The following is a 287251-nucleotide window of genomic DNA, read 5'->3' as shown; positions in this document are numbered from 1 at the left end:
ATCACTTGGGACAAAAAAAAAATATTCAATGGGCTCAACGTGCCTCTCCACAACTTCCTTGGGGTGTCTACTTTCCAAAATGGGGTCATTTGGGGGGTTTTGTGTTATTTTGGCATTTTATGGCCTTCGAAACTGTGATAGGTAGTGAGGAGTGAAATCAAAAATTTGCACCCTTAGAAATCCTGAAGGCAGTGATTGGATTTCGGGGTGCCGTACGTGGCTAGACTCCCAAAAAGTCCCACATATGTGGTATCCTCGTACTCAGGAGAAGCAGCAGAATATATTTTGGGGTGCAATTCCACATATAACTATGGCATGTGTGAGCAATATATCATTTAGTGACAACTTTTTGTAAAAATTTTTTTTTTTTTGTGTCATTATTCAATCACTTGGGACAAAAAAAAATTAAAATTAATGGGCTTAACGTGCCTCTCCACAACTTCCTTGGGGTGTCTACTTTCCAAAATGGGGTCATTTGGGGGGGGGGGTTTGTACTGCCCTGCCATTTTAGCACCTCAAGAAATGAGATAGGCAGTCGTAAATTAAAAGCTGTGTAAATTCCAGAAAATGTACTATAACTTTTGCGCAAACCAATAAATATACGCTTATTGACATTTTTTTTACTAAAGACATGTGGCTGAATAAATTTTCCCCTAAATGTTGGACTAAAATTGAGTTTATTCGATTTTTCTTATAACAAAAAGTAGAAAATATAATTTTTTCTCAATATTTTCGGTCTTTTTCCATTTATATCGCAAAAAATAAAAATCACAGAGGCAATCAAATACCATCAAAAGAAAGCTCTATCTGTGGGAAGAAAAGGATGCAAATTTCATTTGGATACAACATTGCATGACTGCGCAATTACCAGTTAAAGCAGTGCAGTGCGAAATTGTAAAAAGACCTCTGGTCCTTAGGCTGTTTATTGGTCCGGGGCTGAAGTGGTTAATAGCATCTTCCATGGTATGTCAGTTTACTCCCAATGTCTTCCAACTGGCGCAGTCCTACTCAGTGCCCCATAGTAGCTGGAGGTTACTTATTTAGGCTTGTCTCTGTTTTCTTCCTATTCAGGAAGGTCTCTGTGTGCATAGCTCTCCCCCTTTTTATTTACAGCACAGGGAAGAGGGTAGAGCCCAGAAAAGACCGGGAAACTGCAGAGACAGGTTTAATCCCTTCCCAGCCTAGGCAGCCTGTCTAACTTGCTAAGAGAAAACATTCCCCTTGTAGGTAACCTAAAATAGTTTTTCCTGTGTCCTTTGCTTTTTTCATCTGTGCTGATCAATGTTGATCAACGAATCTAGTGTGAATGAGCCCTTAAATTGGTGCTATCACTACACTTTTCCTACATGTTTGTTTTCAGCCTTATCTAAAATCTGGTGGATAGCTATCAAAATAGCAGAAAATGCGGAAGGAGATTTGAGGACAGTTTGGGGTGGAAATATATATATATAGATATATATAGATATATATATATATATATCTATATATATATATAGTGACCAAGGTGTCACAACCCTTAATTCCTTTAATGAGACAAGAGCATTGGAGAACTCTCGGCTTTACCTGGTATAAACGCATTCTTGCACATAGCGTTCCACCTCTGGGTAAATTAAACAAGCTGTGTACATTGTGCTCTGTAGATGAGTAACAGGATGTGGCACTCTTTGGTTTCTGGGCAGAGGCATGCCACTGTGTTTTGTGTCTATTAGTAATCATCATATGATACAGTATCTCACAAAAGTAGTGAGTGTACAGCTTGTATAGCAGTGTATATTTGCTGTCCCCTCAAAATAGTTCAATACACAGCCATTAATGTCTAAACAGCTGGTGACAAAAGGGAGTACACCCCTAGCTGAAAATGTTCAAATTGGGCCCAATTAGCCATTTTCCCTACCCAATGTCATGTGATTTGTTAGTGTTACAAAGTTTCACCTATGAATGGGGAGCAGGTGTGTTAAATTTGGTGTTATCGCTCTCACGCTCTCATGTTGGTCACTGGAAGTTCAACATGGCACCTCATGGCAAAGAACTCTGAGGATCTAAAAAAAAGAATTGTTGCTCTACATAAAGATGGCCTAGGCTATAAGATGATTGTCAGGACCCTGAAACTGAGGTGCATCACGGTGGCCAAGACCACACAGTGGTTTAACAGGACAGGTTCCACTCAGAACAGGCCTCACCATGGTCAGCCGAAGAAGTTGAGTGCACGTGTTCAGCGTTATATCCAGAGGTAGACTTTGGGAAATAGATGTATGAGTGCTGCCAGCATTGCTGCCGAGTTTAAAGGGGTGGTGGGGTCAGCCTGTCAGTGCTCAGACCATATGCCACACACTGCATCAAATTGGTCTGCATGGCTGTCGTCCCATAAGAAAGCCTCTTCTAAAGGTGATGCACAAGAAAGCCTTGCAAACAGTTTACTGAAGACAAGCAGACTAAAGACATGGATTACTGGAACCATGTCCTGTGGTCTTATGAGACCAAGATAAACTTATTTGGTTCAGATGGTGTCAAGCGTGTGTGGCGGCAACCAGGTATGAAGTACAAAGACAAGTATGTCTCGCCTACAGTCAAGCATGGTGGTGGGAGTGTCATGGTCTGGGGCTGCATGAGTGCTGCCAGCTCTGGGGAGCTACAGTTCATTGAGGGGACCATTAATGCCAACATGTACTGTGACATACTGAAGCAGAGCATTATCCCCTCCGTTGACTGGGCTGTAGGGCAGTATTCCAACATGATAATGACCCTAAACACACCTCCAAGATGACCACTGCCTTGCTAAAGAAGCTGGGGGTAAAGGTGATGGACTATCCAAGTATGTCTCCAGACCTAAACTCTATTGAGCATCTGTGGGGCATCCTCAAACGGGTGGTGGAAGAGCACAAGGTCTATAACATTCACCAGCTCCGTGATGTCATCATGGAGGGATGGAAGAGGACTCCAGTGGCAACCTGTGAAGCTCTGGTGAACTCCATGACCAAGAGGGTTAAGGCAGTGCTGGAAAATAATTTGGACATTTTCACTTAGGGGTGTATTCACTTTTGTATCCAGCAGTTTAGACATTAATGGCTGTGTGTTGAGTTATTTTGAGGGGACAACAAATTAACACTGTTATACAAGCTGTACACTCACTACTTTACATTGTAGCAAAGTGTCATTTCTTCAGTGTTGTCACATGAAAAGATATAATATAATATATACAAAAATGTGAGGGGTGTACTCAATTTTGTGAGATACTGTAATTCAGGAGACATAGAAAAGAGGCTTCATTTTATACTGACTAGTAGTTTGTGATATCTTCCTATTATCCAAAACCTATTGTTGCATAATTAGTTTCTGCAACGTTGAATGGGCACCCCAATCTGTGCCTGCTCTCTGCCCTATTATTCCAGCTGCCTATGCTTGGCATGGACTGTGCACTATTCATTGCCAATTGCTTGCTTTCTCGCAACTGGGAGGTGGTTGTGCATGCATAGTGTTTTTGTCATATTGGCTAGGGTGCAGAGTGGGAATGTTGGAACTTGGTGTGACAGCAGTAGCTGCCAGCGCACACATGAAGCTACAGCCCACTGGTTGCCAACCACTGATCTGGACCATGTTGTTGGAATGGCAGTGAGGCTCTCTGCTTGCCTCACCCTCTCCTTTGTGACAGAGATGCATTCACGTGGGCTGCCCACCCTTTGTCCCAGCTTTGTTTTCATGTTAAAGCTGTGTAAATCTGTCAGAGCAAGAAACAAAAAATGTATGTAGAGATACTTCTGCAGGAGCGGCTTGGTAGTTAGAACCTCAGCCCCAATGACACACCAAGTGAAAGGGGTGTTCCAGCTGTAAAAATAAGGGCACTAACCTGTCCAGGGCGCCCACGATGTCAGCCCCCTGAGGCCGATCCGTCCCTCATATCGTGTGCTGGCGCCGCCATCCTCTCTAAGGGAAACAGGCAGTAGAGCCTTGCGGCTTCACTGCCCGTTTCTCTACTGCGCATGTGCGAGTCCCCTGGTGCTTTCTGAATGGGCGGCTGTCTTCTGTGACATACACAGGTCCCAGAAGACACCGCGCCCAAATTTCCCAGAAATCAACGTGAGGAGGAGAAGACTGAAGATCACCGTGGAATAGGAAGTGGCAGATTAGGATGATCTGCCAAGCAACAGGTATTTCTGGTAAGTATAAAAAAAAAAAATTCAAATGTTTTTTAATGTATTTAAAAGGAGAGTTTTTATGTATTTTTTTTTAGGGTGGACCCCCGCTTTAAGCAAATGGATACTGCACTGCTACTGGAAGCACCAATATAGATACCCTGCACAAAACTAAGGTTCAGTATCAAAAATCAAACATCAGGCTGGTTAGTGGAAAAGGAACTCCATATACATAGCCACTTTAGAGTGTACACTATATGAATGGTAGCAATGAAATTTAAACTCCCTAAAGATGTACCTCTTATTATGAACAATAGGCAAAGTTCTTTCAAAGCTGCTATCTGAGTAATCAGTCTTTTGTCTTAGTTTTTCAACCTGGCTAGCGTTGGGACCCAGTCTCTACAGTGGTGCACATGAGTACACTCCCAGTAAAGTCTGCAGGCAGTAAATAATGCTGCTAGTTAGATGGCCAGTTCCTATGTGCTTAGTCTAGCAGCAACAGGTTAATGGCAACAATGTCCTTTCACCAGTCCTAGCGATGCAGCAACAGGGGTCCTGCTGTTGAGAGGCCAGCTCACTTCTGGATCTGCCTGGAGTTACTATGGTCTTTAGCACATGGTTGCAGTATGTGAATATACATCTCTCACTCTCTCTTTATACCCAGCTCGCATTGGTGTCAACTTTTAAGTCGCTTGAGCTCCTTCTGTTTGTCAGCTCCCCCTGGTGGATAGAGGTGAGGTAGTGTTAACCCATTCAGCTGAAGTCAAGTGGAGACAAAGAAAACACTGTAGCAAAGTTTTCATGAATATCACTTTAAATATGCCAAATGTCAGGATCACGTAGTGCTCCTGCTCTTCATTCCAGCATCCGGGGGTTGGCTGTTGCCTGTTGCATTCCCCCTGTCTATGTTCACCTGCAAGGTGATTGATCTGATCAGTCACCTGATATATGAAAACTGAACACTTTATCCCTTGCTTGTGATAGAGACAGAGTTACCTGCATTGTTCCTGATCAAGCCTCCCATATGTCTGCCCTGCTTTGCTGTTGGATTCCCCTGTGTGTGACCTGGATTGGATATTGTACTATTCCCTAAACTCAACCTGCCTTTTACCTAGACTGTCATTGGATCAGATATTGGACAATTTCCTGAACTCAGCCTGCCTTTTACCTTGACTGTTATAGAACCACGCTGTCTGCTAAACTGCAAGTAGTCTGTTGTTTGCGCTGTTCACGTCTGCACTGGTGGGGTGGCCAGGCACTATAGCATTCTGTATAAGTGCTGGGGGCAACCAAGTACCAGTAAGCCTGCTTGCCTTAAGGGAAAGGTGGCAGCTATAGGTGAAGCACACATTTTGCTAGCTATCGTGTCTGAGCACCTGCATTGGGTAGACATGACATTCGTGACACCAGGTAAAGGTGAAGTATCACTCTAAGAATCTCAGATTAAGTATCCCATAAACTGCTTTGGAAAAAAACAAAGGGCAAACAGATTCCAGGTAAAGTATGTACCTTTAAAATGGAAAGCAACTAATTTGTTCCCTGAATGTCTCAGGTCTAAAGTGGGGGTGTGTAGAAATCCTATCTAGCAGGGAAGCAAAGAGGGGAATCCTGGTATCCTGCAGGCAGGGTTGATAAAGGCAGTAAGGAAGTTAGCTTTCAGCAGTGGATGGGATATAGTGTCTGTGCATAAAGGTATAGGCCTGTACTGTAACTGTTCTAGACTCTAGGAACTGGATGCAATGACAGTCTTGAATGCAATGGCAGCGCTGTGTGGTTTAAAAACCCTCTCAACCAGTTCCATAGAGCAGCAGGGTGGAGCGATGACCTTACATGTGAAGGGGGGCACCCTTGCCCTCCTCTGGGATGGCTGTGAAGGTGGCGATAACCCGGTCCATCTGTCTGTACATTCACTACCTGCCCCCCAGGATGATCGGCTTCTCTGGCAGTCTTTGCAACTTCCCGACTCAGCTTAATCTGGCCTGAACCTGCGTGGATGCGCTCTATCTTACATCTGGCCTCCAACACAGTCTCTCCCATCTACTGCTATGTTCCTGGGTTTTTCCCTTTTTAAATGCTCCCTCTCCTTTGCCAGTCCTCCTGGGCGTGGACCTGTAGTTTAGGTCCAACTGATCTGAATGAAAGAATGCTGCTTACAGCATACAAATCCCAGAGTTCCCAGCATTTCTGAGTTGTGAGATAACTAAGTTGCAGGACACTGCCATCTTGTGGCAAAAGACAGTTCTGCAATACAGTAACATAGCATAGTTTTACATTTGGAAGAAACTCCTGTCCCCTTTCCTCCTTAGTTGTCCCCAACTCTGTTCTGATGTAATGAACACTATAAATATTATTATTATAGGCACTAAATGGAGCTGACAATCATAGGAAATAGGAAAACACCTATATGCATTTTTTGAATCAAGTGAACCCCTTTTCCCTTCCACCAGGATCTGAGAAACTCTGGGCTACAGACAGTGCTGGATTTATAGAGGATTAAAAGCAGTGTGACAAGCTTGATAAGCTCTTCACTGCGCTGCTTCTCTTTTCACTGTGCAGTCGCAGGTGGGTGGCAGCTTAGAATATATAATATTAATGGGCTATTCTTTTACTTGAGGTCTAATTTAAACACTTGCCAACCACGCTATAGCCAAATGACGGCTACATCGTGGATGGCTAGTTCTGGAAGGCCGTCATAAGAACGCCCTCCCATGGTTGTGCCTGGAGGACACTGCTGATCACAGATTAAGGTAAAGAGCCAATCAGCGGCTCTTTACCATGTAATCAATTGTGTTCAATCACAGCTGATCACGGATGTAAATAGAAGCCGGTTATCGGCACTTCTTTCCTAACGCTGACAGCATGAGGAGAGGAAAAGAGAGCCAACAACCGGCTTCTCTAAAAGGGACATGTACACTGATTATCAGTGCAGTCCCAACAGTTCACACCAGTACTGCCAATCTGTGCCCATCAGTGTTGCAAATACTTGCCCACAAGTGCTGCCAATCAGTGCCACCTCTGTGTCACCCATCAATGCTGCCTACCAGTGCCCATCAGGGCCACCTCATCAGTGCCCCCAATGCCGCCTCATCAGTACCCATCAGTGCAGCCTAACAGTGCCCATCAGTACCGCCTCATCAGTGCCACCTATCAGTGCTCATCAGTGCAGCCTCATCGGCGCACATGAATGAAGGAGAAAAATTACCTGTTTGCAAAATTGTATAACAATCTATGAAAAATGTTGTTTTATTTTTAAAAATTTTCAGTCTTTTTTCATTTTGTTTAGCAAAAAATAAAAAATCCAGCAGTGATTAAATACCACCAAAAGAAAGCTCTATTTGTGTGAAACAAATGATAAAAATGTCATACGGGTACAGTGTTGCATGACCGCGCAATCGTCATTCAAATTGCGACAGTGCTGAAAATTGGCCTGGTCAGGAAGGGAGTAAAAATGCCCAGTGGTTAAGTGGCTAATATAAAAACCGGGTGCACTGGTCCTGAATGACAACTATGAGCTTCCATCACGTGAGCAGATATTTGCAGTCAGCATCGTAAAAAGAAAAAGAGCGGTTTTGCACTGAAGTGCAATGTTTAAAATGGTTTAAAATGACTAGCTATACTGTCTGTTTAGTGAAAGCACAAACTATTCAGTGCTGTAAAATATTCATTTTCTATTATGTGTACATTGCTCATCTTTGAAAATCTGTACCTCCTTTTCATCTGTATGCATGAAATAGGCAGAGAAGGCTGAAACTGAATCAATTACCCGATTGCTGCCCTTCTGAAATGTATATATAGCTCTGCAAAATAAATAAGTGGCATTCACAGTCATTTCTGGGAATTTACATACAGGGTCACTATAAATTGTGCGTTAGTGGTTTTTATGATTGTCATTAAATATCAACAGCGTCAAAGCAGGAAGCGAGTTTCTTTGTACATGAACTCAAAAACTATCATACAAATTTCAGCTTCTTAATTCTCCCCGCTGTGTAATATTAATGATCGCAATTACAGGGATCATTTATATTATATTTACTGCTAGTGGTGCTTTCTGGAATGTGCACAGCAAATCAGCAGGGCCGAGACAAGGACATGTTTACTTCCATTGTCACCAGTGTGCAGAATCAATCACTGACTCTGCAGAGCATTGCGGCCCCCCACGATGGACAGCGGCTGAGCTGAGAGGTACATCCGATATTCTGGATCAAACCTCTGCTGAAAGCATTTTGCCATAAGTCAATCTTATATATGTGTAGCACTAACCCCCGAAGGAGCTGCTGGTTATTTTTGGGCTTACCGCTACCTTCCGTTCTCCTTGTGACACGTCTAGGGGATGTCACGTGGTAGATGACCCAGTAACTTGAGACTGACAATAGATCCGCTTGAATGGATTTTATTTGCAAAAACTCAAACCATTAAACAGTCTTTCAACTCGGGATCAGAGGGTTGGAAAAGGAAGTTCAGGTACTCTCAATGTCAAAGTCCAAAACCATTAAAGAACTTGCTTACTTTGACTGCATCCAGAGAATAGCCATTCGCAGCTGGATGAGCACTCAGGTTGGACAGTCCCTCTCTCACAAGGCCTAGCAACCAACAAGGTGCTTACTCAAGAACAAAGGCTTTGTTGCAGAACACGTATGGAAACTAAGCTGTAGAAAACTTGTAGGATACCTGGATCTTTCAGCCTGCTTGGCGATATCCACAAGACCGTATTCTTTCGGTGACTTCAGCCCTTCCAGGCTCTTGTTAAGAAAACCAACCCATACGGGGTGTTCTTCTAAAGAGTCCTCCCCTGGAATGCTTGAAGTACAATGGGTCTCTCCCGAACTGGAGACAGCACCCAACCACCTCAAAATCCTCCTTTTAGTTTCCTTGCCTTGGGCTAGCCAGCCTCGAGACATCAAAGTTGGGTGGATCCGCACCCCAGGCCATAGCCTTCCTGTGGGCTGGTCAGCAGGACCAGGACCAAGTAGTCAGCACATCATACTGGAACAGAACCCCGAACCACGTGACGTCCACATCTTAAATACCCTCTCCCAGAGGGCACAGAGAGAGGGCCACTCCCACTGACCTGGCTCCGAAAGAGAGTAACTTAAGCGCCTGACCAGACCATAGTTCCACGCCTGCCACCCGAGACAGTGCCCCCTGTGGCCAGGCTGAACATCTCACAGTCCAGTCAGACTGATACAGAAGTCTAATTTAGGCAAATAGACCCAAACCAAACTGTAGTTTGGGTAATGTTTAATTTTGAAAAACACATTCTTCACATTCTTCAGGAGCCCACCGCTACATATGTGTGATGGAAAAGTGAGAGTTTTTTGTAAATGGGCACTGACTGGCACCATCATGTAGCAAATAAAATCAGTGATGGCCAGCAATGTCACCCATCAGTGTCCAGCAGTGCCACCTATCAGTGCCCACCCGTGCCCACCTATCAGTGCCCACCAGTGCCACCTATCAGTGCCACCCATAAGTGCCCATCAGTGCCACCCATAAGTACCCATCAGTGCCACCCATAAGTACCCATCAGTGCCACCTAGTGTGCTCATCAGTGCCACATACCAGTGCCACCTATCAGTGCCCATCAGTACCACCTCATTGGTGCCCATCAGTGCCCGTCAGTGCAGCCATATCAGTGCCTGTCATTGAAAAAGAAAACGTACTTATTTACCAAAAATTTAACAGAAACAAAGCGAAACTTGTTTTTTTTTTTTTTAATTTTCGGTCTTTTTTTATTTGTTGTGCAAAAAAGAAAAATTGCAGAGGTGATCAAATACCACCAAAAGAAAGCTCTATTTGTGGGAACAAAATGATAAAAAAATTAGTTTGGGTCCAGTGTTGTATGACCACGCAATTGTCATTCAAATTGCTACAGCGCTGAAAGCTGAAAATTGGTCTGAGCAGGAAGGTGTCAAAGTGCCTGGTATTGAAATTGGTTAAGGCTACATTCAGACGTGCTCCGTCGCGGGCCCCGCCTACCTGCACACGCGCTCGAAATGAGCGGACTGTTGCCTCGTGTGTGGGCGAGTCCGTTCATTTTAAAAGTTGCGCGGACTTAGTACGACGAACAAAGTTTGCCGTATTTGTCCGCTCAAAAAGTGCCGTGTGTGGGCGTGTTCGTTCATTCAAAAGTTTGAGCGGACTGTTTGACGAACTTAGTTTCGGCAGACAGTCCCCGCGTGTGTACACGGCCTAACATGTATATGTATGTATGTATGTATGTATGTATGTATGTATGTATATATATATATATATATATATATATATATATATATATATATATATAGTGGCAGCAGGCAGGTAAAGTCACCTGGTTGTATCCAGGATGGGAAATATGTGTGCCCTAGATTCAGGCTTTATGCAGACTTGTACAACTAGAGGGGAAGAGTTAATGAGCCCAGCTGAAGTAAGTGGGCTCATTAAGACCTCTACAAAAAACCCCAGCATGCTTAGGGAGATGCTCCATCCTGGAACCAGTTTTGTGTTGTATAGACTGGGGAGTGTGATACCTGTTCTGTGCGGTGAGTTAACGCCTGTGTGGCAAACCTCTACAACAGAGACAGGGACTGGTGCAGCACACCGCATAAACCGCATCTTTTGTTTTTTTGCACCTACAACGCTGTCTGCTGTGCCTGATTTTGTGTTGTGAACCCATCCAGGGGGTCACACACACCCGCTGCCGAGCTAACCCCTCACAGTTGGTGGAGAATGCGGGCAATTTTTTTTCATTTTTTTTTAAGGCCAGCATGGAGGAGATACTGAGACAGCTGGCTCTAGCAAATGCAAATCAGCAGCAAACAAATGCGGGTTTACAAAAGAGCCTTGCAGCCCAGCAGAAAGCTCACCTGCAGAGTTTGGAAGCTCAGCAACAAGCCCAGCAGCAATCTGAAGCCCGCTTCATAGACCTGTTGCAGAAGCAAGAGCAGAATTTTCAACAGAAAATAGAGACATTACTACAGCAAAGTCCGCAGACCAATGAAGCAAGTGGTTACAATAATACCGCATCCTTTGGTGTGAGCAGTTTACTGACAAAAATGACTGGAGAGGATGATCCGGAGGTGTTTTTGACCACATTTGAAAGGACTGCTGAAAGGGAAAAGTGGCCTAAGGAGCAATGGGCTGGACTGGTGGCCCCTCTGTTAACTGGGGAATCGCAGAAAGCTTATTATGACCTAGAGCCTGACCAAGCAAAAGACTATGTGGTGCTAAAAACAGAAATATTGGCACGGCTGGGTGTCACCCTGGCCGTCCGGGCTCAGCGTGTGCATAATTGGACTTTTCAGGTTGGAAAACCCCCCAGGTCTCAAATGTATGATCTCATTCACCTGAGCAGGAAGTGGCTGCAGCCAGAGACTTTGACCGCACCAAACATTGTGGAACGTGTTGTTATGGATCGTTTCCTGAGAGCTCTTCCTACTGCCATCCAAAAATGAGTAAGCCATGGAGACCCAGAAAATACAAATAAACTTGTGGATCTGGTTGAGAGGTACTTGGCTACAGAGAACCTGACCACCTCTTCCAGGGACTCACGGACTTTCCACCCTAAGACCAGATCATCCCCAGTGGCGGGTAAGATGACTCCAAGGGGTGAGGGTGGAGAGAGTGAGAGGGTGGGAGTTCTACCTAAGGCCTGGCGGGAGCAGCCCGGGAAGCCCGGGTTATGAAAGAACTATGCAAGTTGTTCAAAGTAACACAATTGCGTACATCTGTGTATCACCCCCAAACAGATGGGTTGGTTGAAAGATTCAACAAAACCCTAAAACAAATGTTAAAGAAGGTGGTGGATAAAGATGGAAAGAATTGGGACTGTCTAATACCCTATCTGATGTTTGCCATTAGGGAGGTACCCCAATCCTCTACGGGTTTCTCACCCTTCGAGTTGCTCTATGGGAGACACCCAAGAGGGCTGCTGGATATCGCCAAGGAAACTTGGGAAAATGAGAGTTCTCCTCACAGGAGTATGATTGAGCATGTCGCCCTGATGCAAGATAGAATTGCACAGGTAATGCCAATCGTAAAGGAACATTTGACCCAAGCGCAGTTAGCACAGCAGAGAGTGTACAACCGTGGGGCCAAGACCCGTACTTTTTCCCCGGGGGATAGGGTCTTGGTGCTAGTCCCTACGGTTGAAAGCAAATTTCTGGCCAAATGGCAAGGTCCGTACGAAGTAATTGAAAAAATTAGTGAGGTGAACTACAGGGTTAGACAGCCAGGAAGGCGAAAGCCGGAGCAGATCTATCACGTCAATCTGCTGAAAGCCTGGAGGGATAGGGAATCCCTAGTGACAGAGACTTTGTCACAAGCACAGCCTGATTGCTTAGTTCCTGAGGTTGGAATAGCAGACACCTTATCGAAAGCCCAACAACAGGAGGTTAAAGAGTTTGTATTTCGTAACAAAGAGATTTTCTCTGAGCTGCCGGGACAAACATCTGGCGTAGAGCATGACATTATCACCCCGCCAGGAGAAAGGGTAAAACTAAAACCTTATAGAATACCAAAGGCCCGACGGGAGGCAATACGTGGGGAGGTTCAAAGGATGCTGGAATTGGGTGTGATAGAGGAGTCCCAGAGTGACTGGTCCAGTCCTATCGTACTAGTGCCCAAACCTGATGGGAGCTGGCGGTTTTGTAACGATTTTCGACAATTGAATAAAGTTACAAAATTTGACACCTACCCCATGCCGCGTATAGATGAGTTGATTGACCGGCTGGGAACAGCCCGATATATGACAACTCTTGATCTCACCAAAGGGTATTGGCAAATTCCCCTGGCCGAGTCGGCCAAGGAGAAAACTGCGTTTGTAACCCCAGATGGGGCATTCCAATATAAGAGAATGCCGTTTGGGTTACAGAATGCACCGGCAACATTCCAGCGGAAAATGGATACGATTCTGAGGCCCCATCAGAAATATGCTGCAGCTTACCTGGATGATGTGATTATCCATAGCACAGACTGGGTCTCACATTTGCCAAAAGTACAAGCAGTCCTAGACTCTATCCGGGAAGCTGGGTTTACGGCCAATCCAAAGAAGTGTACCATTGGACGGGAGGAGGCCAAATATCTTGGGTACACTATTGGGAGGGGGTTGATAAAACCCTGAGTCAATAAAGTCGAGGCCATACAGAGTTGGCCACGTCCCAACAGCAAGAAACAGGTACGAGCCTTTCTGGGAATCGCTGGCTATTATCGACGATTCATTCCCCATTTTGCTTCTCAGGCTGTGCCCCTCACCAACCTGACAAAAGGGAAAGAGTCTGTTATGGTTAAATGGTCCCCAGAGGCTGAAGAAGCATTTCAGTCCTTAAAAACAGCCTTATGTAGCCAGCCAGTGTTGTACTCACCAGACTTCTCTAAGGACTTCGTTGTACAAACTGATGCATCAGACGTTGGGTTAGGAGCAGTGTTATCCCAGGTCTGGAACAGGGAAGAGCACCCAGTCATTTACCTCAGCAGGAAGTTGAAGTCCCATGAGGTAAATTACGCCACGATTGAGAAGGAATGTTTAGCAGTGAAGTGGGCTCTAGATTCCCTTCGGTACTATCTGCTAGGTAGGCACTTTGACCTGGTGACTGATCACACTCCTTTAAAGTGGATGGCTCAGAACAAGGAGACCAATAGAAGGGTAAATAGGTGGTTCCTGGCCCTACAAGAATTTAACTTTACAGTTAAGCATCGCCCTGGTGTTAAAATGGGGAATGTGGATGCTTTGTCTCGGATACATGCGTGTCTGAATGCTTGTGTTACAACCCCAAGGTTGAAACAAGAGGGGGGGGGTATGTGGCAGCAGGCAGGTAAAGTCACCTGGTTGTATCCAGCATGGGAAATATGTGTGCCCTAGATTTAGGCTTTATGCAGACTTGTACAACTAGAGGGGAAGAGTTAATGAGCCCAGCTGAAGTAAGTGGGCTCATTAAGACCTCTACAAAAAACCCCAGCATGCTTAGGGAGATGCTCCATCCTGGAACCAGTTTTGTGTTGTATAGACTGGGGAGTGTGACACCTGTTCTGTACGGTGAGTTAACGCCTGTGTGGCAAACCTCTACAACAGAGACAGGGACTGGTGCAGCACAAGGCTGCACTCAGTTGTTAGAGAGGGAATCCATGTGTGTAATTAGAGGTCAAGCTGACCAGGATTTATTTTCATGTTTTATTTTTGTTTGGCTGTTATATGTTTCACTGCATGTAGCATAAATAAACCGCATCTTTTGTTTTTTTGCACCTACAACGCTGTCTGCTGTGCCTGATTTTGTGTTGTGAACCCATCCAGGGGGTCACACACACCCGTTGCCGAGCTAACCCCTCACAATATATATATATATATATACACATTTTTTCATTTCAGGCACTCCCATTGAAGTCTATGGGGCTGCAATGCCCAAATTCCCTTGAAAAGAAACTTCTGTATGTTTTGAGTAGGGATGAGCTTGGTGTTCGACTCGAACATCGGCCGTTCATCTGTTCGGCGAATTCAGAACTTTGTGGACCGTTCGCACCAAATTCGTGTGGCATTGTTGGCTCATGATTGCGGGGTCACAGTGCATGCTTGGCCAATCACAGCGCCGGCAGCGAGGAGAGCCATAATTGGCCACAGGCAGGATGCCTGTGGCCAATTATAGCTCAGGGTTTAGTACATGCTCAGTTTAGTACATGCCCCACACTATATAAGGCCGCCAGCGTGGTGGCCTTGTGTAGTGTTCCGGCGTCTGCAGGAGTTAGTGGGTGTTGTGTGCCTCCAGCGCAGTATACACCTGTAGCTACCCTTTATTGCTGTTGTTTTCTAATACAGCCATCTGCAGGAGTTAGTGGGTGTTGTATGCTTCCAGCGCAGTATACACCTGTATCGACCCTTTATTGCTGTTGTTTTCTAATACAGCCATCTGCAGGAGTTAAAGTGGGTGTTGTGTGCCTCCAGCACAGTATACATCTGAAGATACCCCTTATTGCTGGTGTTGTCTGTTGCATATTAGCCTTTAAATTTAGCACATTTGATTTCGAACATTCGAGTCCCATTGACTTTAATAGGGTTCTAAAGTTCGTACGAATACAAATTTTCAGTCCGTTCGAAGGTTCTGGTGCCAACCGAACCGGGGGGTGTTCGGCTCATCCATAGTTTTTAAGTTTTGAGCTCTGAAATTCTCAGGTGAAAATGGGGACTTACGTGGGGATGTAAGCAACCAAGTGTGTGCACACAAACACTGGCTTAAACTGTTGTTTTCAAACTAAGTAAATTGTAATTACTCTAATTAGGAAATAAACATGTATAATGAAATCTCTAAATGGAATGAAAACAACACTTTTTCACTGGGTGTTCCAGTAAGGGGCCCCATTCACCCTAAAACATGTGTATGTTAATGCACACATTTCCATGCATTGCTTTAAGGCAGACCATTGGGCAAGGAGATATCTCCCCAATGGAAATACAGGAAACAATGAAAATCTGGAAAAGGTTTGTTATAAAGGTTCATGTAGAACTTACAATATCAGTCTCCATAACCAAAGATAAGCAATTGGTTATTCGCTGACTAACAGAAGGACTGGGTTATACAGAGTTGGGAAAAGACTTTCACCTTGGATGCTGTGAGAGTGGGGTGGGGCAGCTGGGTATGGAATCAACCATTTCAAGGCTTTCAAACTGACAGTAAAACCCCACAGACAACTGGAAGAGCTACTTTCATTATGAATTCTGTAGATCCCCACTGTCATGTCAGTTTGACAGCAGATGTCTTTATTACTGATACACATACTCCATGTAATAAAAAAGAAAAAGTTTTCGGGACTTTAAATGAGGCTGGCACTAAAGGAATGCCTGCCTCCATCCCTATCAATAATATGTTAAGGGAGAGAACAGAGTTGGGACTTTAAATGAAGCACACATCAGTAAAAGAGTAAGTCAAGTGACTATAATGTTTATTTTATAAAGTCCATGATATGTTATACAAACATTTTGGGCATCAACCTCTAAAATGCTCTGGGCATACAGCCTCCACACAATAACTCATGGACTAATATTACACGGTAAATTACAATCCAATACACAATCACATAAAACACAAAAAGCAGTAAATGCATGTATAAACGTATCCAACTGTGGTTGAACCCAAAATGGCCAGGATAACCATGGTAAGTGAATAATAGATTAAAAAATTGATTAACAATGCCTAAGTAATAAATTATAAAACGGAGAGGATCATATAAATCTTGATATTCCATGGTTGAGATAAAGGATAATGGCTAACGGCTCTACGCGTTTCACGGTATTCCAACCGCTCATCAGGAGCATGCAACATGGAATTATTGTCTGCATCAGCGGGCCAGTAAAACAGCATCTGGGTCTGCAAAAAGAGCCGCGGTGCATAGCCACCAGGCACCGAGGCAGCCCGCGGGAAAGGTAACCACCAACATAGGCACTTCCAGGGTGGGTAGATGCAATGCCTGTGAAGCGCCCACAATGGAGAACAGTCATTTAAAGTCCCAACTCTGTTCTCTCCCTTAACACATACTCCATGTAGTATTTTCCTAGTATAGGTGCTAGGTTGTATATAATTAGGTTAGTGTAATGCCGCATACACACGACCGGACTTTCCAGCAGACTAGGTCCAACGGTCTTCCCGACGGACTTTCTAATGAACGGACTTGGCCACACGCAAATGGACTAAGTCCGTTCGAAAGTCTGTTCGTTTTGAACGTGATGACGAAAGACGGGACTAAAAAGAAGTTCAATAGACAGTAGCCAATAGCTTCCTTTGCAATGTATTTGGTCCGTCGGACTAGGACACAGATGACCGGTTTTCCCGATAGGAATTGAGTCCCTCGGACAGATTTGAAACATGTTCTATTTCTAGGTCAGTCGAATTTTTTAAATGAAAAACGATCGGATTAGCCCACACACGATCGGATTGTATGATGGACTGATTCTGTCGGACCTAGTCTACCAGAAAGTCCGGTCGTGCGTACGCGGCATAATTCTTCCTCCACCTAACAGGGGAGCTAGAGGCAAATTTACTTTCTTGCATTCTGCCTAACAGAGTGCTGTAATTTACTAGTCAGGACCGCTCATGATGTTCTGGTGCTGGTAAGTTTGGCTGGGCTCCTCCTGCCTTCTGGAAACGACTACAGCTTTCCAGAACATAGATGGGAGCTAGTCAAATGGGCAGCATAAATATCAATGCAGCTCTGGCTAATTACAGGAGATTGTGCCCCTGGGCATGCTGGGTGCTTGCATTTATATTCTGGGAACACATGAGCTTGGGGTCCTTCCCATAGTGGATTGCACCAGCTGGGGGAGAGGCTGCTGCCTCCTCCCCTAGTACCGGCTTCCAAGAGGCCTTGTGGGCAACCAGGGGGCCTGAAACTGAAGAGTGGCCCTGGTTCTCCTAAGCTTATTGAGGTGGAGTTTGCTGAGGATTCATCTAGTATCAATCTCAGGGTCTAGTTTTTAGTAAAATGCTGGACTTACATGGTGTGCAGTTAGGGTTGCCACCTTTTCCTCAAACCAAACCCGAACACTTTAGCAGCCTGGGAAACCTTTGGGTGCTCCAAGGAGAGTAGTAATGCTGTGCACATAGTGTGCCGAAGCAAACCATGGGTGTGGCCAAATTGCTCTTGTTGACATCATCGCCATGCCCCCTGGTGATGCCAAACCTGCCCCAAGATAGCCGCCTGCAGCTCCCAGATGAAAACAGATTTGAGTGTGACTATCTTGGTTACTTGGGGAGCCACAGCCTGGCCTGAATAATGTGTACGGGTTTCAGTCCAACTGAAACCCAGATATATGATTCAAAACCTGGACTGTCTGGGTGAATCCCGGAGAGGTGGCAACCTTATGTGCAGCTATGTCTTCACATTTTGACAGAAACGGTATAAAGAAAATTGGACGAGTCCTCAAGTTGGCCAGCAAGCCCTGCTGGTGGAAACAGTCAGAAGGGGCTTTTAAGCATCCGTGTGCTGGATCAGAATTCTGAACAATAATGAGTATCCAAATCCAAATTCTTCACCCTGATAATATTTCTGTATAAAGATCCACAATAATATTTTTTATGCTTGTCATCCTCAAATCATCAGCAGTAAACTTTCCTTCATTGGCTACTCAGAAGCTCTTATGGAACAACAATTGATGTGACCTCCTGCACTGCTATTGCAAGCTTATAAACGAGACATTGGAGCAATGAGGCCGGAGATCACAGTGTATGTCTGTATTGATTTATGTGACAACGCTCTAAGTGTGGCTTCACTTGATGTCTGTCATCCCGGGAGCCCAGCTATCTTGGATGTCATTTAAAATTATGTATTTCATTTATCTGTCCCTCCATGGACAACTACCCACCGTGTTTAATGCAAGCAGTGAAGTGTCCTCATTGCGCCATTTGTCCTTAAGATGACATCATTATTCTTCTTCATATCTATCAGAATATGACAAGAATTCATAATATATATAAGTTTATCACAGAACTACTTTTATTATATTGGCACTTTAAAGAGCAAGTCTAGACAATAAGAAAATTCAGGAAAAGTTGCTACTGCCCCAGATTTAAAGACCCCCTCTATTTACACTTTCATGTTGGCAGCTACGTCCAAAGCCCGACTTCCAAGTAAAAAGTAAAAAAATAGGCCTGTGTGTGTGCTATGCTGACCTGTAACTAAACTCACCAACACACAAAACGTACAAAACACGGCAATCCATTGAACCTGTTTAACAAAGCTACATATCTAGGCTCATTGTAAACCTTATAACCAATGCTGATTTATCTAATTTATCATGGTTCTTTCTGTGTGAAGAAACAAGCTCTCTTAGAAGGTAGCAGAAGAATCTATTAATGCGCTGTGTATGGTTTGGGGGATAATGCGATGGGTCAAAGATTATATTGTATCCTGTAATACTGTTTATATCTGGTGTGCTTCCCTTGACAAACAATTCTGAGAACTTGTAATCAGCTTTAAATTATATGTACACCCACACCCACATTATATAGTTAACCTGGTTGAATAAAGACACAAGTCTATACAGTCCAACCTACAGGCATGATTGTAGGCATGATTCACTGTTGTCACTAGAGAAATGATATGCAGCCATTACCGGGGGGGGGGGGGGGGGTTGTGCAGTTCAGGCAACCTCAAGCATTGAATGTATGTAATGGCAAGGGGTGCTGGGGTGTGCTGGAGGGTCTATTGATGCTGGCTGCTGGGGAATCTATTTTTGCTGTAAAGGATCTATTTTTTTTTGGGGGGGGGGGGGTAGTCTAGTGTTGCAAGTGGGAGATCTATTGTTGCTAGGGGAAAATTATTTCTGAAAGCGATTCAGAGCCGCGGTGGGGATTGAGCATCGAAGCATTGGTGGGCCCCAGGCACCGGCCAGTGTCTCTTCTCCTCCTCACTTCTTTTTCCGTGCATCTCCTCCCCTCCTCCTAGGCTTTCAATAGGATCCCCTGTCCTTTCAGCCAATCAGGTGATGGGTATAAGACACGCTTCCCGATTGGCGATGTTTATTCGCTGTTGCAACACAACTGGGTGGGTTCCAGATGCAATTTTCTGTGTCCTGAGCCCACCCTATTTTGAAGCTTATTAGAGACTCTGGCTCTAATCAGGTGCTTAAAGAAAAAAAACAAAAACAAAAAAAAAACAACTGCTGCTGTAATTCTTGCGTCCAGCATCCTAAAAGGGGCCGGGCGCATGGATAGGAGGTGGTGGAGTCCGTGCGCCCACAATGGACTGGCCGCCCCTGATCAAGAGTCTGGATGTAAAAAGTTGAATTTCCCCAGCTATTTGCTATTTTACATTTTGTAAGTGTTTTTTTTTTTAACCTTGTGCAATAAATGGCAAAACTTTAATGCTACACTCAGGTGGCGCCTCCCCAGCTTCCTGTTGGGCTGTTTTTGTCACTCTTCACTTGTTTATATATTTAGCACAACATGTTTGTATATTTATGCTTATTAAGAGGAATACCTTCTTTTATGTGTTTGCAGTTTGTACGTTTTTTTGGTGTTTTTTTGTGTTGTACTTGCACTAGTGCACAGTTTCTTTTAACCAGATAACCAAATCATCAGAGCTGGGGGAACCAACAGAAAGCAGAAATATCAATTCGGGCTCAGGCAGACTACAGACATGCAGCACTTACTGATCATTTACTAAAGTCTTATAGTATGCAGGGCCAGACTGAGAATAAAAACCAGCCCTGGAAAAAATATCATACCAGCCCCATAACATTATTATACCAGCCCAACATCAAAAACGTCATTATTACCTTGTTCATGAAAGGGAAAACCATGCATTTTAAAGCACATTTGAAGAGTGTATATATAAATATAAATATATATATATATATATATATATATATATATATATATATATATATATACAGTGGTGTGAAAAAGTGTTTGCCCCCTTCCTCATTTCCTGTTCCTTTGCATGTTTGTCACACTTAAGTGTTTCGGAACATCAAACCAATTTAAACAATAGTCAAGGACACCACAAGTAAACACAAAATGCAATTTGTAAATGAAGGTGTTTATTATTAAAGGTGAAAAAAAATCCAAACCATCATGGCCCTGTGTGAAAAAGTGATTGTTAAAACATACTATAACTGTGGTTGTCCACACCTGAGTTCAATTTCTCTAGCCACACCCAGGCCTGATTATTGCCACACCTGTTCACAATCAAGGCATCACTTAAATAGGAGCTGCTTGACACAGTAAGGTCCACCAGAAGATCCTTAAAAGCTACACATCATGCCGAGACCCAAAGAAATTCAGGAACAATTGAGAAAGAAAGTAATTGAGATCTATCAGTCTGGAAAGGGTTATAAAGCCATTTCCAAAGCTTTGGGAATCCAGCGAACCACAGTGAGAGCCATTATCCACAAATGGCGAAGACATGGAACAGTGGTGAACCTTCCCAGGAGTGGCCGGCCGCCCAAAATTACCCCAAGAGCGCAGCGACGACTCATCCAAGAGGTCACAAAAGACCCCACAACAACGTCCAAGGAACTGCAGGCCTCACTTGCCTCAGTTAAGGTCAGCGTTCATGCCTCCACCATCAGGAAAAGACTGGGCAAAAATGGCCTGCATGGCAGAGTTCCAAGGAGAAAACCACTGCTGAGCAAAAAGAACATCAAAGCTCGTCTCAATTTCTCCACAACACATCTTGATGATCCCCAAGACTTTTGGGACAACATTCTGTGGACCGATGAGACAAAAGTGGAACTCTTTGGAAGGTGTGTGTCCAAGTATATCTGGCGTAGAAGGAACACTGCATTTCATAAAAAGAACATTATACCAACAGTAAAATATGGTGGTGGTAGTGTGATGGTCTGGGGCTGTTTTGCTGCTTCAGGACCTGGAAGACTTGCCGTGATAAAAGGAACTATGAATTCTGCTGTCTACCAAGAGATCCTGAAGGAGAATGTCCGACCATCTGTTCGTGTACTCAAGCTGAAACGAACTTGGGTTCTGCAGCAGGACAATGATCCTAAACACACCAGCAAGAAAAACAAAATGAAGACTTTGGAGTGGCCTAGCCAAAGTCCTGACCTGAATCCTATTGAGATGTTGTGGTATGACCTTAAAAAGGCCGTTCATGCTCGAAAACCCTCTAATGTAACTGAATTAGGACAATTCTGCAAAGATGAGTGGGCCAAAATTCCTCCAGGACGCTGTAAAAGCCTCATTGCACGTTATCGCAAACGCTTGGTTGCAGTTGTTGCTGCTAAGGGTGGCCCAACCAGTTATTAGGTTTAGGGGGCAATCGCTTTTTCACACAGGGCCATGATGGTTTGGATTTTTTTTCACCTTTAATAATAAACACCTTCATTTACAAATTGCATTTTGTGTTTACTTGTGTTGTCCTTGACTATTGTTTAAATTGGTTTGATGTTCCGAAACACTTAAGTGTGACAAACATGCAAAGGAACAGGAAATGAGGAAGGGGGCAAACACTTTTTCACACCACTGTAGATGTATACAGGCGTTGTATGACACATATCTCAATCCAGTGCAGGAATAGTGTGACCAAACGCACCATGATGCTGCAATGGCAAGTGATGTGTTTCACTTCAGCTAGCTCTGAAGATGGGGGTGAATCCCCTGAAATATGTCAGCTAGCTCTAAAGAGGGAAGTGCGCCCTCAAAACGTGTCAGCTTGCCAGCGCAGTGTCACAATGTGTTTGGCCACGCTATTCCTGCACTGGATTAAGATTCATTGTCATATAATGCCTGTATACATCTTTTTTTTGGGAGTCTTTGGTAATGCACTAGGTGTGTGCACCCTCCTGTGTGCTCTTTTACATTCACTTGAGCAATGGGGGGAGCAGATACCTTGCTCCACTCAGAGGCTGGCCAAATACTGCCTCTGGAGTTTAGACATTTACATGTAACCACTCACCTGGTCAGGCTAAGAGCATATTCAAAAAAATTGACAATAACAAAAACAATACTAAAAAGTAAAACCGTACAATAATAGCACACAACTAATAAATAATGGGAAGTAGCTCCATTTTCATTTATGCTGTAATTACACCCTAGATGAGAAGAAACATTGTAGAACCTCATAAACCGGAGGGAGAAGGCCAACAAAACTCCATCATGCCATTTTTCAAAGTGCCTTGCTATTCAAGCCGCTACCTTATATAATTACATCAATTATTTTTATTAACAAACTGCGAGCCATCGGTAGAGATGTCTCTCAAATGGGGGTTGTAAAGTGGATCCATCCTATACACAAGTGTGTTCACCGGGTATATGGCACACTTCTATTAATGGCTTTACCAGGATGGCGGAGGCTGCGCCATTCCTCCAATTATTAGTCATTGTTCCAGTAATTGAAATGATATATTCTCGTTGAGCGGCGTGCCTGGAGTGGTTATTGCAGCCATACATAACATTGAATCACTTGCTGCAAACTCCCAGAGACGGGTTAAGGGAGAGATAATGTGTTTTTCATAAATATGAAAACCTTCAGCATACGCACAGACACGAAACAATGACTAATATTTTTAGCTCTTGTTTTCTTATGAAGCCCCCGTGTATGTGACCTGCATGGGGAAAGATCTTATTTCGCTTTGTTATTTCAGGAAAAGCCATTTTTCTTTTGCATACTGTTTCTCGTTCCCATGGCAACCATTTAAAGCTACATTCCCCAAGCTGTAGAAAAAAAGAAAAGCTAGTTCTTCTGGCTTTGTAAATGGCTGCCAGCATCCCTTTCTCAGAGGCTCAGGCATAATTAAGTTACTTAATTTGCACTTTCAAATACATTTGTGTATAATATAAAAAAAACACTATTTTTAGTTCTTTAAGGTCCACTCTTATTTAGAGTGGAGCTAAAATTGTTATTTAAAAAATGCGAGCAGGCAGCTATTTATTGCAGAAGAGACATGCTATGTCTCTTCTGCCATTAGACACACTTACCTGCCTGGTCATAGTCTTCTATTGTATGTACACTGAGCTGTGCATGTACAGCATGCATTCTCGAAAACACTGTGCCAAAATGGCTGACTCTTGTGTGCATGCGCAGCCTCACGTTTTCCCCTGCCGGTCAATCAAGAGGCTAAAACGCTCTGCTTGGAGTAGCCTAGGAAGGAGATGACAGTGACCAGCAAGAGATGTAACCACTACCTTGGTGGAATGTGCAGGCAAGTATTTTGAGGAGTTTAGTTCCGCTAAAGTGTAAATGATACATTTTCATAATATAATCCTTTAACCTACCCAGAAATAATCACACTGTTTACCGGTAAAGTGTTTGTTACCCTCAAAAAAAACAAAAAATGGATCCTGTTCCCTTAAAGCATGTTATACAGCACAGTGCTTGTGCTTTGTAATTTGGACCCTTGTATTATCTAAAAATACCTGGCTGATCCTGCCCTGTTCCCCCCTATAACCTAACCACAGTATATCATGGCTGCTGAGCCCTGACACCATGGTCAGTTTACATGCCTCTGTCATCCACAGCTCTCCTTTGTCCTTTTCTGTCATCTCACCCCTCCCCTTCCTGCCTGTCAGCTGTGTCAGTGCCTGCCCTTTCCCTCCTGCTGCACATATTATTAATCCAATGTGTTATAATAAAGTATGTGCTCCAGTGTATGTTATTTATTTTAAAAAAATGCCGCTCCTTACCTAATTTAAGAGCGCCACTTGCCGCTCACATGACCATGATCCTTTAGGGCCCCTTTTCTTTTCTTTCTTTCCCTTTCTGGTAGACCGGAATAGAAGCTCGATGTAAAGCTGGCCATAGATGGATCGATATTTGGCTGGTTCAGCATGACCAACTGACCTTTGGATCGTATGGCTTTACCCGTTTTTCATCCGTTTAGGTCTGATAAAAAAAAAGAAAAAAAAAAGAGGTTAGTGCCCTTTTCTGTTTTTTTGGACCTAAATGTGATTGATCTGATGTAAACGAACATAAGTCAGTTTACATCTGCCTGCCCATAGACTTAAAGTGATTGTAAAGTCTCGTTTTTTTCATATAAAAATAACAAACATGTTATACTTACCTGCTCTGTTGTAGTGGATTTGCTCAGATCCTTCTCTTCTTGGGTCCCTCTTTGGCACCCAAGCCGAGTCACAGCTCTGTGTGTCCATTCAGACAGAGTGGAACCAGACATACCTCTTATAGAGGTAATATTCGAGGTGTCTGCACAGAGACTGGAGCAGCAGCAGGGATGGCCTGCAATAATGTCACTGGTCACCAAAAAAAGTGTCAAAAGTGTCAGTTAGGTGTCCGATTTGTCCGCTGCAATATTGTAGTCTCGCTTTAAGTCGCTAAATAAATAATAAAAAAAAAATCCATAAATATATCCCATAGTTTGTACATGTGTAACCGTTGTGCAAACCAATCAATATTTGCTTATTGAGATTTTTTTTACCAAAAACATGTAACAGAATACATTTTGGCCTAAATTGGTGAAGAAATTAGATTTTTTTAAAAAAAAGTTTAATTACATGTGTTTTAGAGCAGATAGTAAAGAGTATTAGTTTTTTTTTCAAAATTGTTGGCCTTTTTTGTTTGTACCGTAAAAAATAAAAACCACAGAAGTGAGTAAATACCACCAAAAGAAAGCTCCATTTGTGGAGAAAAAAGGACATACATTTTATTTGGGTACAGTGTCACATGGCCACGTAATTGTCCCTTAACCACTTAAGGACCAGCCTCGTTTTCAGATTTTGGTGTTTAAAACAGTTTGTTTTTTTTGCTAGAAAATTACTTAGAACCCCCAAACATTATATATTGTTTTTTTTCTAACACCCTAGAGAATAAAAAGGTGGTCACTGCAATACTTTTTTTCACACGGTGTTTGCGCAGCAGTCTTACAAGCGCACATTTTTTGGAAAAAAAATCACTTTTTGGAATAAAAAAATAAGACAACAGTAAAATTAGCCCAATTTTTTCTTATATTGTGAAAGATAATGTTACGCCAAGTAAATTGATACCCAACATGTCACGCTTCAAAATTGTGCCTGCTTGTGGAATGGCGTCAAACTTTTAACCTTAAAAATCTCCATAGGCGACGTTTAAATGTTGCATGTTTTGCGTTACAGAGGAGGGCTAGAATTATTGCTCTCACTCTAATGTTTGCAGCAATACCTTACATGAGTGGTTTGACCACTAGTCATGGACGAACTTCCGACGGGACGTTTCGCGAACGCGGACCGCGAACGCGGCCGATAGTTCGCGGAACGTTCACGGCGGGCCCCATTGACTTCAATGGGAGGCGAACTTTGCAAACCTACAGGTCAAATTTGCAGCCACAAAATAATTAATAGCTGTGCAAACATAGTCCCACCACATGGCCAATGACATAACACATGTATGAGGTGAATCTGGGATCGACAACTACAAGCATTCTTTTTTTATATGGGAAATTGTTGTGACAATTCAGGACTGTGGAGCGCATGTAGGCAATGGAGGAGAGGGAAGGTCAGGGTAGGCAAAGAAGAGGGTGCAGGAGATGATCACCAGCAGCGTGACATACAGCAATGACACCTGCACCGTGATAGAGTGATCTGACACCAGCACCGTGATAGAGTCATCTGACAGCAGCACCGTGATAGAGAGCACTGACATCAGCACCGTGACATACAGCAATGACACCTGCACTGTGATAGAGTCATCTGACAACAGCACCATGATAGAGAGCACTGACATCAGCAGCGTGACATAAAGCACTAACACCAGCACCGTGATATACAGCACTGACAGCAGCACCGTGATAGAGAGTACTGACATCAGCAGCGTGACATAAAGCACTAACACCAGCACCATGATATACAGCACTGACAGCAGCACCGTGATAGAGAGCACTGACATCAGCAGCGTGACATAAAGCACTAACACCAGCACCGTCATATACAGCACTGACAGCAGCACCGTGATAGAGAGCACTGACATCAGCAGCGTGACATACAGCAATGACACCTGCACCGTGATAGAGTCATCTGACAACAGCACCGTGATAGAGAGCACTGACATCAGCAGCGTGACATAAAGCACTAACACCAGCACCGTGATATACAGCACTGACAGCAGCACCGTGATAGAGAGTACTGACATCAGCACCGTGATATACAGCACTGACACCTGCACCGTAAGCAGCCCCAGGAGGAAGTCAGCATAGCACAGGGATGGTGGGAGCCCCTCATAATCAGCATAGCACAGGGATGGTGGGAGCCCCTCATAATAAGCAGCCCCAGGAGGATGTCAGCATAGCACAGGGATGGTGGGAGCCCCTCATAATAAGCAGCCCCAGGAGGAAGTCAGCACAGCACAGGGATGGTGGGAGCCCCTCATAATAAGCATAGCACAGGGATGGTGGGAGCCCCTCATAATATGCACAGCAGAGGTACAGCCCCAGGAGGAAGTCAGCACAGCACAGGGATGGTGGGAGCCCCTCATAATAAGCAGGCCCAGGAGGAAGTCAGCACAGCACAGGGATGGTGGGAGCCCCTCATAATAAGCAGCCCCAGTAGAAATATGACACCGCTCAACCTCTTCAAAGAGGAGGGTACGGGCATATAGTACGGTGTGCTTTTTTTGGACAAGGAAGTGAGCCAAATGAAGAAACAAGGTCTGTGTGCTCGATTAAAAAAATTGTTTATCGACATATACATGGTCTACTGGTCACATGTGTTGAATTCCTCCGAGATCCATGCCTCATTCATTTTTAGAAATGTGAGGTAGTTAACACTGTCGTGAGCTAGGCGAGTACGCTTATCGGTCACGATCCCCCCTGCTGCGCTGAACGTCCTTTCGGACAGGACACTGGACGAGGGGCAAGCCAACAGTTCGATTGCAAATTGGGCAAGTAGCAGCAGTAGTGCACCTCAACCCTATGTATTGTGGACCTATACCAGTCCTTATGGATTAGCAGACTGTACCTCACTCAACCCTATGTACTATAGCACCCTACACCAGGTTACCAGTCCTTATAAGGACCTTTGTGGAACAAGTAGGTTGTGTGTGACTCATTAGCAGACTGTACGTCAGTCCCTATACCGATGAAGGACTGCTGCAGTATAGGGCAGTGGTCAGCAGTAGTGCACCTCAACCCTATGTATTGTGGACCTATACCAGTCCTTATAGAATAGCGGACTATACCTCACTCAACCCTATGTACTATAGCACCCTACACCAGGTTACCAGTCCTTATAAGGACCTTTGTGGAACAAGTAGGTTGTGTGTGACTGATTAGCAGACTGTACGTCAGTCCCTATACTGATGGACTGCTGCAGTATAGGGCAGCGGTCAGCAGTAGTGCACCTCAACCCTATGTATTGTGGACCTATACCAGTCCTTATAGAATAGCAGACTGTACCTCACTCAACCCTATGTACTATAGCACCCTACACCAGGTTACCAGTCCTTATAAGGACCTTTGTGGAACAAGTAGGTTGTGTGTGACTGATTAGCAGACTGCAGCAGAAGGGCAGCAGTCAAGTATAATATTCTTTCTATATTTGGAAGAAAGAATATTATACGTGTATAAGCCTATTACCATACCACTGATACCAGTCCTGAAAAGAACCTTTGTGGACCTAATATAGTAACAGCTACTGATTAAACTGACCCTCACTGCCTCACACACAGCTTCCTGCCTGTCCCTATATAAACTGACAAAACAGAGGCTACTGGAACAATAACTGGAATAGCACTTTTGTGGACCTGATAGTAACAGCTAATGACTAAACTGACTGTCCCTGCAGCACACACCATCCTGTCCCTTTCTCTAAACTGACAAAAGACACTCAGGCTGCTGCAACAATCAGTAGCACAGCAAACCTATATCCTGAACTACACCTAACACCTATACCAGTCCTGAAAAGAACTTTTGTGTACCAAATAGCTAGCGATTTGGGTCACTGCAATCTCTCCCTGCTCCACACAGCAACCTCCCTATAGTGACAGAAGAAAGAATGTAAAATGGCCGCCGGATCGGGTCTATTTATAAGTTAGGGGGAATGTCCAAGTGTCCATGTGCTGTAATGTCTCAATTGGCTGTCCTGTACCCCATGATGGATGTGTCATCATAGGTCAATGTTCTTTTACACAGTAAACACGGAAGTCCGCCCGGCGAACGGCGGCAATAGTCCGCCGATCGGGCGGACCGCGAACAGTCAAAATTTGTCGCGGAGCGACCGCCGGGCGAACCGTTCGGCCATCACTATTGACCACCATTTTCATATGCGGGTGCTACTCATGTATGCGTTCGCTTCTGCGCATAAGCTTGTCAGGACGGGGCGCTTTAAAAAAAAAGTTTTTTCATTTATTTTACTTAATTTTATAAATTTTTTCACAGTTTTTTAAAAGAAAAAAAAAATTGGGTCACTTTTATTCCTATTACAAGGAATGTAAACATCCCTTGTAATAGAAAAAAAAAAAACATGGCAGGTCCTCTTAAATATGAGATCTGGGGGTCAAAAAGTCCTCAGATTTGATATTTGGACTAAAATGCAGTAAAAAAATAAAATAATCATTTGAAAAAATTACTTTGAAAAAATGTGCCTTTGAGAGGGCGAAAGTGACTTTTTGGCGTCGCTTCCGCCCTGCTATGGTATGGAGACAGGTGGGGCCATCTTTGCCTCACTTGTCTCTATACCCAGGCACAGAGAGGACCCGATCGCCTCCACCACTATTGATGGCTCTGGTAAGCAGCGGAGGGCGCGGGAGAGCGGCGGGGGGGGGGGGGGCGAGATTTAGATTTAACTTCTACAGACCTAAAAACAAGTAAGTCCCTCTATACTTTCTATATTATTATTATTATACAGGACATTGTACATATCTTGTAGGATCAATCAATTTCTTCATATGTTTATTCCATGGACAATTTCTACGTGAGTCTCAGGGGATTTCATTACATTCATTCTCTACAGAACTTTCTGTTACATCTCAGGCTGTTCTCATCCCTCCAACTGACAAATGTCTCGGCAGAAATTCGATTTTTCCCTCCAGTATGACCAACCCTTTTCCTAAACATGCCATAGCTGAGCAGCTGTGTGTATATATTACAGTTGCACGATTCTGGATGAAATGAGAATCACTATTTTTTTTCTTAGAGGATAACAATTCTCTCACGATTCTCAGCATAACATCATCATATTATACAAAAAAATTGGGCTAACTTTACTGTTTATTTTTTTTAATTAATTGAAGTGTATTTTTTCGTAAAAAAAAAATTGCTTTAGAAAGACCGCTGCACAAATACAGTGTGACATAAAATATTGCAACAATCTTCATTTTATTATCAAGGGTCTCTGCTAAAAAAAATATATAATGTTTGGGGATTCTAGGTAATTTTCTAGCAAAAAATGCAGATTTGAACTTGTAAGCAACAAGTGTCAAAAAAGGTTTAGTCTTTAAGTGGTTAAACTGACTTCATTTACAGATGGAAGTTCATCCCTTTGCTCTAAAACAGGGGTCTCCAAACCAGATGTGGCCCTTTTCAAGCCTTTATTTCGCTCTTGAGGCACTGATAACAACAGAGCACTATTTCTTTCACCAATACCAATGATGGGATACTATTCCTGCTACTAATTAGGGGCACTACTCCTCCTCCTATTGACCACCAACCCTGAGGCCATATTTATTCTCGCTGATGCCAGGCCTGGGACATTCTTTTTGCTCCCGCTTGGCACAATCCGGCCCTCCTAGAGTCTGAAAGACCCTGATCTAAAAGAACGAAGAGATACATTGTTTCTCTTTATTGCGGTTAATAAACATTTGCCAGCTGAGTTTTTTTTGAGCAGAGAATGGCTCTGCACTTGTTTAACATGAATTGGGGAAATTCTGTATTAAGATCGTGAGGGGGGTTGAATGACGATAACAATTTTTTAATGCTTAATTGTGCAGCTCTAATATATAATACATTTATTTTCTTGGAAGGAGGGTTAAAACAGTATTAAACCCAAAATCAAACATTTATTATATTGCAGCTTACCAATTCGTAGATGTGGTAATTACACAACTGCTATGTAGCGATTGTTTAACCACTTGCTTACTGGGCACTTAAACCCCCCTCATGCCCAGACCAATTTTCAGCTTTCAGCGCTGATGCACTTTGAATGACAATTGCGTGGGCATACAACACTGTACCCAAATGAAATTTTTATCATTTTTTTCCCACAAATAGAGCTTTCTTTTGATGGTATTTAATTACAGCTGGAAGTTTTATTTTTTGCTAAACAAAAGAAGAAAAAAAATCATGTTTAATAGTTTGTTATAAAATTTTGCAAACAGGTAATTTTTCTCCTTCATTGAAGTGCGCTGATGAGGCGGCACTGATAGGCTGCACTGGTGGGCACTGATAGGCTGCATTGGTGGGCACTGATAGGCTGCATTGGTGGGCACTGATAGGCTGCACTGGTGGGCACTGATAGGCATAGTTAAGGCGGAAAAAACCCATACGCCGCGCTAAATAGATACCAAGGCAAATACAACCAACTATTTGTGCAATGATATAAAAGTAAATGTTGAAATAAATATTAGTAAATACAACCAACTGTTTGTGCAAAATAAACAAATAAATATTAAAACAAATATTGTATGGGGTATAGCAACCCTATATGTGTATATGCATATACGTGATACAGAACATATAAGTATTAGGATTCCTGATCCCAAAAACCCACAAATGCTGATGGGCACATATAATAGGAATCAGTGACACACACCTATTATAAAATATAAACACCCAATGTGTGAACAATGAGTCCGTATAAAAACAAAAAGGGGGGTAACGTAAGGCCCAGTAAGGGTCCTCTGAGTAAACACCACACTCTTCCTGGAAATCCAAATATGGGAGTAGTTGTATTCAATCCACCACCAACACACGATAAGATTTACTGCTTACCAGATATGAATGACCCCCCACTACAGAGGGTCACACGGGGCTTAATAGGAATGGACGTCACTTCCAACCACAAGATAAAAGAGGTTCCTCGATGTCTTCCTGGATTCACTCTTTTAGGAACTCTTGTGAAGAAAACTCACTCCCGGACACTCAACTCAGTAGTCCAAACAGACTCAGAGTCAGGGACATCAAAACCATAGGGGAAAGATGAAACTCAAAATAGTGTAAAACCCTTTTTATTTTAAAATTAAAAATATAAAAATACACTTACAAGCGTGTAAAAAAGAAAGCGCCTTAAGTCCGTGGCGCCGGCCGGACGCACACGGACAGACTCGTTCTCCTGGAACCCGTCACAAAACCGAGGTGATAAGTAGCGCACCGATTAAGGCGGCACTAATAGGCACAGATAAAGCTGCACCAATGGGCACAGATAAGGCAGCACTGATGGGCAAAGATGGGCACAGATAAGATGGCACGGATGGGTGGCACAGATGGGTGGCACGGATGGGAGGCACTAAGGGGCACTGATAGGTACCACTGATAGATGGGACTGATGGGCACTGATAGGTGGCACTGATAGGTGGCTCTGATAGGTGGCACTGCTGGGCACTGATGGGCGTCACTGATGGGCACTGGTAGATGACACTGATGGGCACAGATATGTGGCACTGGGGTGCAGCACCTTTGTTGAGGCAGATTGTGGGCACTGCTGGGTGGCACTGTGGGCACTGCTGGGTGGCACTGCTGGGTGGCACTGTGGGCACTGCTGGGTGGCACTGTGGGCACTGCTGGGTGGCACTATGGGCACTGCTGGGTGGCACTGACAGGGGGGACACATTTTTTATTGATGTGGCACTGGCAGGGGGCAGGTGGGCACTGGCAGGGGGCAGGTGGGCACTGGCAGGGCTGGCCGTGATCGGGACTGATGTCCCGATCACGGCCGCCGGTGATCGGCTCTTTTTTTTTCTCCTCGCGCTGACAGCGCGAGGAGCAATAATAGCCGATTACCGGCTCCATTGTATCACATGATCAGCTGTCATTGGCTGACAGCTGATCACGTGATAAGGGGTCGGGATCGACCCCTTGCTTGGATCAGTGATCAGGCGAGTCTCATAGACTCACCGATCACAGAGCGCGCCTCAGGGGGGCGCGCAGGCCGCTCGTGCACGGGACGATGTCAATAGATGTAGTCCCAGCAAAGGAGATCTGCGCTGTAGCCATCATTCGGCTATAGCGTGGGTCTCAAGTGGTTAATTGGGGTATAAAGCACCAATAATAACAATGTTCTCTTCTCTCTGTTTTGCAGGATGGTGGTTCAATTTCTTCTTCAATTCTTGACGCTCTCAGGGATGGTTCCAAACATGGAAACCCCGGATGAAAGGCTCTCAGACGTTAGCATGAGTTTGAGGGCCGTAATGATGGAGAGAAAGAAAACAGAAATGTAGGAATGTTTGAGAGACTGAGGATAGACGAGATACTGGCGAGACAGGCGAGAGAGGCGATACTGGCGAAAATGGCAAGACAGTCCCAACAGAACCTGCCAGCAGATCTTTACTTATGGGCCACTTACCTACCGATTATAGTGGTCTGCATTCTATTCCTCATGGCCACATTCCGAATGCTGTTTAAAATCTTATCTGGAAAAGCGTTTTTCATCTCTGTAAATATGCTTTTCTTCAGGTACATAATACCATTCACATTCAACCAGTTGAGTCCACTGGAAGAGGCTGTATATTATGCTTACCCACTGCAGGCTGAAGTGGGACCAAAACTCAGCCTGACCATAGAATGGATGTTCCATTTCTCTATCCAGGGCTGGATTAAGAGCATCATGTGCTTGGTGCTGAGGATTTCAGTGGACCTTTTACTGGGCATCCTTCTGTGTTTCTAAGAGCCCGTGTTGGCATGCGCCCAAACTCTAAAGGGTGCATGCCAACTAGGTTAGCCTGGCATTTGACTTGCCAGGTTGCCGTAAGGCCCGTGCATTGGCACTCTGAGCTGAAAGACACTATGGAAGCCCCAGAATTCTGCAAGAGCCCTGCACTGGCATGCCCCAGGCTTCTGTTAGGACTGCTCATGCGGCGCCCATTATCAATCCCACCACCCTACCCAGGCGGTGCATGCGGAATGTTGGGCCTGTCAGGGGAGAACTCTGTTGGCCCATTGCTTTTCCAGCCCTGTCTATATCACATACTGTACTTCATTCAGGGACTACACATGCTGGTTGAGTATGTCCATACTATTAATGCCGCTATTTATGTTCTCATATTTGATGGCATATGGACTGAAAACACTTGTTAGAACCTTTGTGGAACGTGGTGTGAACCCTACGCTGGAGGCTCCACAAATTCTCCAGGTACTGGCATTGTGGCTCGGCCTGCACTACATTGTGTGCATTATGTTATAAAAGCTTCCACGGGGTAACCACAGCAACATGTTGAACATCATCGTGCTTTTGTTGGAGTTTGCAGCATTTTACTGGATAAATGCATTGATTGTGACATCTGTGGAGAAGATTCACTCCTGCACGATGTAAAATGGGATGAGTGGCAGTCAGGGCCAGAGCTAGAGCTAGACTATTTTACGCTCTAGGCAAGACCAGCTACTTGCGCCAACAGAAAAAAAAAAGCCAGATGGACAGGAGAGGGGGTGCAGCCAGGAGCAGGGGAGGGGAGGACAGAGCCAGGTGGCCAGGTAAGGGGGGGTGCAGCCAGGTGGCTGAGGTCGGAGCTAGGTGGACAGGAGGGGGGGGTGCAGTTAGGTGGACAGAAGAGGTAGATATAGCCAGGTGGAGAGAAGAGGGGGATGCAGCCAGGTGGGGGGGGGGCAGAGCCAGATGGACAGGAGAGGGGGTGCAGCCAGGTGGGGGGGATGACAGAGCCAGATGGACAAAAGGGGGGGTGCAGCCAGGTTGAGGGGGGGTGACAGAGCCAGATGGACAGGAGAGGGGGAGTGCAGCCAGGTTGGGGGGGGGGGATGACAGAGCCAGGTGGACAGGCAGAAGAGGTGGATCCAGCCTTCTGGACAGGAAAGGGGGTGCAGCCAGGTGGGAGGGGGGGCAGAGCCAGGTGGACAGGAGAGAGGGAGATGCAGCCAGGTGAACAGGAGAGGGAGGGTACAGTCAGGTGGGGGGAGGGGAGGACAGAGTCAGATGGACAGGAGAGGGGGGTGCAGCCAGGTGGGAGGAGGGAAAGGACAGAGCCAGGTGGACAGGAGAGTTGGATGCAGCTTTCTGGACAGAAGGGGGGGTGCAGTCAGGTGGACAGGAGAGGGGGTGTGCAGCCAGGTGGACAGGAGGGGGGTGCTCAGCCAGGTGGACAGGAGGGGGGTGCTCAGCCAGGTGGACAGGAGGGGGGTGTGCAGCCAGGTGGACAGGAGGGGGCTGTGCAGCCAGGTGGACAGGAGGGGGGATGCAGCCAGGTGAACAGGAGAGGGGGAGGGTGCAGCCAGGTGAACAGGAGAGGGGGAGGGTGCAGCCAGGTGGGGGGGGGGGCAGAGCCAGATGGACAGGAGAGAAGGGGCGCAGTCAGGTGGGGGGGCAAAGCCAGGTGGACAGGAGAGGTGGATGCAGCCTTCTGGACAGTAGGCGGGTGCAGCCAGGTGGACAGGAGGGGCGGGGGGTGAGGCAAGGTGGACAGAAGTGGGGGGTTCTTAACTTGAGTGATATCATCACTGGCACTTTTTTCCAGCTCCCTCCATGTGTCAGGCAGAGGCAGCCAGTGTCACCTGTCCCAAGATCAGGAGATGAGGTCTCCTACAGGCTATGAGTCACAGCTCACACAGGGGGGAGATCTTCTCCCCCATGAAAGGTCAGCTGATGTCTGGGTCCCGACGGCCGGTGTTCTGCCGAAAACTGCCCCCTTATCGGATAGTGTCCGCCTCGTACTGCGCAGGCGCATTGCTTGCGCAGTACGGAGGACAAGGAGATGATGAAAGTCTCCGAAGATAAACGGCGCCTGTGCACTTAATAGTACCTTGTCCCTGAGTCCAGGTTCAAGCCCCACTATGCAAGTGCACATACGGTAGATGATGTTAAACAGCACTTAGTAAGATGGCCCCTCGCCGCGCTTCGGGCACGGCCTCGCTTCACTCAGCAATTTTTTATTCTAACTCTATGTCCACTTGGATGGTGGGGCTTGAACCTGGACTCATTTTCGGAGACCTTCGGCATCTCCTTGTCCTCCGTACTGTGCAATCGCAGTACAGGGCAGACACTATCCAATGGAGGACAGTATTCGACAAGACACCGGCCACAGAGAGGCTGGCTGGATGAATGGGATGGGCTGCAGGAGCAGCTTAGCTTTGAGTGGCAGCAGTGGTGGTGGTGGGGGGTGGGATCGGTGGTGGTGGTGGGATGGGATGGGATAGGATAGGTGGGGGGTGGGATCAGTAAGAGGCAGCGGTGGTGGAGGATGGGATCAGGTGCATTGGCAATTACTCACTCACTTTGTCAGTCAATGGATTCCCCCTCAGTATATTTCTTCATGTGCCTCCAGTGATGGCTCTGCTGACATGGGGTCTCCTCGCAGAGCTCCTCCCCTTAACTGTATTGGATGTCAGCTGACTTTGTCCTTCAGCCTCCCCTCAGTGGCGGAGCAGACGGGTGGATGTGCCCCCTCCAGGGCTCGGTCGCAAGTGCGACTGCTGCAAACCTGGTAGTTCCGCCACTGCTTACTGACAAAAGCCCTGACCTCAGCCTGGATAACAGATACGCTACTAACTATTGCCTCTTCGGACCCTTGTTTGGCTAACAGTCTGTCTTCTGCTAGCTCAGCTTCCTGCTAGCTCAGCATTAAAAAAAATTAGCCTTTACAAGCACTTTAAGTCCCGGGGACATGCAAGTGCACTTGCCTTAAGGTGCTTGCCGGAAGTCGACACATGATGTAAAGAGGGGGCACCCTGATGTAAGAGGCGGCACACTGATGATGCTGACGTAAGCAGGGGGGCACGCTGATGTAAGGGGGGGCACAATGATATGAGGGGGAGCACATTGATGTAAGGAGGGGGGCACACTAATTTAAGGAGGGGCACATTGTGTCCATGCATTATTGAAGCATAGTAAACTTACTTACGAAACATATGCTACGGTTTGTGAATGAATGGGAATCTCTGTACAGTGTTATTCCTGTCCATTCAGTCTTTGCAGCTGAGGCTGCAGAGATGGAGATTGAGGGCTGTGCCCTCAATCTTCTTTCTCTGTCTCAAAAGTGAAACATCAGAGGTCTGTCTAGATGTCTGATATCTCACCAAAGCCCCCCAACTGGGCTCCTAAAAAAATTATACAAAATAATAAAAAGTAAAACTGAAAAAAAAAAACTACTGACACTGTCCACTGCCCTACTGACCCCATCCACTGCCCTACTGACCCCATCCACTGCATAACTGACAAAGTGTACTGACTGATACTGTTCACAGTACTACTGAAACCAGTGGTGAGTTACACCAGGGTTACAAAGGTTGCATTTGTGACCGGGCCCTGGCATTCTGCCACCGTTGCGGGCCCCAAGACAGCAGGAAGGGAGTCCACTGCAGAACATGTGACAGGCCCCATGATGGGAGTAAAGTGCCCCGGGATCAGTGGGAAGGCCCACAATCTCAGAGGGAAGGGCCCCAGGGTCAGAATGAAGGGCCTCGGCTGGGGGTCAGGGGGGCCCTTTATGGTTTCTTGTACCGGGCCCTGAAGGTTCTAGTTAAATCCTCTTCATAACGACTTTCTGTTTGAAAACTGGAGGAAGTGTCCATGCTCCCCAGTGTCCTCACAGTTCATTGAGAACTACAAGCTGTCTGGTCTGGTGACAGATGGGACTTTTAGTTAATTTATTCACAGATCCCTGTGTGATAAATGACGTGACTGTGCAGGAGGAGCCCTGCAATTCCGCACTGTTTTTAAATTGTGGCAGCCAGTGCGGGGAGAAGATCCCCCCCACCTGTTGTCACAGAGAGGGGATTGGGGGGTACTGCAGGTGCTCTTTAGTAACATGTTACACCCCAAATACGGGTGAAACATGTTACTAAAGGTAAATACAAATCAGAAATACACTGTAATCCTGAACCCAGCGCTCAAACGGAACAGAATTGACTGCATTTCACCTGCTGTTATAAAATAAAAACAAATAAAATATATATATGCCTAATTTAAAATCAAGCATTAACAGCGCTTCTTATGAATACAGAATATCCACCAATATAGTATCCCATATAGTGCAATAGTCAAAACTCCTTATAGCTTGCTTATTAAAAACAAAATAAAAATGGGATCCGACTCCTACTAGAACTGCCCATCAGTCCATCTATATATTTAGAGGAATACAGTGAGACATGAAATGAATCCTTTTCTCATGTTGGCAGTTCAATCTAATAAAATGCCTAAATGCAAAGAAGAGGAAGAAAGCTTCTAATCCACCAGTGAATAAAGTGCAATTGCTACACCTTCACCGATCCACCTCGTGCACACCCCTTAGTGTATCTGCTTACCAGAGGTGCTATTTTAACAGGGTCTGTATGATCCTTTATCATTTGCATCTGCCGCTCTCTTAATGGGCACTTCAGCACTCCATATAAGCCACAGGTCATTGAGGCGGTTAATTGCATGCAAAAATACAAGGGGATCCTTTCCATAGTGTTCTACCTTTTATTGAAATGAACAATCCCCCCTAATACAAATGCAGTTTACAAGAATAAAACAATAAATCAGCTTGTCACAGATTGGCATCAAGCTCACCACCGATCTGCATTCCAACTGAATTGTCCACCGTGATGAGTTCCAGGATGACGCTGGCTGTGTGGAGCCGGTAGGTCGAGTGGTCACGCTCTGACGCGTTTCGTGATCACGTCTTCAGGCGTCCTATTAAATCAACCATAATCCAATTCCTTTGTTCTTAGATATGGGGCTGTTAGTGGGCTTATTGTGTGCTGCGCCTGTTGTCCCACAGGCAGCATGGCACATAAATAGCTCCTCCCTAGCAGTACCCTCATAAGCCTGTAGAAGGAGCAGTTGACTCTGAGCGCGTAGCCTGAATATCCAACCCTTCTCACTCTGTGGCATCCTCCCCCAGAAGTGATCCCGTGACCCGTGACCTTAGCCCCAGCTTCTTCCTGATGGCCACAGGATCTGCTCCAGGCTGAACAACTACCACTGCAGTTTCACATCTCTGCATAGAAAAATGAATCTGGATCTGTGGCTTCCCTACGGACCACTGACACAGGGATGAGCCTGATTTTATTCACCTTACTGTAAATGCATTAATTGTTGTGTCATTAAAATCCCACTTAAAGCGGAAGTAAACCCACTGACTTATTTTTTTCTATACCTGTAAGGGAAAAGGCATGATGAGCTAGTATGCACTGCATACTAGCTCATTATGAAATACTTACCTTAGAACAAGGTGCCGGCATTTCACTCAGTCCACGCCAAGGGAGCTAACATTTTCCCTCGGCATGTCTTCCTGGTATTGCGGGTCCGGCGCTCTGAGTGGCCGGAGCCGCAATGTCATCACAGGAGTTTTTTCCTGACAGGGTCTGGCATCTGCCGGACTTTCAGCTGAGAATCCCTGGAGCTCATGCGCCGCTGAAGTCAGTGGCTCATTGCGAGGGGAATATCTCCTAAAATGTATAGGTTTAGGAGATATTCTTTTTACCTACAGGTAAGCCTTATTATAGGCTTACCTGTAGGTCAAAGTTACAAATATGACTATACTACCACTTTAACTTATTGCACTTAGGTGGCACTTCCTTTTTGTTCCCATGCAAGTGCTTAGGAATAAAAGTCATCAGGGACATCTATCCCAGGAGCTGTGGCAGTATGACCAATAAGGCTCAGAGTGCCAAATGGAAGACAGGTACAGTGCTGGATAAGTATGAGTCCATATACTAGAATTCATGGTGGCACTTGCAGTAAATGTCAACAAATTACTGTGAAAATAAAATATACAGGTATACTGTAAGTGTACATAACCATCAATAATGGTGATATGTAACATGTGCTATAAAGACAAATAATTGGAAATAAGGAGAGTCTAATAAGTATAAACTACTCAAAAAAATCACATAAAAAAAAAAAAAAGGATAAAAATAAAACTAGAACCTAGTCTAGGGCAAATAACAAAGGAAAGAGAGAGTAGGAATGCGGTGACCGAAAGCAGTATAAAAAGTCTAATGCCACATACACATGACCGGACCTTCCATCAGACTAGGTCCGATGGTCTTCCCGACAGACTTTTGGCAGACTTCCGGCGGCTTTCCGAGCGAACGGACTTGGCCACACACAATCACACCAAAGTCCGATGGAATTGACCGTGATGACGTACGAGCGGACTAGAATAAGGAAGTTCATAGACAGTAGCCAATAGCTGCCCTAGCGTCGGTTTTCGTCCCTCGGACTAACATACAGACGAACGGATTTTTCGACCGGACTCAAGTCCGTGTGAAAGATTTGAAACGTGTTCTAAATCTAAATTCCGTCTGATTTTTCGACAGCAAAGGTCCGATGAAGCCCACACGCGATCAAATTGTCCGACAGATTTGTTCTGTCGGACCTTTTCTGTCGGAAAGTCTGGCCATGTGTACACGGCATAAAAGGTCAGGTACAAACACCATAACAGTCTAACCCACTGAGACTGAGATTCAAAGTGTCGTCCATATGGTCTGGTGCAACAGAATGGGCAGGGGCGCTCCTAATGCGCTTCAAAGAAGCTGCTCGCCTGACTTTTTTTGACGCCCTGCCAGCGCCACGCCCCAGTGTGAAAGCACTCTGGCTTTCACACTGGGATTGCAGATGAGGCATTTTTCAATCGCTTTACAGGTGCTATTTTTAGCACTAAAGCGCCTGAAAAATGTCTTCCGTGTGAAAGGGGTCTTAATAAAGTGTTACTTTGAAGAACAAGGCAGTGCAGCCATTGGGATTTTCTCTTGTGCATGTACAGATGTGAGCTGGGCTTAGAAAGTGGATGTTAATCGCCAGCTTCCCTTGATCAGTGGTAGAAGCTGATATAGTGTAACAACACTGATCATGCTCCAATACACTATAGACCTGGACCTGCATGCAGAACATTAAGTGGAGGGCCTACATGACTAAATTAGCTGTGCACGCTACATTCAAGCAGTTGAAGATGTTGTATTGGAAAGAAAGTGTAAGAACGGCGAACATTATTAAATGCCTGGGGGTAGAGTGTGGCTGGGGTGGGGCACCAGTGGTCTAGCAGAAGGGTGGAGCTGTTAGGGGGTCAGTGGGAGCCAGATCATTAAAGAAGACACTTTCAACAGCCAGGGCAGACATTGAGAGGTTGCTGTCACAGCTTCAGATAGCTGCAGTGGCAAATGGCCCTCGGCAGCTGAACACGTAAATAGCTGGGATGCTGGGGTCAGGGCAGGCCTCAGCTTTACCTGCCCACGCTCTTCCACGTGGAGTGGTCAAGGTCTACTGCATTAGGGTGACTACGTGTCTTGGATTGCCCGGGACAGTCCCGCATTTGGCAGACCTGTCCTGGGTTTCTGGGCACCTTCTTTCCGGGACCATACAAAGTCCCGGAATTGCACCCTGGGCCGATCTGATGCCCACTAAATAGGCAACTGCATCGCTGCTGTCCTGGTAGACTCCTGGGCCAGTCGAGAACCATTTTAAAGGAATCCACTGGCCACTGGTTCACTGCCCTAACTGTTTGCTAGGCGCCTGCCCTCTGGCATCTAGCAACCAGTGACATCACGACAGAGTGAGGCCCCAGCATTCAGAGTAGAGGAGGATTTAACTTCCTCCTCCTCCACGCCTAGCACATTGCTCCACCCGCATCCTCCTCAATCTTCTCCGGCAGGCGGCAGTGTGCACATGGATGATTGCAGTCCACTGTGCAGAGGACGGAAGATGTGTAAGCTGGCAGCGGACACTGACCGATGAAAGAATGACAGCTGACATGACACCCCCAGAGGACTGGGAGGTGGACACATCCTTAATGATATCAGGGGTTCATGCTGGGACTTGTAGTCCTTCACTTTTGGGGGATATGACGGACTGTGCGGAATGAGCCTGGGTCTAATAGGGAGGGGGTGAGGGGCTAGGTGCCCGGCATGGTGTCTGTCTGGGCCGTATACCCTGTTGTCCTATGTCTTTTTGGCATTGTTGACAGAGTGCAGGGAATTGATGGCACAAGGAGATGCAAGGGCATCCTCAGCACCGGTAGCTTCCTTCTCGCAGGTAGTTTCTCCGGTACCTGCTTGCATGTCTGCAGGGGGGACAAAGGGCAGCCGTCGCTGGAATGACCCACCAGTGGCCCCTGCCATGGCACAATCAGTTGCGCCAACGACTGAGGGTGCGGCTCCAGTCCCAGTTACTCTTTCTTCCGCAGTGGATTGGTGTCGATTCCAAAAAGGAGGATATGGCCTCGATGGGAGTGCATTTATCATACTCCGCAAGATGAGACGTTTATGTATGTTATGAGGATTCCATTGGGGCGCACATTAAGTCGGAAAATAAAACAAAAGATATGGAAAGGGGAATATGTGAAGATATTCTCACTATTACCCCTGGAAAAATTGAATCTAGACTAAGTTAAACCCCAAAATGCAAAATGGAGGAAGAAGAAAAGTGTTATCGCCTTATTCCCAGGACTTTCCTCAACTGGAATTTAATATTTTGGTCAGCGTTATTGGGGTAAAAGTGACGAAAGACTGTCCCATGTCCTACACACTTGCTCTGAAATATGTGTTGCATTCAGAGGGACATGCAGAGCCATTGCCCACTCCACCAGTCAGTGTACCTCTGTTACCTCACTTCCAGTAACAGAAAGGGGTCCACTGAGCACTTAGCGTGAACCTCATGCGTGCTCTCACTGAACTCTTTCTTTTCCATACCAAGTGACCAAGCCTAGATCTCTATATTGTTAGTCCACTCCCGGTGACCGACAGAGTCCAAGCACTGACCCCTTGCTACCGAAGAACTGGTCACCGTCCAGGTACCAAGCCAACGAGCTTGGTACCTGGAAGTCCTTGTAGTTTCTCATGAACCTTTGCTGTAGCAATACATACCCCTTTATTGTGGTTGTGGACTTAAGTTCTTTCATAGTATGCCTAGACCTTACATGCACCCCTTGAAAAAACTTCAAGACCAGGCTCTGAGCAGTTGGATCAATATATACTGTAAACTTGGCAACATGTACAACATGCAATAACATTTCACTGCTAACAGGACCTAACTGTGGCTGCCCCAGGTTACCTGCACAGGTAAAGTCTCTTAAGGGAAAGTCCAAACCTGGTGTTCCAGCAAGTCTTTAACGTGCTTTTCCCATGTTTTCCCTGGAGCGCCCTCTGAACCCCAGCAAAAGCCTGTGAACCTACCGGGGAAAGGTGACAAAAACATTAACCCCTTCCCCCTGACCTGGGCAGCTGGATGCCAACTCCACAAGCAGCAAGCCTACAAGTCCACCAGGACTTGCAGCCACTCAAGGCTGTATACATGCCCCTAACCCCTTCAAAAATAAAACAGCATGTCATATTTAGAGGGCATTACTAATATGACTGATGTCTATGGGGTCGCACAGCAGCACCTTGTAAATGCCACACCACCGCACCCACCTCTTTGCCCTGCACAGACAGAGCAGGTTTATTTTTTTATTTTATTTTATTTTTATTTTTTTTCGTCTAGGGTCTAGAAGTGTTTTAAGTCCAAAAAGTCTATGATAGTAGTCATTTTTTAATTATTACCATCCGCACATATACCAGAACATTTACAGTTTACATTATCAGAAACTGCTCCTGCCATAAAATAACTGTCATGAAAAAAAAAAAGAATATTAACACAAATAAAAGAAAAACTTAGCTTTATTTGTAACGGAAAACTGCATGTTATTATTATTATACCATATTGTTGGTTGCTTGAGACCAATGATCTTCGCTCCCCTTTTTATTAAATAAAAAAAAAAAAAAATCTTAATTGTAGGAGTGTTTTATAAAAGAGATAATATATAGACATATAATATGAAACCAAATACTATCCAAGGTTACACCATCAGGATGGTCACTAGACTAAGACTGTACGTTTTTAGGTGTTTCTTTAACCTACAAAAAGTTAATTTGTAGATGACGTTCCTTGCTGAAAATATGAAATGTACTCTGACAATCTACAGAGTATGATAGCATTTTGTTTGGGAAGCACAGATGACAAAGTTAGCAAAAGTTAGCATATATATATATATATATATATATATATATATATATAGATAGATAGATATATATATATAGATATATATATATATATATATATATATATATAGTTAAATATATATATATATATACAGATATATATATATATATATATATATATATATATATACAGATATATATATATATATATATATACAGATATATATATATATATATATATATATATATATATATATATATATATATATATATATATATATATATATATACATACAGATATATATATATATATATATATATATATATTGAAAAATAATATACACTTGACCAATTATTTCACATTTAAGACAAATATACAAATACAACAGTATGAAAATTTTTTAAGAACTTCCAGTTCATTACTACATATACTATTTACATACTTGCCACCGTAGTAAGAAACATTTATACAGCACTTCCAGTTCATTACTACATATCTATTTACATGCTTGCCACTGTATTAATTAACATTTAAAGGAATGTTTCACTTTCATAGAAAAACTGTGGAAATATTGCTTAGTATTGGTTACCTCCCACTGCCCTTCCACAGTATGTATTTTAAAACTGGCCCGGGAGTATCTGAGCACTACAAAGGGTGTATACATAAAGAAAAAAAAATGCATAGCTATTTATCCAGTGAAACTGCTGCTACATTCGTTCTGTGCAAATAAGGCAAAATCAAATGTTCTCCTATTTTCTCTACAGGTCGAATGCTATTCGTTCATATAAAAAAAATAGAGTGGTTTGGGAAAATACTGCATTATGGCCACTAGATGGGAGTTGCATTTCATAGGAAATAAGCACTTATAGAGAGATAACAATATTTTCATAACAACCATTGCAAACAGCAATGAAGATGCCGATACCCATAGTGACCAATCTACTTTCAGTTCACTGGTGATGATTTCTGATGGTAAGGGCCCATTCACACTATTGTGTTGCAGTAACGTACAGCACAGAATGTTACATGGGTTAGGGTGATGTGATACCATTCATTCTGAATCGCTCCCCAGTGTGCCTTTGCAAAACAGAAAAGCGTTGCAACTTGCAGCATAACAAAGTGCTCAGCAATGTGCAATGTGTTTCGCTGCCAGAAATAGTACGTACACCTTTTCTTTGGTCCATTTTGGTCCATTAGACAGCCCGTTCCTTTGAGCATGACATAATGCAGATTGAATGTTAATGCATGCTAATGCACCGCAATGGTGTAAGTGGGGTGAGGAAAGGTTACTACATTTGCACATAACCGTTGCTCTTTGCACTCGCTGATTAACCATGCATGACCACAATTTAGATCATTTAAAAGCTAATACAAACAATTAGTCACCACAGTGGCAGTAAACAAGGCAAGACAAAGGGAAAAAAATAGACATATTATATTGCACTTTACAAAAAATTTGTACATTGTTTTTTTAAAAAAAAAATTACCTTATTTTAAAGATTACTTACAAAATACTTTAAAAAGCGATCATTTCTCTTTTTTACATTCAGTTTTTAAAGGAGATGACTGACCATGCTAAAAAAACAAAAAACAAAAAAAACACACGTTTGGCTACACATATATTCTGTACAAAATTTAGACCTCTTGGAAGCTGCATAGATCTCCTTTTATTGGTTATTTCCAGTATGGAGTGCTTGATAAATGTTATATTGGTATGCCTGGACTGGCACTTTGGCAAATCTAGCATTAGCCAGAAGACTTGTATGTTTGGGAGGACGTGTGAGTTGCTAAGGGCAGTTGTGAGCTGCTTCTTATCAATTCGATCTTTGTATTAAAGTGTATCAATGCATTAAAGTGTATATGTTGCAGCTTATCCGTCTTTAGGCTCTGTTTGCCCCATGTAGGTGTGATGGAGCGCATGCGCGTTTCTGAGCTCCGCATGTAGGGTACTCCATTCATTTCAATGGGCCACCCTATGCACAACAAACGCACAAAAAAAAATCCCTGACCCTTCAAAAATTGTGCCGCATCGAACCGTATAGTGCTGCGGCACCATGCAGTTTGGCACTTGTGAAAACGGGCACATTAGCAGATGCGTGGGGGTGCCATTAACAATTATTGACAACGCTGTGCGTCTGCTATGTCTATGCTTGTTAGGAAAGGGACCAAATAAGAGACGTTTGTTGTTAGGGTTTACGTACAACTTAAGTAGCAAAAAATGTAGCCACCCTGTACACATTCTGGATTTGGCCACCATATTTGTATGGTGTCAGTAATTGTACAATTATTGTTATGGTTCCAGTAGGCTTGGAAACATTTGGTCCTATAGTCAGAGATAGATTTATTTTTCCAGAATGGAGACACAGAATAGACCACAGTTCAGGCCACAATCTGCCCGGCCATACCTCTACTTTGTTCTATAGCCTCCCATTGGCACATCCAGTGTGACCACAGGAAATACGGACATCCAAGGAGGAAAAAAGCATCCCTTGGAACACATATTACAGAATGGAAACAAGATAACTAATTAGTCCAGCCAGAATCCAGTATGTCCTCTTATTAATATACCTCAATGTGGAGTGACAAAATAAATAAATGATGATCAGTCTTTTGTCTTGCATTTTCTTTTGTATGTAAAATGAAGTAGCTGGAAAATTCCTTGTCCAGATGCCTATTAACAAGTCCTAGGATAATGTCTCTGATGAGGTTGGGGTTACAGGAGAACGTCTGGTACCCTCTGATCCATGCTGGAACATTCATTCCCATCAGGCATTGTTGTGACTTTAGTTAGATTTCCGTCAGCGTGATCTTGAAGCCTTGTTCCACCATGCTTTCCACGTTCAGTATGAAGGTGTCCTCGTTGGAGTAATGCTCAATGATGTTGTCATCCATATTAACTAAGATGCTAAGAAATGAAATGAAAGAAGTGGATTAGGTACACTAAATTTCACAATTTACATAAATATTTGCATAATGAAATTACACATAACATACAGGTTTGTAACAAATAACCTAGGGCAGGGGGTCTTCAAACTACAACCTTTGGGCTATATCCAGCCCACATCTAGGGTCAGTGGTGTATCTTCAAACTACAACCTATGGGCTATATCCAGCCCACAGCTAGGGTCAGTGGTGTATCTTCAAACTACAACCTATGGGCTATATCCAGCCCACAGCTAGGGTCAGTGGTATATCTTCAATTTGTGCACCTAGGGGGATGGGACCCACTGTGCTCCCACACACTGCACAGATTCAGGTTTCAGGTCAGCAGAGGCAATCTATGGTCTCCGATTCTCTCCCCACCCCCTTACAGCCTCCAGCATATTTTCCCCTGGCTGCGCTGTAATTGCTCCCGCTGTTGGCAGCACTCTAGCAACCAATAACCTGCTTGACCCAGCAATCAAAGTAGGATGGAACTTCTTCTGTCCAGATCTGCTCTGTGTCCCCACTCCACAGCTACTGTCTTGCTGCTATGGACTTTGACAAAAGGTGGGGCACTGACAAGGACTCTGATGTAAGGGGGGATTCTGATGGGAACTCTGATGTACAGGGAACTCTGATTGGGACTTCTCTGTTATAAGGGCAGACTTATATGAGGGTGAATTCTCATGGAGCCTCTGTAAGGTGGACTCTGATGGGGACCCTAATGTAACAGCGGACTCTGATGGGGACTCTGATTTAAAGGTGACTCTGATTGAGACTCCTGATGTAAGCACGGACTGATCGGAATGGTGGCTCCTGATGTAAAGGTTGCCAAGTCGTCACTGCCTTGCTGTCTGGTTGGTGATGGTAGTATGAGGTACATATTTCCATAATTATTTTATTTTTATATTATTATATTATTTTGAATTTCTCTGCTGTGCTTTACTGAAGTTTTCTCTTTTTTTTTTCTAAATCATATCATGCTGATTGAAAAAATATCCAAGTAAAATGATTAATTAAAATTTTATCCATTCACTTAAAAACATTTTTTTTTTCAGTCCATGAATATTTGTAGAATATACAAAATGGTCCTCATACTGAAAAATCCCTGACCTGGAGTGATACAGATAATAAATAATAAAGGAACCCTTCACTTTCATTAACCACTTGACCTCTAGAAGACTTACCCCCCTTCATGACCAGGCCATTTTTTGGGATACGGCACTGCATTACTTTAACTGACAATTACGCGTTTGTGCGACAATGTACCCAAATGAAATTGATGTAATTTTTTCCCACAAATAGAGCTTTCTTTTGGTAGCATTTGATCACCTCTGTGTTTTTTTTTTGTTTTGTTTTTTTGCTAAAAGACTTTCAAATTTGAAAAAAAAACAATATTTTTTACTTTCTGCTATAAAACATATCCGATAAAAAAAATGTAAAAATCAAATTTCTTCACCAATTTGTGCCAATATGTATTCTCATACATATTTTTGGTTACATTTTTGGTTAAAAATTCCTAATAAGCGTATATTGGTTCGTTTATAGTGTCTAAAAACAATGGCATATACAGTGGTGTGAAAAAGTGTTTGCCCCCTTCCTCATTTCCTGTTCCTTTGCATGTTTGTCACACTTAAGTGTTTCGGAACATCAAACCAATTTAAACAATAGTCAAGGACAACACAAGTAAACACAAAATGCAATTTGTAAATGAAGGTGTTTATTATTAAAGGTGAAAAAAAATCCAAACCATCATGGCCCTGTGTGAAAAAGTGATTGCCCCCTAAACCTAATAACTGGTTGGGCCACCCTTAGAAACAACAACTGCAACCAAGCGTTTGCGATAACGTGCAATGAGGCTTTTACAGCGTCCTGGAGGAATTTTGGCCCACTCATCTTTGCAGAATTGTCCTAATTCAGTTACATTAGAGGGTTTTCGAGCATGAACGGCCTTTTTAAGGTCATACCACAACATCTCAATAGGATTCAGGTCAGGACTTTGGCTAGGCCACTCCAAAGTCTTCATTTTGTTTTTCTTCAGCCATTCGGTGGTGGACTTGCTGGTGTGTTTAGGATCATTGTCCTGCTGCAGAACCCAAGTTCGTTTCAGCTTGAGTACACGAACAGATGGTCGCACATTCTCCTTCAGGATCTCTTGGTAGACAGCAGAATTCATAGTTCCTTTTATCACGGCAAGTCTTCCAGGTCCTGAAGCAGCAAAACAGCCCCAGACCATCACACTACAACCACCATATTTTACTGTTGGTATAATGTTCTTTTTATGAAATGCAGTGTTCCTTCTACGCCAGATATACTTGGACACACACCTTCCAAAGAGTTCCACTTTTGTCTCATCGGTCCACAGAATGTTGTCCCAAAAGTCTTGGGGATCATCAAGATGTGTTGTGGAGAAATTGAGACGAGCTTTGATGTTCGTTTTGCTCAGCAGTGGTTTTCTCCTTGGAACTCTGCCATGCAGGCCATTTTTGCCCAGTCTTTTCCTGATGGTGGAGGCATGAACGCTGACCTTAACTGAGGCAAGTGAGGCCTGTAGTTCCTTGGACGTTGTTGTGGGGTCTTTTGTGACCTCTTGGATGAGTCGTCGCTGCGCTCTTGGGGTAATTTTGGGCGGCCGGCCACTCCTGGGAAGGTTCACCACTGTTCCATGTCTTCGCCATTTGTGGATAATGGCTCTCACTGTGGTTCGCTGGATTGCCAAAGCTTTGGAAATGGCTTTATAACCCTTTCCAGACTGATAGATCTCAATTACTTTCTTTCTCAATTGTTCCTGAATTTCTTTGGGTCTCGGCATGATGTGTAGCTTTTAAGGATCTTCTGGTGGACCTTACTGTGTCAAGCAGCTCCTATTTAAGTGATGCCTTGATTGTGAACAGGTGTGGCAATAATCAGGCCTGGGTGTGGCTAGAGAAATTGAACTCAGGTGTGGACAACCACAGTTATAGTATGTTTTAACAAGGGGGGCAATCACTTTTTCACACAGGGCCATGATGGTTTGGATTTTTTTTCACCTTTAATAATAAACACCTTAATTTGCAAATTGCATTTTGTGTTTACTTGTGTTGTCCTTGACTATTGTTTAAATTGGTTTGATGTTCCGAAACACTTAAGTGTGACAAACATGCAAAGGAACAGGAAATGAGGAAGGGGGCAAACACTTTTTCACACCACTGTACGCTGGAATTTTTATTTATTTCTTTTCTTATACTAGTAATGGCGGCGGCCAGCGACTTATAGCAGGACTGCGATATTGCGGCAGACAATTTGACACTAACTGAAACTTTTGACACTTTGTGGGAACCAGTGACACTAATACTAATAATGCATTTTCATTGTACTAATGACACTGACTGGGAAGGGGGTACACATCTAGGGCGATCAAAGGGTTAAATGTGTGCCTGGCCTGTGTTTTTGTGTGCTGCATTCACTTAGAGATGTGATGGATTATATTCCCTTCTCTGCAGGGAATGAAAATCCATCCCAACCCTGCTGACAGGACAGAGCCCTGCAATTTTTAATTTTTTTTTGCAGATCTTTTTATTGAGATTTAGACAGTAAACAAACAGCAAGCAAACCAACAAAAAAAAGAACACATACAGTGGTCACGACTAGAGTTACAGGCGTGGCGTATACAGAGTTGAAATATAAGACAGTTTGGTATATACAAAATATGTCGGAGAGTCTATGGCACCTCAACGGCCACAGAGAGCTGTCTCCATGTGCAGCAGGACAGCTTGGAGCTGAAACATGCTACTCAGATATACGACATTTTCACTGGTGCAGATTCCTATTTATTATCGGAAGATAACGTGTTAAGTAGGCTGCGGGTCAGAGGCTGTGGAGGAGTCTGCCAGCCAGTTGGACCAGACCTTGTCAAATTTTTGCGGGCACCCCCTATTAACATAGCAGTCTTTGTAAAGAGGCAGGCTGCCGTTGACCAATTTTTTCCACAGGGATAGAGGAGGAGGAGTTGGCTTACGCCAGCTGAGGGCTATGGCCTTGCGGGCGTAGAAGAGAAGTAGCCCAACCAGGGTGCGCCGCGCCACAGTGGGAATTACATGATCTATCAGGCCCAGTATGCAAATTTCTATGGAGGGTCGGAGCGATATGGAGGTGACCTGTGTTATGACCCTTAGTATCTCCCTCCAATAGTCGACAATGGCTGGGCAGGTCCAAAAAATATGAGTGAAGTCCCCCGGTATTGTCCCACAACGCCAACACCCCGGGGAGGAGGCGGGGTTCATTTTGTGCAATCTGTATGGTGTGAAATATGCTCGGTGGACCATCTTAAACTGTATTAGCCGATCTCTCAGGGAGACCAGGGATCTGAAAGGGAAGTCCCACATGTCATCCCAATCATCATTATCAAAGGTGGGAATGTCGTGCACCCATTTGTCTCTGAGTTTTCCCAAGGTAGGGAGGGAGGTCGTTATCAAATGGGAGTAAAGTTTCGAGGTGGGCTTATTTTCACACCTGGACTTGAGGAGGTCCTCCAGTGTGGATTGGACAACCTGGGGGGGAGAACTGGAGAACTGGCATCTGAAGGCATGGGAGAGTTGTAGATACCTAAAAAAATAGCTCTGCGGGACGTTGAAATCAGAAATCAACTTGGGGAGTGGAGCCAGCGATTGGTCAGAAATTATTTGGTCCACTGTTTTAATGTTGAACTTAGTCCAAGCATGGGGTTCAGGTAGTTTGTAAAACTGCTCCAGGGTGGGGTTCGAGCCCTGCATTTTTAACTTATGCAGAGCTCCGTCCAACCTGTCTTCCTGATGATCGGCGGGTTCCGGCCGACATCCATTCGCTGGCAACCACTGATTGGCTTCTGCTGTGGCTAACCACAGCAGAAGCGGCACGCCCCCTATGCAGAAGTGCAGAATCAACTACATATGCATGAACGGCTGACCTGTAGCAGTAAATCTGCTATGGGGCGATTGGAAAGTGGATAGCCTGGCTTTAAAATACAGTTCTCTTTTCCATAAAGATGGGAAAGAAAATGCATCACATCCCCGCTTTCAGGACAGAGCTCTGCATTGTGTACATACGCAGAGCTCCGTCCAGCCTCTCTCCTCGATAATCAGCAGGTGCCAGTGGAAATACATTGGCCAGCACCTGCTGACCAGCTTCTGCTGTGACCAATTACAGCAGAAGCGGTGCGCCCCTGCACAGAATCATATATATATATATATATATATATGTGTGTGATTCTGAACAGAATAGCTGATCTGTAAATCTGCTATAGGGCAGTCGTTAACCTGTTGACTGCTCACAGTAAATATACTTGGAGCAGGAGGCAGGTGCAGACATTTATGGCTTTCTTCTGGGTTTGGGGCATGCATGCGTGAGCCCCCCTGGTGTCCCGTCCTTTGATTGGACACAGCACGAGTTTGGCAGCAGATTTCAACCAATGATTTCAGCTGAATCCAATCACACACAGAACTCTGTGTACAGAGAAAAGTAATCTGGCTGTTTCTTCTCCCTGAAAAGTTGGAAGAAAAAAACAGTCACACTACACTTGTTAGGCACACAGTTATCCCCTTGATTGCTTTTTGATGTTAACCCCTTCCCAGCCAATGTCATTAGTATAGTGCACAGTTTTATCACTGACCACTGTATTAGTGTCACTAGCAACATCAGTGTCGGTTAGTGACCCCCCCCCCCCCCCCAGTCAGCATAATCTAGTGCCAGACTGCCCGTCACACTATCACAGTCCCGCTACAAGTCGCTGATCACCACCATTACAAGTAAAGCATCTATAGCTGCATAAATTCCAGTCAATATACTTCCACACAAGCCAATTAATATACACTTATGGGGACATGATTCATTTTGTAAAGAACACCATTTTATTGTGGACAGTTAAGCTTTCCTAAAACTATAAAAAAAAATCCACTTGGCCCTGCACTTATAAGATATGTTGGGTTGGTGGCCTTTAGTGGAGATAATTCACCATTGAGAATGGGACTGACAGTCAGTGATACACTAGAGTGACTAGATTGTCAAAATGAAATCTGGGGACACCCTACTGGCTCTTTATAGTGATGGAGATGTAAACTCACATCCATTCTTGGACAACTTGGGCTCTCTCCCACGGCTTCCCACTGGCTCTATCCCGCAAGCTCTCTTCTGGCCCTCTGGATTCTTGGGTTGCTTTGCAATAGGCCCCCAGCTAAGCCTAGCTATGACCTCTGTGTCTTCACACTGGCTTTCTTTCCTTGCCTTCTGCACAGGAGGGAAAGGCCCCTCAAAAGGGGTCTCCTTTGGCAGGCTGGACACAGAAACACTGCCCTACATCCACACACTGCAAGCTGCCCTTGCTGCAGAGGACTCAGACTATTTATGGACTCTTCCTTGCCTTCTGGGCCCACCTCCCCAGTGATTGCCTGAAGTGCCATAAATATTCAGGCTGGCAGTCTCTGCCTTACCTCCTACTAAGTTCTAGAAATCTCTAGAAGACAGGGGAAAGTAACAGACCAGCCACCTGTGAAACTCTGAGTAGCCCCAATTATTCGACTACCTGCTCCTCTAAATGCAGAGGAGCTAAAACTAAATTTGGCTTAGCAGCCTACTGTAACTAGGAAGGTGCTACAGTTCTTTAGACCGCAGATGTCTGTCCCTACTATGAAAAGGCTAGTCGGTTGTGGTAACTCTGTAGGCCACATGTTCCAAGTCCATTTAAGAAGATACTCCAATTTAAAATAAAACAGAAAACACGAATATCTTTAACATAATTCTGCATTGGGCCCTAAGCAAAGACTTTGCACCACACCTTTTCTATATAATATAAGCCCTTTATCTAGACCAGTGATGGTGAACCTTGACACCCCAGATGTTTTGGAACTACATTTCCCATGATGCTCAACTACACTGCAGAGTACATGAGCATCATCGGAAATGTAGTTCCAAAACATCTGGGGTGCCAAAGTTCGCCATCACTGGTCTAGGTAAAGGGCTTATATTATATTATACTGACTTAGACTATTACTCTGCCTTATGCCCTGTACACACGGTCGGACTTTCCAGCGGAAAATGTGCGATCGGATTGTGTTGTCGGAAAATCTGATCATGTGTGGGCTCCATCTGACTTTTTCCGTCGGAATTTCCGACACATAAAATTTGAGATCAGGAGCTAAAATTTTCCAACAACAAAATCCGATCGTTTAAATTCAGATCGTGTGCAGACAATTCCGACAGACAAAGCATGCTCAGAATAAATTATGAGACGAAAGCTATTGGCTACTGGCCTTTGTGCGACCGTGTGTATGCAAGACAAGTTTGAGCCAACATCCATTGGAAAAAATCCGATTGATTTTGTTGTCGGAATGTCCGACCATGTGTACGGGGCAATAGGGTTCACTTTGTATGAACTCATTAGCCTCCGTATGCAAAGCTTTAACACAAGGATAAGAATCTTTATTTTCAGTCCTGTGACCAATTTTCACATCTCATTGGACTGGAAAAATATCTGTCACTTTTTTGAAAATAATAAGGATCCTTATCCTGATATGTTGGCTTCAGCGTGTTGCTGCTCCTATCTCACAGCGGATCTGTCATTCATTTGGACTCATTGTTTGCTTGCTAGGCTCTTCAGTAGGGATGAGCCGAACACCCCCCGGTTCGGTTCGCACCAGAACTTTCGAACGGACCCCACGTTCGTTACGAACGTTAGAACCCCATTGAAGTCTATGGGACTCGAACGTTCGAAATGGAAAGTGCTCATTTTAATGGCTAATATGCAAGATATTGTCCTAAAAAGGGTTTGGGGACCTGACTCCTGCCTCAGGGGACATGGGTCAATGCAAAAAAAAGTTTTAAAAATGGCCGTTTTGGCGGGAGCACTGATTTTAATGACGATTAAAGTGAAAAAAAAAGTGAAATATTCCTTTAAATATGGTGCCTGGGGGGTGTCTGTAGTATGCCTGTGAAGTGCCACGTGTTTCCCGTGTTTAGAACAGTCCCTGCACAAAATGACATTAAACGGAAATAACACCATTTAAAACTGCTTGCGGTTTTAATGTTATATCTGGTTCCTGCAATATGGTTGAAAATCATTGAGAAAAATGGCATGGGTAGCCCTCCCTGCCCATTACCAGCCTATTTGGGTCTTGTACGCATATTAAGGGGAACCCTGTACCCATATTAAAAAAAGGAAATGCGTGTGGCCCCCAGGCCCTATATACTCAGAACAGCAGTATACAGGCGGTGCAAACAAGACAGGGACTGTGTAGGTTTGTTGTGTTAAGTTGAATCTGTTTGTAATTTTCAACTGGTACATTTTTAAAGTGTAGCTCCAGTCCAAAAAACTATTTTTAAGCTTTTTGGAAAACATAGGGAAGGGTTATCACCCCTGTATAATTTGTTTTGTCGTCCATCTTTTTTCATCTCACTTGCTGTTGTCTCCTTGCGTTTGCAAGTAGGAGATGTTTGTAAGTTGGATGTTTGAAAGTAGGGGCCTGCCCTATATGCTCTGCAGAAATGGCGGAACAAGGTGTTGGTTTTGCCACAACATTGTAAGCCCTCAAAGTGACTCTTGGTGGGCGCTGGAGCGCCCTGCTGTGAACGATTATATCAAGAATTGTAATTACATGCCATTGTTGAACAGTGGTAGAAAAATTGACCTTTGGTGGTTGTGGTGCTGGTGCCACAACACTATAAGTCCTCACCGTTACTCTGGGTGGGCACAGGAAGGGGCCCTCCTGTGAAATATTATATCAAGAATTGTAATTACATGTCCCTGTTAAACAGGGGCAGAAAAATTGGGCCTTAGGCACTGGTGCTGGTGCCACCACACTGCAACTTCTGCCATATACTCTAGTTTTATTGCAGGAATTAGCCCTGCTGCAAAGCATTGCATCAAAAATTGTACTTAAACGCCCCTGTTAAACAGGGGCAGAAAAATTGGGCCTTAGGCACTGGTGCTGGTGCCACCACACTGCAACCTCTGCCATATACTCTAGTTTTATTGCAGGAATTAGCCCTGCTGCAAAGCATTGCATCAAAAATTGTAATTAAACGCCCCTGTTAAACAGGGGCAGAAAAATTGGGCTGCTGGCATCACCCAGAACCAAAAATGTTCTTCCAACATATCAGCGGAGGAGGAAGAGGATAGACAATCAACATAACAGGACAGTCACTCAGCATCAGCATAGGCAGTCTTGAAGGGATGTGGTATTTTAAAAAAAATTATTCGGTTACATCAGCTTCAGGTGCTTGGTAGCTGTGGGTGATCCATGACTGATTCATCTTGATGAAGGTCAGTCGATCAACTGATTCGGTGGACAGGCGCACCCTGTGATCGGTAACAAAGCCACCAGCAGCACTGAAGGTGCGTTCCGAAAGAATGCTGGATGCAGGACAGGCCAGTAGCTCAATTGCATACTGTGCAAGCTCTGGCCAGTGATCCATCCTCAAGACCCAGTAAGCCAGAGGATTTTCGGTGGGAAAGGTGTCCAAGTCTGACCTTGCCCCTAGGTATTCCTGCACCATGTAAATTAGACGCTGGCGATGGGTGCTGGAACCAATCATACCTTGGGGCTGCGGACTAAAAAATTGTCTGAAAGCATCAGTCAGACGGCCACCTTCTCCACCGCTCCTTCTGACTGATGCCTCAGCAACACGTTGTCCAGGACCAGGAGTTTGTAACCTCCCAGTCTCTGGGAACGCGTTGCACAGAGCTTTCTGCAAGGCCTCCCGGAGATGTCTCATCCTCTGCTCCCTCTGCGATGGCAAGATAAGGTCGGCAACCTTACCCTTGTACCGTGGATCAAGGAGAGTGGCCAGCCAGTAATGGTCCCTCTCCTTGATCCGAAGGATCCTTCCGCAGACTTTGCAGGATCAGGGAGGCCATGCAGCGTAGGTTAGCTGAGGCATTCGGTCCGGAGTCCTCTGGGTCACTAAGGACAACATGATCCGCAGCTACCTCCTCCCAGCCACGTACAAGTCCACGTGTTTCTTGGGACTGTAAATCATCCCTATAAGACTGCTGCTGCTGATGCTGAGTGCCAGCCTCCACCTCCATGCTGACACAATCATCCTCCTCCTCCTCTTCCTCCTCCTCATCCTCTTCCTGTGTGATAGGTGGCACAGCAGGAACACTGTCTGGATAAAGGGGGCCTTGAGAGGCAAGGAAGTCCTCCTCTTCCTGCCTCTGTTCTGCCTCAAGTGCCCTGTCCATTATTCCACGCAGCGTATGCTCCAAGAGGTGGACAAGAGGTACAGTGTCACTGATGCATGCACTGTCACTGCTCACCATCCTTGTGGCCTCCTCAAACGGTGACAGGACAGTGCATGCATCCCTGATCATGCCCCACTGGCGTGGTGAGAAAAAACCAAGCTCCCCTGACCCTGTCCTGGTGCCGTAGTCGCACAGGTACTCATTGATGGCCCTCTGCTGCGTGTGCAGCCGCTGCAGCATGGCCAATGTTGAGTTCCATCTGGTGGGCATGTCACATATAAGGCGGTTCTTGGGCAGGTTCAACTCCTTTTGGAGCTTAGCCAGCCGAGCACAGGCATTAAATGATCGGCGGAAATGCACACAGACTTTCCTGGCCTGCTTCAGGACATCATGTAAGCCGGGGTACCTGCCCAAGAACCGCTGCACCACCAGGTTAAGGACGTGAGCTACACAGGGCACATGGGTCAGTTGTCCCTGTCGGAGGGCGGAGAGGAGGTTGGTGCCATTGTCGCAAACCACCATTCCTGGCTTAAGCTGGCATGGCGTCAACCACCTCTCGGCCTGCCCCTGCAGAGCTGACAAAACATCCGCCCCAGTGTGGCTCCTGTCCCCCAAACAAACCAGCGCAAGCACGGCATGGCATCGTTTTGCCTGCGTACTTGCGTAGCCCCTGGAACGCCTACGGAGCACCGCTGCTTCTGAGGACAGAGCACTGGAAGAGGCCATGGAGGAAGAAGAAGAGGAGGGGGTGGAGGAGAGAGGTGTGTCACAACCAATAGTAGCATTTTGGAGGCGTGGTGGCGGAACAACCTCCAACACTACTGCACCTTGTCCTGCATCCTTCCCAGCAGCCAGAAGAGTGACCCAATGGGCCGTGAAAGACAGGTAACGTCCCTGTCCATGCCTGCTGGACCATGAGTCAGCGGTAATATGCACCTTACCGCTGACCGCCCTGTCCAGCGAGGCAAGGACATTGCCTTCCACATGCCGGTAGAGAGCCGGAATCGCCTTCCGTGAGAAAAAGTGGCGTTTGGGGACCTGCCACTGAGGAACCGCACATTGTACAAACTCACGGAAGGGGGCCGAGTCTACCAACTGAAAAGGCAGCAGTTGAAGTGCTAGCAATTTAGCCAAGCTAGCATTCAACCGCTGGGCATGTGGATGGCTGGGAGTAAACTTCTTCCACCGGTCCAGCAGCTGGGGCAGGGACATTTGCCTGCTATAATCGGACGTGGGTGTACCACTAGCAGAGTTCCCGGAAGCACTTGGCTGTGACACACCTAATTCTACACCTTCATTCCTCTCAGAGCAGGTTTCAGAGAGGACTGAAGGTCTAGTGGGGTTGGAGATGCCAGCTGATGAGGAGCAAGGAGAGGTCCGCTTTGTTCTTTGGTGTGGGTCTTTGAGGTACGCTTGCCAACGAGCTGCATGGCAGGTCAACATATGTCTGGTCAAGCATGTGGTGCCCAAGCGGCTGATGTTTTGGCCACGTGAGATACGCTTGAGACATATGTTGCAAATAGCAGCGGTGCGATCTGATGCACTCGTCTCAAAAAAGGCCCACACCAAAGAACTTTTAGAATAACGCGCAGAGGAAGCGCTCTGCGCAGACGGAGCTCTGCGGTGTGATTCAGTCGGTGTGCTGCCCCTAAGCTGGCCCCCGGAGGGCATCCTGCCTCGTTGGACATGTGCCTCCTCCTCCTCCTCCTCCTCCTCCCTCCTTCCAGGCACCCACGAGGAGTCAGTGCCCTCATCATCCCCTCCCTCTTCATCGCTGTAGCAAACCTGGCAGTATGCTGCAGCTTGTGGAACATGACTGCCAGATTGCTGTCCTTCTTGAGCATCCCCTCTCTCTGCGCTCACGCTACTGCCTTCCTCTAGCTGAGTGTCATCATCAGAGCCCACCAAACACTGGGCATCCTCCTGGAGCATGTACCCAACACTGTGCTCAAAGAGTTCAGGAGACTCCTCAGGAGGACGTGGTGGGTCTAGGGAAGGAGTCACTGATGATGACATTGAGAGGAGGGAAGACGATGCGTTGGCAGCTGCTTTGCTACTACCCTGAGACTGGGTGAGAGAGGATGAGGAGGATGAAGAGGGCTTGGTCATCCACTCTACCAAGTCGTTGGCATGTTGCGGTTCAACATGTCCAGCTGCAGAAAAGAAGGACAAGCATGTCCCATGGCCACGTGCTGATGACAATGCACCGCGTCCACGACCAGCACTGTTGTCTCTAGACACAGAGCCTGCTTGCCCTCTTTTATCGGCTCGCGCCTGTCTGCCTCTCCTTGCTGGCCTTCCAGACATGGTAATGGCCTGAAGGGAGTTGGGTAAAACAGTAGTTGGGTAGTTTATATTGTGCTGGAGGCACACAACACCCACTAACTCCTGCAGATGCCTTTTTTATAGAACAGCAGAGATAAAGGGGTATATACAGATGTATACTGTGCTGTGCTGGAGGCACACACAACTTCCAATAACTCCTGCAGATGGCAATTGGGCTCAAATAGAGAACAGCTATGTAGGTGGATTATAGCGGTATGTACTGGGTACAGAGCACGCAGACAGCACGCACTATCTCCTAACACTACTCACGTGGACTTTTTGACTCAAAAGCTATCTTTGGACTTTTTATTAATTTTAATATGTTAGTAATCATTTTATTTTAGTTAGAGCGCTGTACCATCTGTTTGATATATTGTATTTTGGGATTTGGTAATTGATCCTTGGTGTCCAGCAGCTTTTCGTAAAGGGGTTGTAGTGCGCTGATTTTTTCTGTATTTATATACTGCGGTCAGGGCACGCAGACAATAACCAGAAAACAGCAGAGATAAAGGGGTATATACAGATGTATACTGTGCTGTGCTGGAGGCACACACAACTTCCAATATCTCCTGCAGATGGCAATTGGGCTCAAATAGAGAACAGCTATGTAGGGGGATTATAGCGGTATGTACTGGGTACAGAGCACGCAGACAGCACGCACTATCTCCTAACACTACTGACTGCAAGCTCTATTATTAAAGATGGACCACTAGCTATATAGGTGAGGTGAATATCACGGTGTATACTGCAGTCAGGGCACGCAGACAATAACCAGAAAACAGCAGAGATAAAGGGGTATATACAGATGTATACTGTGCTGTGCTGGAGGCACACACAACTTCCAATAACTCCTGCAGATGGCAATTGGGCTCAAATAGAGAACAGCTATGTAGGTGGATTATAGCGGTATGTACTGGGTACAGAGCACGCAGACAGCACGCACTATCTCCTAACACTACTGACTGCAAGCTCTATTATTAAAGATGGACCACTAGCTATATAGGTGAGGTGAATATCACGGTGTATACTGCGGTCAGGGCACGCAGACAATAACCAGAAAACAGCAGAGATAAAGGGGTATATACAGATGTATACTGTGCTGTGCTGGAGGCACACACAACTTCCAATAACTCCTGCAGATGGCAATTGGGCTCAAATAGAGAACAGCTATGTAGGTGGATTATAGCGGTATGTACTGGGTACAGAGCACGCAGACAGCACGCACTCCTAACACTACTGACTGCAAGCTCTATTATTAAAGATGGACCACTAGCTATATAGGTGAGGTGAATATAGTGGTGTATACTGCGGTCAGGGCACAGACAATAACCACTACACAACAGCAAGATAGGAAATCAGCCAAAAACGATTGGTGTGTACTGTGTTGAAGGTACACAGAACACCCACTGCTTCAGATGCCAACACACTACACGAGGCCGCCTCAAAGGCGGCCTTATATAGTGTGGGGCGTGCACTACACAGCCTGAGCTATGATTGGCCACAGGCAGGATGCCTGTGGCCAATCATGGCTCTCCTCGCTGCTGGCGCTGCGATTGGCCAAGCATGCGGGGTCACAGTGCATGCTTGGCCAATCATGAGCCAGCAATGCACTGCGCCATCGCAGTGCATTGTGGGCCGTGCGCGCCACACGAATTTTGACGCGAACGGACCAAGAGTTCGGATTTCGCCGAACGGACGAACAGCCAATGTTCGAGTCGAACGTACGTTCGACTCGAACACGAAGCTCGTCCCTACTCTTCAGTTTGCTAGTTAGGTAGACATGGATCTTGAAAGCCGGTGTGTTCCCCCGGGTTCACTATCTGAATGATCATTGTGCTCATGAAACATGACTTTACCATAGACTAATGTGAACTCATCACAGAACGTACGGCGCAGGAGACGAGGATACACATTCTGCTATTTATCTGTTGGGGTGACACAGCTGCGCAGAACTCGTAATGAAGAAAAGACGAGCGCACTATTAGGAGATATTTCTATTCCGTGACTCATTATTTATACTCCCAGTACCGATATGACCAAAACATTGTACTGCGGTGTAAATAAACACGTTGCCTAACAAAGCACTGAACTCCTTCTCCCCTAATGTATGACTCAGAGCAGGAAAATCAATCGTTCCAACCCTGGCTACATTTTATGTAGGTGTTAAATCATTAAAGACAAAAGTACAAATCAACAGGTTATCACAATCGCCATGAATGCACTGCTGCTGATTGTTTTATTGAGCAGCTTGGCTGGCCGTGTGCACGCTACCTTTGCTTTGGCCATTTGTGGGGGACAATGGGTATTAGTCCCCTCTTGTAGAAACACCACCGCCTGAGTCACGGTGGGCACTGCTTTCCCTTTACTTCCCAGGAGGAAGCCAGACCATATTCCTGTACCCCCAGTGACATATTACGCCTCGTGTGGGTGCCCGGAGAGGGGTGCTGGAAAAAGGGCATGTATGGGGAGGGGGTGCTGTATGAAGGGTTGTGTAGGGGGAGGGGGTGCTGTATGAAGGGGTGTGTAGGGGGAGGGGGTGCTGTATGAAGGGGTGTGTAGGGGGAGGGGGTGCTGTATGAAGGGGTGTGTAGGGGGAGGGGGGACTGTATGAAGGGGTGTGTGCGGGGAGTGGGTGCTGTATGAAGGGGTGTGTATGGGGAGGGGGTGCTGTATGAAGTAGTGTGTATGGGGAGGGGGTGCTGTATGAAGGGGTGTGTATGGGGAGGGGGTGCTGTATGAAGGAGTGTGTATGGGGTGGGGGGGTGCTGTATGAAGGGGTGTGTATGGGGAGGGGGGTGCTGTATAAAGGGGCGCTTATGGGGAGGGGACTGCTATAAGAAGAGGTGTGTATGTGGGGGGTGTCTTAAGAAGGGATGTGTATTGGGAGGGGGTGCAGTAAGAAGGGGTGTGTATTAGGGTGCTATAGTAAGGGATATGTATGGGGACTCGGTGGGGGAGTGCTGTATAAAGGGGTGCTTATGGGGGGACTGCTATAAGAAGAGGTTTGTATGTTGGGGGTGTCTTAAGAAGGGATGTGATGTGGGGAGTGCGGTAAGAAGGGGTGTGTATTGGGGGGTGCAGTAAGAAGGGGTGTGTATTGGGGGGTGCAGTAAGAAGGGGTGTGTATTGGGGGGTGCAGTAAGAAGGGGTGTGTATTGGGGGGTGCAGTAAGAAGGGGTGTGTATTGGGGTGTTATAGGAAGAAATATGTATGGGGAGGGGGTGCTGTATGAAGGGGTGTGTATGTGGGGGAGGGGGAGTGCTGTATACTAGAGAAATCATGGTCACCTTTACCATGGAGAGGCATGGCAGTACAGTATGTGGACAATGAAAGGTCCACTACTATTATTGCTGGGCAAAAAAATAATAATCCATGCACGTTTCTACATTTTGGCTTTTTAGAAATGCAGCATGTAAAGTACCCGTTGATTCTGGTAGTATGAAATCCAGTCCAATCTGCTGCACTGAAATCACCAAGAGGTGTTGTCAGCCCTGACTGGGTTCTCCCCTGCTGGATTACAGAACCCCCCCCCCCACACACACACACACACACACACACACACACACTCCTTCTCTCCGTAAAGTACAAGGGAGGTGTTCTGTAGTCCAGCAGGGCGGAGTCCAAGCAAGGCTGACAACAATACTCAGGATGAGCCCACTACAGGAAGTTGGGAACTGGATATCTAGGAAGATCGGCATGGTATATAGCAGTTTAGAAGGAGGTGAGGGAAGCCAGGCTCCATATTTTTCTCAGCACATGATTCTTTTATCCACACTTCTAAATCCTCCCCTCCACATATTGGCCACACCCAACTTTTCTTCTGGGCTGTCTTGGGGAGGGGGGCTCACAAATCAATTCCAATTGTAGCTCCGCCTCTGAGGTCTACTCTTCAATACTCATCCCATATGGTACATCACTTTTCATCCCCTTACCCTTTTTTGCTTTTCTTATAAATTTTCACAATTTTTTCAACAGGGATGCCGTATTTCTCTGAGATCTGGAACACAGAAGTAAGAAAAGAGAACATGTTACATGCTATAAATATAATTAACTTCAAACGTACTGACAGCAGGCATGAATGTTATTCCTTCAGAGCTTAAAAATGTTATGTGAAGTCTTCTTAGGTATGGAAGTATAATTAGTCATTAGTATAATGTATCCCTGTTGTCATCACCGCACTACATATTAATAAGTGTTTGCTGATCTCTACTGCCTTCTGTTGGCGGTACACAGACACAACTCTAAACCAAACAATTGAATAAAGGAAAATTAAATACTGGTATTCAGTGGACTGACCCTTTGAGGCCTCATGCACATGGGCAGAAAAACTGCTTCTGTTGAGAGCATGTACCTTTGCAGGGAAACGAAGAGGAAGTAAACCAATCAGGGTTTAGTTCCTCTTTAATCCTTGATGATATCTGATCAGATTGACCCTCACATAACACAGCTGTTAGTGCATTGGGATTGATTTACTAAAACTGGAGAGTGCAGAATCCGGTGCTGCTGTGCATGGTAGCCAATCAGCTTTTAACTTCAGCTTGTTCAATTAAGCTTTGACAACAAAAACCTGGAAGCGGATTAGTTTCTATGCAGAGCTGCACCCGATTTTGCACTCCCAATCTTTAGTAAATCAACCCCATTCTGTTGATGTAACAGGTTTATGTCCTATTAACTACTTCAATACCGGGCAATTATACACCTTCCTGCCCAGACCAATTTTCAGCTTTCAGCACTGTTGCACTTTGAATGACAATTGCGCGGTCATGCTACACTCTACCCAAACTACATTTCTATCATTTTGTTCCCACAAATAGAGCTTTCTTTTGGTGGCATTTTATCACCTCTGGGATTTTTATTTTCTGCTAAACAAAACTTTGTAAATAAGTATGTTTTCTCCTTCACTGATGGGCACTATTGGGGCTGCACTGACGGGCACTGATAAGCCGACACCGATGGGCACCAGTGAGGATGCACTGATGAGGTGGGACTGATGATGGCCACTAATTTGCAGCACTGTTAGGCCATACTGATGGGCACTGATAGGTGGCACTGATGGGTACACATAGGTGGCACAGATGGGCACTGAAAGGCAGCACGGATGGGCACTGAAAGGCAGCACGGATGGGCACTGATAAGCAGCACGGATGGGCACTGATAGGTGGCATTGTTGTACACTAATAAATGGTACTGATGGATGCCAATCAGTGGCAAACAATAATGCCTGCCAATCAGTGATGCCCATTGTGGGCACTGATTGGCATCCCTGGTGGTCTAGGGTGGCATCCCTGGCGGTCCTGGTGGTGTCGCTGGTGGTCAGCACAGACCCCCCCGTGTCAGAGGAGCAGCCGATCAGCTCTCCTCTACTCGCGTCTGACAGACGTTAGTGAGGAAAAGCCGAACAACAGCTCTTCCTGTTTACAAAGTGATCAGCCGTGATTGGACACGGCTGATCACATGGTAAAGAGTCCCCGTCAGAGACTCTTTACCTAGATCGAAGTTGCGGCGTGTCAGACTGACACACCGCAACAATGATCGCCTCGATGCGCGAACCCCGCACAGATCTAGTATGTGATCCAACACTTCCGGGTCTGGGGTAGCACATGCATGCCCACTGCATCCCGCTTTTGCTGTGATTATACATAGCGGGAGCTGATTGGAAGGTACTGTGGACTCGATGTCCACCAGCACTTGCCGATCCTTCATTACAGAGGGAGAACAGCGGCCTGCCTATGTAAACAAGGCAGATCGCCATTCTGTCAGTACAGAAGGTATGGATCTGTGTTCCTGCAAAGCAGGGACATGGATCCATGCCTTCCCTTAGTACAAGCACTTCCCCCACAGTAAGAATACATCAGCTAGGCGCACAGTTAACTCTTTGATGTTAACCCCTTCCCAGCCAGTGTCATTAGTACAGTGATTAGATACAGTGCATTTTTCAGTGCGAAATGCGTTAGAATTTTGTTCTGTATCACGTTTGCTGTGGATTGTGTTATGTGATCTTCATTTTACAATAAAAGGCACAAGAAAATAGATCCTTTTCGGAGTGCGGCTGTCCAGAGTTTTTCTATTTCCTTTCTAAAATAATGCAGTGCTGTATCGTAAAAAAATCACTCATGAAGGGGGGTAAACCTTCCGTAGAGCAAGTGGTTAAGAAGAATGCAGCTAGATGTGACTGAACACACCAAGACAGGAGGAGAAAATCTCAAAATCGCCCAAATGGACAGGAACAGAGTCTGGAATCATAAGAAGACAGCGCTTGATTCAGCTCAAGAAGCTCTGACTATACCTAGAATATCACTGCAGGGTGGGCTGATTCCATATCTTTGACCATTGATAAAAACAAAATGTGGAGTTGAACTTCAGCTGTTATTGTAGCTTGATAAATCAGGCCCTATAAAGACCCGTACACACAATACGAAAATCAGAAGTAAAATTTCATCCGAACGATCTGCCGATTTTCGAATTGGTCGTCCGAAAATCTGATTGTGTGTACGAGGCTTAAGTCTGCAGCAAATGTCTGTCTGTCCTTCCACTTCTCACCTATTTTTGGTATCTTGACTTAAAAGAAACCTGACTAAATAGCAATATAGGAACTGTTATTGAAGACGTGTGCAGAATGTATAAGCTCAGTGCCCGTCATCCTCATCCTTCTTTCACTACTTAGGAAGGTAATGACCCAGCGAGCATACAACAATGAGACACTTGATGTCCTCTGTCATGGTCTGCGGAGCAATGAAGGAAGGAGGAGGATGACAGCTCTGGAATCTTCAGCAAAAATAAAACAAAATATAAAAATCAGCAATGGCAACTTTTATTTTTCCATCCATGAATGTGTTTTTTTTTTTTGTGTTTTTTTATTATAGTGTCAGGGAGTGCTTGGCAAGTGTAAGCAACAAAAAAAGTACATATCAGCCTTTCTTATATGTCTTCCAAGATTTATTACATATACTTACAGCATCTAATAGCCCCTTCACTGTAGGATACTTTAACATGAGCGCATCAAATACTTCATCTGTTTCTTTCCTTACATAAAGAAGAACTGTAATGAAAACACAGAGCAAATGTTTTTGAATATATGTTTATTTTCCATGTGTTTTTTTTCAAGAATAATGATTATATATATTTATATACAGTGTATATAGTTTTAGAAAAATATGAATAGCCTCTAAAAGCAATATCAATGGGTATATGTATTAAAACAGGGGTTGTACCATCATCCAAGACTTAATGAGATAACTGATGAGGCGGTTCAGTACGCAAAACTAGTCGAAACACTGTCCATGACCAAGTCACCTATGTTTTTAACTTACTATTGACTCCTTTGGTCGTGTATTGTGTATCAATAAACTTTTTTCTAAATTGTATATGATTGTTTATATATATATCAATTGTATCCCTCCTTACATTGTACCGAGATAGTCCATTTGCTCTTCTCCCCTTTGGTAAGTCCTGGCTGGGGACCAGGCAAGTGTATATAGTATGTTTTTTTTACATAAACATGCACATCACACCAAATGTTATAATAAATAACATGTAGTCCTTCTATAATTTTAATTTAAAGTATATGTAAACCCAGTCGCTTAACCTCCTTGCCCTTCAAGTGGCCCAGTAGGTCGGCTTCCAATCATGTGGTACTGTGATTGGCTGCACAGTGATGATGTCATTGGGAACCCACCCTAAAGGATCCTGATTGTTGGTAGTTGAATGTGAGCTGCTGGTTCTGGGCATGCTCCAGAGCAACACAGCGGGGCATATTTGCAGCTGGGCATTAAGGACCAACTGCAATCCTCCTGCATATACAGTATGTGTAAGTCTGTTGTAAAGGAATTGAACATGTTAAAGCAATTTAAGTAGTCATTTTCAATGTTTTTAAATCTGCAGCTTTCATTATACTAATACCTGGCTTGATGATCCTGCCATCAAGGCCTTTGTTCAGGCAATTCCTGTCTGTCCCTGTCTCCCTATGACAATCATGTTATCTTCCTATCATGGGGCTGCCCATGTGAATAAGCCCCATGAAGCTATAAACACCCAGTAAGTTAGATATTAAAGGAGAAGTACAACCACAGCTTGTTTGGCGGTTCTTCTCCTATGGATCACAGGGGTGCAGTTCGTTCTGCACTCCTGTGACCCATTTTCAGCAGACAGCAGACTGAAGCCCACAGATATCACAAAGCCGCCCACGAGCCTGGACCAGCACCTGGCTCAGCCTCTCAGCGAGCTGCTGAGAGCCTGAGCCAGCCGCTCTCTCCCCCTCCATGGCCCAGCACTCCAGTGAGCATGGGGGGCAGAGTAAACAGGGGTGACTCAGTCATCAGCTGTCTGCTCATGGAGTTCTGAGAATGGAGCAATCAGCGGTCTTCGATCACTCGGTTCTCAGAGAGCTGGTGACTGTCAGTCAATGCTCTCTGCCCCCCCCCCCCCACGCTAACTAGAGCACTGGGCAGTGGAGGGGGTGGAAACTGAGCGATCAGCTGTCATTCATCACTCGGTTCTCAGCCTTAGATCCAGTGAAGGACAGAAGTGGCATGGAAAATAGGCTGTATCCACCTAGGTAAGTATGATTATTTTTTTTAAAAGCCCAACTTCTCTTTTAACTTACAGGCCTTCAATAAAATAGTGGTTTTACCCAGAAGTATTTTCTCTGTTCAGATAGGGCTATTTGCATTATGAACCTCTTTAACCAGCTATCATTTTGAAGCTTGAATATGAATATTCTTGCCTCAAAACATATTTTTGTATTTTCTTTTGCAGTCGGACTATAGTAATTACATAAAATTTTACCTTTTTTAGCTGCTTCTTTCATTTGCTTCGGTGCAGGTGGACCAAATTCTTCCTCAACAGGACGGTGCATCCTTTTCACCAGCACACTGCTGCTGTATGAGAAAAAAACAGAAGGCTTAGTAGATATTATAGCTGGTATAATATAAAACTGCTAGCTCTTGGGCTGCTGTGCTCCTAGAGTTGGTTTTCTCTGTGCCTAGTAGACTGCTTTCTTTGCCTCTATATAGGTTCCTCTTAAACACACACATAGGATAGAGTACAGCAAGAAAGTATGTGTAGAAGCCACCATTGTATTATTGAAGGCTGGGCACACCTAATTACTAAAATACTACAGCACTTTGCAGATTACCTTGCCAATTATGAAAGAAATAAAATAAAAATGTGTATGGTAAAGCATATTTGTAAGAGAAGGTGCTCTAAAGTTAACTTTTTGTTGATATGTCGATTCATTGCTTCTTCCTGACCACTGCAAGTATTCCACATTTTTGGGTGTGTGGAATACCTGCTTCCAATCTGCATGCTCTGGGTTCCACAACTGGCCCATACATCATTACAGGACTAGGACTACTGTGTGCGATGGGGGACTCAGGGTATAAGACCCATCCAGTGAGTTGACACTCTGCAGTGGTTAAGAAGCCAAGAGGGTGGCATACCAACAAACAGCAGAGGAAAAGTAGGTAAAGTGTTTTTTCTCTATTACAGGCATGTTTTACCATACAAAGTTGACTTTAACAAAGGTCACTTTGAAGCAAACCTGTCAGTACCATAAAGGTAGTGTAATAGCTTGCATCAGTATTAAGCTGGAGCCTAGAAATGTGTGGCCATTGTGACTGCCTACCATAACTATGGGCTAATAGCATTGCCTACATGGCCCCCTAATTACTGGGGGAGGGGGGCACAAATCCCAAGCCACTGTAGGATGCCCAATCAACAGTCCATGACAGGCTTTCAGAGCACCTATCCCCCATGCCAGTTCCTAATGGCCCTCTGCTATGATGGAGTGCTTACTGGCCTAGAGGAATGTGCAGGAGAAGGTTGGCCATCGATCATGACAACCAGGAAGTGTTATAACTGGCCATTGTCCTGGTTTTGGAGCACCACTGGCACTGAAGAGGTCATATAAAGGCAGTGGTGTCTGCAGATTACTGTTGAAGACTATTTAGTACATTTAAAAAAACTTTTACTTTAAACCTATTAAATAATTGTTAGCAGTAGCAGGCATAAAAAGCAGTTAATGAGAGGGGTCTGCATCCTGTAGAGTTCATCTACAGGATGAACTCTACATCCTGTAGAGTACTCCAGCAAATCAAAAACGTAGGAAATCCTCACCAACTGCACCAACTGGGGGTCCAGCACCTCCTCTTCTCCCATATCATTGACCAGTCAGGTCACAATTAAAAGATATGGACCAATCATAGAGTGAAAGAGGCAGAAGCCGAACACTTGGTCAAGGTTTACACAAAAGGTCATCTCTGGTACATCTGCAGATATTTCTTGTTTAAATGGCTTCACCTGAACACACTAAATATAAGTATTGATTTTTCCTGATTATGATTATTTTTTTTGCAATCTGCCTGTTTAAGGGGCAAGATAACAGTCCACACAAAATGATGCTGTTAAGCTTCATCCTCCAGGCATAGTGACTTGCACAAGCACAGCACATCCTGAGCTCTAGATGGCCAAAAGTAAAAATCTGAATAAAATGATTAAACTAAACAACTAGGACTGAGAAAAATAAATCATTCAGATTGAGATCTCATTTGCACAAAAATGGAAATTGCTATCAAATGTCAATCCTCAATCTGTCCCATGGCCTGCTGGTTATGCTGATTACATTCAATCAATTTTTAACTGGTTTTCTGTAATAGAATGGGTAGAAACTGAGACTGTATAAATGCAGAAGAAATAAAATTGTTTACCCCAACCAGCCTTTCCGATTCTGTAAATTTTGCAGCACCAGTTAGATGATAAGAGATATGATGTTGTATTGTGTCTATGTCACACACTTTGTGCATTATTATTTACTCTATAATAGATGAGCCAACTCAAAACTAAAACTTGGATAGATGCTGGTATCGCATTCTGTATAGCTATTTAAGATTGGCAAGATAGCTTCCTCTGGGGCAGGGGTGGGCAATTCATTTTTCCAAGGGCCACATGAGAAACTGGGACTGTTGTGGAGGCCCGACAATAGTTGTGGAGGAAGACAATAGTGTGCATAAATAAAGCCTTATGCCATGTACACAGGGCCAGACTTTTTGCCAGCATAGGTCCGACGGAACTAATCCGTCGAACAATTTGATCATGTGTGGGTTTCATCGGTCCTTTGCTGTCAAAAATCAGACGGACTTTAGATTTACAACATTTTTCAAAATTTTTTCCGATGGACTCGAGTCCGGTCAAAAAATACATTCGTTTGTATGCTAGTCCGACAGACGAAAACCAACGTTAGGGCAGCTATTGGCTACTGGCTATGAACTTCCTTATTCTAGTCCGATCGTACATCATCATGGTCGAATCCATCGGACTTTGGTGTGATTGTGTGTGTCCAAGTCCGCTCGTTTGGGAAGTCTGACGGAAGACCGCTGAAAGTCAGTCAGGAAGACCGTCGGACCTAATCTGCCGGAAAATCTGGTCGTGTGTATGTGGTATTACACTATTTTGCACATCAAAATAAAATTTGTGATATGGAATTAGGGAACCTAAGATTAGAAAAATTAAGATCCTAATGGCCTGGCTCTATTAATTATCTTCCAGCTCATTGGATTCACTACCTTACTGACCTGGAAAAAGCAAAGAAGTCAGACTCGCTACCTAACAATTTGTTTTTGGTCTATAAATCAGGGGTAGAAGTAGAGTCTAAATTACTTCTGACCACCAGATATTTCAAGAGACTTTTTTTTTTACTTTTTTTTATTTTTATTATTTCTCTGCTGCCTTTGTATTATTTTGGGAAATGACAATGGCAGGAGGATTGAGAATTGTTTTGCTGCAATACAAGGTCATTTTACTGTGGACTGACCCTTTAACCACTTGCCTACTGGGCACTTTCACCCCCTTCCTGCCCAGGCCAATTTTCAGCTTTCAGCGCTGTCGCACTTTGAATGACAATTGCACGGTCATGCAACAAAACAAAAAGGGCCCAGAATTTTTTTTTTGTTATGTTTTTCTTTGATTCTGTTATAAAATTTTGCAAATAAATATTTTTTTCTCCTTCACTGATGGGGATGCGGGAACGGATAGGTTGTGTTTTTGGGCACTGATGAGGAGGTACTGATGAGGCTGCACTTATATGAGGCACTGAAGGCAACACTGATGTACACTGATGTACACTGATAGGCGGCACTGATGGGCACTGATGGGCACTGATGGGCACTGATGGGGAGGTACTGAACGGCGGAACTAATGGGCATTGATAGGCAGCACTGATATGGAGCACTGATGGACACTGACAGGTGGCTCTGTTGGGGCTGCACTGATAATCAGGACAGAGATGATCAGTGCCCTGATTATCAGTGTAAAAGTCCCCTGTCACAATTGCTGGTTACCGGCTCTTCTCTCCTCATGCGAGGAATGTCGATAACCAGCAAGTATGTTCACATGTGATCAGCTATGATTTGACACAGCTGATCACATGGGAAAGGGCCGCTGTGATTGGCCCTTTACCCCGATCTGTGATCAGCTGTATCCTAAAGATACGGCGATCACAGAGCATACCGGCTGCCTGCCCCAGCAGGTGCGGGGGACATGGTTCTGTGAGGTTGTCCATGAATGCCCTCCCAGAACTAGATGACCATGCTGTGCCCATATTTTGGCTATAGCGCAATCGGGAAGTGGTTAATACATCATACATATGTATATACATAGATTTAAATATTGTTTCTTACCCTTCTATGTCATCATCTGTATTGTAGAAAACCTGTTTGAGAAACAAGTGTACATTGTTATAAAACGGTTATAATCCAGGGCATATATTTCCATTACTGTAGCTGGCTAAAGGCATGATGGATCAGACTATTATCCTGATTTAGATATAAACCAGAATGTAATAAACATTGATAAAACGCCATCCTTATCCTCATTACAACAACAGTAACTTGATTAGCGTGTAACACAAAAGGCTTAATAATTATTTTTTTTGCTGAGATGGATGAAAAAAAACAGAGGAGCTGTTAGTTGGAGGGTCGTTACAAGGAAAGAGATCATTCTAAAAACTGACAATGATATTGCTTTCATTATGCAGTCGTAATCTTATCACATCTTATAAATTACAGAAGTAGTACACATTATTGCAAAGAGATGGCTGCACTTTCCTAGAATTACTTTTATTGATCCTATTTAGATGTTTAATGTTATCTAATAAACCTTAACACTCTTAATGCTAGAAAAAAAGTAGCTATTTTCCCCAAGGAACAAAAAAAAAAAAGAACATATATATATATATATACAGTGATGTGAAAAAGTGTTTGCCCCCTTCCTCATTTCCTGTTCCTTTGCATGTTTGTCACACTTAAGTGTTTCGGAACATCAAACCAATTTAAACAATAGTCAAGGACAACACAAGTAAACACAAAATGCAATTTGTAAATTAAGGTGTTTATTATTAAAGGTGAAAAAAAATCCAAACCATCATGGCCCTGTGTGAAAAAGGGATTGCCCCCCTTGTTAAAACATACTATAACTGTGGTTGTCCACACCTGAGTTCAATTTATCTAGCCACACCCAGGCCTGATTATTGCCACACCTGTTCACAATCAAGGCATCACTTAAATAGGAGCTGCTTGACACAGTAAGGTCCACCAGAAGATCCTTAAAAGCTACACATCATGCCGAGACCCAAAGAAATTCAGGAACAATTGAGAAAGAAAGTAATTGAGATCTATCAGTCTGGAAAGGGTTATAAAGCCATTTCCAAAGCTTTGGGAATCCAGCGAACCACAGTGAGAGCCATTATCCACAAATGGCGAAGACATGGAACAGTGGTGAACCTTCCCAGGAGTGGCCGGCCGCCCAAAATTACCCCAAGAGCGCAGCGACGACTCATCCAAGAGGTCACAAAAGACCCCACAACAACGTCCAAGGAACTGCAGGCCTCACTTGCCTCAGTTAAGGTCAGCGTTCATGCCTCCACCATCAGGAAAAGACTGGGCAAAAATGGCCTGCATGGCAGAGTTCCAAGGAGAAAACCACTGCTGAGCAAAAAGAACATCAAAGCTCGTCTCATTTTCTCCACAACACATCTTGATGATCCCCAAGACTTTTGGGACAACATTCTGTGGACCGATGAGACAAAAGTGGAACTCTTTGGAAGGTGTGTGTCCAAGTATATCTGGCGTAGAAGGAACACTGCATTTCATAAAAAGAACATTATACCAACAGTAAAATATGGTGGTGGTAGTGTGATGGTCTGGGGCTGTTTTGCTGCTTCAGGACCTGGAAGACTTGCCGTGATAAAAGGAACTATGAATTCTGCTGTCTACCAAGAGATCCTGAAGGAGAATGTCCGACCATCTGTTCGTGTACTCAAGCTGAAACGAACTTGGGTTCTGCAGCAGGACAATGATCCTAAACACACCAGCAAGTCCACCACCGAATGGCTGAAGAAAAACAAAATGAAGACTTTGGAGTGGCCTAGCCAAAGTCCTGACCTGAATCCTATTGAGATGTTGTGGTATGACCTTAAAAAGGCCGTTCATGCTCGAAAACCCTCTAATGTAACTGAATTAGGACAATTCTGCAAAGATGAGTGGGCCAAAATTCCTCCAGGATGCTGTAAAAGCCTCATTGCACGTTATCGCAAACGCTTGGTTGCAGTTGTTGCTGCTAAGGGTGGCCCAACCAGTTATTAGGTTTAGGGGGCAATCACTTTTTCACACAGGGCCATGATGGTTTGGATTTTTTTTCACCTTTAATAATAAACACCTTCATTTACAAATTGCATTTTGTGTTTACTTGTGTTGTCCTTGACTATTGTTTAAATTGGTTTGATGTTCCGAAACACTTAAGTGTGACAAACATGCAAAGGAACAGGAAATGAGGAAGGGGGCAAACACTTTTTCACACCACTGTATATATATGTGTGTGTGTATTAAGTGCGTTTACATTTATTTTTACCTGTAAACATTACTTTAATGAAGAACTCGCATGTCCTTGAATGAAATTACCCTATTCTGCATTTTTATCAAAAATCCGGTCTGATTATGGGCTCAGGGCTTACGGCTTAGCAAAAAGTATCTTCAGACCTACCTGTGATCCTTGCTTACGTCCTAAGGCTACAGTATACTGCACTGTACATAACTGACAGTCGCAGTCAGGTTATATATTTCTATTATTATTATTATGCCATCCATGTGACTTGGTCAGCAGGGTTCTCAATGGTTTTAGGCCGCGTACACACGGGCGGACTGTTCGCCCAACCTTGTCCGCTGAACAGTGTTTGGGCGGACAGTCCGCCCGTGTGTGGGCTTTCAGCGGACAGTTTCAGCGGACAGTTGGACGGACAAAGTCTTTCGGAAATTCCGAAAAACTGTCCGCTGAAACTGTGTTTGAGCGAACAGTCCGCCCGTGTGTGGGCCTGTCCGCTGTACTTTCGAAATGAGCGGACTGTTCCCGCTCGGAAAGTCCGCCCATTTCGAGCGCGTGTACAGGTAGGCGGGGCCCGCGAAGGAGACGTCGCGGGCTCCGCCGCCTGGAATGGGCTTAAAGGGGAACCCCAACGCCGAAAAAAATCGGCGTGGGGGTTCCCCCAAAGTCCACACCAGACCCTTGTCCGAGCACGCTACCCGGCCGGCCAGGAAAGGGGGGCGAGCGAGCGCGCCCCCCCTCCTGAGCCGTACCAGGCCGCGTGCCCTCAACATGGGGGGGTGCCTTGGGGAAGGGGGGGCCGCGCGGCCCCCCCACCCCAAAGCACCTTGTCCCCATGTTGATGAGGACAAGGGCCTCTTCCCGACAACCCTGGCCGTTGGTTGTCGGGGTCTGCGGGCGGGGGGCTTATCGGAATCCGGGAGCCCCCTTTAAGAAGGGGGACCCCGGATACCGGCCCCCCACCCTATGTGAATGAGTATGGGGTACAATGTACCCCTACCCATTCACCTGTGAAATAAAGTACAAAAAAAAACACAACACAGGGAAAAAATATTTTATTGCACAGCTCCGGGGGGTCTTCCGTCTTCGGGGGTCTTCTCGCCGGACTCCTCCGCTATCTGTGTATAGCTCTTTTACTAGCGGAGGAGTCCGGCTTTCTTCCTCCCCGCCGCCGGCCTCTTCTCCCGACTTCGGGGGTCTTGTCCCCCTCTTCGGTTCTTCTGCCGGGCCACCGCGCCTTCTTGTAGCTCTTTTACAGGCGGTGGCCCGGTCTTCTGTCGCCGCTGCCTTCCGTTCTTCTGTCGCCGCCTTCGGTTCTTCTGCCTGGCCACCGCGCCTTCTTGTAGCTCTTTTACAGGCGGTGGCCCGGTCTTCTGTCGCCGCTGTCGTCGCCGCCGCCGCCTTCCGTTCTTGTTCTTCTTCTTGTTGTTCTTCTTCTTCTCCTGGAGATGTTGACTCGACGAGCTCTCCGGCCGGAATGCCAGAGCCGCGCTGTGCGGTCACTTATATAGTGACAATGGGGCGGTGTCACATGGTATATGTCACATGGTATATGTCACAAGGCACCCCCCCATGTTGAGGGCACGCGGCCTGGTACGGCTCAGGAGGGGGGGCGCGCTCGCTCGCCCCCCTTTCCTGGCCGGCCGGGTAGCGTGCTCGGACAAGGGTCTGGTGTGGACTTTGGGGGAACCCCCACGCCGATTTTTTTCGGCGTTGGGGTTCCCCTTTAAGCCCATTCCAGGCGGCGGAGCCCGCGACGTCTCCTTCGCGGGCCCCGCCTACCTGTACACGCGCTCGAAATGGGCGGATTTGCCTCCTCCTTACGTGGGCGAGTCCGTTCATTTCAAAAGTTGAGCGAACTGTTTGCCCAACCTTGTTCGTCAAACAGTCCGCTCGTGTGTGGGCAAGTCCGCTCATGCAAATTTTGAGCGGACTGTTTGCCGAAACTGTTTGACGAACAAGGTTGGGCAAACAGTCCGTGCGTGTGTACGCGGCCTTAGAGTTAAGATAACTTGCAACAGATTTTCTAAAGGAAAACCCACTAACCTAACATGTAATGCTAGACCACAAAATGAACATGGCATTGACCACATGAACTTGCTCTTAAAGCCCAGCTCCAGTAAAAACTTTATTTTTCAAGCTTTTTTGGGCTATTTTCATACTTAAAGTGGATTACAATCCAATTGCTATTTTGACAGTCGTGCTCAGTAGGACAGTGTAAAAGGCAAAAACCATATGCAAAAACAGTAAAGCTTCGTACACGCGATCGGATATTCCGCAGAAAAAAACGCAGACTTTTGCCAGAAGGGCGTTGGCTAGGAACTTGTCTTGCATACAAACGGGCACACAATTGTCAGCCAAAAAACACAAATGTAGTGACGTACTACGGGATTTTCCAGCTCTTTAGAACCCCCAATTCTGATAATTTAGTGTTAGAAGTTTGGTGAGTGTTGATTCTCGCTTTTCATTTTGCACTTTTCAGTTCATTTTTGAGCGGCTGTTTGTCAACCAGCCATGTTGCGGAATCGAAGAGGATAACATTTTATTTATTATTGGCTTGGAGTTATTACTTTGACCCAAGTCCAGTCCAGGAACAGGAGGAGGAGGATTTCTTGGACCAAAAATTGGTTTCTTTATTATTCGTGACCAATTATGTCATATGCCTTTGCTGCAGGAGCTCCAGGAGAATAATCCAGATGATTTTCAGAATTATCTCTGGATAACGGACCCCTGCTTTCATCAACTCTTGGCTAGACATGTGCAGAGTAAAATATTTCGTTTCGGAATTTAGTTTTCGTCCGAAAACTTAATTTATTTAGTTACTCCCGAAATTCGTTTTTATTTATTTCGTTTTTCGTTCAAAAATTGCATTCGTCCGAAAATCCACATGAATTACGGTCGAATCTGTCTTTGAAGGCTTATGGTGTCTGTCGAATGTATAAAGAAGATTCGACGGAGCTAGCATACTTTAGAACCCTATTAAAGTCTATGGGACTCCAACGTTCAAAATCTAAAGTGCTAATTTTAAAGGCTAATTTGCAAGTTACTGTCCTAAAAAGTGTTTGGGGACCCGGGTCCTGCCCCAGGGGACATGTATCAATGCAAAAAAAAGTTTTAAAAACGTCCGTTTTTTCAGGAGCAGTGATTTTAAGAATGATTAAAGTGAAACAATAAAAGTGTAATATTCCTTTAAATTTCGTAGGGGGGGGGTTGTCTATAGTATGTCTGTGAAGGGGCTCATGTTTCTGGTGCTTAGAACTGTCCCTGCACAAAGTGTCATTCATGCAGGAAAAAAAGTCCTTTAAAATCACTCGCAGCTATTATGAATTGTCGGCTCCCGTAATACAGAGAACACTCATTGAAAGTCATTGATAAAAAAATAAATAAATAAATAAATAAAAAGCGTGGGGGTCCTCCAAATTCAATTACCAGGCCCCTCAGGTCTGGTATGGATATTAAGGGGAACCCTGCCTCAAATTTAAGAAAAAATTTGACGTGGGGTTCCCCCTAAATATCCATAACCAGACCCTTCAGGTCTGGTATGGATATTAAGGGGAACCCCGGTCAAATTTTAAAAAAAATTGACGTGGGGTTCCCCCTAAAAATCCATACCAGACCCTTTATCCGAGCACGCAACCTGGCAGGCCGCAGGAAAAGAGGGGGGGACGAGAGAGCGACCCCCCTCCCTCCTGAACCGTACCAGGCCACATGCCCTCAACATTGGGAGGATGCTTTGGGGGTCTGTGACCCCTCAAAGCACCTTGTCCCCATGTTGATGAGGACAAGGGCCTCATCCCCACAACCGTGGCCGGTGGTTGTGGAGGTCTGCGGGCGGGGGGCTTATCAGAATCTGGAAGCCCCCTTTAACAAGGGGACCCCCAGATCCCGCCCCCCCCCTGTTTGAAATGGTAAGGGGGTACAAAAGTACCCCTACCATTTCACAAAGAAAGTGTAAAAAATGGTTAAATAAAACAAACACACTTTTGAAAAATTCCTTTATTAAAAATAAAAAAATAAAAAAAAGATTTCAGCGGCGGTAATCCACTCTTGCTATCCAGCGATGGACGGTCATCTCTCCAGCGATGGCTCATCTCATCCAGCGCAGCGAATCCATCCTTCTTCTGTCTCCGTGGAGGAGACACTGCAAGGATTCCGGCGGCCTAACGTTTCTTATATACGGTGGGCGGGGCCACCCGTCACCTGACCCCGCCCCCCCCTCTGATGCAAGGGGAAACCCGGGGTTCCCCGTGACGTATGGGTGACCCCGCCCCCCTCTGATGTAACGGAAACCTGCCTGTGTTACATCAGAGGGGTGTGGGGTCATGACTATGACTAAGTTCGGGACCGCTCTGAGAAATACCACTGCACAGAGCAAGTATAATGCCCTATACAAACGGTCGGACATTTCAACGACTAAATCCGTTGGATTTTGGACCAAACTTGTCTTGTATACACACGGTCGCACAAAGTTGCTGGAAAATAAAATCGTTCAGAACGAGGTGATGTAAAACACGTACAAAGGGACAATAAAGAGGCCAGTAGCCAATAGCTTTCATCTCGTAATTTATTCTGAGCATGCGTGGCACTTTGTGCGTCAGAATTGTCTACACACGATCGGAATTTAAACAATCGGATTTTGTTGTGGGAAAACTTTAGATCCCAATCTCAAGCTTTGTGTCGGAAATTCCGACGGAAAAAGTACCATGGAGCCCACACACGATCGGAATTTCCGACAACACAATCCGATCGCACATTTTCCTTTGGAAAGTCTGACTGTGTGTACAGGGCATAACACGTTTGTTATTTTAATAAAAAATAAATGTTGCCTTTTAATTTAAAGGGGTAAAAATAACCAGGAATGCATTTTGTGCAGAGTTTTGGGGGGCTCTATGTACAGAGTGCAGTTTCATCGGTGCCCTATTCACAGAGTGCAGAGTTCAGGGGTGCACTATGTACAGAGTGCAGAGTTCAGGGGTGCACTATGTACAGAGTGCAGAGTTCAGGGGTGCACTGTTCAGGGGTGCGCTGTGTACAGAGTGCAGGGTTCAGCTCTCTTTCACAGGCTGTCCACATCTCATTGTCACCCCTTCTTGGCTCTGACCTCTGCACCGCTAACCCCCCACCCCTGCACACATCTCCCTCCACAGCCCTCAACTCTCTTCCCCTCAAATGCTTCCATGCATCCCACCTATTTGGCCTGGCTCTAATACATCTCGGCACTGTAGACAGCTCCACCTCTCATTTGCAGGGATATCACTGGCTGGCATCAGTGCACCTGGGCACACATTGGGTTTACAGAGCAGCTTATACTGTGATGCCCTATGACCACACTGCACCTAAATCTCCCTTGTCCCCACTGTGAGTGCAGGGAAGGCAGAGATCTGTGAGAGCCGCAGAGAGGAAAGCTGTCCTTGTAAGCACAGAAGGATTCTTTGTTTACAAGTGACAGAGGTGAGCGGGGAGTCCGTGTGAGAGTCGGTGGTGGTGGAACAGAGTTCTGCCACATTCCAGCTGAAAAAAGCCCTGGGTGTGAGGGCCACATTAAACAGCCTGGCAGGCTGGATCTGGCTCGTAGGCCTTTTGTGTGACACATGCTGTAGGTGATAACTGGCTGTATGTAATCTTGTTACTGTACATGCTGCAAATTGTTTATTGATTAAATTACATTTGGAGTACCTGTCCAGTTCTTTGTAAATTTCCAAAGTGAACATCAGGGATGAAGAGGACGGGTTGGGAGTCCAGGTCAGACATGGTTTTGAAGAAGGTGATGTCACTCTTTTTCTGTAGAGGCATGGCTGCCATTTTTGCATCAGGTGCTACAATTAAAATAAGCAAACAGATATTTTGTTAAAACAAACTCATCTCTTCTTTATTTTTTTATTTTTCTGATATTCCTGCTTCCAAGGATACAACTAAAGGAAACATCTTAGAGGTTCTACATTCTGAATTTTTGCTTTGGGCACTAAAAGTCTTCCCAAAAATGAGAGTATGAACATGCGTTGAGGTCTGTTTGCAAGGTGCCTTGGGATGTCATTTAAAGTTGATAGCACAGAAAAGTGCCACATCAATGTTTGCATGTTACAGTATAGGTATTAAGATGGCCTTAAAGCTTAGGTTTCCTTTTATTTTTCGTTAGCACAAAGGACATATCTTTTGTTTTAAAAAATTAACTTTAGTATTACTTTAAGTTTTAAAATCTTGGTTAACTCAATACCAAGTCTACTTTTTGATCTGGAGCTCTTCTGTAGACCTGAGTGTGAAGATAAAGATCAATGTAGAGGCAGCAGGCAATTCCATGTATGTTGTGAGATGAGCAGCTCATAGCCAGTGGACATGCAGTATATCCTCCTGGTATGCCAGGAGGATCTTCTGTAAGAAAAGGCATAAATACCGTACTTACAATTATTTGTGCATGGTGTTTGTGCCGATGTTGTTTGTGTTTTTCCTTTTTTTCTGTTCTGTTTTCTTTCTTCATCACGGATTTTTCTCTCTGCTCCCTAGAAATCAAACGCAAAAAGAAAAATATAATACTTAGACAATACATGTTTGAGAACAGTTTCACTAGGTTTTTTTTTATCCACACGAAATAATACTGGAAAAGATCATTTGTGTGTATCTGGTGTTACAGATAAGAAACACGACAAATAGTCCACACCTTACTAAATGTAGGTGGGCCCTCACTGTCCTCCTGCGGGACTGTCCCTCATGCGGGTCTGCTGGTGATGCATTGTATGTGGTGACATCAGAGAGCTGCAATCAGCCAAGCTTTAAATAGAAGCAGACTGATGGGACTGATCATGCAGAAATTCAAAAGCTTCCAGTAGTAAAGAATTAGTTAAGTAATTTTAAAGACGTATGGATAGGTCAGGTATGGATATTTTATACATAGTTACATTGGTCCAGCTTCTACCAGTGTAACTATGCATATACTATACAGGCATACTCCACTTTTAAGAACACAATGGGGTTTATTTACTAAAGCTGGAAAGGGCAAAATCAGGCTCACTTCTGCATAGAAACGAATGAGCTTCCAGGTTTTATTACCAAAGCTTAATTGAACAAGCTGGGGTTAGAAGCTTGTTCGTTTCTATGCAGACGTGAGCCTGATTTTGCACTTTCCAGCTTTAGTAAATAAAACCCCATTGTGTACTTAAAAGTGGGGTATGCCTGTACCTGGCTGATGTGCCTGAAAAACTGGAAATCACTGTAGTAGATAGCACTACTCCAGCAATGCCCACTTGTTTTGGGGTCCTATGCTGAGCAGCTGGCCTGCTGCATTCTGAACACAGGAGATTTTGCACCATCACATTGAGTGTTTTGCATTTTGGGAATAAATGCAAAGTGTTCTTAGATTGGACAAGTGGAGAGGTGGGTTGGTGATCCAGAAGCAAGCTGAGATCACTGGAGTAGTCAGAGTGTTTACTTCTGTGATTTCCAACTTCCAGGAAGATGGCATGGTAAATGCATAGTTATATTGGACCAAGGCGGACCAATGTAACTGCAGGCATACCCCACTTTCAAGTACACAATGGGGGTTCATTTACTAAAGCTGGAAAGTGCAAAATCAGGCTCACTTCTGCATAGAAACCAATGAGCTTCTAACCCCAGCTTGTTCAATTAAGCTTTGGTAATAAAACCTGCAAGCTCATTGGTTTCTATGCAGAAGTGAGCCTGATTTTGCACTTTCCAGCTTTAGTAAATAAACCCCATTGCGTACTTAAAAGTGGGGTATGCCTCTATGTATAAAGTATCCATATCTGGAATTCTTCTTTAAGTTCTTCCTTTCCCTCCTAGCGAAACAAACATTTAACGCATGAAGTGCAAGGAGGGGTGGGGGTACTCTACTGCATACGTCAAGTTAACAGTAGCCATTTTTTTTTGCCGTTTGTGTCTGACCTTCTGTCCTGTAAATGCAACAGGAATTTAGAGGAAATCTCTAAAAAGTTAGGATAATTAACCTTTTTTGACAGCTGTCATAAGAATCGATGTCCCCATTGGGGGATATACCATTAACCCTTGATAACAATGCTAAGATTTTGGACTTTAAAGGGACATGTAAAGGGTACTGTGCTTTAAAGGGACATGTAAAGGGTACTGTCCTGGCAGCATAAACATTTCATATTACTAGAGCGTGTCTTACTCTGACAACTATCTAATTGTAACTTCTCAGCAATCTGTCAATGATACTATTAGCTATTGACTGAATGGAAGAATATTGCTGTCATAATATTCTGCCACACTATGTCCATTGTTACCTTATCACAGAAGACCTTGATCTGGCAGTAGGCCCGATGGATTGGCTTGTTGCTGCGGTTATTATAGCTGTATGTGTCAATCTGAATCATGAGAGGAAGACCTTTCACCCCTTTCTGAGAGGAGAAATCAGTACTGAGACAGTTCACAGTGATGAAAATCTGAGGAGGAAGCAAAACATAGAGATCTATGAAAATTGAGTCTACAAAGATGTGCGGAAAGAGTGAATCTAATTAAATCCCATGGGTGTTATTTATACATTTGTTTAAACAAGATTCACACGTTTCTCTAATTGGATTGACTTGGCAACCTTTATGAATCCTGAGTTGAAGGTGAAAGGTGAAAACATTTACAAATAGACCACCAGGTGTCATCTGCTATATAGAACATGTTAGCCAAACCTGGAGAGTCAGCGTTGGCTACAGAAAAAGACAATTTGATGAGTCCCTACCCTAAATGGACTCCATTAGCATGTATGACACATGTAAAACATACAAATCAGAATTTATTGTGTTTAAATCAAGCAGCTCAAAACACTCATAAAATGAATTATTGGATATGTACAGCGTAGTTTACAGGGTGTCACACAGTCAAAAACTGATGCATCCACAGCGAGACCAGGCACTCCTTAAAGTGGGAAATACGATAACTATCTGCACCCAGTCAGCTTGAGGAAAGCTTTATAAACGAAGCCACCTCCCAACTCACTGCTCCATCCCCCCCCCCCCTCTCTAACCTGTAATTGAAGGTTGTCCTCAATTCAGATACCCACCTACACAGTAGATCCAGTGTTGTCCTGCTGTGACCCACTGTGCCGCCGTCACAGCCTGTGTCCAGCGCCAAAGGTGTTCTAGCGGGTTGAGGTCAGGACTCTGTGTAGGTCAGTCAAGTTTCTCCACCCAAAACTCACTCATCCATGTCTTTATTGACCTTGCTTTGTGCACTGGTCCAAATCATTTGGTGGAGGGGAAATTATGGTGTGGGGTTGTTTTTCAGGGGTTGGACTTGGCCCCTTAGTTCCAGTGAAGGGAAAGGAAGGGAAAGGAGTCAGTATACCAAGACATTTTGGACAATTTTATGCTCCCAACTTTGTGGGAACAGTTTGGGGATGGCCCCTTCCTGTTCCAACATGACTGCTGACTGTGCACCAGTGCACAAAGCAGGGTCCATAAAGGCATGGAAGAGCAAGTTTGGGGTGAAAGAACTTGACTGACCTCAAACACCTTTGGGATGAATTTGAGGGGAGACTGTAAGCCAGGTCTTCTCATCCAACATCATTGCCTGACCTCACAAATGCTCTTCAGGAAGAATGGTCAACATTCCCATAGACACACTCCTAAACCTCGTGGACAGCCTTAACAGAAGAGTTGAACCATTATAGCTGGGAAGGGTGGGCCAACTCAATATTGAACCCTACAGAGTAAGAATGGGATGCCGTTAAAGTGAATTTGTGTGTAAAGGTAAGCATGCCAATACTTTTGGTAATATAATGTATGTCTGAAATAAAGGATTTCTTACTTTCCTCTTCACACACTGTTTACACCATAAACCCTGTTCATGTGCAACTCAGTGTACAATCCTTGCATCTACTGGGTACATGGGAGTTACGTCATCCTGACCTGGACAATCAATATGGCCTAAGATCCTGAACCCAGGAGAGAAGGTGCCTGCTGGGTTGAAGAAAGACCAGATGACTTACCAAGAACATTTTATGGAAAAAGGCTCTCAAGCATATCAGACATGGTGCCCAGAGAATTGGCCCAAATGCCCCATACACACGGTCGGATTTTCCAATGGAAAATGTGCGATTGGATCATGTTGTTGGAAAATCCAACCGTGTGTGGGCTCCATCAGACTTTTCCCGTCGGATTTTCCAACGCACATAGTTTGAGAGCAGGATCTAAAATTTTCCGACAACAAAGTCCGATCGTATAAATTCTGATCGTGTGTAGACAATGCCGACGGACAAAGTGCCACACATGTTCAGAATAAACAAAGAGGCGGAAACTATCGGCTGCTGGCCTGTTTATAGTCTCAACGTATGTGTTTGACGTCACCTCGTTCAGAATGATCGGATTTTCCGACAACTTTGTGTGACCATGTGTATGCAACACAAGTTTCATCCAAAATCCGTCAGAAAAGATCCGACGGATTTTGTGGTCGGAATGTCCGACCATGTGTACAGGGCAATAGTGTTGACGACAATCAGATACTCAACGGATATCACACACGCACATGCTACTTGGGGACTAGTGCCACCTTTCCTCCTCTTTCCTCCTGCGTCATTCATTAAATTTTATGAGCACACTAGTGACTGTCTATAAAAGTCACCCAGGAGAAGAAAGGCCTATTATAGAATTATAGCAATGATAAAGATCGTGGCAGATGTTTATTGTACTTTACAGAATCGTTTCATCTACAACGCCACACTTTGGCAGCCCATTCGAAATAGTCAGCGTGTTGGGTGTAGAACTAACTCTTATAAGAATGATTTAGAAGATTTATGACCACAGCATGATGTATGCCTCAGCAAATAGTATAGAGACCAGTGTGTCAAAAGGACGAGCCCAGGGTAAAGTTATGCAAAACTCAACCATGGTAATTACATACAACAAACTATATGGTTCTTTGAGCAGCAAGTGGTCATATTTTCCTTTCTTGGTTGTATTCATTTTCACAATAGACTTCATTCTAGATCAATTTCAACATAGCATTTCAATGAAGATTATAAAATCTCGCAATAGTCAAATAATACAATTAAGACATAAGTGGGAACTGCCCCAATACCCTTAAAGAAGAACTTAAAGTGGTTGTAAACCCTTACAAACCACTTTGACCTACATGTAAGCCTAGATTAAGGCTTACCTGTAGGTCCAAGAAATATCTCCTAAACCTACACGGTTTAGGAGATATTTGCCGAAAGACAGGCACTGCTGTCAACGACGCATGCACCGTAGACAGCGTTGCGCAGGCGCACTGAGCACGGCATCATCAACGACGAAGATGCCGCGCGCGTCGGCTCCGCCGAATGACAGCGGCGGAGCAGCGAGACCCCACCGAGAAGATGGATGTGTCGGACTACAGGGGACAGCGGTGACATCGCTGGCTCCTGTGTCAGGTAAGTGACACATAATGGGCTACTATGCGATGCATAGTAGTCCATTATGCTTTGCCTTTGCAGGGAATGAAAGAGGAAGTAAACTCATCAGTGTTTACTTCCTCTTGAAGGGCACTGATAGGAGGTACTGTTGGGCACTGATAGGCTGCACTGATGAGGAGGCACCGATGAGGTTGCACTGATAGGTGGCACTGATGGGCACTGATAGGTGGCACTGATGGGCACTAATAGGTGGTACTGATGAGCACTGAGAGGCAAAAACTGATGGACACTGGTAGACAGCACTGATGGGCACTGGTATGCGGCCTGATAGGTAGGTAGCACTGATAGGTGACACTGATGAGGAAATACAGGTGAGCACTAATTAGCAGCACTGGTGGTCACTGATTGTTAACACTGGTGGGCACTGATATTCAGCACTGGTGGGCACTGTTGGGACTGCACTGATAATCAGGACAGCGGCGCGCAGGCGCACTGAGCGCGGCATTCTCAATGACGAAGCTGCCGCGCGAATGACAGTGGCGGAGCTGCGAGACCCCACCAACAAGATGGATGCGGCGGACTACAGGGGACAACGGCGACTTCGCTGGCTCCTGTGTCAGGTAAGTGACACATAATGGACTACTATGCGATGCATAGAGACTGGTACTGCATCCTCCCGGGTTGTGTGACATGTCCCAGGAGGATGAGAGTGGGGAGAGGAATGGAATGAACTGTGTCATTCTTGCCTAGGTGAGAACTGAGGAACTGAGAGTGAGTACCTGTCAAAAAGGTACCCGCTCCCTGTAATAGAAAGAAAACTAAAATGTGTTAGGGCGAAGTTGGGGGGAGGAAGATGAGCTGTACTTTTACTTTTGAGTGAAGGTCTGCTTTAAACTATATTTTGTTAAATATTATTATAAAACGAATACTGTAATTGTTACTCATACCATTATGTAAGCCCCAACTCCAGCCAAAGCTTTTTATTCTGTTTTATATAGAGTGGAGAAGGGTTAGAGCCTCGGTCAGGTTTTACCTGCCTTCTGTGTTCTTCTTTGTTTCTCTTGGAGAAACGCACTCTTACTTACTCAGAAAGTGATAAGAAATCTATGTTACGGGTCAAGAACAAAAACATACCATAAAGAGGTATTAAACAAAAAAACAAAGTAATATATTGCAAATTACCTATCCTTAGATGTGGTGGATGCATTATTTATCTTTTTTAGTTATTCTTTTTCCTTGCTTCCTCCTGGTGATCTGGTCAGCAATGCACTTCCTGTCTTAAGCCTAGTACACACGAGCCGAATGCCGGATGGCACCGGCACAGGCTTTAATTCATCCCAAAGGTGTTCTATCAGGTTGAGGTTAGGTTGCAGGCCGGTCAAGTTCCTCCACCCCAAACTCGCTGATCTATGTCTTTATGGACCTTGCTTTGTTCAGGACCTTATAAATGAGTTTCTGGAAGAATGGTCAAACATTCCCATAGACACACTCCTAAACCTTGTGGACAGCCTTCCCAAAAGAGTTGAAGCTGTTATAGCTGTAAAAGGTGGGTTAACTCAATATTGAACCCTATGTACTAAGACTGGGATGCCATTAAAGTTCATGTACGTGTAAAGGCAGGCGTCACAACTAAACTTGAACAATACATGCCCAATGCAGGGTTTAATTTTAGGAAATAAATCAGTATTTCAAAAAAAAAAACACTATAAGGTATAAATTGGTGCATTTACGTGTATGTAAATTTAAATCTATTTTGGCATACGATTTGGCATACAGATTTTGTTGTAATGTCTCAGTGTTTTTTTACCTTAATGCATTCTATGCATTAAGGTGGAAAACCTTCCGTGCTGCAGCAGCCCCCCAGAGTCCCCCTTTTACTTACCTGAACCCGATCTTTCCAGGGATGGAGACAAGCACACCAGCTCCAGCTGCTGTCTCGGGTCCTCATTGGCAAGCTGTCAATCAAATCCAGTGACACTGGACGGGGCCGAGTTCTGCTGTCAATGGGCGCAGTAGCAGGACTCCAGAGCGCACCCCCCATGGGGGCACTCAAGAAGAGGAGGAGCGCCGCTGAGGGACCCCAGAAGAGGAGGATTGGGGCCGACCTGTACAAAACCCTTGCACGGAGGAGGTAAGTATAACATGTTTTTTTTTTTTAAACAAACCTTTAATATCACTTTAAGCAATTGGTGGCTTTCTGCTGAAAGCTAACAATAAATCTGAAGTTTAGTGAACTTTTTTTAAAAAGCACCAGGGACACAACTTACCAGCAATGAAGTGTGTCACATGTGCTGATGGCTGCTGTACACAGTAGAATACTTCAGTCCTTGGATATCCCTGCAGCAGTGATCTTCTAGTACAGTGAGGATTAATATCAGCAGCTGTGCCTGTGAAGGGTGTTTGTCAAAGTTGACAACTACCCTTTCTGCCCCGTACTCCATTTATGGCACCTGCACTGTAAGTTCCCACAATGCAAAGAGTTCCGTAATTGGAGGGCAGTTGATGAATGAAAGTTCCACCTCCTGCAGTATGAAATGCTTTGCATTGTGGGAACCTATACCACGGGTCCTAAAAATGGAACAAACTACAGCCACCAGCACATGACACATACATCATTGCAGGTAAGTAGTGTCTCTGGGGCCAGTTAAAAAAAAGATCACTAAACTTTAGCTTTAGTAATTCTCTCCTTCAGCCCCCCAAATATGCAGTGTTGGCTATTGTATTCTGATAGCTGGACCCACAACTGTGAAAATGCCCAAATATCTTGCTGACATGGCCACCCATGAAACAAAGCAGTATTGTCAGCCTGCCTTGTGTACTCCTTCAGTTAGCCATTGGGCTGCTTTTCAGGTCAATCAGTCATCTCAATACAAAGTTAAATATAAGGGAAAATACCCAGTGAGTTGGTACCTGGTAGGTTAATACTTTATGCTTTACAGGTACAGTTTTTAATAAGTCTTTGATGATAGAATCAGTTGCAGAAGTCTCTTCTGTTCCCCTCTCCGATCTTCGATCTCATTGCTAAACTCTGTTGACTGCCAGTCTCACTGAGGACAACCTCAGTTGGCATGGCTGAACCATGATGTCAGGGAAATTCTGGTCCCAGGAACCAAGTTTCAGGAGAGTTACAAAAATATGTAGGGTCAGCATGTGAGCCAAGCAACTGGCATTTTCATAGTGAGAAGTCAGCAATGGTAATCTCCATGTAGGCTTCATGACAGGTTTAAATTGGAGTACAGATTTCCTTTAATATATTATATAAAGAACCAGTAATATCATGGATTCCATATACACAACAATATAAGTTCACAGAAAAATTTAAATATATTTTAAATAAACAATAAATAAATAAAATAACAAAAATGGTACCGAGCAAAAATATTTCCAATGCACAAAATACTTTTTCATTGCTTGTAGCAATATCTAAAGAGGTTGATTTACTGAAACCGGAGATAGCGAAATCTGGTGCAGCTGTACATGGTAGCCAATCAGCTTCTAACTTCAGCTTGTTCAATTAAGCTTTGACAAAAAAAAAGTGGAAGCTGATTGGCTTCTATGAAGAGCTGCACCAAATTTTGCACTCTCCAGTTTTAATAAAACCTCTATATTCCTTCTGATAGGTATTGCAAAATTTAAAACAATGATTGAAATACCACAGCCACACCTGAAGTATGAATATGACACATAAAAATAAATCGAAAGATAATAATAAAAAACAAAACTCTCTTCCAAAAAAACAAATATTTAGGGAAGTGGACCTACTGCCAAAGTTTGTAAATCTGAGGTCACTGGAGAGGCAAACCTAAGGGCTGAACCTTTTTTTTTGGGGGGGGGGGGGGGGGGGGTAAGGAAGGGTTATAGCCCCTGCCAGTATTTTTTGCCATCTGTGTCCCATTAGGGAGAATGCCTTTCACTTCCTGTTCCAAAGTCACAACAGGAAGAGGGAGGAAATCTCTCCAAAGTGAGGGGATCCCTGGTTGTCCCCATTGGAAGATTTCTATTCTATTCCTGCTCTGGTAACAACCCAAATTTTGTTGGGAAAAGTTTTATCTCTCTTCGCTCTATCCACAGCTAGAAAAAAAAATTGTGTTTAGATCGCTTTTAACTTCTGTATCAATGTGAAAATAGCTGGTGTGTATTTTTAGAATAGATGCAGTATGTACATGCCCTACTTCTATTATTTAGTCGTGGGCTCAGATCTAGGAGAACCCACAAAGCATCTCCATTCTGGCCCATTGCCAGTCTCTCATTTAAAACTCTTTCTAAAGTAATTTTCAAATAACTGGGACGACCAATACGACCTGTATAAAACACAGCAAAGCGTACAGACCTCATCAACTATTACCTGTAGTGAATGTTCTGATAGATGCATTTTTTACAGTGATTGCAAATCTGAAAGCACCATCTACTGGCTGTAAGGACGTTGTGCACATCAAAGAGATTGCCGATTGTGAAATTCCACCATTAGGCTCCATTCACTATGCAGTTTGTTTTTAAGCATTTCTGCAGTGCTTTTTGCATTTCTTTTACCGCAATTTGCATTTTTTTATATTGCCAAATTTGTTGTAGAGCAGATTCAAAAACACAAATTGTGTCAAAATTGCGGTAAAAACGCACTACAAGCTTTTCTGCAGTTTCTCCATTGAAGTCTATTGAACCAAAAATGCAAAAAAAAGCACTGTTTTGCATTTAAAAAAAAGTCCCTTTCCAAAAATGCAGAGATACAAAAATGCATTGATGTGAACGTGTTCCATAGTTACCAATGCGTTTCTGCAAACAATCATGAAAAAACGCATCGGTGTGAATGGAGCCTAAGAGCTTCCACATGTGTCAATGTAGGTACAACAGACAGTCCCAGAAGAAATGTCTGCAAAGCACATTGAGCTTCCTATTGTTTTGGGAAACCAATGGTTAATAAAGGATCCCCTAAGTGTACAGTATTTGCATTGCCTAATCAACGTAAAAAAAAACTGTATTACAAAAAAGAGGAAGGGCGTGGGGTGCTGGACAGGGTTGCCAACCGTCTGTAAATTCACAGACAGTTTGTAAATTTCAAGCAATTTACAGACTGTCCATGAGGCTACTTTCATACCAAGGCAGTTTTCAGGTGTTATAGCACTAACAATAGCACCTGTAAAGCCCCTGAAAACTGTCTCTCATGCCTTCCCAGTGTGAAAGCCTGAGTGCTTTCACACTGGGGAGGTGCGCTTGCGGGACGGGAAAAAAAGTGCTGCAAGCACAATCTTTGGGGCGGTGTAGGAGCATTGTATACACTGCTCCCACACAGGCCACTGCCCATTGGAATGAATGGGCGGCGCTGCCGAAGCGCCTGAAAAGTAATTCGGAAGCACCGCAACACAGGCACTATTAACCCCTTCTTCGCCCGCTAGCGGGGGTTAAAAGCACCCCGCTAGCGGCTGAAAAGCGCTGCTAAAACGACGGTAAAGCGCCACTAAAACTAGCAGTGCTTTGTTGCGAATGAACATGCCGCCCCAGTGTGAAAGTACCCTAAATATCTGTTACAGACAGCAGCCACCTGTAAAAAATAAGTCAGCGGACCAGCGTTGGAACTGTGCTTGCTTTTGGAACTTTCCTCCTTGCACACCCATTACAGAATCAAAATGCTTAGGGAATGTTCTGAAGCTTCAGTTTGTAAAGAATACCCAATCAGGTGCAAAGAATTTAAAAAAAAGAAACATTTTTGCTTGTACATGATTGGATGATGGAAATCAACGGAGCGTCACCTCATTCACTAAATGGGTGCAACTGCACTTGCAAAGTGCTCAGTCTGTTTGCCTCTAGTAAATCAACCCAGAAGTCAGGCAGTCTGGAAGGCAGAATCAAGAGGGTCCCTTGGTCAACTTGGATCTCTTCGCAAGCTAAAGCATCTGATATTCCTCCTGTTATTGTTACTGAGTCTCAGTTTTTACTTTAACTTATGCCAACTGCACTATAGCTAAATGACAGCTACAGCGCAGTTGCACATTTTCAGGAGGGCATCTATTGCAGCCTATTAGTGCCCATCCATGAAGCCTCATCAGTGAAGCCTCATCAGTGTAGCCTCATCAGTGTAGCCTCATCCGTGCCCATCACTGCAGCCTATTAGTGTCCATCAGTGAAGCCTCATCAGTGCCCATCAGTGAAGCCTCATCGGTGCCCATCATTACAGCCTATTAGTGCCCATCCGTGAAGCCTCATCAGTGAAGCCTCGTCAGTGTAGCCTCATCAGTGTAGTCTCATCAGTGCCCATCACTGCAGCCTATTAGTGTCCATCAGTGAAGCCTCATTGGTGCCCATCATTGCAGCCTATTAGTGCCCATACGTGAAGCCTCATCACTGCACATCAGTGAAGAAGTAAAATTACTTATTTTGCAAATATTTTATAACATAAACAAAGAAAAGGGTTTTGTTTTGTTTTTTTCAACTTTTTTTGTTTGTTTATCAAATAATAAAACAACCTATTGGTGAATAAATATCACCAAAAGAAACTATCTGTCTCAAAAATATTAAAAAAATTGTTGCATGACCGTGCAATTGTATCTCAAAGTGCGACAGCGCTAAAAACTGCAAACTGACCTGGGCAGGAAGGGGGTGAAAGTGCCCAGTAGGCAAGTGGTTGAGTAAACCTGTTACAAGTGCAGCTGAGATTAAAATGAGAACAATGCACAATCAGATGTCATCTATAAATCGCAGCCCTGATCATCAGATTCAAACATTTGGGAAGCTGCATTTATGTATATCTCATCATTCTAACTACAAAGTGTTCTTATATATCTGTGAGTTTAATCCCACTCTGGTTAATGTATTTGAATAATTCACAGAGCCTCATCTTACTTCCAAGAAAAGCACAAGGAGCCTGAAAGGAAAGAATAATACAAGTTGTGCATTTGTGTTGGGTAAACATCATTTTGTATGTTTATACAATAATGAAGCTGCATATCTGTGGAGGGGTGGGGTGCCTTCCGACCAAGTAAAAACATGTTCGGTTTACTCACCGATTACAAATGATGTGTGATTACCCTCAGTGGAATGAACTATTCTCCTAATGGGTTACTACAAGGCTCATAGACATGACGCATCAAAGATTATTTGAATAATTAACAAAACGTTACCGTTGGGCATTTCACTTCAGCACTGGGACACATGCATACAGTGCTGGATCCCGAGCTCTGTACCTTTGTCCTTGCGTCTATCCTGGCTATTGGACACATTTATGTGATCAGCTGTAAAGCTAGATATACATGATTACAATTTCATTTGAATATTTTTATATTTTAAAAATGTGTTCTATATTAAAATGGTTAATGGGGGCAAATAATCAGGGCTGCAACAAAGGGGGGGGGGGGCAGGAGGAACATGTGCCCTTCGTCATATCTCCACTTGTCCTAACTGGGGAGGGGAAGGAGAGGCTGCCTTCAATCCAGGTTGCACTGTGTGTGATCTACGAGTACAAGGAGGAGGGGGGGCAACAACTCCGCCCCAGACCTCCCCTCTCCTCCTCAGACTCCCTTAGCCTACTCCCTCTCTTACACAAGGTTCACGTTTGTTTTGCAGGAATGTGCTCAAAATCATGTGCATTCCTGCAACACAAAAGAACACACAGCCCTTTTGAAGACGTGTGGTGGTGCCATTGATTCTTAATGGCACCCCACATGCCTCTCTTACATGCATGCTTTCGCTATCATTCGCCTGTGCTAAAATGCATTGGTAACAAAGTACTATGCATTTTGCTCTGGCGCAATTTCTAAAAAAAGGGTCATGCACTTCTTTTGTCCATTTTTCATGCGCAGAAGGCACTTTGAAATGAAGAGGCCCTAAACATGCCGCTCTGCCCAAAAATAGTGCAGTAACCCTCTGAAGAGTGATTCAAATTGAATCTCTTTTCAGAGGGTGTTTGACAGGCATTATGTCATCCCACTGACAGTTCTGCTCAGACTGACACCAGCAATGCAGTGTCATTTTTTCCCCACTGACACTGATGCAGTGCCATCTTTCCCTCTCTGCAACAATACTGACACAAGGAAATTTTTTCCTTCCAGTAACACCACTGACACAGGGACATTTTATTTCTTCCCCATCGTTAATCTGTTATATGTGCACTGATTTTAAAGTCTTCAGTTTGCTTCAGTGTGCACCATTACTACTATTGGTACTATATCAACGCATGCAATAAATATTACATATATTTTGCCCATTGCACTGCTATTAGCCCTGTTACCCCCCACCTGGGGGGGGGGGGGGGGGCTATTTGTCATCTTCACCCAGGGGGCACTGGATGACCCTGTCCTAGCACTGCAAAGGCAAAGGATGGAAATGTTTACTTCTTAACTAAACAAATTAAATTCTAACTGTTAATGGGAAAATCCTATCTATTGTAAAGAGCATGTGGGCAAGGCCAGTTGGTCGGTACCCATGACGGAGTTTAGGAACACAGAGACGAAGTAAAGTGGCGCCGTTCTTATTTGGTTATTTAGAAGTCACAAATAACACAATGAGGGCACTGCTAAGATGCTAAATTAAGATTACCAAAACAATATGGCATAAAAAATGTGATAACATTTGATAATTTGTAACACAGTCCCAGGACTTGAGGTGCCACTTTAGAGATGTTAACATTACTGGAGCAGCATCTGAATGAAGGGATGGCTTATAGGCAAAGCAGCGGTGCAGGTTCACTTAAAGAGAAAGTAAACTCCTCTGGTTTGTTTGTACCTATAGGTAAGCCTAGAATAAGGCTTACCTATAGGTACTTTGACTATCTCCTAAACTTGCACCATTTAGGAGATATTTACTGTATATTGTGCCAATGATGCCATGGGCGCATGCACTCTAAAGAAATAGCCACCTGTGCCGTTTCTTCAGGGCCTGTGCCATGACTGGTGGCCCGCAGCTCTGGCCGATCACAGCACCGGAGAGCGCAAACCTTGAGGAAACTCCGGGAAAGATGATGGCTGCAACAGTGGTGTGTAGGCGCCGCTGCAAGGCTTCATTTTAAAGGTAAGTATTTCATAATGAGCTAGTATGTGATGCCTACTAGTTCACCATGCCTTTGTCTTGCAGGTTTTTTTTTTTCACAGGGTTTACAACCTCTTTAACAGACTGACAGGAAGATCTTTGGCCCAGCTCTAGAGTCCCCAGATAGCAGAGCCAGTTGTGGTATCCCAGTTCTGTCCCTCCTCAACAAGAACCTCTCCCTAGCACTAAATACACTGTCCCTATCCAAGTGGGGATCCTGTCCCTACTCTATTCACTGTACAAATGTGCACTGAAGTATGACAGTGCTCTTAATTAGTATTGCCCTCACTTAAGATAGCCAGTGTTACAGCTTCCAATCGGACAGCTGCTTTACCTGATGGCACCTACGGAGGCTTCAGAGGAACAAAGCTCCTCCTAACCTCCATTACCTCTGTACAGAGGCCAGCAAAACAGCGCCACCTATAGAGGGGAGGATAAACTGCACCTATTTACAAGCATATGCCAGGAAACTTTTTATCCGGAATTAGACTTTCATAGTCTTGAACATTTGTACTTTTAAATTATTATGTACGAATAAATAATAAATACAAAAGAAAGAAGGCTACAAATAATGTTTCTGTATAGTGTATGCAGAAATTGCGGTCCAAATGTGGACTGCGTCACTTATTTGGAATGCCATTTAGCAGCCTGTTCTACCCCCCTGCAGTCGACTCAGTTCTGGGTGGAGGGTGTCAGCTGCCTGAGGTTAACAAGCAGGTGGTTGGCTGCTAGGAAGATGGGCGGTCCTAGCAATCAATTACTATCTTGCAACTACCGCCCTCAATCCAGACATGCTGTGCCTCCCTCAGATCCGTCTGTAAGGCAAGACGGTTGGGGGGGGGGGGGCAAAGTTAAAGGGGGTAAGGACATTAGTGTGAAGAGTGACTAAAAAATGAGCTGAGGACTGAATTTTGGGGAGGGGGGGGTGGAGCAGAGGATTGTAATATGGGAGGTCTGAGGATATTAAAGTGGTGGGGGGCTGAGGACATTAAAGTGGGGGAGAGCTGAGGACATTAAAGTGGGGGAGCTGAGGACTGGAATGTGGGGGGAAGGACATTAAAGAGGGGGCTGAGGACTGTAATGTGGGTAGACTGAGGACTGTAATGTGGGGGCGAGGGGAGCTGAGAACATTAAAGTGGGGGACATTAAAGTGGGGGCTGAGGACTGTAATGTGGGTAGACTGAGAACTGTAATGTGGGGGGGGAGGCTGAAGACAATTAAATTGGGGGAATGAGTACTGGGATGTGGGAGATGCTGAGGACATTAAAGTGCAGAGGACTGTAGTTTGGGGGAGGGGCTGAGGACTAATGTGGGAAGACTGAGAACTGTAATGTGGGGGGGGGGGGGCTGAAGACAATTAAATTGGGGGAATGAGTACTGGGATGTGGGAGGTGCCGAGGACATTAAAGTGCAAAGGACTGTAGTGTGGGGGAGGGGCTGAGGACTGTAATGTGGGGGGGGGGGGCTGAGGGCATTAAAGTGGGAGGCTGAGGACTGTGATGTGTGGAGCTGAGAACAGTGATGTGGGGCGGGGGCTGAAAAAAAATGTGGGGGCTGAAGACAGTAATGTGTGGTGGCTGAGGACTGTAAATGTGGGGTGGGGACTGAGGACAGTAATGTGGGGGGGGGGGTGATGTAAATATGGGCAGAGGACAGTACTGCTGGGGGGGTTGATGTCAGGAGAGTGTGAGAACACTGCTGTGAAAGGGGTGGAGAGAGGTGATGTAAAGGGGAAGCTGAGGGCACTCATCAAGAAGGGATCTTGATGTGATGGGGGAGAGGACTGTTATGTGCAGTGGGGACTGAAGATGATGATGTAAGAATGGGTTCAGATCTGTGCATGTGCATTAAGTGCAGACATCCTGGGTAGATCAGAATATTTTATTGGGCTGCCCTACCCGCAAGAAACACAGAGAAAGAAGTCCTTGACTTTTTTTCAAAATCGTGCTGCAGAAACATGCGGTTTGGCGCACGTGAAAATCTGCCATGTTATACCGACATGATAATCGGACCTCTGCTGGAAGAAAATTTTACTGACCATACCACAGTGAATTTTAATTCAGTACCCCTGTTCTACAATATACATACTGTATGTAGTATATCCACTATAACCCCATAGGCTGATAACATATGTACATATATATATAAACATACGTCAAAATGTAACATATATATGCATTATTTAAAGTTGGCTTTGCATAAGGCCCCTTTCACATGGGCAGACCGATTAGGTCCACCTGTCAGTTTTTTGGATCATCCATTGCCCTTTATGGAGCAGTGGGTTTCAACGGACATGTGTTCATTGGCACCCGCCGACATCCTATCCACGAAAAACAGATGGATGGGGATCCATTCCCTATCCATCTGGCAGATTGGATGGGATGGCAGTCTGGTGTTAAACGTCAGGCGGTCCGGTTACATCCGACCGAACATAGAGAAGAGCGGGCTGTGTCTGTGACCGCTCTGCATAAATGAAGCAGACACGGACCAGCCATCCGCCAGGGATCAGCAGACAGATTCCCCGCTGAGTAGGTGGACTGCAACGGAGCCCACCTCATGTGGAATGAGCTACTTGCACAACCTGTGAAAACTAGTGGGGATCTCTCTTCTTGAAACCATTCAATCATCTGCTTAACATTTGTTTAAAAGCAAATACGAGGCTGCTGAACTACTTACCGCTTCTCGGTCATCTTTATGTAATTCAGATCCTATCTTCATACCCATTAAAAGGAAATGAAATCCAAGATCTCTATCCGTCATGCATCAAGGTATGGAAATGTTGGCTTACAAATATTGTACGGACATACTGAGAATAGAGTTAAGGTCCTGGCCTTTCATCAAAACATTCTGTATAAGTATGTGACTATCTACCCAGATCATAACAGAGCAGTCTATTGAAGGTTTATACAGACATTTTCTTTGGTGGAACGCACTCCTCCTGGGATTTAATGGCCCACAATGAGATGAAGTGATAAGGCGAAGGACCCAAGAATGCTCCATTATATCAAGTTCGAACCAGATGAGAGTTTTTACAACTTCAAGTTCACAGAATGTGCAGTATGACTAAAGTTCATGCAGAATTCATCCACAGTGCCACTGATCATAGAAACATTGGAAAGAGATGGCAGAAAAAAGACCAAATGGTCCATTGAGTTTCTCTCATGCATAGATCAAACAACCATATCCTTCTCATTAATACTGAATGCTTAAGCTCTGCGTCAGCAAAGGATAACCCCAGAGGACTGGTGCAGAAAAAGCTTTACCATGCTTCACACTGGAAAGAACTATGGTCCTCACTAAAGATCTACCACTTAATGGAATGATTATTGATGAATATACAGTATGGCATAATACAGGGTCTCGAACCTCTGACATGTTTTATGCTTAAAGGTGAACTCCAGGCAAACCGCTTACTGCTCCAGATGAAATACATATACAGGAGCCTACCTATCAAAGGATAGGATGTATATCATGCATAAAAAAAAAATGTTGTTCAATCAGAGGGTTTAGAGAAGAAAAGACTCACAGATCCACATCGATTTCCCCCACCCACACTACTGTATGACAGTGGAAGAGAATACACTGACCAGGACTGTAGCGGCTGATCAAATTCTGGTTGACAGAGAACAGAGAGGAGAACACACAAACCAAAATGTCAGCCAAATTTCAATATGTGTATACCGAACACACCCAGGCAATTTAATACTAATAAAAACTCTTTTGGATTGAAAAAATACATTTAATGCTGTAGTAATGAATACAGTGCTACATTCATTCATTTGTTTGTTATATCTACTTAAGGTTCAGTCCTAAAGTGTTTTGTCTGGGCTGTACATCACTGCATTACATACTTTTTTGCCAATATTTTTTCCCTTAAAAATGCTGTAAAAGGTACAAAAAAAACCCTGTTGATCTTCTCAGAAATCAAGTGAGCTCCTACCTTCCTGTGCACACGATCTCTGCTGCACTGAAATGCCAAAACATCCTTATAAACCTTGCCCAGTTTGAACTATAGAACACCCCCTTATAATTTGAAATTGAAGAGAGGGAGAGTTGTTCTGTAGTCCAGCATATGAGTATGGTGTATGTCCAGGGAACGCATATTTTTAGTCATCTTTACAATATTCACCCTCTAGTCATTTTGGAAAGAATAATGTCTTTCAAAGTTGTATGCTGGCCACCCACTGTAATATGCTATTTATTCATCAATAGCCCTTTCAGCAAGCAGCAGATCTCCACAGCTCTCCAGTGTAAATTATTGTTCCCTTCATTGTATGAGTAAAATCTGTTGGCTTTCATGCCACTGGTGATTCCAAAGGGAGGTTTCTCCACTGGAGAAACCAAAGTTAAAGTGTGTACTTCTTCGTTGTTTATCTTTTCATTGTTTTCATTGTTCTTAATTGTTTATCTTTCATAAAGCTTCTGTGCTGGACCTTTACCAACCTGCAGCCTTCCCACCCAAGACATATATCATATAGACATGTGCTATTAGTTTCATACGAATCTCAAATTCGTACGAATTTCCCTAAATTTGTACGTTCAGGAGGATCCGAAATACAAATTGCCATGCGTCCGAATTTTGTACGATATACAAACTTTTGTTTACGAATCCCCAAGAGGAAGTCAGCACAGCACAGGGATGGTGGGAGCCCCTCATCTAACGAAAATTCATATTTCGAATAGGAAATTCTTCAACGGAATTTCGTATTTCGGATAAAAACCAAACTTCCATCAGCATCGACTGTCATATTGAGGTATATTTTTGCCTTTAAATTCATCGTAAAGAACGTTCGTACAAGTTAACGAACCTAACGACAATTCGTATTTTGTACGAATTGAAATTGAATTTCGGACACGAAATACGAAGTACGAATTAATTCTAATATGAACCGCAACGGAACTAAACAAATTTATTGACGGCGCCCATGTCTAATATCATATGCACCGGAAAGCTCCCAATATTCAAAGGTCACTTCATCTTCTGAGGCTCTTTACCTCTTGTTGAACCTTGATGTTTTGTATTCTGCACTTCTATAACTAATTATTTGTGCTTTTGTTGTTCTGTAATCTGGTTATCTCAATAAAACATTTGAACGGGAAGCTTCTGTATTGCTTTGCCCCTGGTCCCATGCCACCATCGTTGGCCAGCTTCTTCGTTCTTGTTCATTATGTCAGTCCACTGCTGACATTTGAGCCTCAGGTTTACTGCGCATGTGGAGGATGAAGCACATGACGTCTTGCCTCCCACATGTACAGTATAATATTATTTCATCTGTTGGTACACAACGCTTTGTGCTTCATCTTGCACATGCTCAGTAGGTAAATACTGCGAGATCTCCCTGAAGGCGCTGGTGATGTAACTTTCCCAGGATTCATTTGTGTGTCTGGGGCTACATCTTCAATGCCTCAGGGAAACCAAGAAGTGGACACACAAAAACAAAAGTAAAAGCAAGAAAATGTAAAAAATCAAAACAAAGCAGTAATGATATCACATCAGCATGCAGGGATGCATCATTCTGATCTGAATTTTAGTGAAAGTTCCACTTTAAAGGATATTTAAAACCAAGAATAAAATTGTAATATATTACAGCTTGCCAGTCCTTAGTTGTGGCATCTGCATTCTTTTTTTTAAGGCTTACTAAAACACCTGTTGATTTTGCCAGAATTCTCATGTCCTTATAACTGCCTGTGCCCTGAACTGATATTTCAAACAATGTTATCAGCTATCAGCTTCCAATTTTCTTCTGTGAACTACAATAATACCTCCTGCCTATGTTATGGAGATAAGGAGAGTGTTTTGAAGTTCTATCATAGCGTGACAACTTTGCTCCTCCATATATAAAGTAAGGTAGGTGAACATTGTCACTCTAGGACAAGAAGTATGTCATTGGCACCAGGGCCGTCTTTAATATTGATTGGACCCTGGGCAAAAATTTTCTTAGGGCCCCCCTCCCCCCATGCAATTTCGCTCTCCACCTTCTCTGAGACATACAATAAATAGCAGCTAGACTTAAAATCAGTTTACTGTATCAGATCAGGCAGCGATTGCGATTGGTTGCCAGAGGTTACAGCATATCATTACTGCTTACTGACTGGTTGCTAGAGGTTACAGCACTCCTTAAGGCTCACTGATTAGTTGGTAGAGGTTACAGCACATTTCTGCTTGTTGATTGGCTGCTAGAGATTGCTGTACAGTAATACTGCTCACTGGTTGCTATAGGTTACAGCTCATCTTCTCCTCACTGCAGGGGGGCATGATATACCTATGAATGCTCCCTTTATTTACATATCAATGCAGTTGGCCTCAGCTATTTACATATGCATGTCACTGCTATTTACATATGAATGCCAATATTTACATGTAAACAGAGGTCTGCAGGTGAGTCATCTGTACACAACAATAGGGCAGAGCTGGGCAGCATTAGTAGCAGCACAGGACTAAAACTTCAAGGGACAAGGGAATGTAAACTGGGATAGTTGGCAAGTATGAGGCAGCTGCTTTGGGCCCCACAACAATGACAGGGCCCAGGGCAGCTGCCCCTTTTGCCCTGCCTTAAAGACGGCCCTGATTGGCACAGTTACCAGGTAAAAATTTAGAAAAAGTGTAGAAAAAAATGAATAAATAAAAAAATAATTTAAAAATTCTGTTATTAGAAAATATATAGCCTTCTTTTGCTGGCCTAGCCTTCTGAAAATGACTCTGATGCATGATGGTTATCACGCTAATGCCATACAATGCTAACGCTTTATCCCTGGAACAAGGTAATCAGAAATTTTCAATTTATATGCTTCATGCTTGTCCTGGGGCAGAGGTGGCCAGATACGTAGACGATGCCAGATAACTAGATATTGCAGTTCCAAGCTCTGTCCACATGCTGTTACCAATAAAAGGGGCCTTTATTTCTCATGTAATTTACACCTCAGGGAAGGACATAAGAAAACTGAAATTATTCTTATTAAAGCAATTCCTAAGAAACATGAAAAAAATTGAGATTTGGCCCACCAACCTCCAACAACAGCTGAAATATCAGCTTTGGGTGAACAAAAGGAGGTCTAACCAAATCCTCCCAGAGTAATCTATTTTGGAACTGGCCAGACCCTGAACACAAATACATTCATGCATTTAGAAATGTAAATGTTACCTTGGCTTCTTCATTCACATCCCAAGTGAAGGACACAGCATTATAGGCAATTTCTTCAATGTTTCCAATGGTGTTAAAACTCTCTTTGTAGTCAGCTAGTAACAAAATAAAACCTTATGGTCAGTGAGAATGACAATAGACACCACTGTGTACAATTGCTTTCAGCCGATGCTCAGAAAAGAAGGTCTATATAGCCATTTATTTTAAGAAAACCTGGACAAATTGATGCTGCACATTGCAACTAATCAGCTTATTATTAGCATTTGAATATTGGCCATTAGAAAATGAAAGTTGAGTTCAGTTTTCATTTATGCTGATACAGATGTATCTATATTATATTATATTTACATACATATATTATAGGTACTATTTTCCTTCTTGCCTAAAACCGGCATACTTGGTTTGAATCTCACTAGCAATAATCACTGTGTTCTCCTGGTGGGGACAGCTTCCCCCGCACCCCCACCAGGAGAACACAGAAAGGATTCCCCCATCAACACTGATGATGGAGGAATCGAAACGTTCTGTCTATGACTGGCTTAGGAAACCAACTTCATCTGGTAGATAGATAGAATTGGCCAAAATTCTAAGAATGGATGGCCCTACTGGCTTGACAAAAGTGGAATACTCAATAAACTTTTATCAAAAATGTTGGGCCCAAATTTGTCAGTCAAACAGCACCAGCAGCCAATTAACTGCAGTTGCTGTTTGGGTATTTTGACAGCCCGATGATCCATGTAGCCCAACAGAGGAGATTCATCCACCCACAATGTTTGTGTACATAGAGAAGTCTGTTAGATTTCCTTCATTGAGCTTGCAGTTTTTTTTATTTAAAGCTGCGTCATATTGTGTCATAGTGTATGTAAACCCTAACAATGAACTTTTATTTTAGAAAGGAGTGCAACAATAGTATTAAATGTTTACATTTGGTACCTTCGTCCCAACAATATGAGAAAGAATTTGAAAGGGGAGGCTATGGTGGACTTTAGTGGTACTGTACAACAACTGAAATAGACAATCATGAATAGAATATTTTATACATTTTATTACAAAAATATATAATTTAGCATAATAAAGTTTTAAAACCAACAATAACAATCAGAAAAGCTTTGGTTCTGTGGTTACACCAAAGTGTGGTAACTAGAACATTAATACCATCTGTGTATTAGTTGCTCAAGATGGTATTAATGTTCACCTGGATAGGAGGGGCAGTGGCATGTAGAGGAACCCCTGCCCCCCCTCCCCCCACAGTACTGCCGGGTTTCCCCCTCCCACTAGCTTCCGCTGGGGATAGTGTCAGTTTGGAGAGCGGAGAATGAACCGGTAAATGTGTCATTTACTGGCCCCCATCATTGTCTCGATGTCAGTTTTTTTGATTCATAGCTGATGCACAGTAAACTGTGTTTACTATGCTTCAGTTTATGAATCAACAGGAAGCTCTATACAGAGCTATTCTTGTCCATTCATTCTGTGCAGTTGAGGCTGCAGAGATGGAGATTGAGGTGTCCTCAATCACCTTTCTCTGTCTCAAAGGTGAAACATTAGAGGTCTGTTTAGACCCCTGATAATTTACCAAAGCCCCCCCCGCCCACGGAAAAAAAACTGTTTAAAAATAGTTAAAAATGTAATTGTAAAATAAAAAAAAGTAAAAGAGTTATTTAAAAAAATGAAATAACAAAAATAAAAAACTGCTGACACCAGTGTCTGAACTGCAGGTGTAGCAAAGGTCGCACTTGATACTGGGCTCTGGCGTTACGCCACTGTGGGGGGACTCCAAGACAGCAGGAAGGGGGCCCACTGCAGGACCCTAATTAAGAGTCCCATGATGGGACGCAAGGGCCCAAGATGGGGGCCAGGGGACCCTTCATGGTTTCTTGCGCCAAGGCCCTGAAGGTTCTAGTTATGCCTCTGCATTAGAGGAACAAGACAGCAGACAGAAATGACACTTTTTGGGGAGATGTAGACATCATAGAAATATGTGTTTTGTTCAGATTTCATGTCTTTTTACAACCACTTTAAAAGGCTATTCCTATGCCGTGTACACACGACTGAACTTTTCGACAGACTAGGTCCGACGGTCTTCCCGACGGATTTTCAACGGAGGTCCGACGGACTTTCCGAATGAACAGACTTGGCCACACACAAATGGACTAAGTCTGTTCGAAAGTCTGTTCGTTTTGAATGTGATGACTTAAGACTTAAGACTGGACTAAACAAGGAAGTTCAATAGCCATTAGCCAATAGCTGTCCTTGCGCCATATTTGGTCCGTCGGACTAGCATATAGACAAACTGATTTTTCGACCAGATTTGAGTCCGTCGGAAAGATTTTAAACGTGTTTTATTTCTAGGTCCGTCAGATTTTTTCCCCCGAAAAACGATTGGACTAGCCCACACACGATCGTATTGTCCGACGGACTGATCCCGTCGGACCTAGTCTGGTCGCGTGTACGCGCCACTAGTTGCCCAATGTACATGGTCACAGCACTAAACCAATAAATAAGCGTGTGAAAGTGGTCCTTTAGTAGTGCCTCTGACGATGAATTATATTGTATATTGTGCTATTTGTTGTTCTATAACTCTGACACCAGAGAAGCGTTTACACTGCAATTAGCGTGCAATTGATTGGACGTGGTGGGGTGACAATAGAAAACTGGGAACGGTACCAAACATCACATAAAGGTGCGGTTCAACACATAACACAGCTCTGATCCCCAACACACAAGTCTTATGTATGTAGGAGGATTTATGAAACAAACCAAACTGAACCAGTATAAGTAAAGAATGCTGATTTATGATCCATCTCTTTATTCTTTTCAAGTGTACTAAGCCAGCCGCCTGGTCTGTATGGGATTGGTGCATAGTCAGTATGCTTAGGTCAATTTATCAATTCTCACTATGAGTTGGGGAGGGGACAATAAATACACCCAGTGATGCTTTTAACATAATTCAGCATGAGTGAGCCAGACACATACTCCACCCCCCAATCCCTTCCTCTGTGCCTATGCTGCCCATCCCTTTACATCATACATTATAGACAGTGCCTTGAAAAAGTATTCATACCCCTAGAAATTTTCCACATTTTGTCATATTACATCAAAAAACATAAATGTGTTTTATTGGGTTTTTATGTGATAGACCAACACAGAGTGGCACATAATTGTGAAGTGAAAGGAAAATAATAAATGGTTTTCCAAATTTCTTTACAAAAAAATATCTGAAAAGTGTGGCGTGCATTTGTATTCAGCCCCTGCCAAAATGAATACTTTGTAGAACCACCTTTCACTGCATGTACAGCTGCAAGTCTTTTTGGGGATATCTCTACCAGTTTTGCACATCTGGAGAATGACATTTTTGCTCATTCTTCTTTGAAAAATAACTCTTTGAAAAATAACTGCTTTGATCTAAACCATTCCATTGCAGCTCTGGCTGAATGTTTAGGGTTGTTGCCCTGCTGGAAGGTGAACCTCCGCCCCAGTCTCAAGTCTTTTGCAGACTCTAACAGGTTTTCTTTTAAGATTGCCCTGTATTTGGCTCCATCCATCTTCCAATCAAATCTGACCAGCTTCCCTGTCCCTGAGGAAGAAAAGCATCCTCACAACATGATGCTGCCACCACCATGTTTCACAGTGGGGATGGTGTAATCAGGGTAATGTGTAGTGTTAGTTTTCTGCCACACATAGCATTTTGCTTTTAGGCCAAAAAGTTACATTTTAGTTTCATTTGACCAGAGCACCTTCTTCTACATGTTTGCTGTGTCCCCCACATGGCTTCTCGCAAACTGCAAACAGGACTTCTTATGGCTTTCTTTCAACAATGGCTTTCTTCTTCTCTAAAGGCCAGATTTGTGGAGTGCATGACTGATAGTTGTCCTGTGGACAGATTCTCCCACCTGAGCTGTTAATCTCTGCCTCTCCTCCAGAGTTATCATGGACCTCTTGGCTGCTTCTCTGATTAATGCTCTCCTTGCCTGGCCTATCAGTTTAGGTGGACAGCCATGTCTTGGTAGGTTTGCAGTTGTGCCATGCTCTTTCCAATTTCGGATGATGGATTGAACAGTGCTCCGTGAGATGTTCAAAGCTTGGGATATTTTTTTTTATAACCTAACCATACTTTAAACTTCTCCTCAAAATTATCCCTGACCTTTCCGGTGTGTTCCTTGGCCTTCGTGATGCTGTTTGTTCACCAAGGTTCTCTAATAAACCTCTGAGGGCTTCAAAGAACAGCTGTATTTATACTAAGATTATACACAGGTGAACTCTATTAACTATTTAGATGGCTTCGGAAGGCAATTGATTCCACTAGATTTTAGTTAGGGGTATCAGAGTAAAGGGGGCTGAATACAAATTCACACCACACTTTTCAGATATTTATTTGTAAAAAAAAAATGTGAAAACCATTTAGAATTTTTCTTCCACTTCACAATTATGTGCCACTTTGTGTTGGTCTATCACATAAAATCCCAGTAAAATACAACAAAATTTTTGGTTGTAACATGACAAAATATAGAAAATTTCAAGCGTATGAATACTTTTTGAAGGCACTGTATATGGTGGACATGCCCACTTTTTTATAACCTAACTCTGCTTTAAACAGGTTGTAAACCTCTATGGGGAAGTTGTACATATAGGAAAACCTAGAATTAGGCTTACCTATAGGTACTGTAAATATCTGCTAAACATGCGCCATTCAAGAGATATTTACTGTTTACTGCTCCGATGATGTTATCGGTACATGTGCTCTGAAGGAATGGTAGCCCATGACGTTTCTTCAGATGAGTGTGCCATGACCTGCGGATCCGCGCATTCGCGGGAGTGACGTCACGTGGCTCCGGCCAGTCACAGAGCCAGAGTCCGCAGCCCCAGAAGGAAGATGGGCGAAGATGGATGCAGCTTGCAAGAGGGAGGAAGCGGGCTTCGTTTGCAAGTAAGTGTCACATAATGTGCTAGTATGCGATGCATACTAGCACATTATGCCTTTACTTTTCAGGGAAGAAAAACCCACCAGGGTTTACTTCCTCCTTAAACTTCTCCACAACTTTATCCCTGACCTGTCTGGTGTGTTCCTTGGCCTTCATTATGCTGTTTGTTCCCTAATGTTCTCTAACAAACCTCTGAGAGCTTCACAGAACAGCTGTATTTATACTGAGATTACATTACACACAGGTGAACTCTATTTATTAATTAGGTCACTTTTGGAGGCAATTGGTTCCACTAGATGTTAGTTAGGGGTAAAGGGGGCTGAATACAAATTCACGCCACACTTTTCAGGTATACGGTAAAAAACTTTGAAAACCATTTATCATTTTCCTTCCACTTCACAATTATGTGCCACTATGTGTTGGTCTATCACAAAAAATCCCAATAAAATACATTTACATTTTTGGTTGTAACATGACAAAATGTGGAAATAGTCTTTCAAGGCACTTTATATTGTTCAATATTTAGATATGTATTCCATTTACTGATACCGTGTACACTGCAGTCATATATGTATTTTATTGTCATACCGGAATTCTTTACTTAAAGTGGTGTTCCACACACCAAAAAAAATGCTTAAAATGCTTAAGATTCCTAAAAAAACAAAAAAAAACAAAATTGAACTCACCTCTAAATGCCTGTTGCTAGGGGGTCCCTCGTAGTCTGCCCCCTTCAGTGCCCAGGCACCTGACGTCACTTCCCCTCGGAGCAGAAAGGGCTCAGCTCCGCCCCCTCCCTCCTGTCAGTCACCTGGGACACATGATAGGTCCCAGATGACCGCGCGGCCGATCACGGCGAGCGGCGCCGCTCACTCATGCGCAGTGGGTGCCCGGCTGTGAAAGCACAGCCGGGTGCCCACAGTTGCAATGCCGGCACCGCCGAGAGGAGGTGGGGATGAGCGGGGCTTCGTTCCCCCGCATCGCTGGACCCTGGGACAGGTAAGTGTCCGATTATTAAAAGTCAGCAGCTGCAGTATTTGTAGCTGCTGACTTTTCATTTTTTTTTCTGAAGGGAAACTCCTCTTTAAGTAAAGAATATACAAAGAAAAAAAAAGCAGTAAACTAAAAACAAAATACAGTTATTGATGAGAATTACCAATATCTAGGACGCGTTGCTTTGCAGTGTGTTGCCGCGAGTGCCAGTACTTCCAGTATTTCAGTTGTTCATCACGGTTCTTGTCTTCACTGAACACAACCATGATCACGCTCTGCAGAGATAAAACCGATGGAAACAATTAATGGCAGAACACAAATACAAGCATGTACCAGAATGGGTTTTAAATGCTGACGATTACATGGGGTGCAGGCGGAGGACCCTTGTGTCTTCTCTGGAATGTTACGCCCCCGGACCTGTATAGTTTGATCAATGATTGACTATGTTAGATTTTTTCCTGCTGTATGAACCTGACAAGTGCACCATGTAGACCTGTGATTTTTTGTATTCTGTATTTTCTTGTCTTAATAAAATTTTGATTATAAAACAAAAAGAATGGGTTTTAAAAAAGAGAGAGTATCAATCCTCAGTTTACAGGCTGGCGAGTGTAGATGACAGGACATTATTTCTATTGTTCTGCTCCTGTAGATGAGATAACCTTCTTACTATTTTTCAGCTTCCTGAAAAGAGTCTTTGGAATTAATTTTATGCATGATAAACTCCTCATTATATGTTCTTGTTGCTTTAACCCTTTCCTTGCTGGGCATCTTAAGTAGCTAGTTTGTATTTTTTCAGCCTCAAATACAGCAGAAAGAGGCTCAGCATGTAAGGTTGCATTCACACTTGAGCACCATGTTTTTGTGCGTTTTGTCTCACATTTTTGCACAGTTTTTAAAGCATTTTTGAGCTTTGGAATTTTTTTCTTGGCCAGTAGAGAAAAATATCATCGGTTTCATCATTTGTTGCTATGTTTTTCAGCTTTTTCATCCACTGCATCTTCTTCTTCCTGCTGTTTATTAATTTATTATTATTATTTTTTATTATTATTATTACTTTTATTATCTATTGGTTGTTTGTTAGGGGCAGGGGCAGACTGACCATTCGGCCACTCAGGCACTGCCGGAGGGCCCCGGGCCACTAGGGGGCCCCATCAGGGTTGCCAGCCTTAGTGAAACCAGGGACAGTATGTAAAAATCTGTGTTTTTTTACATCTGTCTCTGAAATATCCCTTACTGACATCCTTTTGTTCTAAAAATCCCAAGATTATAGCTGTCCCACCTCTCCAGTAACTTCTCAGCCAATAGAAACATGTCTGTGTATACTGTGTGTACATGTATGTGTATACTCTGCCAGTGTATACTGTGTGTGTGTATACTGTGTGGCCCCATAATCTCTGATTGCCCGGGGGCCCCATAATCTCCTATTGCCCGGGGGCCCCATGAGTTGTCAGTCCACCCCTGGTTAGGGGTTAACCCTAACCCTAACAAAAGAAAGAAATAAAGAAAGAATAACTACATAAACACCAGGTTTAGGGTTAGGGATTAACCCTAACTCCTAACCCCAACAAAATGATTAAAAATTAATAAATAAAAAAAATTAATAAATAAACACCAGGGTTAGGGTTAAGGGTTAATTTAATTTATTTTAGGGAATATATTATTATTATATTTTTATATGTTTTTCTTTTATTTATGTATTTATTTATTATTTAATGCATTTCTGTGGGGGAAAATGCTTAAAAAAGGCACCAATCTGCCCTATTCAAGCAACAAAAGGAGCTCCAAATTGGTGAATTTTGTCATAAGATCTATGGTTGGTAAACTGGTGAGTTTTGGCCATTTGGCTTGCTGTAGGCAGGTGACCCGCTATAGTTGTTGATTTGTGGACTAGCATTGGTGTTGTTTGAGAATGCCTTTTTTTCCTTTTTCCTATTGATGCAACTACATCATTACTGCTTTTGGCAGCAGCCGGCAATGTCAGCTAAATCTCAGCTGCTGTCTTTTCTGAGGCTAGTTTTGAGCTTGGAAGTTTCAGTTTAATTTTCTCCAAAATTCCAGGGTGGTGAAGCATTATCATTCTTGGCCTGCTGTGCAAGAGTGGTTCCATGTTCTAAGGAAGAGGACTGCTAGGCAAAAATGTTGAAAGGAAGGACTCCTTCCAGCCAGCAATAGCACAAGCTTTCCAGATAAGTCAACCCAGTTTCTCCCCACATACTTGAGCGGGTGTTGAAGGCAGCTTTACAACACAAAGGGGTTGATCTACTAAAAGCAAATAGGCTGTTCACTTTGCAAGTGAAGTTGCAAGCCTAGTGAAGTTGGTGAAGTTTTACGTTGCAAAGAATACCCAATCACGTGCAAGGATAATAAAAAAAAAAAACTATTTCGCAATGGAAGTCAGCTGAGCTTCACTTCATTCACTAAGCTCTGGGGCAACTTCCCTTGCAAAGCGAACAGCCTATTTGCCTTTAGTAAATCAACCCTAATCTCCCCAACCTGTTTCCCCCATCTGATGGTGAGTAACCCAGATGCCCCATTCACTGGGTGAAATTGATTGCATGTTTCAGGAAATGTTCAAGTTGTGTGTGATGTATGCATTCATATTCTCAGTGTCAACTCTGTATTTTCCACCAAATTCCACCAAGAAGCAATGCCATTGGACTGGCTTGTGGGTAAGCATGACCATACAATGCCTTTCAAAAGTAGAACTCTCTTGAAACTCTCTAATGTAAGCAGTCAATCCTATATTTCTTTTTCCAGTCCCTCCCTGAACGTCATGGCCCAAGACATACCTAAACCAATGACAAAGCAGTCCACATTGGCTGCTTTTGCTTCCAGGGAAGCAGCCAGTATTCAGTTGCTGCTATACAGATACACATTGCTGCTACAAGGGTTGATGTGGGAAACAACCTTTACATAAAAACGTCTGGGCTCACCCACCCACAGACTGTGGTTGTTTTTTTTTGCCCTTGTTCTTCTCTTTTTACATTTTTGCATCACAAGAAACCCAAAATATACAATCCATGTCCATTTCATGTGCATCAATCACATGGTCCCATGCTGTACCATACTGTACTCTTGGATAACGTGTTCTTGATGCCCCTCCAATGTTCGTGAGCCATGTTAGAGAGAAGAACAAAGAAAAAAGTTCAACCTCTAGTCAGTGTTGTCAATACCTTCATTTTTTGCTAAGCTAGGGTTTCTTTTTGGGAGGAAGGTAAAAGCCCACTATGTCCATTGTAGACTTAACGCGACTCCTGATTTTGGGTAATACATTGGAAAATACGCTGTGTATTTTCACAACTTCTAATCTATTCTCGTATTTGCATATTAACTTCTTAAAATCTTATGTATGTAAGCAGAGTATTTTATATATGTATGGCAGATGACACCAGTTTGCAAGACCACAACACTTGCAGAAAAATGCTATAGCTAGGCAAGTCAGAAAACAAGATCTGCCATAAAGTGGGGCTTCCGTCCCCTAATGTCAAGGCTCCACTGCCTATGCTTGACAAGGAAACATAATGTTATACTATCCAATCAAAGTCACAAAGCTTATCATGGAGAACCATGCTGCATAATCTGGCTATCAAACATCGTGTTAATTTCGTTGATGAAAATATTTTTGTTGACTAAATTAACACTATTTTAGTTGACTTAAATATGACTAAAACTAAAACAATTCAGATGACTAAAATACAACTAAAATGAAAATTACATTTTAGTCAAAAGACTGTAACTAAGACCAAATTGCAATTTGTTGTCAAAATTAACACTGCACTACCACATAAGAATAAATAGGGGGTATCTACTAAGCTGCTGAAAGAAAAGAAAAAAAAAGAAAAAGGCTTTCTTACTTATTTATTTTTGTAATATTTATTGTTGGTAATATATTCAGGTACAATGTGCAATGGCATTACAGAAAATAAAGCTTAACTTTTTTTTTTATATATATATATTTTAACCACTACAATACAGGGCACTTTCACCCCCTTCCTTCCCAGCCCAATTTTCAGCTTTCAGCGCTCTAGCGCTTTCAGTGACAATTGCGCGGTCATGCTACACTGTACCCAAATGAAATTGTTATCATTTTGTTCGCACAAATAGAGCTTTATTTTGGTGTTATTTATTCACGACTCCGTTTTTTTTTTTGCGATATAAGCGCAAAAATAGCGGAAATTTGGAAAAAAAAACAATATTTTCTTTTTTCTATTTTAAAAGAAATCCAATAAAATCAAATTTTGTCATAAATTTAAGCCAAAATGTATTCTGCTACATGTTTTTGGTAAAAAAAAATTAAGTGTATAATAATTGGTTTGTGTGATCACGGACATATGTACGCAAATGATCATGTACATATGTGTGCAGGTGATCACGTACATATGTGTGCAGATAATCATTGGGACATGTGATTTTAGTGGGACATATGTGGGGGACATGTTTTTATTATTAGGGACATGTGTTTTTATTATTTGGGGACATGTATGTTTTGGGGACATGTGTGTTTTGGGGACATATGTGGGGACTGTGTTTGTACTGTGTGGTGTGTTGTGTGTTTACACTACACTGATGATCAGTGAGTAAAAAGCTGTAAAAAGCAGCCCATACTCACTGATCATCAGCCGGCTGCAGCGTTCTGCTCTCCTCTCCTCAGCGGTGACTTCCGTGTGAGGAGAGGAGAGCCGATTGCCTAGCAACCGGCTGTTTGTTTACATCACATGACGGCCGTGATTGGACACGGCCGTCATGTGATCAGGAGGGCCAATCACAGAGCCCTCCTGCCGATCTGAGATGTGCCGTGTCCGGGTGACACGAGCACATCGGGATCGCGCCGCTGCGCGGGCACGCGCGCGTGTGATCCCGCTACTCCTGAAGGACGTTCCTGAACGTCCTATCAGGAGTAGACGGCTCCCACCCGGCCGTATATATGCATTGGCCGGGTGGGAAGTGGTTAAAGTTGCATTTTTGTTTGTCAAAAAACTATATATATATATATATATATATATATATATATATATATATATATTTTTTTTATGAAACTTGGTTTTATTTATAATTTTTTATATATATATATATATATATATATATATATATATATATATATATATATATATATATATATATATATATGTGTGTCTGTAGTGCATGTTCAAACCTTAATACCATAAATAATAACATGTTATTAGATTTTTTATCCAGGTGTATATAATGAGTTTGGTAATTCTAAAGAAATGCTTAACCTCCCTGGTGGTATTATGTCAGATTTGTGCGTCTCAAAGTGGTACAATTATTTTGCATCGAAATTTGGCGTTTTATGTTGTAGGCCTGTAATTCTTAGCAATAACACACTTAAATCTGTCCAAACAAGTGTCTAGTTGATATCCCGGGTATGATGAATTTTGAAACACAAAATTATCAATTATAATATAATAAATATAAAAAATAATAATATAATAATAATAAAATTTATTTCCCCACGAATTACTATCGCTCAATTCTGCAAGTGTTAATTTACTATCGTTGTTTTCTAGCTGGTCTAAAACCACTTTTTGGTTGCTATGGACAATCTCCAGTTTCCAGGCAGAAAGAACAGTATATATCATATAAAATTGCATGCAGGGCATTGGACAAAGCACTAAGGACAAAAGGGATGTGAAATACTTTCATACAGTAATGTAATCTGTAAGATTACACTGTACTATATGTATTATGATTTTTCAATTTTTTGAATTTGCCGCCGGGCTCCGCCCCCATGCCTTGCGACTCTCGCAGGGAACAGAGCCCAGCACAGAGAGGCATTCGGCAGAGGACCGAGCCCACGGTCACAGCGGGGGGACATCGCAGGATCCTGGGGACAAGGTAAGTATATATGTGGCTCAGCGTTACTAATGGTACTGGGAAAACTGCCAGGGAGGTTAAATGTTTAAATGCATTTAAATTTGACTAAATCCAATTCAATTTTACTCAACTAAAACTTACTGGAGATTTTGGTCAACTAAAATACCAAAAACATAAGAAAAAAAAATTGAAGTGACAGCAGAAAAATGTATTCAATAAATATATTTATATATATTATATTTTTTTATTATTACAGCACCAACTACTAACGATTGTGGTGTATGTAACCTGTGTGTATCTCGCTCTGATACAAGTCAGTGCCTCCCCAGCCACTGACCTCACCGCACATCCCTGCCACACTGCCATGAATGCTGGGGTGTGAGCTGGAGCGAAGATCTTCTTGGTGGCAAAGTAACTGGGGGTGAATGGTGGGCACCAGGGTGCAGATATCACTAGTGGTGACTGGTGAGCATACTGAGATATGAGCTACAGTATGTTCACTGAAGTAGCATGGATATTAAGGAATGATCTGTGTCTACTTTGGGGCAAGTCTCATTGGTCACTGAGTGATGGAGTTATAAATCACAAGACTGACTGTACTAAAATACAAATCCTTTGGCAGGTAAAGCAGAAAATGTATATTTATTTAACTTGTGTGTCTAGAGCTTTATGGGGATATTTAGCTATCTGTTTGAAGCTGTATGAACATCAATTGTTATTTAAATTGGACAGATTTATAGGCTCAATCCTGCTTTGCCTTCTGTATGCTGGAGATGTGCTCATGCAGATGGAGATTTTTTTTCATGTTTTCTGGACCTGACCATCTATCTCCTGGTTTTGGCCCAGAGTGGTGGGCATAATTAATGATGTATCTCAGGCTCACCACCCACTAGAGCCAAGGGTGTGCTTACTGGAAGACATGACCACCACTGTAGCGGAGAGAACTTTTCTGGGTCTGTCCCTTGCTCGAAAGTCCATTGACATGCATTGGAAGAAATCTACCTCTTGCATTTTAGGAACGTCTCATTAATGCTAGCCTGCCTCTCCACTGAGATACCTACAAACAGGGGCAGAAAGAATATGTTTTGTATCGTCTGGTCAAGGTGGATGAAGGAACCCTCCACAGCAGATGATTCCAGTTATTAAAACTTTTCGCTAAACCCTGGAAGTTGCGTATCTCTTCATGGCTATTTTGCCCATTTGTATGTATTCATACATATGCTCTGTAGCTTTTCTCTTTTTCGGTTTTGTGAACTGGTTCCTGAGCCATCATGTTATGGCTTTTTTCGTTGTTAGGCCGCGTACACACGCGCGGACTGTTCGCCCAACTTTGTCCGTCAAACAGTTTCGGCAAACAGTCCGCTCAAAATTAGCATGGACGGACATGGCCACACACGACGAACGAACAGTTTGCTGAAACCGTGCGCGATGACGTGAACGGCACGTACGACGGGACGAAAAATACGACGTCCTATACACTGCATTATAACTTTCGGCGTGTAAATCCTTTCTGAGCATGCGCGCAACTTTGTTTGACGAACAAGCCTACACACGAGCGGACTGTTCGCTGAAACAAGGTTTCAGCGGACAGTTTTACGGAATTTCCGAAAAACCTTGTTCGTCAAACTGTCCGCTGAAACTGTCCGCTGAAAGCCAACACACGAGCGGACTGTCCGCCCAAACACTGTTCAGCGGACAAAGTTGGGCGAACAGTCCGCCCGTGTGTACGCGGCCTTAGATTCCCTATGTGTAATATTACCAGTGACCCTCCCTGCTGCATGGTTTAGGTCATTGGAGTTTATAGTATTTATATATATATATATATATATATATATATATATATATATATATATCCAAAACATATATACCATAGATAGATTTACCAAAAACATAATGTACAGATGTTTTCACACTAGGACATTTTTGACGCTTGAGATTGACTATAATGCCGTGTACACACGATCGGAATTCCGGCCAGAAAAAGACCGGTGAGAGCTTTTCATCGGAAAATGCGACCGTGTGCATGCTCCATCGGAATTTAGCTGTCCGAATTCCCGCTAGCCAAAAATTTATAGCATGTTCTCAATTTTCCCAACGGAAAAACTTTCTATCGGTAATTCCGATCGTGTGTATGCAATTCCGACACGCCAAAAATCACGCATGCTCAGATTCAACTACGAGACAGAAGCTATTGGTTACTGGCTATTGAACTTCCTTTTTCTAGTCACGTCATACGTGTTGTACGTCACCGCGTTATAAACTATCAGAATTTGGTGTGACCGCGTGTAGGCAAGACAGCTTGAGCCGAATTCTGTCAGAATTCCGTCGGGAAAACCATCAGAGCTTTTTCCGACGACAATTCCGATCGTGTGTACGCGGCATAATACATTTTCCCATGTTCATGCCATTGTTCAAAGACATTGACCTATTCAGTTACTTCACAGCCAACCTGTGCCTACAGATACCCATCTTGAAAGCCAGAGGTACAATTTAGGAAGCCACTCAGTATGGTTTTCCTACTATTCTGCTACCCATAACTTCATCTGACAATGGAAACACTATCACCTGTGAAATATATGGCTGTCACACATTGTCCATTCAGCTCATCTAAAGAAGTCGCCTCGAGGGGTAACTTAAACATCTGTAGCTGCCATTGTAAAAGCAGAAATTACAAAGAGAATTTTAACTGCAAACTTTCCACTACCTGTACCTAGAGAAATTGGAGCAACGACCTCAAAACATTTCTTTCATAATTCAGTATAGGTGATTATTTAACTTTATTCTGATTGTCATTATCTTTATGTGCTCTCCTTCCTTTCCATGCTGTCCTTTACAGATCCTTTGTTTTTCCACACACAATTGTCATCTGTTGCTTTATATGAAATTAACAGACTGTCTAAAGATCTTTCGGACATGTGGCAGACACGTATGCTGTTTATTGCATATTGTATGATCTTTACACAATTTGTAAGATGGGAACATAGGCTTATTTCTGCTCACGCAGCGGGGGATGGGATGAATGTAAACTAAACCCAGGCAATTAACGTTGCTTCTCCTGTTGATGCCCCAACATTATCTTCTGAGGTTATTCATATCCCATATGCTGGCCATAGATATACGATGGTGCTCTGCAGATACGGTTGCTAAAAGTATATATAAACCGGAACGATGAACTTCTCTTATTTGTTCTGTTTTGGTCTGTTAAATGAAATGTACCATTGGAAGCAATTGTCTGCTGGATAATTGCAAAAAAAAAATTAGGGCTGTGGAAATTAAAGATTAATTCCTTGATTAATCGATTAATTTTTCTGATCGATCAAAATTCTTTTGATCAGTACTCACCTCTCTACCGGCTTCCGCGTCTTCAGGGAGCTCCATTGGAGATCCGGTGACGTCACGGACATCAGCGTCACCAGACTCCTCCCCCTTCCCCAAGTGCCTCTGTCTGCTAACAAAGGGAAGGGGAGAGGAGTCCGGTGACGTTGAAGTTCTGATTGAACGTAACACGAACGGGGGAGGAGCTACGCACGACGTCACCCGCTGCTGCCCTACAGAACTAACACGATTGTGGGCTTTACATGCTGTGTTTTTATCATCTTTATGTGAGTAGTTTGTGTTTTGAACACAAAAATTAAATCTTATACTTAAGCGGTGAGCACTTAGATCTTTTCTTTCTACCAGTAACCTGGCGTCCTTGCTGATATCTAAGGAGACGTGAGAGAAGTTTATGGTCCGTATTAACCCTTTTGATACCCGCTTGCATGGCCACCTGTTTGCACAGGGGTCCATGCCATAAGGTGAGAGTGATTAGTTAGACCTGAGGTGGAGGAATTGCCACACTACTGTGGAAAAAAATAATTACTTACGTCAGCACTACAGTTTGAATTTAAAACGTATTTGTGTGAACTGTGAAGTTAAGTCATGGATTGTAGAAACGAACTAGTGTCGGGTGATTGTATATAGTGTATACCCCATTTACCACTGACTAATGTGGAGTTGCAATCCAAGGAGATCAGCTAAGAGTAGTTGGATCTGTATGTGCGTTATAATTAATTGAAATTAGTTGATTAATCGCTTTAAAATAAACAAACGATTAATCGAACACGAAAATTTTATTCAGGAACAGCCCTAAAAAAAATGTTGACCACATCAGACATTTAAAGCTGTCCTGTGTAATGTGCACACTTCCAGTGTTATTTTAAGGTTTAATTAATCCTCCCCCCAATGCTTATCTCGGACTACAGAGCAATATTTCTGTATATTGTGGAGATTAGGAGAGTGGGAGAGATCCTGTACTTTAACAAAAGTCAACTGGGCAGAGCTGACACCATTCCTTGGGAGCTGAGTGCATTTTTAGCTGCATAACAGGTATGTTTTGCAGGTACCTTGTATATTATTTTTTTTAAACTAACGATTTTTTCCACTTCAATACCGAGCTATATTAAAATGACGTCCTTGACCTTGTGGGGGGATATCTGAATGATGCCTGCAGCTACAGGCATCATTCAGATATCATTCTTTCCAGCCAGCGATTCTATGCATGATAAGAATGATCATAGCAGCAGTTCCACCACTTGATCGTTCTTATAGGCATCCGGTGCTTCTCTGGGGTCTCCCGTGCCATCAGGAGCCCGGAGAAAGAATCGGCCAGCGACGGGAGATGATGATAGAGATTTCCGGTGACCAGATGGTCGCCAGTCATCTCTATGACCGTCGCAGTACCCGGATGTAAACAAAGCCGCGATCGCGACTGTCAGCATGAGATCGGTGAATTTTTTTTTCTCGATCTCATGCTTTCCAGCCTGGAGGAGAAATGTGGGGTCTTATTGACCTTGCATCTCTCCATAAAGCGGACCTGTCACACACTATTCCTATTACAAGGGATGTTTACATTCCTTGTAATAGGAATAAAAGTGATCCGTAAGAAAAGTGTAAAAATAAAAGAAATGAAGTAAAATAAAAAAAAATAAAAAAACGCCCCTGTCCCCGCCAGCTTACGCAAATCCTGCCTACATATGTAAACGGCATTCAAACCACACATGTGAGGTATTGCCACATGCGTTAGAGCGTGTGCAACCTCCTCTGTAACTCTAAACCGGTAACCTGTAAAATTTTTCAAAGCATCGCCTATGGAGATTTTTAAGTACTGAAGTTTGGCGCCATTCCATGAGTGTGCGCAATTTTAAAGTGTGCCATGTTAGGTATCTATTTACTCGGCGTAACATCATCTTTCACATTATACAAAAAAATTGGGCTAACTTTACTGATTTGTTATTTTTTAATTCATGAACCCTTTTTTTTTTCCCAAAAAAATGGCATTTGAAAAATTATTGTGCAAATACAGGGGGAGATAAAAAGTTGCAATGACCGCCATTTTATTCCCTAGGGTGTCTGCTAAAAAAAAAACATATATAATGTTTGGAGGTTCTGAGTGATTTTCTAGCAAAAATATTATGATGTTTACATATAGGAGAGAAGTGCCAGAATAGGTCCGGTATTGAAGTGGTTTTAAACATGCATTATGACTTCTGCAGGCAACCCCCTCCCAACTGATCTCGGGAGGAAAAAAATTATAAATTGATTCTTCTGGAAGACATTAGCACTCTATAACAGCCTCTATTTATCTGGGAAGGCATTCCACAAGACTTTGCAATGTGTATGTGGGCTAATATACCCGTTTACCCAAAGTAGCATTTGTGAGGTCAGGTAATGATGTTGGACAAACGACTCAGTTAACAATCAGCTTTCCATTTCATCCCAAAAGATGTTCAGTAGACTGAAGTCAAGGCTCTGCACAGGCCACTCCAGTTCCTCCATACCTATCTCATCAAACCATGTCTTTATGGACTTGGCTTGGTGCACCTGAATTCAAAAATTTGGAGGGGGAATATTTGGAGCATATAGTGCTTTGACCATATAAGGCTTAATGATCAGAATGTATTGTTTTCAGGTTTTTGTTTTTTTACAGATACATATGTAAATGTCTTCTGACCAATATATGTACCCTTATCAATGTGGGACACTAAAAATAATATAAATGTTAATCATCCATAACATTTCTTACCCGGACTTTTGAGATGGGGTGCCTGAAACACTTATTGGCTCCAGTTTCGCTTAGGGTTACGGCATAAAACTGGCCTTTGTTCAAGTAAGTCATTGGTCCTTCGCCTTGTTTTTGCCGCAAAGATTTTGTAGCTTCTAGAGTATACTGAAAAGTGCTGTGGGAAAAACCACAACTTATTTATATGATTACATCAGACAGCCACAATCTTACATACATGTTTGAATTCAACAAACTTTACAAGCCATGTCTCCTGCAAGAGCATCAACATTTCTTACAGCTCATCAAAAAAACATATATGCTTGCATTTATATTACCTGGATGTTTGATCATACAAGAATTCCTCCGTCACCGAGGAGCCTCGGTATTTCTAAAACAGCAGGAAATAATCATATAATTATTCATGTTTGTTTAATTGCTATACAGTATATACCCAGTTCCCATCTGTGCAGTGAATAGCCCCTATTCATCTCTGTAGTGCCCAATATTATGTACAGTATATATCACTGATCCAGCACACGCTGGCAGAAGAAGTCTGCTCAGACACCAAGCCTTGTCCACTGATATGCATTGCACCTAAGACCTGCAGTTCCAAATTGAATCCAACTGCCCTCTGAAATATCAGCTTCACAACGTACTTCAGTAGGACATCTTGATTATGTGGCCATACTGTCTATCACAAGGCCAGGTGAGAAAAGTTATCTGGGCAGGAATAAAGCCAAGATATCTTCAAGGAGGCCTACCTCTTGCATACCTGAGACTTATAATACATAAAAGGTAACTGAACTCAGTTAAATTCATGGGAATCATAGTCTTAGCCCTTGTACACACGGTCGGAGATTCCGACAACCAAATCCGTCGGATTTTGTCAGACGGATCTTGTCCGAAACTGTTGCATACACGTTGTCGGAAAATCCGATCGTTCGGACCGTGATGACGTAATTTCGTTATGATGGGACTACGTTCAGGCTAGTAGCCAATAGCTTTGATGTAGGAATTTGATCTGAGCATGCGTGGCACTTTGTCCGATCGGAACTCTCTACACATGATCGGAGTATGTCCGATCGGAGCATTTTGTTGGAAAATATTTCCGGCAAGTTGGAAAATTTGGTCCGACGGATATTCCAACGGAAACAGTCCGATGCAGACCACACACAGTCGGAATATCAAAACGCTCCGATCGGACACATTCCGTCTGAATCTGTGATCGTGTGTACAAGGGCTAAATTGGTCATGCACATTGGTTTTAGTTTCCTAACCATGAATAGGTACTTTAACCTATAACCAGTCTTCATTCTGTGCATAGAGTATGTTTTGTAGTAGCTTCACAACAAAGAAAATGGTAAGCAGTTTTTTATAGGCTACATGTACACTGGAACTGCCTTATACATTAACTCTACTGGCAGCAGAAAAGAGCCAAACATTAGCCGCCTTTAACTCTTTGATATTTTTTTTTTTTTTTTTTTGGCCAGAGTACTTGCCATTGAAATGAATAAACACCCAAGAGCTAAATGCCAAATGGCCAAACTGTGGAGAGGGATGTATAACTGCCCCTAAACTCTGTTGCTCCTAAACTCTGGTAAAAGCCTATGTATGTGTGCATGGACACATAGGCTTTTATTGAGTTGAGTTCAGGGGCTTTGGCAAAAAAAACACCAAAAGTTCCTAAACTCATGTTCAGGAGCAGCAGTGTACATGAGGCATTAGAGGCCCATAGCTTTGTGAGCATTCATGTGATTAGTGACAGCAGAGGACCCCGGTGCAAAAGAAACATTCTGGTTTTAGCTTTAGCTCATCTTATGATCTCCCCAAAAATGGGCATACCCATTTGCCACAACATCACCTGCCCAGATACTGTCACCTTAAAAAGCTCATAGGGCACTTATATGTTGGATTGTAAAGATATTTGCCTACTTTTTGTTTGGCAATTCCGCCACGTGTCTGTTTGCTAACTTGTATGCTCTGACCACATTATCATTATCACTGGGCAAGATAATAAGAAGTGGAAGTAAGGGTCTTTTTCTATCTAAACCCCCGGGCCTTCCACATAGCTTCCTGATATACCTACAACTTTCTGTGATGAGAAAAGGGTAGACTTTTTAGTACAAAGTATGTAAGCAAAGGACACATTCTTGCCACAACCCTAATTATGTGGACCACAAAGAATTAAATTATATTAAAGCAGAGTTCCACCCAAAAATTGAACTTTCACTTTTCTGGGTTCCTCCCCCCCTCCGGTGTCACATTTGGCACCTTTCAGGGGGGAGGGGGAGCAGATATCTGTCTAATACAGGTATTTTGCTCCCACTTCCGGGGTATAGATACACGCGCCATCTACGCCCCTTCTGGCGGCTTCTCCGTTCCCTCACCACCACTGATGTTTTCTGGGAGACACACAGGTCCCAGAAGACAGCAGGGACCAGTGGGATAGCGCAGAGCGAGTCGCGCATTGCGCAGTAGGGAACCAGGAAGTGAAGCTGCAAGGCTTCACTTCCTGATTCTCTTACCGAAGATGGCGGTGGCAGCACCCGACAGCTGAGGGATAGATTGGCTTTGGGTGCCGGCATCGTGGGTAAGTGTCCTTATTTTAAAAGGCAGCAAAAAAAAAAAAACAGCGGACCTCCGCTTTAAGTAATTATAGGAATAGAGGGATTGGTTCCAAAGGAAGGACTGTTGGGAGCTGTGTATACCAACTCTGAATGTCCAGTTACATAAGAAATATTTGAACATCTTAAAGGAGCAGTCACAGTGATGTGGGTTTATCTTTCGCTGAACTGTCATAGGAATCATTGGGCTGTAAATTACAGCAAAAGCCTTTGCTTCTTCAGGAACTTCAAACAAGTGCAATCTCTGAAACCCTTAGAGATGGTCCCCACTTGTGTAATAGAAAGGTCACAATGGGGTCCGTTTATCTTGCTGTTACCACAAAGCACATTGTGGCTGTAATTTGTTTAAGCAGGCAAAAAATGTTTCCTCTCATGCACCCTAGCTGGATTTTGATTTGGGGAGCACTCTTACCCTATAAATTTAGAATAATCATAGGGAATAACTGGAAACTTTCTGAAGCCACAGAAGGCCTTCTTTTTCAAAGTATTTGAAGAAGAAATTGTTGCTGTTTTCACAAGCAAGTTGTCAATATCATATATGAATTTCCCTATGTTGGAATAGAAAGATGAAGGGGAGAATCTGGCTTCTTGGACAGGTCTTCCCCCTGAGACTTTAATAAATAGGATCAATAGGGGGTCACTGATAAGAAGTCTAAACATTATTTTTTGTGATCTGTTTAGGGACAACCAAAAGTACAATATATACCGGTGTCATCCGAATATTTACTTCAGTTTCTTTGAAGCTTTCATTGTATGTGCTGTCTGGAGTACTCCGCTGATCGTCTTTGAGGTAGTCTGTATGTTGGCTGATATGTCCTCCGTAGTGACTTTGCTCAAAAATCACACTCCTGGGTTCCTCACTGTCTCCTCTGTAAGGCACGGAAGGTGACATAAATACTGGTGTGAATTCCTCTGCTTTAACCACGGTGGCAGAGGAAGCAGGGGCAGAGGGACTGTTTGATAAGTTACTGTTATACTGTTCTCTCTTCGAGGAGTCTACAGTCTCTGTGTTCAAGGAAAGGTTCACTGGAAGCGTCTTCAGAACTTGCACCCTGTTCTCTCCAGTGCTCAGGTTACCTGAAGTTTCAGAATTCTGAATGCCGTTCCTGGATGTACAAGAATTAAAAAAAGCTCATTATAACAGATGGCAAAGAAAGGGGATAAATAGTAAGCTACAGAAGTGTTTTAATACATAGCATGTATATAGGTGGCCATAATTGCTAGATATACAGCTTTCCTTCTTGATTCTTAGTCCCAATTCACACCTGTGTGGTTTGCTGTGCTTTGGCCGTCACACGACACAAGAGGAATCCCATTATTGTCTATGGGGCCAATTCACACCAATGCACTTCTGTGTGACTTGGAAAATGATGCTGGTGCTTCTTTTTTTTATGTATTTAGCTCCATAGACAGCACATATAAAACACATGAAAAACATAGAACATTTTTAAAAGAATAAATTGACAACATATAAAAAAAAGAAAGAAAATGCAGACACCAACTGGCAACCTAGCCCAAAAGAAATAGTATCACAATCTTTTTTTTCCATTACAGGCATTCCCAACTTTTAAGTACACAATAAGGCTTATTTACTAAAGCTGGAAAGTGCAAAAGCAGACTCACTTCTGCATAGAAACCAATGAGCTTCTAACCCCAGCTTGTTCAATTAAGCTTTTTTAATAAAACCTGGAAGTGAGTCTGATTTTGCGCGTTCCATCTTTAGTAAATAAACCCCATTGTGTACTTAAAAGTGGGGTATGCCTGTATTGAGTTCCCAGTTAGACAAAGTACATGTAAGTACTTTGTCCCATCTCCCTAGATGCCCTGTAACACTAGCTGCAATGTCGGACAGGCCACCAGCCACCCAACACTGCAGCTAACAAGCAGATGTCCACGTTGCTTTAATGCGCCTCTCTCCGAATCCTAGTATTTTCCGAGGAAAGCATCAGCAAGAGGAATGCAGAGGGAGGTGGGACATGGCAACCTCCCATCTCTTTGCATTTCTGGTGCCCATGCTTGCCTATGGCAAGTGCTTGGAGAAAGAGATAGGCACTAAAGTAAGAGATAGGCACTAAAGTAAGAGATAGGCACTAAAGTAAGAGATAGGCACTAAAGTAAGAGATAGGCACTAAAAGCAAAGCAGCTGTCTCCTTACAAAGTGTTGGGTGGCTGTGAGCCAAGGAAGGCAGGGGGTGCCTGCAGCTAGTGTTAGAGGCCACCTAGGGAGAAAAGACAAAGTACTACATGTACTTTATCCCATCAGGAACTCAATAATGTAAAAATTTCTCCTTTAAAATGTGAGTGTACTCTCCTATTACCTCACTGTATGTCTATTGGTCTACTCAGATTCAATGAACACAATACAATCTCGAGGTGGACAATCCTGCAACTAGTTTTATAAGAGTTTTCTCAGCAATTATGTTGATTGCTCTGTCTGGCACACACCAAAGAATTTTTTTTATGAATCTACATATCAAATACAATTATAAAAATAAAAAAATACATCAAATGTAAACTATACATTTAAAAGAGAAACTGCAGTCTGCTCACATAATTTGTAATAAAAACATCTTTGCCATTCTGAAGCTTCCCTCCAACCACTTTGCATATTATTTTATATATACTGTGATTCTGTACTTGCCAAATATACTGCAGAAATCTCCCTCCACTAAGTGTGGCTGCATCCATTTTAAAGGTGTTGTAAACCCTTACAGACCACTTTGACCTACAGGTAAACCTGGACTAAGGCTTACTTGGAGGTCCAAGAAATATCTCATAAACCTACATGGTTTAGGAGATATTTGCAAATGACAGCCACCGATGTCTACGGTGCATTCGCCGAAGACAGCGGCGCGAAGGCGCACTAAACATGCCGCTGCTAACGGCAATTATGCCATTAGTGGCGGCTCCCATGCGCATGTGCAGAGTTAAGGCCCTCGTTGCTCCGGCCAGTCACAGCCCCGGAGCCACGATACCCGGAAGTCACTCCGGGTATCATGACGGTGTAGAAGGAGGGCTTCCATCTCAGGTAAGTTATTCATAATGAGCTATGCATACTAGCTCATTATTCCTTTGCCTTGCAGAGTCTATTTTTATTTTTATTTTGATTAAGGCTTTACTTCCTCTTTAACTGTGGGCAGCTGAAGCTGCTACCTGTTCACTTCCTAGATTTACACAGACACACAGAGGCACACCTCCAGCTCTGCAGACCTGCAGCTCTCATTGGCTCTCTTAAGACTCATCCCCCTCCCTTCCTGGCAAACTCTCACAAGAGTGAGAGAGAGAGTTGTGCATGATTCAATAAGCCTAGGCTAATGACCAGACAAGAAACAGGAAGTGGGCTGTATAAGGTATTTACTGGCAGAAAAATATGTTTTACTTTCAAAAGATAAAACAACAAGGGCAGATTTAATAGATGGAAAGTTGAAAAAAATGACTGAAGGTCCGCTTTAAACGTGCACTTGCTGAACTAGACTAATGTATCTTTTTAATCTTATCTTACTAACAACAATAGCAATACAGCTTTAATTGTGATCTCCTCTACACGCATGTGCAGATCATTGTCTGTTCTAGTAGCATCTCATACAGCATGCCGGATATAACATTACAGTCCCTTATCTATGAGTAGCAGAGAACCTGACGTTGTTTTATGATTGTTCTTATCATTAGTAAAGATTGGTAGGAAGAGAGCAATAGGCAATTGTCATAATTGTGACATCACATTTCCACATTTTGGTAATGACAAGCGAAGTAGTTTCATGCTCACCCTGGACATTGTGATTGGAATATAAACCAAGATACATCTGAAATTGTATTTTGTTTAAATAGTGATTAGATTTCCTTTCATATAGGTTATACTTGCATGGCATCACAAAATGTGCTTTCTATAACCAGAAAAGAGGTGTAGAGAAGTTGGATATGTTATCCAGTATCAATTATCTGTAATTGGGCAGCCTCATGCTTTTGCTGCATGCTTTCAATGGCACTCCAACAAACTAAAGGTATGCACCTCCGATGCACCTATATTACAATGCAACCCAAGGCACTACTGACATAGAACTTGGAAGAGTGACAGTAGAGAAAAACTTTTGATCCATCATGTCTGCCCCATTTTTTTTTTTGTTTGTTTTAAACTTTTTGTATAGTATAGATCGATTTTTCTCAAAAGCAAGTTTAAATTCACTCCCAAACTCTCCCTAACAAGTTTTGTAAGTGGGGTTTCCAGATCTGAACACAGTGGACTCCATTCACAGAACCAGATCGCATGCGGTATGTAGGCGACAAAACACAATTTCCGCATACCGTATGCAATACCGCATACAATCCTAAAACTGTCAATTCGCTATACCGTTCTGCGTTATTTACCGCAAAATGCTGAAACGCTTGGTAAATACCAAATCAACAGACACTCAATTTACAGAGGGAAATAAATCATTAAATGCATACGGTAATTAAGTAGTGATCGAGGCACATGGTATTTATGGAATGTGTACTTGGTGTTAAGGAGCATGCAAAAACCAATGTGTCATCAGCTATCAGCAGGGTTCCCCCCTGACAGCTGAATGTAAAAGAAAAGCATTGCCTGCAATAAAAAATTAAGGAAAAAACAGCCTTGGGGTCTGGCATTCATTTTGAAGAGAACCCCTATGCCAAAATTTAAGCAATTCCGTGCTGTCCCCCCAAAAATTCATACCAGACCCTTATCCGAGCATGCAGCCCGGATACCAGAGCCCCCCTGCTCCAAAGCACTTGCTTGCTGAAGTGGAAGTAAATCCTCCTATCATTTTCAGCCAAGGAAGCTGCCATTTTGGCCTCTGTTTAATTTTTAACTGCAAAAATGCTGCACATATGATCAGTTATGACACCAGCCATTGCATGATTTCACAGTGTGGTTGAGAGCATGTCCAATGTGACAGAAATGTAACTGTTTTTCGAAACTGGTCAATTTATGGGTTTACTTCCACTTTAACAACCATGACATTTACTGGTTGTAATGCCGGATTCCGCCCCCTCCTTAACAACATGGTCTTTACTATTGGTAATAAATATGTTGGCTACCGCAAGAATTCGTTTATCGGACGTTTTCATTACTAAACTACTGCATGACTTCATAAAATAACTCGTTCAGTATTTTAGTAGAGTTTTTTCATAAAACTTCTTGAAAAATGTTGTGCTGTATCTTACCGCATCCTCAGAAGTGGTAAGATACCTCTTTGTGAATGGTGCCCAGTATTCTAAATGGTGTCTAATTTAAGATCTATATAGGAGAATCAGGACCTCCTTCTTCCTACTGGTGACCCCTCTAGTGATATCTAAATATCTTTACAAAGGAATCAGGACTTTTTTCCTCTTGCTGATAGTCCTCTATTGATAACTAAAGATCTAGATAGGGGAATTAGGACCTCCTTCCTACTGCTGGTGACCCCTCTAGTGATAGCTAAAGATCTATAGAAGAGAATTAGGACCTAGTTTGTCTTGCTGGTGACCCCTCTAGTGCTAACTAAAGATCTATATAGGGAAATCAGGAACTCCCTGCTACTGCTGGTGGCCCCTCTAGTGAAAGCTAAAGATTTATATTAGGCAATCCTTCCTCAGGCTGGTGACTCCTCAAGTGATAACGAAGGATCTATACAGGGGTATCAGGACCTTTTTCCTCCTGCTGGTGACCCTTTTAACTGATGAATAAAGATCCATAAAGAGAAATAAGTACCTCCTTCCTCCCACTGGTGATCTCGCTAGTGATAAATAATAGATCTATAAAGAGGAAAAAACAACAAAAATACACCTCCTGCACAAAAATGTAGTGTCCTAGTAAGTGGATTGAGCATAGCTCCATGTCACAGGGATGTAACCATGAGCATCGCTGCCCTCTTGGATTGGGGATGCCCTGAAGCCAGCTATTGACAAGCAATTGTTCAAAAATGCACTCACAAACAAGTGCCGAAGTCGTATCCTTCAAAACATATTCACCGGTTACCGTCACCGCTGAGGCCCCCCCTGGATTTTGGAGTGAACTGAGTCATGGACTACAGGGCTACAAATGAGTAGCTTGATGAGCGATTTTAATTCACTTGTTTGTGAGTGTTTTTAAAATTGTAAACTATTGCTTTTCAATAAATCTGGGAGAGTGTACTAGGCTTTTGCTCCTTCTTTTGTTTGTGTTTTGTACAATCTATAAAGGGGAATCAGGACCTCCTAACTCATGCTGGTGACCCCTCTCGTGATGTACCCCGGAATTATATTCCCTTTCTTTACTGTCATGCCACACTGATTGCTTATTTTACAATCATCTTAAAAAAGGCACCCCAAACCCTTTTCTCTCTGCACCCCAAACACTGTTTTCTATGTTCCGGGATTCGTTTTCTCTTAGTTGAGTATTTTGTATTTACAATCATTGAACTGCAGTTTCCACTACATTGACCAATCATTTAGCATTGGCATTTCCATGTTATGAACACCCCCAGAAACATTAACCTTATTGCACATCTACTGTGTGTTGTGGTGTGCTGCATTTGAAACAAAATGGTGCATGTTCAATTGAAGATCCATGGTGGTGCATTGGTAGCTCAATTCAAATGAATTGACTGCCTTAAAATATATATATATATATATATATATATATATATATATATATATATATATAAAACTATGCCTTAATATATATATTAATATATTACAGGCTTACCCAACTTTTAAGTACACAATGGGGTTTATTTACTAAAGTTAGAAAGTGCAAAATCAGGCTCACTTCTGCATAGAAACCAATGAGCTTCTAATCCCATATTGTTCAATTATGTTTTGGTAATAAAATAGGGAAGCTCATTGGTTTCTATGCAGAAGTGAGCCTGATTTTGCACTTTCCAGCTTTAGTAAATAAACCCCATTGTGTACTTAAAAGTGGGGTATGTCTGTATTATATATTCCATAATGCACTACAACAGACCAGTTCTGAAGGGGCCCTAAAGGAACCAAAACTACTCTAAAACCAATAACTGAAAGTAAAAAAAAATACTTATTGTACTTCACTTTACCTTTTCTCTTGCTCATCATGAACATGTTCATTTATTTTACTTAGAGGCAATGCCCTTTTATCCCTTGGTACCTGCAAACAGAATGAGATAGGGAGATTTTTTATTGTTATTCAGCAGCCCAACTCCAGGCAACTCTTTTTATTTTGTTTTGTATAGAGTGGTAGAATGTAAGATTTTTATTGCTTTATGTTTTCCTACTGGAGACATTTCCCTTTGTTTTCTGTGACATGAAGGGAAAATCTATCCAATGGGATCACAGACAGACAAAGAGTAATTTTCCTGGGACATTTTGTATGACTTTTTGGGACTTTTTGTCTGTGTTTCAGTTGGAGAGACTCCCCATCGCTCCCTGTTCTGGTAGGAAATGAAGGAATATTTCCCCAACAGGAACACAGACAGAAAAAATCTTCCCAGTAGGAACAAGGATGGAAATTATAATAATAATACTGACACAGACTGAAATAAAAAACGGAGTCAAGCAATAAAGTGAACCAGCAGCGCATACCTTACTTTCCCTTCCCAGCAGCTCCCTTGAGCTGTGTGGAAAGAAAGAAAGGCCGTATAATTTATAAATTGCTGGAGTTGTAGCTTACACATTGTTTATGGACTCAGCTTGTGACAGTGCTGATTGGCCCAGTGCTGTCACATGGAGGTCAGCTATATGTTCCTCCATACCTGGATGTACCAGGTATTTCCTTTGGCTACCAGTGCTCAGCAGAATGGCGAGAAAGTAAAGGAAAGGTGAGTATGTGCTACAGGGATGACAGTTAAAAAACAAACCTGTTACTCTTAATGGGCAAAGCATTGCTTCAAGCTTTTACGCATGGATTCAGGTGAGTATAAAAAACAGGCTTTTGAGGAATGTATAATCGTAAAAGTATGGTCTATCACCATTAGACAGTGTTGTCTAGTAAAATGAATGCCCCTGCCCTCCACGCTCATACACCCCTCTGGTATATAAATCAGCTACTTGAATTACTATCTCTACCTGACTTTGGCGCGTGAACATCTTGGGGTATAACTTACTTATTTCACATGTTTATTATTACTGGTATTAGAACATTTCAGTAGCTCAATGAAGAGTTTGTCCTTCCCAACTCATTGTTTTTTCGCAACCTCCACACTTTGGGAGATGAATATGGGGGGCTTGGAGGACAGAGAGTGGGATGAGATCTTAGACTTATGTGAATTGGTCATTCCCAAACTATCTGACAGGCTTATACACCTATATATTTTCTATAGGGCCTATCTGACCCCTATCTGTATGTTTAGATACTGTCCCTCATATAGCCCCCAGTGCCCTAGATCAGTGATGGCGAACCTTGGCACCCCAGATGTTTTGGAACTACATTTTCCCATGATGCCCATGCATGCTGCAGTATAGTTGAGCATCATGGGAAACGTAGTTCCATAACATCTGGGGTGCCAAGGTTCCCCATCACTGCCCTAGATGCTCCACCACTAGAGGTACCTTCTATCATTTAGTGTGGGCCTGTCCTGTGATTCAAGGCTACTGAACACAAGTGGTCAAATTTTTACATGAAATGGGCTCACTTCTGACCCTGAACCCTAAACAATGTATCTTTGGATGCTTTTCGGACCCTGACACTGACAAATACCTGACAATCTTTTTTGCAGGAAACCCTTTTCAGTGCCAGAAAATGAATAGCTGAAAATTGGATACAGGCCCTTCCTCCTACATTCCTATCATGGGTCTCTGAAGTTAATGCTACGATCCCTTATAAGAAATTTATATATACTCACAGGGGATGTCCCACAAAGTATAATAAAGTCTGGGATGGATGGTTGAAGCAGGTAGCCACATGTGAATGAAACTGGTGTTCTGGCCATGGTTATTATGTCTCCAGTTTGTATTTGTTTTCCCTCTCCAAGCACTCAGTAACCCCACTATGACCAAAGCAAAATATTTGTATGGGTTTGTCACTATTCATTAGCCATATGTTTTTAACTAGCTGTACCAAATGTATGCACTCAAGATTGTAACCTTCTGCATTGTATACCATTTACGTAGGGCTTTTTTTCCTCATAAAATAAGTGCAGGAACTCAACCACAACCTCCAAAACCCACCTTCCCCCAAACACACACACACACACACACACACACATACCCTCCAAATCGCATCAAATAGTGGGTGTAGTCAAATTTCACTTACAGTGGGAAGTTCTTAAAGGGGCATTAAATACCAGGAGTGCATAGTACAGTACATAGTGAGTACAGAGTGCAGAGGTTTTTTTGGGGGGGTTGAGGGTGGGTTAGACACAGAGTGCGGAGTTCAGGGGTGCGCTGCATACAGAGTGCAAAATTCACTTTTACCTTATAATAATCATATAAAAGGCCAAGGGCAGCAGCGCTGTCTTCATCTCCATTTATGCTCATCATTGCCTTTGTGGCGGCTGTCAATGGATTTTCCAGGTACGTCTTCCAGGCCTCATCCTCACTTGTGTACGGTCGTCGGGAGTTAAAAGCTGCTTCATTGGACACCAAGACCACAAGCCTTTTACTAAATTAAAGAAAACAATATTTATTCATTACTGTAGTAGATTCCTGACACACAACACTGAATAAAGGGAAGCCATATGATGGTTTCAATCATTTTATGATACACAATGTAAAACAGAGTAACATCATTTAAATAACATCATCCATGTGTTAATGTTTTTAAAACTTTGTTTCTAAAAATAGTTTGTAACTATATATGTACATGAAGCAAACTGTAGGTTCTTAATACATATGCGGACTCTGCTTCCTGCTTTGTATTGCTAACCAAAGGTTGTATTTTACTACTTTTTCTCACCGTAAAAAATCTATGAGCTGACCAATGCAATGAAAACAACGCACTTCCTGTGTGCCTGAAATTAAACAGTATATTAAAAGTTGTAAGGCAAGAAGGCTGAATGAGGCTGAATCAGGTGCGGTGGTTTATCGCAAAGTTTCTATATTTTTTGCAATATTACATTCAGAAGTACTGTACAAGCATTTAAATATGTGAACGTCACATAAAAAATACTCTAGTAAGTAATGCAATAATAACTTCAAGTCTATCTTGTAGCGCAAGACTTTTATAAGCCATAACAAGCAATAAGAGGGACATGTACTATGTAAGCTGTGCCCAAAGAAGGTAAGCAGAGGGCAAAGGACTAGTCACTAGTATTAGCGATACTTCCCAAGTTACTGTCTCAGGCTAGCTATACATCCCTAGATTTATTCATCCACACTAAACAACTTGGATGGGGGAACCTCTGCTGCCTACTATGGTATTCAAATAGCCAAAATGCCCGAGGCTGCTTGAATACCTGAATGGTGACTGCCTCTGATAGGATAGAGTCACTGTTTGGTCAGAAAAATGTCAACCTTCCTTTTCTAATTAAAAAGTTTTGAGCCAATGGTGCTGACAGGGCCTCCCACAACGCCTTGAACCATGTGTCACCAGCATTGTCAAGCTCTCATCGCTGCTGTGGTTCTATGTGGAGTTGGCTATCTTAGAAGAGTAGCAGGGGTTTTGCTTCATCATGTCAGAGCTGGCTGGTAGGGTAATAATCAACAAGCAGTAAGAATGGTGAACAAAGCACAAATCCACATAATGAATGAAGGGAGGAGCAGAGAGATCTTTGCACTGCAGGTCTTCAGGTACAGCTTCCTCTCCAGCAAGGAGAACAATGAGCAACATAGTAGTGGCATAATCAAATCTCACTCCAAATCTCTTAAGATTTGCAGTCAGAGGCAGCAGTGCATACCTCCCAACATTTTGAGATGGGAATGAGGGACACCTTCTAGCAAACATTGGTAGGCTTAGGAGACTCCCCCTGTCACACCCCCTTAAAGGAGAATTAACCAGAAAAAGTTCATTAAATCCACAAGGGCTGTTTTTCTTCTTCTTTCCTTTCCTTTCCTATTCCTTTCTTTTAAAGTCTTTTAAAATTTACAAATGCAGGCATTTAGAATTTGGATGAAAGGTTTAACACTGTGAAACACTTTTTGAAAGATAAAAAGTGCATTTTATATACAACTATATAGATCAGACCAAAATGGGGGACAAATGAGGGGGGGAGAGGGACAGAGGGACATTTCTCCAAATCAGTTATAGTCCCTCGAAATCAGGGACTGTTGGGAGCTATGCAGCAGTGCCTTAGATGAGCTCACACTACAAATATACAAATATTAGGCTATAGAAGTGCCTAAGCACAGTCACATCAGGAAGAGCACTGCTGATTTTTTTATGAGAAATTAAAGGCGAAATATACATATTTTCCAGTGTACTGTGTAGGAGCATTTAACATCTAGATCAGTGATTCTCAACCAGGGTTTCCGTGGAACCCTAGGGTTCCTCCAGAGGTTGCTAGAGGTTCCTTCAGCATTGAGCAATATCTGCCTCTCAGATAAGTTCCCACTGACAACATTGATCTTTTTAGCTATCTGTAAGGAGGTAATTATTCCCAATGACCACAAGTGTAAGGACCATTCCTCTCACTGACCATCAAACTAATGTATCATGAGTTGTAGAGTTCTAATTTTTAGCAGGGGTTCCCTGAGACTAGAGAACTATTTCAAGGGTTCCTCCGTGTTGAAAAGGTTGAGAAAGGCTGATCTAGATGTTCCCTAAACAATAGCAAACCTTCAAATTTTGATTTCAGGTGCACTTTAATATAAGTTGCACTGATGTGTATTGACATGTTTTAAACTTGGTCCTTGGTCGGGCTTTGAAAGAACTTTATTGACCTGTGTGGCAAAATGCAGCATGCGAGACTGATTTCCAGCACAATGTAACTCATGCATTGCCCATGCATTTAGCCTGCTCTTAAAAATTTAGCAAAATGCATGGTAATGAAACTGATATAAGGTCTGAAAAGAAGCAGAGAACGCCAGCAAGCTCAATCGCACCTGCATGGTGTGAACGGAGCCTAAAATTGGTTATTCCCATTTTCTCAATCTTGGAATCCTATTTTAACACAACATAATAGAGCATCTTTGTAGAATGTGCCATGAAGTCATTATTGGCAGAGTGCCCGAACAAGTTACAAAGCTCTGGCACGTACCATACATTTGCAGTAATGTAGATAGAGGTAGGAGAGTGGATGTGTTTATATGTATGGAGGTGACGACATAGACATCCAGTGTTTACTGAGGAATGTTCTGCTATATATCTTAGCAGATATTCATCTCTAGGAAAAGAACTGCTCTGTGTGAAAATTCTATGTTAATGGAAACTGTGTTTTGTAATACTCAATGTATCTCTAATAGTTCTGGGATTCATGGCCTCACATTCAGTTTTCTTCAAAGACAAAGACAGAAAAATTCAACCAACATATATTAATAGATCCATTAAATACTTCACTGACTCTTTTATTGGGTGAGGAAGAGCAAGATGTCAGCATGAAGCTCTGTGGTTAGTGGTTAGCACTTTTGGCTTGCAGCAGTGGGGCCCCCGGTTTGTGTCCCAGACACTATCTGCATGGAGTTTGCATGTTCTCACTGTACTTGCGTGGGTTTCCTCCCACACTCTAACGACACACTGGTAGCTTAATTGGCCCCAGTGATGTATATATACATGGGCAGGGAGTGACACAAATGTACAATATGTAAAGCACTGTAAAGTACTGTGTACATTGTTGGCACTAAAAATATCTGTAATAAATATTAGTGGAGCACCGAAATGAAAATTTCAGTATCAAAACCCAAAAATCTGTATGCACTTGGCCGAAACCAAAATTTATGATTTTTTAAAAAATATATATTTTTTATAAATAATTGTATTATATTAATTTTTTTAATTAATATCATGAATTTAAATGATTATGAATTTATTGTCGGCCAAAAGTTCGGTGCATTGAAGGCCAGTTTGGTTAGAAGTCAATAACCCTTTAATGCTTTTGGGTATTTTGATCTTTATGACCTAAAGTGATGCTGTATAGAATGTTTTTAAGGGAATGTGTACAGTAAGTCCCCTACATACGAACCTTCGAGTTGCGAACTTTCAAAAGATGTGAACATGTGTTTGCACATGTGATCACCGTACCAACACAAACAATGTTTGTGCAGCGATCTCCCCAGCTGTGCAATTGTCTTCTGATAGGGGGACTCCACCCGTCAGAACAAACCAGTCAGCGCTCACAGCCTTTGTCTGCAAGCACTGATCTTTGTTGGACTTACAAACGAGTTGGACTTAAGAACGAGCTCCCGGAACGTAACTCATTCGTAAGTAGAGGTTTTACTGTATAGGTTATAATTTAAAAAATGAAATACATCTTTTTTTTTTTTATAAATAAAATATCTAAAGCTAAAACTTTTTTTTTTTTTTTACTTTGGAAATAAAGTGGAAATACTTTGGAATAAAGTGGTGAGGGGTTAGACCCCATTTTAGGTCTCCACTTCCTGTCTGTGTTCCTGCTCAGAAAATTCTCTCTCTCTTTTTTCCTATAAAGCATTGTCACTAGGACCGAAAGCAAACTATAATGCAACATTTTGAGTTGCCACCAAAATAGGAAAAAAGGGGAAATCTTCCAATGGGGAAGCTCCTTCCAGTGATAACTAAGGCTGACCAAAGATGGTTCTGCCAAGGAGGAAGCAATGTCATAGGCGTGGGTGAATACTTTCACGACTCTCTCTTAGTGATCCCTTCACTTGCGAGTTGTCACAGGGTTAGTAATCTGACATGGCTTCCAATTCTCTGACAGATGATTTATCACCTTTACTTCCGTATGGCATATGTTGTGTATTTAGATATACGAAGTTCTCAGAAAGATGGTGCTAAAGGCTACTTGATGGAAGAAAATAACAAAAACTGTTTCATGCTTTGAAAGCTTAAAAATTGTGAGAAAACCCCATATCTTGGGGGTTTAAGCTGCCCAGGAAAGAAAATGGCAATATATAAGACAACTTATTTCTATTCCATCCATAACATTCCCATTTTGTATCTAGACGAAACCAGTAGGAATATTTTGAGTGATATGTAACTCATATCGTGGGAGGGGGAAAGCTTGATGATAATAAGGCTTACTACAGATTTAATATTATTCATGATTAAAATAAATCAGCTCGCTATTTGACCCAAGGGCTGTTTTTGCATAATAATAATGGGCTGTGAGCAGGATCAGTCTACTGTCACAGAATAATATTTTTTTACATTTTCTACATTTGATGTTATAATACAGGAATTCAGCGGAAAATCTATTGCATAAATATGCAGCAAATAGCTTTTTTTAATGTATAGCATATATTTGAATATGAACAGTTTTTTAGGGTAATATAAATGTATATCAACAGCTTTGTATAGTTTTTCCATTTTATATGTAGTTGCTATAGTAGCTTATTATTGAGTGAGTACAATAACTTTGTCCGAAGTGCAGTAAACCACAGTGGCCATTTGGGTTCCAGCTCTCAGCCATCATCGGTGCAGTATACTATCTCATTGGTCCCCAAGCCTTACTGCATGAAAGTCATGGCTTCTGTACACTGCACTGATGATGGGAACCAAGCCTGAAACAGCTTTTTGGAATAAACACCCTATAATAAGAGGTAGTATCTGTGTTGTTTATAGCAGTATTTGATGTTCAGTTGCATACAGCCCAACTAATAAATTGACCTTTTTGGGTCACACCTTCTTTGGACATGGTATGTTCCTTACTTTACAAGTACTACATGACCTTAATGATGTGGGCGCCATACCCCAAAGGTCTTATTTGCAAGTAGGACACTTCCTCAATGCCCCATCAACACTGTGCTAGAAAATGAACAGATTTTGAGACTTTATGCACCTCTGACACTCCACTAAAGAATGTATTCTTCCACCTACGCTCCTGCCTATACCTGATACATACACCCAGTGATATCTGTTTCAAATGTTAGGTAGAGAAATGGGAAGGGACCACTTTTATGTCATAAGCAGCAGACCTGTTTGGTGTAGGAGGAATTTGAATTATTCCAAAAAGTTGGTATATTTGCAGTTATATTGGGTGAATTTGTGGGCATGTCCACCATATACAGTGACTTGAAAAAGTATTCATACCCCTTGACATTTTTCACATTTTATGTGATAAACTAACGCAAAGTGGCACATAATTGTGAAGTAGAAGAAAAATTATAAATGGTTTTCAAATGTATTTTTTACAAATAAATATCTGAAAAGTGTGGCGTGTATTCAGCCCCCTTTTCTCTAATACCCCTAACCAAAATATAGTGGAACCAATTGCCAGAAGTCACCTAATTAGTAAATATAGTCCATCTGTGTGTAATGTTATCTCAGTATAAATACAGCTGCTCTGGTCAGATGAGACCAAAATTTAACTTTTTGCCCTAAAAACAAAACGCTGTGTGTGGCGGAAGACTAACACTGTACATCACCCTGAACACACCGTAAAACATGGTGGTGGCAGAATCATGTTGTGGGGATGCTTTTCTTCAGCAGGGACAGGGAAGCTGGTCAGAGTTTATGGGAAGATGGATGGAGCCAAATACAAAGCAATCTTAGATTAAACCTGTTATGCTACGTACACACGGCATCGGGAAAAACTCTGTCAGCATTTCCGACAGAAAAATTTAGAACGGGCTCTCAATCTAAAGTCCATTGGAAATGCCAACAGAAAAAGTCAGACGGGGCATACACATGGTCGGAATATCCGATGAAAAGCTCCCATCTGACTTTTTCCATCAAAAATTCCGGTCTTGTGTACACGGCATTGAAGTCTTCAAAAGACTTGAGACTGGGGCAAAGGTTCACCTTCCAACAGGACAACGGCCTTAAACATACAGCCAGAGCTACAATGGAATGGTTTAGATCAAGACATTTGTTACAATGGCCCAGTCAAAGTCCAGACCTAAATCCAATTGAGAATCTGTGGCAAGACTTGAAAATTGCTTTTCACAGATGCTCTCCATCCAATCTGACAGAGCTTGAGCTATTTTGCAAACAAGAATGGGCAAAAATGTCACTCTCTAGATGTGCAAAGCTGGTAAAGACATCCCCAAAAAGACTTGCAGCTGTAATTGCAGAGAAAGGCGGATCTACAAAGTATTGACTTGGGGGGGGGGGGGGGGCTGAATGCAAATGCACCCCACACTTTTCACATATTTATTTGTAAAAAATTTTGAAAATCATTTATCATTTTCCTTCCACTTCACAATTATGTGCCACTTTGTGTTGGTCTATCGCATAAAATCCTAATAAAATACATTTACATTTTTGGTTGTAATATGACAGAATGTGGACCATTTCAAAGGGTATGAATACTTTTTCAAGGCACTGTAAGGAGGAGAGTGCCTGTTTATACAGTAAAACCTTGGTTTGAGAGTAACGTGGTTTGAGAGCATTTTGCAAGACAAGCAAAATTCTAAAATAAATTTTGTCTTGTTATACAAGTAGCGTCATGTCACAACTGAGTATAAAAGAGAAGAGAGGCGCTTCTGAGTGTAGCAATATGATTACATTTAATGAAGGTACAACATTTAACAACATATTGCTACACTTAGAGGCGCCTCTCTTCTCTTTTAGGCCTCATCCACACTGGACGTTAAAATAATGATATAAAAACGTCAGTAGCTTTGCAGTGAGTTTTTCAACTTTTTTCAACGTTTTTGCAATAGCATTTTTTAGTGTTTATTAGCGTTTTTTTTTTTTTTTAAGAAAAATATATATATTATTATTTTTTCAATGGATCAAAAATGTTAAAAAAGGTTAGTGAATGTCATTTTTGATTAAATAAACTGAAGGACTTATGAATAAGTGGTTGTGGAACAAATTATTTGAGTTTCCATTATTTCTTATGGGGAACTGTACTAAGTGGTTCTAAAGGCAGATGGTATTTTTTACCTTAATGTATTCTCTGCATTAGGGTAAAAAACCTTCTGAGTACAGTTTCCCCCCCAGACACCCCCTTCCTCCCCCCCTCTTATCCCCCTCTTATACTTACCTGAGTCAGACTCAGTGCAAAAGTACAAAACCAGGTAGGCAGGTAAGTACATTTGTTATTTTAAAAAATATGGGTTTTCAATCACTTTAATGCAGTGGTGCTCATTATTTTGGGGGGGGGGGGGGTGGGTGGCGAACAAACCCCCCCATTCGTACTGCCAGCACCCGCTGCGCCCCCCCTCAATTGCCCTGCCTTAGGAGATAAGGAGGGGTAGGGCTGCTGCTCCTTGATCCAGCTGAGGGAAGAGATGGGGCAACTCCTACCGGCTGAAAATACAGGCTTCTCCTCCCCCTGAGGGACCCGATTGGTCCTAAGACTAAGTCTCAGGACCTGCTTCCTGATTGGCCAGGAGGAAAAGCAGGAAGACATTAGCGAATATTAATTCGCTAATGTCACACAATTGGGTGGGCTCAGGGCACAATGCCGGGCCCAAAGCCCACCCTTTTTTAAGCCAATTAGTTCCTCAGGCTCTAATCACGTGCTTCACAAAAAAACTCACATAGAAATCCATGTACTGTATAAAACTATTATGGGCAATTGGCACCTACAATTACACCACTTAACACAGACAGATTTACATCAGTAGCCAGTGCAACTTCCCTCTAGCAGGAGAAAAATGGAAAGACCCCTTCCATACCTCAGTTACATGGACAATGAAGTGTATCTAAACACAAAATCATAAATGTAATGCATTGCAACTTGCGAGTCCTTAGATGTGATGGTTGCATTACTTTACGGATTTTGTCCGAAACTTGTGTTGCATACACACGGTCGGACAAAGTTGTCGGAAAATCCGATCGTTCGGAAAGAGGTGATGTTCGTTGCGTTCAATGGGACTACGTAGAGGCTAGTAGCCAATAGCTTTGATCTCGTAATTTAATCTGAGCATGTGTGGCACTTTGTCTGTCGAAATTCTCTACAAACGATTGGAAAAAGTCAGATCAGATTTTGTTGTTGGTAAATTTTAGATCCAGCTCTCAAACTTTTTCCGTTGGGATTTTCAACGGAAAAAGTCTGATAGAGTCCACACACGATCGGATTTTCCACCAACATAATCCGATCGGACTTCTTCCGTCGGAAAGTCCGACCGTGTGCACAGGGCATAAGGCCTGCCATAAATTAAGTGATTTTCTTTCCTGCAACCACGGGAAAGCAGCACCTGTCAGGAACTAGTTAGAGACAGTATTAGTTTTGATGAGACACCACTGCTTATGACTACAATTTTTGGCTTTAGATACACTTTAATATTAAAAAAATGGTTTAAAATAAAAAAATAAAAAATGGTTAAAACCTACAAGCTTTATTTTCAACTCCTCTTTTTCTTTCTTACTGGCCTTCCAAAATTACAAATTCATTCATTTAGGCTTTGAAGGGAAAGTTTAGCATATAATACTTTTAGTTGTTAAATAGTAAATTTTTCTTATAGATGTCTTTAGGTACGACCAAAAAGAGGGACAGAGAAGGACAGAGAGACAGAAGATTTGGTTCCTAAAGAGGCACAGTTGGAGTTATGCAGTAGGCCAAAGGGGCCTTTAGGACGGCTCTAATCTATCAAAGCCGTGAGAACAAATCTTAGGGCCCATCTGGGTGCTGGATGCATTTTCGGCTTTGAAAATAAGAACATTCTGGCATCTGGCAGGAATTTGGTCTCAGGTTATATGTCATCATCTAATGTTGTTTAACAGTGGGCAAATAGAGATAATTATTTCCGAATAAACAAATGTTTTTTTCCAGTCCAGCAGACCAGCCTCTGTGTGCCACATATGATGATGCCAAGTTATGTTTAGCTGAAGCAATTAAGTAAACTCACATTAGAGAGCAGATAATGCTTTGATAAGGCTGGGGAGGTAGATAACATGTAGGGCAGTGTATTCATTATAAACTGGATGGACTGTTTGTAGTTTTCAGAACAGCGGAACTCTAAAGCGATCGGCCTGGAGGAGGACGATGCATATGGCAGCTGCCAGCTGGCTCCATTACAAGTTTCCTGGAGTATACCGTTTTTCCATGAGTTTAAAGCATCACTCCTAATCTATAGCTGAAACCCCCGCTTAAAAGAAATGAGCTGCCATTGCTGAAAAAAGTTGAAAAATATATTAAGTAAAAAAAATTACAATTGTTCAGTATACATAGCACTTTACAGTTACAAATGACTACTACTTACAAACGGAGGGAGACAACAGGAAATGAAAGGAAATCTCCCCCTAGGAAGGCAAATTCATTCCTGTAATGCCCCGTACACATGGTCGGATTTTCCGACGGGAAATGTTCGATGGGAGCTTGTTGTCGGAAATTCCGACTGTGTGTAGGCTCCATCGGACATTTTCCATTGGAATTTCCAACACACAAAATTTGAGATCTGGATCTCAAATTTTCCAACAACAAAATCCGTTGTCGGAAATTCCGATTGAGTGTACACAATTCCGATGCACAAAGCTTGTGGGAAAAAAGGACGTCAATTTTGTTTGGGTGCAACGTCGCACAACCACGCAATTGTCAGTTAAATCGATGCAGTGCCGAATCGCAAAAAGCTGTCTCTCTCTGGTCAGGAAGGTGGTAAAATCTTCCAGGGCTGAAGCAGTTAAAAAAAAACTTACCTATTCCAACTTACAAACAGATTCAACAACAAACCTACCAGCCGATCTTGTTTGTAACCCGGGGACCGCCTGTACATGTAATTCTACTACATGGGATTTACATTTAGTGTAACCCAAGTAATGTTTGATGTAACTTTTATATTTCCATATTTGAATGACTGTATTGCATATCCAAATTTGTAGATCCTCTCCCTAGGGGCCCCCTGTATGTCAGACTTCGCACAGAGCAGCCTTGCAGAACACAATGCCGGTATAAGTAATTTATGCATCGGAGTTGAAAATGATAAATGCAACACTTTTGTGTTTGCCCCTATTTATCATGAGCTGAACGCAAAATCTACAACTTTTTCTATGTACATAAAAGGCCTATTTCTCTCAAATATTGTTCACAAGTCTAAATCTGTGTTGGTGAGCACTTGTCCTTTGCCGAGATAATCCATCCATTTCCCAGGTGTGGCATATCAAGATGCTGAGTAGACAGCATGATTATTGCACAGGTGTGCTTAAGTGCCGGTTCACACAGGAGCGACTTGTCCAGGCGACTTAGCCGCCTGACAAGTCACGCTCCGTTCTGTACTATGGAACTGTTCTAATAGGAGCGGCTCAAGTCGCTCCGACTTAGAAAAAAGGTTCCTGTACTATTTTTGGGGCGACTTCAGGCGACTTGCATTGACTTCTATACAGAAGTCGTTTTGAAAGTCGCCGCTGATCGTGTGCAGGTCGTGTCTGTGAGTCGCGCTGCAAGTCGTGCCGCCCCTGTGTGAACCAAGCCTTAGGCTGGCCACAATAAAAGGCCACTCTAAAATGTGCAGTTTTACTGTATTTGGGAGGTTCCGAAAACCAGTCATTATCTGGTGTGACCACCATTTGCCTCACGCGGTGCAGCACATCTCCTTTGCATAAAGTTGACCAGGTTGCCGATTGTGGCCTGTGGAATGTTGGTCCATTCCTCTTCAATGGCTGTGCGAAGTTGCTAAATATTGTCAGGAACTGGAACACGCTGTCATATACGCCAATCCAGAGCTTTCTAAACTTGCTCAATGGTTGCCATGTCCGGTAAATATGTTGGCAATGCAAGAACTGGGATGTTTTCAGCTTCCAGGAATTGTGTACAGATCCTTGTAACATGGGGCCATGCATTATCATGCTGCAACATGAGGTGATGATTGTGGATGAATGGCACAACAATGGGCCTCAGGATCTTGTCACGGTATCTCTGTGCATTGTCCATAGCATACGCCTACCCATACCATAACCCCACTGTGACCATGGACCCCTTGAACCACAAGGTTGACATCAGCAAACTGCTCACCCACACAACGCCATACACGCTGTCTGCCATCTGCCTTGTATGTATTGTATGTATATCTGCCATGAAGAGAACACCTCTCCAAAAGCGCTAGACGACATTGAATGTGAGCATTTGCCCACTCAAGTCAATAACAATGACAAACTGCAGTCAGGCCGAGACCCTGATGAGGACGACGAGCATGCAGATGAGCTTCCCTGAGATGGTTTCTGACAGTTTGTGCAGAAATTATTTGGTTATGCAAACCGATTGTTGCAGCAGCTATCTGGGTGTCTGGTCTCAGGCGATCTTGGAGGTGAAGATGCTGGATGTAGAGGTCCTGGACTGGTGTGGTTACACGTGGTCTACGGTTGTGAGGTTGGTTAAATGTACTGCCAAATTCTCTGAAACGAGATGGCTTATGGTAGAGAAATGAACATTCAATTCAAGGGCAACAGCTCTGGTGGACATTCCTGAAGTCAGCGTGCCAATCGCCCTCAAAACTTGCGACATCGGTGGCATTGTGCTGTGTGATAAAACTGCACATTTTAGAGTGGCCTTTATTGTGGCCAGCCTAAGGCACACCTGTGCAATAATCATGCTGTCTAATCAGCATCTTGATATGCCACACCTCTGAGGTGGATGGATTATCTTGGCAAAGGAGAAGTGCTCACCAACACAGATTTAGACTGTGATTTGTGAACAATATTTGAGAGAAATAGGCCTTTTGCGTACATAGAAAATGTTGTAGATCTTTGAGTTCAGCTCATGATAAATAGGGGCAAACACAAAAGTGTTGTGTTTATAATTTTTCTCAGTGTATATTGCAGCTGACAAATTCTTAATTGTGATGGCTGCATTGTTTTTTTTTTAGGCTTTCTTTCTTTTATTTTCATCTGGTGATCAGGCCAGTAAGTCTGGTGTTTTTCCAAAGAACAAGCTGCCCGGCAGATGTAGAAGTTAGTGGGTTGAGGCAAACTATAGATACTACTATTGATAGAGGTGCTCACAATGTTCAGCTTTAATTTATGGAAAACATTTATCCAAAAAGAGACTGTTGCTGTAACTGTTTATAAACTATTAGCTTGAGTGTGGCTATAATTTGTTAGTTTATTTAAATTGCCTAGTACATCCAACACTCCCCCCCCCCCCCCCACCAGATTGACAATGCTGCTGTCCAAAGGTACCCCCTGTGCTCCTTCATCCAGAGTTGGAGGCATTCCAATACAGGTGCTGTGTTACTGGACTGATCACCAGTTAAAAACAGAGAAAAAAGCCTAAAAAAATAAAAGAAATGCAGCCACCACATCTAATGATTGGTTAGCTACAATATATTACATTTGTGGTTTTGGGTTTAACACCACTTTAAATTATCTCTAGAATGGAGAGACAGAAACACTGAAACAATTTTGGCACAAGAAACAGCCTGTGCGGGCTGGCAAATGTTTTTTTATTGTTCCAGGAACTGTTAGGACAGCACCGCATTTGATACCAAATCACTCTGTCCCTCTTTCAAATATCCCTTTCCTGACAGACTCCATGGCAGCCTACGTGTGGGGTTTAGTCCCGCCTCCATTACCCTATAGGACGACACTCCCATAAATCTTTGCTCCCTGCCACAGGCCGTGTTCTTTTTTTGTCCTCCTCCATAGGACCTAAAATGTGTCTTTTTACCCTGAAGACTTACTTTTTCTGCGATACGGACCGGCCGTGCGACTTGGAAGTCGCAAATTTCCAATAAGCTCTAGCTACTAGCGGAGTATGGAAAAGGGGCATATGGAAGAGGCGCTGAAGAGGTGTATGCCTGGTCACTGACAGGTGAAACCGCGTTTTAAGTCGTGAGCCTTGCTACTAGCAGGTGACTGTTCGCCCCCAACTCCCCCCCCCCTCCTCCTCTCAGAAGTCTGGCATGTGTGGGGACCTACCTCGGCTGGTGTCCGTCTACTGGAGTGGTGAGCCGTTTTCTTTCCATGGCAGCCTTTATTTGTCTTGTTGTCTGCTTTCTTTTTTGCAGTGTCCCCCTGTTTTTTTCGTGTCCCCATACAGCGCCGTGCGGTGTATCTGGCTTGGGCGGCTGGTTTCCGTGCGTTCCAGCCGCCCAGTTACTTCCTCGTTCGCCGCTCGGTCGTTCTGCGCATGCGCGAGACCGGAGCGAGGACGAGGCTTGGTTCGCGCATGCGCGATGCGGGCTTCGCGCATGCGCACTAGCGTTTTTGTGACGAAAATCGTGACGTCATTTTGGCGGCGAATTTAAAAACGGAAAACAGCTTGTAGTATCCCTGGGATGTTTGTGAAGCCTGCAGCACCATTCCTGAGCTCTGATTCTTCAGTTTTAGGTATGTGTCTTTAGGGGATCAGTTTTTTCTCTGCCTCCCTATGCTGTTTTCTGTATTTAAATTAAGCTGTTTTTTCTCCAGCCCTGATGGATCCTTTGGATGCCTCACCGCCTGCTAGTGGCCAGCCCTCTCGGAGAAGGTACTTCTTTGGGGTTACCTGCCGGGGGGGGGGGGGAAGCAGTGGAACATTAGGGAATGTTCCACTAACACTGCTGGTTTTGTTCTACAGCCCTTCTAGGTCTACTCAACGACGAAGTTCTCACCGAGGAAGCGACTCGTCTAAGTCCCACCGCCGGCATTCCTCTTCCAGGTCCAGACGACGTGATTCTCCGGCGAGAACCAGTCTCCGTAGCCGGGAATCTTCCCGCCCTTCAACAGCTGGCCCAAGTCACGTAGCTGAAGGTGTATGCTGGGGGTGCAAGACGCAGGTTCCTGCTGACAAGTCCCTTTGTGACGCCTGTTATGTTAAAGCGACGGGTGAAAGGAGTGACTCTTACCAACAGCTAAGGTCTATGGTGGAAAGATTGGTTAAAGACAGTCTTAAGAAGTTTGAAGACCCCCAGTTGTCTCCCATAGAGTCTCCAAGGTCTCCGGGGAGGGATGCTCAGGCCCAGGACACTTGGGATTCCTCGTTGCCTAGCCATCCATCTGCTGTCCTCTCAGAGAGTGAATCTGAGGAGGAAGAGTCTGGTTCAGGTTTTGACTTTGCCCTGCTTCCTCCTTTGGTCAAAGCCGTTAAGGAAACATTGAACTGGGAAGAGCTGGTAGTGGCCCCGGCAAAACAAAGAAAATTTTTCAAACAATTGAAGAAAGAGCGTATTAGCTTCCCCTTCCTCTCAGAACTGGGAGAAGTGATCTCAGATGAGTGAAGTAAGGTAGAGAAAAAGAATTCTCTTCTATCTAAGATTCAGAGACTTTATCCTTTCAAGGAAGAAGAGGTTAAGAACTTGGAGTCTCCCCCTCTAGTGGACGCAGCAGTAATGCGATTGGGCAGACATGTGACTCTTCCCCTTGAAGACACGGTCTCTTTTAAGGATGCTTTGGATAGGAGAATTGATTCTGACCTAAAGCGGATCTATCTACAGGCTGGCATGGCCTGTAAGCCGGCTCTGGCCTTAGCGGCTCTGTCTAGAGCAATGGAGGTTTGGTCCAATAACGTTGATGATTCACTCAGGAATGTTTCTGAAGATCTGGCCAGGAGTTCTCCCATTCAGGAAATGAGACTGGCCTCAGCTTTCCTGGGGGAGGCCTCGATAGACATTATCCGTCTGGTGGCTCGAGTTATGCTCTCATCTGTAACTGCCAAGCGTGCCCTTTGGCTCCGTCCTTGGTTGGCCGATCCCGCTTCTAAGCAGGTCTGGTGCCGTATTCCTTTTGATGGTTCCTCCCTTTTCGGCAATAAGCTGGATAGTGCCATAACTCGAGCCACTGGGGGAAAGTCGGGGTTTTTCCCCCAGGATAGACGCCTGCAGAATCAAAGAAGATCGTTCCCTAGGAAGCAGGTTCAAGATCGTGCTAGGGAGGCACGCACTTACAGGCCTGGACGGGAATTTTCCAGATCTTGGAGGTCCAGACAGACATCTCTCAAGAAGTCTGCGAAAAGCAGTTCAATGGGGGAGAAGGAGCCGACTAAGTCCTTTTGAGGTCAAGCCCGTCCAAGCGGTCCGGGTAGGAGCACGTTTGTTCCACTTTCGGCACGTTTGGGCGGCCTTGATCCAGGATTTTTGGACCGTCAAGACGGTTTCATCCGGACACACGTGGACGTTCAGCAGTGTTCCCAAACTCAAGTGTGTTCCCACATCCATCCCAAAGTCGGAAGAAAAAAGACAAGTTCTTCTAACTTACATAAAATCTTTGTTGGATCAAGGCGCCGCTATTCCTGTTCCAGATGTCCAGCGCGGCGGGGGAATGTATTCACCTCTTTTCCTGGTCCAGAAGAAGAACGGTACATGGAGGCCCGTAATAGACCTGACGCATCTAAATCACTACATAAAGAAGGAAAAGTTCAAAAAGGAAACGCTGTCCACGATTCAACAATCAGTGCAGCCAGGGGACTGGCTTGTCTCAATAGACCTCAAAGACGCCTATTTTCACGTTCCGGTGGCCACAGAGTTCCAACAGTTTCTTCGTTTTTCCATTGGCCAGCTGCATTTACAGTTTACTTGCCTTCCTTTCGGTCTGTCAACCTCCCCTCGCACTTTCTCGAAGGTCCTTCTGGCAGTTGTAGCCTTGTTGAGAATCAGAAAGATCAGGATTCATCATTATCTAGACGATCTGCTTCTTCTCGCTCAGGACAAGGATTGTCTCTTGAGCCACAGGGATCAAGTCATTGCAACCCTCAAAGAGTTCGGTTGGCTCCTGAATTTAGAGAAGAGCCAGTTGGTTCCTACACAGTCTCTCGTTTTCCTTGGCGCCCTGTTCAACATGGCAAAAGGTACCATCTCTCTGCCCGAGGAGAAGATTGCAGTAGTACGGGACAGGATCCACCTAGCTCTCTCCTCTTCTCGTCTCAGTGCTCTTCATTGCCTAAAGATCATAGGCACCATGGTATCTACGATACCGATGGTGAAGTGGGCACAATGGAGGATGCGCCCCTTTCAGGTGGGGTTTCTCCGTCAATGGTCGGGAGAGAAGGCCCAGTCCATCGAAGTTACTCAGACCATGAGAGGTTCCCTCCTTTGGTGGCTTCGTCGGGAGAATCTACTGAATTGTCATTCTCTTCTGCCAATCAAATGGATCTCAGTAACGTCAGATGCCAGCAACAAGGGCTGGGGGGCACATTGTCTTTCGGAAGTGGCTCGGGGCATTTGGGACTTTCCCGCTGGGGGAATAGTGTCGAATGTATTGGAACTAAGAGCAGCCTTCCTAGCGCTGTTGGCATTTCCACATCTGATAGTGGGTGCATCCGTAGTCCTCAGGCTGGACAATACGACTGCGGTCGCATACGTGAGGAAGCAAGGGGGCACCAGAAGTCGGTCTTTGCTGAAGGAAGTGGATCCAATAATGCGTTGGGCCCAAAGGAACCTGTCCAACCTAACAGCAGCCTATGTACCCGGAGTCCTCAATGTCCAGGCGGACTTTCTATCACGAGTCCACTTGGACAACAACGAATGGACCCTTCATGAAGAGGTGTTTCAGTGGGTTCTATCCTTGGGGATGTCTCCAGAAGTGGACCTCTTCGCCTCTCGTTTCAACAAGAAGCTAACAAGGTTCTATTCAAGGTTCAAGGATCCGCAGGCCTACGGGATAGATGCCCTAACAGAGCAGTGGCGATTCCACAAGGCATATGCCTTTCCCCCAACGCCAATCATCTTCCAATTCCTGAAGAGACTCAGATGGGAAGGAGTAGAAGTATTGGCAATAATCCCGTACTGGCCCAACAGGCCCTGGTTTCCTCTCCTATCCCTCCTCAGCTTTCGGGACCCGGTTCCTCTTCCATCCAGACGGGACCTTCTCTCCCAAGGGTCGGTTCTCCATCCATGTCTGGCTCACCTTTGGCTGAAGGTCTGGTTCTTGAGAGGGGAAGGCTGGAAGCTCTAGGGTGTCCTAAGGAAGCCATTCCCACTCTCCTAAGTGCAAGGAGAAGAAGCACTAATAAGGTGTATGAACGAATCTGGGCTAAGTTCGTTTCTTATGTGTCCTCCAGAACCAGTTCCTATGTTTCACCCACAGTTCAAGATGTGTTGGGGTTCCTACAATCAGGCTTGGACTTACCTTTATCAGTCAGCTCCCTTCGCGTTCAAGTTTCGGCTATTTCTGCTTTTACAGGGGTTCAGTGGGCCAGGCATGCCCTTATCCAGCAGTTTTTCAAGGGCGCAATAAGATTGAGACCCCAAAGAAAACCCTGATTCCCTAAATGGGATCTGCCTCTAGTCCTGGACTTCTTTTCTCTGCTCAGTAAGGATCTCTCCATCCGAGAACTCACCTTGAAAACCGCGTTCCTGGTGGCAGTCACCTCAGCGAAACGAGTGTCAGAAATTCAAGCTCTGGGAGTCAAGGAGCCTTTTCTAACCTTTTTTCCGGACAGAGTGGTCCTAGTTCCAATGTTGGGGTCAAACCCTAAGGTCACTTCGGTTTTTCATGATAATCAGGAAATTTCTCTACCCTTATTCAGATCCTCGGATTCCTCGGAAACTCATCCTCTTGGCGTTGGACGCTCATTAAAGCTCTACTTGGAAGCTACAGCTCCGTTCCGGCAGTCGGACTTCCTGTTCGTTCTGTTCTGCGGAAAGAACAAGGGCACTAGAGCATCAGTCAGGGCAATTGCAGCATGGATAGTTCAAGCAATCCAGTGGGCATACAGAGAAAAGGGCTTGGCTCCTCCTCAGGTGGTGATGGCACATTCGACCAGAAGTCTTTCTACCTCATGGGCAGCTTCTCGCCATGTGGCTCCTGACGTGATATGCAGGGCGGCCTCGTGGTCTTCCATTCACACCTTTATGTCTCATTATTGTGTTGAGCCAGCGGCTTTATCCTCAGTTGATTTTGGAGTTAAAGTTTTGTCAGTTGACGGTGCCAAATAAATCTTTGTTAAGCAGCATTTTTGCCCACCCGGGTGTGTCTTGGCGAGTTATTTCCCACACGTAAGCTGCCATGGAGTCTGTCAGGAAAACGGAAAATTTATGTCAAATACTTACCGTAATTTTCCTTTCCTGATGGACTCCATGGCAGCAGGAGTTCCCTCCCAAATGGCTGGAGTAGGATAGTTACCGAACACGGCCTGTGGCAGGGAGCAAAGATTTATGGGAGTGTCGTCCTATAGGGTAATGGAGGCGGGACTAAACCCCACACGTAGGCTGCCATGGAGTCCATCAGGAAAGGAAAATTACGGTAAGTATTTGACATAAATTTTCCGTTTTCTTACTCTTGGTGGGCATCTTTTTTCTTTTATCTGGAGGAGTGGAGGAGATGGATTTCAGGACGTAAATGCTACATGAATCATCTGCCCTTACTCAAGATGGCCGTAACTAGAAATTCTGAGGGGCTGTTTTTCAGTGATTTCTCAACAAAATAAGACATGGATGGATGGGGGAGTTTGCTTTGAATATTAAAAATGAATAAAATAGTGTTTTCAGTTTGTGGTCCTCAGATACAGTTAGGTTCCGCTTTAACCACTTAAAGACTGTCCACCGCATATATACTGCGGCAGGGCGGCTCAATTGCGTGAAACAACGTACCTGTACGTTGTTTCATGCAATAGATACTGTGGGTGCGCGGAGGCGTGCACATGTACCAGCTGCATGGAGGGGGAGCCAATGCGCCGGTTACCCACAATCGCTTCACAAGGATCTGCCTATGTAAACAAGGTAGTTTCCTGTTCTGACAGGGGAGAATATGGACATCTTCTGTTCCTAGTAATCAGGAGCAGTGATCTCTGTGTTCTTCCTGTCAGTACTTCCCCCACACAGTAAGAAAGCTAAAAAGGGGAACACATTTAACTCTTTAATTGTCCCTAATGTTAACCCCTTCCTTGCCTGTCTCATTTATACAGTGACATTGCATTTTTTTTTAGAACTGATCACTAGATTAGTGTCATTGGGCCCCAAAAAGTGTCACATAGGGTCAGATTTGTCAGCCATAATGTCGCTGTCTCGCTAAAAATCGCTGATCGCCGCCATTACCAGTAAAATAAACAAAAGTCCATAAATCTATCCCATAGTTTGTAGACACTTTTGCGCAAACTAATCAATATACGCTTATTGGGATTTTTTTTTTACCAAAAATATGTGGAAGAATACATATTGGCCTAAATTGATGAAGAAATTCGTTTTTTTAACATTTTCTTTTTTTGGATATGTATTATAGCAAAAAGTATATAGTAGTATAGTATAGTAAAATATAGTTTCCTGACAGACTCCATGGTAGTCTACGTGTGGGTTAACCCTGCCTCCTCTCCAATGCTACAGGGCCCCACTCCAATAAATTGGAGCTCACAGCCAGAGACTGCGTTCTTTTTGTCCTCCTCTTTGGACCTACAACATATGCACTTACGTTTCCTCGCGTCCAAACCGGATGAATGACCCCCGAGCGGGGCAATGGCATACCAACGGAGCAGTGTGGAGAGCCCAGGGCCCAGCCAAGGGCAAGTGAGCGGCTTCATGCATGTATGCCCCAGTGGTAAGGGGCAGCCTGCGTGTGCCCAGGAGGAGATGTTCAGCATGGCTGGCAAGGACGGGAGTCTTCAGTATATCTCCATGGCAGTGTTTGTGTTTGTTGATGCGTCCAGAACACCCTCCTTCCCCTTTCCTTCCCTTCCCCTGGCTCTGTTCTTTGATTCAGAGGCTTGGTTCGCGCATGCACAGCTTGGCGGAAGACCACGGCCACGCAGGCGCGGCCACTCAGGTGCCTCACGACAAATCACCATGGTGCAGGCGTGAGTGAGGGGCACAGTGGCACAGTGGTGACGTAACCCGGGCGGAAATTTAAATAGCCTGTCAGCCACTGCTTCTGTGGGATCTCCTGCAGGCAGTGTGCGGCACCTTCCCCAAGCCCAGGGCATCGAGCAAGAGGTAAGCATTAGGTCAGGTCTGTGTTTTGTGGGACAACAGCAGCTCTTAAAGAGACAGTAGCATGTTTTTTTTCCTGGTCAACATTTATCTCTCTTCCTCCCTGTCCCAGGACTGTTCGGTGTTCCCTACAAGCTGTAAGTCATTAGCCCAGTCTTCCTTTGAGGTGCAATGGATAGGTCACCGCCTTCATGCGGCCAGCCCTCATGCTCAAGGTACTGAGGGAGGAGGAGCCAGGATTATTTGTGGTGTCCTAATGACATGCCTGTTTTTCCTTTACTTTGTTCAGCCCTTCTAGGTCAGATCATCAACTTGTACAGGACGACAGAGACCTTGCCAGGCCACAACATCATTCTTCTTCTAGGTCCAGATGTGACTCTCCGTCCAGGTCCCACCAGCAGAGGAGATGTTCCCATCACTCCTCCAGACACAGCACCCACCGCCATGACAGCCGTTCCCATCGTAGAGCCTGCTGGGGATATGGGACACAAGTCATTGTGTGACCCATGTTATGCCCAGGCGGTTGGTGAAAAAGAGACTGAAAACCAACAGATGGAGTCTCTAGTTAAGCGTGTGGTGCAGCAATCCCTAAGTAGTGGGGTACAACCCGCACGCAGAGCCAGTCCACCACTCTATCTGGCTCCCTGGCTGACGAGGCGAGAGAATCCGGGCCCATCCCAGCCTTATGACGCATCTCCCGGGTCTTCAGACAGTGAGTTGGAGGGAGACGGATTTGTCGGAGGCTTCAACTTCGCTCTTGTGTTCCACTTTCCCGTTCCTTTCAGAATTGAAAGATATCATTGATGAGGAGTGGAGCAAGGTAGCTAAGAAGACTTCTATGTCAAGCAAAATCGCCAGATTATACCCCTTCAAGGCAGAGGAAGTGAAACATCTGGAAAACCCTCCCCTAATAGACGCAGCACTGACTTCAAGAGAATTTACGGGCTAGCCGGTAGCACTTGACAACTCACCTTGGCCCTCGCGGCCATGTCCAAGGCTATGGAAGCCTGGACAGAAAAATCTGGACTCCGTGCTCAAGGGCATTTCAGAAGAACTGGCCAGGGGCTCGGAAGTTCAGACTGTGCTATCCTCGGTCACGGCTAAGCGGGTCCTATGGTTGCACCCTTGGCTCGCTGATCCAGCATCTAAATAGGCCTAGTGTAAGTTACCCTTCGATGGGCCCTCGCTGTTTGGTAACAAGCTGGAAAGTGTCATAGCCTGGGCCACAGGTGGGAAGTCAGGCTTCTTGCTTTAGGATAAGCGTCTGAATGGCTAGAAGAGGCCCCAGCAAAAAAGAAGCAGTATGGAGCGTTCAAGAGAAGCACGCTCTTACAGGCCCGGCCGGGATTTCAGAAGGAATTGGTATAGGGGCCAGACATCCTTCCAAAAGCCCGCTAAAAGCCAGATGTCCAGCGGACGTGAGCCAGATAAGTTAAGTTGCTTTGAGATTGGGCCTGCCCATGCGGGTCGGGTGGGGGCATGGCTGCTTTTCCTCTAGCACGTCTGGGTGGCTTCAATTTCGGACTACTGCACCATCAAGATGGTTTCTACAGGCCACACATGGTCCTTCACCAGTACTCCACCCCCCAGTTTTATTTCTACCCTGCTACCACGTTCAGAAGAAAAGAAGCAGGTGTTACTGTCCTACGTGGATTCACTGATAGCACAGGGAGCCGCGGTGCCTGTCCCAAAAGGCGAAGAGTTCCAGGGGGTATACTCCCCTCTCTTCTTAGTGCAAAAGAAAAACGGTTCATGGCACCCCGCGATAGACCTAACTTACCTAAACAAGTTTATAAAATACGAAAGATTCAAAATGGAGACTCCGTCTACCATCCAACAAGCCGTGCAGCCAGGCGATAGGCATTTTAAGTCAATTGAGATTAGCCAATTTCTATGTGCCTGTAGCAGAGGAGTTCTGCAAATGCCTCTGGTTCAGGGTCCGGTAAGAACATCTTCAGTTCGCCTGCCTCCCTTTCAGGCTGACAACCTTACCCTGAGTCTTTTCAAAAGTTCTTCTGCCCATGGTGGCCCTCATCAGAACAAAAGGGATATGGTTGTACCACTTTCTTGACGACCTCCTGCTACTATCTCAAGACAAGGAGCAGCTGCTGATCCACAGGGAGCAGGTTATCACCACGCTGCCCAAATTCAGTTGTCTCCTAAACCTGGAAAAGAGCCGCCTGGAACCAGTTCAGAGGCTGATATACCTAGGGGCCCAGTTCGATACGGTGGAGTACCCTCACCAGTCACACGAGAGAAAATATCAGGAGCTTTAAGCTCCTCATGCCTGAGGGCCTCACAGTGCCTAACAATTTTCGGCACAATGGTTTCTATGGTCCCCATGGTCAAGTGGTCTCTGTGGAGGCTACGCCCTTTACAGGCAGGGTTTCTCCAGCAATGAAACTCGGGACAGCAATCAATCCATTCACATAACATCAGTGATTAGGAACAACCTCTTTTGGTGGCTTCAGAGCAAAATCTGCTCACCTGCTACTCCATTGACCCCCTCCCATGGGTCACGGTCAAGACCGATACCAGCAGTGCTGGATGGGGAGCCCTCTGCAAGTCAGAACTTGCACAAGGCAGGTGGGATGCTCATCTTCACAACCCAGGCTCAAACGTCCTGGAACTACGAGCAGCCTGGTGTGCCCCTCAAACCTTCGCTCATCCCCTGAAAGGGGAATCAGTTTTATTGAGAATGGACAACACCACAGCAGTCTCCTATGTGAAGAAGTCGAGCCCATCATGTTCTGGGCTCAGAAAAAGCTGGCCAATATTTCAGCGGTCTTCGTCCCTGGAGTCCACAACATCCATGCAGACTTCCTGTCTTGCACACAGACAACAACGAGTGGTCCCTTCATGTGCAGACGTTCGAATGGATTCTGTCCTTGGGAGTCAATCCTAAAGTAGATCTATTTGCATCCCCCTGCAACTTCAAGATCAAGAAGTATTACACTCGGGGCCGCTGCAGGCAGGCCTTCGGAGTAGATGCCCTGACAGATCAGTGGAGCTTCAACAGGGCATACACTTTTCCCCCACTCCCGATCATCCTCAGGTTTTTATGGAGACTCCAAGCAGAAGCAGTCGAGGTAGTGGTGATAGCGCCCTACTGACCGAATAGTCCAAGGTTTCCCCTCCTGTCACAGCTCAGCTTCCAGGACCCGATGCCTCTTCCTCTCAGGCCAGACCTTCATTCCCAGTTGGCAGTCCTGCACCCTTACCCGGCATTACTGAGACTGATGGTCTGGTTCTTGAGAGAGAGAGGCTGGAAACTCTCAGGTGCGCATCAGGAATGATTTCCACCCTCATGAGCTTGAGAAAGGCGAGCACGAATAAGGTCTATGGAAGAATATGGGCCAAGTTTGTTGAATTCTCATCCTTTACGGGCAGATCATTCAGAGATCCAGGAATCCAGGATATCCTCAGCTTCCTTCAATCCAGCCTAGATCTGTCTCTATCCATCAGCTCTCTCAGGGTCCAAGTCTCACCATTGTTGGCCTTCTCTGGAACATAATGGGCCATTCACCTTCTAATCTGGAAGTTCTTCCGTGGGGCAGCAAGAATCACCCCCAAAGAAAGCCGAGATTCCCCAAATAAAATCTTCCCCTTGTTCTCGACTCACTGACTGGTCTCAACACCGCAGGATCTTTCTATCAAAGACCTTTCTGAAAAAGTTGCCTTCCTAGTTACCATCACTTTGGCCAAAGGGGTTTCTGAGATCGGAACCTTAGGTCACGAAGAACCATTCCTGACTTTCTTCCCGGACCGGGTGGTCCTCATCCCTATGCTCGGCTCAAACCCCAAAGTTACTTCAGTGTTCTATGACAACCAAGAAATTGTCCTACCTACATTCAGGGCCCTGGGGTCCACTGAAGTTCACCCTCTGGATGTACGCGAAATACTGAAGGAATACCTGCAAGCTATTTCCTCCGTTAGACGCTCTGATTACCTGTTTATCTTGCACTCTGGCAATAACAGAGGGAAGCAAACTTCGGACAGAATGATTGCAGCCTGGATCATCCAGTCCATCCAGCAGGCTTATAGGGCAAAGGGCTTGGCCCCTCCAGAGGCAGTGACAGTACATTCCACTAGGGGTATAGCAGTTTCGGGGGCAGCATCCCAGCATGTGGCCCCAGACATCATCTGCAAAGCGTCCCCATGGGCCTCCATTAATACTTTTATGTCACATTACTGCATAAAACCTGCTTCTCTATCTTCTGTGAACTTTGGTTTAAGAATCCTGTCGATTGACGGGCCAAATTAAAGCGGAGCTCCACCCTAAAGTGGAACTTCCACTCATTGGAACCCCCCCACAATTGGCACCTTTCAGGGGGAGGGGGGTGCAGATACCTGTACAGTACGCCACTTCCTGCGGGTCCCCCACTGTCCGCTGGGAAACACATGGATCCCAGACACAGCGGGGACCATCCTCATTGCGCAGCGCGACTCGCGCTGCGCAGTAGGGAACCAGGAAGTGAAGCTGCAAGGCTTCACTTCCTGATTCCCATACTGAAGATGGCGGCGGCAGCACCCGAGAGCCAATCGAGAGATCGGCTTCGGGTGCCAACATCACGGGCGCGCTGGGCGGGTAAGTGTCCTTATTTTAAAAGTCAGCAGCTGCAGTATTTGTAGCTGCTGACTTTTAAAAACAAAAAACGGCGGAACCCGTGTGGACTGGCTAGTTATTTCCCACATGTAGACTGCCATGGAGTCTGTCAGGAAAATGGAAAATTTATTATAAAATACTTACTGTAATTTACCTTTCCTGACTCCATGGCAGACGGAGTTCCCACCCATTGGCCAAGAGTTGGCTAGTTACAGAACACAGCTCTCTGGCTGTGAGCTCAAATTTATGGGAGTGGGGTCCTATAGCATTGGAGAGGAGGCGGGGTTAAGTAGACTGCCATGGAGTCCATCAGGAAAGGAAAATTACGGTAAGTATTTGATAATAAATGTTTTGTGTTTTTTTTTCAAAATTGTTGGGCTTTTTTTGTTTATAGTGCAAAAAATAAAAATCCCAAAGGTGGTCAAATACCATCAAAAGAAAGCTCTATTTGGGGTAAAAAAAGGACATCAATTTTGTTTGGGTACAGCTTTACACAACAGCGCAATTTTCAGTTACCTAAGGCAGTGTCTTATCACAAAAAATGGCCTGTTCATTAAGGAGGTAAATCTTTCCAGGGCTGAAGTGGTTAAAGTGTAACTAAACCTAAAAAAAAAAAAAACATAAACCCTTCTCTCTGCTTGTTATGCCGCATACACACGACTGGACTTTCCAGCACAAAAGGTCAGACGGAATAATTTCACCGGATATTGCGATTGTGTGTGGGCTTCAGCGGACTTTGTTTTTCAAAAAGTCTGATGGACCTAGAAATAGAACATGTTTTAAATCTTTCCAATGGAATCAATTCCTATTGGGAAAACCGTTCGTCTGTATGCTATTCCGATAGACCAAATACGACGCAAGGGCAGCTATTGGCTACTGGTTATTGAACTTCCTTTTCTAGTCCCGTTGTACATCATCACATTCGAAACGTACAGACTTTGGTGTGATCATGTGTAGGCAAGTCCGTTCGAGCCGAACTCCGTTGGAAACTCAGTCGGAAAGACCCTCAAAGTTTATTCTGACGGAAAGTCCGGTCGTGTGTACGCGGCATTAGTGTTTTGTACACTGAGCCTGAACTGTTATGTTTGACTCCTGTGCACATGCATGGGAGTGACATCATTGTGTCCTAGCCAACCAACCAGCCAAAGAGTCGGAACCTGGATAAAAGACTGGGACAGGATGGCAGAGCCTGTGCCCGATGGGAGCACTGAAAGTGCAGCACTGGAGGTGGTCACTTTCCAAGTAAGTCTGCCATAATGTGCTAATATGTTGTGCCTACTAGTATATTATAGCTAAAAGCTAAAAGGTCCTGGGGCCCAATAAAAAAAAATGGCAGATATTAAATTCCACTTTGAGTTTTGTATTAAAGTGTTATTAAACCCAGGAGCCTGCATTCACTTTAACTGGCCTCCCACAGTACACAGAACATGGAAATGCAATTATTTTAGTAAATACAAACTGCTAAATATTACTAAACACCTTTTATCATCAGCAGTATATAGCAGTCCTATGACTTCTATCAGTTCATGGTTAAAGCTTGCAGGAGGAGGTTTAATACTGCACTGCGCTGTCCTATCAGGATCCAGGACCCCCGACCCTCTGCCTGGACAGTGCTAATTTGCCCTGTGCTGAATACATGCACCCTCCCAAGAAAACAAAAAACTCTCTAGCAAGACACACCAAACTGAGCATATGCAGCCTGACTCTAAAGGCTCTGTTTTATCTGGACATGTTCTGGAGTCCAGGGCTGGTGCAAGGATTTTTGACACCCTAGGCGAAACCTCTTGGCTCCACTACTGACTCCACCCCCTTTGCTCTGCCCGTGTATACCCCAACTTTTTAATGAAGCACCCATTCAATGCAGCCTCACTAGCGCCCATCAATGCAGCCTCGCCAGCACCAATTAATGCAGCCTCACCAGCGCCCATCAATGCAGCCTCGCCAGCACCAATTAATGCAGCCTCACCAGCACCCATCAAAGCAATTAATGCAGCCTCACCATCAATAGAATTGAATAGAAATACTTTAGGAGTGGAGAAATCCATCCTTATAAATGAACACTAACCAGTTCTCTTTAAAAAGAAGAAGAACCCATAGCTTTCTTTTTCGAGTCCAAGAAATACGCTGGAATACTTCACTATATATTGCCTGCATTCCAGAGCTGTTAACACCAAACTACTCCAAAAATCAAATATTTCCCAACTGAATAAATACACTGGGAGTCATTCACCTCCATTTGGGTCACATTCTGTTGGTGCTTCATTTATCACATTGTCCAAAAGTACACAGCGAGGAAAGACAATATATTTTACTACTGCGTGTTACACAAATAATGAGCTGTTTGGCAATTTTGTAAACATCAAGATAAAACGCACAGTTATGTATATTTAGTGAGTAATCACCCTGGGAAATATTTACTCAGACATCCAACTGCAGCGTGAACATTTTTTGCTTTAGAGAGGTGGGGAAGGATTAAGCCTTCATGTACACTGGCCTACATATAAATACCTGTATATACCTTCGTTAGGCAGGTGCTGGCACTCTCTCCTTCCATGTTTTTGTGTTTTAGGCAGTGGTTTGGCTCACTGGGACTTGTAGTTCACCGCCTCCACATGTATTCCTTTCAGGAAGCTCAGAGTTGTGCAGGTGAGGTCAGAGGTAGCTTCCTCTTGGTTTGCCTGGCAAACACCAGAGTGCTCACTGCTGATTTGCAGCAGGCTCTGTCCTCTAATCTCAGCCTCCAGCTGATCAATCTGCTGCTCTGCTGTGTTACTTGTCTGTTAGCCCTTGTACACATGGTCGGAGATTCCGACAACCAAATCCGTCGGATTTTGTCCAAAACTGTTGCATACACACGGTCGGACAAAGTTGTCGGAAAATCCGACGTGATGACGTTATTTCCTTACGACGGGACTACGTTCACGCTAGTAGCCAATAGCTTTGGTGTAGGAATTTGATCTGAGCATGCATGGCACTTTGTCGGAGCATTTTGTCGGAGAATTTTCCAACAAGTTGGAAAACTTGGTCCGTCGGATACTCCGACGGAAACAGTCTGATGTAGACCACACACAGTCGGAATATCCGACAAAACGGTCCGATCGGACACATTCCGTCTGAATCTCTGACTGTGTGTACAAGGGCTTAGACAAAAGCAGTGATAGCCAGGTCTTCTATGATGGTGAAAGAATGCATGCAGTATGCATGCAGTATCTGGGGGTTCTATCAGCCACAGTTCCAGTAGTCCCATGGGTCAGGTGGCGCAGAAGGAGGTTTCAATGCAACTTTCTTCTTCAGTGGGATCGTCACTCCTTCTACCAGAAAATCTATCTGCCAATTCCGATAATCTAGTCCCTGGTTTGGTCATGTCGATCTTCCTATGCAGAGAAGAATCTTGGCTCTCTTACAGCATCTTATCTCCCAGGTCCTAGGAATGTTTTAGCAGATCACTTGAGTCGAGGTTTTGAGGATCACAATGAATGGAGCCTGAATCGACAGATCTTATGGCATTGGAGGAGAATTGTCAACTGCCTTGCTTCTTCTCCTGGATCTGGCATCCACAGGCGTTGGGTCAAGGTGCTTTGTCCAGGTCTTGGAACTTCCCCTTGGTTTTATGTGTTCCTGCTGCTTCCATTGGCTCTCAAAATCCTGCTGAAGATTCAGCGAGCAGGATCACAGCAATAGTAGTCTTACCTTACTGGCTCAGGGAGCCGTGGTTTCCTCTGGCTTGAGGGAAAACTTTGGCTCACCAATCCCACTGCCTCCTTGTCAAAATCTCTTTCTGCGGAGTGGGGCCTGACACCCGAACTGCAGGAGGATGACGTTAATAACTTGGAAGTGAGAGGGAGGCTTTAACTGGCTTGGGTCTCTCGGGCAGTGTAGTGGAGACATTATTACAGGCTCGTAAGACGTCAACGAATGTAACCTATCACCAGATCTGGAATACTACAGAAAGGGGTTGGTACCTTGGATCTCCTTCAGTGTTTGTAGTTTCTGCAGAGTGGTCTCTAAGGGTTAGCTTATAATTCCCTGAAGGGTCAAATCCCCACTTTGTTGGCTATGTCGTGTACAAGATATGCTCTACATCCGTTGGTGATCTGATTTTTAGGGGCAGCCATAGAAATTAGACCTCCATTGAAATAGTTTTTTCCAAAAGAGGACTTAACACTAGTCTTGGGAACATCGCTGGTTCCTCCATTTGATCAAGCTTTCTCTTGTTCATTATTTCTTTTTAAAAGTTTTTTGTTTTTGTTTTTTACTAGCTGTTGCCTCGGCCAGAAGAGTCTCTGAGTTGTGCACCTTCTCATCTAAAGAATCATATTGTTTGGTGCTCCCAGACAAGATAGTCCTTAGGCCGATACCAAGCTTACTACCTAAGGTTGCCATATAATTTCGTATGAACTGGGAGGTCATTCTCCCAGCCTTTCCGGCGGATATAGCTGATGATGAGTGGAGTAGGTTAGACCTGGGCTCTGCGGTTTCAACCTACCTGAAATGGACTAAAAGCAGATCAGCTGTAGTTTTTCCCAATGGGGCCTAAAAGGGTATGCAGGCAACATCCAGAGTTTTGTCTTCCAGATTTGTCAAAGACCATACATATTGCATACAAAATGCTGGCCCTTCCTCCTCCTTCAGAGATCAAAGCACATTCGATGAAGGGTATGGCAGCATCCTGGGCCGCATATGCAAAGTTCGCCCCTGAGTTAGTTTGCAGAGCAGCAAGCTGGAGCGCGCCCAACACCTTCTATTAGGCATTACAGGAAACATTTGACTCTATGGTTATTACGGTGGCTGTCGCCCATTAAAAATTTGAATAGCATTGCATTGAGGGTTTGGCTTATTTTTTGTCTTCCCTCCCTTTTTAATATTGCTTGGTACATCCCATAGTAGGCTGACATGGGGAGGTCCAGGAATAAGGAAAATTGTTATCCATACTTACCGTAATTTTCCTTTCCTGGATCCTCCCCATGTCAGCCGGAGGATTCCCACCCATTTTTTTTTTTTAACAGTTAACACAGTTAACGTCTTTATTAGAAAAAAAAGGTATAAAAGGTGACAATGACACAGTACATGGACAACAGATACATATAGTAAGTTACAAGGTCTGAGTTGACAATATAACTACAGCTAGCAGACATTAATTTGGCCATATGATAAGAATTATCAATTTAAACATATCAGTATTCATAATCCTGGTAGCAATTACAGAATTACAGTGGGAAAAGGGAGGGGGGGTTCGGGGAGGGAGAAATGATGGGGGGGAACGGTGGGGGTGAAAGAGGGGGGGTTCGGGGGGGGTTATCATCCAGTTTATCCGTCACAAGGCGGGTATTTTTTGAACACTGGTGTGGGCAGACAGCCGCCCTTTATGGGCTAGGAAAAAGGTGGTCCTGGAGGGGTCAGAGGGGGCGGGGCTGACCCATAGTAAGCTGACATATGGAGGATCCAGGAAAGGAAAATTACGGTAAGTATGGATAACAATTTTCCTTAATGTGTGCATGAATACATAGGATAACAGTTTACTGGCTGCAGAAAAAAATGCCTGAAGCCAAAAATAGCAGCTGTAAAAACGTCCAGTGTGCATGAGGCCTAGTGAATTAGCTAAAATTTGAAGTTGTGATTCAAACACCTCTATACAATATACTGGACTATAAATGCGCTTAATTCCATTAAGTCTACCCAAACATATTCCCCCTATAGCAAGTTGCAACCAGTGATTGAAACATGTTAAAATGACAGCTCTGTGCAGTGCAGTAGAACTTTACTAAGACACTTCACTGTTAGTCAGGTTTTTATCTTGCAGAAGATTATGGAGTGTTAAATTTGATCTGAACTCAAAAGTTGGCCATACATTACTGTATATAATTTTCTTATTCAATTTCCTTTAGATTTACCTTCAACTGGGTAGTAAAATGGCCTGCTTGATTGCATACAAATTGAAAGTGTTTAGGTTTGACCTCATATTATTTTATCGTGACTGCGACATTATGGTGGACACATCAGACATTTTTGACACATTTTTGGGACCATTGTCATTTATACAGCAATCAGTACTATACAAATGCACTGATTCCTGTGTAAATGACACTGGCAGTGAAGGGGTTAACCACTAGGTGGCAGTGTAGGGGTTAAGTGTGTCCTGGGGTGTGTTTCTAACTGTGGGGGGGGGGGCGTGGCTGTTTGTGACATGTCAATGATCTCTGCTCCCGATCACAGGGAGCAGAGAGTGACACTGTCACTATGCAGAAAGGGGAGATGCTTGTTTACATTAGAATCTCCCCGTTCTTCCTCCACACGAGACGATCGTGGGTATCCCCGCAGCAATCGAATCCGCGGAACGCGTGATCCGACTCACGGAGGTCCATGTGTGCCGCCAGCGGTGCACACATGGTGGCACAGCGACAAATTTAAAGGAACTACAGGCATTCCCATTTGCCTGTCCGTGCCATTCTTCCAAATGTATTGTGGAGGGAAGGGTGAGGGACCAAGTGGGGTTGCTACCTCATCCCTATAAACCAAACACATATTAATTAAGGTGGTAATTAGACTCACTTGGTGCCTTATCTGCATTAAATTAGCCTCAGAACCTGTGTAATTCATATGTGTTTGGCTTTAAAGGGATGAGGTGGCAACCCTAGGACCAAAGGAAGGTTTTCGGAACTATCTGAACACTTGCCTTCCCCTCCACAGTGGTTGACCATTGGGGGCCTCCCATGGACAAATGTCTGACACCCAATCTGACTGTTTTCAAGCAATGTTCAGCTAATTTAGATAGTAATCCTACAGGGGAGGTCTCTGACCTCTTGGTCGGGGGGGGGGGGCGGGTGTTACACAACCAACTTGCCCTTTCAAGGTATGGATGTTCTCGTTTGAGTCAAAGAAAGTGTACCAACGGGTGTCGCACTTCCACAGTGATTGGTGACCATTAAGGGAAGGTGATTGTTCACTCACAGAATATAGTTTATTTCACCAAATGTTTTCATATATATATATCTATATATATATATATATATAGATATATATATATGCTAAAAGTTGTAAAATGTATGTGCAGCCCTACAGAGCACCGTACACACTGGCAGCATGAGAGCTGAAACAAAGCTGCTGTTTAGGAGGAGAGACATGGCGTTTGCTCTGTGTCTCTCTTGTTTGTTGGATCTCATGTTATACGCAGACCCACCAGGTCCCATAAACCTGTAAAAGATCCCTGCGGTGTATCTGCACATGCGCTGGAACATGGCAGCACCAGAAAAGAGCAGGGATGACGTACGACCAGACTAGAATAAGGCAGTTCATAGCCAGTAGCCAATAGCTGCCCTCGCGTCAGTTTTTCGTCCGTCGCACTAGCATACAGACTAACTGATTTTTCGACCGGACTTGAGTCTGTCGGACAGATTTGAAACGTGTTCTAAATCTAAAGTCTGTCTAAATTTTTCGACAGCAAAGGTCCAATGAAGCCCACACATGGTTGAATTGTCCAACGGATTTGTTCCGTGGGACCTTTGCTGTCGAAAAGTCCAGTCTTGTGTACACAGCATAAGAGGCACATTGAAAGTGAATAAAAAATCTTTATGTAAAAGTAAAACACTGCAATTAAACATTTAAAATTCCTTTATACAGTGCCTCCAAAAAGTATTCACACCCCTTAAAATGTTCCACATTTTGTCATGTTACAACCAAAACGTAAATGTATTTTATTGGGATTTTATGTAATAGACCAGCACAAAATGGCACATAATTGTGAAGTCAAAGGAAAATTATAAATAGTTTTCAAATTTTTCTTTACAAATAAATATCTGAAAAGTGTGAAGTGCATTTGTATTCAGCCCTCCTGTGTTAAAACTTTGTAGAACCACCTTTCACTGCAATTACAGCTGTAAGTCTTTTTGGGGATGTCTCTACCAGCTTTGCACATCTAGAGAGTGCCATTTTTGCCCATTCTTCTTTGCAAAATAGCTCAAGCTCTGTCAGATTGGATGGAGAGTGTCTGTAAACAGCAATTTTCAAGTTTTGCCACAGATTCTCAATTGGATTTAGGTCTGGAATTTGACTGGGCCATTCAAACACATGAATATGCTTTGATATAAACCATTACATTGTAGATCTGGAAGTATGTTTAGGGTTGTTGTCCTGCTGGAAGGCGAAGGCTGTCTTTCAACAATAGCTTTCTTCTTGCCACTTTTCCATAAAGGCCATATTTGTAGAGTACACGACTAATAGTTGTCCTGTGGACAGATTCTCCCACCTGAGCTGTGGATCTCTGCAGTTCCTCAAGAGTTACCATGGACCTCTTGTCTGCTTCTCTGATTAATGTTCTCCTTGCCCGGCCTGTCAGTTTAGGTGGACAGCCATGTCTTGGTAGGTTTGCAGTTGTGCCATACTCCTTTTTATTTTCGGATGATGTATTGAACAGTGCTCCGTGAGATGTTCAAAGGGATATTTTTTTTTTTAACCTAACCCTGCTTTAAACTTCTCCACAACTTTATCCCTGACCTGTCTGGTGTGTTCCTTGGCCTTTATGATCCTGTTTGTCTACTAAGGTTCTCTAACAAACTTCTGAGGGATTCACAGAACAGCTGTATTTATACTGAGATTAAATTACACACAGGTGGAGTCTATTTACTAATTAGGTGACTTCTGGAGGCAATTGGTTCCACTAGATTTTAGTTAGGGGTATCAGAGTAAAGGGGGCTGAATACAAATGTAAGCCACATTTTTCACATTTATTTGTAAAAAAAATTGAAAACCATTTTATCATTTTCCTTCCACCTCACAATTATGTGCCACTTTGTGTTGATCTCTCACATAAAATCCCCAAAAAAACACATTTACGATTTTTTGTTATAACATGACAAAATGTGGAACATTTCAAGGTGTAGGAATACTTTTTCAAGGCACTGTATTTCCATACCTCCCAACAATTTGAGATGGGAATGAGGGACACCTACTAACAAATGTATGTAGGTACAGGACATGCCCCCTGCCACACCCCCTTAAAGGAGAATTAATAAAAAAGAAGGTTAATTAAATCCACAAGGGCTTTTTTTTACCACTACTATTCCTTTATATTGGCTTTTAACATTTACAAATGCAGCAATTTAGAATTTAGATGAAAGGTTTAGGACTGGAAAACACTTTTTGAAAGATAAAAAGTGCATTTTATATACGACTATATAGATCAGACAAAAATAATGGACACATGAGGAAGAAAGAGGGACAGAGGGACATTGCACAAAATCAGGGACAGTCCCTCGAAATCAGGGACAATTGGGAAGTATGTATTTCTGTTCTTTTTAAAATCGGTTCCATCTAGACAGTAGCTGAACAGCAGCGACAGTTTCAATAGTAATAAATCACCAAGCATAGAGAAGTAACTTATACAGGTACATTGAAGCTGGCTGAGAGAGAAAAAACGACTATACAAACAATCCAAGCACTCATTTTACTTCAACAGATCAGTGCATGACCTGTGCATATATTAGTAGATACCCCAGGGTAAGTGTTATCTCAAAGGACACAATAGGTATTGGCTAGGGGTGGTGAGGGCTTGACAGTATTAAGTTGAATAAGGTCTACAGCATCAATGCCAATAGACAATGGGGTCAGACATTTCCCTGACCGCGTGTATTGAACTATTCACATCTATGCAATGAATCAGTAAGGCAGGCCATAGACAGAGCACATTTCTTTCCTGCAACCCCCATATGGGCTGACTGACCCTATCCCCTCCTACAGGTTTCTATTTGCCGGTAGGACTGTCCATAATACTGATGGACTATTGGGAAACTGTGGGACTAGCCATCAATACTACTAGAAAAAAATAAATTTTAAGATAATCTCAAAGCATATCTTAACCCAAAAATGTTTATTTTTTTTTTATTAATTTATTTATTTCAGGTACTTATATAGTGGGGTATGTATTTATATATATATATATATATATATATATATATATATATATATATATATATATACACATGCATACCCCACTTTTAAATACACAATGGGGTTTATTTACTAAAGCTGGAAAGGGCAAAATCAGACTCACTTCTGCATAGAAACCAATGAGCTTCTAGCCTTGGCTTGTTTGGTAATAAAACCTGGAAGCTGATTGGTTTCTATGCAGAAGTGAGTCTGATTTTGCACTCTCCAGCTTTAGCAAATAAACCCCATTGTGCACGTAAAAGTGGGGTATGCCTGTATATTTTACATTCACATCAAATATGTAATATTTTGCAGATTATCAGTTCTTAGATGTGGTGGCTGCATTCGTTTTCGCCTGGTAATCCTGCGCATAACACACTAAAGCTGGCCATATACTGGAAAATTTTCGAGTGAACATCCGTACAAACATTTGTGTGTGAATTTGTACCAAAATTCTCATTACATTCAAAAGTGCTTCAAAATTTCACTCACTTTTAGCATTCAATTTTGCAACAAATCAATTTTACCGAATGAAAACCACATATACAAAATTTGTTAATTTGAGAACATTTTCAGTAATGTTTACATTTTCTCATCACTGCGGTCAAAGACAAATGTCATTTTGATCCCCTCAAACCAATAGAAAATCAAAAATTCAAAATAAAGATTTTGAACAAAATTCTTTTAGTGTATAGCATGTCCTTAAATGGCTACACTTACTCCTTCGCTGTATCTATGGAGCCAGCCATGGTTGTCACCTAAACAGGGCTTATCATGGATAACAGATTTTTATCTTCTGTTCAGCTCTCTAAAAGTCACAAGGACACTTAAAGTCATTGTAAAGCTTAATTTTGTCTTAAAATATATAACAAACATGTTATACTTACCTCCTCTGTGCAAGTGTTTTGCACTGAGCGGCCTGATCCTACTTTTCTGGGGTCCCTCAGCTGTGCTCCTGGCTCCTCCTCTTCTCAAGTGTCCCCACGGAGAGCTGCATTCCATGGGGTCACTCGTGCGGGTGCACTCCCGAGTCGGCCCCCCGTGTCACTGGATTTGATTGACAGCAGCGGGAGCCAGGGGCTCCCACTGCTTGAATCAATCGAATGGGCACAAGAGACACTGTGCTCCTCCATGTCGCTGGAACAATCGGGTTTAGGTAAGAAAAAAGGGAGGGTCTGGGGGGGTGAAGGGGGGGGGGGTTTGTGTGCTGCAGCACAAAGTGTAAAACCGTGAGGGTTTACAACCCAGTTAATTTCTGGCACGATCAGCATGCACTTTGTGTAGTTGCAGAAATGTTCTTATCCTGAAACAAGAAAACGAATACAGACACCACATCTAAGAATGGATAAACTGGAATATATAACATTTTTGTTCTTAACCACTTGCCAACCATGCTTTAGATGAATGATGGCTACAGCGTGGCCAGCCAGTTCTGGGACGGCGTTGTATGATTGTGATTGCACCCGCTGTGGCACACGGGTGGTGCGCTCTGTGATTGCTGTGTCACTAGCACGCAGTTGATCACATATCGGGGTAAAGGGCCAAACACAGCGGCCTTTTACCACGTGATCAGCTGTGTCCAATCACAGCTGATCACGATGTAAACACAAGCTGGTTATCGGCATTCCTTTCCTCATGCTGACAGCATTAGGAGAGGAGGGGAAAGCCAAGTACCACTTTTGTAAAGGGACATCTACACTGATAATCAGTGTCCAGATTATCAGTGCAGTCCCAACAGTGCCCACCAGTGCTGCATATCAGTGCCCACCAGTGTTGACAATCAGTGACCACCAGTGCTGCTAATTAGTGCTCACCAGTATTTCCTCATCAGTGTCACCTATAAGTGCTACCTACCTATCAGGCCGCATACCAGTGCCCATCAGTGCTGTCTACCAGTGTCCATCAGTTTTTGCCTCTCAGTGCTCATCAGTACCACCTATTAGTGCCCATCAGTGCCACCTATCAGTGCCCATCAGTGCCACCTATCAGTGCAACCTCATCGGTGCCTCCTCATCAATGCAGCCTATCAGTGCCACCTATCAGTGCCCTTCAAGAGGAAGTAAACCCTGATGAGTTTACTTCCTCTTTCATTCCCTGCAAAGGCAAAGCATAATGGACTACTATGCATCGCATAGTAGTCCATTATGTGTCACTTACGTGACACAGGAGCCAGCGATGTCACCGCTGCCCCCTGTAGTCTGGCGCATCCATCTTCTCGGTGGGGTCTCGCTGCTCCGCCACTGTCATTCGGCGAAGCCGCGATGACGTCACTCCCGCGCATGCGCACGGGAGCCGACGCGCACGGCATCTTCGTCGTTGACGATGCCGCGCTCAGTACGCCTGCGCGCCGCTGTCTACGGCACATGCGCCGTTGACAGCAGTGCCTGTCTTTCGGCAAATATCTCCTAAACCATGTAGGTTTAGGAGATATTTCTTGAACCTACAGGTAAGCCTTAATCTAGGCTTACCTGTAGGTCAAAGTGTGTTGTAAGGGTTTTCAACCACTTTCAGTGCTACCTATCAATGCTCATCAGTGCTACCTATCAGTGCCCATCAGTGCCACCTATCAATGCAGCCTCATCAGTGCTTCCTTATCAGTGCCCATCAGTGAAGGAGAAAAATTACTTGTTTGCAAAATGTTATACCAAACTATGAAAAACCTTTTTTTTTTCAAAATGTTCTGTTTTTTTGTTTTTTTTAGCAAAAAATAAAAATCCCAGTGGTGATTAAATACCACCAAAAGAAAGCTTGATTTGTGTGAAAAAAATTGCTAAAAATTTAATTTGGGTACAGTGTAGCATGACTGCGCAATTGTCATTCAAATTTCAACAGCGCTGAAAGGTGAAAACTGGCCTGGGCAGTAAGGGGGTAAAAGTGCCCAGTAGCCAAGTGGTTAAGGTTAGTTATGTTTTATAGAGACCACTCATTCTCACCCATCATTGCAAGGACCCTCTGCTGTCCTTTCCTTTGTCACAGCAAAATTCCCAGTGAATCCAGGTATGTGGGGAGCATGTGACCTCCTCCCATGATGCAACGCCCCTGGCCTAGCAGACAATTTCAAGGCTTAGACACTGTCACATGATAGAAAGGGTGACATCATAATTCATAACCCTTGTATAAGCTCCAATAACATTTGACAAGGCAAAGTGACAGAGTCTCTTTAAGGTACAATCAGGAACCTCTTGGTCCCTTCATTGGCGTGACCGCTGTGTTTTAAGACACCTAGGTCTTACAAGACAATTACTGGGCATTCACAGGCTAGAAAAACCCCTTCAGGACCCATTGCTATTAACTAGGGTTGTCCCGATACCACTTTTTTAAGACCAAGTACAAGTACCGACACTTTTTTTTAAGTACTCGCCAATACTGATTACTGATACTTTTTTTAATGTCATGTAACAGTGGCACTAATATGCAACATTGATGATGTATGGACTGTGTCAGTAGTTTTTATTTTTTATTTTTTTTTACAATTTGTTACAATTTGTTTTTATTTTATTTTTATTTTTTTTACAATTATTTTTTATTTTTTTACAATGCTTTCTTTTTTTTGGGGGGGGGGGGCAGGTAGTGGACGTGTCAGTGTGTTTTTTATTTTATTTGTTTTGATTTTTACAATTTAACCTTTTCAATATTTATTTATTACAATTCTTCTTTTTTTTTTATTTTTTTATTAGAACAGGAGGTAGCGGCTCCTCTCCATTCATAAACTGAAGCATCATAAACATAGTTTACGATGTTCAGTGACAGTTATAAATGAACAGAGTCGGTGATCACTGACTCTGTGCATTTGGAAAAGGAAGGAGCCGGTAAATAACATATTTACTGGCATCTTCCTCTGCTCTCCATCCTGACAGATAGAAAATAGAGGGGCGGAGGAGCACAGAGGGGACTGGAAGAGGATATGGGGGACATTCAGGGGTGATTGATGCGGTGGTGGGAGGAGTTACAATCACCGATTCCCCCCTGTATAGATTTCAATAAAGCAACTGAAAGCCACGGGAGGGAGAGGAGGAGAAGCGTCTGTCAGCTGTTTTATTGAAATCTATACAGAGAGATCGGTTATTGTAACTCATCCCACTGCCGCATCGATCACCCTTGACTGTCCAGGTATCGGATCATTTGCCCGAGTACAAGTTCTCAGACAAATGCTCGGTATCAGCACCGATACCGATACTACCGGGACAACCCTACTATTAACCCATACTAAGTGCACATCGGAGTCCTGTGGCCAATATCAAGCTCCACCAGCTCTTATGCTTACTGAAGATTCACAATGCCTCCGCAAGATGTTTCTAGAGGCATCGTCCATCCCTGTTCCTAGTCCATGCCAGATATACTACAGTTTCCAGGGTTAACCCTTATTATATAGAAAACATGCTTATTTACTAGATTGTAAGCTCTAGAGCAGGGCTCTCTGATTCCTCCTGTATTGAATGTTATTGTAATTGTACTGCCTGCCCTCATGTTGTAAAGCACTGTGCAAACTGTTGGCGCTATATAAATCCTGTATAATAATAACAATAATTTACACATGATACAATCCAGCCATTTTATCCATGCAAAGTGGCTCCACCTTATAAATTCACAAGCAATACTAGAAAAAAAAACTTCTTTAAAAAAATCACTTTGCTATACATTATTTGCATCTAAACTGGGTACACGCGATATGCCAAAAAGATGCCTAAAATGGTTCTCAAAGGGGTTATTTACTGACATAGCACGTCTCACCCTGTGAGGTCTTCTCTTCAAACATCCAATCATATTTAGGGCACATTCACACCATTTTCGTTGGGTAGCACAGTCCCAATGCAAAGACAATGGGGGAAACTGGAGCACTCAGAATCGGGTGCAGCTGTAGTAACCAATCAGCTTCTAACTTCAGCTTGTTCAATTAAGCTTTGGCGATAAAACCTAGAAGCTGATTGGTTACTATGCAGAGTTGCACCACATTCTGTGTGCGCCAGTTTTAGTAAATCAATTCCAATGCGCCTTGTTTCCTATAGTGTTTCAGCACAGCTGGTTGTGACCCAAACTACTGCATCCCACACCAGTGTGGTTAATAGAACTTAATGATAATTTAATAATGTTCTAACAAAAGCAATAATAAAAAATGAACATTGCAATGCTCCAAGAGTGCTGATTTACTAAAACTGGAGAGTGCAAAATCTGGTAGAGCTGTGCATGGTAGCCAATCAGCTTCTAAGAGCCCTTTTACATTGCTCTGTATTATTATTATACAGGATTTATATAGCACCAACAGTTTGCACAGCGCTTTACAACATGAGGGCAGACAGCACAGTTACAATACAATTCAAAACAGGAGGAATCAAAGGGACCTGTAGCAAAATCTTCCTAAATCTCCACGGTTTAGGAGATCTTTACAAAAAAGCCGAGCGCCGATGACTATGGCACATGCGCACTTTGGAAAGGGCGCATCGTGTTGTTTCTAATAGGGGTCAAGCCGTGACAGGCGGCTCCCACTCACATGCGCAGGAGTGACGTCACGCGACTTCGGACAGCCACAGAGCCAGAGTTTGCGGTCCCAGAAGGAAGAAGGGTGAAGCTGGACGGTCGCTACTCGTGAGGACAACAGTGACATTGCAGGCTTCGGTTTGCAGGTAAGTGACACATAATGGGTTAGTATGCAATGTATAGTAGCCCATTATGCTTTACCTTTGCAGGAAACCCACCAAGGTTTACTTCCTCTTTAGATGTGCCTTTTTTAACCCCCCTAGCGGTAATCCCGAGTCTGGCTCGGGTTGGGAATTTACTGATAGAAGCGGTAACCCCGAGCGAGACTCGGGATCGCTTCGCTCGATGCAGGGGAGGACGCAGTGAGACTTACTTACCTTGTCCCCTGGATCCAGCGATGTCCTCCGCGCTGTGTGATCGAGTTGTCCTCCGCTCGATTCACAGTGCCGAATGCCGCCGAGCTCCGTTCCCTGCGACGTTACGGCGCACGGGAGCGGAGAACGGCGGCAAATTCAAGAAAGTAAAAAGACACAAAACACACACAGCACTGTAATCTTACAGATTACAGTACTGTATTAAAAAATACACACCCCCTTTGTCCCTAGTGGTCTGTGCAATGCCCTGCATGCACTTTTATATTATAAATACTGTTTTTTTCTGCCTGGAATTTGGAGATTGTCCATAGCAACCAAAAAGTGTCCCTTTTTTAGTGTTTAGTGTTTAGGGATTTGATTACATTATTGAATAATTTTTATTATTCTTATATTATAAACTTTATCATACCCGGGATGTCTGCTAGACTCTGGTTTGAAGAGATTTAAGAGCGTTATTCCTAATGCCACGTACACACGATCAGATTGTCCGGCGAACTTAGTCCGCCGAAATGCATTTCAGCTGACAATTCGATCGTGTGTGGGCTTCAGCGGACTTTTCCAGCATGAAGTCCGGCAGACTAAGAAAGTATTTTTGCACTCCAATCTTCCCGTCGTACTTGGGTTTCAGCGGACAATACGTTCATCAGTATGCTAGTATGGCGGACTAAGAATGACGCATGCTCAGAAGCAAGTACGAAAAAGGAAGCTATTGGCTACTGGCTATTGAACTTCCTTTTTCTAGTCCCGTCGTACGTGCTGTACGTCATCGCGCTAGCAAACGCCGGACTTTCTGTGTGTCCGTGTGTGGCCAAGTCCGTTCGGTAGAAAGTCCACCAGACTATCCGCCGGATTGTTTGCCGGACTAAGTACACCAGACAATTCGCTCGTGTGTACGCGGCATAAGAATTACAGGACTACAAAATAAAACGCCAGATTTCCATGCAAAATAATTGTACCGCTTTCAGCACCTAATTCCAGACTGAATCATACCGCCAGGGAGGTTAATCATCAACCACGTGAGTTGTTAAATGTTGTACCTTCATTAAATGTAATCATATTGCTACACTTAGAGGCGCCTCTCTTCTCTTTTATACTCAGTTGTGACATGACGCTACTTGTATATGAAGACATCGCTTGTATATCAAGTCAAAATTTATTAAAAATTTTGCTCGTCTTGCAAACCTCTCTCAAACCAAGTTACTCAAAAACTGAAGTTTTAATGTATTAAAAAAAAAAAAAAACTGAAGCTGAAAACTGATGTCTGAAGTGAACACAACGCAATAAAAATTGTATTTCAATATCGGTATCATCCAAGCTTTCAGTCCAGAAAAAATATAAACAGGGCAACTGAAGGCAAATAGATTGTGCACTTTGCAGGTGCAGTTGCTCTAGATTTGGCAGCACCTGGCAACATTTGATATGGCACAGTGGCTGCGTTTGATGGGGCACACTGGGAGCAATTGATAGGCACAGTGGCGGAAATTGATGGGCACAAGTGGCTGCATATGATGGGCACAAGTGGCTGAATTTAGTGAGCACAAGTGGCTGCAATTGATGGGCATAAGTGGCTGCAATTGATGGGCATAAGTGGCTGCAATTAATGGGCATAAGTGGCTGAATTTGATGGGCACAAGTGGCTGCATATGACAGGCCCAATTGGCTGCATTTGATGGGCACGAGTGGCTGCATATGATGGGCACACGTGGCTGCATATGATAGGCACAAGTGGCTGCATTTGATGGGCACGAGTGGCTGCATTTCATGAGCACAAGTGGCTGCATATAATGGGCACAAGTGGCTGCATTTGATGGGCACAAGTGGCTGCATTTGATGGGCACAGTGGCTGCATATGATGGGCACACATGGCTGCATATGATGGGCACAGTGACTGCATATGATGGGCACAATGGCTGCAATTGATGGGCACAGTGGTTGCATTTGATGGGCACAGTGAGGCTGCATTTAATGGGCACAGTGATGCTGAAATTGATGGGGGGGGGCTTCAGTATTTTTCAGCACCAAAAATTTTGAGCACCAGCAGCCACTGGTAACAAGTATAGAAACATTCTCCGGATGGAGAATAGGATTCAAACAAACAGTATATGAACAAATCTAGACCAATTCACGGTCACTTTAATTGTAGTATTTTTTGTAAGACCCAACAATTGCCTTGCAGAGTATGTGGGAGCAATAGTAAGTTCATTAGTTGCAAAGATAAACACTGATGAACAATAAATATTTTTTTTGGCAGAAGTTGCTGCCTTGTAATACAGAGCAGGTGTTTCATCAGATTTGGCGACCCGTCAGAATGTATAACCGAAGTGACATCTTGCTACACCCCGCACTCGCCCACAGTAAAGATAGAGTGGGAAGGGGGCAAGCAGACATCTTGTTACACCCACCTTAGTTTTACATTTTACACTTATTTTTAACTGTAAACTAAGGTTATATAGTGAAATACAGTACTTAGAACTCCATTTGACTGTTTAGATGTCTAATTTTAAAAGCAGCAGCAAGTCTGCTGATCTCACAGGTTTTCTAATCTGACAGAAGTTCGCTGCTTTTAAAATTCGACATCTAAACTGTCAGACGGAGTTCTAAGTACTGTATTTCACTATATAACCTCAGTTTACAGTTAAAAATAAGTGTAAAGTGCAAAACTCAGGTAGGTGTAACAAGATGTGCGCTTTCCCCCTTCTCAGTGTATCCTAACTGTGGGTGAGTGCGGGGTGTAGCAAGATGGCGGTGACGAAACGTCACTTCCATTCCGTTACACATTATGATGGGTCACCAAATCTGATGAAGCACAGGCATGGAGTTTGTATGTTCTCTCTTGGTTTTAGGGTGTCCTGATTTCTCCCACAATACACAAACATGCTGGCAGATAAACAGATATCTGTCTTAAGCTGGTAAGCTGGGCATAGAGGGTGTGATTTTCACACAGTCAGTGTGTTGATGAGGAAATCCCTCCTGTGGAGCTATTGTGTTCTTCAGGCGGGGGGGGGGGGGGGGGGGGGGGGCAGGAAGCCAACCCTGCCGGGAGAACACATAGTGATGTAGCACCCTCCACATTAGGTAGGTGCTAGTTGAGGATTTTTGTGAGTGTAGGAATATTTAAGCAGGCCTAGCTGGAAGCTAGGTCTGTTTGTTTTGATTTGTGTGGGCTGGGAGTGCCTCAGAGTCAGCAGCTGGTGAGAGAAAGAGAGAGAAAGGGAGAGGGAAGGTGAATCTGCCTGGTGTGTGTTAAGGAGCCCTGACCGATCCCCAACCTGGATTGGCAAGGGGCAGGACTCCTTAAATACCTAGAGTTAGGCCAGCTGGGGAGGAGTTGTCGGGTGGAAGAGCTGAGGATGGAGTACTAGGCTTTCGGGGCCTTTGAGGGATCTCCCCAGTCTAGGGGTAGTGACCTTGGGCCTGGGGCTCGGGTGCAGGGCGGAGCCCTCCAGAAAGCTTGGAGGCTCTGAACAGGAGTCACAGGAGGCGCAAGAGAGAACAGCGGGAGCTAGTACTGCCAGACAAGCCTTCAGGAGGGATCTACCGGTTGCAGCCAGGATGGCTATTGAGTGACATGCACAGTCAGGAGGACTGGTGAGGCACGCCTGAGAGAATTGGAAGTGTGCTGTCTGTGATGGGTGCAGAGCCAGCAGTATGGACTGTGATGTTATGGGTAGTGGAGTCGGGCAGCTGCAGCCAAGATGGCTGGCAGGGCCTGAAGAGGACTGACTAGGTGCCACCTATAGGACAGCTGACACAAAGGACTTTCTATTTTCCTGCTACACCATAGGGTACCTGTGGTCCCCGCCTGCAAAGACCAAGTTACTGGGTCCCGGCTGAGTTAGTGTCAGGCCTAACCATGTGCTAGCTGCTCCTGGGAGCTAAGAGTTGTGCAGGAGGAAGAGAGAGAGGAATCTGGAGAAGTCTCATGTACATAGTTGTCCCAATTGATTACTATACAATCCACCCATTGATTAATACAATCTACCAATTGTCTATTCAAAAATTCCATTGGGCATCCCATATTTCCTTTACCCCATCTGAGTTAATTCCCTCAATAACAAGCACATGGACTGTTTTCTGCCTGAGAGTGACTGAGGAGTAACCGCTGGGCTGGGCAGGGTGACAGGTGGGCCACATCACTTAGCAGCCCCTACGGGGGTACAGCTACAATGATTACATGCAAAATTTGACATACTAGCTGTACCGAAGTCGATCTATGGATTGATTTGGGTACAATTAGCCGCACTCATAAAGGGTTTGAATCTTGGGCGGTCACTACTGAACTGGCTGAGTATCGAACCATATGTGGCCGGCTTTAATGTGCACATAGTGATGGCATGAATGGCACTCAGTCTGGCTGTCCTCTCCAACATGGTTGGCTGGTCGTTGGCAGTGTTAACTTCATCAACAAAAATGTTTTTGTCAAAGTTTTCATCAGGGGCTTTTTTACAATGACCAAAACAAAATTAAAAGTATGAAAACAGGATGAAAATGTGAGGCACGGACGTTTACCTTTGTGAACTAACTTCCGGTTTTCACAGAGATGAGATGACGAGTGATGAGACAACAGCCAGAGACCTGAGAGTGGGAGCAGCCCTGTGCATTACAGGCCAGCCAGGCCTCCAGAGTCCCGACTCATGAGGAGACCGCCAGGTGCCCAGAGCAGAGCAGACTGTGAGTGTGAAGTACATTACAATTACAATAGGCCTGAGGCCTCTCCACGGTCCACCGTCTATCCAGAGCACTGTGTCCTCCTCTGACCACTGGCAGTGGCATCCAGGGCACTGTGCATTACATCCCTCAGACCACCATCCAGCACTGTGCAGCATTACAGGCCTCCTTTGACCAATGACTATTGGCAGTGCACTGCATGGTGGCACTGGCATCATCACGATCACGCAAAGAGTTTTTATTTTTTTGTATTTTTTGTTATTTTTATGTTACCCTTTACCAATATTCTTGAAGAAACAGTTTTACTTAAATAAAGACATTATATGATGACTACATCTGTGTCTGTAGTACATGTTCAAACCTTAATACCATAATAATAACATATTTGATTTTTCACTCCAGCAGCGGTACATAATGAGCTTGGAAATTGTAGAGAAATGCTTAAATAATGCATTACAGTTAAATTACACCCATTCGAGTTTAGACAACTAAAATTAGTTTTAGTCTACTAAAATGATTTTAGTCTACTAAAATGTACTGGAGATTTAGTCGACTAAATACGACTAAAACTAAAATGCAACTTTAGTTGTAAGACTAAAACTAAAACTAAATTTGTTGCCAAAATGAACACTGGTCATTTGCAGAGGAAATTTGAATAAAACCCCCTTATTAAGCTGATGTCAACTTCTTATTCTTTACCTCCACAACCACCTTTCTTTCTTCATTAACAAGCTTGCAGGTTTATAGCCCACTCTGCAGCATCTTGTGAACCAGGGACTTCCGTGTATGGTGAAATATTCTATAGAAGTTACAGAGAATGTAGCTGTAGATCAAATACAGGTATTGCATTATTTTCCAAAGACCCTACATTCAACTACTATGGAAACTCTTTAATGTTAGTTTTATGGACATAGTAGAAGACACTTGGCGTCAACTATTAGCAACTGCAGAGAAAAAAAAATCCTAGTGATAATGTGAAGATGTATCTACCAGGGGTGGTGTCAGCAGGACTAGGAAACAGTGTAAAGATGATCACAGGCATTCAATTAAATTCTCTTAATCCAGCTTTTTTTTGGCCATTTCAAGTGACAGTCCAATGTCTGCAGAACAAATCTTGGTAAGTCACTATTGTTTTTCGTGACACTGGGACCAATGGTGTCACTAGGGTTGGTCTCACCTGGTGCTGTAAAATCAGATGACACCCCCCCCCCATTGGGCTCTCTCTCCTGTCTAGTGAGTTGAGGGGTGTCACCTGGTTTTACAGCACCAGGGCCAGCAGCGCATGGTTATGGTGTGCACCCCAAACTGGCCCCTGGAAATTATGAGGTTGGCACAGGTGTGTCGATCTGGGTGCTGTCATGGATGGGGGTGTCACCCCTGTGGTGGGTGTCACCAGGGTGCGGTCTGCACCCCCATGGCAATGCCACTGACTGGAACCATTTGCATTTCCATGTGCAGCCCCTTTTCCTTCTCTATTGTCTCAAACAGAATAGTCAACACATGTCAAAAATCTTTAGATGGCATGAACAAACAGTATCTGACCATTCTTTGCTATCTATGGCAAGCTTTAGGCTACCCACAGACATAAGGTAGTGTGAGAAATAGACATGTGCATTCGTCTTTGTCCAAATGCATTTTCATCCAAATTTCTGGGATATTCGTGTTCGTTTTAACAAACGATAACGAACGTCCAGAATCCGAAAACCGAAAGATCCGAACTAAAAAATGCTTTATTTTCATATCCATAATATTTTCACATCGTTGCGACAACAGTTCGATATAGATAGCTAGAAGATTCGACATGACAGTGACAATTAGCGATCTGTGTCTATCGAACCTGTGGTTGAATGTGCCTAACCTAACTCTATTAGTCCAAGATTATTCGACGTAGAGAAAAAAGATTCGACATTATAGAGACATGAAGATTCGACGAAGCAGCTAAAAACATACGATCGCCGTAAGCGGACATTTACGGTCAAATGCTACACCCATAGGCTATAGAAGAATTCTAATGTTGTTTGACTAATAATAATAATTAATAATTAAAATTATTACTAGTCAAACAACATTAGAATTCTACTATAGCTTGTGGGCGGAGCAGTCAAACCGGAAATGTACGATCATGGTGTCGTACAGTTTAGCTACTTCGTCTAATCTTCTTAGAATATCTGACAGACACCATAAGCCTTCGATTGACAGATTTGACCTTAATTAATTTGGATATTCGGACCAATTTATATTTTAACAAAGCAAAATAAATAAAAACTAATTTCTGGAGTAACTAAATAAATATATTTTTCTGACGAAACTGAAATTCCGAAACAAAATATTTCAGTGTGCACACGTCTACTGACAACCGCACATTCTGACATAAGCATGCATGTGCATGAGTATGTTCTGTAAAAATATTCCTGGTCCCAACATTTTGCCAGGGGAACTATAGAAACTGCATGGGAACATCCGTATTGGATGATCAATTATACACCCAAGTTTGATTGGCCAGGACGTGCCTAGAAAATCAGATGTACAATTGTTTCTCAATTTGTCCATTATCCCATTACCAGCCATCAGGCAAGAATTCAAGCAGGCCTTAACAAAACAATCAGGCCCTTGACCCCTGCTCACTGGATAGACACATGTATTATATTATTACATATGCTTGCAAGTAAGTACTACTTATGCCGCGTACACACAATCGGACTTTCTGCCGGACAAGAGTCCGTCTGACAATTTGATCGTGTGTGTGCTCCAGCGGACTTTTTCTTCCCAAAAGTCCGGCGGACCTAGAAATAAGCCCTTGTACACATGGTTGGACATTTCGACAACCAAATCCGTCGAATTTTGTCCGAAACTGTTGCATACACACAGTCGGACAAAGTTGTCAGAAAATCCGATCGTACTTAACGTGATGACATTATTTTGTTACGACGGGACTACGTTCAGGCTAGTAGCCAATAGCTTTGGTCCAGGAATTTGATCTGAGCATGCGTGGCACTTTGTCCGATCGGAATTCTCTACACATGATCGGACAAAGTCCGATCAGAGCATGTTGTCAGAAAACTTTATAGACAAGTTGGAAAACTTGGTCCGTCGGATACTCCAATGGAAACAGTCCGATGGAGCCCACACACTGTCAGATTATCCAACAACACGGTCCTATCGGATATTGTCCATCGGAATATCCGACCGTGTGTACAAGGGCTAAGACTGGTTTCAAATTTGTCCGCCGGACTCGGCTTTTAGCGGACAATCCGTTCATCTGTGTGCTAGTCCGACAGACTAAAACCGACGCTAGGGCAGCTATTGGCTACTGGCTATGAACTTCGTTATTCTACGTCATCACGTTTGAATCCATCAGCCTTTTGGAGTGATTGTGTGTGGCCAAGTCCGTTCATTTGAAAGTCGGGCGGACCTCCGCTGCAAAGTTCGTCGGATTGTCCGCCAGACCAAGTCCGTCGAAAAGTCCGGTCGTGTGTAAAAAGGGCAAAACTTTAGAACCCATCACTGAGGACACAGACTGTAGCCATGATGGGATCAGATACACTGAGTATGTTTTAAGTGGTCAATTGTAATATCTAACATTATTTATGTACAGCGACTTTCAAATTTACCAAGCCTTTCCCCTTCAGATTCATACAGTAAAAAGGCAGGGGGTTCCCGTGTGATTTTTACTTGCACCATGTCATGCTCAAGATGCAGATCTGAGAGTAAACTTGCCCGAGCTTGCTGCTGGGAATCAACATATCGGCTCCATCTATGCTGAAGCCTGCAGCGTTTTATAGCTGCTCTGGGTGGACCCATTAATACAATCTCTGGATTAAAGCCAATTGTATGTTTTGGGGAAGTGTCCTTCACCTCGCTTTACATAGTGTAGGACATCATGAGGTTGTTTTGTTTTGTTGATCTGATTAACAGGAAGAATTGTTTGGACACGGCTGGAATTCTGAGTCACTGTCCGCTCTCTTCTATTGTCCATGGTGCATTCTTGGTGCCAAGAACAATAGCTAATGAGGGCATGATGAGACAATCCCAACAGCAGATGAAGGACAGGGCTCAGGAGATTGAATGTCTTGACTTGTCTTTGGAGTTTTCAGTCGCTCTGCCTGGGGCACAGAATCATTTGTAGAAATTGTAATGACCCAACCTAGGTATGGATGACATGGGAAGCCTCCTATACTGCACAGGTCATACACAAAATATTAACTTATTCCTGAAAACGCCACACTGGTCCTACTAAGATGTGAGAAATACTTTCACAGTGCACCATATCTATCCAACAAGTGTTTCTTACCAATTTTGTCTCTTTGGTAGCAGTTAATATTCGAAATAAATATTGGAACGATCAGCATCCCGTGGGTGAATGTCAAGTGCTCTTGTGTTGTAAATTTGCCAATATTGGCGAAATGCATGCCCATCATTTTTACACAATCCCTTAAGAATTAATAAAATTACAAACTTTTTTTTTTTGTATTATGTACGAGGGTTCTTTAAAAAGTTTCCGCATTTTTTTAACCAAGTTATATATTTAAACTTTTTGAAGACCCTCTCGTAAATAATTTTCCAAAATATTTAACTAATAATTCATATAAGTTAAGGAGACAGGAGTACCCTGTGAATTTGGTGGCAGGACCATGTAGACCAAATAGTTATTCCTCAACTCTCCATCCGTGGAACTACAAGTTCAAGCACGCCTTCCCATAAATAAACTGTCGGACCTCAGTGACAGAAATTCCATTGCAGCTGCAAAATCGCAAGCTGAATATTTCTGTGGTGCACCATCTATGCACAGTCTGAAGCTAATGTAATTCTATTATCAAACATATGGCACAGCGGTAAAATAATAGTCAGAAATAGAATACATAATCAAATGCATTTCTGTGGAATAATCACATTATAACACACCAGCACACTAAATTAACTGAATGCAAAATGCAAAAAAAAAAAAAAAACATTTATTAATAATAAACATAAGCATATTAATTAATAAAAACTTGAAAAGTTTTATAAACTCATTGCAAATAAATAAAATTCAAAGACATATGTTATATAAGTGCAATTCATGTTTTTGTAAAAAAAAAAAGAAGATGCGATTATTTATGAAATAACTAGAAAAGGTGAAATAAAATAAAATCCTGTATGCAGCAGAGTGGGGGGTCACTGACAGTACAGCTTGCTGGACAAGAATGCTAGTGATCTAAATTGCTGTTTGTTTGTTTTTTTGTTTGTTTTTTCTCTCCTTGGCCCACCTGAGCCCACCCGCCCTATGCACCTCCAGTGCTCAAGATCCCATCCCAGAAGATGGCCGTTTTGTGCAGCAGAAGAAAAAGCCTTTTGTTGCATGAACACAAAAGCCAATCTCTCTCTCTTTGCCTTGCCAGGCCCTTTCCCAGCAGTGCACACCGTCCCAGCGGCCTCCGGAAAGCTCTCCAGGTAGAAACAGTCCAGGTCAAACTCGCAGTCAGAGACAACGAAAAACTTTCTCAAAAGCCAAATATTCCAGAAAAAAGTTTCTGATTGGGGGGGGGGGGGGGGGGGGAGCTGCAGGGGGTCAGCAGGCTCCGGCTCCCTGCGGATCAGGTCCTACAACACAGAGCAAAGAGGGAAAAAAAAAAAAAAAACTTTCCCAGCTTGTGACTGCCACAAGATCCCAAAACCTGTATGATCACTTACTTGTCCGTCTCCTGTGACATGTTTGATCCAATGAACTCTCCCTTTATCTTCTCTCTAGCTCTCTGGTGGAACTGGACTTTCAAGTCTGTGCAGGTAAAGGTGTGTGGAAAGGAAAGAGATGGCAGAACAAGAGCTACTGGTAATTCTACTTTTTTTTTTTTTTCCTTCCACCCCTTCCCCCCCTCCTTGTTTTTTTTTTTTTTTTTTTCTTTCTCTTTCCCAGCCCAGCTAACAGGTAAGAGACAGGTAAAGACACTCCCCCAGATCGCCCGTCCCATTCTCCACCTATTTTCTGCAGTCTATCTGCTAGCACTGAGCCTTCCACTCTACTGTATAGCCGTGACATGGGACTGACAGGGGTACGCCTGTGTACAAACATTCTTACACAGATAGAATTATTTAATCCGGCCAAGCAGAGAGCGATAATAACAATGCATGGAGTGCGGCAATCCTCAGCCCATTTTATGGTGGTCTGGACACAGAAAGAATACTTTTTATTTTTTGGCCAATAAGATTAATAAATATACTATACAGTATACTACTATAAAACAATGTATAATACTGTATTACAATATTTACAAATGATCTTATAGTATATATTATAATACGTGTCTATATACGGAATATGTATATAAATATATACAGTATACTATATTACCAAAAGTATTGGGTCGCCTGCCTTTACACGCACATGAACTTTAAGCCCCTGTACACACGGTCGGAGATTCTGCCAACCAAATCCGTTCGGATTTTGCCCGTCGGATTTAGTCCGACGGATTGTGTCCAAAACTGTTGCATACACACGGTCGGGCCAAGTTGGCGAAAAATCCGATCATTCAGAACGTGATGACGTAATTTCGTTACGATGGGACTACATTCAGGCTAGTAGCCAATAGCTTTGATGTAGGAATTTGATCTGAGCATGCGTGGCACTTGGTCCGATGCAAATGCTATACACATGATCGGATTAGGTCCGACTGGCCCAGTTGGTCGGGAAATATTTCCAACATGTTGGAAAATTGGGTCGGACGGAGATTCGGACGGAATCAGTCCGATGCATACCACACACAGTCGGATTATCTGACGACACGGTCCGATAAGACGCATTCCGACAGATTCTCCAACCGTGTGTACAGGGCTTAAGGGCTCCCCAGTCTTATGACCTGAACACACGGTCGGAAATTCTAACGGAAAAGGTCCGATCGAATTATATTGTCGGAAAATCTGATTGCGCGTATTGGACTTTTTCTATGACTAAGCACCGTGTTCGGTGTGAAACATGTCAGCGGCTGTGCAGTTAGTCTGTTTACCAGCCTAGATGCTATGATTTTAATTACATTTTTGAAATAAAGTTGAATAATTCGGAGTGCGGCTATCCAGCTACATCTTTTCTACTTCAGTTCCTGTTGCAAACAGAGCCAGCACCCTGTGGGATTGTGGAGACAGCTGTTTTGGGAGAAGTCATTACCTTAGAGTGGTAATTCTTTGTATTGGACTTTTTCCGTCGGAATTTGAGCGCAGGATCTAAAATGTTCCGACAAAAAAATCCGCTCTGACTTTTTCCGATCGTTTGTAGAGAATTCCAAGGGACAAAGTGTCGCGCATCCTCAGATCAAATATATGAGACCAAAGCTAAAGGCTACTAGCCTCTAGGTAGTCACCATGCGACCGTGTGTATGTAACATCAGTTTTGGACAAAATCCGTCTGAAAAAATCCAACGGATTTTGTGATCGGAATGTCCGACTGTGTGTACAAGGCATTAGGCTTAGTCTGTAGGTTTCAACATTGAGTTGACCCACCCTTTGCAGCTATGAACACCTTCAACTCTTCTGGGAAGGCTGTCCACAGGGTTTAGGAGCGTGTCTATGGGAATGTTTGATTATTCTTCCAGTAGCACATTTATGAGGTCAGGCACTGACATGAAAGAGAAGGCCTGGCTCACAGTCTCCGCTCTAATTCATCTCAAAGGTGTTCTGTCGGGTTGAGGTCAGGACTCTCTGCAGGCCAGTCAAGTTCCTTCACCCCAAACTTTCTCATTAATGTCTTTATGGACCTTGCTTTGTGCACTGGTCATACTAACTCTTAAAGGGGTTGTAGACCTTCAAGGTTTTTCACCTCAATGCATTCTATGCATTGAGGTGAAAAACCACCTGTAATGCTGCAGCCCCCCCCCGAGCCCCCATTTTACTTACCTGTACCCCCTCATTCCGGGGACAAGCACATCAGCAAAAGCTGGTGTCTCGGGTCCTGATTGGATGGATTGATAGCAGTGCAGCCATTGGCTCCCGCTGTTGTCACTCAAATCCAATGACATGGACGTTGGGGGGCAGGGCCGAGTCCAGCATTCGTGTCCATGGATGCAAATGCTGGACTAGGGAGCACACCCTCAAGGTAACCCCCTCGGGAGAGCGCTTCTCCTAGGGGGTTATCTGATGCAGGGAGGAGCCATGACAGCCGCCGAGGGACCCCAGAAGATGAGGTTCGGGGCCACTCTGTGCAAAACGAGCTGCACCATGGCGGTAAGTATGACATGTTTTTTAATTTTTTAAACAAATAAAAACAAACCTTTAGTCTCGCTTTAAGGCATCAGCATACCAAGACATTTTGGACGATTTCATGCTCCCAACTTTGTGGGAATAGTTTGGGAATGGCCCCTTCCTGTTCCAACATGACTGTGCATCAGTGCACAAAGAAAGGTCCATACAGACATGGATGAGCGAGTTTGGGGTGGAGGAGTCCTGACCTTAACCTGATAGAACACCTGTGGGATGAATTAGAGCAGAGACTGCGAGCCAGGCCTTCTCGTCCAACATCATTGTCTTACCTCACAAATGCGCTTCTGGAAGAATGGTCAAACATTCCCATAGACACACTCCTAAACCTTGTGGGCAGCCTTCCCAGGAGAGTTAAAGCTGTTATAGCAGGAAAAGGTGGGCCAACTCAATATTGAACCCTATGGACTAAGACTGGGATGCCATTAAATTTCATGTGCGTGTAAAGGCAGGTGTCACAATAATTTTGACAATAAAGTATATATATATATATATATATATATATATATATACCGTATTTGCCGGTGTATAAGACGACCCGGCATATAAGACGACCCCCTAACTGTACAGGTTTTAAAAATGTTTTGCCCGTACTCACCGTTTAAGACGACCCCCCATTCCGAGGCTTCCGACGCTTCATATTCCTCTTCTTCGTTCTTGCTGGAGCCATTTCCTTCTTCCTTCTTATGGTGCTGGAGCCAATCACGGCGAGCAATGTATTCTATTAATGAATACAAAGCCTGCTGGGATTGGCGGAGGCTGTAACATCATCAGCCCGCGCCTCTCTCACTCTCAAAGCCAATCGGAGCAGGCTACTGTGTGTAGCCTGCTCGGATTGGCAGAGATTGCTACTCCAATCCGAGCAGGCTCTGTATTCATTTGAATACATCGCTCACTGGGATTGGCTCAGTGGTACATACTGTATGTAGCCGAAGCTACATACAGTATTACCGGACATCCAGAAGGCATCCCAGCAGCTGACCCGGTGTGTAAGACGACCCCTGCTTTTTGCCCAGTTTTTTTAAGTGTAAAAGGTCGTCTTATACGCCGGAAAATATGGTATATATATATATATATATATATATATATATACAGTGCCTTGCGAAAGTATTCGGCCCCCTTGAACTTTTCAACCTTTTGCCACATTTCAGGCTTCAAACATAAAGATATAAAATTTGAATTTTTTGTGAAGAATCACCAACAAGTGGGACACAATTGTGAAGTGGAACGAAATCTATTGGATTTTTGAAACTTTTTTAACTAATAAAAAAATGAAAAGTGGGGCGTGCAAAATTATTCGGCCCCCTTGCGTTAATACTTTGTAGAGCCACCTTTTGCTGCGATTACAGCTGCAAGTTACTTGGGGTATGTCTCTATCAGTTTTGCACATCGAGAGACTGAAATTCTTGCCCATTCTTCCTTGCAAAACAGCTCGAGCTCAGTGAGGTTGGATGGAGAACGTTTGTGAACAGCAGTTTTCAGCTCTTTCCACAGATTCTCGATTGGATTCAGGTCTAGACTTTGACTTGGCCATTCTAACACCTGGATACGTTTATTTGTGAACTATTCCTTTGTAGATTTTGCTGTATGTTTGGGATCATTGTCTTGTTGGAAGATAAATCTCCGTCCCAGTTTCAGGTCTTTTGCAGACTCCAACAGGTTTTCATCCAGAATGGTCCTGTATTTGGCTGCATCCATCTTCCCCTCAATTTTAACCATCTTCCCTGTCCCTGCTGAAGAAAAGCAGGCCCAAACCACGATGCTGCCACCACCATGTTTGACAGTGGGGATGGTGTGTTGAGGGTGATGAGCTGTGTTGCTTTTATGCCAAAAATATCGTTTTGCATTGTGGGGAAAAAGTTGGATTTTGGTTTCATCTGACCAGAGCACCTTCTTCCACATGTTTGGTGTGTCTCCCAGGTGGCTTGTGGCAAACTTTAGACGAGACTTTTTATGGATATCTTTGAGAAATGGCTTTCTTCTTGCCACTCTTCCATAAAGGCCAGATTTGTGCAGTGTACGACTGATTGTTGTCCTATGGACAGACTCTCCCACCTCAGCTGTAGTTCTCTGCAGTTCATCCAGAGTGATCATGGGCCTCTTGGCTGCATCTCTGATCAGTCTTCTCCTTGTCTGAGCTGCAAGTTTAGAGGGACGGCCAGGTCTTGGTAGATTTGCAGTGGTCTGATACTCCTTCCATTTCAAAATGATCGCTTGCACAGTGCTCCTTGGGATGTTTAAAGTTTGGGAAATCTTTTTGTATCCAAATCCAGCTTTAAACTTCTCCACAACAGTATTACGGACCTGCCTGGTGTGTTCCTTGGTCTTCATGATGCTCTCTGCGCTTTCAACAGAACCCTGAGACTATCACAGAGCAGGTGCATTACAGAGACTTGATTACACACAGGTGGATTCTATTTATCACCATCAGTCATTTAGGACAACATTGGATCATTCAGAGATCCTCGCTGAACTTCTGGAGTGAGTTTGCTGCACTGAAAGTAAAGGGGCCGAATAATTTTGCACGCACCACTTTTCTGTTTTTTATTTGCTAAAAAAGTTTAAATTATCCAATAGATTTCGTTCCACTTCACAATTGTGTCCCACTTGTTGGTGATTCTACACAAAAAAATTAAAATTTTATATCTTTATGTTTGAAGCCTGAAATGTGGCAAAAGGTTGAAAAGTTCAAGGGGGCCGAATACTTTTGCAAGGCACTGTATATATATATATATATATATATATATATATATATATATATATATACAGTATCTCACAAAAGTGAGTACATCCCTCACTTTTTTGTACATATTGTATTATATCTTTTTCTTTGTTTCAGATCCTCAGAGAGTTCTTTGCCATGAGGTGCCACGTTGAACTTCCAATGACCAATATGAGAGAGTGAGAGCGATAACTCCAAAATGTAACACACCTGCTCACACCTGAGACCTTGTAATACTAATGAGTCACATGAAACTGGGGAGGGAAAATGGCTAATTGGGCCCAATTTGGACATTTTCACTTAGGGGTGTACTCACTTTTGCTGCCAGCGGTTTAGACATTAATGGCTGTGTGTTAAGTTATTTTGAAGGGACAGTATACAAGCTGTACACTCACTACTTTACATTGTAGCAAAGTGTCATTTCTTCAGTGTTGTCACATGAAAAGATAGAATAAAATATTTACCGAAATGTGAGTAGTAATGTAGTATATATTATGGCAGATAATAAAATAAATATATTAATATTAGACTAAATGAAGGAAGACAAGCAATTGTAAAAATCACAAGTTATACAATTAGTAATGACTGATAAATGAAAATCAAATGTTTTTTCTAGAAATTGTCCTTCCTTCAGATTGTGTAGTAACGGTCACAATGATTTTATTATTCGCCACTCTGTGCTATCATTTGCTTTATCTCAATAGTTTTTCATGAATTTTATAAATCAGTTGACAGAGATACAAATGGTATGTTTACAGGTAGGTACGATATCAAAATGCATGTTAACCACCTCAGCTCTGCTGCAGGCCGGATCCCAGAAGAAGGGAGAGACATATAGGAACGAGCAGTAAAACGTGGGCAGGTGGTCCAAAAGTGGTTAAAACTGAACAGCAGGATAGACAAATATTGTCTAAATACAAGAGGCATGTGTATTCTTGCTTCATACAGTATATTACTTCCAGATCTGTGCAGTAATCCAGTGCAAAACGTTTCCTCTGTGCAGAAGCTTCCTGTAATGAAGACTGCTGGCTGCTGCTCTCTCTCCTTGTGCTGGGTGACTGGTCTTGTATCGTCCCCTCCTATAGTTTTCTGAAGGCAGCCTGTAGTAGGTGTGGCTTATTGGGTCCCTCCCACAGCTCTGCTCTCTGCACCAGCTATATACAGCACAGTGATGATGTCACTGCTACTTTTATAATGTAATACCTGGGTTTGGAAAGGCATTTGGTGCACACAAAGTGGATTTACAATATCTCACAAAAGTGAGTACACCCCTCACATTTTTGTAAATATTTTCTTCTATCTTTTCATGTGACAACACTGAAGAAATGACACTTTGCTACAATGTAAAGTAGTGAGTGTACAGCTTGTATAACTGTGTCAATTTGTTGTCCCCTCAAAATAACTCAACACACAGCCATTAATGTCTAAACTGCTGGAAACAAAAGTGAGTACACCCCTAAGTGAAAATGTCCACATTGGCCCCAAAGTGTCAATATTTTGTGTGGCCACCATTATTTTCTAGCACTGTCTTAACCCTCTTGGGCATGGAGTTCACCAGTGCTTCACAGGTTGCCACTGGAGTCCTCTTCTACTCCTCGATGACATCACAGAGCTGGTGGATGTTATAGACGTTGCGCTCCTCTACCTTCCATTTGAGGATGCCCCACAGATGCTCAATAGGATTAGGAGACATGCCAGCCCCAGTCCATCACCTTTACTGTCAGCTTCTTTAGCAAGGCAGTGGTCATCTTGGAAGTGTGTTTGGGGTCATTATCATGTTGGAATACTGCCCTACGGCTCAGTCTTTGAAAGGAGAGGATTAAGCTCCACTTCAGTATGTCACAGTACATGTTGGCATTCATGGTTCCCTCAATGAACTGTAGCTCCCCAGTGCCGGCAGCACTCATGCAGCCCCAGACCACGACACTCCCACCACCATGCTTGACTGTAGGCGAGACACACTTGTCTTTGTACTCCTCACCTGGTTGCCACCACACACACTTGACACCATCTGACCCAAATAAGTTTTTCTTGGTCTCAACAGACCACAGGACATGGTTCCAGTAATCCATGTCCTTAGTCTGCTTGTCTACAGCAAACTGTTGGCAGACTTTCTTGTGCATCATCTTTAGAAGAGGCTTCCCTCTGGGTCAACAGCCATGCAGACCAATTTGATGCAGTGTGCAGCATATGATCTGAGCACTGACAGGTTGACCCCCCCACCCCTTCAACCTCTGCAGCAATGCTGGCTCACTCATATGTCTTTTTCCCAAAGACAACCTCTGGATATGACGCTGAGCACGTGCACTCAACTTCTTTGGTTGACCATTGCGAGGCCTGTTCTGAGTGGAACCTGTCCTGTTATATCGTTGTATGGTCTTGGCCACCGTGCTGCAGCTCAGTTTTTAGGGTCTTGGAAATATTCTTATAGCCTTAGGCCATCTTTATGTAGAGCAACAATTCTTTTTCAGATCCTCAGAGAGTTCTTTGCCATGAGGTGCCATGTTGAACTTCCAGTGACCAGTACAAGAGAGTGAGAGCTATAACACCAAATGTAACACACCTGCTCCTCATTCACACCTGAGACCTTGTAACACTAAAGACTCACATGGCATCGGGAAGAGAAAATGGCATTAATGGATGTGTGTTGAGATACTGTATATCCTTTGTGGCTATTAAAATATAAAATGATTTCCTACATAACATTTTTTGCACCAGTACTTCAGCTTTAAAGTACCAGTTACAAACCATGAGAGAGAGGAAGATACATGAGCTTCCTATATATTCGTATTCACAAATTGGAAGACAAAAGAGTGTATCAAAAATTCTGTTCATAAGACCGAGATATCCAAAAAGGGGAACAACATGAAGTGAAAAATTATGTATTTTACAGTATAATTATTTCCAGCATCAACCGGGAAGAATCGTTTATTGGAACAGGCAATTGTAGTATAAGGAGAACCAAGAAACTTAGTACATGGTCCCATGTACGCGTTATATTTCTTAGTTACTCTGTCATTTTTGTACATTTGATGAGTTTGTCAAATCTTTTTCAGGTCAGACAGAAAAAGTTTTGTCTATAAAGCTGACAATAGATGCCTGAGGTTAGTCGATCTGACTGTCCTTGGTCTTCTGTGTTGGCCAGTGTATCCCCGAATACCTACAGCTGCACCCGGTAATCATTTGTATTGAGTAGGAGATGGCTTAGGAAACAGTGGGCACAGGGCCGTCTTTAATATTGATTGGACCCTGGGCAAAAATTTTCTTGGGCCCCCCTGTGCAATTTCACTCTCCACCTGCTCTGAGACATACAATAAATAGCAGCTAGATTTAAAATCAGTTTACTGTACCAGATCAGGCAGCAAATCCGATTGGTTGCCAGGAGTTACAGCATTTCATTACTGCTTACTGACTGGTTTCTAGAGGTTACAGCACATATTACGGCTTACTGATTAGTTAGGTTACAGCACATCATCTCCTCACTGCAGGGGAGCATGGTATACATATGAATGCCGCCTTTATTTACATATCAATACTGCCGGCCACAGCTATTTACTTAGTATTGCCACTTCTATTTACATATGAATCACGGTTATTTACATGTAAACACAGGGTCTGCATATGAGTCATATGTACACAACAATAGGGTAGAGCTGGGCAGCATTAATACTAGCACTTCACACTGAGATATCAGGACACAGCGCAGACTAAAACTTCAAGGGACAAGGGAATTTAAACCAGGATAGTTGGCAAGTATAAGGCAGCTGTTTTGGGCCCCACAACAATGACAGGGCCCAGGGCATCTGCCCCCTTTGCCCTGCCTTAAAGACGGCCCTGAGTGGGCATTTAGCCCGTGGGACATACTACAGGCATGCCCGACTTTTAAGTACACAATGGGGGTTATTTACTAAAGCTGAAAAGTGCAAAATCCAGGCTCACTTCAGCATAGAAACCAATGAGCTTCCAGGTTTTATTACCAAAGCCTAATTGAACAAGCTGGGTTAGAAGCTCATTGGTTTCTATGCAGAAGTGAGCCTGATTTTGCACTTTCGAGCTTTAGTAAATAAACCCCATTGTGTACATAAAAGTGGGGTATGCCTGTAATAGGAAATTTGAGCAGGTGTCCCTAAGTAGAGATACTTTGCTTTTTGGACATTGGACATAGAGCAAGACATCATACAACTCCCAGATCCCCCTTCAGATCTATGATCACAGTGTCAGGCAAAATGAAGACCTCCAGCACCAACTTTCTTTGTGGCCCTGTAATGTTATGTGTCTGAATGCCGAGAGTGTATGGTCAGCTTTAGGAACACCCACCTTTCACCATGTCCACTTCTCCTCTATGTTTTTGGAGGGAGCCAAAGTTGTCACACAGGAAAACATGTCCGCCTTGGTTCATCTCGATTACATGGTGGATTGATGGTGGAAAGAAGAAAGATGAGGTTCCTTGTGCTTTCTTGTCAGCTCTCTGGAAGTGACAAGGATTCGGCATTTCTGGTAAAATCAACACAAGATCAAAATTATATTTTTGCCTAAAGATACATCTAAAAGAATGTTACAGGGACGGATTTAAGGTGCAGCGCATTTCGCTGCAGCCCACCTTCCTGAGGTGCTCCACTGATTGATGCCAGGCAGGAAACAAGCAGTACTCAGGAAATAGAGTGGTCACATGGCGACTGCTGTGCTCTGGATACTAAAGAAAACCCTGCAGAGGGCTGACGTGTCCTCTGCAATGCACTCTGTAATGAGTAGATGTCTTGGGGAAGCCCTGTGCCTATTTAAGACATAAGATTTCTACTAGATTTGGTGGCAAAGGCATGGTCTATAAATATAATATGAATACCATGTGCTGTGTCACAGAGGGGAGTCCTTGAAAGGGAAAGCACAAAGGACAGCAGCATGATGTGAGTGGAACAACCTTATAGTAGTGTGTCTTGCGAGCTTATGGGGGGGCTTATGGGGGTGTCCAACCCATCTGGTAAGGGTACTTATTCTTTCTACTTGCTTACAATCCAATTCCAAGAGTTGCCGAGGTCTGAGAACGTAGCAGGATAATTCACCTTGAATGCCATCTGTGGACTTGTAATTAAGCTTTGGGCGCACCAGAGTGAATAATTTTGGGACTGTTCTCAAACATTTCATGAATTTTTGTACTCACTTGCTTGTATTGTCAGTTACGCACATTATTCACTTTTTTCACCTATTCAAATAGGTGCCTTTAAGCGCAGCACTAATTGTATATATGTTATGTGAACTTGGTTTGTTTGTGTGCTAGCAGCTGGGCTGTGTTTTTCACAGAAATTCTATAGTTTTATCACCTCTTTTTTTTCACTTTTTTGATTTTGAAATAGCGCGGTGTTTTCTTTTCTTTTTGGATTACAATTTATTATCGCTGTTTTCTAGCTGGTCTAAAATCATTTTTGATGTAAAGGGACAGTTTTGGTTGCTATGGACAATCTCCAGTTTCCAGGCATAAAGAACAGTTTTTATTATATAAAACTGCATGCAGGACACTGGACAGAACACTAGGGACAAAGGGGATGTTAAATAATTACATACAGCAATGTAATCTGTAAGATTACATTATACTGTATGTATACTGTGTGTTTCACTTTTTGAATTTGGCGCCGATCTCCATCCCCGTGCGTCGCAACGCTCACGGGGCACGGAGATCGGCTCCGTGATAGATTGAGCGAGACACGGCTCGCTCGTACAGAGCGGGGACATCGCTGGATCCGAGGGAGAAGGTAAGTAAATGTCCTCCTGGATCCAGCGATGCGGTCCCGAGTCTGGCTTGGGGTTACCGCTTTTGGTATAAAAATTCCAGCCTGAGCCAGACTCGGGAATACCGTCAGGGGGGTTAAACACAATTCAAATCTGACTGAACATAATGGGGTTGATTTACTAAAAGATAATAGGCTGTGCACTTTGCAAAGTGGAGTTACACTCTGCAAGTGCAGCAGCGCCAGAGCTTAGTAAATGAGCAGAAGTTCTGCTGACTTCCATTATCCAATCAAATGTGAAAGCAAAAATGCAGTTTTTTTTTTTATTTGCCTTGCACATGATTGGGTATTCTTTGCAAGTGAAGCTTCACCTCATTTACTAAGCTCTGGAGCAACTTCACATGGAGAGTGCAACTGCACTTTGCAAAGTGATTGGCTTATCTACCTTTAGTAAATCACCCCCAAGGTGTCTGTAATGTGCTGGGTGAGTGAACTACTATTAAAGAGGAAGTAAACCCTGATGGGTTTACTTCCTCTTTTTTTCCCTGCAAAGGTAAAGCATAATGGACTACTATGCATCGCATAGTAGCTCATTATGTGTCACTTACCTGACACAGGAGCCAGCGAAGTCGCCGCTGTCCCCTGTAGTCCGCCGCATCCATGTTGCTGGTGGCGTCTCGCAGCTCCGACGAATCACAGCGGCGCAGCCGCGATGACGTCACTCCCGCGCATGCGCACGGGAGTCGCGTCTTGCAGCTCCGCCGCTGCCATACGGCGAAGCCGCGATGACGTCACTCCCGCGCATGCGCACGGGAGTCGACAAATTAGGCAAATCCATTCTTGGATTTGCCGCATTTAGTGCGCCTGCGCGCCGCTGTCTACGGCGCATGCGCCGTAGACAGCGGTGCCCATTTTCGGGCAAATATCTCCTAAACCATATAGGTTTAGGAGATATTGCTTGGACCTACAGGTAAGCCTTAATCTAGGCTTACCTATAGGTCCAAGTTGTTTGGAAGGGTTTACTTCCTCTTTAAGCTATGCAGGGAAGGAATACTTGGCCTATACAAGAAGAGCATTGTAATGGAATAAAGCTCTTGATTCTCCCAATATTTGAAGCATACTGACTGTTTAGAGAGGAAGTCCAACTAGCCTGGTGGAGTGTTGGTCTATGTACAGTGTCTGAAGGTACTGGACATAGAAGTGTCTGAAGGTACTGGACATAGAGAAGACTCTTGAGTCAAGGAGTTCCCCATCTTAAACTGTGTAATAGCAATAGCAACCTATGTCCTAGGTTACTATACAATCAAGTATTGACATTCAGCGTATTATACAAAAAATAGATACTTATAGCTGGAGTTGGGCTTTATCTTCTCAGAAAAATACATGGGGGCCTTCTTATGCCCTGTACACACGGTCAGAATTTCCGACGGAAAATGTGCGATCGGATCTTGTTGTCAGAAAATCCGATCGTGTGTGGGCTCCATCAGACTTTTTCTGTCAGAATTTCCGACACACAAAGTTTGAGAGCAGGATCTTAATTTTTCCGACAACAAAATCCGATCATTTAAATTCCGATCGCGTGTAGACAATTCCGATGGACAAAGTGCCGCACATGCTCAGAATAAATTAAGAGACCACAGCTATTGGCTACGTTTATAGTCCTGTGGTACGTGTTGTATGTCACCTTGTTCTGAACGATCGAATTTTCAGACAACTTTGTCCGACCGTGTGTATGCAAGACAGGTTTGGCACAAAATCCGTCTGAAAAAACCCGACAGATTTTGTTGTCGGAACGTGTGTACAGGGCATTAGCTTAAAGCGGAACTTTACTCACAACAACTTGATAAAAAATATGTTCTTTAGCAAGGAACATACATTCCACATTAATAATTATGCTACCAAAATTAGTGTTGCTGCAAATTTTCTCCAGCATTGCTCTTGTTTCGTCTTGCTGGAGGCTGCCATTTTGCTGAAGCCCAGAGCCCCTGAGCAGAAGTAAATCATATAGTAGTACTAAACCCATCAAAATAACAGTTTCAAAAAAGTTTCAATACTGAAATGCCAGGATTGCAAACTGTCACATTTGCTTGTTTCCTCAACCAAACTGTCAAACCATCAAATGGTTGGTGTCATAACTGATCACATGTGCAGCACCATAGCAGTTGCAGATCAAACAGAAGCAGCTTCCCTGGCTGTAAAGGATAGGGGGGCTTAATTACGCTTTACGGCTGTCAGCAGATCGACCTCTACAAATTTGTCAGTGCCTACAAATGGAGAACAATTGGGCATGTGCAGAGCAGGGTGAGGCAGTGTGTTACTGGATTTTAAAGGTATAGACACTGATTTTTAATGTTTTACATGGCTATTCCTGCAAAGGGGTCCAGCCTGAAGTTATTTAGCAGGACTTAATTTTCTGACTAAAGTTCTACTTTAAGTATACATGGGTGCTGAATATGGAGGAGTATTCGGAACCTATGTTTCTCTAGGCCAGTGATGGCGAACCTTGGCACCCCAGATGTTTTGGAACTACATTTCCAATGATGCTCAACTACACTGCAGAGTGCATGAGCAGAGCATTATGGGAAATTTTGTTCCAAAACATCTGGGGTGCCAAGGTTCGCCATTACTGCTCTCTAGGCCATGTCTACCTGGGAGTTCAGTGCTCCCCTAGCCTGGGAAGCTTCTGTGAGAGTAGTCTAAGGCCGCGTACACACGGGCAGATTGTCTGGCCAACTTAGTCCGCTGAAACGTGTTTCAGCGGACAATCCGCTCGTGTGTGGGCTTCAGCGGACTTTTTCAGCGGACAGTCTGGCGGACTAAGTCTTTCGGAATTTCCGTAATACAGTCCGTCCAAACTTGGTTTCAGCGGACAGTCCGCTCGTGAGTAGGCAAGTTGGACGGACTAAGTATGGCGCATGCTCAGAAAGGATTTACACGGCCGAAGGTTGCATTGCAGTGTATTGGATGTCGTATTTCTAGTCCCGTCGTACGTGCCGTACACGTCATCGCGCAAGCTTTCAGCGGACTGTCTGTTCATTGTGTGTGGTCAAGTCTGTTCATTCAAAAGTAGGATGGACTGTCTGTCGGATTGTCTGACGAACTTAGTTGGCCAGACAATCCGCCCGTGTGTACGCGGCCTTAGTTAATGGGCTTGCCATGTTAGCCATGGCCTTAACACTGAAAATCATGATGTTTTGCAGTGTTGCTGTGCACAGTGAAATGTAAGCTTAGTACATATCTTGTTGGAGAATGTTGGGGAGCAATCCAGAACAGCCATATTTAACGTTCCAAGCACCCTTTGTATATACTGTCCCCTTAAGGTGTCTACATGTAGAAGGAAACATTTCTCTGATCTGTATACAGTCAGGTAAAAGACAAGTATATGCCTCTAAGTCCTCCTCCACACCCGGCCCTGACCAAGCCTGCCTCAAAGATGCTGCTTGCTGGACTTTTTTGAGCATCCTGCCAGCGCAACGCTCCAGTGTGAAAGCACTCGGGATCTCACATTGGAGTGAGAGGAGAGGCAATTTACAGGTGCTCTGCAGGCGCTATTGCACTTTAATGGCAAAAACTCTTTTATGTGATATACATTATATTGCCAAAAGTATTGGGACACCTGCCTTTACACGCACATGAACTTTAATGGCATCCCAGTCTTAGTCTTAGTCTGTAGGGTTCAATATTGCGTTGTCCCACCCTTTGCAGCTATAACAGCTTCAACTCTTCTGGGAAGGCGTCCACACAAGGTTTAGTAGTGTGTCTATGGGAATGTTTGACCATTCTCCCAGAAGCGCATTTGTGAGGTCAGGCACTGATGTTGGATGAGAAGGCCTGGCTCACAGTCTCCGCTCGAATTCATCCCAAAGGTGTTCTATCGGGTTGAGGTCAGGCCAGTGAAGTTTCTTCACCCCAAACTCACTCATCCATGTCTTTATGGGCCTTGCTTTGTGCACTGGTGCACAGTTATGTTGGAACAGAAGGGGGCCATCCCCAAACTGTTCCCACAAAGTTAGGGGCAAGAAATTGTCCAAAATATCTTGGTATGCTGACGCCTTAAGAGTCCCCTTCACTGGAGCTAAGGAGCCAAGCCCAACCCCTGAAAAACAAACCCCACCCCATAATCCCCCCTCCACCAAATGATTTGGTGGGGTGGCCCAATACTTTTGGGAGTATAGTTTGGATGAGCGAGTTTAGGGTGGAGGAACTTGACTGGCCTGCACAGTGTCCTGACCTCAACCTGATAAAACACCTTTGGGATGAATTAGAGCAGAGACTGCGAGCTAGACCTTCTCAGCCAACATCAGTGCCAGACCTCACAAAATGTGCTTCTGGAAGAATGGTCAAACATTCCCATAGACACACTGCTAAGCCTTGTGAACATCTTTCTCAGAAGAGTTGAAGTTGTTATAGCTGCAAAGGGTGGGCCAACTCTATATTGAATCCTACGGACTAAGACTGGGATGTCATTAAAGTTCATGTAAAGGCAAGCTATAAGCTAACCATTTTTATTTAGTGACAGGAGCTTTGACTGCCTTTCAGAAAGCTTTAACAAAGCCTGTCCAAAGCCATGTTTTGAAGCAAGTGTAAACTAGCCCTTAGGCTCGGTTCACGCTGGAACCGGCTGCGGATCGCACAGAAACACCATGCGTCCCTTTTATCTGGTTCAGGGATGAATCAGGGCCAAATCTTTGCCTGAATTCGGCCTTGAAAACAGGGCTAAAGAATCACAGCATTCCTGTGCAGTGCGCTCCGCAGCCGCCCCACTGGAGATATGTCAACCGGCTCCATAGAGAGAAAACCGCATCCAACTCGCATAGGTGTGAACCCAGACTCAATCTTACTCTATCATGATTCAGTCCACAGCAAATTCTATTTGGTTGTCTGAAAAAAATAAGTATCTGTGCTGCCCCAAAGCAACCAGATCTGTAGTAGAAAATTACAATTGAAAAATGAATTTAATCAAAGCCTGATGTCATCTATAGGGAGTTTTGGGGCCAATACTGCACATTTATAAGCCACAGTGATGTGCTTTATAGATGTTCTTAGCCCAAAGCCATTTTGGCAAATGAAGGCAACGTATGAAAAATTTTTTAACAGCCTGGCAGAAAGCCCAATTATGTGACCTGTAAAAGTCACATGACCAGCTCTTTTCCAATCACAGAGCTCTTTCTGATGCAGAGAGAACTCCATAGAGGTCCACTCCACAGCCTGCATTTTATGAACGGGCTGCAAAACGTAGACCATGGTCCTTCATTCAAATTTCCACTACCCATTATTAATGGGCCTCCTTGTCTTAGTAATTACTTTGTGAATTATGTACAGTATGAAGAGTGTAAAGCCCCATACAATCAGATTTTCAGACGGGAAATGTTGGATGACAGGCTGTTGGCGGAAAATCTGACCGTGTGTATGCTCCATCGGACAATTGTTGTCAGACTTTCCACCAACAAATGTTTGCTTGCATGTCTTCAAATTTTCTGCCAACAAATGTCTGTTGTTGGATTTTCCGATCGTGTGTACACAAGTCCGTCGGGCAAAAGTCCAAAGTTCAAACACGCATGCTCAGAAGCAGAAGCGGTCGGTCTTGTAAACTAGCGTTCCTAATGGAGAAGTAATATTTGTGACGTGGCAAATTATGAAATCTCCAAATGCAGCGCACAATTCTCTTCTTCTTTAATGCGATAATAATGAGGCTGCTTTGCTGGTGATAGTGATGGAGTTATTGCAAACAAATTTTCAGAGTTTTTTTTTTTCTAGTGATATCAAGAATAATATTATTATGTTTTTTTTTTTTTGTTTGTTTTTTGGGCAAGTTACCACAACACCATTATCCCCTAGTTTTTAATATCAAAAGATACAACTATGTTGGCGTCCCTTGTTAATTGTACATTGTATTTTTTTAAATGTAACTGCCTACTCCAAACTGTCATTTGAAGTAAAAGACATAGCCCAGTATTATTCTCCACAATTTTTTTATTGTGCATTAAAAAAAGAAAACAAATGTAGCGGATGACATTTGGGATCAATTGTCACACGTATTGTAAATTTAGTTTTTGCCTCAGGACCCTACGGTACTGAGAGTTAATTGTGTAGGTAAGCCTTAACACCAGTCTGGCCAGGCCATGTTTGAAGGTTCTGCCTGGTCATGTGAACGGTGAGCTGCACATGACAGGCTAGAACCTGGCCTGGTTGGATGTTTGGGTATGGCCCTTTGGGAACCAATCAGCGGGAGTGCCGGGGCCCGCTGAGGAGTTTGGGAGGGGGTACTTAAGCAGGTGTGGGTCACGTGTTCGGGGTTCCGGAGTTGTTCGTGAGACCCGTGTGGTCTGTTCTGGTTCCAGGACTAGGGGTAGCCCCATGAGGGGTCCCGGTCACGGGGTGTCTGACATCCTGTGGCATGTTCCTGTCAGTGGCCCCTGATAGACCCATCTGGCCTGGGGTAGGGATCTGTCTGTTCCCAAGTCTCGGAGCCGATTGTTCCGAGGCGCTATAACTGAGGGAGGATTCAACGTGTCCGGGTGTGCTCTCAGCTTGGAGGGACACCACAGCTCGTGGAAGTGACCGGGGGAGGACTCTTCGGAGGAGGGCCGGCAAGTGGCATCCTGAGAAGTGCCTGGTTACTGAGTTGGGAAGGACATTGACGAATCCACACTTTTCCAGTACCTCAGAGGAAGCGGGAAACGTTCCAGGTACAGTTGGAAAAAGGTTCCTGTTCACCTTCAGCTGCGAGTGGCTACTCTCTGGGTTGAAGTAGAGCCTTTGTTAAACCTGCAGTTCAAGGTACCTGAGATCTTCACCCGAGCCCTCCGTTCCTTAAGAGACTGTGTTTTGTGAAAGTTCTACTGCAAAATAAAACCTTTTAAAAGGACTTCTGTGTCAGTATAAAACTCGTTGGGTATCAACCCTGGGAACCCCTAGACGCGGAAGAGCAGGCCAGGAGAAGGTAACCGGTAAGCCCATTCAGTCAAGGCCAGCCTGCAATAGGTTATGGCCGCTACACAAATAAAATTAGACATGCTATCTGCCAATCGAAATTAACCAAAAGGTGCATCCAAAAATATAGAAAATATAACAAATCAAATCATTATTATTCAACCAAAAAATTAAATAAAAGCCTCATGCATGTGTCCTGCTTCTTAATATAGGGGGTCATCAATGCCAAAAGTTGGTGAAAGCAGGGGTCCGTCATCTGGATATAATTCCGAAAATCATCCAGATTATTCTCCTGGAGTTCCCGCAGCAAAGGCATATGACATAATTGGTCACAAATAATAAAGCAACCAATTTTTGGTCAAAGAAATCCTCCTCCTCCTGGACTGGACTTGGGTCAATACAATAACTCCAAGGCCAATAATAAATAACACGTTATCTCCTCCGATTCCGCAGCGTGTCTGGTTGACGAACGGCCGTTCAGAAACGAACTGAAAAGGGCTAAATGAAAAGCGCGAAATTAAAAGCATAAATCAAAACTCACAAAACTACTATTAACAGGAAATTAGCAGAAGGAATCCAAAGGGTGGCGCTAGAGAGCTGAAAAACCACATAGTATGTCACTACGTTCGTGTTTGTTTGCTGACAATTCCTTGCCGTTTGTATGCAAGACAAAATCCAGGCACGCGCCTTTGGACAAAAGTCAGAGGTTTTATCTGCCAAGAGTTGGTGAAAGCAGGGGTCCGTTATCTGGATATAATTCCGAAAATCATCCGGATTATTCTCCTGGAGCTCCCGTAGCAAAGGCATATGACATAATTGGTCACAAATAATAAAACAACCAATTTTTGGTCCAAGAAATCCTCCTCCTCCTGGACTGGACTGGACTTGGGTCAAAGCAATAACTCCAAGGCCAATAATAAATAACATGTTATCTCCTCCGATTCCACAACATGTCTGGTTGGCGAACAGCCGTTCAGAGACTAACTGAAAGGCGAAAACTGAAAAGGGCTAAAGGAAAAGCGTGAAATGAAAAGCCTGAATCAACACTCACCAAATTTCTACTAACAGGAAATTAGCAGAAGGAACCCAAAGGGTGCCGCCAGAGAGCTGAAAAACCACGAAGTACGTCACTACGTTCGTGTTTGTTGGCTGACAGTTCCTTGCCGTTTGTATGCAAGGCAAAATCCAGGCACACGCCTTTGGACAAAAGTCAGAGGTTGTGTCTGCGGAATATCCAATCGTTTGTACGAGACTTTAGAGTGTACAAACAAGAAAAGTTCTTGTTGCCCATCACAGACAGAAACCTTGTTTCATTTAGAACCCCACACTGCAGAAATGTCAGTTAGAAGTGGATTGGGTGCTTTGGAGAACAAGATATCACAAAGCTCATAGTCCCTTTGTATATATAATCGCACCATAGATGTTGATAATAGAGCTTATTACACAAGAGCAGACACATTGGCAGTGAATGGATTAATATCAGTCTGCCTTTACCGGTATTCTTTAACACCTTTAGAACCGGAAAGGGCCAGCAATCCTATGTCCTATGTACATGTGATTGTTCATGGAACCCGTGGCTCGTATATTGTAGTGATAACTGGAAATAGAGCCTGAAATGATTTTATTTGAACCAAATCTTCTGGTTACATAATGTCACATCATATGATACAGCTTCAAGGTAAAAAAAAAGCTTCAACTGTATAACCGGACATAAATATTTGCTGCTATGAAAGTATTCCTCTCAGGATAAGATGTGTGAAGGAAGGTTTTATTGAACAAATGTGTTAAAGTAAACCTGTACAAGGAAAAATATAGAGGTTTCCATTGCTACTTACCTGGCTGCCTCTGGTCTCCATACTTTCTGAGGCATTAAAGTTGAGAGAGCATGCAGCTAGAGAAATCAGAGTAAGGGCCGGTTCACACCAGGAATCGCACCGTAACGCACTCATGTTCCTGTGCGATTTCAGTGCAGCGTGCTCCCAGACTAATTTTTTTAATGGGCTAAAATCGCACCGCACCACACCAAAAGCAGTGCATGCACTACTTTAAAAAATGAACTGCAACCAGATTGCATGATATTTCTGTACCATGAGACCCGATGCAGGCAAACACACTGCACTTTCGGGTGTATCTTACCACCTTATAGAGCTCAAGCTGGCCAGTAACAACCATAGAGAATAAAGCAGAGAAACTCCATATGTAATACATTTTAATACTTAATTTATTGGTGAAAGTAATGTACTCACATTAGTAGGTAAAAAACAGCACATCAATGTACAATACCCCCACCACTCGACTGTTTGGGCATGATGACGTCATCGCTAGACTCCGCCCTATGCGTTTTGTCACTTGAGATACCCCCTACAAGTGTGCATCAGTACGTGGGCATTATTTGGCTTTATCCTTCTATAATTTGGGGTCTGAAGCTTTGGGAAGGTGCAATAGTGTGCTCTGGGTGGTGGAGTACTGAGTCTGGCACAAAAAATTTGCTTTTTCACAGTGTTTTTTGTTGTTTTGCAGACTTTGATTGGACACTTTATTATGGGCACTATTTGTATGTTTATATGCACTTTATGATCTCATTCTATCATTTTTGTATATTTAATGATGTTTACATTTTACATAATTTATGTTATTTTGACACAGATTATGTGAAAAGGTGAGCACAACACCTCATATTACATCGTTTTGGTGAATTTAAATGAGACTTACAAGGGTGGTACAAACAGATTGCAGTGTGTACGGCCACCCTTATGTGCTGTTCTAAGTCAGTAAAAATGATTAAAGAGGAAGTAAACCCTGATGGGTTTTACTTCCTCTTTGTTTCCCTGAAAAGGTAAAGCATAATGGACTACTATTCATCGTATAGTAGCCCATTATGTGTCCCTTACCTGACACAGGAGCCAGCGAAGTCACCGTTGTCCCCTCTTCCACGGAGCATCCATCTTCCTTCCGGGTATCACAGCTCCAGCGCTGTGATTGGCTGGAACCACAATGACATCACTCATGCACATACACGCAGGAGCCGCCACTATCATTAGAAACGGCACACTCAGTGTGCCTGCGCGCTGTTGTCTACGCCGCATGCACCATAGACAGCGGTGCCTGTCTTTTGCAAATATCTCCTAAACTGTGTAGGTTTAGGAGATATTTCTTGCACCTACAGATAAGCCTTAATCTAGGCTTACCTGTAGGTAAACGTGGTCTGTAAGGGTTTACAACCACTTTAAAGCCAATGAATCAGCCATCTTGTGCCTGGACAGCCAAAGGAGGAACAGCAGACTGATGAGCTGACATATTTGTCACTCTGCTCTTTCCTTCTATCAGCATGCTTATTGCACTGCAGCACAACTGATTGGCTCCCTGTACAGCTTCATCCTCCTCCAAGCCTGATCTCTGCTGTACAAGGGACTGCAAGAAACTGATAAAAATTCTAATTCAGGAATACAGCTTACACTGCTTACATAAAAGATACTAATAAACACAGATTTGCATTATTTTGTGCCTGAAGTCCAGCTTTAGGTCTCATGCACATGGATACATTGGGGCATACAACATGATCTTCTGGCTTAGTTTTGTGCTTGGAAAACGCAGGTGCTGAGTCCAGCCACCCACAGACAGGAATAGCTGTACGTGAGAATACACTAAGCCTATGTACAGCATAAAAATGTATTCCCTGAATGCAGCAAGTCTACATTCTGGCGTATATGAACCTATAGCTGCGTATAGCCATTCATGTCTAAAGACTGCTGTATGCCGCACTTGGGCTTCCCATGGACAGAACAGTGCTAGAATTGTATGTTCTAATGTGCTTGTGAGACCTTAAAGTAGATGTAAACCCTCACATATACCCAGTGAAGTGAATAGCCTCTGATGATACACAGAGATGAAACAAATCTCCCTACATATGTTTTACATGTATATCTGCTGTCTTCATCTTTCTACATTCTTTAGAAGGTGCACACATTTTCTTCCTGTTTCAGCAGTGGGTGTGGAGTCTGGGCAAACACTGTGTGTGAGCTGATTGGAGGAAAGCCACACACCCCCCTCCACATAGGCAGAGGAAGGAAGAAATGTGCAGAGCTATGCTGTGAATAGACCAGCTTAGTTGAAATTACTAATGCAGCCATCACATCTAAGAATAGGTAAACTGCAAAATAATATAAATAACAAAAAAATGGTTCTGTGCTACTGTTTTATAGTTTATAAAAGAGCTGCTGCCTCCACTGAGACAACTACCAGTGTAGAGTCTTAAGACCCGTACACACAATACGAAAATCGGAAGTAAAATTTCGTCCGACGAAGATCCGCCGATTTTCGGATTGTTGGTATGGTGCTTTCAATCAGCCGATTCTGATTTTTCGTCCGACAAAAGCTGGATGTGCAGACTATAACATTTTTGTTGCATATGAACGTCCAATTTTCATTTAATTAGTATGGTTTTTGTCCGAACAAAATCATAAGAACAAAACCGCGCATGCTCAGAAACAAAAGAACACATACACAACTATTTAACACATGAAGTCACTTCTGAAGTTTTATTCTGTCGTACGAAAATTTTTGTATAGTTAGAAACCGCTGCGCTTTACACATGAGACTAGCATGCACCAAAAAATGGACGAACAGTCGTCCGAAAATCTGATCGTGTGTACGAGGCTTTAGATTAGTGAATTGGAAAGCGTGGGTATAGTGCTACTCTACAGGGTATGTTATAAACATAAATGTATAGGTCCCTTTAAGTAAAATCACATAAATATTAAAAAATGCCAGGCGCTCTATAATTCATAAACTAACAACCAAACTTTCATATGTGCAAGCAAATAAATAATAAATATATATATATATATATATATATATATATATATATATATATATATATATATATATATATATAAATAATACATATATAAAATTATAAAATGACAATTGGTATAAATACAACAAAAAATAACCAGTTAGTGGGGATAGCTCTCTGGTGAGTGTCGCTTTATTTAAAAATCAACTATATATTCACTGATTATATTATATTTTTTTGGATACACATCCAAGCATATTTTCAACATGTTATAAACCAGTCACATTTTGTTGTGTTTTAAAGAGCAACTGTAACATTATTTTAAAATTAATTATATATGGACTGATTATATTTTTTTGGGATATACATCCATTCCAAGCATATTTGCACATGTTATGAACTGGTTATTTTTTGTTGTATTTACACCATATACCAATTGCAGTTTTAGAATATTTCTCTATCTATCTATCTATCTATCTATCTATCTATATATATATATATATATATATATATATATATATATATATATATATAATATATTATATATTTATGTATATATATATATATATATATATATATATATATATATATATATTTTTTTTTTTTTTTTTTTTGCTTGCACATATGAAAGTTTGGTTGTTAGTTTATGAACTATAGAGCACCTGCCAGTTTTTTAGTATTTATGTGATTTCACAACACACCCACCACTTAAAGGGACCTATACATTTTTTTATAACATACCCTGTAGAGCAGCACCACACAATATAAGAAATATTTGCTTTTAGGTTTAATACCCTCATGTTTTTTCACCTTAATGCGTCATATGCATTAAGGTGAAAAAACTTCTGTCACTGACTACCCCCTCCTATCCTGTTTTACTCACCTGAGACCCGTAATTCCCACGCCGGAGACACGCTCACCCTCTCTGCCCATTGTCTCGCCTCTTGATTGGATAGATTGATAGCAGCGCAGCCATTGGCTCCCGCTGCTGTCAATCAAATCCAATGATGTGGTAGCTGGGGGGCGGGGCTGAGTCTGGCATTCTGTGTCTATGGACGCAAATGCTGGATTCGGGAGTACCCCTGCACGGTTACCCCCAGGGAGAGCGCTTCTCCTAGGTGGTTTCCTGATGCGGGGAGGAGCCACGAGAGACCCCAGAAGAGGAGGATCGGGGCCAAGTATGATATGTTTGTTATTTTTATAAAAAACAAAAAACCGAGAGTTTACGACCCCTTTAAGCCCAATGTGCATGAGGCCTAGAGTTTTCAAGTGTTGTAATGCATATATTATATCAATCACACTATAAAACAACACATAAGTTAGCTGATGGAAAAATTAAATAACTTGAAAACAAACTAAAGCAGAGAAAGTGCCACTGTTCATTTAATTGTGTTATTGGTAAGCAGATGGAATGTTCATAGATTCTATGATCTGTACGCCCTTTTCGCGGCTTTTTTGCCTCTGCACGTTGATACAGGCAGCTTGAAGTCTTTGGAAGTCTTGCAGCTTTAATAGGATGTTGTGTAGTCATGAGTCCTTGTATTCTTGCCCTCCCCCACCTGTAATCCTATCACACACCCATCCTTCCTCCAGGCTGTCACTATTTACTAGTGACTCTTGCAGACTGCTTACCTGCTGGAAGAATGAAGGAAACATTACTCGCATTTTCCTGCACAATACGTCCTGGCCCGGCTTGCGTGAGAACAGCAAACAGTAATAACAGTCATGCAGCTGGCTAGGACATTGGCTGGCAACATACTGCTGCCTCCTCTGCCAGGATATCAAGAGCATAATCTTTTTAGGTATACCTTACCAATAACCCTCCGATTTACAGATCCTATCATCATATCCTCTGAATGGCTATGGGAGACATTCCAAAACTTCTGTTCAGCTTCAAATGAAACAATTAAATAGAAGAGGGGCTCAGTTTACAATCAGCCTGTAGAAAATTGCTTTATTGTGATTTTAAAGGTGTGGGCAGAGAACTTTACCTCGATCCGGTCATTTGCGGTTAGATCAGGGAACGACTGTATGTTTTTAGGTCCTGCGTGACCATGGCGGAGCCAGTTTAGTTAGATTCTTCTTGGCTGGATTCTTCTTTGGTTACTGGCATTTTGGCACTAGATTCTTCCATAATGAGTTGTCAGTAGAAGAATAAAGATTTGGGTGCGGCTGGTGGGAAGAGATAGAAACATTGTCAGGTTTTTTTGATTGCTGTCTGTGCATGGGCATTGCTTTGGTCCTACAAAACCTGGGGCACCCAGGCGTGCAGAGAACTTTTTCCACAATCTGGCCATTTATGATCAGATCAGGGAACGACTGTATGTTTTTAGGTCCTGCGTGACCATGCCGGAGCCAGTTTAGTTGGGCTGGATTCTTCTTTGGTTACTGGCATTTTGGCACTAGAGTCTTCCATCATGAGTTGTCAGCAGAAGAATAAGGATTTGGGTGCAGCTGGTGGGAAGAGGTAGAACCATTGTCAGGCTTTTTTGATTGCTGTCTGTGCATGGGCATTGCTTTGGTCCTACAAAACCCAGGCGTGCAGAGAACTTTTTCCACAATCTGGTCATTTGTGATCAAATAAGGGAATGACTATATGTCTTTAGGTCTTACATAACCATGGCAGAGCCAGTTTAGTTGGATTCTTCTTGGCTGGATTCTTCTTTGGTTACTGGCATTTTGGCACTAGATTCTTCCATAATGAGTTGTCAGCAGAAGAATAAAGATTTGGGTGTGGCTGGTGGGAAGAGATAGAACCATTGTCAGGTTTTTTTGATTGCTGTCTGTGCATGGGCATTGCTTTGGTCCTACAAAACCTGGGGCACCCAGGCGTGCAGAGAAGGGAACGACTGTATGTTTTTAGGTCCTGCATGACCATGCCGGAGCCAGTTTAGTTGGGCTGGATTCTTCTTAGGTTACTGGCATTTTGGCACTAGAGTCTTCCATCATGAGTTGTCAGCAGAAGAATAAGGATTTGGGTGCGGCTGATGGGAAGAGGTAGAACCATTGTCAGGCTTTTTTGATTACTGTCTGTGCATGGGCATTGCTTTGGTCCTACAAAACCCAGGCGTGCAGAGAACTTTTTCCACAATCTGGCCATTTGTGGTCAGATAAGGGAACAACTGTATTTCTTTAGGTCTTACATAACCATGGCAGAGCCAATCATTTGGATTGGATTCTTCCTCGGGTTGGACTCTTCTTTTTTTATCAGAACTAGTTTTCCCCCAAAGAGGCCAATTCCAAGAATGTTGATTATTAATTTTAGTCATTTACATTTTGGTGCTGTATTTTTTCACCATGAGCTGTCAGGTGCAGCTGATGGGAAAAGATTGAACCACTATCAGCCATTTTATTGCTGTCTGTGCTGGAGCATTATTTTTAGGGTTGCCACCTCACCCCTTTAAACCCGAACACATTAATTACACAGGTTCTGTGGCTGATTAAGATGGTAATTAAACTCACTTGGTGCCTTATCTGCAATAAATTAGCCTCAGAGCCTGTGTAATTCATATTTGTCCGGGTTTAAAGGGATGAGGTGACAACCCTAATTACTTTGGTCCTAAAACTTGAGCCCCCCGGGTACCAAGGGATTACTGTTGCAGGAATTCCTAGATCTTTTCTGTTAAATTTATTTCCGTTTATTGGACTCTTCCCTCTTTCTGCTGCACTTCACCATGATTTGTGCTCAGACACTTTGCTGATAGCTGTTAGTAGTCAGAAGCAGGGCAGATAAAGGGAAACCAAAAGCACCTAGCAGGGTCAATGCTATCAACATACCTTACACTATATGCCTAGGTAAGCCATGAAAAAAACTGTCTTTGGATAGATTTATTTATGTTTTCTAAAAAAAAATGAATTCTTCTTAAGCTTGTGCTGCCCACATAATGCATTTGTGCAACAGTCCAGAGTGTGGGCTTTAACACCCACCATTCCACACATATGCATCCATAGATGGCCAAGGTTTCTATGCTGAGACTGCGCTCACTGCGCCCTCCCTGGTGGCATCAGCTGCTAGGGTGCAACAGAATACAATAGCCATTCACACTGTATAGCGTGGATGGAGGAATCTGTGGATTGTGTTTTTTTGATCAGCCAATGGGCTGATTAGAAAAACCAAACAGATTCCCCCATCCACACAAGTGAGGTGGATGGAGGAATTCATCCTGCTGTGTAATTGTATTCTGACAGCAGGAACTCCTCCCCTGTCAGAATACACAGATCAGTCCTGCAGCTCATTGGCTGCAGTCCCGAACTGAATGAAAATTTTCCAACATTTCTGTTAGACAGAAGTCAACTGTTAGATCGACTTCTCTAAAGTGGAGACAGCCATTGATGGATCGAAATGTGCCTGCTTCCTGCTGAACCAGCCACATTTCAATCAATCTATGGTCAGCTTAATGCCATGTACACACAGCCGGACTTTTCAACAGCAAAGGTCCGACGGAACGAAACCGTCGGACAATTCGACCGCGTGTGGGCTTCATCAGGCCTTTGCTGTTGAAATCAGACGGACTTTAGATTTAGAAGATTTCTAAAATCTTTCCAAAGGACTTGAGTCCGGTCGAAAACTCTGTTCATCTGTATGCTATTCGGACGGACGAAAACCAACGCTAGGGCAGCTATTGGCTATGAACTTCCTTATTCTAGTCTGGTCATACGTCATCACGGTCGAATCCGTCAGACTTTGGTGTGATTGTGTGTAGACAAGCTCGATTCGTCTGTGGAAACTCTGTCGAAAAGTCCGACAGAATTCAGTCCGTCGAAAAGTCCGGTCGTGTCTACACGGCATTAGACTGCAGGATCTTACTTAGGAGGATTGCAGGAAAAACTGCAAAAAAAGAGACCATGGGCTCTTAGTAGAAAACTCGGGACAATTGCCATTAAAGCCAGTGTCTAGCAATGCTCTTGAGTCTGTGTCCCTGCTGGGGAGATTCTCCCTCTCTGTTTTTCCTGGTGATCATTGTTTTTGTCAGAGAAATGCTCTGATACCTTTACATTTTAATTGTTCCTGTTAGTCAGGTTTTAGCCAATAAAATAAAACAACAACACAGAAAAAAAGTCTGGTTTTGGCAGGGTTTTGCTCATTGGTTATTGTGAATGCTTGTATTGTGTGCTTTGCTTTATAAACCGTGACTGTGCAGAGAAGAGGAACAACAGAATGGTGAAGCTGTATAATAATGGAAGAAGACGCAATGAAGTCCGCTTGTATCTAAACTGAAAAATGTTTACTAAAGTCTATGGTTCTGAACAAGGTCCAGATACAAAGGTATTGTTTATTAAACAGTTGCAAACAAAAGGAATAAATTTGATATAATGAGGCATTAACACAGCAAAGCCCATAATGTTGGTTATTGCAGCACAATAAATGGTTTCGATTTTTTTTGCAGGCTAGCTGGTAAGTGTGCTGGGATATTTATTTATTTTTTGACTGTGATGTGCGTTGCCTTTCTATGTGCACCTTACTGCAAAGGCTAGTTACCAGTTGGGGGTGGTTGCCACTTTTTTGTACAGTTGAATTTGATGCAAGGACACACTGGATACCTTGTGCGCTTGCTGGGTGTCCCGTGCCGTCCCTGTACCTTTAAGGAGGAGTGGGCTCCCTCCAAGCAAACCTGCCCTTAATCTGTCCACTGCTACACTCTATTAGCAAAATTATTGGGACGCCTGCCTTTACATGCACATGAAATTTAATGGCATCCCAGTCTTAGTCCGTAGGGTTCAATATTGTGTCGGCCCACGCTCTGCAGCTATAACAACTTCAACTCTTCTGAGAAGGCTGTCCACAAGGTTTAGGAGTGTGTCTATGGGAATGATTGACCATTCTTCCAGAAGCGCATTTGTGAGGTCAGGCACTGATGTTGGACAAGAAGGCCTGGCTTGCAGGCTAATTCATCCTAAAGGTGTTCTCTTGGGTTGAGGTCAGGCCAGTCAAGTTCCTCCACCCCAAACTCGCTCATCCATGTCTTTATGGGAATTGCTTTGTGCACTGGTCCAAATCATTTGGTGGAGGGTGTTTATGGTGTGGGGTTGTTTTTCAGGGGTTGGGTTTGGCCCCTTAGTTCCAGTGAAGGGAACTTTTAAAGCATCATCATGCCAAGGCAGTTTGGACAATTTCATGCTCCCAACTTTGTGGGAACAGTTTGGGGATGGCCCCTTCCTGTTCCAACATGACTGCGCACCAGTGCACAAAGCGAGGCCTATAAAGACCATCCTCCCGTTTTCTTCAATGATTCACAGCAAGTTGGAACCAAGCATGGAAATAATTGATGAAAATTCTTGTAGAACAAATACTTTTTCTTTGTTTGCTTATTGTTTCTGATAATGCTCACTCTTTCATATATGATTTTTCGAAAAATCGTCCGAAAACAGAACACATTAACCACTTCCGGACCGCCCGCTGTCACTATACATCAATACGTTGACATTAAATACAGTTGTTACGGCATCAGATAGCTGCCATAACCCCAGTATTCTCTTAAACTACGGGCGGTCCGCTTTAAGATAAAAGTGGTCTCCGCGACGGATTCGCTGCATGATCATTTTATCGGCGGCGGGAGAGGTGCCCCCACCCCCCCCCCCCCCCCGCTGCGTCCCGGTCCTTCGCTTTTCTGGAGCCATCGGTAGCGGCGGAGATGACCCGATCCCCTGAGAGGCAGGAAGCTGAGTGAGGGAATGATAGCCCCCACTCAACTCAATGCCATTGGATGACGGAAGCGACGTCAAACGTCACTTCTGCCCAACGCTCTCACATTAAATAGGTCCTGTCATGCTTCTTTTCTATTACAAGGGATATTTACATTCCTTGTAATAGGAATAAAAGGGACAGCGTAAAAAAAAAAAAAAAAAAAGTAAAATAAATAAGAAATAAAAAACAATTATATAAAGCACCCCCTCATGCGCGCAGAAGCGAATGCATACGCAAAAGAAAAAAGTAAACAGTGTTTAAACCACACATATGAGATATCGCCATGAGCAATTATTCTAGCAAAAAACCTCCTCTGTAACTCAAAGCTGGTAACCCGTAGAAATGTTTAAATGTTGCCTATGGAGATTTTTAAGTGTTAAAGTATGTCGCCATTCCACGAGCGGGCGCAATTTTGAAGCGTGACATGTTGGGTATCAATTTACTTGGCGTAACATTATCTTTCCCAATAAAAAACAAATGGATTAAATTTACTGTTTTCTTATTTTTTTATTCAAAAATTTTTATTTTTTCCCAAAAAATTGCATTTGTAAGACCGCTTGCTATTGTAACAATTTACATTTTATTCTCTAGGGTGTCTGAAAAAAAAAATTTAATGTTTGGGGGTTCTAAGTAATTTTCTAGCAAAAAAAAAAATGATTTTAACTTGTAAACACCAAGTGTAAAAAATAGGCCTGGTTCTTAAAGAGGAACTGCAGTCTGCTCACATAATTTGTAATAAAAACATCTTTGCCATTCTGAAGCTTCCCTCCAACCACGTTGCATATTATTTTATATATACTGTGATTCTGTACTTGCCAAATATGCTGCAGAAATCTCACTCCATGGAGTCTGGCTGCAACCATTTTAACTGTGGGCAGCTGAGCTGCTGCCTGTTCACTTCCTGGATTTACACGACACACCGTGGCACACCTCCAGCTCTGCAGCTCTCATTGTCCCTTTTATGACTCATCCCCCCTCCCTTCCTGGCAAACTCTCAGGAGAGTGAGAGAGAGAGCTGTGCATGAGGTCATAAGCCTATGCTAATGACCAGACAAGAAACAAGAAGTGGGCTGTATAAGGTATTTACTGGCAAAAAAAAAAATGGATGTTGAATGTTGTGAAATTTTTCTTCCGATATCCTTATAGTGTGTACCTGGCTTAACACGGGATAACTCTTTAATATATCCAGGACAACATCAAATTGTATTAAAACATTACCTTCAACCTCTGTCCTTTCTTTTTTCTACTGTTTTTCTCAAAGACCCAGGCCAAATTAAACATTGAGTTGTTTACATTCAGCTTGTCTGCAGTCTTCACTGTACATTGTACAGGGTAGCATATGTGCAGACCAGACTGAGAACAAGTGAAGGCTGAGGTATTCCTATAGCTATGCCTTCTGATTCCTACAATTGACTGTAATCGCAGAGAATGGAGGGATGTGCTTGCTTTTCTACTTTGCAAAGAGGAATTTCACTTACTTTAGTAGATGCAGTGGACTTGTGCTGACTTTAGAGCCTTACTCTAGGTTTGATTTGAAGTATTACTAAACTCAAATATAAAAAAAATAAAAATAAAATAAACATGTTATACTTACCTGCTCTAAGCAGTGGTATTGCACAGAGTGGCCACGATCCTCCTCTTCTGGGGGCCCCGGTGGCGATCTTTGCTCCTCTTCTTTTGAGGGACTACCATAACCAGCCACTGGCTATGTGCGTAGTCTCTGCTCTCCCAACCTGTGTGTCTATAGAGCCTCACTCCAGCTCCACAGCCTATTGCATTAGGGTGTGCACCCCAAAGCTCAAAAACACATGCCTTTTTCTGCAGCCTCGGCTGCACGGGGCAGGGAATGAATAGAAAGTGCTCTGTGCTGAGTGGCTTCCTGTTCATTCACAAAATGAAGCATAGGGAACAGTTTATTATGCTTCAGTAGTGAATGAACATGAGTTTGTTTGCTGTGTTCATTTAGAAAAGGAAGAGGCCAGTAAATGACATATTTACTAGCTCCTTCTCCCACTCTCCATTCTGAAACATTCCCTGCAGCAGCCAGAGGGAGAGGAGGGAAGCCAGCAGCACCGTGGGAGGAGCAACAAGGGGGGAAGCCCAGGCAATAGGGGTTAGTGATTGGGGTGTTAGTGCATAGTGATTAGGGTGTGCTCAGGCACACCTGGCACACCCAGTGCACTCTCCCATGAGCATCAGCTAGATACAGTATACAGTGCTGTGTTCAAGCAGCAGCATGGGGACTTCCTGTCCCATTTGTGGAACAAAATCGAGTCAAGTTGGGCGCTGTTCAGCCATTCACAGCCTTGTATTTTTATGAAAGAATACAAGGCTTTCTCTGGTTGAGTTGAAGATTGTGATATAATTCATAAGCCTCAGCCAATTAAAGGCAATGCTTTCATAAAAATACAAGTCTGTGAATGGCTGAGGAGTGTTCACCAGTGACGGCCCATGCATTGTGGGCACACGGGCGCCGCCCCCCTATCCCTGCCACCACCCCTCTATCAATGCGCCCGGCCCCTTTCAGGATACTGGACTCATGAACTCCTATGGAGAGGGTGGGAGGGGGTTTTTTTGTTTTTGTTTTTGAAGCAGCTGATTAGAGCCAGAGGCTCTATTAGGCTTCAAAAAAGGGTGGGCTCGGGTGCAAAGAATGCGCCCCATCCAACCGAATTGCATGTGTGTAGAAAGCTGGAGGAGCAGACTCCTCTGCCGCCACCGCTGCCAGGAGCCACGAGCCCGCTCGTGTGTGTGTGTGTGGGGGGGGGGGGGGTGCTATCAGACCTGCAAGCCCCGTGCCGGGGGCATGGGGGTGTAGTCAGAGCCGTCAGTCGCAGAGGGGGAAGGGGTGTGAGTGCTATATAACAAATGCTGACCTATTTATATATATCTGTAATGCTGATCTATATACCCAAGGCTGACCTATATACTCTATCTTTGATGCTAATCTATATGACCAATGCTGACATATATACTATATCTGAATGCTGATCTATATATCCAATGCTGTTGTATATACTATATCTGTAATGCTGATCTACATAACCAATGCTGACCTACATACCCTATCTGTAATGCTTAGCTATATACCCAATGCTGACCTATATACCCTATCTGTAATGCTGATCTATATACCCAATGCTAACCTATATGTCCTATCTGTAATGCTTATCTATATACCCAATGCTGACCTATATACCCTATCTGTAATGCTGACCTATATACCCAATGCTGACGTATATACTATATCTGTAATGCTTATCTATATACCCAATGTTGATCTATATACCCAATGCTGATGTATATACTATATCTGTGTAGCGCCGGCTCCTGAAGAGCATGCGCTATGTGTTTTTGAAATTTAACGTTACATCTGAACTGCAATTTGGTTTGGGTATAATTATTCTAAATTTTGACCTCAGCATCGGTCTGACTGGACTATAGGGTGTTCAGCCTGGCCATAGGGGGCGCTGTCTCTTCTGGCAGGCATGGAAACACAGTCTGGTTGGGTGCTTTAAGGTTACTCTCTCTCGGAGCCAGCCCAGTGGGTGTGTCGATCTTGCTGTGCTTTCTCGGAGAGGGTACTTAAGATGTGGATGTCATGTGGTTCGGGGGTTCCAGTCCAGAAGTATGTTCAGACTCCATGGTCCTAGTCCTCCTGACCAGCCCCCAGGAGGCCTATGGCCTGGGGTGCAGATCCACCCGACTTTACGTCTCAGGGCTGGCTAGCCCGAGGCGGGGAAACTAAGGAAAGGATTCGGAGGTGGTCCAGTGCCTTCTCAGGTTGTGGAGAGGCCCAGCAACTTCGTAGTTATCCAGGGGAGGACTCTTCAGAAGAAGGCCACGCAAGGGTTGGCTTCTTAGAAAGAGCCTGGTAAAGCTGAAGGACCTAAGTGAATCCAATCTTGTGTGGTATCGCCAGACCGGCTGCAAGATACTGGTGCCACGCGAGTGTACTACAAGTTTTCTAATTTCCTTGTGCATGTTCTACAACAAAGTCCCTGGCAGGGACTTGTTCTTGACTCAAACACCTTATTGGCTGCTAGGCTTTGTGAGAGAGGGACTATCCAACTAAAGTGAACATCCAGCTGTGAATGGCTATTCTCTGGATTTATTTAAAGTAAGAAAGTTCTTTATTATTGACTTTGACACTAAGAGTAACTGACCCTTTACTGAGAGACTGTTGTTAAAGAGGAGCTGCACCTAAAAAAAAAATATTAAAAGCCAGCAGCTACTAATATTGCAGCTGCTGACTTTTAATAAAATCACACTTACCTGTCCCAGGTTCCAGCGATGTCGGCGGCAGATGACGAGCGATCGCTCGTCTCGCTGCTGCCACCGCCGCCATCCTCTGTCAGGGAATCGGGAAGTGAAGCATGACGGCTTCACTGCCCGGTTCCCTACTGCGCATGCGCGAGTCGAGCTGCGCGTCTCTTATGGTCCCCCGCTGTGTCTCTGGGAACTGTGTGTTTCCCAGAACACAACGGGGGGGGGGGGGGGCGGGGCGTCTGCGGGGGTTCTGCGGCGGTCTGGCTGGAAGTGTGTGCAGTTACCTGGATTATCCAGGTAACTGCACCCCCCTCCCCCCTGAAAGGTGCCGATTGTGGCACCGGAGGGGGGGAGGGATCAGAATAGCGGAACTTCCCCTTTAGGGTGAAGAACCCCTTTAACTACGTTTTTGCAAATAAAAATCCCTTTAAGTGGATCTGTCGTCAGTCTCTAAAGTTTCTGGGCCATCTACCACGGGAAACCCCTAGACAAGAGGAGCTAGCGGAAGAAGGTCACGGTAAGCCCATTAAAACCAGCCGCTCCTTCGGGAGTCAGTGCTGCATCTGTAATGCTGATCTATATATCCAATGCTGACGTATATACTATATCTGTAATGTTGATCTATATACCCAATGCTGATGTATATACTATATCTGTAATGCTGATCTATATATCCAATGTTGACCTATATACCCAATGCTGACCTATGTACCCTAGCTGTAATGCTGACCTATATAAGGGGTGGGGCTTATACGAAATGGGAGGGGTCAAAAAGGAAGGGGCGGTCTGGTGCCCGCCCATACTAAAACTTCACCAGCCGCCACTGGTGCTCTGCTACCAGAATTTTGTTCTGGTAATGGGTCGGGAAGTTCCATACCACTGCCGGAACACAGAGCTGTATACTACATGTATCATCATCTATCACAGTGAGCACATGTATTGGTGAAGGACATAATCCGTCTGGACCGGCTTTGGTCCAAATTAACTATTTAAAGTTAAATCAGACTTGGAGTTAGGTTTTTTTGCATCCAATCAAGTGCAAACAAAAATCCTGTTTTGTTAAATTTTCTTTGCTCATGATTGCTTATTTTTTGCAATGTGAATTTTTATTTTTTTTCTACCTCATTCAGTAAGATTAGTGAAAATGTATTTTGAAAATGAACATGCTCTATCCCATTTAGTAAATCAACCTCAACTGTATTTAACAGGTTTGTAGACCTACTTGTACTGTAGTTTCCATTTCTGCTCTGCAGACATTTTTGTCTGTATACTGAATAGTGTAGACTGCAGACAGGCAGAATAAAACATAGCAATGCTTACCTGGTCTTGTCGTGTGAGGAGAGCTGTCTAAGAACAGGAAAATAACAGGTAGATGTAAGAGTTCATACCTGCATCATTTATTGAGCTTGACTGTTGCTCAGTAACAACAGTACTATCAGTTATATGAAGGAAGCAGTAGGATAAGCTGCCGAGTATATTTGTAGTTGTCACAAATGCTCTGTAGTAATCTGAAGCTTTTTTTTTTTTTTTTAAGAATAATTGGTGCCAATGTCAATAGGGCCCTTGTTCAGGCAAGTACTTTAACCACTTGAGCTCTGGAAGGTTCACCCCCCTTCCTGACCAGGCCTTTTTTTGCAATACAGCATTGCGTTAATTTAACTGACAATTGTGCAGTCATGTGACGCTGTACTCAAAAAAAAAAAAAAAAATCATTTTTTTTCCCCACAAATAGAGCTTACTTTTGGTGGTACTTGATCACCTCTGGGGTATTATTCTTTCACTATAAACAAAAAAGACCAACAAGCAATATTTTATACTTTCTGCTTTAACACATATCCTAAATCATTAATTTAGGTCAATATGTATTCTGCTACATATTTTTGGTTGAAAAAAAATCCCAATAAGCATATATTGATTGGAGCTAAAAAATATGTACTGTCACCATACTAATGACACTGGCAGTGAAAGGGTTAACATCAGGACCAATCAAAGTGCTAACTGTGTGCCTAGGCTGTGCTTACTCACTGTGGGGGAGGTGCTTTGACTAGGGGAAGGTAAGGATCCATGTTCCTACTTTGCAGAAACACAGCCACAGGATCTGTGCCTTCCCTTCTAACAGAACGACAGTTTGCCTTGTTTACAGATTGTCGCTCTGCTTGTGCCCTGTGTAATTGGCGGGTACTGGTGTCCTGTCCAAATTGCCCTCCGTCAAAAACTGACAAAGGTGTCAGCTAGTGTCAGAATTTCTGCCGCAATATCACAGTCCTGCTATAAGTTTCTGATCACCGCCATTAGTAAAAGAAATAAAAATGTAATTAAAAATCCCATAGTTTGCAGACGCTACAACTTTTGCGCAAACCAATCAGTTAAAGCTTATTGGAATTTTTTAAACAATAAATATGTAATAGAATACATATTGGCTTAAATTAATGAAGAATGTTTTTTTTTTTTTAAATATATTGGCTATGTTTAGATAACAAAACAATAGTGTGGCGCTCAATAGTGAACAAATGAAACATATACTGATCAACCAATCTGACTAGAAAGTGCTAATATTTTAATAAAAAATATGTCTGTAGTAAAGCATCAAAGGATTAATCAAAGTGAGTGTTCAAAATGAATAAATGAACATCCTGAAACAGTCCATTTTGAGAAACAAATAAACAAATTGTGTAATGCCCCGTACACACAATCGGATTTTCTGACAACAAATGTTGGATGTGAGCTTGTTGGCTGAAAGTCTGACTGTGTGTATGCTCCATCGAACATTTGTTGTCTGACTTTCCGTCAACAAATGTTGGCTAACAGATTCTCAAATTTTCTGCCAACAAAACTTTGTTGTCGGAATTTCCAATCATGTGTACACAAGTCCGATGTGAAAAAAATCACGCATGCTCGGAATCAAATAGAAGGAGCCGCACTGGCTATTGAACTTCCTTTTTCTCGGCTTGTCGTACGTCACCACGTTCCCACGTTCATAATTGTTGGCCAACATTTGTGTGACCGTATGTATGCAAGAGAAGTTGGAGCCAACAACCTTCGAACAAAATTTCACAGTTTTGTTGTCGGAAAGTCCGATCGTGTGTACAGGGCATTAGAGTCTTTCTTGTGCTGTTCAAGGTGATAAGGCTTGATCCTAACGGTGCAAATGATAAAATTGGTGCCGCTTACCAGAAATGGTGGACGCGTGAACCATACGGCTAGTGATGGACGAACTTCCGACGGGACGTTTCGCGAAAGCGAAATGCGAACGGACCCAAACGTTCGCGAAACCGAACGTTCGCCGCGGGCCCCATTGACTTCAATGGGAGGCGAACTTTGCAAACCTTCATGTCGAATTTGCGGCCACGTGGTAATTATTAGGGGGTAAAACGTAGTCCCACCATCTGGACAATGACATAATACATGTATGAGGTGAATTTGGGATCGATAACTACAAGCATTTTTATTTTATTTGGGAAATTGTTCTAACAATTCAGGACTATGGAGCTAATGAAGGCAATGGAGGAGAGGGAAGGTCAGGGACCAGGGTAGGCAAAGAAGAGGGTGCAGGAGATGATCACCAGCAGCGTGACATACCGGAATGACACATGCACCGTGATAGAGGCATCTGACAGCAGCACCGTAATACAGAGCACTGACAGCAGCACCGTGACATACAGCGCTGACAGCAGCACCGTGACATACAGCGCTGACAGCAGCACCGTGACATACAGCGCTGACAGCAGCACCGTGACATACAGCGCTGACAGCAGCACCGTGACATACAGCGCTGACAGCAGCACCGTGACATACAGCGCTGACAGCAGCACCGTGACATACAGCGCTGACAGCAGCACCGTGACATACAGCGCTGACAGCAGCACCGTGACATACAGCGCTGACAGCAGCACCGTGACATACAGCACTGACAGCAGCACCGTAAGCAGCCCCAGGAGGAAGTCAGCACAGCACAGGGATGGTGTGATCCCCTCATAATAAGAACCCCCAGGAGGAAGTCAGCACAGCACAGGGATAGTGTGATCCCTTCATAATAAGAACCCCCAGGAGGAAGTCAGCACAGCACAGGGATATCATAAGCAGCCCCAGTAGAAATATGACACCGCTCAACCTCTTCAAAGAGGAGGGTAGGGGCATATAGTACGGTGTGCTTTTTTGGGTCAAGGAAGTGAGCCAAATGAATTAAGAAGGTCTGTGTGCTTGATTAAAAAAATAGTTTATAGACATATACATGGTCTACTGGTCACATGTGTTGAATTCCTCCGAGATCCATGCCTCATTCATTTTTAGAAATGTGAGGTAGTTAACACTGTCGTGAGCTAGGCGAGTACGCTTATCGGTCACAATCCCCCCTGCTGCGCTGAACGTCCTTTCGGACAGGACACTGGATGAGGGGCAAGCCAACAGTTCGATTGCAAATTGGGCAAGCTCTGGCCAGAGGTCAAGCCTGCCCACCCAGTAGTCTAGGGGTTCATCACTCCTCAGAGCGTCCACATCGGCCGTTAACCCAATGTAGTCGGACACCTGACGGTCTAGGCGTTCCCTGATGCTGGATCCGGATGACACCTGTCGATGGGTCGGCTGAAAGAATGACCTCATATCCGAAGTCACCAACACATCTTCAAACCGGCCTCTTCTTGCAGGCGCTGTTGGATTGGTACCCGCAAATCCTTCTCTGGGAGTGGGAATTGCTCCTCTGCCAGCGCACGCAAAAGCAGAATGCAGCATTTCTCGAAGCAAGGCCTGGAAGTGCTGCATTCTGACAGCCCTCTGCGACGGCGGTAACATTTCCGCCATTTTGTGTTTGTACCGGGGGTCTAAGTACGTTGCCACCCAGTACTGGTCCTTGACCCTCATGCTTTTTATACGGGGGTCCCTATTAAAACACTGGAGCATGAAGGCCCCCATTTGCACTAAAGTGGAAGCGGTGTGGTGGCCTGGCTCCTGCTCATCATCCAGGATAATGTCGTCCTCTTCATTCTCCTCTCCCCATCCTCGCACAACAGGGATCCCAGAAAGGTTTAAAGCATGCTCTTCTTGCTCCTGCTCATCCGCCCCGGCACCATCCTCCTCTGACTCCTCATCAGACTCCTGTTGTTGACTTGTCTCAGATAGAGTAGCCCCCCCTGGGAATTCATCCAGCATTGCGACTTCCTCATCTTCCCGCTCCTGCTCCTCCACAGCCTGATCAATGACACGACGCAATGCACGCTCCAGAAAGAAGGCATAAGGTACCATGTCACTGATGGCGCCATGGCTGCGACTGACCAGTTTGGTGATCTCCTCAAATGGCCGCAGAAGTCTGCATGTGTCGCGCATGAGCAGCCACTGGCGCGGTGAAAAAAAACCCAGCTCCCCAGAACCGTTTCTTTCGCAGAGTTCATACAGGTAGACGTTAACTGCACGTTTCTGCTGGAGCAGCCTATCAAGCATATAGAAGGTTGAGTTCCATCGCGTCGGGCAATCGCAAATAAGACGTCTGACCGGCAGATGGTGTCGCCGCTGAATGTCAGCAAGGCGAGCCATGGCCGTGTAAGATCTTCTGAAATGGGCCGAGATTTTCCTTGCCTGCCGCAAGATGTCCTGGACCCCAGGGTATTTGACAAGGAATCGCTGCACGACCAAGTTTAAGACGTGTGCCATGCACGGCACGTGCGTGATTTTGCCCTGTTTCAATGCGCTAAGCAGATTGGCACCGTTGTCACACACCACTTTACCAACTGTCAAATTGAGCGGTGTTAGCCACTCATCTGCCTGTGAACGCAAAGCTGAAAGGAGTGCCGGGCCAGTGTGGCTCTTTGCTTCCAGGCACAACAGACGCAGCACGGCATGGCAACGTCTCACCTGGCATGTGGAATAGGTTCTGGGGAGCTTGGGCGGTGCAGCGGAAGAGACGCTAGCAGCGGAAAAGGAGGAGGCAGCTGAGGAGGAGAGGGAGGAGGATGGAGTAGGAGGAGGAGAAGAAGAGTCAGGCCTGCATGCAATCCGTGGCGGTAAAACCAAATCTACACGGGTGCCACGGGTTACATGCTTGACGGCCGTCAGAAGGTTCACCCAGTGGGCAGTAAAACTGATATACCTTCCCTGCCCGTGTTTGCTAGACCACGTGTCTGTGGTCAGATGTATCTTGGCACCGACACTGTGTGCCAGAGATACATTCACTTGCCGCTGAACATGGCCATATAGCTCTGGGATGCCCTTCTCTGAGAAATACTTCCTTCCTGGGACCTTCCATTGTGGTGTTCCAATGGCCACAAATTTGCGAAAGGCCTCCGAGTCCACCAGTTTATATGGCAGTAGTTGGCGGGCTATGAGTTCTGACAAGCCAGCCGCCAACCGTTGGGCAAGAGGGTTATCCGGCGTCATCATTTTTTTACGCTCAAACATTAGGCCCACGGAAGCCTGCCTTTTTGCAGAAAAATGTGAGCTTGGCGTGATGGAAGGTGGAGTGGAGGACAATTGTGAGGAGAGAGGAGAAGGAGAAGTAGAAGACGAGGCTGGACGGTGAGAGCCTGCAGTGTGGCTTTGTGTGTTCCGTTGCTCCCACTGGGCTCGGTGATGGCTGCTCATGTGCCTTCTTAAGGCGGTCGTCCCTAGGTGAGTATTGGGCTTACCGCGACTAACGCGTTGACTGCAAAGATTGCAGATGGCAACGCTATTGTCAGCAGCGGACACGTTAAAAAAAGCCCACACTGCGGAGCCATGTGCCGGTGTCCTGGGAGCGCCAGATGTGACCGTACATGGTCGATGACTCGCTCCTGATACATTTGCAGTCTGCTTTGTCCCTCCTGTGCAATGTAAGTTATTCCTGCTTCTCCTCCCTATCTGCTGGTCCATATCTCCCTCTGAACTCCCCTCCTCTTCCTCTCTTGTGGGCACCCACGTGACATCACTAGACACGTCATCATCAACGTCACCTTCCCCACCGCTATAAGTAGAGATCTCGGAGTAGGCAGCAACACCGGGGACCAACCTCCTCCTTGGGCTGATCTGGGTACTGTCGTCAGACTGCTGAGTAGCGCTTGTTGCTACCTCCTCTTCCTGATCCAATACCAAGAGTGGCTGCGCATCAGAAATGTCCTCTTGATATGGATCGGAAAATAATTCCAGTGACTCAAGCGGAAGGTATGTGGTGGTGGTGGTGGTGGTCGTGTTGTTGGTGGTAGTGTCTTTGGGGGTGCACATAGCAGAGAGTGAAGAAGAGGGTGCAGATCGAGAGGATGAGGAGGGTGCAGAAGAGTAAGGCTGAGCGAGCCACTCAACCAAGTCTGGTGCATCCTTTAAAGTAATTGAACGCACCTTCTGCAACTTCCCACTTTGGCTCAAGCCTGTTGCTCCTGCCCTACCCCTACCACCCCTGCGGAAGGGCCTGCCTCTTCCTCTGCCTGTCATTTTTTAAATGACCCTGTGACAAAACTCTTAGTCCCTATACCGATGAAGGACTGCTGCAGTATAGGGCAGCAGTCAGCAGTGGTGCACGTCAACCCTATCTATTGTGGACCGATAGCGGTCCTTACAGAACAGCAGACTGTACCGCACTCAAGCCTATGTACCGTAGCACCCTATACCAAGTTACCAGTCCTTATAAGAACTTTTGTGGACCAAGCAGGTTGTGTATTAGTGTTTAGCAGACTGTACGTCAGTCCCTATACCGCTGAAGGACTGCTGCAGTATAGGGCAGCGGTCAGCAGTGGTGCACGTCAACCCTATCTATTGTGGACCGATAGCGGTCCTTACAGAACAGCAGACTGTACCGCACTCAAGCCTATGTACCGTAGCACCCTATACCAAGTTACCAGTCCTTATAAGAACTTTTGTGGAACAAGCAGGTTGTGTGTTAGTGATTAGCAGACTGTACGTCAGTCCCTATACCGCTGAAGGACTGCTGCAGTATAGGGCAGCGGTCAGCAGTGGTGCACGTCAACCCTATCTATTGTGGACCGATAGCGGTCCTTACAGAACAGCAGACTGTACCGCACTCAAGCCTATGTACCGTAGCACCCTATACCAAGTTACCAGTCCTTATAAGAACTTTTGTGGAACAAGCAGGTTGTGTGTTAGTGATTAGCAGACTGTACGTCAGTCCCTATACCGCTGAAGGACTGCTGCAGTATAGGGCAGCGGTCAGCAGTGGTGCACGTCAACCCTATCTATTGTGGACCGATAGCGGTCCTTACAGAACAGCAGACTGTACCGCACTCAAGCCTATGTACCGTAGCACCCTATACCAAGTTACCAGTCCTTATAAGAACTTTTGTGGAACAAGCAGGTTGTGTGTTAGTGATTAGCAGACTGTACGTCAGTCCCTATACCGCTGAAGGACTGCTGCAGTATAGGGCAGCGGTCAGCAGTGGTGCACGTCAACCCTATCTATTGTGGACCGATAGCGGTCCTTACAGAACAGCAGACTGTACCGCACTCAAGCCTATGTACCGTAGCACCCTATACCAAGTTACCAGTCCTTATAAGAACTTTTGTGGAACAAGCAGGTTGTGTGTTAGTGATTAGCAGACTGTACGTCAGTCCCTATACCGCTGAAGGACTGCTGCAGTATAGGGCAGCGGTCAGCAGTGGTGCACGTCAACCCTATCTATTGTGGACCGATAGCGGTCCTTACAGAACAGCAGACTGTACCGCACTCAAGCCTATGTACCGTAGCACCCTATACCAAGTTACCAGTCCTTATAAGAACTTTTGTGGAACAAGTGAGTTGTGAATGTTTAGCAGACTGCAGCAGAAGGGCAGCAGTCAAGTATAATATCCTTTCTATATTTGGAAGAAAGAATATTATACATGTACAAGCCTATTACTGTACCACTGATACCAGTCCTGAAAAGAACCTTTGTGGAACTAATAATAACAGCAAGTCTTTAAAATTACCCTCACTGCCTGACAACACTGCTTCCTTCCTGTCCCTATACAAATTGGCAAAAAAAGAGAACGATTAGTGGTTACTGGAACAGCTCTTTTGTGGACCTTGATAGTAACAGCTAATGATGATGATGATGATGATGATGATGAAAGACTAATCTGGCTGTCCCTGTAGCATACACCGTCCTTTCCCTTTCTCTAAACTAACAAAAGACACTCAGGCTGCTGCAAGAATCAGCAGCACAGCAAACCTATCAACACCTAACACCTATACCAGTCCTGAAAAGAACTTTTGTGTACCAAATAGCTAGTGGTTTATCTCTCCCTACTCCACACAGGAACCTGTCCCTATCGTAACAGAAGAAAGAATGTAAAATGGCCACCGGATCGGGTGTATTTATAGGTTAGGGGGAATGTCCAAGTGTCCATGTGCTGTCATGTCTCAATTGGCTGTCCTGTATCACATGATAAACGTGTCACCAAAGGTTAAAGTTCTTGTATACATTAAACACGTAAGTCCGCCGCGGCGAACGACGGAAAAAGGCGTTCGAACGTGCGGACCGCGAATGTCGGAAATTCGCCGCGAAACGACCGCCGGGCGAAACGTTCGTCCATCACTACATACGGCACGTAGGTCAAACAAGCAATTGTGATGGAGTATTTTCAATGGGATCCACCACAAGGGGAACAATGATTAGAGAAAAGTCTCCACTCTGAACCTTTTCCATTGTGGCTCCAAAAGGCTCCATTGTGCATGAAAAACAAATGACCGCACATAATGTACCTGTTTGGTACCTTCTGGCTCCGTGCATAAAGTTTTAGTAGGATTAAATCCTTCTCGGGCTGCAGGTTGATCATTAAGTCAAGGCAAGGTATCTTCACAAGCCCAGATGAATGCATATGTGGCTTTAAAACATACAATTTGGAGGTCGGGAACAGGTAGACCCAAAGCGAAGTCTTTGACAAGACCTACTTACATAGATAACAACAGTCAAGAGACCTGACCACCATCATCCTATTATTCCTCAGTTCATTTACGTTTCCATATTTTTAGATGAAGTTTTAATATTTAATGTATTGTTTTTATTCTAAAGGGATGAGGGCTATGCATTATTTTTCATAATGCTTATTGATATAACACAGGAAACTACAGCTTATCTGAGAGCTAAAAATAGTTCCCATTTTGTGATTGTAGAAGACATCTAGGACCAGTTCCACCTGCTACACATGTTCACTTGGCAGGACTCAGAGAGAACTGGTATAGCAGGTGTAGTACGCCGGGTGACAGATGAACTGTTATTTGGTACCAGTCAGGTGAGTGCAAGGAGAATGAGTCAAAACACAATACCTGTAAAACAGAACGGGGTTCCTAGATAGATATACACAGAGAGAACTGTGAACCATGGAATATATGAATACTCAGCAGAGCAACAGATTGAGAAAAAAAACGACCGAGAGACTTGTAAAGAGTGCTCCTTTATTTCCAAAGAGCCGGGAATATTGGACAAATATTTGGGCTGGGTAAACAAGAAGCATACTGACAATAGCAGGGAGCCAATAGTCTGCGTCACGTGTTTTTTTTAAAGGTTTCATGAAAGCTACACAGCTCATATTATGGCAAACATGTTGCGCAATTACATTTTTAAGCTAGGAGTGTTGGAGTTTATAGTGTATGTGTGTATATATGAGTCTCATGAGTCGGCTATTAACACTTTATGTGCTCTAGGAAGTCAACCTGTTTGTGTTCCTGTATATACCTTGGAGTGGATGTGCAAATCTATCTATCTATCTATCTATCTATCTATCTATCTATCTATCTATCTATCTATCTATCTATCTGTCTGTCTGTCTGTCTGTCTGTCTGTCTGTCTGTCTGTCTGTCTGTCTGTCTGTCTGTCTGTCTGTCTATCTATCTATCTATCTATCTATCTATCTATCTATCTATCTATCTATCTATCTAGTCTACCTGTCTATCTGTCTATCTATCTATCTATCTATCTATCTATCTATCTATCTATCTATCTATCTATCTATCTATCTATCTATCTATCTATCTATCTATCTATCTATCTATCTATCTGTCTATCTGTCTATCTATCTATCTATCTATCTATCTATCTATCTATCTATCTATCTGTAGCGTCGGCTCCAGACGAGCACGGGCTATATGTTTTTGAAAATGAATATTCCTAAAACCACAGTTGGGTTTTAGGGCTAATTTTGCTAAATTATGCTTTCAGTACCAGTCTAGCTGGATTGCACTGAGTTCTCCTTGGCTGCAGGTGTCACCGCCAGCAAATGGTAGAACGCAGTCTAGTTGGGTGTATTGAGTGCCATCCTTTTCTCAGAACCAGGCCAGTGGGAGAGTTTTCCTGCTGCGCGTTCTGTGAGGTGGTATTTAAGGTAGTGCGCTCACGTGCTTCAGGGTTCCGGTACAGAAGAGAATTTCTGTCCGTTTGGTCCTGGTCCTCCTGACCAGCCCCCATGGCCCTCCTGGCATGGGGTGCGGATCCATGCAATTCTGAGTCTTGGGGCTGGATAGTCCGATGCGAAGCAACTGCAAGGACAGGCCTTAATGGATATGAGGCCATAATGATTCAAAGGTGGTCCGGTGCCGTCTCATCTAGGGAGAGGCCCAGCAACTGGAGAAGCATCCAGGAGAGGACTCTTCGGAGAAAACTAATGCGCAAGGCTGGTTTCTCAGAAGGAGCCTGGAGGCTCAGTTGAAGGACACTTTGTGGATCTACATTCATACGGTATCGTCGGGCCGGCTGAGAGATACTGGTACCGTACGATAGTTCTCTAAATTTGCCTATGTCCCTCAGTTACATCCAAGTCTGTGGCAGAGACTTTGTTTTACTTAACACTCTACCGATTGCTAGGCCTAGTGAGAGGAGGTCTATCCGGTGGTTGCGAGAATCCAGCTGTGAAACGGTAATTCTCTGGATTTCTTCTATAAGAGACTTCCTATTTCTGTAGTCCAAAAGTACCTGAACTTCCTTCCTAACCCTCTAACTGTTTTATCTTCTAAATAAATAACCCAAAAGAGGATCCAGTGTCAGTTTCTGCATTTCTTTGGGCCATTTACCACAGGAACCCCTAGACGGAGCGAGGTCAAGAAGGTAACGGTAAGCCCAACAAAAACCAGCAGCTCCTTCGGGGGTCAGTGCTACATATCTATCTATCTATCTATCTATCTATCTATCTATCTATCTATCTATCTATCTATCTATCTATCTTATCTATCTATCTCGATTCTTGTATTTTAGACCGTAAAATATATATCCTAGTAGATACTAAATAACTTTTGGAGGAAATAAAACCACATGCTTATGACTCATCATGGGTCTAGTTACCAGTGGCAGCTGATAGTAATCTTTTTTTTGGGGGGGGGGGGGTTGGCAAAAAGTGCCCCTGGGTTGGGTCGGTCAGTTGGTCAATGCACTTACCTCAACCAGGGCCGCCTTTAATATTGATTGGACCCCGGGCAAAAATTTTCTTAGGGCCCCCCTCCCCCCATGCAATTTCGCTCTCCACCTTCTCTGAGACATACAATAAATAGCAGCTAGACTTAAAATCAGTTTACTTTATCAGATCAGGCAGCGATTGCGATTGGTTGCTAGAGGTTACAGCACTCCTTAAGGCTCACTGATTAGTTGCTAGAGGTTACAGCACATTTCTGCTTGTTGATTGGCTGCTAGAGATTGCTGTACAGTAATACTGCTCACTGGTTGCTATAGGTTACAGCACATCTTCTCCTCACTGCAGGGGGGCATGATATACCTATGAATGCTGCCTTTATTTACAATGCAGTTGGCCTCAGCTATTTACATATGCATGTCACTGCTGTTTACATATGAATGCCAGTATTTACATGTAAATACAGGTCTGCAGGTGAGTCATCTGTACACAATAAGGCAGAGCTGGGCAGCATTAGTAGCAGCACAGGACTAAAACTTCAAGAGACAAGGGAATGTAAACTGGGATAGTTGGCAAGTATGAAGCAGCTGCTTTGAGCCCCACAACAATGACAGGGCCCAGGGCAGCTGCCCCTTTTGCCCTGCCTTAAAGATGGCCCTGACCTCAACCACGGGCAGCTTCCCTAGTTCTCCTCTGTGGCAATTACGAGTGGGCATCTCTTTCCCCTGCTCAGTGGCTTCCGTCTCCTCCCTCCTCCTCGGTTGCCATTCAGTATGCTTCTCTTTCCGGGCCAATCGGGAAACGCGTCTCACACCCGCACTTCTTGATTGGCGGAGAGGCGATTCAGTGTTAGAATAGCGAATATTTATTCACTTTTCTAACACACCTTGGTGGGATCCGAGCGCAATGCTCTGCGTCTGGCACCCACCCTATTTTGAAGCCTATTAGAGCCTCTGGCTCTCATCAGGTGCTTCAAAAAATAAAACCTGCCGCTGTAATTCATGAGCCCGGGGTCCTGAAAGGGGGTGGACGCATGAATAGGGGGTGGCGGCGGTGACGGAAAGGTGAGGTGGTGCCCTTGCACCTTTAATGGAAGCTAGTTAAATTTTTCAAATATTTTGGGTTTGACCCTGACTTATTATAGTCAAGTAAGATCTAGTCACCTCATGTTTGGCTGGAGTGTATAGATCTGTTTAACTACTTAAAGACTGGAAGGTTTTACCCCTTATTGACCAGTCCATTTTTTTGCGATACGGCACTGCCTTACTTTAACTGACAATTGGTCGGTCGTGTCACGATGTACCCAAATAAAATGTAAGCGATTTTTTTCCAGCAAAATGGAAAATTCCTATCAAAATACTTACCGTAATTTTCCTTTCCTGATGGACTCCATGGCAGCAACGTGTGGGTTAAGTCCCGCCTCCACTACCCTATAGGACACTACTCCCATAAATCTTTGCTCCCTGCCCCTGGCCGTGTTCGGTAACTAGCCTACTCCAGCCATTTGGGAGGGAACTCCTGCTGCCATGGAGTCCATCAGGAAAGGAAAATTACGGTAAATATTTTGATAGGAATTTTCCATTTTCCTGACAGACTCCATGGCAGCAACGTGTGGGAAATAACTTGCCAAACACACCCTGGTGGGCAAAATGCTGAACAAAAGATTTATTTAACACTGTCGGCCGACAGGACTTTCAAACCAAAATCAACAGAGGATAAAGATGCTGGCTCAACACAATAGTGAGACATGAAGGTATGAATTGAAGACCAGGAGGCCGCTCTGCAGATTACATCAGGCGCAACATGACGCGAAGCCGCCCATGAGGTTGAGAGACTTCTGGTAGAGTGAGCTGTAACTGCCTCAGGAGGAGCCAAGCCCTTCTCTCTATAAGCCCATTGGATTGCCTGGACCACCCAAGCAGCGATGGATCTAACGGAGGCCTTAGCGCCTCTATTTTTCCCGTTAAATAGCATGAAGAGGAAGTCAGATTGACGAAAAGAAGCTGTAACATCCAGATATTGTTTTAGAGTAACTCCCAAATCGAGTGGATGTGGATCCTGACTTCCAGTAGAATTGAAGGTAGGAAGAGTGATGTCCTGGTTTTCATGGAAAACAGAGGTAACCTTGGGATTTGTCCCCAACATCGGAATTAGGACTACCCTATCTGGAAAGAAGGTGAGAAAAGGTTCCTTTGCGCCTAGAGACTGAATTTCGGAGATTCTCTTCGCCGAAGTTATGGCTACCAGAAAAGAGGTTTTAAGGGTCAATTCTCTGATTGAGAGCGTTTTGTAAAGCTGAGAGAAGAAATCTAGAACCAATGGAATGTCCCATTTGGGGAATCTAGGCTTCCTTTGTGGCCTAAGCCTGACTGCTCCTTTGAAGAATTGTTGGACCAAGGGATGATTGGCCCATGCGACTCCAGAAAAAGCTGAGATTGCTGAAACCTGGACCCGGAGAGAACTAACCGAAAGGGAGATATCCAATCCTGATTGTAAAAAGCTTAAAACGTTCCGGACTGTCAGGGTATTACAGGAACTGGACCTTGAAGACAAGTGATCTGCAAACTTCGCCCAAATTCTCTCATATACCCGGTTAGTACTGCTTCTTCGAGCACTAAGAAGAGTGGGAATGACTTCTTCAGGACAGCCTAAAGCCTTCAACCGTCCCCTTTCAAAAACCAAGCCTTTAGGCGCAGGTGATCCGGGCAAGGATGTAATCTCGACCCTTGAGACAGAAGGTCTGGTCTGGATGGTAAAGGAATTGGATCCCTGACACTGAGGAGCATCAGAAGCGGAAACCAGGGTCTGTTGGGCCATAAGATAGCTATCACTTCTGCTGTCTCTGACCTGAGTCTCCTCAGGAACTGATGAATGATAGGAGTTGGAGGAAAGGCATAGGCCCTGTGGAACCACCATTTCTCCGTCAAGGCATCCACCCTGTAGGCTTGAGGATCCCTGTACCTTGAATAATACTTCTCCAGTTTTTTGTTGCAGGGAGAGGCAAACAGGTCGACTTCTGGGGAGAGCCCCATTGTCAGGATCCAGTTGAACACTTCCTCGTGAAGAGACCACTCGTTGTTGTCCAGAAGTATCCGGGAAAGAAAGTCTGCCTGAACGTTCTGAATCCCCGGGACATAGGTTGCTGTCAGATCCTTCAGGTTCCTCTGAGCCCAGGTCATGAACGGTTCCACCTCCTGGAGAAGGGATAGACTTCGGGTACCCCCTTGCCCTCTTATGTACGCTACTGCTGTGGTATTGTCTAGCCTGAGTAAGACCGAGGCTCCTGAAATCAGATGCCGAAAGGCTAGCAGAGCTTGAAAGGCTGCCCCCAACTCCAGGATGTTTGACACCGTCCCTCTGGAGGGGAGAATCCAGGTGCCCTGAGCCGCTTCCGCCAGACAGTGGGCGCCCCAGCCTCTGTTGCATCTACTGGTAAGTGGTATTCCGTTGGAGCCACCACGGAAGGGAATTCCTCATGGATAGGGTGATCTGAATCAGCTGGGTTTTGCTGCCTGACCATTGATGAAGGAAACCCTTCTGAAAGGGCCTCATCCTCCACTGTGCCCACCTCACCATCGGAATTGTCGCTACCATAGTGCCTATAATTTCCAGGCACTGGAGAGCCTGGAGATGAGAGGCAGATAGGGCTGGACGGATTCTGTCCCTGACCACTGACAACTTCTCTTCTGGTAATGAGATGGTGCCTCTGACAGTGTTGAATAGGGCCCCTAAGAACACCAGCCGCTGAGATGGGACCAGCTGGCTCTTCTCCAAGTTCAAGATCCACCCGAACTCCTGTAGGGTGGAGATGACCTGCTTTCTGTGTACCAGAAGTTGATCCTTGTCTTGAGCCAACAACAGAAGGTCGTCTAGGTAGTGATGTAAACGAATCCCTTTGGTTCTCAGAAGAGCTACCACTGCCAACAGTACTTTTGAAAATACACAAGGAGAAGTTGATAGCCCGAAGGGAAGGCATGTAAATTGAAAATGGCTTTCGCTCACAGAGAAGCGGAGATACTGCTGGTAATTTTCTGCAACTGGGACATGAAAATAGGCGTCCTTGAGGTCTATGGAGACCATCCAGTCCCCCGCTTGAACAGTTTGTTGAATTGTGGATAATGACTCCATCTTGAATTTTTCTTTTTTGATAAAACTGTTCAAGTGAGTTAGATCTATGACCGGCCTCCAGGCCCTGCTCTTTTTCTGGACCATAAACAAAGGAGAGTAGATTCACATGCCTCGCTGAATGACTGGAACATGGATAACGGCGCCTTGAGCCAACAAAGATTCCACGTAGGCTAGAAGAATTAGCCTTTTTTCGTCTGAAGCCGGAAGAGAGGTGGGGACCCATCTGAGCCTGGGAGATTCCTTGAAGGTCCAAACATGACCTGAGGAGACAGTCTTGACGGTCCAGAAGTCTTGGATCGAGGCTGCCCAGACATGGCGAAAGTGGAAAAGACGAGCCCCCACCTGCCCTGTCTGAGCGGGCCCAACCTCAAAAGGATTTATTCGGTTCCCTCTCTCCCTTTAAATCACTTTTTGTAGATTTTTTAAAAGAGGATTGTCTTGATTTCCAGGACCTGGAAAACTCACGGCCCGGTCTGTAACTGCGAGCTTCCCTGGCTCGTTCCTGGTACTGTCTCTTTGGAAAAGACCTTCTCTGGGCTTGCAAACGCCGGTCCTGGGGAAGGAACCCCGACTTCCCACCAGTGGCTTGGGTAATAGCCTCATCCAACTTATTGCCGAAAAGGGAGGACCCTTCAAAGGGGATACGGCACCATACTTGTTTTGAGGCTGGGTCCGCCAGCCAAGGGCGGAGCCACAGAGCCCGTTTGGCCGTAACAGAAGAAAGCATCACCCGAGCCACCAGGCGTATGATGTCGATAGAGGCCTCCCCAAGAAAGGCAGAGGCCAGCCTAAGTTCTTGGAAAGGCGAGCTCTTAGCCGTATCTTCAGAGATATTTCTAAGCATCTCATCTACACTATCCATCCATATCTCCATTGCTTTGGACATAGCAGCCAGAGCTAACGCTGGCTTACAGGCCATTCCTGCTGTGAGATACACTCTCTTCAAATCAGCATCAATCTGTCTGTCCAGAACATCTTTAAAAAGACACAGTATCCTCTAAGGGAAGTGTGACATGTTTCACCAGCCTCATGACTGCTGCGTCTACCAACGGCGCTGACTCCAAATGCTTCACCTCTTCTTCATTGAAAGGATAGAGTTTCGAAACCTTTGATAGCATGGAATTTTTCTTCTCCACCTTGCCCCATTCATCTGTGATAATCTCACCTAGCTCAGAGATAAAAGGAAAATTAATCCGTTCCTTCTTTAGTTGCCTAAAGAATTTTCTCTGTTTGGAAGGAGCAGCCACAGAATCTTCCCAGTTCAGTGTCTCTCTAACAGCTCTGACCAGAGGAGGAAGTAGAGCGAAATCAAAACCCACACAGGGATCACTTTCATCAGAGTCACTGTCAGATATGGCAGCTGAGGGGTGGCTATGCGCAGAGGATTCCCAAGTATCCTGCAGCTGAGTCTCCCTTCCTGGAGAAAGTGGCGGCTCTGCCGGGGGAACATAGGACTGGCCCTCAATATTTCTGAGGGACTCCTTAACAACTTTTTCCACCAGGGTTTTAAGTTGTTGATCCGCGCCACCCCTTTCATTGGAAGCCTTGGTGTAGCAAGGATCGCATAAAGATTTTCCTGCAGGTACAAGAGCTCTGCACCCCCAACAGGCACTAGCTGAGTGACTAGATTGAGTCCTCGAGGAGTGCGACCGTTTCTCACTACGGTGTCCTGATCTTGAGGAGGAACCATAATGTTTTGATTTGGAAGAGGAGTGCCGGTGATGCGACTTGGAGGAGTCGCTCCCTCTGTGAGAGCTGCGATGCTGTTCTGACCTGGAAGGGCTGAAACAGGAACAAGACAAGAAACCACAAGAGACAAGATATCAGGACAGAGCTAACAGATAAATACCCCTCCCCCACCAGACCTTCAGGTCATCATTAAAAATACCTTTTATGTGAGGGCTGGCCACAAACAGGCGGTAAAGAATCCATGTCCTCAGCGATATCCATACGCGCTGAAAAGATGACAAGGGATCAGTGCAAGGGACAGGGAAGGGATAGCCACCCTGCCCCAGAATACCACTTACCAGTAGATGCAACACAGAGGCAGGGGGAAGTCACCGCAACAGCCCGCAAGCATTCCCAAAGCTTGCAGACTAATTCCCCGTTTAAATAGCCCGCCCCTGTGATGTCACCGCCGTGCCTGTGCGCATGCGTGAAATAGCGGCAATTTGCCGCCATCGCGCATGCGCGAAACCAAGCCTCGATCTCAACCACATTCGCGCATGCGCAGTACGGCCGAAAACGCAAACCCGGAAGTAGAACGGCGGCTGGAATGCGGAAGAACCAGCCGCCATGCCTGCACATACAAACAAACAGAAAAAACGAAGACAGATAAAAGATACAAAAACTGCTGCCATAATGAACTTATAGAACCTCTCACCACTCCCACCACGATCGATCACTCGGCCGAAGGTAAGGTAAGATGACACCGGACTTTCCAGTGGGCAAAAACAGGTCACCTGCTAATAGCTGGCTATCCGACCAATGCGCAGCCTGCCTGCCAGTGGCCAGGACATGGGCTTCTTCACAGCGCCTCTTCCACTGCCCACTCCATACCCTGCTAATAGCTAGGGCTTAGCGGAGTAATGCGACTTTCCAGACCCAGAGTCGCAGACCGGCCGACCTCGATCGTGGGGATGATAAATCTTCAGGTAGAAAGACCACCTCTGGGTCCTTCGGAGGAGGACAAACAAAGAACACGGCCAGGGGCAGGGAGCAAAGATTTATGGGAGTAGTGTCCTATAGGGTAGTGGAGGCGGGACTTAACCCACACGTTGCTGCCATGGAGTCTGTCAGGAAATATAGCTTTCTTTTGGTGGTATCTGATCACCTCTGCAGTTTTGTTTTTTGCGCTAGAAACAAAAAAAGGAATATACGTTTTTGGATGATGGACTTTATAGGCATACCACTTAATACATCATTTTATTTAAAAAAATATACATTTATTTATTTACAGAAACATATGAAACACTTTTAAAAACATTGACTATCCACAAGTGTGCCTTGAAGCATACAACACACCACCTATGTATCATAGAAAATTGGAATACTTAGTAATGAGAAACCCAAAGGTCACTCTCCAAGAATTTGATGGAATAACTTAATTTTAGAAGAGGCCGTATGTCATGGTTCGGCTCAGCTCTACATGTTACGCGTATTCAAAAACGCTTCTTCAGGAGCTTAGGCCATATTATTATTGTAGTAAAAAAAGTAGACAAGGGACCAAAGTCCACAGCGCAGCCAATGGGGAAGGGATATGTCACCAGATGAATTCCCAGCTAGTCTGTGAAATAACGATCACACAGTAAACTTGTGCTGATTGAGAATTACTTGCATAGCCAGCAGGGAAAAAAAAAGAAACCATTCAGGATATTTTGGAAAACCTTTATGATAGTTCTAGGAATATAGGGGACCCCCCACTATTCACACATCTCCAGTATTCATCTGTTTTTGTTTTCATATGGAGTCCTCAACAATGAAAATCCCCTGCAGGGCTCCGCTGTCACAGCCACAAAGCATGGTAAAGATTGCCTGACAGAAACAAAAAAAGACAGACAATTTTGAAAAAATAAATATTTTTTTTTTACTTTCTGCTATAAAACATATCCAATGAAAAAAAGTAAAAAATCGAATTTCTTCATCAGTTTAGGCCAATATGTATTCTGCTACATATTTCTGGTAACAAAAATCCCAATAAGGGTATATTGATTGCTTTGCGCAAAAGTTATAGCGTCTACAAAACAGTGCATCGATTTATGGCTTTTCTTTTTTACTAGTAATGGCGGCGATCAGTGATTTTTAGCGGGACTGCGATATTGTGGTGGACAAATTGGAAACCTAACTGACACTTTAACACTTTTTTGGGAACCAGTGATTATTATTACAGTGATCAGTGCTAAACATATGCACGAAGATTGTACTAATGACACTGGCAGGGAAGGGATTAACATCAGGGGTGATTAAAGGGTTAAGTGTGTTGCCTGTGTGTGCTTTCTAAGGCCCCTTTCACACTGGGGCAGTGGGCGCATCGGCGGTAAAGCGCTGCTATTTTTAGCGGCGCTTTACCGTCAATTTCGTGGCGCTATTTGGCCGCTAGCCGGGCGATTTTACCCCCCGCTAGCGGCTAAGAAAGGGTTAAAACCACCGGCAGTATAGCCGCGCTGCCCCATTAATTTCAATGGGCAGGAGCGGTGAAGGAGCAGGTACATCATTTCCTGCAGCCGTGCCACCTTGCTGCAGTAAAACTGTGGTGGGTGGTCGGCAAGTGGTTAAGTTGGTCACGGGCTAACAACATGTCAACATGTGGGGTGTGGAAGTGAGAAAAGCAGTGAATGTAGGGCAACCATTCTCAACCAGGGTTCCATGGAACAAGCTGTACAGATAAATGGCAAACACCCCAATCTATAACTAGCCTTTGCAGTAAGGTGCACACGGAAGGGTTTTACACATCACCAACAGAAAATATCCCAACACACTTACCAGCTAGACGGCAAAAGAAAACAAATTGCCCTGTCTAACAATTCATGTTAAAAACAAAGGGTTTAACGGCACTCATTTGCAAATATTTGTGAAAGCCACAGTGCCTTGACACGGCTCCTCTGTATACTACAGTCCTAACTCAATATTTGAAAGTCTCCAAGTTGAAGTACATATAACAGTAGATATATAATATTAAAGTGGTTGTAACCCCACTTTGTCATTTTCATGAAATCCCCAGTCTTCCATAATTCTGTGTGCCCCAGTGTATATGCTTCATTAAAAAATGCTGTTCTTTACCTTATTTCCTAGAGCTGCTCGGCATTCACGTGACAGGCCGCCTCTCTCCTCTCCTGATCAGACAGCTACAGTGGGAGGGGCCGAGAATCCCCTGCTAACGTCAGCTGGGAGGAGAGGAGGCAAGAGATGGTCAGTCACGTGATCACCGCTAAGACATAAGGTAAAGAACAGCATTTTTTTAATAAAGCAGAAACACTGGGACACACAGCATTATGCAAGACAGGGATTGCAATAAAATTACAGTTATTTCACCAGCAGGAGGGGAAGGAAGGGCCAGACACTGGTACGAGGCGGGGGGGGGGGGGGGTTGGTTTGGGGGAAGGACAGAGGATGAGAGCTGCGGATGACAGAGGCACGTAAACTGACCACTGTATCAGGGTTCAGCAGCCATGATATAGTGTAGTCAGTTTACAGGGGGAGGGCACAACCAGGCAGGATCAGCCAGGTATTTCAGGTGATAGAATGGGCCAAATGACACAGCACAAGCACTATGTTGTATAACATGCTTTAATTATTTTTTTATTTTTTTTAGGGTAACAAATGCTTTAAGGGCAGTTTGCCCTTAAAGCGATATTAAAACCTTGTTTTTAAAAAAAAATAACAAACATGTTATAATTACCTGTTCTGTGCAGTGGTTTTGCACAGAGCAGCCTAGATCCTCCTCTTTTTGGGTCCCACACCCAGAACCTGGCTCCTCCCTCCTGCAGGGAAGGAAGAGCCTCCTCCCCCCTGCTGCTTGATGTGAGGGCACCCAAGCAGGCGACCTCCTGAGTCGCGGTTCTGTGTGTCCATTCAGACACGGAGCTGCGTCTCGGCCCCGAGGTTAAGAAAGGCTGGTGTAGGATGTCAAATACACTTTTCTGTGTTCTAGTTTTATTATTCTGTTTTTTGGAAAGTTCCAGGAAGATTGACAGTAATGGTTTCCCTTACGCCATTGAATCTTCTGTTCACTAGGTGTCAACCCCTGTAAATCTTCAACCCTCAAGAAAATGCTCCATAGGTTCTTCAAATCCACTGTACATTGTTTTTAAATCATGAATTGAAGAACTGGGGTATGAAGGTGCATGTAATGCATACAAAAAAAACTGGAATACCAAGATGATGGAAGACACCAAAATATGCTGGTAGTGGTGATCTTATGATGGTCAGTGTGTATCTTTACAGTTTACTATTGAAGTCATTTCTGTATGCCGACTGTGTCGCGGTTTTGCACTTGGATGATTCAAGCATGGCTGACTGTAGGCCTTATTTTTATATGTTTCTGTCCACCATTTTACCTTTGTAAAACATTTTCAATAAAAAACTATTGAAACAAAAAATAAATACTGGTAGATAATACTACGAAGATGCCTATGAACTCCAGACATGCAATATGTTAACCATTACTTAACTCCAAACTCCAGTCTTTGTCATCCGCATTCCATAATGCAATATGCATGACTCTTAAGCTGGCCATACACCATACAATTTTCTTATTCAATTTTCTTTAGATTTACCTTCAACTATGTAGTAGAAGGGACAGCCTGATTGCATACAAATTGAAAGTGTTTAGGTTTGACCTCCTATTATATGGTTTTGGTAAATCGAAAGGAAAGTTGCACAAGAAAATTGTATAATGTATGGCCAGCCTTAGACCCCATACACACTATTAGATTTTCTCCAGATTTTTGTCTTCAGATTTACCAAAACCATGTAGTGCTAGGGCCTGACTGATTGCATACCAATTGAAACTCCTAAGGTTTGACCTCATATTATATGGTTTTGGTAAATCTGAAGACAAAAATCTGCAGAAAATCAAATAGTGTGTATGAGCCCTTAGAGGTTGATTTACTAAAATTGGATGCATACTCCTAACTTCAGCTTGCTCAATTAAGCTTTGACAAAAAAACAGAAAGCTGATCAGTGCCGGCTGGTGCTCAATATTTTGCAGTAAACAAACCTGGCCCCTCGCACAACAAACCCCCCCCCCCCTCCCGACAGACAGGAAGGGGGCGATCAGTGGCCTTACCTTAGGAGGCAGATGACGAGGTGGTGCTGGATCCTGGGTAGCGCTCCTGGAAGAGGCTGTTGAGCCCCTCTGCCCCTCCACCTCTTGCTGCACACTCCAGCTTGCCAAGGGAAGAGCCCGGGCAGTTTCTTCTCCTCCCGGGCCAAATAGGAAGGCCTGACATTAGGGAATATTGATTTGCTAATATCACACAACTCTATGGGCTCAGTTTGAAGCAAAGTAGAGCCTCAGGTTCTAATCATGTGCTTCAAAAATAATTAAATAACCCATTGAAGTCCAAGCGTCCAGCGCCCTGCATGTAGATTAGGGTCTGGGTGCATGGATTAGGGGGGTGGCACCCCTACACCCCTAATGGAGCGGCCACCACTGCAGCTGATTGGTTTCTATTGAGTGCTGCACCAGATTTTGCACTCTCCAGTTTTTTTCCAGTAAATCAATCTCTTAGTAGTTTGCTACGAAGCCTGCACTACATTGTGGAACACAAATGGGGTTATTTACTAAAGCAAGACAGTGCAAAATCTGGTGCAACTCTGCATAGAAACCAATCAGCTTCCAGGTTTTATTGGCAAAGCTTAATTTAACAAGCTGAAGTTTGAAGCTGATTGGCCACCATGCATGGCTGCACCAGATTCTGAGTGCACCAGCTTTAGTAAATCCGACTGAAAGTCTTTGCCTAAGCTCCAACTTGTTGCAAGTTGAGATTTGCATATTGCACACAACTCTGGGTTGCATAAGGTATGGGAACCCATTAGGGAGCATAGAGAGAAATATAAAATAATAATGGTCTATAATAGCACCCATGTGCTGTCCACTATAGCAGTGGTTCTCAACCTCAGTCCTCAAGTACCCCCAACAGCAGTGGTGTGCTGCCCTAGGCCTGACTAAACTTGCGCACCCCCTAATTTAAATATGACCCACCCCTTAATGTCAAGGCCACACCCCTTCCTTTTTAAGACCCACCCTGTCATCGTCATGGGAAGAGGACAGAGAGATGTGGCGGGAAGAGGACAGAGGGACGCCGCAGAAAGAGGACAGAGAGGGACCTTTAAGGAAAAAGACAGAGAGGGATGTGGCATCTTTTCATTTGGGGGGAGTGAGGGGGTAAGTGGGGGGGTAGAGGACATGTACAAGTGGTGGGGGGGAGGATCCGACCCCCCTACTAGCACATATCCTCTCCTCTCCCAAAGCACCCAGCACATATCCCCTTACCTCTTCTTTTTGCCAGGTTCCAGGTCCCATCCCCCCAGCAGGGTGCATGCATGCTGGGGGACTGCAGTATGCTGTCTGTGGGCACACTGGGCCCGCCAACCTTGAGGGACTACATTTCCCATGATACCCCCCAGTGGCTTCTGATTGGCCCTCTGCTGTGGCCAATGGTGAGGGAAACAGCAGGCAGGAGGCTAGGCGGTGTCGCGGCGAACCCAATTAGAGAGCTGCTCTCTCTTCTCCCTTACAAGAGAAAGGGGAGGGGTGCGAGCGGAGGGAGATACACAGACAGCCCCAGCTTGCCTCTCCCTGTCACAGCGTCACTGCAAGTTTTCTGGCAAATGGAGCAGCAGCACTGTCACCACTTTACCAAGGGTAGGGGGGCTTGATGGCACCCAATAAAACTGCTTTCTGGTGTCACCCCCCCCCCCCGCATCCCCGACACCACTGCTCCCTTTAACTGCACTCCACTGATGGCAGCCCTGTGTGCTGGAGGAGGGTGCGGGTGCTTTTTTTGTGCGGGGGGGGGTAGCTTTTTTGTCGCCCCCTACAAAGTACCACTCTAGACCTGAGCCTTGTTGGCCTAGGCCAAAAGACAGCACTGCAAACAGGCCATGTTTTGGGAATTTCTCTTAGATAAAATAGCCAGGGCCATCTTTAATGTTGATTGGACCCTGGGCAAGCATTTTATTGCCCCCCCTTATGCCGCGTACACACTTTCCGGCAGAAAAGGTCAGACAGAATCATTCAGATCATGTGTGGGCTTCATCTGACTTTTCTCTTTCAAAATTCAGACAGACCTAGAAACACCCCGTGACGACGTCCTGTTAGTGACGAAACGCGTAGGGAGGAGGAACGACGCACTGACGTCACCGCTTCATGTGCTTATCCCGGAAGTATCGGGCGTTGTGTATCGAGACCGGCCGGCTCGAGTTTTATAAGCGATTTATCCATTGATGCTATGTAAGTGCGCAATTGGCTTTTTTAATTTATTTTATTAAAGTGTTTGGTTTTACACTATTGCGAGCCTTATATTTCTTTTATGGTCGCTGATGTGAGGGACTGGTTGGAGCTGTGAGAGGTCTTTTCATCACCCTATTTATCCGAATATCCCGGGCTGGGGAGAGTCAGTCATTTGCGCTTTATGGTTCTCTGTAATAAAGAACCATAAGCTTCTGGTAAGCGGCAGTGTTAACCGTGGTGGAGGTGCTCACAACTTACACTAGTTTGGATGGTCTGTCATCGTTTTATCACTGCGGAGTTACTATCACTATCTCTCAATTTGGGACTTTTTATATGGACTTTTCAATGTTAAGATAATCAAAGTGTTTCCTTGACACTGTTTACTAATTGTGTTTTCTTTGTTATATGACCGTACCGTGTTTGTTAGTGGATCGGTCAATTATTAGTTTTTGTATCTCCCCTAATACATAGGAGAGACCTTTTTATTTATATAAATATATTGGTGTTTTCACAGAATTTTTTTTTTTGCACATATTTCCGCATAGGACTGGTGTTAATATTCACTTATTAATTTTAGAGATGTAATATTTATTTAATTTTTTTAGCGCAACCAACCCTTTTTTCTGTCTTTTGTTGAATGTAGTATAACATTTGGGTTTGCAGCACATTTTTTTTTCGTGATTAGGCAAGCGCGGTTTTTCTTTTTACAGACCTAGAAATAGATCATGTTTCAAATCTTTCTGATGGAATCAATTTCTATTGGGAAAAACATTTGTCTGTATGCTGGTCCGATGGACCAAATACGACACAAGGGCAGCTATTGGCTACTGGCTATTGAACTTCCTTTTCTAGTCCCGTCATACGTCATCACGTTTGAAACAACCGGACTTTGGTGTGATCGTGTGTGGGCAAGTCCTTTCGATCGGAACTTCGTCAGAACTCCGTCGGGACTGTCAGAACTTTTCTGCCGGAAAGTCCGGTCGTGTGAGTCTTAGAGCAGCTAGACTCAAAATCAGTTTACTACAGCAGATCAGGTAGCGATGAAGATTGGTTGCCAGAGGATGCAGCATGTCATTACCACTCATTGCCTGGTTGCTAGAGCTTACAGCACACATTACAGCTCACTGAGCTAGATGTTACTGCACATCACTTCTGCTTGCTGAGTGGTTGCTAGAAGTTATTGCATATTATTACCATTCACTGATTTTTTGCTTGAGGTGACTGCACATTATTACTGTTCACTAATTGGTTGCTAGAGGTTACTGCACATCATTGTGGCTCACTGATTGGTTGCTATAGATTACAGCACATCATTATGGCTCACTTACTGGTTACAGCACATCATTTCCTTACTGCCTGCACACCATGGACGGGGGAGGTATGGGGTAACTGGACACAAGTAACCCTTTTATTGCTGGCAGATGAGATCCCACTTGGAAGTGCATGATTAACCCTTTCAGATCTGTGTTGGAAGTGTATGATTAACCATTTCTTTGCTAGCAGAACCTTAATAGAAATGCATGAAATTTCCAGCAGGGATCTTCTAGATTTAAAGGTCCATAACGTGCTTACCCTGGGATCTACTATTTAAACGATGTAGCTGCCATGGCACATACCTGAATGTACCCAAGTTGATCGATCAACTTAGGTACAACCAGCCTGAAGGATTTTACATTCAATTACTCCTAGCAGTTGTTATAGCCACTAGCAATATTCACTGCATTCGCCTGGTGGGGATGGCTTCCCCCAGCCCCTGCTGGAAAAAGACAGTGGCTCAGCAGGAGGGTTTGCTCCATCCACACTGACTGCGTTGATGGGGGAATCATGCAACTTTCTTTTCTGCAACCACGGGTTGCAGGAAAGAAAATTGCTCTGTCTATGGCTGACCTAAGCCTCTCACAACAGCACACCTGCTTGCCCCACAAGCTGCAATCAGCTCCCAAGGTAGCTCCTAATAGTTCATGCTATAGTGGTGGTAGCATGTAGTGGCTGCAAAGCCTTCTTATCAGATCCAGCGACACAGCAGCAGTGGTCCCTTTAATCAGGTGTCCGGGGTTGCCCATGATGACTCCAGTAGGCAGTGCAGCAAGGTCCAAATCCTGGCAGTGGCTCAGCAACATGGCCCTCTCTCTCTTGCAGTCTCCGCCACATGGTACTTGCTTGGTGGTATTTCAGCAGCTCAGTCTCTGGGGGGAACTGTTTCAAATGTTCCTCTCACTAACTCCCCCCAGAACACTGCACTGTCCTGTTGACTTTTTGCCCGGGTAAATCTTGCTCCCTCCTTCTTTAAAAGCAGGGTATAGTTCAGGTACCATGGGACTACATGTCCCATCATGCCCCTTGATTCTCTTCTGATTGGCTACTTGTTCTGCTTAGCCAGAGGGAGTTGAAAGAACAAGCAGCGATTAGACAGAGCCAGATGGTTGCAATCCCTGTCATAGCACAGCCAATCAGAGACCCAAAGTGGCCCATGCAGCGGTGAGAGGAGAGATGACAGGCAGGCCCCTGTAGCTAGGAACGACCCTAGATATTCCGTCTGATTGGCTGCTTGTTCTGCTTAGCCTGAAGGGGAAGAAAAAGCAGTGATTAGAGGGAGCCGGCTGCTGACAGGAGGAGGAGGGGTGAGCGGGTTTAGTACACAGACAACCGCAGCTGCGCCTCTCTCCTGTCATACCACAGCCAATCGGAGACCCGTAGCGGCCCGTCCAGCAGTGGGAGGGGAGATTAATCAGCTACACTGATGACAGGGAGGACGCACGGGCCCCTGTAGCTAGGAGCGATCCAAGATATTACACCTATGGCGAGCTCAAGAGGCAGCTGCTTTGGGCCCCACAAAAATGACTGGGCCCTGGGCAGCTGCCCTTTTGCCCCACCTTAATGACGGCCCTGAAAATAGCTGTCCAAAATACCAAGCCATTGACTCTGATTTAAAGCTCCTGTGCAAGATAAAGGAAAACCTGCAAACATGGCCTGTTGGGGGTACTTGAGGACTGAGGTTGAGAAACACTGCACTATAGCAAGTTTTATGCCAGTTTATTCCAGTGACAGGTTCCTTTTAAACACTCATTGCACCTCTTTGCCACAATCTTAATTTGCATGTAGTTACCTATTATTTTTATTTAAGTAATGGCCAGTACAATAATAAATAAAAAGTCCTGGATCACAGCTTTTTCTAATGAATATCAGTGTCTATGGGGGAAGGACTTGGTTCACATAGTTCTAAAAGCTCACACTTTGCAAACTCATTGTGCATCTCTCTGAACAGGTGAGTGTTTGTTTAAGCTCTGCTAAATGGTTGATCTATTATAAAAGTTTTTTATTTGGCCTATTGACATAGTAAATGAATGGGAATATATCTCAGTGTTCTTTGTATTGCTGCTGGAGGCAGGAAAGGTCTTTTACACGCTATAAAATGTGATCGCAGTGAGCTGGAACAATGTTTAACAGAGCTGCTGTCAGACCATTGAATGGAACAACAAGCCGCATGGTGGAGTTAATGAAAATGGCACTCTAGTCAGAAGGCTTCTTTTTTTTTTTGTTTTTGATAGAATCACTATGTAAATGTTGCCATCTTAAAGCAGAAATCCTATTAACTAACTATTCTTAAAAATGTCCACATCTGCTATATATCCTGCCTACCCCAGGGCGCCATCAGGGGGGTACAGGCAGTACTCATGTAAGGGGCCCGAGTGTCCCTAAGGGCCCGGCCAGCCAGGGCCCACTCCCCCCCCACAGCAAAACATGAAATTCATCTTGTGTCAGCTCCGGCCGTAATCTGCGTGCTGCTACAGAGATGCATATTCAAGACAAGCCTCCGCTGTCTACTTTCACTTTCACCCCAGCAACCCCACGCACACGTTTTTTTAGTATTCTGCACACAATAATGACATTTAACAAGCCCGCTACCCGTGCACCAGCCGACACCATCTTTCAGACTGGCAACATCCCCAGCAGCAGGTGTTCCTGCCCAGCACTAGCTTGCTCCTCATCCATTCTCTGCCGAGACGGAGCCTGCTGGTTTGGATTGGCCAGGACAGGGGCAGGGGGAGTGGCCAGCTCCTCATCAGTGCACATGGACACAGCAATAAGTAGTAAAAATGGATGCGTTGTTTCCACAATGCATCGCCACCCATGCCCAGCACCATCCATCCCTCCAGTCTCCACAACGCATCGCCACCGACACCCAGCACCATCCATCCCTCCAGTCTCCACAACGCACCCCCACCCACGCCAAGCACCATCCATCCCTAAAGTCTCCACAAAGCACCCCCGCCCATGCCCAGCACCACCTATCCCTCCAGTATCCACAACACATTGCCACCCATGGCCAGCACCATCCATCCCGCCAGTCTCCTAAATGTATCGCCACCCACGCCCAGCACCATCTATCCCTCTAGTATCCACAACACATCCCCACCTACGCCCAGCACCATCCATCCCTCCAGTATCCACAACACATTCCCACCTACGCCCAGCACCATCCATCCCTCCAGTATCCACAACGCATCCCCACCTACGCTCAGCACCATCCATCCTTCCAGTCTCCACAAGGCATCCCCAACCACGCCCAGCACCATCCATCCCTCCAGTATCCACAACGCATCCCCACCAAGCCCAGCACCATCCATCCCTCCAGTCTCCACAATGCATCCCCACCCATGCCCAGCACCATCCATCCCTCCAGTCTCCACAGCGCATCGCCACCCACTCCCAGCACCATCCATCCCTCCAGTCTCCACAGCGCATCGCCACCCACTCCCAGCACCATCCATCCCCCCAGTATCCACAACGCATCCCCACCTATGCCCAGCACCATCTATCATTCCAGTCTCCACAATGCAGCGCCCCCCACGCCCAGCACCATCCATCCTTCCAGTCTCCACAACGCCTTGCCACCCACGCCCAGCACATCCATCCCTCCAGTCTCCAAAGGTGTAAGAGTGTTAAAATAAACGTGGTTGAATCAAAGGACTCGGTGGGATGGCCTGTGGGCAGATTCAGTGGGGCGACCCGTGGGCGAGCCCTGGAGAATGCCAGGCATAAAGCTGTGTAAGGGGCCCAAAAAACTTCTGATGCCCTGGCCTACAATATGTGAAAAAGATATGTGTACTTACCTTCTTTCTGCTGCTTCAGTCCGGTCAAATGATCCTGCAGCTGTGTCTCTGCTGTATCAGTGAGCTGCGAATGCAGGGAGAAGAGGCTGCGAGTTCCTGCCTTTAAAGGGCCATTGCTAAGTCTGACTGAGAGCCTGTCAAATCAGCTAACTGTGATTTAGCTGGAGCCAGCAAGCAAGTGTGTGCAGAAGGAGAGTAAAGGAGACTGTATATAGGAAGATGTCCCCGAAGTTGTTGCCAAAGTTTGGCTGAAGTCAAGTGCGAATCTCATAACCTCCCATCCCTATCCAAGTTATTAACCCTCAATAAATAACAAAAACAAAGTCACGGACTGTTCTCTGACTCTGGAGTGCCTGTGGAAATGTGTTGTGCTTGGATGTGCAGTAGTGGAGGATCCCAGTTCATTTGTGGCTCCCTAGGGGATGTGCTACATACATTTTTATATCAGGTAGGCAAGACAGGTAGCAGGAAGAGGGAGAGGACATAGAATAGTTAGGGTGGGGCAAAAATTCCACTTTAACCTTCATAACATTTTCAACATTTGCCCTTTTTTACCAAGCGGGACAACGGTCACACTTCCATACATATCGATCAAGTGCCGTGTCTTGTCTCCTGTCCAAGTTGCTCGGGTTCCTGCCTATCTGCCCTGAACCTAGATATTATTAAGCCTTTGCACTTGTGTGTTAGTGTTCTAGCAAAGTGTCTTCACCTGGAAGCTGGACCCCTCTGCTCCTGTGGTTTTCCTATATTCCGTGTGTTGTCTTTGTTCTCAGTGTTTTCCCTCTGGTTGTGCAATTATATTTTCTTTTGTTTCTGTAATTTCCTGTGTGTGTCTTTCTCAGCTAGGGATGAGCTCGGTGTTTGACTCGAACGCATGTTCGACACGAACATCGGCCGTTCGTCTGTTCGGCGAATTCAGAACTTTGTGGACCATTCGCACCAAATTTGTGTGCCACGAATGGCCCACAATGCACTACACCATTGCAGTACATTGCTGGCTCATGATTGGCCAAGCATGCACTGTGACCCCACATGCTTGGCCAATCACAGCGCCGGCAGCGAGGAGAGCCATAATTGCCCACAGGCATCCTGCCTGTGGGCAATTATAGCTCAGGGGATTTAGTACATGCCCCACATTATATAAGGCCGCCAGAGCAGCGGCCTTGTGTAGTATGTTCCAGCGTGCAGGGAAAGAGCAAGATAGGCAGGGACAGTATGTTCTTTTCTCAGGCATCTGCAGTAGTTAGTGGGTGTTGTGTGCCTCCAGCACAGTATACACCTGTATCTACCCTTTTTTGCTGGTGTTCTCTAATACAGGCATCTGCAGGAGTTAGTGGGTGTTGTGTGCCTCCAAGCACAGCACAGAATACACCTGTATCTACCCTTTATTGCTGGTGTTCCCTAATACAGGCATCTGCAGGAGTTAAAGTGGGTGTTGTGTGCCTCCAGCACAGTATACACCCGAAGATACCCCTTATTGATGGTGTTGTCTGTAGCATACCTTGCATATTAGCCTTTAAAATTAGCACTTTTGATTTTGAACGTCCGAGTCCCATAGACTTTAATAGGGTTCTAAAGTTCACACAAATTTTTGGTTCGTTTGAAAGTTCTGGTGTGAACCGAACCGGGGGGTGTTCGGCTCATCCCTATTCTCAGCATAATTTGTTGTTGTTGCCTGCAGCCCTTTCCAGCTTGCTGAGTCTCTCTCTCTTCCTCTCTCTACACCTGTAAGAGAAGTCTGGCTAACAAACGCTCATTGACACGCAGGCGCAGGCATACCAGAGTGTGCACAAGGAGAGACTTGTATTGGCACATTTGTAAATGCGTGCGCGGCCGCGAGCTGGTGTGCACGCACTGGTGCCAGACAGCCTATTTAAACCAAGCAACTACAAATACACATTGCTGAGTGGTCTTTCAGCTTGTTCCTGTTAACCTGTTCCTTGATCTGTTCCAGTTACCTGTGTTTGACCCGCCTTCACCTGTACCTTCGTTTGGACTTCCGCCTGACTATCTGTGACCTTGGCTTGTGTTTGACTCTGCTCCTGTCTCATGCTCCAGTACATCGCTGCCCGATTGTGTACCGAACCCAGCCTGTATCCTGTCTTAGCTTCAGTTTCACATTCCTGTACCTGCTCTGCCCGCCTGTTGATGACCCCCTGGCTTATGTCCCGGCAACGTTTCTGCCTGCTGATCCAGGAACATGGAGTTCCAGTTCCCAGTGCCTGTCCAGTGATCTGCGGACATCAGGTTCCTGTCAAGGCTTAGCTGGTGCCACCTGCTATAGTGGCCCTCATGCCACTCTGGGTCCTTCACTCCCTGTCATCTCTATCAGGGGAGTTGGACAGGAGGTGCAAGAGAAGCCCTCTCTACAGCTCGATCTCCACCAGGTATGTGTTCCGCATCCCCCTCTCTCCTGCGATTTACGCTTGCTCCCTGCGTCCTGTCCCCTGGTGTCCTTTCCTAGCTAGCTGCAGTAGATTTCCTTGGTTCCTTGTCTCCTGTGCATACCCCGTGTCCTTCTAGCATGCTATTAGGTTGCACTGTGCCCGCAGTAATTGACCAATTAAGGTTGTTCAATTATTAGTTAGATAGTGAGTTTTTGTATGTTCTAGGTTTTAAAGTTAATTTCCTTAATTGTTACATGTGTCAGGCTATTTTGCTGGGTCTCTTACATATATACATGTATATATCTAGTGGTACCCCCATTGGGGCTGTTGAGTATTGTGATTTGTCCATCACCCTGCCCAGCCAGGCATACAGTTTTCATTCACCCTCAGGCAGAAAACCAGTCCTTGAACTTTGTTTTTGTATTTTTAGAGGGAATTTAACTTGGATAGGGACAACTATATACACCTCCGGTATATACAACTTCTTTACTTCCAACTTCAGCACTTCACTTGCTTTCACGGAACTTCCTCTCCAGGACCAGCTAGCACTGATATGCAGACCTGAAACTGACTCAGTCAGGCCTAAAGTGAATGCCCTTTGAAGGCAGGGCCTGCAGGCCCCTATGGTGTAGCAAAAATATATAGATAGTCCCAGTCCTAGCTGTCCTGCTACTGAGCCCAGTACTACATCTTCAGGCCCTGCCAGCCCTCTTGGCTGCAGCTGCCTGTCTCTCCACTGCCCATGCCATCACAATACACTCCACTGGCTCGACACCCATCCTAGACTGCTTGCTCCCAGTCCTCTCAGGCATGCCTCCCAGACCTGACTGTATGACACGCACCAGTCCTCCTTGTAGTTCCTCCTGGAGACTTGCCTGGCAGTGCTCTGTATGGTCACCCCCCATGACTGGGGAGCTCTGTCCAAGGCCACGACAGCCTAGCAATCCATCTCCATCTTCCAAACCAGACAACTCCCCCCTGGCTGGGCTGACCCTGGATATTAAAGGAGGCATGCCCCCTGCCAATCCAAGTTGGGGATTGGTCAGGGCTCTTCAGAATACCCCATGCAGCTACACCTTTCTTCTCCTCCTTCCCTTCCAGAAGATATCAGAATATTCTGGAAAGGAGTGGGGGGTCTTGGTGATGCTGCCTGTGATTCATCAGCTCTGCCTGAGTCACTCAACCCTGACCCAAAAGAAAAACATACAGACTTGGCTGCCAGCCATGTCTGACAATTAACCTAGTCTGACAAAAAAATGCTTACTCTCTAGCACACTAACTAGAGGGTGCTACATATACAGTAGCTCACAAAAGTGAGTACACCCCTCACATTTTTGTAAATATTTTATTATATCGTTTCATGTGACAACACTGAAGAAATGACGCAAGTTGTCACTGGAGTCCTCTTCCACTCCTCCATGATGACATCACGGATCTGGTGGATGTTAGAGACCTTGAGCTTCTCTGCCTTCTGTTTGAGGATACCCCACAAATGCTCATGCTCAATAGGGTTTAGGTCTGGAGACATGCTTGGCCAGTCCATCACCTTTACCCTCAGCTTCTCTAGCAAGGCAGTAGTGGACTTGGGGGTGTGTTTGGGGCAGGGCCGTCTTTAGTATAGATTGGACCCTGGGCAAAAAATTTCTTAGGGCCCCCCATGCAATTTCCCTCTCCACCTACTCTGAGACATACAATAAATAGCAGCTAGACTTAAAATCAGTTTTCTGTATCAGATCTGGCAGCAATTGAGATTGGTTGCCAGCAGTTACAGCATATCATTACTGCTTACAGACTAGTTGCTAGAGGTTACAGCATCACCTCCTCACAGCAGGGGAGCGTGATATACATAGGAATGCTGCCTTTATTCGCATACCAATGCCGCTGGCCGCAGCTATTTACTTAGCATTGTCGCCGCTATTTACATATGAATGCCGGTTATTTACATGTAAACATAGGATCTGCAGGTGAGTCATCTACACACAACAATAGAGCAGAGCTGGGCAGCATTAGTACCAGCACTGCACACTGAGATATTGGGACACAGCACAGGAATAAAACTTCAAGGGACAAGGAACTTTAAACCTGGATAGTTGGCAAGTATGAGGCAGCTGTTTTGGGCCCCACAACAATGACAGGGCCCAGGGCAGCTGCCCCTTTTGCCCTGCCTTAAAGACGGCCCTGGTTTGGGGTCTTTATCATGTTGGAATACTGCCCTGCGGCCCAGTCTCGAAAAGGGAGGGGATCATGCTTTGCTTCAGTATGTCACAGTACATGTTGGCATTCATGGTCCCTTAAATGAACTGTAGCTCCCCAGTGCCGGCAGCACTCATACAGTCCCAGACCATGACATTCCCACCACCATGCTTGACTGTAGGTAAGACACACTTGTCTTTGTACTCCTCGCCTGGATGACGCCACACCCACTTGACACCATCTGAACCAAATAAGTTTATCTTGGTCTCATCAGACCATAGGACCTGGTTCCAATAATCCATGTTCTTAGTCTGCTTGTCTTCAACAAACTGTTTGCAGGCTTTCTTGTGCATCATCTTTAGAAGAGGCTTCTTTTTGGGACGACAGCCATCCAGACCAATTTGATGCTGTGTGCAGCGTATGGTCTGAGCACTGACATGCTGACCCCCCCCCCCCCCCCCCTCAACCTCTGTAGCAATGCTGTCAGCACTCATATGTCTATTTCCCCAAGACAATCTCTGGATATGACGCTGAGCACGTGCACTCAACTTCTTTGGTCAAGCATGGTGAGGCCTGTTCTGAGTGGAATGTTTGACCTTATCACCTTGGCTTGAGACCAATGTTCTCAACACATAATATATGTTTTTAACGTGCAATAGCTAAATATCAACTCTAACTGCAGACGCATCCTGCTTCACACTTCGCCTTAGCACTTCTGGTAAAATTTAGCACAAGTTTAGCATGAGACGAAAACATTTTCTAAAACATTATCTTCTAAAACAGATTCTAAGGAGTAACTCTATCTTTCCTTACAATATCTAAAGAGTAACTCTACATTTCCTTACATTTATAAACACACATTAGGGATGGAGGCTTGCCACTGCTATAATCAGGTTGTGGCAGGTCGCTTTGGTATATAATTAAAGTGATTGTAAACGATCACCTTGTAAAAAAACCCATTCAGTTTTAAAATAAAAATGCAATGGAAAACATTTTTGTATAGATATAAAAAAACAGTACAAATACCTTTTTTCCCTTTTTTTATAGGTGATCACATTCCATCTGCTCTCAGTTGCATAAGAGCTGGCAGGAGGAGAAGCAGCAGCACACTGAGCTTCCCAGTGAATGGCTGTGCAGCGGGGGATGTCAGGAGAAGTCTAATCATTAGAAGAGAGCACACTGATTTCCCAGCATAGCTAGAAAACTGACCACGGTGTGTTCTGCTTAGTGTGGTCAGTTTCTAATGGGAGAGCAGAGAGACTAGCAGGAACACCAGGAATTTCACATAAAGGAAGCAATACAAAAAGCAAACTGAACAGGATACTTTCTCATACAAGTACATGGTACAGCAGGCACATATCAGGAATATGAAGTGTTGGGGTAACAAACACTTTAACTTGACAGAAAATATTGTGCCTCCTCTGTTTGAAATAAAGTTAATATTGAACAAAAAAAAAAAATAGTGGTTACCATTAGTCAAACAAAACGGTGCAAAATGAATGTGATAAATCCAATCAACATCAAGCTGCTGTGCTAGACAACCCCCAAACTATATACAAACTATTATATTCAGAGATTCATCATTTCCTCAAACATAAGCCCATCTCTTAATACCCTAATAAATATTAAACTAAAAAAAAACAGCGAATGTGTCAATGAATAAGAAGATAAAATAAGCATATCAAGGTCCAACCACTTTCTATCTCTTAGAACTGCTACTTTGTTATACATTATATGTAAACCAAGTGTCTATAGTGCAACAATCAGCGATGGTTTACAAACAGTGTTGAAATAAATCTAAAAATCATTAAAAGTATTGTACATACATATAGTAAGTGTAAGTACTAGTATCTTGAGTTCACGGCTAATAAAAAGGTGTTTAAAGCGGAGTTCCACCCAAAAATGGAACATTTGGCATGTCATTTTTTTGGGGGGAGTGGGGGCTTTGTTAGGAGGGGGACTGCCTGTCCCACTTCCTCCTTCTGCCCAGGGACCGCCAAGGCGACCCCTCCTTTTTCGCCTTAGGCAGCCCCTCCCTCTAGGCCATCTCCTGGGACATGTGACAGGTCCCAGGAGTTCACCTGTCCTCTCCGGGAGCGCAGTGCGACTCGTGCATGCTCCGTGTGTGCCCAGAGTGGCAATGGAGGTGCCGGCAGAGGAGGGGGAGAGGAGCGACACCCCGTTCGGCCGCATCGCTTGACCGTGGAACAGGTAAGTGTCTGTTTATTAAAAGTCAGCAACTACACTTTTTGTAGCTGCTGACTTTTAACCACTTTAAGACCGGACCATTTTGCTGGTAAATGACCAGAGGTCTTTTTACACTTTGGCACTGCGCTGCTTTAACTGGTAATTGCGCGGTCATGCAATGTTGTACCCAAACAAAATTTGCGTCCTTTTCTTCCCACAAATAGAGCTTTCTTTTGATGGTATTTGATTGCCTCTGCGATTTTTATTTTTTGCGATATAAACGTAAAAAGACCGCAAATTTTGAAAAAAAATGATATTTTCTACTTTTTGTTATTAGAAAAATCCAATAAACTCAATTTTAGTCATACATTTAGGCCAAAATGTATTCAGCCACATGTCTTTGGTAAAAAAAAAGTCAATAATTGTATATTTATTGGTTTGCGCAAAAGTTGTCACATCTACAAACTAAGGTACGTTTTCTGGAATTTACGCAGCTTTTAGTTTACGACTGCCTATCTCATTTCTTGAGGTGCTAAAATGGCAGGGCAGTACAAAACCCCCCCAAATGACCCCATTTTGGAAAGTAGACCCCCTAAGGAAATTGATAAGAGGCATGTTGAGCCCATTGAATATTTTATTTTTTTGCCTCAAGCGATTGAATAATGACAAAAAAAAAATTTTTTTTTTTTTTTTACACAAAGTTGTCACTAAATGATATATTGCTCACACATGCTATGGGCGTATGTGAAATGACACCCCAAAATAAATTCTGCTGCTTCTCCTGAGTACGGGGATACCACATATGTGGGACTTTTTGGGAGCCTAGCCGCGTACGGGGCCCCGAAAACCAAGCACCGCCTTCAGGCTTTCTAAGGGCGTAAATTTTTGATTTCACTCCTCACTACCTATTACAGTTTTGAAGGCCATAAAATGCCAAGATGGCACAAAACCCCCACAAATGACCCCATTTTAGAAAGTAGACACCCCAAGCTATTTGCTGAGAGGCATGTTGAGTTCATGGAATATTTTATATTTTGCCACAAGTTGCGGGAAAATTACAAACTTTTTTTTTTTTTTTTTTTTTTTCACAAAGTTGTCACTAAATGATATATTGCTCACACATGCCATGGGCATATGTGAAATGACACCCCAAAATAAATTCTGCTGTTTCTCCTGAGTACGGGGATACCACATATGTGGGACTTTTTGGGAGCCTAGCCGCGTACGGGGCCCCGAAAACCAAGCACCGCCTTCAGGCTTTCTAAGGGCGTAAATATTTGACTTCACTCCTCACTACCTATTACAGTTTTGAAGGCCATAAAATGCCAAGATGGCACAAAACCCCCACAAATGACCCCATTTTAGAAAGTAGACACCCCAAGCTATTTGCTGAGAGGCATGTTGAGTCCATGGAATATTTTATATTTTGCCACAAGTTGCGGGAAAATTACAAACTTTTTTTTTTTTTTTTTTTTTTTCACAAAGTTGTCACTAAATGATATATTGCTCACGCATGCCATGGGCATATGTGAAATGACACCCCAAAATAAATTCTGCTGCTTCTCCTGAGTACGGGGATACCACATATGTGGGACTTTTTGGGAGCCTAGCCGCGTACGGGGCCCCGAAAACCAAGCACCGCCTTCAGGCTTTCTAAGGGCGTTACAGTTTTGAAGGCCATAAAATGCCAAGATGGCACAAACCCCCCCCAAATGACCCCATTTTGGAAAGTAGACACCCCTAAATTTAGGGGTACACTAGTGAGACTAGGTAATAAATGGCGGGTGCCCTGAAACTATAAAAAAATAACTAACCAACCAGCGTCACCTGTAACAGTTATATGGTGATCACTGGTGAAAGGGTTAACTAGGGGGCAATCAGGGGGCTTTATGCGGTAGTATATGGGGGTCCCTGGCGCTATAAAAAGCTGCGGCGAACCTAAATACCTACTTGCCTAACTAGCGTCACCTGTGACACTAATACAGCGATCAGAAAAACGATCGCTTATTAGGCTGGGTTCACACTGGAGCGATGCGGGAACGCCACGAATGCGCGGCGGGTTCCCGCATCGCATGCCTCCCGGCGGCAGTTCACACTGCCCTATGCGAACTGCTGGGAGTGTCAGTGAAATGTTACTGACACCCCCAGATCAGTTCGCATATCGCAGTGCGATCTGAAAACTCGGATCGCATGGTGTGAACACCCATGCGATCCGATTCTGCTGCGGGCCAAAAAAAGGGTCCCGTGCGAATTTGCGGCGGGTGCGGCGGGTGTGGCGGGTGCGGCGAATGGCTGAACTCGAATCGCACAGAGATCGGATGTGATTTGCACTGCAGTGCGGTGCGAATCACATCCGTTCTCAAACCGCTGCAATCTGAACCCAGCCTTAGTGACACTGGCGACGGGGGGTGATCACGGGGTTAAACCTTTATTGGGGGGGTTAGGGGGGTACCTTAGAACTAAAGGGGGCTAACCCTAACTGCCCTAACAGTTATTAGTCACAAATGACACCCGCCGGGTGATCAGGGGGTTAAACCTTTATTAGGTAATAAATGGCGGGTGCCCTGAAACTATAAAAAAATAACTAACCAACCAGCGTCACCTGTAACAGTTATATGGTGATCACTGGTGAAAGGGTTAACTAGGGGGCAATCAGGGGGCTTTATGCGGTAGTATATGGGGGTCCCTGGCGCTATAAAAAGCTGCGGCGAACCTAAATACCTACCTGCCTAACTAGCGTCACCTGTGACACTAATACGGCGATCAGAAAAATGATCGCTTATTAGGCTGGGTTCACACTGGAGCGATGCGGAAACGCCGCGAATCCGCGGCGGGTTCCCGCATCGCATGCCTCCCGGCGGCAGTTCACACTGCCCTATGCGAACTGCTGGGAGTGTCAGTGAAATGTTACTGACACCCCCAGATCAGTTCGCATATCGCAGTGCGATCTGCAAACTCGGATCGCATGGTGTGAACACCCATGCGATCCGATTCTGCTGCGGGCCAAAAAAAGGGTCCCGTGCGAATTTGCGGCGGGTGCGGCGGGTGTGGCGGGTGCGGCGGGTGCGGCGAATGGCTGAACTCGAATCGCACAGAGATCGGATGTGATTTGCACTGCAGTGCGGTGCGAATCACATTCGTTCTCATAAACCGCTGCAATGTGAACCCAGCCTTAGTGACACTGGCGACGGGGGGTGATCACGGGGTTAAACCTTTATTGGGGGGGTTAGGGGGGTACATTAGAACTAAAGGGGGCTAACTCTAACTGCCCTAACAGTTATTACAGTCACAAATGACACCAATGCAAAAAAAAAAAAAAAAAAAAAAAAAATGACATTGGTGTCACTGTGACTGGGGGGCAGGGGTAATTGGGGGGGTGATCGGGGGGTAAAGGGGGGGTGTGAGTGTGCCTGGCATGTTCTACTGTGTGTGTAGAGTGTTGGTGCAACTCACCGATCCGCTCTCCTCCGTGTCGGAACGGAAAATACCGACACGGAGGAGAGAATACATCACTTCCTCTCCTGTGTTTACATTACAGGAGAGGAAGTGATGTCACGGGGGATTTCCATTCGTCGAGAGCGATCGCGAGGGGGTGGCCATGAATGAATGGCCGTCCCCTCATCCCTGATCTCTCCCGAACGAATGCCGACCGCCGCAGGCACCGGGGGGGGGCCCGATCGGGCCCCCCACCCGCGGGCAGGCATGGACTTATATATACGCCAATATGCCTGCCCGTGCCATTCTGCCGACGTATATCGTCGTGCGGCGGTCGGCAAGTGGTTAATAAACATAAAAAGCCTGGAACTCTGTTCTAACTGCCCATATACTGTGGGTATAGAAAATAATCACCCCCTTTAAAATAACTACATGTTGTTGCTTTGCAGCCTGAGATGAAGACAGACACAGTTTTTGTTTTATCCAGCCGTATTTACTAGTGCAACTTATAACATCCAAGTGAACAATATAACACCAACATGTCAGAAAAAATGTAAAAAATCCAAAAACAGAATCACTGATTTGGAAAAAGGATCACCCCCTTATGTCAGTATTTTGTTGAACCACCTTTTTCCTTAATTACAGCCTTTATGGGACATGTCCCTACTAATATCTGCCCAGTCTTTTTTGCAGAAATGCTCAAGTTCAATTAAATTTGATGGTGACCACTTGTGGACTGCGGTCTTCAAGTCATTCTACAGATTTTCAAGTTTGGGCTCTGATTGCGCCACGCACGGACATTCACCTTTTTCTCCTTCAACCACTGTGTGGTCATTGTTGCTGTGTGCTTTGGGTCATTGTTATGTTGGAAGGTGAACCTTCTTCCCATTGATAACTCTCTGGCAGAGGGCAGCAGATTTTCCTCAAGAATTTGATGTTATTTTGCCCCATCCATTCTTCATCTATCCTGACAAGTGCTCCAGCCCCTGCTGCAGAGAGACATTCCCCAACAGGATATTACCCCCTCCATGCTTTACTGTAGTAAATTTGTTATTTGGATGGTGAGCTGTATTGGATTTCTATCAGACATATCGTTTGGTGTTGAGGCCAAATAATTCAATTTTAGTCTCATCTGATCATAACAACTTTTTTCATGTGTCCTCGAAATCTTCAAGGTGCATTTAAGTTGATCAGATGAGACTAAAATTGAATTCTTTGGCCTTAACACCAAACAATATGTCTGGCAGAAATCCAACACAGCTCACCATTCAAATAACACCATTCCTACAGTAAAGCATGGAGGGGGTAATATCATGTTATGGGGGTGTTTCTCTGCAGCAGGGGCTGGAGCACTTGTCAGGATAGATAGAAAATGGATGGGGCAAAATTACATAAAATTCTTGAGGAAAATCTGCTGCCCTCTGCCAGAAAGTTGTGAATGGGAAGAAGGTTTACCTTCCAACATGACAATGACCCAAAGCACACAGCAAACATGACCACACAGTGGTAGAAGGAGAAAAAGGTGAATGTCCTTGCATGGCCTAGTCAGAGCCCAGACTTAAACCCCATTGAAAATCTGTGGAATGACTTGAAGACTGCAGTTCACAAACGATCAGGATCAAATATATTTGCACTAGAGTGGCTCTGCAAAGAAGAGTGGGCAAATATTGCAAAGTCTAGATGTTCAAAATTAGTAGAGACATATCCCAACAGACTAAAGGCTGGAATTAAAGCAAAGTGTGATCCAACAAACTACTGACATGGGGTGGGGCAATCCTTTTTCCAACTCAGTGATTCAGTTTTTCTGACATGTTGATGTTATAGGTTGCACTAGTAAATACAGCTGGATAAAACATAAAACTGCGTCTGACTTCATTTCAGGCTGCAAAGCAACAAAATGTGATTGCAGTATTTAAAAGGGGGTGATTATTTTCTATACCCACTGTATAAGATGACTAAAGCCGCATACACACGCTTTGATTTTCGGACGACAGAACGTCTGATTTTTGTGGCATGCTGGTCTCATGCCGAAAATGAAGAGGTTACTCACAATACGAGAATTTTCATTTGACAGAATACAACGTCAGAAGTGATGTAACGCATTGAATAGTTTTGTATGCATTTTTTCGTTTCTGAGCATGCGTAGTCTTGCTCTTATGATTTTTTCCCGTACTGTACTAATGAAATGAAAATCAGACGTGAAGTTCACATCCGACAAAAATTTTATAGTCTGCACATCCAGCTTTTGTCTGACGAAAAAATTAAATTGGCTGTCGAAAGCACCGCACCAACGGTAAGATTTGCGGATGAACTGTGGTCTTAACACAATTGGCGTCCGAAAAGCAAAGCATGTGTATGCGGCCTTTAAGCTATAAAGCTGGCTACACACTATACAATTTTTATACAATTTTCTTGTACAACTCTCCTTTAGATCTACCAAAACCATATAATATGAGGTCAAACCTAAACACTTTCAAATTGTATGCAATCAGGCAGGCTCTTGCACTGCATACAGTAGTTAAAGGTATATCTAATGGAAGTTGAACAAAAAAATTATATAATGTGTATCCAGCTTAAGACTTAAGTAAGTCCTCTAGAGTCATATGAAAAAGTAATTATACACTAATGCTTGTGTTACCGCTGTTACTCCTTACAATACGTGTCTCTGGGGTTGATTTACTAAAGGCAGACTGAAGTTGCACTAATTTCCCCAGAGCTTAGTGAATGTGGTGAAGTTCTGCTGATTCCCATCATCCAATCATGTGCAAGCAAATATAATGTTTTTTTTTATTTTCTTGCGCTTGATTGGATTTTCTTTACAAAGTGAATCTTTACCACATTCACTAAGCTCTGGGGAAAATGAGTACAGCTGCACTTGCAAAGTACACAGTCTATTTGCCTTTAGTAAATCCACCCCTTCCAGTCTCTTCTGTTTTACTCATAGCTCCCAACTGTCCCTGATTTCGAGGGACAGTTCCTGATTTGGTGCAATGTCCCTCTGTTCCTTTTTCTTGCTCATCTGTCCCTCATTTAGATCTGATCTATATAGTTGTATATAAAATGCACTAATTATCTTTCAAAAAGTGTTTCCAAGTACTAAAACTTTCATCCAAATTCAAAATTGCTGCATTTGTAAAATGTAAAAGCCAATATAAAGGAATAGTAGTGATTAAAAAAAAAACCCTTGTGGATTTAACACATTTTTTTTGTGTTAATTCTCCTTTAAAGGAGGGTGTGGCAGGGGGTGTGTCCTATGCCTACATACTTTTGCAAGTAGGTGTCCCTCATTCCCATCTCAAAATGTTGGGAGGTATGGATTTACTTAAAACAAAATACCCTGTGTGTTTGGGCTAAAATCTTTTCTCAGCAGTATACTGACATGTCAAATCGCATAAATGTGAACCAGGGTGGGATGTCTACTTTCCAAAAAGGGGTCTTTGGGGGATATTTGTACTGTCCGGGCTCGTCAGGGTCTCAAGAAATGAGATAGGCTTCAGTTGTGATCAATTTTCAGTGATTGGCACCACAGCTTGTAGACTCTCTAACTTTCACAAAGACCAAATAATATCCACTTATTTGGGTTATTTTTACCAAAGATATGTAGTGGTATAAATTTTGGCCAAAATTTATGAAGAAAAATTACTGATTTGTAAAATGTTATAACAGAAACAAAGAAAAATGCATTTTTTAAACAACATTTTTTTGTCTTTTTTTATTTATAGTGCAAAAAAATAAAAACCCAGTGCTGATTAAATACCACCAAAAGAAAGCTCTATTTGTGTGAAATAAAGGACAGAAATGTCATATGGGTACAATGTTTCATGACTGAGTAATTCAAACTGTGAGAACTCTGAAAGCTGAAAATTGGTCTGGTTAGGAAGGGGGTTTAAAGCGGAGGTCCACCCTAAAGTGGACCTTCCGCTCATCGGAACCCTCCCCCCCTCCGGTGCCACAATCGGCACCTTTCAGGGGGGAGGGGGGTGCAGTTACCTGGATAATCCAGGTAACTGCACCCACTTCCGGGATAGCTCTCTGCGGAAAGGGGCTTAACTTACGCCCCTTTCCGCAAGTGCCCGCCCCTTCCCGCAAGTGCCCCGCTGCCTGCTGGGAAACACACAGATCCCAGAGGCAGCGGGGAGCGTCCTTATTGCGCAGCGCGACTCGCGCATGCGCAGTAGGGAACCGGGAAATGAAGCCGAAAGGCTCCATTTCCTGATTCCCATACCCAAGATGGCGGCGGCAGGACCCGAGAGACGATCTAGAGATCGGCTTCGGGTGCCGACATCACGGGCGCGCTGGACAGGTAAGTGTCACTATTTTAAAAGTCAGCAGCTGCAGTATTTGTAGCTGCTGGCTTTTAAAAAAAAAAAAAAAAACGCGGAGTCCCGGTGGACTCCCGCTTTAAGTGCCCAGTGGGCAAGTGGTTAATGATCCCTAGCCACACAGCACTGGTTCAGGGACAAACACTCTTCACCACAGATACCTCCTTCTTACCACTTCCCAGTTAATCCACCATTAACTGGGAACAGAGGACACCATACCTTAGATGGGTCACACTCTGAACTGTTCCAAAAATGTTAACGGCTCCAAAGATAGAGTTGCCACCTCATCCCTTTAAACCCGAACACATATTAATTACACAGGTTCTGAGGCATATTTCATGCAGATAACTCAGCAAGTGAGGTTAATTATCACCTTAATTAGCCACAGAAATTGTGTAATTAATATGTGTTTGGTTTTAAAGGGATGAGATGGCAACCCTGTCCAAAGACCCCAACCGGCAAATGTTGACCAACCACCGGTAAACCAATGCACACAGGGTGAGAATTCCTGCTCATCCATGGTGCCGAGAGATTTGGTGCGTTCTTGGGATCTCCAGCCAGCATACCCCCCAGCAGCCCCTCCTCCCTCTACAAACCAGCCAATAAGCATAATTGACCATCCAAACCACTGTCTTAACCACTTGCCGACTGCCGCACGCTGATATACGTCGGCACAATGGCAGCTGTGGGAAAATGAGTGTACCTGTACGTCCCATTTAATTTGCAGGGCTGGTGGGTGGGCGCGCGCATGCTGCGTAGAGCGTGACCTTGCCCACGGGTCCTGCGGACTCGGTGTCCGCCGGGTGCCCGCGATCGTGTCACGGAGAGGCAGAATGGGGAGATGTTTCCTCGTTCTGCCTAGTGACATGACTGGGACCACTACTCCCTGCCATTGGGAGCAGTGATCGCTGTCATGTCAGTGGTAGCCCATCCCCCCCACAGTTAGAATCACTCCCTAGGACACACTCAACCCCTTGAACGCCTCCTAGTATTTAACCCCTTCCCTGCCAGTGTCATTTACACTGTAATCAGTGCATTTTTATAGCACTGATCACTGTATAAATGACAATGGTCCCAAAATAGTGTCAAAAGTGTTTGATGTGTCCGTCATGATGTCGCAGTCAAAATAAAAATTGCAGATCGCCGCCATTACTAATAAAAAAAAAAATAATAATAATAATAAAAATGGCATAAATCTATCCCCTATTTTGTAGACTCTATAACTTTTGTGCAAACCAATCAATATACACTTATTGCGTATTTTTTTTACCAAACATATTTAGAAGAATACATATCGGCCTAAACTGAGGAAAGAAATTTGTTTTTTTATATATTTTTTGGGGATGTTTATTATAGCAAAAAGTAAAAAATATTGCTTTTTTTCCAAAATTGTTGCTGTTTTTTTGTTTATAGCACCCAAAAAAAACACAGAGGTGATCAAATACCACCAAAAGAAAGCTCTATTTGTGCGAAAAAAAGGATGTAAATTTTGTTTTGGTGTAACGTCGCTCGGCCATGCAGCTGTCAGTTAAAGCGCCGCAGTGCCAAATCGCAAAAAGTTCTCTGGTCAGGAAGGGGGTAAAATCTTCCCGGGGCTGAAGCGGTTAAAGCGGTTGTATTGCCCGCTTGGTGGTTTTTACCTACAGGTAAGCCTATAATAATATATATAATATTAATAATATACAGTATATAGCCTATATTATATTTAATATAAAACCTGCAACATTTAGGAGATATGGACCCCGCATGCAGCTGCTGATGTCAGCGGGCGCATGTGCTCTGCAGGTCCGGCGTATCCTGCCAGAACGAAGGGCTCCCGTGCACATTTGTGGGAGTGATGTCATGGCAGCTTCGGCCACTCACAGCGCCAGAGCCAGTGATCCCGGAAGAAATGCAGAAGGGAATATGTCAGCTCCCTCAGTGGTGACGGCGTGCTGCAGGAGCTTTGTTCTAAGGTAAGTATTTCATAATGTGCTAGTATATGTGCTAGTAAACGATGCATACTAGCACATTATGTTATTGTCTTCCATTTTTTGTTTCGTTTTTGTTTTTCAGCGGTTTACTACTGGTTTAACATTTAACCCTATCCTTCCCTGTTGTTCCTGTCCCACCTGTCATAAGGCCCTACACCTGTTTTTTTTTTTTTTTTTTAAAGCGGGCCTGTCTTTCTAGAAAGCATTAAAAAAAAGCAGTTAAAAGGTAATAAGTGTTGCAGAAAAGACACAAAAGACTGAACATTTTAGAACTGCACAAAACCTCTCCTCCTTATCTTTATGATGAACATAGATAAAACACTTGATGAAACACAGTGGGGGTTATTTACAAAAGGCAAATCCACTTTGCACTACAAGTGCACTTGGAAGTGCAGTCGCTCTAAATCTGAGGGGTAGATCTGAAATGAGGGGAAGCGCTGCTGATTTTATCATCCAATCATGTGCAAGCTAAAATGCTGTTTTTTATTTTCCTTGCATGTCCCCCTCGGATCTACAGCGACTTTACTTCCAAGTGCACTTTCAGTGCAAAGTGGATTTTCCTTTCGTAAATAACCCCCTCTGTGTTATTAGTGAGATGCTGCTTGTCCAAGTTTACTTTGTCGGTGACGGATTCTATTTATGGAGCCAGTTTACAACAGATTCTTTTGAAAATGACAGTCATATACTAGTATTTATACATTTATAAGCCTCTAAAAGTTATTTTTTTTGTGATTTAGAAGCATTTCATTAACTTTTTTTCCAATGGTTTCAAAGCATATTGTGTTTTTTGGAGTGTTGGATCCTCCTGTACGTGCTTGTAACAATCATGTCTGAGCATTTTATGAGTGTTTCCTTGTGTTTTATGAGCATTTTATGACTTTCCATAGTCTACAATGGAAGGATAGAACACTTGAAAATTCTTTGCAAATGATGCATGCAGGATATTTTTAAAATACCCCAAAGCACTGCCACTAGAGTCAACAGTCCCACGTGAGAAACTGCAATTGCTCATATATAGTGATGGGTTCGGTTCGAATCCACCAGGAAGCCGGTGTCCTATCATATAGAGTCCCCCATCGGATAGTGTCTGCTGTGTACTGCGCATGCGCAGTACACAGCACACACAGATTCCGAAAATAGCCGAAGATGAAAGGCGCCTGCGCCGTGAGTCCAGGTTCTAGCCCCACCATCCAAGTGGACATAGAGTTGGAATAAAAAGAGCCGAGAGCAGCGAGGCCGAGCCCGAAGCTTGGCAAGCGAAGTGAGCCCACGAGGGGCCCTCTAATATTGCCAGCCCTATGTCCGCTTGGATGGTGGGGCTACCACCTTGGCTCACGGCGCAGGCGCCTTTCATCTTCGGAGATTTTCCGAAGCTTCTTCTACTCCGTACTGCACAAGCGTTGCGCATGCGCAGTACGGGGCGGACAGTATCGGATGGCAGGACACTATATGCCAGAACACTGGCACTGCACACCGCCAATCATAGGCAGTGAGGCTTTTCCCGATCGGCAGCTGCACATGCACGCGTATAATTGGTCGGTGTGCGGTGCTGGTTGCAATCCAAACTTGCCTCAGCCCATTACTACTCATATACTATAATTTTGCCAGATTTTTATACAGCAGCCAAAGAAACCATTGCTTGATCCATATTCAACTTCAAAATCACTACACTTTTTGGCTACCACGCTCTTTGCCCCTTCTTCCTATCCAATACTTTTGACTATATATATATATATATATATATATATATATATATATATATATATATATATATATATTCAAAAGCATTGGGACACCTGCCTTTACACACACATGAACTTTAATGGCATCCCAGTCTTAGTCTGTAGGGTTCAATATTGTGTTGCCCACCCTTTACAGCTGTAACAGCTTCATCTCTCAGTGGAAGGCTGCCCACAAGGTTTAGGAGTGTGTATACGGGAATGTTTGACCATTCTTCCAGAAGCACATTTGTGAGGTCAGGCGACTGCAGTAGCATGTATTAAGACGGATCCATTCACTTACATTGATTTTTTCATGTAGCGCGAATTGAGGTGACTTGAAGTTGGATCCAAAGTTGCCCCTGTGTGAATGGACTCTAAAGGTTTTGCATAAGTAAATAAACAATGACCGTTCTAGGCACCCCTGTCAGTGTTAAATGGTTTCTCTCATTGCTCTAAGTGCTACTTTGTCTGGACAGCTTGATCTTTCAAGGTAGTTGAAAAAAAAAAAAAAATAATAATAATAATATATATATATATATACAGGGACACCCCACATCAGGCAACAGAGACCACATATCCAGTGGCGTACTGCTGGGGGGCCACCCGGGTGCCACACACTGGGGGGGGGGGGTGTCAGTAGTGTTGCTACCTTATCCCTTTAAACCTGAACACGTGTGAATTACACAAGTTCTGAGGCTAATTGAATGCAGATAAGGCACCAAGTGTGTATAATTACCACCTTTTTCAGCCACAGAACCTGTGTAATTTATATGTGTTTGGTTTTAAAGGGATGAGGTGGCAACCCTACTATCGGCTGCTATAGCCACTAGCACTAATCACTGTCTTCTCCTTCCTGCAACAACGGGTAATTTGCACCATGTATGGCCAGTAGGGTTGCCACCTCATCACTTTAAACCCGAACACATATGAATTACACAGGTTCTGAGTCTAATTTATTGCAAATAAGGAACCAAGTAAGTTTAATTACCATCTTAATCAGCCACAGAACCTGTGCTATTAACCGCATGCCGGCCAGACGCCGCAGTTATACTGCGGCAACATGGCTCAGCTGCGCGAATCGCCGTCATGGTACGTTGGTATCATAGACAGCCACTAGGGGGCGATGTGAGTGCCCGGCTGTCTTGATCACCGCCGGGCTCCCGTGATCGCTCAGAGCACGCGGAGAACCCGGAACTGTTTGTGAAGGGAGAACTGACAGATCATCTGTCCATACAGAGTATGAACAGACAATCTGTTATCTTCCCTGCACAGTCCCCTCGCCCCCTTCAGTTAGAACACAAACTAGGACACACTTAACCCCTTCACTGCCCACTAGTGTTAACCCCTTCACTGCCAGTCTCATTTACACAGGAATCAGTGCATTTGTATAGCACTGATTGCTGTATAAATGCCAATGGTCCCAAAAATGTGTCAAAATTGTCCGATGTGTCCGCTATAATGTCACAATAAAAATCGCTGGTCTTTGGCCAGCCAAATGGTCCGGGGCTTAAGTGGATAATATATGTTTGGTTTTAAAGGGATGAGGTGGAACCCTAATGGCTAGCCTTATTCAGTGATCACCAGGTGAAATGAAAAGGAAATAAAAAGCTTAAAAAAACAAAAAAAAAACAAGCGCAGCCACCATATCTAAGAATTGGTCAGCTGCACTTTGATACGTTTTTCATTTTCATTTTGGGATTAATACCACTTTAAAGTAAACCTGTGCCCATACATAACCGAATGATAGGTTTGCTTTAACCAGTTCCCGACCGGCTTGCGTATATACACTGCGGCAGAATGTCACCGCTGGTCTTCTGCACCCGGGCCCCCCGGTTCATGACAGGGGACACAATGTGATCACCGCAGGCCAGGGGCAATCGCATGCACGAGAGCTAGCACGGGGATTTGTGCTTGTGTAAACACACAAATTCATGTTCTATCAGAGGAGAGGAGACATATTGTTTGTTCCTACTAAGTAGGAACAACGATATGTCTCCTCCCTCAGTCAGTCCTATCACCATACAGTTAGAAAACACCTAGGGAACACACATTTAACTCCTTGATCACTCCCCTAGTGTTAACCCTTTCCCTACCAGTGACATTTACACAGTAGTCGGTGCATATTTATAGCACTGATCGCTGTATAAATGCCAATGGTCCCAAAAAATGTGTCAAAAGTGTCTGATCTGTCCATTGCAATGTCGCAGTACCACTAAAAAAATCGCAGCTCACGACCATTACTAGTAAAAAAATAAAAAAATAAAAATGCCATAAAACTTTCCCATAGTTTGTAGACGCTATAACTTTTGCGCAAACCAGTACACGCTTATTGCATTTTTTTTTTACCAAACATATCTAGAAAAATATACATTGGCCTAAACTGATGAAGATTTTCTTTTTTTTTTTTCTAATTTTGGGATATTTATTTTAGCAAAAAGTAAAACATATTTTTTTTTTTTTTTTTTTTTTAAACTGTCGCTCTTTTTTTTTTATGGCGCAAAAAATAAAAACCGCTGAGATGATCAAATACCACCAAAAGAAAGCTCTGGTGAAAAAAAGGATGTTTGGGTACAGCATTGCATAACCACGCAATTGTCAGTTAAAGCGACGCAGTGCCAAATTGCAAAAAGTGTTCTGGTCAGGAAGGGGGTAAAATCTTCTGGGGCTGAAGTGGTTTATACCCCCTCTGCTCAGAAGCATATACCCTTCCCTTACCCCCACCAACAAGAAGCAAAGGAAATCCCATAACTTGCAAGTATGGAGGAACGTTTATCTAAACAACACTGATGCTTGGTGATTGACCCAGAGTTGTGACATAGGTGCATGGAGAAAGTCCTCTCCTCTGTGCAAGTTCCAACTAATTCACTTCAATAATTCAATCACTTGCAACGGAAACTCCTATTTCAGGCCTCTTGTACTCAGGAGAAGAAACACCATGTTTTTACTAATTTAAAATGAAATGAATTATTGTCTATGGAACATTGCACGCAGGATAAAGATCAGTAATACTGCGTTGAATACAGAGCGGTAAAACAAAACAGAAAATGTTACATTTGATTGCAGTAACTTATATTGCATGCACAGAGGCGGCTCTAGGCTTTGTGAGGCCTTAGGCAAATCTTAGACATGGGGCCCTAATAACTTCCATAATGGGAAAAATAATTCAAGCAATAGACCCCTAGCAATTTTCCTGTCCACCCCAATATCCCAAAAAACAAACATGCACATAGACTTTTCTGAAAAAAATACTTTAATAATGTACACATAAAAGTCTGGTTCACACTCACGGATTGCTCCAAGCTCACTGATTGGCTGTTAGAGGTTAGTGTACATCATTACTGCTCCCTGATTGGTTTCTAGAGGTTACTGCACAATATTACCACTCAATGATTGGTGCTAGAGGTACTGCACATCATTACTTGATAGAGGTTTCTGCACATTATTACTGCTCACTGATTGGTTGCTAATGATTACTGCTCATCATTATCACTCACTGATTTTTTGTCAGAGGTTAAAGCACATCATTACCTCTCACTAGTGGGCAAGACAGTATTGTGGTGTGTAATGCAACTGTTGGGGTACAGTTGGTTGGCCGACAGGATGTAGTTTGGGATGATGGTGGCAGCATTGGGGTGAGGGGCTGAGATAACATGTTCCCTATAACAATAAGGGGTAGGGTGATAGGATGCCAGAGGTGGGGTACAGGAGGGATGAGGATGATAATGCAGGAGGCAGGGTGGTAGGATTCCAGAGGTGGGGTACAGGGGGATGATGGGGATGATAATGACAGGGGGTGGATGGTAGGATGCCAAAGGTGGGGTAGAGAAGGAGGATGTGGATGTTGATGAAAATTGGTGAGATGGTAGGAGGTCAGCAAAGGGGCATAATGATGACAGTGGGTGGGTAGGAAGCTGACCGTGGGGTACAGGGGGGATGATGATGATAATGGGGGTAGGATGATTGGATGCTAGAGGTGGGGTACAGGGGGATGATGATGGTGGTAGGATGGTTGGATGCTAGAGGTGGGGTACAGGAGGATGATGGGGATGTTAATGACAGGGAGCAGGGTGGTAGGATGTCAGGGGTGGGGGTAGGAAGCTGGCAGTGGGGTAAAGGGGGATGAAGATTACAGAGGGGTGGTAGGAAACTGGCAATGGGTACAACAGGGATGAAGATGACAGGGGTGGGGTGCTAGGAATCTGGCAGTGGGGTACAGGGGGGATGAAGATTACAGGGGGTGGGGTGGTAGGACACCAGGCACAGGGGGATTATGATAAGGATGGAGGGTAAGAGGCTGACAGTGGGATAAAGGGGGGAAGATAAGGGTGATGATAACAGGGTAGGGTGGTGGATGCTAGAGATGGGGTACATGGGAAGGATGGGGATTTTGATGAAAGGAGGCAGGGTGGTAGAATGTCAGAGGTGGGGTGGGGGTGATGACAGGGGGTGGGGTGGTAGGAAGCTGGCAGTGGAGTACCAGGAGGGATTAAGATGATGATGACAGGGGGTGGAGTGGTAGGATGCTAGAGGTGGGATACAGAGTGATGATGGGGATGCTGATCAGGATGGATGAGGTGGTAGGATGTCAGCAGTAGGGTACAGGGGGCATGAAGATGACAGAGGGGTCAGGGGTAGGAAACTGGCAGAGGGGTATAGGGGGACGAAGATGACGGGGGGAGGTGGTAGGAAGCTGGCAGGGGGGATGATGGGGGTGGGGTGGTAGGAAGCTGGCAGTGAGGTGCAGAGAGGATGAAGATGACGGGGGTGAGGTAGTAGGAAGCTGGCAGTGAGGTGCAGGGGGATGAAAATAATGGGGGTAAGGTGGTAGGAAACTGGCAGTGGGGTGCAGGGGGGTGACGGGGGTGGAGTGGTCGAAAGCTGTCAGTGGGGTGCAGGGGGGGTGAAGATGATGGGGTGAGTTGGTAGGAAGCTGGCAGTGAGGTGCAGCGAGGATGAAGATGATGGGGTGAGGCGATAGGAAGCTGGCAGTGGGGTTCAGGGAGGATGAAGATGACAGGGGTGGGGTGGTAGGAAGCTGGCAGTGAGGATGAAGATGACGGGGTGAGGTGGTAGGAAGCTGGCAGTGGGGTGGAGGGAGGATGAAGATGACGGGGGTAGGGTGGTAGGAAGATGGCAATGGGGTGTTGGGGGAATGACGGGGGTGGGGTGGTAGGAAGCTGGCAGTGGGGCAGGGAGGAGGAAGATGATGGGGTGGGGTGGGGTGGTAGGTAGCTGGCAGTGGGGTGCAGGGGGGGATGATGGGGGTGGGGTGGTAGGAAGCTGGCAGTGGGGTGCAGGGAGGATGAAGATGACTAGTGGGGTGGTAGGCAGCTGGCAGTGAGGTGCAGGGAGGATGAAGATGATGGGGGTAGGGTGGTAGGAAGCTGGCAGTGAGGTGCAGGGAGGATGAAGATGACGGGGTGTGGTGATAGGAAGCTGGCAGTGGGGTGCAGGGAGGATGAAGATGACAGGGTGGGGTGGTAGGAAGCTGGCAGTGAGTATGAAGATGATGGGGTGTGGTGGTAGGAAGCTGGCAGTGAGGGTGAATATGGCGGGGTGGGGTCGTAGGAAGCTGGCAGTGAGGATGAATATGACGGGGTGGGGTGGTAGGAAGCTGGCAGTGAGGATGAATATGACGGGGTGGGGTGGTAGGAAGCTGGCAGTGAGTATGAAGTTGATGGGGTGGGGTGGTAGGTAGCTGGGGGTGGGGTGGTAGGAAGCTGACAGTGGGGTGCAGGGAAGAGGAAGATGATGGGGTGGGGTGATAGGCAGCTGGCAGTGGGGTGATGGGGGTGGGGTGGTAGGAAGCCGGCAGTGGGGTGCAGGGGGGATGAGGATGACATGGGGTGGGGTAGTAGGATGCCAGGCTCAGGGGGATTATGGTGAGGATAGAAATGATGACAGGGGGGATGATAGGAAGTATGATGACAGGAGATAGGGAAGTGGGATGCCAGGAACAGGGGGGACGATGAGGAGAAATTGGAATATGATTATGGCAGGGGGTCAGTAGGTGACATCATATACCAGATGGCATGCATCACATCACTCAGGGCTGTGAGGTCACGGGCGGGTGGCTGGCAGCCTTGATTTTCGTGGTGCACTCAGTCAGGAGGTGATATCACAGGATGCTTTCAGCCTGTCAGTGTTGGGTAGTTGTACCTTAAGGCTTTGACAGACTGGCTCCTCGATGACGTGGCAAGTCCTCCATTGCTGGTCGAGCCATCCCGGAGAGTAGAGCATGGAGCTACTCAGCTGCTACATGCAGAGCGCAGCAGAAGGGGGAGGAGTCGGAGGAGGGAAATACATACAGCTACCCACTGACCCGGAACATCAAGCTGTTCTCAAGTGGTCAGTCCGCCCACGACTGGGAAAAGTAGTTGCACCGCGTTCCCCCATGTTAAAGACGGTTCGGGGACACCGACCAGGGACATTCCCTCCCATTTCCACACACAACTTAGGCGAATTAGGCAGCACTTGCGAGGCCCCTAGGAGCGCGAGGCCTTAGGCTGCTGCCTAATTTGCCTAATTAGAGAGCCGCCTCTGTGCATGCACGTGTTTACGCATCTAAAAGCATGTTTACCTGAGTATAATGCCCTGTACACACGGCCGGACATTCCGACCACAAAATCCATCAGATTTTTTCCACCGAATTTTGTCCTAAACTGGTGTTGCATACACACGGTCAGACAAAGTTGTGGGAAAATCTGATCGTTCAGAACGCGATGATGTTCGTTCGTTACGATGGGACTACGTTGAGGCTAGTAGCCAATAGCTTTGGTCTCGTAATGTGATCTGAGCATGCGTGGCACTTTGTCCGTTCGGAATTCTCTACAAACGATCGGAAAAAGTCCGATCTGCTTTTTTGTTGGAAAATTTGAGATCCTGCTCTCAAATTTTTGGCGGCGGAATTTCCGACGGAAAAAGTCCGATAGAGCCCACACACGATCGGTTTTCCGACATTATAATCCGATCGGACCTTTTCCGTCGGAATGTCCGACTGTGTGTACAGGTCATAAGTGATTATTTTACAACACTGTCAATGAAGTAGAATTTCACTAGACTATACACTTACGCACCTTTACATGCCTATACTCTATATTACTTAACCACTTCAGCCTCGGAAGGTTTTACCCCCTTAATGACCAGGCCGTTTTTTGCAATACGGCACTGCATTACTTTAATGGACAATTCTTGTGACTCTGTACCCAAATTAAATTGACGCTCCCACAAATAGAGCTTTCTTTTAGTGGTATTTGATCACCTCTGCGGTTTTTATTTTTTGGCTATAAACAAAAAATACCCACAATTAAAAAAAAAATGTTTTACTTTCTGCTATAAAACATATCTAATAAAAAAAGTAAAAAAAACGAATTTCCTGACAGACTCCATGGCAGCAACGTGTGGGTTAAGTCCCGCCTCCACTACCCATAGGACACTACTCCCATAAATCTTTGCTCCCTGCCCCTGGCCGTGTTCTTTTTTTGTCCTCCTCCGAAGGACCCAGAAGTGGTCTTCCTACCTGAAGATTTATCATCCCCACGATCGAGGTCGGCCGGTCTGCGACTCTGGGTCTGGAAAGTCGCATTACTCCGCTAAGCCCTAGCTATTAGCAGGGTATGGAGTGGGCAGTGGAAGAGGCGCTGTGAAGAAGCCCATGTCCTGGCCACTGGCAGGCAGGCTGCGCATTGGTCGGATAGCCAGCTATTAGCAGGTGACCTGTTTTGCCCCCTGGAAAGTCCGGTGTCATCTTACCTTACCTTCGGCCGAGTGATCGATCGTGGTGGGAGTGGTGAGAGGTTCTAAAAGTTCTTTATGGCAGCAGTTTTTGTATCTTATTATCTGTCTTCGTTTGTTTCTGTTTGTTTGTGTGTGCAGGCATGGCGGCTGGTTCTTCCGCGTTCCAGCCGCCGTTCTACTTCCGGGTTTGCGTTTTCGGCCGTACTGCGCATGCGCGAACGCGGTTGAGATCGAGGCTTGGTTTCGCGCATGCGCGATAGCGGCAAATTGCCGCTATTTCGCGCATGCGCACAGGCACGGCGGTGACATCACAGGGGCGGGCTATTTAAATGTGGAATTTGTCTGCAAGCTTTGGGAATGCTTGCGGGCTGTTGCGGTGACTTCCCCCTGCCTCTGTGTTGCATCCACTGGTAAGTGGCATTCTGGGATAGGGAGGCTATCCCTTCCCTGTCCCTTGCACTGATCCCTTGTCATCTTTTCAGCGCGTATGGATATCGCTGAGGACATGGATTCCTTACCGCCTGCTTGTGGCCAGCCCTCTCATAAAAGGTATTTCTAATGATCACCTGAAGGTCTGGTGGGGGAGGGGTATTTATCTGTTAGCTCTGTCCTGATGTCTTGTCTCTTGTGGTTTCTTGTCTTGTTCCTTTTTCAGCCCTTCCAGGTCAGAACAGCATCGCCGCTCTCATAGAGGGAGCGACTCCTCCAAGTCGCATCACCGGCACTCCTCTTCCAAATCTAAACATTATGGTTCCTCCTCAAGATCAGGACACCGTAGTGAAGAAAGATCGCACTCCTCGAGGACTCAATCTAGTCACTCAGCTAGTGCCTGTTGGGGGTGTAGAGCTCTTGTACCGGCAGGAAAATCTTTATGCGACCCTTGCTACGCCAAGGCTTTCAATGAAAGGGGTGACGCGGATCAACAACTTAAAACCCTGGTGGAAAAAGTTGTTAAGGAGTCCCTCAGAAATATTGAGGGCCAGTCCTATGTTCCCCCGGCAGAGCCGCCACTTTCTCCAGGAAGGGAGACTCAGCTGCAGGATACTTGGGAATCCTCTGCGCATAGCCACCCCTCAGCTGCCATATCTGACAGTGACTCTGATGAAAGTGATCCCTGTGTGGGTTTTGATTTCGCTCTACTTCCTCCTCTGGTCAGAGCTGTTAGAGAGACACTGAACTGGGAAGATTCTGTGGCTGCTCCTTCCAAACAAAGAAAATTCTTTAAGCAATTAAAGAAGGAACGGATTAATTTTCCTTTTATCTCTGAGCTAGGTGAGATTATCACAGATGAATGGGGCAAGGTGGAGAAGAAAAATTCCATGCTATCAAAGGTTTCGAAACTCTATCCTTTCAATGAAGAAGCGGTGAAGCATTTGGAGTCAGCGCCATTAGTAGACGCAGCAGTCATGAGGTTGGTGAAACATGTCACTCTTCCCTTAGAGGATACCGTGTCTTTTAAGGACGTTCTGGACAGACGAATTGATGCTGATTTGAAGAGAGTGTATCTCACAGCAGGAATGGCCTGTAAGCCAGCGCTAGCTCTGGCCGCTATGTCCAAAGCAATGGAGATATGGACAGATAGTGTAGATGAGACACTTAGAAATATCTCTGAAGATACAGCTAAGAGCTCCCCTATCCAAGAGCTTAGGCTGGCCTCCGCCTTTCTTGGGGAGGCCTCTATCGACATTATACGCCTGGTGGCTCGGGTGATGCTTTCTTCTGTTACGGCTAAACGGGCTCTTTGGCTCCGCCCCTGGCTGGCAGACCCAGCCTCTAAACAAGTATGGTGCCGCATCCCCTTTGAAGGGTCCTCCCTTTTCGGCAATAAGTTGGATGAGGCTATTACCCGAGCCACTGGTGGGAAGTCGGGGTTCCTCCCCCAGGACCGGCGTTTGCAAGCCCAGAGAAGGTCTTTTCCAAAGAGACAGTACCAGGAACGAGCCAGGGAAGCTCGCAGTTACAGACCAGGCCGTGAATTTTCCAGGTCCTGGAAATCAAGACAATCCTCTTTCAAAAAATCTACAAAAAGTGATTTGAAGGGAGAGAGGGAACCAACTAAATCCTTTTGAGGTTGGGCCCGCTCAGACAGGGCAGGTGGGGGCTCGTCTTTTCCACTTTCGCCATGTCTGGGCGGCCTCGATCCAAGACTTCTGGACCGTCAAGACCGTCTCCTCAGGTCATGTTTGGACCTTCAAGGAATCTCCCAGACTCAGATGGGTCCCCACCTCTCTCCCGGCCTCAGACGAAAAAAGGCTAATTCTTCTAGCCTACGTGGAATCTTTGTTGGCTCAAGGCGCCATTATCCATGTTCCAGTCATTCAGCGAGGCATGGGAATCTACTCTCCTTTGTTTATGGTCCGGAAAAAGAGCGGGGCCTGGAGGCCGGTCATAGATCTAACCCACTTGAACAGTTTTATCAAAAAAGAAAAATTCAAGATGGAGTCTTTATCCACAATTCAACAATCTGTCCAAGCAGGGGATTGGATGGTCTCCATAGACCTCAAGGACGCCTATTTTCATGTCCCAGTTGCAGTAAATTACCAGCAGTATCTCCGCTTCTCCGTGGGCGAAAGCCATTTTCAATTTACTTGCCTTCCCTTCGGGCTATCAACTTCTCCTCGTGTATTTTCAAAAGTATTGTTGGCAGTGGTAGCTCTTCTGAGAACCAAAGGGATTCGTCTACATCACTACCTAGACGACCTTCTGTTGTTGGCTCAAGACAAGGATCAACTTCTGGTACACAGAGAGCAGGTCATCTCCACCCTACAGGAATTCGGGTGGATCTTGAACTTGGAGAAGAGCCAGCTGGTCCCATCTCAGCGGCTGGTGTTCTTAGGGGCCCTATTCAACACTGTCAGAGGCACCATCTCATTACCAGAAGAGAAGTTGTCAGTGGTCAGGGACAGAATCCGTCCAGCCCTCTCTGCCTCTCATCTCCAGGCTCTCCAGTGCCTGAAAATTATAGGCACTATGGTAGCGACAATCCCGATGGTGAGGTGGTCACAGTGGAGGATGAGGCCCTTTCAGAAGGGTTTCCTTCATCAATGGTCAGGCAGCAAAACCCAGCTGATTCGGATTACCTTATCCATGAGGAATTCCCTTCTGTGGTGGCTCCAACGGGAAAATCTCTGCAACTGCCATTCCATTCTCCCCATCTCATGGGTCACCATAACAACAGATGCCAGCAACAGGGGTTGGGGCGCACACTGTCTGGCGGAAGTGGCTCAGGGCACCTGGATTCTCCCCTCCAGAGGGACGGTGTCGAACATCCTGGAGTTAAGGGCAGCTTTTCAAGCTCTGCTAGCCTTTCGGCATCTGATTTCAGGAGCCTCGGTCTCACTCAGGCTAGACAATACCACAGCAGTGGCGTACATAAGAAGGCAAGGGGGTACCCGAAGTCTATCCCTTCTCCAGGAGGTGGAACCGATCATGACCTGGGCTCAGAGGAACCTGAAGGATCTGACAGCATCTTATGTCCCAGGGATTCAGAACGTTCAGGCAGACTTTCTTTCCCGGATACTTCTGGACAACAACGAGTGGTCTCTCCACGAGGAAGTGTTCAACTGGATCCTGACGATGGGGCTCTCCCCAGAAGTCGACCTGTTTGCCTCCCCTTGCAACAAAAAACTAGAGAAGTATTATTCAAGGTACAGGGATCCTCAAGCCTACGGGGTGGATGCCTTGACAGAGAAATGGTGGTTCCACAAGGCCTATGCCTTTCCCCCAACTCCTATTATTCATCAGTTCCTGAGGAGACTCAGGTCAGAGACAGCAGAAGTGATAGCCATAATTCCCTATTGGCCCAACAGACCCTGGTTTCCGCTTCTGATGCTCCTCAGTGTCAGGGATCCAATTCCTTTACCATCCAGGCCAGACCTTCTGTCTCAAGGGTCGAGATTTCATCCTTGCCCGGATCACCTGCGCCTAAAGGCTTGGTTTTTGAAAGGGGACGGTTGAAGGCTTTAGGCTGTCCTGAAGAAGTCATTCCCACTCTTCTTAGTGCTCGAAGAAGCAGTACTAACCGGGTATATGAGAGAATTTGGGCGAAGTTTGCAGATCACTTGTCTTCAAGGTCCAGTTCCTGTAATACCCTGACAGTCCGGGACGTCTTAAGCTTCTTGCAATCAGGATTGGATATCTCCCTTTCGGTTAGTTCTCTCCGGGTCCAGGTTTCAGCAATTTCAGCTTTTTCTGGAGTCGCATGGGCCAATCATCCCTTGGTCCAACAATTCTTCAAAGGAGCAGTCAGGCTTAGGCCACAAAGGAAGCCTAGATTCCCCAAATGGGACCTTCCATTGGTTCTAGATTTCTTCTCTCAACTTGACAGAACGCTCTCAATCAGAGAATTAACCCTTAAAACCTCTTTTCTGGTGGCCATAACTTCGGCGAAGAGAATCTCCGAAATTCAGTCTCTAGGTACAAAGGAACCTTTTCTCACCTTCTTTCCAGATAGGGTGGTCCTAATTCCGATGTTGGGGACAAATCCCAAGGTGACCTCTGTTTTCCATGAAAACCAGGAAATCACTCTTCCTACCTTCAATTCTGCTGGAAGTCAAGATCCACATCCACTCGATTTGGGAGTTACTCTAAAACAATATCTGGATATTACAGCTTCTTTTCGTCAATCTGACTTCCTCTTCGTACTATTCAACGGGAAAAGTAGAGGCGCCAAGGCCTCCGTTAGATCCATCGCTGCTTGGGTGGTTCAGGCAATTCAATGGGCTTATAGAGAGAAGGGCTTGGCTCCTCCTGAGGCGGTTACAGCTCACTCTACCAGAAGTCTCTCAACCTCATGGGCAGCTTCGCGCCACGTTGCACCTGATGTAATCTGCAGAGCGGCCTCCTGGTCTTCTATTCATACTTTCATGTCTCACTATTGTGTTGAGCCAGCTTCCTTATCCTCTGTTGATTTTGGTTTGAAAGTCCTGTCGGCTGACAGTGTTAAATAAATCTTTTGTTCAGCATTTTTGCCCACCCGGGTGTGTTTGGCGAGTTATTTCCCACACGTTGCTGCCATGGAGTCTGTCAGGAAAATGGAAAATTCCTATCAAAATACTTACCGTAATTTTCCTTTCCTGATGGACTCCATGGCAGCAGGAGTTCCCTCCCAAATGGCTGGAGTAGGCTAGTTACCGAACACGGCCAGGGGCAGGGAGCAAAGATTTATGGGAGTAGTGTCCTATGGGTAGTGGAGGCGGGACTTAACCCACACGTTGCTGCCATGGAGTCCATCAGGAAAGGAAAATTACGGTAAGTATTTTGATAGGAATTTTCCATTTTCTTCATCAATTTAGGCCAATATGAATCGTGCTACATATTTTTGGTAAGAAAAAATCCCAATAAGTGTATATTTATTGCTTTGCGCAAAAGTTATAGCGTCTAGGATATTTTTATGGACTTTTTTTTTCTTTATTGTTTTTCAATTAATGGCAGCAATCATCGATTTTTAGAGGGACTGTGACATTGCAGCGGACAAATCTGACACTAAGTGACACTTTTTGGGAACCAGTGACACCAATACAGTGATCAGTGCTAAAAAAATTATGTACTGCCACTGTATAAATGAGACTGGCAGGGAAGGGGGTTAACATCAGGGGCGATCAAAAGGTTAAGTGTGTTCCTAGGAAGTGCTTTCTAACTGTAGGGGGGATGCTGTTACTGGAGGAAAGCAGAGATCCGTGTTTTTGCTTAGCAGAAACACAAGATCTCCATTTTCCTTCTTCACAGAATGGTGGTCTGCCTTGGTTACACACGTCGTTCTGCCTCTCCTGTGAACGATCGGCTAATTGTCTCCCGTTGTGTTCAATTACAGCGGGAACAGGTCACCCCAGACCCCGTGCACGAAATCACGTACAGGTACGTGATTTTGCGCAGCTGGACCGCTCTGCTGCAGTATATATGATATACGGACGTTTTTTACTCAGGGACTTTCTGTCAACAAGTTTCTGAGTAAACATCAGTAAATTATTATGCCCATGTGCAAGGGGCCTTAGGGTATTTGAGGTGTTTTTGTCTGCCTCTATTTGCCCCTCTATGTTAGCCAGAGAAGATTTACTAAAACTGGTGCACATAGAATCTGGTGCAGCTGTGCATAGTAACCAATCAGCTTCTAACTTCAGTTTGTTGCATTAACCTTTGATGATACAATCTAGAAGCTGATAGGCTACCTTGCACAGTTGCACCAGATTCTGTGTGCACCAGTTCTAATAAATCTTCCCCTTTGTGTCTTTGCACACCTTGGTGTTTACAAGCATTTAGAGGCAGAAAAAAAAAACAGTGCCAGTGCATTCCAAACAGGAGTATTTTGCTGCAAGAAACATACCTAGAAATATAGACATAGCCCAAAATGATGTTATACCAGTTCTTCAGCAACCACTGGTGTATGTCACCAATGTTATTATGTAACGGTACTTTTCTGTATTGTATTGTATGGTTTTATATCTGTACGCTAAAAGAGAAGTATGTTTTTTTTTTTTGTTTTTTTTGCTGAATCATACTTATCTAGGTGGACCTGCCAGCTCTAAGCCCTTGTACACAAGATCGGACATTCCGACGGAAAAGGTCCGATCGGACCGCGTTGTCGGATAATCCGACCGTGTGTGGGTTCCATCTGACTTTTTCCGTCGGAATGTCTGACCAACAAAGTTTGAGAGCTGGATATAAAAAATTTCCGACAATACGATCCAATCGGACTTTGTCCGATCATTTGTAGATAATTCCGATCGGACAAGTGCCACGCATGCTCAGATCAAATTACGAGACCAAAGCTATTGGCTACTAGCCTCATCGTAGTCCTGTCATAATGAACGAACGTCATCACACTCTGAACGATCAGATTTTCCGACAACTTTGTCCGACCGTGTGTATGCAACACTAGTTTCGGACAAAATCCGTTGGAAAAAATCAGACGGATTTTGTTGTCGGAATGTCCGACCGTGTGTACAAGGGCTTACACTGTGAACCAAGCGATCAAACATCGCTGATTGCTCAGTTCTCAAAGGTCCCTGAGCAGAGAGCCTCTCAGTTACTGTTGACTGCTGGGCTGTGGAGGTGGTGGAAACAGCTGGCTGAGCCGGATGTCGGTCCAGGCATGTGGGCAGATCTATGATGTGGGCGGACCAGCTCTGTGACATCAGCTGGCAGCGGGCTTCAACACGCTGTCTGCTGAAAATGGGACACAGGAGTGCAGAACAAACTGCACTCCTGTGATCCAAGGGAGAAGTTAGTCAAATAAACGTTGCTTTACGTCGACCCCTAGAATTTCCAGTAGGAGCTATTTATTTTGTTACTAGAGTCAGACTTCAGTGCTCCCACTATGTCAAGTAGTTGTAGAGGTGCTCCAGTGTGTTTGTTACAGGGCCATTGCTGATGGGACTTCTATGTTAATCCAACAGTCAGTTCCAAATCACAGAGAAGTTGCTGCCCCAGTTGGCTCTATAGTGTGTCCGGAATATTGGAAACCCAGGAATGACTTCACATAATTGCAGATGTATACATGTTTATTTGTCTTTGAGCTTGGAATCTACTTCAGGCAATGGTTTACAATACCTTGATTGAATATCATCAACGAATTGAGCATATTTGTTCTGTAGAAGGCACACCTGTACTTTAGCTATTTATATTTTTAAATTTTAATGGCGATATTTCACTGAACCTGCCTTGTTGTAAACTTTGAACTTTTTTGTGCTTATTTTATTTCATAAATGTGACTGAAATAGAAAAAAGGCGAGGACTTACTCTGTCACACTTTTATTATTGAAAAGCTCATTCTGGGAAGTTAATTACCTTGGATTTTCAATGCATGGGTTTACACTGTTTATTCGGTCACTAATGACTAACACAAATAAACTTTGTTTGCCAACTAGAATGAAGTAAAATATAAAGTGGTGCTATAATGGCTCTTGGGCAGAATTTACTGTGGTTGGTGAAGTGCAGGTAAAGTCAACAGTTCTTTATGTCCGTCCATCCCTTTTTCCTTTAGAGATGTGTACCTAATTAGGTAGAACCTGTCAACAAATGAGACATATAGACTGTGAACTGCTTTTAATGGTGTGAGTAACAATGGGGGAGCAAGTAGTGAGCTTTTTACCAATGAATTATTGTCTCTGCCTATGTTTTCAGAATGCTGATTGTCCTGAGCTCTGGACTTTGAACACATAGGCATTGGATGAGCAGGCCATTTGTAAAGTATGGGCACTAGCACGGGCCCCATAACCACTGCTGCATCATTTTTTACTTGCAGAAAACACCTTTTGAAGATATTTTTATATTGGCACTTAGAATCCCACAGGAACTTACAGTATTTTGAGCCTTGCTATGCGAACTGTCAATCCAAAGTAAAAAAGAAACAGTAGTACTGAATAGCAACGGAGATCATTAGAAGAACTAGCTGGGGTTTAACCCAACCAGTTGTAGATGGTGCCAAAGAATGAGAAACCAGAGTCCAGCAGCAAAACCAGAACACACTGTAACCAAATAGAGCACAGCACAATTAAGGTCAGCAATATAGCTAAATTCCAGAAACACCAATGACTTTTATCCCAGGCAACAAACCAAGAATTGTTAATGCCCACTTATGTGTAGGTTGTTAGGTCATATCAACAACCAGAAAAGTGACTAACAATAAGATGTATCCATAATGCAGTTGCACCTGGTGCTTGGCCAGCACACCTGAAGACATAAAGGAGAACTGGCACACATGTGTGGACACGGAAGGGCACATGAGGAATAACCCAAAGCTGATCCCTCATGATGACTGGCAGGTCTCGAAGCAGAGATTAAACCACTGGAGCTTCCAATAGATAAAGGAAGCCAATTGTAGTTATCCACCCGAAAATAAAATATGAGTGTCTGAGAACTGTCTTATCAATCACTGAACTTTAAATGAATCTATGAAAAATGAACAAAGTACACAAGTATACAAATCTTGTCAGTACAGTGCAATACATTATTGTCAATTGCAGGCTGTGTTTATTTAAGAGTGAACCAATGCAGACATCTACTACATCTACCACGATTGTAGTCAGCTGCACACACTGGTTATAGAACGTTTATCATATGCATTCCAGTTTCCACATGCATTAAAATTGATATGTTTGAGACAGACACAATGACCAGTGTCTACAGCAAGCTTTAGTTAGCATACCAGTGAAGTATCCCTTGCATGTAAGTCAGTGTGTAGCAGAGTAGGTATTAGTGTCTGGGGGGGCAGAATGCGGCCTGTTCATCCTGTGCCGAAATGAGAAAATGTCCAAGGAGATTGCAGAGCCCTAAGCTTTCCCAACTTGTGTGGAACCTTTCCCTGCCGCTAATATTGTCCATGACAGACAGGTGACTTGTGCCTATACTACCTACACGCGAATGCGTGCCAAACCCAGGGGCCAGGGTCTTAAATAGACTCTGCCACACCCAAGGTGGCCACCAGTGTCACATGGGCTACCAGCATTCAATCAGATCACTACCCCAGTGACTCAGAAAACCATGGAGGAACCATGTTCCTCATGACTTCCTCTCCTTCTGCATTGCCACTGTGATTGAAAGACATCTGCAGAGGAGACAACCAATTGCACCTTCATCTACAAGAGAATATAGCAATATTTAAACATTGTAAGTATTTTCATATTATTTATAATCTGTGAATTTGTATTGATTCTGGAGCATGTTTTGGTGGAAATGATTAAAGTCTGCATTTAATGTAAACCCAAATCTTTAGTAAAAGGCTCTGTGCATTCATATTTGTTTGCATCAAAACTGCTTTTCTCCCCATATCAGTCATAGAGAATGTAGACACAGCTTGAAAGCTAGTTAAATGCAGGCCAGAAGAAGCTGAGTAGCAGGTGAGAAGGAGACCAGTAGCAGGTGAGAAGGAGACCAGTAGCAGGTGAGACGGAGACCAGTAGCAGGTGAGAAGGAGACCAGTACCAGGTGAGAAGGAGACCAGTAGCAGGTGAGAAAGAGACCAGTAGCAGGTGAAAAGGAGACCAGTACCAGGTGAGAAGGAGACCAGTAGCAGGTGAAAAGAAGACCAGTACCAGGTGAGAAGGAGACCAGTAGCAGGTTAGAAGGAGACCAGTGGCAGGTGAGAAGGAGACCAGTACCAGGTGAGAAGGAGACCAGTAGCAGGTGAAAAGGAGACCAGTACCAGGTGAGAAGGAGACCAGTAGCAGGTGAAAAGAAGACCAGTACCAGGTGAGAAGGAGACCAGTAGCAGATTAGAAGGAGGCCAGTGGCAGGTGAGAAGGAGACCAGTAGCAGGTTAGAAGAAGACCAGTAGCAGGTTAGAAGAAGACCAGTAGCAGGTTAGAAGGAGACCAGTAGCAGGTTAGAAGGAGACCAGTAGCAGGTTAGAAGGAGGCCAGTAGCAGGTTAGAAGGAGGCCAGTGGCAGGTGAGAAGGAGACCAGTAGCAAGTTAGAAGGAGGCCAGTAGCAGGTTAGAAGGAGGCCAGTAGCAGGTTAGAAGGAGACCAGTAGCAGGTTAGAAGGAGACCAGTAGCAGGTTAGAAGGAGGCCAGTTGCAAGGCAGAAGAAGGCATGTAGCAGTGCTGAAGAAGGACAGTAGAAAATTAAATCCTATAAACAAACTGTATTCACTATAGAAAATAGAAAACATATAAAATGTTTAAGCTGGAAAAATGTACCAAATAAGGTAATTGTGAAATTGATGGCAGCAACACATCTCGGGGCAGGGGAACAAAAAGCTGGCACAGTACAACCCCAATTCCAGAAAAGTTGGACGGGCATGTTCACCATGGTGTAGCATCCCCTCTTCTTTATGCAATAATGCACCCCTATACCAGAGATGTAAGCTTTTGAACTGATAACATGTCGGAGGGTCCGTCTCAACTTTAGTCCGAAGGTTGCCGAAAAGAATGTAAAATTATAATTTGTCTGACCACTGAAGAGTTTTCTTCTTTGTAACAGGCTATTTTAAATGAGCTTTGGCCCAGAGAAGATGGCGATGTTTATGGATTATGTTCAGATATGCCTTCTTCATTGCCTGATAGAGCTTTAACTTGCATTTTTGTATGGAACAGCGAACTGTGTTTACAGTGATTTTTGGAAGTATTCCTGGGCCCATGCAGTGATGCCTATCACAAAATCATGCCACAGAATTTAAATTCTCTGAATCTTTTAAAAACATTATGTACCGTAGTTGATTATATATTTTATGTCTTTGCAATTTTACGTTGAGGAGCATTCTTTTAAAATTGTTAGATGCAGATTTTCATAGATTGGCGAACATTTGCCTATCTTTACTTCTGAGATACTCTGACTCTCTAGGATGCTCTTTTTATAACCGGTTATGTTACTGACCTGTTGCCAAGTAACCTAAGTAGTTGTAAAATGTTCTTCCATCTCTTTCTTGTTAGTACTGCTTACTTTTTTTTGTTGACCTGTCGCAACTTTTCTGAGCCCCTATACACACGGTCGGAGATTTCCACAACCAAATCCGTTGGATTTTGCCTGTTGGATTTTGTCCGTCGGATCTTGTCCGAAACTGTTGCATACACACGGTCAGGCCAAGTTGGCGAAAAATCCGATCTTTCAGAACGTGATGACATAATTTCGTTACGATGGGACTACGTTCAGGCTAGTAGCCAATAGCTTTGATGTAGGAATTTGATCTGAGCATGCGTGGCACTTGGTCCGATGAAAATGCTCTACACATGATTGGATTAGGTCCGTCCGGCCCAGTTGGTCGGGAAATATTTCCAACATGTTGGAAAATTGGGTCAAATGGAGATTCGGACGGAATCAGTCCGATGCATACCACACACAGTCGGATTATCCGACGACACGGTCCGATAAGACGCAATCCGACAGATTATCCGACCATGTGTACAGGGGCTGAGACATGTTGCTGCCATCAATTAAAAAAAAAATCTAATTGATACATTTTCTCAGTTTAAACATTTGATATGTTTTCTATTGTAAATAAAATATGGGTTTATGAGATTTGTGAATAAAATATGGATGAGATTTGCAAATCATTACCTTCTGTTTTTATGTAGATTTTAAACAGCTTCCACATTTTTAGACACCCCTATACTAAAAATGCTGTGCACACCTGCACAATCAGGATGCTGGTTTCCAGTAAAATGTGGACCCAGGGTTAAAGACTTCATCCATTCCCTGTCTCTACAGAGTCTTTGGGCTTCAGAACTCAAACCAAGATTTACTAATACTGAAGAAAACTAAAACCAGTTTTCTGTACTCAGAACAAACATTTTGGAGCCCCTCAATCTGCATATGTGAGAACCCTTGGTGACATCTAACCCTTCTGGCATCGTGGCAAGGCGCAGCACTGTCACAAAATAATTTTTTTGACAATTCTTTAATTCCTTAAAAATTAACTTCAGTCCCCTTGAACTTAGCCCCACTCCCTCCACGGGTGCCACCAGTCTGTCACATACACAGATGCGTTGAAGGGTTCTGCCTGGTCTTCAGGACCTGGCAGAGCCCTGCAGCACAACTGGGCACACACTAAAGAAAAGAGGTCCTCGGAACCTCCTGCACTGCTCTGTCCTCGTGCGCTTGCTAATGGAAACCTGCACATGGGCAGATGTGCAAATGATCTCTGCCAAGCCCCGAAGTCTGGCAGAGTCCTTTAGCACATCTACACATGCGTGCACAAGGTCATTCTCAAATAGGTGAGAAAGGAGAAAGTGCAGTCCTGCAGCACAAAAAAATTAAAAAGCATTAAAAAATAAAAATATTAATTTCTGATAGAGGCAGGAGCTGGTGCCAGGTACACCCACGTTGTCTTATAGGGATGAAGGTCTGCTTAAAGTCATAATTATGAACGTTTTCATTGTGACCAACATCTCTTCTAAAGCAGTGAAGCAATACAAATTTTCAGCACATAATCTATATTTGTGCTTTATTTTCACCTTTTACATTGATACTGAAATACTATTGCATATCAGCTTCCATTGTTGAAGGAAATCAATGCTCGGAGTTATGATCACTGAGGGAAATAAAAGTGGAAGACGTATCACTAGTACAAAGGTGACATTGCTCCATAAAAGTGTGTGCCTTGCCCTTTTCTTTAGGACACAGTGGCTGATGTATTTACTTAGTGAGCCCATAGGCGTGGTGCCGAGATTTGCTAAGATTTCCTTCTCTCTAACCCACCCTCTGTTTTATTAGCAAACAGCCTCCGGGAAGGGAGGAAGAGTTATTTCGTAATTTTCTTTAAAGCATATTTTCTATGGATTCAAGGATTACCCCACAGCATTGTTTACTCAAATGTGTTCCTGCTTTTTTTTTTTTTCAGTTCAACAGTTTAATAAGGAAGAAGTGCTTGAGAGATATATGTTTGAATTGTCATTTATTTATAGGAAGGTTTTATTTAAACTGCCCTCAAAAAACATTTCAGTACAAATAGCGGAGTAACCTCAAGGGGTTCTGTTTGCCTGCCAGACTGGTTTCTGGTTTAACATTACTGCTTAGGGGGTCAGCTTCCTGCTAATTGGACGAGGTGAGATGGAGGTGATATTGAACAACTGTGCATCTAGCCTTTTCTAATTTCATTCTAAAGATGCTGAAATGCTTTACTAAATGCTTATAATCTTTTGTCCTGTTTTGTCCTGTCCTCTTTAACTGGTGCCTCTACTACTACTACTACTACTACTACTCTCCGCTTTACCATGGGCCATGGTCTGCTTTACCATGAGCCATGGTCTGCTCTACTTTGAATCACTCTAGGGTCTACCATGGGCCACTGTCTGGTCTATAAAGGTCCATTGTCTGCTCTACAATGGGACAATTTCTGCTCTACCGCTGGTCAATCTCTGCTTTACCATGGGTCTCTGTGTGATCCACCATAGATCTTGCTATGGCTGCCATGTGCCACTCTTTTTCTCTACTATGGGCCAATATCTGCTCTAACATAAGACGCTGTCTGCTTTACTATGGGCCACTCTCTGCTCTTCCATATGCCATTGTCTGCTCTATCATTGGCCACTCTGCTTTACAATGTACCACTGCTCTACCATTTTTTTGATAAATGGTTATAATCTTTTATTCTGTAATCCTCTGCTCTGCTTCTCTGCCATGGGCCACTCCCTGTTCCACCATGGGTCACTTTCTGCTCTGCCATGGGCCATGGTCTGCTGTACCATGGGCCAATCACTGCTTTATTAAAGAACATTCTCTGCTTTACCATGGGCCACTCCCTGCTATAATATGGTCCACTGTCAAAAACTGGCTTTCAGGCCAGTAGTACCTAGATGGGAAGAATTTTTTACAAGTATTAAACAATGAAGATATATGAAATGTTAGTTTATAAACTGGTAGACCGTATAAAAACTATTTTAGTTTACCTTTGAGCAGCAGGTGGCAGGCTAGTAGTCTCTGTTATAATTTCCTGTTATATTGCAGGCTTAAATTGCATTCACAAGTTAGTATGTACTGCATGATGCCACTTTTAACGCCAATTGACAGCGGCAAGCTATAGCAGAGGAGAGAGGCCTAAACAGGCATGCTTGGGCAATGTAAATTTACATGTTTATATTAAATTCCTAATTAAAGAAAAATAACTTGGCCACAGTAACAATCACCATCGCAGATCTTCTGAGCACCTTATGAAATGGGATAAGGACCCTATGACAAGTTGCTACAAGCTAGCCAATGCATGTATTAAGTGGGATAGAACTTTCTGTTGTATTCATTGCCCGTTCATTATATGTGTAAGGTTGGTCTAAAGCTATCTAAATCCTTGTAAGCCATTCCATGAAGATCAAGTCAAGGTGCAGTCAACTTTTTTCAGGCAGATAAAATGAATTATGATCTCCTCTAGGAATTGCCTTTCATTATGACATTAAGAGCATTTTCTTCCATTGCAGCAACTTGGACCAATGACAATGTAATCCATTACAGGGGGTTTGTGGACTGACATGGAAGAGCTATTAAGGTGGAT

General features: G+C 44.2%; 1 protein-coding gene across 4 annotated transcripts; it reads right to left on the bottom strand.

Annotated features, from left to right (window-relative positions):
- Nucleotides 1–43966: 43966 nt before the first annotated feature.
- Nucleotides 43967–182361, bottom strand: GRHL2 (grainyhead like transcription factor 2). 4 transcript variants are annotated; one of them, XM_077493120.1, is made up of 16 exons: nucleotides 182207–182361; nucleotides 131177–131363; nucleotides 128842–128912; nucleotides 122517–122916; nucleotides 119522–119574; nucleotides 119208–119361; nucleotides 107472–107583; nucleotides 101400–101494; nucleotides 82145–82303; nucleotides 80290–80386; nucleotides 79566–79705; nucleotides 71693–71724; nucleotides 67806–67897; nucleotides 65975–66060; nucleotides 62954–63018; nucleotides 43967–46487 (listed from the first exon to the last, which is right to left on the bottom strand). In XM_077493120.1, the coding sequence occupies exons 1-16, from the start codon at nucleotides 182224–182226 to the stop codon at nucleotides 46370–46372; spliced, it is 1881 nt and encodes a 626-aa protein (XP_077349246.1). In that variant the 5' UTR covers nucleotides 182227–182361; the 3' UTR covers nucleotides 43967–46369. The 4 variants fall into 4 exon arrangements, with proteins under 4 accessions (XP_077349246.1, XP_077349247.1, XP_077349248.1 ...); XM_077493121.1 differs by having other exon boundaries at nucleotides 67806–67894; XM_077493122.1 differs by having other exon boundaries at nucleotides 122538–122916.
- Between the last annotated feature and the right edge of the window lie 104890 nt (nucleotides 182362–287251).

Source organism: Lithobates pipiens, unplaced genomic scaffold (genome assembly GCF_037356315.1).
Source record: "Lithobates pipiens isolate NorthernLeopardFrog02 unplaced genomic scaffold, aLitPip1_a1.2 Scaffold_19, whole genome shotgun sequence".
In the NCBI taxonomy this organism is placed as follows: domain Eukaryota; kingdom Metazoa; phylum Chordata; class Amphibia; order Anura; family Ranidae; genus Lithobates; species Lithobates pipiens.
This window is presented reverse-complemented; position numbering and strand designations above follow the sequence as displayed.

Coding starts and splice junctions, on each gene's coding strand:
- GRHL2 (XM_077493120.1), bottom strand. CDS start 182,226: ATGTCACAGGAGACGGACAA. Junction 131,364..182,206: donor ATGTCACAGGAGACGGACAA/GTAAGTGATCAT, acceptor TCTTTAATTTAG/TAAAAGGCTTGTGGTCTTGG. Junction 66,061..67,805: donor GAAAGAAGCAGCTAAAAAAG/GTAAAATTTTAT, acceptor TTTTCATTACAG/TTCTTCTTTATGTAAGGAAA.